This window comes from Gordionus sp. m RMFG-2023, chromosome 1 (assembly GCF_954871325.1).
Source record: "Gordionus sp. m RMFG-2023 chromosome 1, tfGorSpeb1-WG-v2, whole genome shotgun sequence".
In the NCBI taxonomy this organism is placed as follows: domain Eukaryota; kingdom Metazoa; phylum Nematomorpha; class Gordioida; order Chordodea; family Parachordodidae; genus Gordionus; species Gordionus sp. m RMFG-2023.
Window position 1 is genome coordinate 6,439,152 of NC_088775.1, and position 288,358 is coordinate 6,727,509.

Consider the following 288,358-nt stretch of genomic DNA (forward strand, 5'->3'; position numbering starts at 1 on the left):
AAACTCCTAACGCAAATTGGATATTCCGGCTTCCTTAACTATAAGCCTCATCATTATCATATAACCGGCACATATTACTCCTTTAGCACCATATTAATATATCATTTGTAATCTTGTTTTACGGACAACCTTTTCCAGTCATCCGTTTCCTCACCTCCACCATTTCACGTCGAAATATCACTGTTATATACTTATTGGAGTCATCTTTCGAATTTATTTTTCTTTAAAAAAAAATTCAATTTCAAAGTTTTACTTCTACATTTTGTGCTTAACTAGATATTTTAGACGAGCCAAGTGTGCTGTGAGTATACTTTTATCTTCCACCAATGTTGAGATTTTATTTATAATATTTTATAGCTATTAATAATTTTAAAAAAAATTAAAATGAAACTCGTTAATTTAAAAAAATATCACATATTTAACTGGATCATGATTAAATTGAAACTTAATATAGGTTTGGTGGACATTTATAAAAAATATATCAAGGGGAATAAATAAATTTAATTACAATAAGGTCTAGCGCAGTTAAAGAAAACAAAAATAAATGTTTTTAAAAAGAAGTTTGAAACCATGAATATTTTTTTTCTTCTTTTAATCTTAAACTTAAACGTGTCAAGTCATCTGATAACTTAATTAACATAATTAAATATATACAAAGATTCGTAAAAAAAGTTAAATTTACATAATGAAAACTAAATTGAAATAGTTATATATTTACTCTTAAAAATATGCATTAAAGAGGTAAAATTCTGCAAAAGTTGACTTTGTAGAATATTTACATATTGGGGGAAAAAAAAAATTATTTAAGATTTTACTGGAAAATGCCAATAAAACTTGTGTTAATATTACATTTTTATATAGTAAATTATAATTTATATAAATCAATTAAATAACAAATTTTTCGGTTTTTTCACCTTATTTTGAAAGAATTGTTAGTTTTTCCTTGAACAGTATAATAGAATGTAGTGAATATTTTGAACATTAATTGACATTATGACATTTTTTTTTATCTATGGAAGTTTTTTCCCCAAATGAGGCATATAATAAAATAAAACAAAAAATGGCAGATCGACCAATGACATATATTGTACGTCATTTCCAAACTACAAAATTACCAAGATAAAATTATATTAAGGTTACGAAAATGGTAAAATGTGTATTAATTATTAATTAATTAAAATAAACCAATTTATAACACGGGTATATACATTCACCTGGAAAGATAAAAGTCTAAAATTTATTAGTCAAATTTGTTTATTTACTTAAAATTTCCAAAAATTTATTATTTAACCATTCAATAATGGCCAACGTCTCTTTCACGATAAGGAATTATCCTAAAAAAGAATAGTTTAAAAGGATTTAATGAACAACTATATCTGGTGTATGTTGGCAGGTATAATCAAAATAATTGATGGACTGCTCGTTAAACATCTTACTTTATTCATAAGACGTGGTCTGGACTAAATCTCTACTCCGGATATACCAAGCCATATCGTCAAATTTTGGGCCTAAAAATATTTTTTTTATAAAATCTGGGTGGGGTGGTTGATTTTATATTAATTCATTTAATTCAGAAAATCATATAACCAATTTTAGTATTAATTTACTGCACATATATATATATTTATATTCCTTTAAATCCGTTGACAAATACCCAAAATTATTTAAAATAATAAAATTTTTAAAATTCCGAAAACAAATTAATCATTTATATTTTTTGATTAAAATTTTTTTAGTTAATAATTCATAAAATCTATAAATGACCCAATAGAACTTTACTCAATTTCGCTATGAATTGCTAAAATTAGAAAAGTAATTGGTCTAAACAGGGATTACCTTTATATAAGACTTAGCGCTTAATTATCTGATACACTATAAGAAATATCGATATTATCAAAACCCCCTTTCACTCGAGATCGCCTGATTTATTAGTTAAAAAGTGATTTCTCTTCCATTTTTTTTATTTCTATTTTTATTTTTCCATTTAAATTTTTTTTTAATTATCATTATTTAACCCAAATCCTTATACAACTTTATATACATATATTTCAAAAATAAATCCAATCCTGTAATCTATATGTCAATTTCGCCAGATTCATATAAAAAAAATTCAGAAATACTTTAATCATTTTTAACACATTTATCCATCCATACTAATATATTTATATAAACATTTAGCCCAAATATTTTTTTATTCTCTCTTCTTTCTCGAGAATCATTAATAAGGGATCTAATTCAACATCCAATACTACCTTAAAATATCACGACTCTTATTAAAATGGGGAAAAACACCCAAGATTAATGTCCTATACTTTTAACCTATGTTATTTTCTCCAAAACTCGTAAAGAAATCTCATAATTTTCCACTAACTAGCCTATATTCAACATCCAATACGACCTCAAAATTTTCTTCAAGATTACACTATCAAAATATCACGTCTCATATTAAAATGAAAAAAAAACCAAGATTAATATCCTATAATTTTAACCCATGTTATTTTCTTCAAAACTCTTAAAGAAATCACATAATTTTCCACTAGCCAAATCAAAAAGGGTTCTAATTGAACATCCAATACGACCTTAAAATATTACGACTCATATTAAAATGAAAAAAAAAACCCAAGATTAATGTCCTAACCCATGTTATTTTCTCCAAAACTCGTAAAGAAATCTCATAATTTTAACCCCCAAAACAGATCAAAAGGTAAAATTTTAACAACCTCGCCAATTTTCCTCCTGTCCACAACCCGTTACATATATATTTTTTTCTTTTTATCATATAACATTACCCTTACCAACCCCTACTTAAACCAGTTTATTCATTTTCGTATTAATTTGCTAACTTTACTTTTATCCCCATTTTTTAAATTTAAAAAGCTGGATTATTTTTATATTACTTTCACAAATTTTCATTTTCCTTAACATCAAGCGTTCCTCTATCTTAGTTATTGGCAAATCTTTTTTTTTGTTTAGGGTGTGTTCAAAGTCGAAAAATTTTTCAAAATTTTTTAAATAAATGATTCTCGCATATACAACATTAATGTGTCCAAACTCGATTTCGCAAATTTCAATAATAAATTAATATTTTTAAAAAATTTTGACTTAGGAAGCACCCTAAATTTATTTTCATTTATTTAATACCTAACATAATTCTTACTTTTTATTAAGATTCAAAAGTCAATAAAATTATGTTTCTGCGTCCTAAATTTTTTTTTTGAATGGCTGTAAAAATATAAAAGAAAAATTAAAGTCACAAACTTTGTAAACTTTATCGAGTAATAAAAACTTTTTTTTAAAAAAAATGATAAAAATGTCCTAAATTTTTATAAAATTTTAAAAATATCAAAAATTTAACATATGATTTTCAATAATTTTAAAATTTCTGAAAGTTTTTAAATTATTCCAATTTATCGAAAAACGATTTTGGGCATAGCCTAAAAGAAAATATATGCTTTAAAGTCTTTCGTTAATTATTTATACTTTAGAAAACGGGTATAAATGTATACTAGATATCTATAAGGTCATAATTAGCTTATTAATAGTGAAAAAAGATAGTTTGGTATTAAATTATTTTTACTGTTAATAACGGTGACAATTAGAAATATGAATTCATTTAATCATAAAAGATTGAAAGGAATTTCAATTAGGAAAAAATTAATTTTTAAAAACCATATTTATCACAAATCACTTATTCATCATTTATTTATATAAAATAAAAAGGTTTATTATTTCGTAAAAATCTTTTCCCATTATATAGGAAACTTCAAGAAACAATATAAGCCGTTTTTTTTATTAATTTGTATAAATCTCTTAATTAAATATTCTCTGTTGATATTCCCATATCCTTTTAGCGAAAAGATACGCGATTTCTTTATTTTATCATGTTTCTTTATCATCTTTTCCTTCTTTTTCTAGTTCCATTTTTTAAAATACTTTTCTTCCTGGCATTTTCCTTTAATCCTTCTCTTTTTCATAGCTGTTTGACATATATTTCCTTTTAACCTCACTTTTAATTTTTCTTAACCCATAGATTTTCATCCCTGTTACTTTTTGTTCAATTGAATGGATCCTTCAAAAGACAATACTCATACTAACCTGTTTGCACCATCAGCTGTTCTCTCGATCTAGGGTTAGGCTATATTCTTCTTCTAATGATCTTGTTTTATGCCCCAAAACTAATTTAGCCCGAGGATTTGTTATTCGGGCCGGTTGATTTATTATAGTACAATAGCCCTACTTCTCTCTCCCCATTTTTTGTTTCTTTAAGCAACTTTTACCATTCCCTCCGCCCATCCATTGTTAGTGATTTCAATGGAGGTGACATTATATAATGCATGAATATGTTGTCGCAAAACTCTTTAAATCATCTGATTTATTTACCACACTTTCCACAAAATCTTATACATTTATTTAACACCATATTAAGTGGTTAATCCCTGTCACTAAACTAAACTCTGTCGCTCTACTATGGGCATATACCATCAGGAAATAATATGCCTTGCCCCATTCTAAAAAATTAGTATGCACTCTAAATCCTGCTTGTGGGGCCTGGTTTATATTTACCATATATTTGTCCATATATTTCATGTTGCCCAAACTTGTAATATCAAAAATTTAAGCATTCATGGATGGCCACCAGGAATATATTCTATCTCAAATTTTTTAAAAAAATATTTTAATATCATTTATCTTTACTAAAATTACAATTTGTAGATTTTCCAGCAAAGTCCAATTTCTTATTTTCTGACATGAAAAGGCAGAAGTCATTAAAAAAACAAACACCTCACCAAAACAGTTTTCACTCCATTCGTTACCAATACCTTCTACATGTTCGTAAGTGAGGCCCTCACATTAAAACCACAGGAAAAAATGTGATAGATAAAAGGGGTAACAGGATTTTACCTTCATCAGCAGATTTCTCTCGAAAAAGCATTCACTTTTCTCTAGGGTTGCTATGTACCTTTTTTTAAAGGTTTTTATTTTTAATATATCCAATTTTTAATATATAATTATTTGCTTTTTTTTAAATATATTTTTAATTTGATATTGTTCGCATTTGTATTTAATCTTTATAAATTGAAACCTCTCTTTTAAAAAATAAAAAAATTACCATTAAAATTAGAATATATATATATATATATATATATATTATTTTTAAATATTTTTAAACTAGTATTTGGTTATTATTGCTTTTTTGCATAATCACAAAATACCTCCTTTGTATTATCTTTTAAGATTTTTAAAAAAAAATAAGATGCCTTAATTAGAAGAGATTATATAATACTCATGGAAAAAATTTAATTTTACTCTAGTAGTTTCAACCTTGATGATGCATTCAAGGCGTAGGTATCACCATTCGATATACTCTTAATAAATTATCTTCCACAATATTGAATTCTTTATCAACTAATTAGCCTTATCTACCATGCTCCAAGATCGGTTACCTATCAAGCCAGCTTGGACTCTCTTTAATTTTGATCTTGGGGAGTTTCTCTTGTATATTTCCCAATTTATGGGGTTTTCTCACATCCATATTTTTATGCTCCTAATCTATTATTTGTCTAGGGGGAATATTTTATCCTTTCTACCAGTATCTACATGGCCGGGGTAGGTAGAAGACAAATGTCTTCAGAATATCTTGGCATTTTGGGGAATAGGTATAGATTTCTTGGGTGGTAGTATTTTTTTTGAGGGGGGTAAACATTAACTTTGGGGGGTAGGTATTGATTTTTGGGAGGTGTTTTTTGACATGAATATTCGTTTTAAATTCAATAATTGATACGATTATGATGTTTATCGTTGATTTTATCCTGACAAATGTCAATTAAAAAGAAATATGTGTATAACAAATAATAAAAAACTAAAAAATTTCTCTTTTAGAATTTTAAGCATTTTATTTATTAATTTTTTTACCATAATAATTTTACAATTTCACACCTATAATATTAATTTATTCGGTTAGGGTACCTTTTCAGGGGCAATTATTTTTGTTATTTTTTAATGTTATTTTTTGTTATTTTTTTATGCGATTTTTTTTATGTAATTTTTTTATGAAAACTATTGTTTTTATGTTATTTTTTTATGATTGGTTCATTTTCTTATTGGTTAATTTTTTATTTAAGATATTTTTAAATTAATATATCTTTTTTTATTTAAGATATTTTAAAATAATTTTTTTATAGATATTTTCGAAAATATAGATTATTAAATCGTTTTGATGTTTTTATTCATTTTATTAATGATTGTAGATTATTAAATCGTTTTGATGTTTTTATTCATTTTATTAATGATTGTATAAATTTTAATAGTATATTTCAATTTAATGAATAAATTATTTCGATTGTTATGCTTAAATTTTATTTATTTTTGGAATCTTCCTTTAATTATAGTGTTATCACTAAAAAAAATTAAATTCTTTATACAAATTTTAGAAAAAATTATTCATATTAAGTTTGTATAGAAGGAATCATATTAAGTTTGAATAGAAGGAATCATATTAAGTTTATATAGAAGGAATCATATTAAGTTTGTATAGAAGGAATCATATTAAGTTTGTATAGAAGGAATCATATTAAGTTTGTATAGAAGGAATCATATTAAGTTTGTATAGAGAGAATGTATAGAAAGAATCAACCAAATAAATTTTAAATAGCGAAGTTTCATCTATCAAAAATTTAACCCCAAACCTACCCGCATTGTACATAATCTAATAATTTTACCCCTTACCCCTAGCCTTCCCCCTTTTCCCCCATTCACTTCCTTTAAATAATTGTACGAATTTTAAATTTTAGAAAAAATTATTTTAAAATATCTTAAATAAAAAAAGATATATTAATTTAAAAATATCTTAAATAAAAAATTAACCAATAAGAAAATGAACCAATCATAAAAAAATAACATAAAAACAATAGCTTTCATAAAAAAATTACATAAAATCAAAAAAAAATCGCATAAAAAAATAACAAAAAATAACATTAAAAAATAACAAAAATAATTGCCCCTGAAAAGGTACCCTAACCATTTATTCTTATTTGTTATTTTTCTAAAAGTATAGAGGTTAACATAAATGATTAATTTTAATAATAATTTCAGTATTTAAATATTATTATTAAAAATAATATTTTCGATAGGTATACAAATTTTAACTATATTATTCATTTAATAATTAGCAAACATTCAAAGTTATTGAATCCCAGATTATATTTTCTTCTCATTCAATGATTCCCAATGGAGTGACCCAAGCAGCTTTTTAATTGCCTATTGATTATTAGCAAGATTTAGAGATTTAATTGTTTTTTCTAGCCTAAATAGACCGGAGAGGAAGAAAATAAAATTTTGTTGTGAGATTATAAATGATAGCTTATTATAAGATTCTTTTTTTTAAAATCATTATATAACATTGTGGTTTAGCGAATATAGCACCCGAAGGCCCCATACTTTTTTAGAGGGGGGGGGGTTTAGGGGTAGATTTTGTATGTGGGTTTGCCTTTATCGAATTTTCTGCCACGTGGACGCTACTTTCTACCGTTCTCATTTGTATTCCTCAAATTTTATATCTTTATTGCTATTATCAACGGATCGCAATATAAAATTTGAACAAAATATCGGGTAAATAATTCTCTTTTCCACTCCGTTATTTAAACTTAATAACAATCCTATCAATAATAATCACTTCTAAACACCTAACCAAGATCGGACCTCTACTTATTTCTCATTTGAGAGCTTGGAAACTGTTCTCATGCTCTGTCTCAAATCTGATTTGCGTCTTTACAGATTAGGAGGCCATGCAATGCTTTCGAATCTAAAAATAAACAATGCTAATAATCAATCATCTCGATAATAAACTGGAGCTCAGCATTATTCTTTCCTCTAGCATTTTCAAGATACTTTCTATATTTTTATATATCTAGGTTATTTCGTTATCTTTAACTATGACTTAAATAATTTATTTCTCTCATCCCAAATACATTTTTCTTAATGTTCGCTTTTAGTCCTCTGGCAATTATTCTTTTAATACTATTAATCATAATTATTGATTATATTGGTCTACTTTCAAACAATCATTCCTTGAAACACAGCCATAGATTCTAAAATATTTGCCCCGACAAGCTTAAAGAAAATTGTAATCTTAAAAATTTAAACAAACACGTTGGCTTATATACATTAACTTTCCACTTATCTCCTTGCTCCTTCAGCTACAAATATTTGCTGCTAAGATCTATCTTTGAAAACCATATTATATCATCTTGGCTAAGATCTCATCTACTCTGGACAGCGGGTACTTCACCTTAACCAGATAAGAATAGGAATTGACTCAAAAATTCTCACATAAGGTAATATACCTGTCTTGCGTAAGAACACTAGCGATCATTGGAGCGGGGGGGGGACAGGGGGACAAATCCCCCCCCATCCACAAAGCTAAAAAATGCAGATGCCGGATATATTTTACAAAAATATTTTTGTTTAGAATGTTGTGCAGATTTAATTTAAACATTTCCATATTTTTTAATTCGTTTGTAAATAAAAATTTTAACTTGTAAAAATTGATAAGAATATATAAATATGTTATTTTAACAACTTTTTACAAGTCAAATAATTTTATTTTCAAATAAATTAATAAATATGGAAATGTTTTGAATTAAATTTACACAGTACTATATTAATTTATATCTGTTAATATTTATTCCTATCTCATATTAAATATATATTTAATTACATTTATTATCACATTCATCACTAAGTTTATCAATTAATTTTGATTTCAAGTTTTCCGGCGTAATTCTTATTATTTTCAAATTTTTAGTGGCGTAATATTTATCTACCATTTTTAAATTTCTAGCCAAATAATAATTATTCTGAAATTGTCCAACAGGGAGAAAGAAATTGCAACCTTGTCCTACGAGATAGAGTCTCCGCCATCAAGCAGTAACAGCTTTTATGGAGTTAGAAGAGTTATTTGCTATTACTGACATATCACAATAGCCTGAAAGAAATTTTTCCTTAGAAGCAAGAAAATTATTGGATTCAATGCTTATCCCAAATTTTTTTTCTTATTAGAATGTACAACTATTTTATGTATTACTTTTCAAAAACATGATGACTTGAATAAGAAGATGAGAATAGCGGAGAGCATTTTATTAGAATTCAAGGAAATTAGGGCTAATGTTTATGAAGAATTTCATATTTTATATGTTATTGTTAAGTCAAAAGCAGAGCTATACGTGTTTAATATTTGTCTCACTCGACTTGCAGCAAGGCAAGCTCAGAGTTAAAACATTAATATAGGATCAGTAGAAGAGTATATCTTAGATACAAATACATTTATAAACCAAATAAATGAATGGTATTTAATTCATTATGCAGCACTTACCAATCTGCAAATATTATTTCCATAAATGCCTTCCCAACCGCAATAAACTCTTAAAACCAACGATCTTTTATCCAAAAAATGAAATCAGAGATATGCAGAAGTACCATTTGTACGGCCCGCCCCGGATTTTTAAAAATTTTCCCAAGCACGGATTTTATATTTTTAGGCCCGACCCAGGTATTTTTAAAAAATTTTTGGTGCCTGCCCTATGGTGATAGGAAAAAAATATTTGTTGGATTTTTATCATGAAGATGTTAAAGTATCTTATGATGCCTTATTAGCTGAATAACCATGTTTATAAGATTAACTCTGGTTGATACAGTCCCAAAAAATTCTTTGGATGCTCTGCATTATTTCAAACACATTTTAGATTATATTCCCAATGTATTAAAAGGGTTTATATATTAGCAACTCTTCCCAATAGTAAACTAATGAGAGAACATTCTCTTTTTTAAGAAGAATAACAGAGCCCTGCAGAGGTATCATTTGCAGGGCACGACCCAGATTTTTTTAAAGATTTTTATGGCTAAGCTCATTTTTCAGGCCCGGCCCGGCCTTTTTTAAAATAAAATTTTCAGGCCCGACCCGGATTTTTTAAAAATAAATTATATTTATTTTTGATTTTTATAGCTAATAATAACGATTTCAAATATAGGCTGTTTTAAAATATACAGTCCTGCCCGGATATTTTTTTAAAAAAAATTTTCATGCCCGGCCTAGATGTTTTTTTTTAAAAATTCAGGCTCCGCCCGGATGTTTTTTTTAAAAAATTTCGGGCCCGGCCATACGGTCCTGCCCGGGAGCCGGGTCTGCAGATCTCTGAAAAACATAGATAGAAGTACAACTTTTGAAAGTAGATTGAAAGGTTTGGATCTTTTGAATATTCATAGGCATTTGACAACAAGCAAGGATGAGATAATTGAAAAATTACCTCAATCCCAACGAAGATTGGATTTTACATTGTAAATATATAACATACAAAATAAAATTATTCCCTAATCTTTTTGTGTATAAATTTATATTTCTAACATTTAAATTTTTATACTTTATATATAAATTTTAAAGCTCAAAAAATTTAAATTTCTATTTTGGGTCATTTAAGTGATTCTTTACATATAATTTTTTTATAATTCACATTAATTTAAAATTGTGTATTAGAAATAGTTATTAGTCCTAATAAATTTATGCTTGATATTTTTAAAAAACAATAATATTTCTTAAGACCAAATTCCTGCGTTCGCGCCTGCTAGCGGTGTAGCCCAATTGCTATACATTAATGGTCTTATTATTCCTGGTGTTAGCCATAGAGCTGACCCTTGATTTACTTCTCTCTTATAATGATATGGGATGCGTCAATCTGATCAATAACATAGTGTAATTGTTTCCTCTTATTTTTACATTTACTTCAAAATCTTTCAAAGTTCCTAACTCATTTTTAAATATTGATATATTGGTAATATTTTTGTATCTTTTATTGCCTGCTATTATCGATAATTATATTTTTTCCTGTTTCTATTTTCAAAGTGGTTGCTATTATTGCTACCTTCGCTCTCTTCCATCTTTTGCTGATTATATATTAAGTCACTTATTTTACTATACTTTCACTCGGTCTCTATTCTATCGTTGGAAATTTTTTTTTTCGATTTACATAACTCCATTAAATTTATTCCACCAGTTATAAAGTGGTCCTATAATTTGTCTATTAACCCAGCTTGATATCAGTTATTCTAATTTTTCTATCCCACAAAGATATATTGCTAATATTGTCTTAGGGTTGAATTTGCAATTCTCTTAACTTTTGTTTGGTCCTCCAATTTAACAAATGCCAGTCTTTATAGATATAATTAGCTTTTTATCAGGTCAGTTTTTCAATCATGGTCACTCATCTTTACTTACTAAACTGACTCCGGATCCTATGTTTAATAAAAATTTAATCAATAGGTCTTCTTTTATATTCTTAACAGCAACGCAATCTCCGATTCTGTCTATCTACACATATTTGTTAATATTATTGAATTTGCCTTTTATAACTTCTTAGGTTCTGATCTTATTTTATATTTGGCCTCATTGGCATGAAATTTTAACACTCTCTCCTACCATTGATTTGCAGAAAGACAGAAAGAAAAAAAGAAAGAAAGAAAGTAAAAATTTTAGATATTGCCATATGTATTGTTTTTTTTTTCATCATTAGAGTTTTATATTGATAAACGGCACAATTTTTAAAAACCGCTAACCTGATATTTTAGCCAAAGAAGTCTCGGGATTTTGTTAATAAATGTCAAAACCTTTCTTCCATCTATGAACAAAATCTTCAGGCTTGCGTAATATTTATGACTAAAATATTGGGCTAACCGTTTTTAAAAATCGCCCCGTTTAACAATACTATTTGCGCTTAATAAGAGGTTTTAATTATAGAAGGAAAAGAACAAATTTTTTATTCTGAGAGGAAAAATTGAAAGTCGTTGGGATGCAATTACTTTTGCATATCATGGATACAAGATTAAATGTTTAAACGGTATATGATATATAGCGTAATCGGTCATGAATTAGCACATACCATTTTGTATAGAATATCTCTTGTTAGGTGCGTTTTTTAAAATGCTAAAACATTTTCAGCTGATAATTTTTGATTCACGCCTGGGAAATAAAGAAGGAAAAGTTAAGTTTTTTGCATATAAATATGTTTTATCTAAATAAATTTTATTTAATGTAAAATATGATTCGATAAAATATTAAAAAACATTTTTTGAACATTAATTCTTGATTTTCTTAAGTATATTTTTTACTAATTATGGAATATTAATGTGATTTTTTCAAATTTGTGTAGCAACATGAAAAAATACTATACTATTATCCCAAATATGATGTCGATCATCAAATAAAATATGTTGGCTTGTGTGATGCCTTTATAAAATTTATGAATGCATTTGGAAAACAACAAGACTGTAAATATATTATAACCATGGATTCCACATATGTATATTATCAATTTGAACTTTCACTTTGGGTTACAGTGGTAATAAAAATAAATTTATCATCTAATTAAATATATACTTCTAAAAATTTGTTTTAACAATTAATTCAATAATATGTAGTAAAGATAAACAGTTGAAGATATCAATAATAATATTTTTGGTAATATATTTTTTTTATTTAATCACATATTCACTTCTCTAAATTTTTAATGCATTCCTAAAAAATTGGAAAATATCTTTTTATACTAAGTGTTGTTTTAATTTATTTAATTATCAAAAATTATTAATGATAACAATTTTATTTAAAAATAAAAGATTATCCAAAATGTTCAAAATTGTTTGATCAACAAAGAAGGTATGTTATCACTACTCAAGAAGACTTTATTTGAATTTAAAGTAAAAAATATATATAATTAAGGAAATGTACCAATACCAAGGTAGATACCTTACATTATTAAGCTGCTATTAGCAAATGAATTTTTACTTCCACCTTTAAAATTTCCACACCAGTGATAAAGTGGTTTAAAATATAATAAGGAAACAGTTATCCAATCATCCATTAGATATAATATTTTTCTAATTTTTATTTTATCTTTTTATTATGGTTAATTATTAGATTTTTATTATTTTATTTAATTTATTAATTATATTCAATTTAAATTTACAATCTTTATGATTAATGAAATATTAAGTATTTAATATTATGAAATATTTATAATTGTAATTTGATTATTGTTCCTATTTGTGACAAAAATAAAACTTTACTAATAGTTTTATATTCCTTTCAACCTGGCCTACTTTTGAATCACATATATTTTTTTACTTCTACTACTTGATGATGGCTTGTAATTTATTAATTTAATTATAGATTCTTTGTAGCTTTCTGTATTATATGCTTGACTAACTCGATATTTTGTACACTTAATTTGTTAGTGGATCACGAGGATGACCATTTTTCAAGAGCTTTTGATCAGTATATTAGTGATCTGCATCGGGCCTAATTTCTAATTTTTCAAGCCCAGCCTGGCCCAAATTTTTTTTTAAAAGGTTATGCTGGCCCGGCCCGAACACGAAATTTTTTTAAAAAAAATTTACCGGCCTGGCCTGAATATATGAAATTAATTTTTATAATTACTCAAAATAAAAGACATATGTTATATGGCGTTTAGTTTCAATAAATAAAATCAAATTTTTTTATTTTACATAAAAAATTAAATATAAAATTGATATATTTAGAAAAATTTCCAAAGACCAACCCAACCCGGTCCAAATTTTTTTAAAAAATATTGGGCCCGCCCGGCCCGAACCCGATTATTTTAAGTAAAATTAGGCCCGAAGCCCGGCCCGAAGCTCGTTCGGATTGGACAGGGCCTAACTGCAGATCTCTACAGTAAATCACCTGACATTCTGGGAAATTTCTTAGTGGATACCTATATCTCCAAAAATATTCACAATCTGTGGAAATAATACATGTTGTTAAGTATGTGTACTATCGCCACTATTTTTAAATCACATTATGAATAGAGTGATAAAAAAAATGTTGATAAAGGTCGATAGATGATCTATGCCTTATTTTGGAATCGAAGTAAAATTACAAATTTTAGCTCTGAAAATGTTCTCCTATTTTCTAAAGATACGCATGTTTAATGGTTATGTCAACTCTTCCTTGTGGACTGGAAGGTTGGGATGACAGCGGACGAAGCAGAGTAAGACCAAAACATTTGTAAATAATTGTCTCCATTATATAACAAAGACATACTACCCGTACTATACATCTAATCTGGTTATTTGGGAAAAGGACTAATTTATTAACAAGTTAAGCTTAGAAAAATCGAGTTACTTGGACATATATAAAATTCCGGCAAAATTCAAAAGATCTAATAATTCAGCCAATAAATTACGAACCTTCAAATGGTATTCTTTTTGTTGTTAATAAATTATTTTATTATTAATTTATATAAAATTTTTATCGCCGGCTGCCATATTTGAACCAAAATAAATGTTTTTAAATCATTTAAATAACTATCGAAGGAAAAATAAAATAATTTGTAAATTTTGAGGTTTAATATATATATATATATTATAAACAAAATATTTCTTTACAATAACTAATTATTATGGTACGGGTAAAAATTTAAAGTATCTTGATATTGGTACATCTCGGATTATTTAACCCCATGATTAGGGCTGTTAAAAATCCCGATTCGGGTCGATTTTTAAAAACGGCCGCATAAGATTTTAGCCAAAGAAATATTATGTAACCCTCAAGATTTGGGAAATAGAGCTCCAAACCTTTCTGCCTTCTATGTTAAATTTCCAGTCTTACCTATTTTGATTTTTAAAAATTGACCGTAATTGGGCTACTTAACAACCCTAACTATGATATTTAAATTACTCCATCGAATGTTCTTCACATTTTTAAAAATTTTTTTGACATTTTTGCTAACTATATTAACTAAACATAAACGATCAAATAGTATTTAATATTAATTTATAAACGTATTTTATATAAAATAAAGCTGCTATATGGACCATTCCAGAGGTTATGTTGCCATCCCATTGATACAGAGGGCCAAAATTTTTTAGCGTTCAAATTTCTACTGGAGAACTTTTTCGATAAGGTAACTTCGATATATTTTGAAATGATTACTTTATAAATGGGCCATTCCACGTCAAATCGATCACGATTCGACCGACCCCTTTTAAAATTGTTAAAAATTTCTGGAATTATTTAGAAGGGTAAATAAATGAGAAAGCCGTTTATTTTAGCTCTCTAGCACACATGGTTCTCGAGATATAGGGGCTCATAGGTACAAAAAAGAGCCACTTTGGAATCTGTAAAATTTTTAAAAAGCTTATATCTCAAGAACTATTTATAGTAAAAAGATATATAATATATCATATTGTAGGTAAAAATAATCTCTAAAAGGCTATCAAAAAATAATAAAAATTGGCGCCAATTTGAATCTTTAACTTCCGGTTTATCTATAATGCTTTACCTGTATTTTTAAGCAAAAAAGGGAGTTTGTTTTCGAAATTTTTTTATTGCTTTTTATTTAGACACCTTTTATAAATATATATACGATGTCAAAACTTTGGCGACGCTATCGACTCCAAAAATTTAAAAAAATAATAGATGGCGCTTTATGAAATTACGGATTTTGGTTAAAATTTTGCTGCAAACTTATCAATAAACGGATATTTTCACTTTTTATACTAAAAATATTTTAAATTTCTATTAAATATACTAAATAAATTGAGGGGCAGTGTGGGTAAATGCCCATTAGACACTTAATAATGTAATATATTTCCAATAATAAAATCTTTTGTATAATTTTTTTATTATTCATTCATATTAATAATATAGAAATATAGAAATAGAGATAGACAATCATATTCATTCCATAATTTAAAATTTGTGAAATGTTATATTTAATATTTGCGATTCTGTTGAATTAGAATAAAATTTTGTTTCAATTTTATCCTGAGAAATTGGATAAAAAGCATGAAATTTTTGCGTCCCTGGTATAGTACGGGCTTTGTCGAATCTCTCTTTTAAAATTATTTGTTCTTTCTCATATTCATCTTCCATAATATAGGAGAACTCTATTCCTTAATAAAAAAATTATAATATATATATTAATAAATTATAAATCATATACCTTTTATATTTTCCTTACAATAGGCAAAAAACTCTTTAGGAGAAGTTATTTGTTCTGAAGTAGGTCTTTGTAAACTTGCTCTAGCCACTAAACGCTTGACGGTACCTCCGACCCCGTCACAAGCTGATTTGCCATGAGATGTAGCCCAGAAATGCCACTCAGCTTTTATCTCGAAATCATATTCATGGTGGCAAAGATTGATTAAATTTTTCCGATTTTTATATTGAGCTGCTGCTCCATCTGAAAAATAGAAGAATTTTTTTGGCAGGCATTGAAATTTCTTTGTTAAGTATTGAACTAAATATTTTTGGAATATATGAACCGCAATTGTATTATGAACGAGAGATTCAGATATTATTACGAAACTTAAATGATTTAAATTATTAAGTGACTTGTAATAAATGACAAAAGGATGAATGGTAACTTGAGATTTATTCCAGTGAAACCCCTGTACTTCATCTTGAACCACAAAGGCATAATTTTCAGCAAAATCTGCCTGCACGATATATTCTCCTTCCTTTAAATTAATTTTAAGAGAATTCATGAATATTGTTTGCTGCTTTGTTATGAATGAGTGTAATAGTAAAATATTTAGCTTTTCGAAAAGCGTTTCTAAAAAATTAAAGGTTGATGAAGTGATAGTTAAAAGATCTGTACGATCTGTTGTTACCCATTGCTTGTAGGTAATATATTCGATATCAATTGAATATAATATTTCACTTATCATGGCCTTTAAATTAGAAGATCCAGGGCATTGAGCACAATCACCAAAAAAACATTTTGGTAATGCTGGATTACAAATTATTTTTGGTAATATATCCTTATATGTAATCTTAATTAAATCTTCATTTAAAGTAATTTTGGGCAAACTCAACAGCATTAATTTTGTGTTTTGATGAATGGAGCAAACACATATTGAATGGGTACCACTACTGCCAACAAATACACAATTCTCGGGACGAAGATCACAAAATTTAGAGAATCCAATTTTAATATTTGAATGAATATCTTTAAATTTAAGATATAGCTCTCGTAAATTAATTAAAATTAATCTTTTTTGGACTTGAATCTTTTCACTGTTCTTTATTATGGTTACAAAATCCCTTTTCCCAGGCATCGATCTACTATATTGATCATTGTTATAAAAAGATTTGACAATATCAACGGTGGCGGCATCTATTGTTTTGCCGGGTTTAGGATTAGGTGTTGAAAAAAACCCCTTTTCTTTTATTAAATTTTTAGATTTTATCGCCATATGATATGAAATATTGAATTCTTCTATAATTCTTCTTACTGTCCAATTTGATGGTAATAATGTTAATAATCTATATTTGTTTGTTATCGAAAGCTGTGGGAAATTGATTTTTAAGGTATCGAGAATTTCATCGAATTTTTCATCATTTGATGAAGATAATGGTATAATTTTAGTCGCTAAAACTTTTTTCACGCTAGATATTTTTTTCTTTGGATATTTCTTTTCACGTAAGCGTTTTATTTTAATGGGAGATTCCCCAATTGATTGTAGGGATATATTAATGTTTTCAATTGCCTCTTGATTAACTATATGAGGAGGAGAATCAATATCATTGTCATTATAAGGAAGCTTTGCTAATTTTTGTCGGCATGAAGAGCATATTAGCATATTTAAATTGATTGGTAAATTTTTTTTGGTCATCCAAGGTTGAATCTTTCTTAGATTTTTGCGATAATATGCATGTTTTTGTAAATTAAATGGGTTACAACATCTTGATATTTTAATATTTGGTATATCCATCTTTTATATAGAATAAAATTTTATTTAATTTGAACCTAGAATATGGCTTGTTTAAAATTAATCTGATCGGAAAAAAAATTATATTAAACAGAAAGAGAGATTGTTTTAAACTTTTAATTTTTTAAAATATTATTATCGTAAAATATAATCGATAATATGTCTAATATAAATTCTTTTTTAATGCAGCTGTTATACATTATCGTGCCAAAAAGTCATTCGCTGTTATAGTAGTAAAGCAGAGATCTAAAATATGTAAAAAAATTTAAGGATGGTGGGGGGGGGAGCAGAACTGGAAAATTTTATCGCATTTCTTATAAACTTATAAATATTTTCATTTTTAGAAATAATATTTTTTTAAACATTAGCGCCATCTATTTTTTTTACGATTTTTGATAAAAATGTATATTTTGGAAGAGTCGATAGCGTCGCCAAGGTTTTGACATCATACATATATTTATAAAAGGTGTCTAAATAAAAAGCAATAAAAAAATTTCGAAAACAAACTCCCTTTTTTGCTTAAAAATACAGGTAAAGCATTATAGGTAAACCGGAAGTTAAAGACTCAAATTGGCTTCAATTTTTATTTTATTTTGATAGTCCTTTAGAGATTTTATTTACCTACAATATGATATATTATATTATATTTTACTATAAATAGTTCTTGAGATATAAGCATTTTAAAAATTTTACAGATTCCAAATTGGCTCTTTTTTGTACCTATAAGCCCCTATATCTCAAGAACCAGGTGTGCTAGCGAGCTAAAATAAACGGCTTTCTCTTTTATTTCCCCTTCTAAATAATTCCAGAAATTTTTAACAATTTTAAAAGGGGTCGGTCGAAAATGGGCCTTTTTTGATCGATTTGACATGGAATGGCCCAAATGTAAAACGCCGGATACTAAATTTGAGATAATTTATTAAAAGGACAAGTAAATCAATATATATAATGATTATTGAAATTTTATTAAGTAGTATAATTCGTTATTGTAAAGTTTGCTCAAAACTTATCCAACAATGATTATCGCCACGTTTCGCCCCCACAATTGATGATAGAAAGTTTCAAATACCCCGAGCGAGATAATTCCTATCTCCCTTCTCGCGAACCCATGCAAAGAGACTCCTTCTTGGAACTCCAGTCCGATTTGGCGTCGTTCGAAGCGATTTATCAACTCAAATCGGGTTTGCTTTACACCCTATTTTTCAAGCGTCATAAATCCGTCATTTGGACCAGTTTGGATGAGGGAGAGGAGTTTGGCGCAACAAATAACGAAACAAACATCACTAATACTATCCCTAATTTATCAACGACCGTTTTATTAGATTACCTAAGTCGGGTATCGCAAACAGTTTCGCCTCACCATAATTCTGTCAGCGAAATGCAATATGCCTGTGGCAGTGGAGATAATAGGGATTTCATGGTGGCTAGCAATGATCGAATGTTAAATGGCAGGTGAAAAACTGATTTATTATCTCATTTTAAGAAACCCCTAGCTTATTATTTTTTAATATTAATTTTAAAGTATATCTTGTCAAATATTTAAGAATAAAATAAACTTAAATAGGCATAGGTTGAGTAATTTCTGCTCTCCCTTTAGTTTTTTTTGAAATATAGCTCAACTTTGAAAACAAATCATAAATGAACTCCTTTCTTAATTCTTACTAGCCGATTTTCTCTGGGACGCAGCGGATAGATTAACTCGCTATGATAATTAAATCCAACTCAATTTTCTAAAATGAAATCCTATTAAAATTTGATTCAAACCTATAAAAAGACAAGATTTATGGTATGATAATTTTTTTCTTTCATGTTTAGCCATAAAGGTGACACCCGATTAATTAAATAGCTATTTTTAAAGAAAAATTATGCGCCTATACTTTACGATTTTTGTTTTAAATTTATTTATAGTCCTGTCTATTTTTTTTGCTGGAAAGTCATATCTTGTGAAAAGTAAATTTGCTTTAGACATTGCCTTAAATCAAAAGATTAACTTTAATTCCTACATAAAAAATTTCATTTTCTCTCTCCATTTACTTTATATATATAGAGCCCTGCAAAGCTCGAAATTTTATGCCTAGCTAGGGATTGAATTTTTTTTTACATTTTCAGGCCCGGACCGGATTTTTCAAACCGACCCGGATTTGTATTTTTGATTATCATTCAGTTGGGCTCGAAAATTTTTGAAAATTTGTTAGTAGGATAATTTTGCTAATTGTTACAGAAGGAAAATCGATAAATATGAGCAATGGAATGAATATTAAACGCTCCCATTATATAATTTTTCAACAAATTAATTAAAATATATGCCCGGATTTTTAATTTTTTAAAAACCCGGCCCGGTTTTTCACCCGGATTTTGAAAATAATATTCCGAGCCTGCCGATCTCTGATATTTGTAAAACGCCTATTATTTTTTATAATCGGGATTCTGAAAAATTTAATCTTATTTTTTTTAAAAAAAAAGATTTTTAACTTACGAATCTCTTCCAACGACCTCATCAAATATAGACCTAAATTTACATCCGCGCGCAATGATATCTGATATTTATTTGCATACAAATGAATACGCGGAACCTTACGTATTAATCGCTTATCAAATTTTTTCCTATATCTTCGCCATGATATTCGATAAAAATAAAATCGAGCCTTTCGTGTCGGACCAAACTTCCGACACTTACAAAATATTTTTTGACGAATTACGAATGGAGTTAAATGGGAGAATCGGCAAAAAATATTTACACATTCCTTCTACTAGCGTTGAGTCAACTCCTGAGTTTAATAGCAGGTAATAATGTTTTAAATGCCCATCATTATTTCTTTTGGTAGCTATTTACTGGCTAGGGTCTTTTCAAAATTTTTACTGCCAGAACGATGCTTTCCAACCTTTTCTAAGATTGAATTTTAAAAATTGATAATGGCCCTGGCCTAAACTGTACCAAACATTTTTTTAAATAATTTATTATAAATTTTCTCGATAAATAAAATATTACAGTACAAATAAAGCTCTACAAAATGCCAATTTTATCGTTTTCAATGAAAATTTGTCGACATTCTATAGCAACTTGCCTTTATATACGACCATTCATTCAAATTTATTCTTAAATCTAATCTCAAATTTATTGTCTCGGATGAATACGGACACAGAAAGGTTTTTTTTGTGAATGACGTAAAAAAAACTTATATAGTTAACATATTCATAAACTTATTAAAATTTTTGTTTGTAATTTAGAAAAGCCCAAACCCCATATTACTCATACTACATGAGGCAGTGGGTAAAGAATCAATAATAAAAAATTTTTTAGGCGAAATATATAGGGCCATTTTTTTAAAAAAAATAAATAACCCTGCGTTTTTTGGTTGAAATCAAGTAGTTGAAGTAAAGAATATTTTCTTTTTAAATAAATTATAAGCATTATACTTATGGAGCAAAACCCTAGCTAACATGAGCCTTTACCTCCAAATCTGGGAGATGACAGACTTACGCCAAATGGCTGATTAGCAAGAAATAAAAGCTATATTTTTTCTTATTTTTACGCATTTTCCGAATCGATAAAAAGTTATGAAGATTTAACGAAGTATTTAAAATTAGTATTTTCAGCATTGGATTCACCAAAAAGTAAATTGTTGACCTAAAAATAGTTTTTATTTCCTGCTAATCAGCCCTTTGGAGTAAATCTATCATCTCCCTCCAAATTTACTATCTTCACTAGCCCACACCAGACTTAGGCCTTAAATGTGAAATCTTTTCATTCAAAATAATTTTTCAGTATAGGGTTGTATATCAACACTGGTTGTAAGTAACAATTCAAAGTTATAGTCTGGCTCTTAAGAAATATATTTGAAGGAAAAGGACAGAAATCTAAGTTTACATTTTTTTAGCCCAGATCTCTAGGCTGTCATTTTTACTCATTTGATGTGTCGCTTTTTTTCTTCTCATAGTATAAAATATATGACAAAATTATATACTTATGTTTATAAAACAAGGCTTCCTCCAGGATCGAATATTTTGGTGAAAATCGAAAATGATTCTAAAAAGAATATTTATTGGTTATCAATTAAATCTAAATGGCCTAAACAATACCTCGTAATTTGTCCCGTTTCAAAATCCATAAGCTCCTTAACAGCGTCGGAGTTTGAATGCGAAATCAATAATTTTATAAACCGTTTATGAATTATATGTATATATATATACTTATTATTCCCTTTTGTTTATTAAGTTTATTTATAATAAAATATTGATTTAATTTATAACACAATAATGCTTCTTATTTTATAACGTCTAACCAAACGAAATTAAAGTCGGAAGGGAGTTATAACTCTATGTGTCTGCATAGTTTGGTATGTTATTCACATATTATTCTCTAATATATTCCAAGTTAAATTTTTACTTTTTTTTCAAAAAAAAATAATATATTTTTAAAGCTTAGTTCGCCACAATTCTTTCATAATTAAAAAAATATTGTATAAATTCGAATATTATTTTTTTTTATATACATTGTATATATGAGAATGTCAATTAAATGGTAAATTACAAATGTTATAATAATACTTTAATATTTAAAATAATTTGAGCAAAAAACTCGATAAAAATGTCAACAGTACAATAATCGGACTTAAAAATCCTAATTGACTCCATCTCCTTACCGTAAGCTGCAGCGTAATATTATTGTTAGTTGTATCACTGTCGTCATCTAAGTTTAGTCCAAAGGGAGCGCCTAGATAAGCCAAATGAAAAATCGCTAACAACGCGAATGACGTATTTACAATTTTTACGATCCAGTTTTTCTATAAATGCAAATTTTTTTTAATTAAAATTTTTATATAAACTTTTCCGAAAGTGTGTTGACATGATTCTGGGCATTCCTTAGCTTCTACGCATGCGCTAAATCTTTTGCTCAGTAAACGCCTTAACACGAATTCCACGTATGTATAAAAAGCCAAAGACAGCAAAATGGCCGAGATTCTAAAGTTAAAACCCTAAAATATAAAAAAAACAATAAAATAATTTTAAAATGTAATCAAATTATACGTGTAAGAGTGAACTTATGAGGTAGGTTATTATCAATCCTGCGAATGTGCCCAAATAGAGTTTTGATTGAGCGAATACATCTAAAACAAGAATTATAAATTTCAATTTTTTTAAAATTTAATTTAAAAAAATATATTATCGTTTGTTTTACATTTTTTCAACCAAAAACTCATCGGTATATTCCAAGATTGGCAAACATCCACGAGGGAACGAGGATATTCAATTTCAGAAAAATGCGTGACAGAAGTAACCCTTAATATAATAAATTAGGCAGATCATAAATTTTTTCTAACCCGAGATCTTTTTCAAAATGGTAATTTAACGATAATAAGGAAGTCAGCTGTGAACAATAACTTACAAAATAATGGCCGCTTCTAAAAGAGAGTGCTTGAATATAAGCCGTAACCAATCTGTGTTGGAAAAATAGGAATATTATATATCAAAATTGTCACATTCTTTACTTCCTCTGAATAAAACTTATTGAGGTAGAGTATAATACTATGATCTCCATACAACTAGACATTCCAAAAAATATTGCGCAAAGTATGAAGGACTTAATCAAGTAAAGCCAATATTTTCCATTCTTAATCGTTTCCTATTTTGTTTAAACATTTTTTTAAAAAAATATTAATTTATGCTAATTATAACGTAACTGAATTATCATTATTGTTAATTTTAGAGTAAAAAATCGCTTTCATAAAATAAAGAGAAATATTATGCGTCTTAGGCTGAATTCATGGTGGACGTGACGCTATAAAACAGCTGATCGAGTATATAAATTTTTCTATATTAATATTAGGGATAAGAACATTAAGATATAAAAATGGGTTCGGGTTCATTTGAAGAGCATAAGGTGTAATATTAACTCCACATTAATAATATACGCAAAACTTTTTGAATTTGATTTATTTCTTATTTTACTCGATATATGCCATAAATATAATTTCTATTTTAATTTTTATATTTAATCGAAAAATCATAATATGTTCCAAAATATTTTCTAAAATTCCCGCGCGAATTTGACAAAGGAAGATTAGGCACGTTCCGCTAACCTAAATTAACTATAGAAAATATTTAAATTAAAATTGAATATCTAGAATTGTATTTTATTTTACTTGATTACAAGTTCTCAATATTTATAAGTTATATAATTTATGCTGAAAAAATAATTTAAACAAGTTTTTAATATTGATAAATTTTTTTTGCAATTGTTGAATGGAAAATAATTTTATACTAATGCTTTTGTCCATGTGTTAAAATATTTTACGAGAAATCAGACAATGTAGAGAATAAATTAAACTAAAATATATCGCTAAAATTGTCGAGATGAAAATTTAATTAATTATATTATTTGGTTTGTGAAAAATTGGCTTAAAAAGCCAATCTCTCCTGCAGAGTCGTTAAAGTAGCGTTTTTGGTAGCGATAGCTATTAGCGCGCTACAAAAATATAATGAATGTAACTAGAAACATGAAAATTTAAATATAATATCATAATTTTTATGATTTATTATTTAATTTTGGAATTGAAATTTATATTTACAATTTGTAATTAACTTAAATCATCTGGTGTAAATTATTTAAAATGTAATCGCAAATGGATATCGAAATCGATGTAATTGAGTTAGACAATAATAAAATTAATGGAGTGGAAGATACCCTGGAAGAAAATGCTCTTGATAAGAATAATACACATCTATTTTCAAATTAATGTAGAAAAAAGGTGGCTAATAAATTTATTTGTTTAAAATGTAGAAAAAATATATTCTCAAAAAATCTAGTAGGTATAACCTTAAAGAATACCTTTATTTTTAAATTCTAATAGTATTTTCATTTTGTAAGAATGTTCATGCCAATAGTTTTAAAGAGATAGAAAAACATCTTAATAATTTGGGTATAAGGGATACTACATCCAAAAAGATTAATTCAATTCAAACTAAATTGGTTAATAATAATGCACATACCAATATTTCTCAGAAACTGACTGATAAAGTCATTTTCGATTTTATAATTGATATAGTTCGGTCATATCATTGGATGATAATCCATTATTTACCAGGGTGATTAAAACTTTATCCCCTGGTACCAATTTTTTTCAGATACTAATGATTAAGATAACAAATAACTTTGAAGTGATAAAAGATGTTATGATTGATGATGCTAAAGATCAACGTAATAGGCTCATGGTAAAGCTGAAAAGTCTACAAAGATGCTCTAATTAGGACCAAAAAACGATTTCCACTGATAATTTTTTTGAAATAAAGGATACTAATATAATAGAAAATCCCCTAGACGCGTTTTTTAAATCTAAAAATACTCAAATTAGTATTTTTGATAATTTTCCTTATATTAAAAATATGTATATAGAATTAAATACTGCCTTATAGCTTGCGTTTTTTGAAACGTTTTAAATTTTGAAATAGAATGGACAAAATTAACATCTTAATCGTAAGAATAATTATCATTAAATGATACAATAATATTTTTAGGACATAGAACGATGAAATTACCAAAAGGTTTGCAGAAATGGAACCTGATGAAATAATTTGGAATCAAGAACATCCTGACCATAAAAAAAGTCTCATTGTTATGGAACATTTATCAGTTATTGGTTCCAGGCATAAATATATAAGAATATTAGATATAATAATTTAATTAGCTTAGCTTTGGAATTCCCTGGTTTTGATACCAGTGCAGTGCTCTATATCTTAAGAAGAGATTGAGAAACTTCAAGGATCAATTGAACAAGGATAAAATAGGAAAACCTTTAGGCTCTAAAGGAGGAATTCATGAATATAATATAAATACTAAAAATATATAAATTTCATGCAAAAGACTGTTGCAGATAGAGAAGCATCCAGAAATTTTCATGTGGAACCCTCAAAAACAAAAAAACTTCAGGTACTTAATGAATTTAATAGGTTATTAAATGTTTTGGAAGAAAACTGTGATGTAGTAAAGCTTATTTTTATATAGAATTTATCAATATTTTATATGGACCTTTTATAAAAGCCTTGTAGAGGAGGAGGAAAAATAAAATTCAGAAAATCAACTATTATTTAAAACTGAAGGTTTAAAATTTATACATTATTCAAAGGCAAATAATACTTCACCATTGTCATATATGACAATATATGAGGTGATAAATAGAAAGAAAAAAAAATTGGAAATGGGAAAATGACAGACAGACATTTATTATTTTTAGTTAATTTGAATATTATTTTATATACATGAAAATATTAACCGGTTCATTCCGCTGCTTTCCGGATAGAAGATCAATTAACGGGCTACACAATGGTATAGATTTCGATAATTGATCCTCAAGTCGTTCCGCCAGTCAAAATTTACACTTTCTTTATTTTGATATCTCTCTTTTCTTTAATTTTTTTGACACGTTTGAAGAATTCGGAGGATCAATTAAGACATTAAATATTGGCTTTAACTAAAAAATGATTGCTCGAATTTTAAATTTTGGCAAAATGCCAAAACCTTTCTATTTTGCCTATAACTCACGAACGGTTTATTCCGCTGGTATGCGGTTTAAAGATTCTGGAGGATCAATTAACGCTCTACACTTTGGCATAAATTTCGGTAACTCACTTTTAGAAAAAATTCCGCTAACTTCACGTTTTTAAAACCGTTATAACTCGGTTATGGTTAGTGATACGGATATGCGGTTTGCAGATTATTAATGTACACATTGAATACTACATTATTGCCAAGTTTCAGATCATGATCTTTTTTATTTTCGGTTTTGGCAAAGTGCCAACACTTTTTTATTTTGCCCATAACTCATGAACGGTTCATTCCGCTGCTTTCTAGATAGAAGATCAATTAACGAGCTACACAATGGTATAGGTTTCGTAATTGATCCTCAAATTGTTCCGCTAGCTTCAAAATTTCACACTTTCCTTATTTTGCTTATAACCCATTAACCATTGATTCCGCTGATGTTTGGTTTGAAGATCAATTAGAATCAATTAAGACTCTAAATATTGGCATATGTTTTGTTAATTGATCCTCACATCGTTCCGCCAATTTCACGGACTTGGCCACCAATATTTTAAAAAGGTCAAATACTAAATACTTTAACTGTCAAAACGCTAAATATATTTTAAATGTTAATACTAAATATTAATGTAAAAATTATATTGTTTTTAATTAATGTTTATCAAAGTCAAATATGTTCTTACTTGATACCTTTGTTCTATATATTTTCCTTTTTTTTACAAGAAACCAGAAATGTATGACTGACTTTATTTTTTATTTTTTAACTACTATATATATTTCTACAATAAATAATATAATAATACACTTATAAATAAACAAAACAATTATCTATTTATTATTTTTTTTCTAATATTATATATTTTTTCTTTCTCCTTTTTTTCCCCTATAATATTACAATAAATAACAATTATCAATTTATTTTTTTTATAACTAATATTTTTCCATCAATATTTCATCTAATAATAAATACAATTATCGATTTGTTTCTCTTTGCTATAACTAATATATATCCACTAAATATTTTTTCTCCCCACTACGACACGCCATCCCCTATATGATCATTCCTCCGCCCCCTCCAGATCAGGGCCTAATACTAACTCTAATTCTGCATCACCCACTTGGCACTGAAGCCATAATTCCTCTTGCCTTGCCTTTGCCGCCGCCACCATTCCTGATACCTCTTACCTTGTCTCCGCCGCCACCATTCCTGATTCCTATTGCTTTGTCTCCGCCGTCACGCTTTGACTTTCTTAACCTTTGCGTTACATATTTTTCTTTAGAAATTAAAGGGAGTTTTTGTATTAAAATAATCAAGTAAAGTGGGAGGTTTGGAGGAAAAGAGAGGAGTATGGGGGGGGGGGGGGTCTAAAAATAATTGTGAGAAATTCCTGTCGAATAAAATAAGGTATGGGGGTCATGGGCATTAAATGAATTATTACAAGTGATATTACATAAGTAAGCTAGTTTAGAAATAAAATATGGACTGTGTTACTGGACCAGGGAGATAAGGAAATCGGGGTGGGAATGTAATATATATATATGTCCACGTACCAATAATTAAGGAATAGGGCATGCAGCATCTGTGGATATTTAGGGATTTCGAGGTGTACGTTACGGTGAGGCCCAATAGAAGACCGGACTGTTGGGAGAGAATAGGGATATTCGGGCAGGAAGCGTCGTGGCGTGTAGAAAGACGGAGATGCTACGGTTGTCGCAGGGAGGGGGCACCTCGCTAACCAGTGGTCTCATTTGGCTGGAGTGGGGCAAACGTGGGAGCAGGCAGTCTGGGAGAATGAGCAAGTAGGCGACAGCTTGCAGACGACGGGTGAGATACCAAGACGGGTAGGGGAAATCAAGTGGCCTAAAGAAGAGCGAGGCGTTGGAGAATGAGATGCGGAGACAAGGCAAGAGGAATCAGGAATGGTGGCGGCGGAGACAAGGCAAGAGGTATCAGGAATGGTGGCGGCGGAGGCAAGGCAAGAGGAATCAAGAATGGTGGAAAAATATTTGACACCCGAGTTCATGGATTGGCTTCAGTGCCAAGTGAGTGATGCAGAATTAGAGTTAAAATTAGGCCCCGATCTAGAGGGGGCGGAGGAATGATTACTTAGGGGATGGTGTGTCGTAGTGGGGAGAAAAAATATTTAATGGATATATTAGTTATAGCAAAGAGAAACAAATCGATAATTGTATTTATTATTAGATGAAATATTGATAGAAAAATATTAGTTATAAAAAAAATAAATCGATAATTGTTATTTATTGTAATATTGTAGGAAAAAAAAGAGAAAGAAAAAATATATAATATTAGAAAAAAATAAATAGATAATTGTTTTGTTTATTTATAAGTGTATTATTATATTATTTATTGTAGAAATATATATAGTAGTAAAAAAAAGAAAAAATAAAGTCAGTCATACATTTCTGGTTTCTTGTAAAAAAAATATATAGAACAAAGGTATCAAGTGAGAACATATTTGACTTTGAAAAACATTAATTATAAACAGTATAATTTTTACATTAATATTTAGTATTAAGAGCCTTAGTACTATCTACCATTAGTAGTATCTTCCTTTTTTTTTAGAAAAATGACAACATACCTTAGAAGTACTACCTATGAATATATACATAGGGAGTTTACGTTAATTATGGATTAATATGTTTGTTGTAACCTTATATATTTTTTTTTATGTTTATTTATTGGGATTATTGATTTAATTTTAAAATGTTGTCGAAAATATTAAATATATATTTTATTTTGTGTTGTAGAAAAATAATAATCAATATTCGGATTTATATATATAAAAAAATTATATTCGTTTTTTTTAAAAATTTATAATAAAAAAAATTATCATGTTATTTATCTTAATTTTAAGTTATCTCAGTTTAACAGTCGCAACAATATGTTAGTTTACCTTATTATCAGATTATCAGTTTTTAAATTATTTCAGTTTAGCAGTCGCAACAATGTTGATTTCAATTTGCTTATAAAAATAAACAAATTTGAATATTGATATAAAGTTAGAACTATTATTAAATGTCAATAATAGCTCAAAAATTTAATCAGCAAAGACGATTCGATAGTAACGATCAGGGATCCAAACCGAACCTGAACCGTTAAAAACCGGTATTTTTTATCAAACCTGAACCTAACCTAAACCGCTAAAAAATTTCTAGCCGAACCTGAACCGAACCGCTAAAATAACTCTGAACCGGTTCGAATCTCGCGATTTTATGCTGCTAAAATAATGTGTAAGTTATTACTAGTATATTGCAAAATATTTTAATTATATTCGAATTGTTTTAAAGATTTTTATCAATCACATTTGATTGATAAGTGTCAGTCATAATCTTTATGAACTTTAGTACATTGCCATTTTACAATATTTTTTAAATTTTTTAAGCTTATAAATTATAATGCCTAGAGCAAAATTAAACCCCATATACAATTATTTTATTTATAATATTATTAATGACACATCAAAATGTAATATTACTGATTATCAAATAAATATGAAAGGTAATCATGGCGCAAATTTGGAGCGTCACATAAAAAGAAACCACCCTATAGAATTCAATAAAATTAAAATATCACAACAACAAATTCCTAATAAAATAAAAAGGCTTAAGATGCCATCAAACCAACAGACAATAGAAGAAGTATTTAAAGAACAAACTACTATATCAGTAAAGCTAAATAAAAAAAATAATAATTGATGCTTTTACTGAGCTGGTAACTTTTAATGGTAGACCATTCACCACATTAATCGATGATAGTGGCTTTAGAAAAATTCTGGATCCTATATTAGAAGGTTAGGTAATAATAAAATTAATTCCCAAAATATTCAATCGAATGTTGCAGAATTAGCCTTAGATATTCGGCAAAATATAATCAACGAAATAAATGGTAAATTATTATCTCTAAAAATTGACTGTGTTACTCGTCTAGACAGGTCCATTATTGGGATTAATCTTCAGTACATTCAAAAAGCAAAAATTGTTATGAGAACACTGGCAATAAAAGAAATTAACGATATCCAAAATAATAAAATAATAATAAGAAATAATAATATTTAATCCGCAAGGTGGCGTTTATTGTTTTTAAAATATATTTAATTTAATTTAACAAATTTTCATGAATGATTAAAGTGAATTTTTTTTTAATTCTCCAAAAGTTACTCATAAGATTTTAAATGTGTTTCTTGCTTAATCAATGTTATTAAACGACTCAATTTTGCCGATTTTTAAAAAGGAGAAATTAATATTTTATGAAAAATACGTTCATAATTTTGCCAATAGATATTCAGCTGTGGGCAAAATCTCCAAGCTTATGTAATTTATTTGGCAATCTTGAATTCTTTGTTTTAAACGACAAGTCGTTTAACGCTGAATGTGATTCGTTAGATATTCTTAAATTTTTTCATTGTCGCGGAACAAAAATAATATCAAATTGATTTTTCATTTAATATTTAAAAATAAATTGAATTTTGACTCTTTATTAAGTTATTATTATTATGAAATTATGAACGTGCAAAATAATATAATTATATATAAAGTTTCAAATAACCATAAAAAATGAAAATGTACAATTTTCTTGAAAATATCGTCTGTGATGCTAAATAGCTCCGTTTGAGATTTTTAAAAAAGGCAAACTCAATATCTTAACCAGAAAAATATCGCCTAAGCCACGAGTTTCGCTAATGGATGTCTAAATCTTTGTGCTATCTATGAGCAAAATCTTCAGACTTGCGTAATACTTTTCTGCAAAAAATACCAAGTTAGCTTTTTAAAATTCGACTCAAGTAGGGGGGATTTTGCATTACTAGTCCCGATCCGACATTTTATTAAAGCGAAATATCAGTCAACCAAGCCGAAAACTATATAATTTTTATATCTAAAATTTTATATAAATGCCACTAGAGCTTATTTATTTTTAAGCTTAATGAATAAATCATGAAGAAAAAATTCGTTTTTTTCCAAAAGTGTTTCAATTTTTTAAAAGCCCAATCTATGATCATTAACATAACATCAATTGCTTGGAGTTCCTGTAGGTAAAAACGATATTGACATATAATAGTTTCTCCGACGCTCGATATGGACTAGTAATGCAAAATCACTTAATTTGAGCCAATTTTTATAATCGGCTAAGTCAATATTTTAGCCAGAAAAATATTGCAACCTCTAGAAATAGATCTTTGTGTCGCCTATGAGCAAAATTTTCATGTTTGCGTAATATTTTTCTGAATATAATAATGAGTTAGCCATTTTTAAAAATCTAATCAAATGGAACTATTTTGCATAATAACATGGGCACACTACCAACATTTAAAGACTGAAAAAATTTATTAAAACATAAGAATCAGGTATTATTATTGTTACATTATATCATTACACAATATTTCAACATTTACTAATATTCTACAGGCAAAGGAACTATGTATCACCTCGCCACTTTACTTATCTTCTTTTACTATTCTAGCTGACTACAGGGTGGAACCGTACATACTAATAAAATGGGTAGACATCATGTCATGGGATATATTAGTGAAAATGAATTGATACACGCTTCAATTCGGTGATGAAATTGAACGAAGTACAATATCTGGAGGGATAATGAATGAATTAATTTCTAAATAAAATAGACTCAATGGATAAATTTATAAATATACAGAAATTTGCAAACAATTTTTTTTTATTTTAAATTTTGACTCAAATATGTTTAATATTGAATAGATTGATAAATTTGTAACTCAAAAAATTTCATACAAACGATATAAAATGCGATAATGCTCGTCGCGTTATTCTTAAAACAGTTTTTATCTTTAAAAATCCCGCAAACTGATAATATAGAGCAAGTCTAGCTAGAGCTAAGGTGTATAAATTTTATATATATTTTTTTATATTCTATATTAGAAAAATAATTTTTTTTGAGAGGCAGACAATTCAAGGACAAAATAGCATTTCCCCTCTATCTTATTTTTAAATAATTAATTTATTAGTCTCATATAGACCTTTAGCCAGCCGAAAACGCCGTAGTTTTATGAAAATCACGCCGGCGCATAAATTAAAAAAAATAAAATAATTTTCGTAATTTATTTTTAAACATTGTAATGTCATCAGAGAAAATTACTAAATACAAAAGATATACATTAAATATTCAGGATCTTGATAGTAATTGATCCATATCCAGTTACCCGTTTTCAAATTGTGGATTCCAATGATGATAATAAAATGTCATTCTTAAAATTAAATGTCCCCCGACCAGATAGCATAGTATATTATTTATGCTCAAAAGCATAAATGGGGCTAATAAAAAATATAATTAATAATGTTTTGAAATAAATTGGAAAGATCTCAAAATTTCAAACTATGAGTTACTTTTACTTTCGAAATATAAAGAAATAGTTGAATTTTTATGGCTATGATTTTTTTGGGCAGTAAATTAATCAAAATGGACAGTATTTTTTTTATCAAGAAATTAATCTTATGGGCTTATTATGCAATTCCTGTTAATAATTTTTATAACAAAATATTTAATTAAATACATGTTATTGTACAACAAGATCCTTTTAAGTAATATGAAAGTATCACCTTTTTTTTTATAAGTTATCAAGAATATTTTATGAAAATTAACATATCAAATATATAAAATAACAAAAATTAGATCCTAAGAATTGATTTGTTACCAAAAACCAAATTAAAGTCATAGTGAATGGCTCTTGCAGCATCTGATATTAATACTTCCATTTTAACACAATGTCGAGATATCTGTTTTACACCATTAAGTAGAAATTTATAAACAAATTCATAATCTTTAATTTTCATTACAACACACTCCAATTAAATAATGGAAATGAACCCATTCCACCTTATGCAATAAGTGGCATCCATGTGTAATTAGACTGTCTAGGTTGAGGAATATTTTTATAGATATAGAAAATCGAAATTTAGCATTTATTGATATTAATAATTTTTCAATAAGCCATTTTTCCAATTCCCCTTATATATTTGATGGTCTATATTTTTTTGTTTTTAATCTCATCAAAAAAATACTTATTTGATTTATTGAAGGTAATATTATTATTTTTTTTTGTAAATTTTCCATAATTTAGGTTAGGCCCATTTTAAATAAATATCTCTAATTGTACATCACTAGGCATTTTGAGAATTTTAGTTTCGGTAAGTTGAGTATAATAATCATAATTTTTGATGATCTTTTCCTTAAACCAGCAATATCTTTGATTTTTCATATTTCCATCCTTACTATTACCAGGTTCTTTCTGAACACATCAATTGGTTTCATTAAATCCATTTTTAAAAGTTTTAGCTTAGAAAAATAAGAACTACCCACGTAAATATAAAAACTGTAAAATTATTTATTAACTGACCAAAAATTTAAAATACCTGCCAAATTATTTTAAAACTATCTATTTATTTTAAATAAAGCCCAAATCAATAAAAAAAAACTTGAAAATTAAATATTAACTGTCCAAAAAAAAATACCTACCAAATATTTTTTCTACTGCCTATTTTGATTTATTTTACTGAATAATTTGTGGCCAATTTTTATCTTCATATAAACGACTTACATTGAACTTTCCATTACTTTTCAGATGTGAAATAGAAAGGCATTTTTAAATGATATCTCGATAATTATTTCACTTCTAAGAATTATATTTAAAAAAAACTTGCCTTAAAATTTTTTGTTTGCGATCTGTAAGTAATAGTATTTTAATTAATTAATTTTGCTTTTTATTTCAAAAATTATCTAGGTGATGGCTTCCCTTCTAAGCCTAAAATTTCAAAAATTAAAAATTGTGACAAAATATCTAATCAAGCAAAATAGCACATCGTTGGAATTTATTATTAAACATCTTATACATATAGAGTATAACAATATTAGATTAGTATAAATTTAGAGATCGAAAACCAATAGGATATATCTATACCAAATTATTTGATAAGGTTAGCAAATAAACATTCTACATAAGCATAAATTAATATTCAACTTTTAATGACTTAGACAATAATGCTGTATTCTTCATAAAAAACGCCATTTACAAGATAAGCATGTTCTAAATTTTTGGAGAGAAAAGATGATAGAACTTCTGAATTTTTCTAAAATAGTAAAAAAAAAATTATGTGCTCCGGCAGCTAGCAGCGCATTAAATAGGCCTTTTCTATTCCAGGTTTAAATTCATTCAAGGAGATCATTCTTCTGTCGGACAAATTATAAATTTATCATTATACATGAATAACTATAAAATTACAAAATTGAGTTTGAATTTATAATTAATTTTTTCTTCACTAAAGCTCTATAAATGCCGGTATTTCTGCATATATTTTATTTTTAATTTGATTTTAAAAAAGCAATTATATATTTTTTTTATAACCACCCATGTTGATGGCGACTAAAAATACGGAGCGGCACCCATAGTTCCGTCGGCACACAGTTATAACTTATATAATATACCTTATAGAACACATTTGTACAAATTCAATATATTTTTATTTAATAATTTAGTCATCGATATATATATAAATTCCTCATTTATCTTAGGGTCTCATTTATAGCAAACGCGTTATCTTCGGCATTGCAATATTTAAGGCAGCGTTATTAAATAAAGCCAATAAATAGGTATAAATGTATAAATATGGAGCTATAATAAAATTTATAAAATGTTGCTACATTGATAAAAAAATGTGCGATATTATTATAAAAATAATAGTGAATACGATTATCTCTATTTTAGCTTTATCTTGAATTAGTTTTTTAAACTGAATCAGTTGTAATAACGCAATGCTTGAAGATAACGTGTTTGCTATATTAGTGAAATCTTTTTTATGTGAAATAAATAAGGATATATTATTTTTTATGATCAAATCAATTCTAAAATTAGTCCATAGTTAAATCATTTTCTCAATTACATTTAATAGAATAAAAAAAATATATTATCAATAATGGTCTTATATTGTATGATAGTGATAACGTTTTTATGCAAAAATAGATGCTCAATCTTGTTTAACATTTGCCTGGTGTCTCAGTGGTATTAAATTATGTGAGGGGGGGGGGTAGATGGCTTTAAGGGAGGGGGGGGTGTTTAAGATTTAATCAAATTAATTTAAATCTATGATTCCTTTTTGCTTGTATTTTAAATCAATATTAATTTTGATTTCAAATAAAAATTTAGTAATACCTCATTTTACTATGCAAATAAATTTTATTATTATAAAAATGATTTTATATTCTCTCTCTCTCTCTTTCTCTTTTTCTTTCTTTTTATTTTATAAATCAATTTAAAAAAATGATAATAATTTTTGCCAGTTTGTGGTATTCTTATATATAAAGCAGAATAGATTTCCATAGTTATAAATTAGTGTCATTAAACTGGTCAATTTAGCATTTATATTTTAGCCAAAATATTATTAAGCCTCAAGATTTTGTTAATAGATTTCCAAACCTCTCTGCCATCTATGAGCAATATTTCAAATCTTTATTTTTTTGCTAAAATTTTTAATTAGCTGTTTTTAAAAATCAAGTCATTTAATAAAACTATTTTCTGTTAATTAATATAATTTTTTTTATAAAATACTTTATAATTCAAATTGCTGTGCGAAGAATTTTCAAAATGTTTGAATGAAATCCATGGTCCAAATATTATTGTTCCAGGATCAAAAAGATATTCTAATAATTCTAATTGTTTTTGCCAACTCCAACTTTTGTTTAATTGATATTTTTCATAAATATTAACTTTTTGGATATTTTTTGTCATACTTTGATCAAAAGAAATAGATATAATTTTCATAATTATGATCATCAATGACCCTTATAAATTATAAGTTAAATTATAATATTCTAAATTACCTCTTATTTTATCCCATGTATCTGTACTAAGCACAATAAATTGCCTTAATATTAATCAATAAATGGAAATTAATATATAGAAAAAATACCCAAATGAACATAAAAGAATTGCAGCTTCACACATGAACAGGATATCATTCCACTTATTTCCATGATTAATTAACGATATGGAGAATATGGAAAAGATAAATACAAGTAGGTATACACAATCCAAAGCAAAATAATAATGTAGAATATAGATTCCTAAGAATATAATCACTGATTTTTTAATATAAAAATTAATGTCTATAATAAATTCTAACATTATATAAATATAGATATAGTTCAACCTAATGATTTAACAATACCAGTTATAATACAAACGGTTAAATAAATTAGGATTTTATCATATATTTGATAATAAGAAGATCTGAGGCAGTTCTTGGTTATATTAAAAAGCGTCTCATCACCTAAATAAATAAAGCTATATTAATCTAGCATATAAATACCGTTATAAAATTCATATTCATCATAATTAGCCTGAGAATATGTTCCTACAGCATCCTCAACCATGCTACCTTATTTCACATGTTTTTTAAAACGAGATTACCAAATAATCCTCTGAAAAACAATGTTTCTATTTAAAGCTTAATTTTTTTTTTTAAATAATGTAGAATTTATAGCAAGTATATTTCGAATAAAATTAAAAATAGATCGATATTACGGTTAGTGTGTTTGCAAAATGCCATATTAGTTTATAGAATTTTATCAAAACAAATAATCAAAAAAAAAGGTAAGGAGGTATGGCAATTTAGTTTATTAATAAATAAATTCCCTTAATTTATTTTTTTAGTGATTATTATTTTACTTTATGATTTTCAAATTGAAATGGCACAAAATTTAAAAAATGTTTAAAAATTTTCTGTTTTCATAATCTAAGTTTCTGCTCAAAACCAACGGAAAATCTTGTAATAAAAATTAGAAAAAAAAGAGCTTTGCTTTAATTTATGACATCTTCTTCTACTAGATCATTTTTATAAAGGCGATTAAAAATTTGTAATGAAATATGTAATATATTTATATTCTTGTTAAACCAATATAAGTAAACTCCATTTTTTGTTCCATTTCAATTGGAAATATATAACCTTACATGTAGCCAAATGGACCAAATGTAACGGATATAGAACAATATTAAATCACTGAAAAGTTATAAGGGATATAAAATATTTTAAGATATATACCTAGATAATTATTTTTTATTCATATTAATTTAATTTAAATGTTTTGAAGTGATGTGCGAATAGGATAAAAAAATATCTAATATCTCAGGTCAGAGGCATGAATAACGTTAAATCAGTATCGATAAATCTTTCACTATAACTAAAAGTTCCAATTAAAATATGTCCAAGCTGGTTAGATTTAAATTCATTTGTTAAGAATCTTCATTTTAATACCAGTAATTTCTGACAAGTTTCACATATTTTTAATGAATAGTTTTTAGGTTGGGGTGATCTAATATCCCAAGATTAAATAAATATTATTGATTTTTGTAATAAAAATCTTCTATAAAATTGTTATTCGCAATTTCGCTATTTTATTTTGACATCTTTTAAAAAAAAAATATAAAATAAATATATAAATCATGAAAATTTATATATTTGAAAATGTGAAATAAATATAGAAATTTAAGTGAGATATAATAGATATTATATTGGGGATGAAATTTGTTCCGCCCAATCACTCACATTATTTTTTTCTTACCTTACCAATTATCAGAGTTGTTAAAGTAGCGCGCTATCTTTTTTGGTAGCTATAGCTAATAGCCGCTACTTTTTTTTAAATTATTTAATTTTTTAGCGCGCTACTTCGCTATTTTTAAAAAATATAATGAATGTAAGTATAAACATGAAAATTTAAATATATTATCATAATTAATTATAATTTTTATAATTTATTATTTAATTTTGAAATTTAAATATATTTTCAATTTTTAATTTATATTTTCAATCTGTGTTAATAATCTAAAATGGCATCGCCCATGGATATCCAAATCCTTGAAAGTGATTCAGACATGGAAGATTCAATGGAAGAAAATGTACTTAATAGCTCTAATAACGATTTCCCATTACCTAGATTTGAAAAATTTTTTAAAATAAATATTAAAACAAAATCTGGATTCAAATTCCTGTGCTTAAAATGTAAAAAAAATATATCATCAAATCAATCGAGTAGCTATAACCTGAAGAAACACCTAAAGGTAAATTGTTATTTTTACATTATAATATTATTTATTTTATTAGACTGTTCACGCCAATTGCTATAAGGAAATAGAGAAACATATAAAAAATTTTGGTATAAGAGAATCTTCATTCAAAAAGACAAATACTATCCAAACCAAATTAACTGATAATAAACATGCCATTATTTCACAAAAATTGGCTGATAAAGTAATTGTTGATTTTATTATCACAGTTCAGCCATTGTCCTTGGTTGATAATCCATCATTACTATGATGATTAAAACTTTATCCCCTGGCACAACAGTTTTATGTCGCCAGACACTTATGAATAAAATAGCCGACAACTTCAAAGTGATGAAAGATGCTCTAATAGTAGAGTTATCAGATATATTTTATGTATGTACACCGGCAGATAGTTGGACACATAACAGAAGGTAAAAACTTATTTATATTTATAAATTGATCTGATTAAATATTTTTAGAGTTTCCTTGCCCTCAAGTGCTAGTGTCGAGAGATTATTTAGTAAAGCAAAGCTTAAACTTTCTGATCGTCGCTCTAGACATGTGGATGATAATATTGAAATGATATTATTATTAAAATGCAACAAATTAAAATAAATATTTATTTATATTGCTTATTTTTTTATAATCTAAACTAACTATATTTTTATATTTATAAATGTTGATTTTTATATATTATTTATTATACATTTACATTATAAGCAAAAAAAAAATTAAAAAAAAATTTGTTTCATTTGTTTCTAAAATTTTTTTATAAAAAGTAGCTTGCTACTTTTTTTGAAAAATAGCGAAAGCGGTAGCGCACTACTTATTTTGACAAATAGCTATAACGGTAGCGCGCTACTTTTAAAAATAGCGTTTAACAACTCTGCCAATTATTGGGTTAATTATTAGTTTATCTTTGAGGATAAAAATTTTTTTATCAAAAAGTTATGAATAGAAAAAAAAATAGTTTATGTTCACTATGGCCCATAGCAAAAATACAACTAATATGGATAAATTAGAAGGAATGAAAGAAAGTTGTACATTTTTACCAAAATTGAAGAGTATCAGTGTGGTTCAATGTAAACTGCGTAATTTTTAAAGTAATTTGAAATATAAAAATAATATATCGCAACAGCCGCTATTTTAATATAATTTACTTATTTTATGTTTGATCTTTGTATTGACAGGTTATTTTAGCATAATCATTTTTAGTTTGTATCTGGCTATACTTTTGAATAAGCAAGGAATTATGGTTGCGATACTATTTTTAACGTTATTGGTTCCTTTATATTTTTTTATTATATTTCTTTAAATCATTTATTTTACTTTTTATAGTTGAGTCCTCCGGAATTGTAAAGGCTGGTGATATTACTGACATTAAGAAATAATTATTGGTAAAAATTAATAAATAAAAGAACGAAATTATTAATGTGCATAATTATATCATATTTTTGAGTCCAATTATTTATTTATTTGAATTTTTCTGTTATATACTAGAAATATTATTAAATTAAAATGTTGTTTAATTATATATCTGACCAATAAATAGTAATATAAATTACATTACTAATTTTGAATATTCATATTTGCATATAGAAAAACCTTGCAAGTTTATTTTATATTATTCTAATTTTATTTTGTATATTTATATATATAACTTTTAAAAAAAATTATTATTAAAACATAAATATAAATCAATCATAATAAAGAAAACCTAGAAGAATATTTATTAAACAATGAAATAACAGTTGATCTTCTTAATAACTTACCTGATTATATTCTTCATATTTTTGATTTCTTGAATAATGATCAAATATTGAATTAAATAATGATGAATTCATAGGCACAATAAAAGGGTATTATGAATATAAATCATCTTTAGTTCAACCACATAACCATTAAAATATCATAATATTGACAATTTTCAGTCTAAATCTCATTATAAAAAGGTTATAAATTGTCATAATAGAAATAATCCAGATAATTATTATAAGAATAATCAAATTTATTTGTCGCGTTTTAATTTATATTTATATTAAAAATAATTTTAATCCATGAGGTTAAAATATGCAATAAAATTTTAAGCACATATCAATATATCGATTGATGAAATAAAAGGATAATCTTTAATCTTTAATAGCACGTTGGTTATAGACCTGTCCAAATGTGAGTGTACGTGAATTATATGGCCCATCCTTCATATAATTATGCCAATATTTTTACTCAAGGATACCAACAAACCTTGTAACCCATATGAAGTAAAAAAAAAGGGTGAGACTACACCCAAGCTATTTGTATATGTTAGTAATGAGTGTAGCGAAGGAAGAAAAAAATGTAAGAATAAAAAAAGGTCCTTCTTCCAAAAAATTATTTTTTATTTACTAAATTTTATTTGTAAAAATTAAATTGGGTATTATTATTTGGAGGTATTAAATAAATAAATAATAATAAAGAGAGAATTAAAAAAATGGTGGACTAGAGAAGATACATTATTTTAGTAAAAAAATTAGTAATAAAACAAAGTATATTAAATAAATAAATAATATTCAAAATTAGAAAAAAATTTTTATTGTTTATTTTTAAAAATTCAAATTTCTTATGAATTCAAATATATATTTTATAATAAAAGGATAAGAAAAAGTAATTATTCATTTTTTTCATAGTAACGAAAATTTGAGCGTGAGCTGCTATAAAAAAAAGTAACGTAAACGTCCTGAGGTATATATATTTATAGAGTAACGTAAAATGAAGAGAATTCAATTTTTTATAAAACTGGCTCTATTCATTCGTTTCCCTAACTTTCATATAAAAACCTTTCATATAAAAAATTGCGACTGAGAAATAATTGTGACATTTTTATGATTGGTTTTGATAATTGCGACTTTATGCCCATTGGATATAAAAAATTGAACGTTTATTTAAATTTTAAGTTTCAAACGGGATATTATAAATTCTCAATTCAAGTTTAATATTTTATAATAATATATTTTAATATCAACATATATATTATTTTAAGATGAACATAATTCAAATATGGAAGAACTTCCAATTATGACAGTTTCTGCAAATCTAATAAATTTAAGAGAAACAGGGGGTATATAATAATTATAATTTTATATTTACATAATATCATATTTAAAGGTTTGATTTCTTTTAAGTATTCTAGTCATAAAAAAATTATTCTGTGCCATAAAATGAATAAATATCGCAAGATAAAAAAAGAGGACACAATATTTATTTTAGGTGTTGTTCAAATAATTATAAATGCATATTATTATTAATTAATTTGTATTTAATATATTTAAGTTATTAAGCATAATCATATTTATTTATATCAATTATTGAGAATTTATATAGAATATATGGTTGATTAGTATAAATGTCGCAATTATTTTTATATGTAAAGTTTTTATATGAATGTTATCCCAACCCTATTCATTGCCTTATAGAGTTTTTAAGTTACATAATTAATTATATCCTCTAGGTGGCATAAGTAATCATTTTAGGCAAAATGGATAAATACATTTTATTGCCTTTAAAAGTATAAACCTTAAGATAATTTTTTTTATTCGGTTCTTTTGACATATAGCACTTTAATCAACCAAGAACCCCAAAAAAATAATTTAATTAAGATTTAAAATGTAAAAAATTTTTAAAAAAAATTTCTTATGGATTCAAATTATATTTTATAATAAAAGGATAAAAAAGTAATTATTCATTTTTTTCATAGTAACGACAATTTGAGCGTGAGCTGCTATAAAAAAAAGTAACGTAAACGTCGTGAGGTAAATATATTTATAGAGTAATGTAAAATGAAGAGAATTCAATTTTTTATAAATCTGGCTCTATTCATTGCCTTATAGAGTTTTTAAAGTTACATAATTAAATAAATTTATATCCTCTAGGCGTAAGTAATCATTTTAGGCAAAATGGATAAATACATATTATTGCCTTTAAAAGTATAAACCTTACGATAATTTTTTTATTCGGTTCTTTTGACATATAGCCCTTTAATCAACCAAGAATTAAAAAAAAATAATTTAATAAAGATTTAAAATGTAAAAAATTTTTAAAAAAAATTTGCATATGCCTAAAGTTGATTTATTTAGAAATTATAAACCTCTAATTAGTGTTGTTAAACGACTCGTTTTGAGCCGATTTTTAAAAACGGCTTATTCAATATTTTAACCAGAAAAATATTACGCAAGCCTGAAGATTTTGTTCATAGAAGGAACAGAGGTTTAGACATATATTATTAAAATCTCGAGGCTTAAGCAATATTTTTCTGGCTAAAATATTGAGTTAGTTAGCCGTTTTGAAAAATCGGCTCAAAACCCGTTTAACAACACTACCTCTAATATTATCTACTTTTTACAATATTTTTAAGAGTTATATAATTTGCAATCTTGATTTTTTAATAGAGAATTAGGTTCAAATTTACGTTTCAATTTCGAAATAAGAATAACTTTTATTAAGAAACACATTTTTTTTCACATTCAATTAATATACATAAATAAAATATTCTCGAATAGAACCCTCAGGCTATAAAGACCAGATCAAGTGATTGCGATCAAATAAAATTAAATAAATATGATAATTTGACTTAGAGAAATGAAGAAGATTAGTTAAGCATCTAGCCCTATTGATTCGAGTAAAGTATCTAGTATGCTTAATTTCTTGCGCGATGATTGCATTGCTTCAAAGGTTTGCACTTGATTCGTCAAGTAATATTTTACGTCGTCTACGATGGAAATCGTATCAGTTTCTTCCCTGTTTAACACTTGAGCTGCATCCTTTATAATAATTTCTTTAAACTCTGGTCTATCGATAATCTTGAAGGAAATTTTGTTCAAAATTTGATATTTTTTTTAAAAAAAAACAACTATTGTATATAAATATATAATTCTCAAGTACATTAAAATGGACAATATTATTGTTTAAAATATTATTTATATATCAACTAACCAGTGGCGTATCCAGGATTTTCTTATAGGGGGAAAATTTTTTTGGGGGCTTCGCCCCCAAACCCCTTTTACCTGGCCTTCGGCCGGGTCTTATTTAGCTATTCTATAAAATTATTGATAATTTAATAATAATTATATTTCTATTTTTAACTATTATTTACTAATTCGTGCTTATGGATAGGATGTTACAAGCCTCTTTTTTATTATTTCAAGTTAGGTATATTATATTTAATAAAGTTTTTTTAAATGTAAAGTCGAAATAAAGTGTAATGTCATTTTTTTTATAAAATTTGCTTTAAATACTAGCCTCAGCTTAAATTCTCATACAATATAAGTAGAATATAATTTTTTTATTGAAAATACTAATAGTAGTGTGTTTAAAATATTGACTAGAAAATAATTAAATTAACAAGTTTTTTTAACTTCTTATCAAATACAAGATTTTTAATTATTTCGTTTGTCGTTGGAACCAAATCTCTGTGTATATTTAACAGAGCTAACCCATTAAGCCGAGATTCAGTACTTAGTAAATATGTTTTCAACCTTCTCAAGTTGGAAATCCTTTCATTCGTACATGTTGTAATAGGCAAACATGCAAGAATATAAAACAACTTCGAAATATTAGGAAATTGAGCTAAGGTTTCTTTACACCGATTGAGTACATCAATAGCATGCTCAGGTAAAATAGCTAAACGTATAAATATTTATACCACAATTCGAATTCACTGATTAAATTTATTTCAGTATCAATTTCATAGGAAGATAATTTTTCTAAATATTTAATTATACCAATAGTGCCATTAGAAAATGAAGAAGGATCTTTGGGTAATAAAACTTGAAGATTGCTAAAGACTTGTTTTTTATCTAAAACCCGTACTTTTATTTGCAATAAAAAAGTATCTAAGAATGGGATGAAAATGGATATATTATAATTTTTTGTAAATTTCCACAAAGTAGTGAGCTAAAAATAATTTATTGATGCAACTAGCAGCAATGATAAACTCTAATTGATCAATTGAATTCAATAATGATATCGCTGCTGACGACACATTACTTTTTTTCATGCTCAGCCTTATTTATAAATTACCGTTTGATTTCAATCTCTTTGACTAAATATTTTTCCATTTTATTAATATTTTTGAATAATATGTTGGAAAATTGATATTCAAATATTTGTAAAATTTTGATTGGTGGGAGGGGGGGGGGGGGTGGGGGTAAAATTTTTATTAGCTTAAAATAATTGCGATGGGGGGGGGGAAATTTCCCCCTTTCCTTCCCCCCATTGGTTACGCGCCTGCAACTAACGGATATATTTTTTATATTTAACAATTCAGAATTTTTTTTTTACAACTAGTAATTACAACAATCGACATTCTATTTAAAAATATAAACTTAAACTTTTATGAATAAAATGATATTTTACAAGTTGAAATGATAATTTAAAATTTTATGTATATATCAACATCCTAACCCAATGATATTATTACTAACCTAAAATGTATACATTCATTAAAGTCTGTCATTGAAAGGCATTTAGTGAAATGTGAAAGGCATTGTCTTTCAAGTACTATTTATAAGAATATTTTAGAAAATATTTAGTATTTGTATTTTAAATACGAAATAATAAAAAGTATTGTTTATTGATTATGATCTCACGATTTTCAGGCGAATACAATATTTTATTTTATTTTTTTATTAAAATTTAATAACAAAGTGTAAATCCACATTTAACTAATATTAAATTTGTAACCCGAGTTATAACATCTTCCATTTTAAATTATATATTTTTTAAAATGAATATTACCGAAAGCAAGTTTTTTTTTTGAAGATGAAGAAGATATAGGCTATTATGTTTATAAGATATTTTTGCAAAAATTCTGTGAAAATGTCAACATCCTCTTGTAATTTGACAATTTTGGATGTAAGTTTTTTTCCAAAATATCATCAATCTATATTATAGTGATAGCTAAAATGTAATATCTGCTCATATATAAATAAAACCAAAATCAAATGGAGCGATTTCATCATACAGAAATTGATTATATGCTCTGTAAAACGGTGATATTAATATTTGCAATTATTACATAATTTATGTGATATAGTATTACTGCAACAATAAATAGATTATTTATAATGTTTATGTATTACTGCAGATATTCGATTAGAAAATGGTTAATAATAAAATAGGTATTCAAATTTTTAAAAAAAAATTGATAGTGTGTTGCTACTAAAAGTTTATATAAAATGTTTTCGTCAAAGAATTCGTATTTAAATACCTTTTTTTTGAAAATTTAGTATTTGTGTTTAAAATATTTTTTTGTATTTATGTTCGAATAAATTTTTCTGAAAATTTGCCCAACGCTGGGTCTACTACAGTTAATGACATTTACTACAACTTACTACAATATATATACACTTTTAGTAAATAAATGATCTGTCTAGGTGATATTAATGCCACTTAGAGGTCTATAATGGGAGGGTTTTTTTGAAATTTATTTAACTCGCTCTCCCGCTCACTAATAATTTTTATTTTTTTAAATTTACCCACCCGCCCATTTATCTATAAATTTTGCCAAATGTTTAAAAATTATTTTAATTGTTGGTTTGGCTCTTTATTTATTTATTCTAATGTTTTTTTTAAATTAAACATATATAATATGCAATATTATATAATAAAATCATTATTTTTAATAAATTGAAGTCTTGTCCTGCTAATTTAGCCGGAAAAATATCAAAAATTCTCCCGCCCACGCCTTCCCATTATTTAAAAATTTTTTTAACTCGCCCGCCACCAGCCCAAAGTTGAAAATATTTTCAAAAAACAACTACCACACAAAGTATGAGCGGGCCTAGGCGGGTAGGTGAAAGACACGCCAAATACAGACCTCTGATGTAATTGTTCTAACCAGCCATATAACAAAAGATAATTATTATATAACTTCCAACAAGTTTTGGGCTATATATCGAGCGCAAGCGTCTTCCAGGTTAGGCAAAACGTAGATTCGTGAAGCTAAAACAACGTTTAAAACGTTTTCGGAATCTAGGTTGTTGGCGATAATTAAAGAGGACGATTTTTTGAGCCCGGTTAACAAAAATTTATCGGCAGCTTGTAAAACGTCGAATACCAAGTCTGGCTGGATCTAAAAAAAGGGTCATTTAATGTAATTTCGAATAAAATAATACTTAATATACTATATAATTGTCATGGATGGATATTAGAGCCCTGTCCCAGGACCCTATTTTTTTTGCGGTTCCAAGTTTAGGTTCAATGATTTTAAACTAGACCTATCCATGCATATATTGTAAATATATGAAAGTGAGGGGAAAATTTTTTATATTATAATGGTAATTTATGGTTTTAAAAAAAAATTGATAATAATAATCTTCATGATTAAATGTTGGATAATAATCTAAGATTTATAATATTAATTACAGAGTTTTTATTACATTAAAAATTAAATGATTAATATTTATCAGAGACCTGAAGTCCCGGCCTTAAGCCCGGGTACATGTGCCGGTGCCGGGCCGTATATTTTAAAACCAAATATTTGAAATCGCCATTATTAGCTATAAAAATCAAAAATATTTTAAAAAAATCCGGGCCGGGTCGTACAAATGGTACCTCTGCAAGTCTCTGATATTTATCAAAGATCAGATCGGCCCGCAAAGATAATTGATAGGTTTCTTTCATATCGACTTGTAAAAATAATATTTTATGAAGGGAACCCAAATTTTTTAAAAAAAATGAAGGAATTCCGATATCGCATAAGTTGTCGTGATTGGCCCTTAAAAATATTTTTCGCAAAGTTTTCTGGTTCAAAATTTTTTTTAGCACATGTTGCATGAGGGTGCAGATTATCTGATATTTATAAATATTTGCGCGCGCACCAGAAAAGGTTTAGAAATTGTTGTTAAATTATATTTCTAAATGTCTTTCGACAAAAATTAAAGGTTTTTTTTTAAAATAAAAAAAGAAGATATTATTCGTATGACAAAATGAAATTAAAACTTCTGCCCTATCTTCGTAAACGTATCTAATCACGTGTTTAAACACGGAAGGTGTAACGTCTTTTAATTCGAACTCGGGAATGGTGGAACCATGATCTAGATCCTCGGAGGAATCAAGTATTTCGGAAAATGGATCTTTAATTAGAGCCCTAAAATATTCGCTTCTATTGACCATAAACACCTTTATAAAAAAACGTGTTCAATGATTTCTATTTAACGGTTATAAATTTCGAATCCTAAGGATGTCAAGGAATTTTAAAAAAAAACATTTAAATTGGATCCTATAAATTAGGATTACCCATGAATGTTTATTATACATAAATAATTATAAAAATGGAAACGAACTAAAAATGTGTATTTATAAATTGTTTAGACTTTATGACAGGCGAAGGTTTCATTGCCGGCGCGAAATTTAACGTCACAAAAGCTGCTTATCGACCTGTTCTAAAATTATATCGAAATAAAACAAAAAATTATATGAATTTTTGTTTTAAATGGTAGACAATTCGAGGTGTTAAATTGAGTATACTGGCGATTCGCCTATAGACATTTCGTCCTATAACTTTTCACCTAAGGTGTGCCAATAAGTAACTATTTCACCATTTTAAACAATGTGACATAAGTTATTCTATTTAGAAGGGTGTAATATCATATTGCCCCAATATGGAATGTCTACACTTGCTTAAAAGAAGTGGTGTAGTGAAAAATGTACTATCTGAACAAATGATACCTGATTCACACATTTTTTTTAAAAAAAATGATAAGGTAATAAATATTAGAATATCTTTTAGTACTCTTTGGGACTTATATTCAATGGCGCTTATTAGCACTCATGCACTTATAAATACTCATTAGCGCTTATTGGCACTCTTTGGTAATTATTGGCACTCGGCGCTTATTAGAACTCTTTGGCACTTATCAGCAATCTTTGAAGCCTATTAGCACTCATTGACGCTCTCAGGGGAAAAAGATATAGGCAAAATGTTCAATTATTAGCGCTCCTTAGGCGAAAAGTCTATAGGGGAAACGCACACCAACCGTTAAATTGAATTTAGCAATAAAAATATATCACTTCACCCTCCTTAAACCATGGTGACGACCAAGTAGAAAAAAGTAATAACATTGGCCTATTACTCCAATGTTAAAATGTAGTTCGTGATAGAAAAGATCAACGGTCGATTTCAGACTTATTTATGGACCGAATTAATTTTTCATAAAAAAAAACCGAACCGATAAAAAAATAAATCAGGTACAGGTTGAGTTTATAAAACGGGAACTCCTTTTTGTAATTCAGTTCGGCTCTTAAAGCAGTCTAAACAGGGCCGTTGTGCTTCTCTACTTCCAAGGATGACCAAGTTACAATTAAGCAAAAAGATAGCAGATGACTACTTAAAGTTATATCATATTCATGAGCGACAGATAGAATGGTTTGATAAACTGCTGAACAAAGTGAGAGATCCCTTGGGGGTACCAAAGCGGCTGATATAGAAATGACCCAAAATTTTGGAAACAAATCAGAACAAAGAAAAAATTGAGAGGACCGGATGATATTCCACTCCAGACATATTTTAAACGATATACATGAATTGTATCTAAATCCTAATACATTAGAAAAATGTCCAGCATTTGACAAATTCCAAAAAGAAATGCCATTTCCTCATATTTTGCGGACCTTCAGGTTGCTTTTTCCCGGTTTGTAGAGACAGGCTAAAGATTAATTTGCGTAAATAATTGTAATTTTGTTTAACAATAAATTTAGCTAGCAATTAATTCAGTTCTTTTTCTCGATGGCAGTAGTCATTAGACTGAATATTCTTTCTGACGATGTATTTGAGTGCGGAATTGAGAATATACAATTATTACTTTGATAGGAAATCCAATCTATTTTTCCCTAAGAATTCGTGTGATTTTTCTTTTGGATAATTTTATCTTGGTATAAAAATAAAAATGTGAATATTGCCTCAAAGAGAATCTAATTTATATTTGGTATCTATTATGTAACTGATGACAATTTTTTGAAATAGTAGATACAATGAATGTGATTGGTTGGATTATTAACAAATCATTGGTGTACCTATATAAATTACTTTTTGGCCAATACCAAAACCTACATTATTATTATAAATATAAGAACAGCCAGTTCAGGCATAGCAATAAATATAAATAAATATTTAAAAAATTTTTACATATTCTTTCTTCCCTATTGGTTTATGTATTTCAATTTGTAATATTTTAAAATCAATTTCATGGCTTAATGTTGACTAGGAAGATTTATTAATTATTTACAAGAATGGGAAAATCATGGCGAAATCATGAAATCTGGCAGCCATAATTGCATGGAGTAGAGAAAAGAACGCAATATATTGCATATTTAAGTAGTTATGTATTAAAAAAATTGTAACCCGATGTTGTTTAAAGCAATTAAGGGTCCCTAGATCCGATTTTAGCTTTTCGATTTCCGTTTCGCCCTCAATCGTGATAATTAAGTCACAATGCTGATATTTATTTTTGAGAGAATGACCTCTATTTCCAATCTTTTCATTCTTCCCATTATAGCCTAATGTATTATGTTTTCTATTATTTAAATATTTATGAATATTAAAAATTGATTACTCTTTAAGATATTCCTGGAACGAGAATTGTGTTGATATAACTTTTTGGTGAGTTGTTTCTCCAAGTGACTGAGATGCAAATATTTGGATAATTCTATCAATGAATCTATATCCTTGTAATTAAATTCTATCTGACCTTTATCATTAAATAATATATTATACAAGGAATCTAAAAAATATTCATTTTGTTGTTTTTTTGTTATCAATGTGAGCCCCCACCCCCATATATTAAAGCATGTTCGATTTTCCAGCCTTAAAACAGCAACTATCATTGTTATATCTTCAACTTTGAAAATAATATTATAACATTCCTTTATTAGGAGTAGGAGAATAATTGATTAAATTAAATGATAAAATCCTGATGTGGGAGAGGGTAAATATGTTGGCCTTGAAAACCCCTTTTTTCTTCCATAAAGGCACAGTATATTGAATTTCAGCAATGGAAAACTAGTTTTAATTCTTAATAACAAATTTCTAATTGAACAAATTAAGAAACTAAAATAAAAACTAGTCCTCCAGAAATTGGAGCATATTTTAGTGTCCAGGGTCTCAACAAGTAAAATAATTAGCCTATTCTTTAATAAAATTTAACAATAAAGCAAAGCAATTAATCTTAAAATCAAGAATCTTAATACATTACTAACTATTATTTTATTTGAACTGAAACAAATCTAATTATGCTGAAATTTATTAATTTATTATATTATAAAATTAACCTGTGTACAAATACTGGAGAATATAATGTAAAAAGGAACTATACATCTATATTTAAAATTGGAAGAATTACAACTTTATAAATTTAATTTTAGGTAACTTTGATTGGTAATTCGTAATATCGTGGTTTAATCATCCTTAAATTTAGATTTTGATCAATATTTTCATTATTATTTTCAATATGTTTATTCTTAGAAAATAAATTATAGAAATATTGAGATCTGGCAGCTAATATGGCTCTGTGGATTTTTATTCCAACATTTTCACATTTATCATTTGAAGGTGTCTTAGTTGTAAATGATTCTTTGTAATTATATTGTGGCTGAGCTATATATAATATGGCATCATAAAAATCATGACTTTCCCATATTCTTATTATATAGTATATAAATTTATAATTAAAAGAATATATTAATTTGTATAAAAAAATTTTGTATTAATATTCACTTTCTCAAAAATTCCTGATATGGATCCCTTTTGATTCTATAAGATGTAATAAATTTATAATTACGAAGCAGATCCCTGATTCTATCAGATAAAGCACCATATAAACATCTTTCTCCTTGAAAAGTGTCAACCTCACATTTAGCACCTTGAATACAAAATTATTTTAAAATATTTATATATAAGAAATGTCACCATTTTGAAGTAAGTATTTCACAATGTCTATATGTCCACATAAACATGCATAATACCTATAAAATCTATTACAAGTTATAGTATTATTAAATTTACAATGGTGTGCTGTCAAAACTATCTTTGATATTTAGATCGATCTCTTTATGTTCAACTAAATATCTAATATATTAAGTTAATAAATTAAAACTTGCAGGTTCCTTACTTAACTTTATCGAAATCTCCAATTTTACAGCTATTAAAAAATTTGTTTAAATCCATATCTTTTTATAAATCAGCTGCTTAATTAAAAAAAGAATTACTAATTACTAATTTTGGCATATGACTGTAACCTGTCTGACAGTTGCTGGCAATAAGTGATAATTTTTATATCATTAGAAAAAGAGAAAATATGGCATATTTTTTTTTACAGGATATATAATTTAAGTATTATTTTTTATCATTTTTAGAATATTCAAGCCGGCAGACTCGAGATACTGCGACCTCATAGGCAAATATTTCCTAGTTGACTCGTTTATATCGAGACTTCGTTGATGATCTTTGGTCCTTTTACCTTTTAATGGCATGTTCATATTAAACCTGATTTTATTATTTATATTTTTGGATAAAATGTCTAAAACGATAGGTTAAACACAATATCACAGTTAATTTTTATTAAAAAAAACTCATATAAAATGATAATCCCATATTTATTTTATGAATTGTACATAAAAAATTAAATCAATTGAACATATAAACATATTCATCCGCAATTGCGCAATAAAGTATATAATACACATATAAAATAATAATAATTGCACGTATAAAATTATTACTTATTGTACTATAAAATCCACACACAATTCATCATATTGCACCGAGTATAAGACTTATTGTACATATAACATCATGCCTATTGTAATATAGTTTTCATAAATTTTAAATAATGAATTCGCATTAACTCTTAACTTTGGCCTAAATAAACAAATATTCAAGTTCTATTTGCATCAACAAATTCCTCCTATTATTGCATCGCATATTAACCCTGAGCCTATATTTTTAATTTATTAATCCTTTACCAATATAGATTAATGTATGCAGTTGTTTGCAGATTTGGACGAAAAGTAACAAATAGCTACATTACATAATGTATCTCTCATTTTAAAAATATAATATAACCATTATATTTGTTTGTGTAAAGTTCCACTTGTTTTTCCTTACTTTAAAAAACATTTTAACTATTTTTTTAAAGAAAAATTATTTATTTTTAATATAAAAAGATATCTTTAAAAATATTAAACGTTAAAGGAATGTCTGATATTGATTAACATAAAACAAAGGAATCCAATAGAACTGTGAATAGGATTTCTTCAATTTCAAATCTTTTCATTGTGGAATTTAGAAAGATATCGTTTTTTTATTTTTAAAACAATGATAACCATTGAAAAGATAATTATTTATAGGTAGACAATGATAGTATTTTGGTAAAACGAATTTTGTACTATAGATTGAGAAAAACAGATTATTTAAAGTTTCGTTTAGAAATAGAACTAATAAAATGTTTTTTTTATTTCCACATTTTGCAGTGCGAAGATAAATTTAAAGAATCCTATATCTCGATCCATTATTTCTATATATATACATAAATATCCAAATAAATAATTAAAACTATTTATCGCATTTTACTATCTTCACTAATGTTGCTTGAGCCGATTTTTAATAACGACTAACTCAATGTTTTACCCAGAAAAATATTACCCAAAACATTTTTATTCATTTTAAGGTTTGGGACATCCATTAGTTAAATCTCGAGGCTTAGGCATTTGTAACTGTTACATGTTAAAAATTGTAGGGATTTTAGGAATAAAGTTAGACATGAATTAAAGATATTTATTTAAATAGTGGTAAAATAATAATCTTTATTACAATTTATAAGTATTATATATTTCTTAGTAAAAATTAATTGGATAAAAAAACATTTAAATATTATTTCAACAAGAAAATAAATTAACTTTTACAATTATCGATACTTCAAATATTTGATTTATAGCCGCAAAACAATATATAATCAGATAATATAACATTATAAATAAAAGACCATTAAAATATAAAGTAGAATACATATAAAATTACTACATAAATAAAGATAACATAACCGTTGGCTTCTTTTTTTGAAATGACTATGGTACTTAGCGTTATATTATATAACTGTAACCATTAACTTATATCAAATAACATGTACAACTCTGGCTGTATCAATATCATAGTATCAAAGAATCTCATAGATACGATTGAGCATTGATTATTTGGTTGGAGTTACTAGTTATCACGTGATATATCAATCTTTAATAGAATCCTTCCTCACTATCATAAATTATATCAACAATTTTAATTAACCTGATCGGGAATATTTTCATTTGCATTTGTCCATTTTTATTGAATGGAGGTGAAAGTTATAAAAGATACGGACGACATGACATATTCTTTCATTTTCTAAGCTGATAAATCTTCAAATTTTTAGTTTGAAAATATAATGAGAGCAGCTCGATTATTTCAAACAATCAAAGCGGATTTAACTTTTTAAATTTTCATGGATTCTTAATTAAAGATTTAGCTATTGATATGGTTGGTTTTTGCCTTATAGAGATTAGGAGTTAGCCCTCTTAACAATATTACTAACTGAGATATTTTTTCACGTACCCACCACTTTTTTTTTACCTATTTTTTAGAGACTTCCTTCTTTAGACAGATAAATTATTTTTGGCAAGATCAACGATCAACTGCTGTCTTGTGTCATTTATTTTACAGAATAATAGTTTGCTAAATATCTCCCTTTTTTGATATTAAATTCCTAATTTTAACTAGAACAGCATTAATAACTTATTAACGGTTGTCTTTGACATAAAATTTATAGAACTTCTTTCCTTGGATTTTGATTTATAGAAAAATTTCAGCTTTTCTTTTATACTATTGTTCCTGAAAATAGTCTTTTACAGTGTCTAAGTATCATAATATTTTTTGAGTATCTTCTCAAGAAAACTTCCATGATTTAAATTTTCAATTTCAAAATTGAGAAATGTTTTATTGTGGTCTGATCCACTGTAGCGTTTGTTTCATCATCAACTGTACTATCTCAAATATACATATTGATACATGGATATTATTGCACTTATAAAGCTAATTGAATTCTATTTAAATTATAAATTATAAAATAATATATAAAAATATAAATCAATCAAAACTTATCTTTTATTTAAACGGACACGCGTTATCCCCATATAATAGCAATATCAAAATGATAATGCTCAAAAAAAATATTAATATGATATTTTAAATACTAAAAAAGGAAATATGATAACTATTAATTTATATGTATAAATATGATAAGAGAAGAGCCATAGCTTATATGATGAAAATAAATAATTATATTTTTTTTGATCGGCCTCAAAAATTGATCTTTTTTCGCGGCCTCATGGACAAAATGTCCACTTGGTCTTATGGCCAATTTTCCCCTGCCCATAATTCTATATCAAATAATTAGCAAAATAAAAGTAAATCCCCTAAATAATAATTTTAATACATATAAAATATTATTTATTAGGTACTACCAATATAGTTAATGATATTGGCAGTAAAAAGAGAGATACTTAGGGATATCACAATTCTGTAAAAAGAATTGTAAAATTTTACACAACATATATAAATTCATAGAACAGATAAAAGAAACTCGAGAAGAAATGAAAATATCATCAAATAAATAATGGATATTAATGGAAAATGAAATATAAATCTTAACTAAAGATTTCGTTATTTGATGAAGATATTGTCATAAAATAGTATGTTCTATTCTTATAACTTTTAATCGTATAATAGTCAAATAATAACAGATCCTAAATCAATGTCAAATAATTATCGCTATTTTTTTATTGAATCCTAAAATACTCGAAAACATTTTTAAAATCCAGAAAAAAATCAATTATGTTAAATATATGACTTTTTAACACATAGAAAAATCCTCTAGTTAATATAAAATTAAGACGATATTGCTCCTTTTATCGAACATATTGTATTTCAACGTTACGCCCCTCTTTATTTAAAAATAAATCTGGAGTAGGATAATACAATTTGCGCATAAATATATACAGTTATAATATATGCTTACAAAAATTTAAATGAATGTTCCTTTTAAGTAAAATTTATTCTTTCTTTTCCAGGTTGCTCTAGTAGTCATTATTCCCGCGATAGCTCTCATTCGTACTTTATCTTAACCGCTAGTTAATAGCCTCTTTGGTAGTAGGTCTTGCCCAGTTAGACTTCTTCTTAAAAGCTTGCAAGTTATCGCATCGTTGATCATTCGTAACAAGTTGTTAAGTTGTGGTTTCGTTGGTCATTAGATATGGGGTCAGTCAGCAAATAAATTTCTGATCACATTCACTCTTGATACTCTGTTATCGCGTCATAATTTTCTAACTTGATGGTTGGTGTTATTATCGCTGATATCATTGGTAATATCCTCGTGATCCAGGCGCGTAACCAAGGGGGGGGAAATTTTTTTTGCTTCCATTTTCTAGATCAGAAGGAATAGAAATACAAAAGTTACATAAGGCTGAGCATGAAAAAAAGTAATGTGTTGTCAGAAGCGATATCATTATTGAATTCAATTGATCAATCAGAGTTTATCATTGCTTCTAGTGCATCAATAAATTATTTTTAGCTCACTACTTTGTAGAAATTTACAAAAACCAAATTTAGATTTAATTCAGGTTATTGATTTAGCGGAAAATATATATGAACAAGTAGATACAATAAGAATGAATGTAGATAATTATTTTCATAATATTTATCTAGACGTTCAAGACTAAATTTTATGATAAAAAACTAATTAAACCTCGTCTGGCTATTATTGAGATGTAAAATAAATAATGGCTCAACTGAAGAATATTATAAAATATCCATTTTCATCCCATTCTTAGATACTTTTTTATCGCAAATAAAAGTACGATTTTTAGATAAAAAACAAGTCTTTAGCAATCTTCAAGTTTTATTACCCAAAGATTCTTCTTCGTTTTCTAATGCCACTATTGGTAAAATTAAATATTTAGCAAAATTTTATTCCTATGAGATTGATACTGAAATAAATTTAATTCGAATTGTGGTATAAATATTTACTACGTTTAGCTATTTTAGCTGAGCATGTTATTGATGGGCTCAATTGGTGTAGAGAAACCTTGGCTCAATTTCCTACTATTTTGAAGTTATTTTATTTTCTTGCATGTTTGCCTATTACAACATGTACGAATGAAAGGATTTTTTCTAACTTGAGAAAGTTGAAAACATATTTACGAAGTACTGAATCTCGGCTAAATGGGTTAGCTCTGTTAAATATCCACAGAGATTTGGTCGCAACGACAAACGAAATTCTTGATGAATTGGAAAAATTCCCACGAAAATTAAAAATCACTTTATAATTATAGAAGATATTTTGTATAATATTGTATTTGATAAGAAGTTAAAAAAAACTTTGTTAATTTAATTATTTTCTAGTCAATATTTTATACACACTACTATTAGTATTTTCAATAAAAAAATTATATTCTACTTATATTGTATGAGAATTTAAACTGAGGCTAGTTTTTAAAGCAAATTTTATAAAAAAATGACATTACACTTTATTTCAACTTTACATTTAAAAAAAACTTTATTAAATATAATATACTTAACTTGAAATAATAAAAAATAGGCTTGTAATATCCATAAGCAAGAATTAGTAAATAATGGTTAAAAATAGAAATATAAATAGCTATAACATAAGACCCGACCGAAGGCAGGGGGAAATTCCCCCCCCCCTCACTGTCGTGATCATTGGGGAATTAGATTATTCCAGACAGTCAAATACATTAGAAATCATATTTTCATATTAGCCAGGGTACGCGGGTCGGGCAGTATTTTAAAAAACATTTCAAAAACCCGGGCCGTATATTTAAATGCCGAATATTTTAAATCACCATTATATAATATATTTTTGAAAAAATCCGGACCGGGTCGAAGCAGATCTCTGAAATTTATCAAGGAACCAAATTTTCTCCTTTATATTTTAATTCAAAAAATCACCTTTATCATTAAAACTTTTCATTTTGCTTTCCTTTCACCTTAAACGTTCGGGCTTGCAGATTCCTGATATTTATTATACTTATTTTTTAAAACATAATTTATAGTATAACACAATAATAATTACCGATATAACTTTAGAAGAAAAAAAAGTATTCTTAACTGATCAAAAAATGAATGATCATTTTCTCTTAAAATCATAAGTAATATAGTGGTAATCTTTTTAAATTTTCATAAATGAAAAAATAAATTAGGGAAATATAGATAAGTTTTAAAAAGGGTTGTAGGTAGATATGCGCGAATGTGACATCATTCATATCCATATATACATATACATTCATAATCACGAAAAATGTAAATATATTATTAATAATCTCAAAAATTTATATAAATATAATTATAATATCTATCTAATATTAATTTTATATTTGACCACTAAAATTGCACGGTGTTTTTATATAAATTAAATAATATTCATTGTCGGCATATCACAAACTTTTTATGATCAATTTAACATCTTTCCGCTACACATTATTTGGTTAAAATTTATATCATCACAATATGAGTTCAAATGATTATATTTACAATATGCCAATGTTAATTTTTTTTTACCGTGATTTATTCCTTTGGCTCTTATTTTAATGTGTAACGTCGATCTTTATGTTTTTATTTTAAAGTTGATATTAGCCAAAGTTTTAGTGTCGAAAAAGTCGGCATATGAAGTTTAAAATGCGATTAATAATATTTATTTATTTTAAAACAAAATAACTTTAAAAGGTTAGATATCATATGAATATACAAGGTTGGAATAATATGGGTAATAAAAAGGTTAAAAGTGTGACCTTTTACCACTTTTCAAAACGTGCTTTTATTTTTGGACATATAGCGATATTATCAATCCTTTTTTGGTCTATATCGAGCATATTATCTTATTATTAATATAAATTTTAGGTGCAAAGAATAGATTTTTGTTTAATATTTTCTAATATTTTATTGATGTATAAGAGCTAAAAATTAAACATAAAACATTGGCGGGGTCAAATAGGCGGCCTTAAGTATGGAATTGTCATTTAAAAAAAAATTATAGCAATAAAAAAGAACATTTTAAATAGATATATAATATCAGTAATGAAAATGATAGCTGAAAAAAAAACGTCAGATTCTATTACTACTTTTTAAAGAAACGAAACCATATAATGTTTGTAACCGTATTACTAGTTTTGTTAAACGGCTCGTTTTGAGCTGAATTTTAAATATGGTTAACTCAATATTTCATTCAGAATACTATTACTCAAGTCTGAAGATTTTGTTTGTAGAAGAAACAAAGGTTTGGACATCTATTAGCGAAATCTTGAGGCTTATGCGATATTTTTCGGGCTAAAATATTGAATCAGCCGTTTTAAATCGGCTCAAAACGAGACGTTAGGCTGCGTGTTACCCCGGTAATAAGAAGCATGTGCATATGGAAAATATTTATAAATTTTGGAAATAATTTATACTTTGGCCAGGTAATTTTAAATTTAGTATAATTATTTGCAAAATGAAAAACTAATTTTATAATTATTTAATATATTTTTTTTTGTATTTTTATTTATAGAACCTGTCTTCTTGCAAGGATAACTTTAAAAGAAAAATAGATTATGGTTATTTACTTTAAATACGTGCAAAATAGCGATTAAGATATTTACTAGAACATTTTACAGGATAAATATACCGGCAAAACAGCCTACTTATAGAAAATATTATTAAATTTTTATAACGGTTTTTAAATTTTGAACCTATTTCCATAATCATTAGCCCTGAACTGATATGAGAACAAAATGCCCTAAAGATGGGTTTGAATTTTTGTTGTTTAATGGATGTAAAAACAAAAGGTTTAAAAAATTAATTAAGAACGACGTTAATGGTTTGATGAGTAGAGATGTTCTAATCCCCTGAAAACTTTGGTGGGCTCTTTATGCACATTTTCTTGCTAATTGGTAAATTTTTAAAAATTAAACCCCCCCCCCCCTCCCTTTCTCAAGTTGGAAAATCTAACTAGGAAATTGTTTTTAAAATTAGGTTTTTGGGAAAGCTTTTTTAAAAATATTTTAATGGGCCTTCTTACAATAATTATTCATGAATTCAATGAAATAAGCTGATTAATACTTTAAAAAAAAACTTTTTATATAGTTTGAATGTCTCAAGAGTAGAATTTAATAATTAAGTTGTATATTTCTAGGGATATTGAATTATGATAACTAATGTTATAAACTACTGAAGCTGATAGCGATTTAAACCCATGTTAATTAAAATTACACACATATTTATTATTTTTACATATATGAAGGGAAAAAATATATATAATATAAAATACGAATTAAATTCAATTATTTTAAAAATAAAATATAATTCATTTTTTAACACAATGTTGAATAGGAGTTAAAAAAGATGGGTTAAATAAATAATTAGATTGCATGTCGTTATAAGGGCAATGGTCAGTCGAGTGTTGAGGATTGTTGGGAATATTACGCGTTGCATAAGTTAAAGGCATATTAAACATTTGTTTACTCATATAGGAGTTATACGGTGACATGTACTTATTCATCATCTTCTTAAGGGAGGAAGTGTAATAGGTCATGTAAAGAGAATTCATAGGGAGGCTTGGGTGAGTTAGCTTCGAGTAATTATAGCATTCGTTAAAGTGTTCAAATACATAAGGGTGCCCTGAAATCTGGGGAGTTCTTTCCTGTGCCAATTTCAATTTTTCTTTGAAATCGCGAGGATTCTCGCCAATACTGTTAGATGGGCTCGCTTTCAAATTTCTGACATTGTAATTTATCGTCTCTTTCTCATCGGCAAAACTCTTCAACTTATCGAGCCCGTAGATCTGATCATAAGAATGAACTGAATCTCGTTGTTCCTCAAATACTCCTGGCGAGGAGCCGTTTTTTTCTTCGATTATTTTCACATTATTTGACGAATTGCCTATGATGGAGGATATCGAATAATCCTTTCCCTTCTTAGTCAATTCCATATTTGTAGTGCCCGACAATTTATCATCTTTTTTCCCGACAGTGATAGACAACTTTTCACGATTTTTATGTTTCTTTGTTGACGATTTCCGGACCACCTCGCCCTCCATCATTTCTTTATCAACAGCGTCTCTCGAAATCTCGGACGTTAACTGCTTAAACGTGTCCAATAGATAGGACGAAATATTAAATTTTTTAAATTTCTTATCACATAATTTGTCGATGATCAACGAGTTAAGCTTTTCGTTTTTGGCGCCGTCGGTTTGTATAGCATCGAGAGATTTGTCCCCGCGAGACGCCATATTCGAGATGAATAATTTGGAAGATATTTTGAGATCCTCGTCATTCGTAGAGGATATAAACATTTTAACCTCTTTCAATGCAGAGGTCAATATTTGTATGTAATTCCTGGCCAATAATAAAGTCGCAATTTTTGACAATTTTCTATTGGAATTGCTAGTAGGATTGTTGTCATTCGCGTTATTAGATACGGGCGAATAATAGGGCATCATAACCTCGCGTAGTCCGTCAAGGGCGGAATTAAGGTCGTGCATTCTTTTTCGTTCCCTAGAGTTAACTTTCATTCTAATCGAGTATTGTTCCTCTTCGCTTAACCTTTTGCCATACTTGAAATATCGGCTAGAGCATGAAACAAACTTTTTCCCATCGTCGAATTTGAGGAGATCCAATTTTCCGGATTCACTAAAACCTGCTTGCCCGGCTTCCATGGATAGATGAGAATGCTTCCGTTTTAGAGAATACCTTCGAGAATTTTCGATCGAGTCTTGGTTGGTATTGGCCGAAATATTTGTCATTTCGCTCGACGTATTCGATTCGAGTATAGAAATATCTTCCGACATATAAGATTCTTCGCACATGTCGTATTCTTCTTTAGTGGTGGTCAAATTTTCAATGGTGGTTTTGTTACATTTTAGGGACACTTCGGAGTTCAAGGAAAACGTTTTATCATTCATCATATTTCTATTTAAGTTTTTCTCTTAAAGTTACAATTAATATTTTTTTTAAAATGATTTATAGTAAATTCGATTTTATTTATATCATTATATAACTTAAAAAAATTTATATATATTTTATTTTAAAAAATAAAAAATAAAATTATTAGTTCATAAATTTTCATAAAAATGTTTAAAATATAAAAAAAAAATGTGATTTTTGATTTTTAAAAAAAAAATTTGATAAATGATTCAAGCTGTCCATCTTATAAAAATTATCTAAATGGTGACATATTTTGTTTCAACGCATATGTGTATCTATTTATCCTACTCCTCTAAAAAAACATTTTATTGAAATAAAAAAAAAATACATTTGGTGTTACACTAATTGTTTAAAAAAATTATAATAATAATAAAAAAACGTTATATAAATTATGTATATTTAATATAATATTTCAAGTGTATAATATAATTTATATGTAAAAGTAAAGTCATTTGTATTGTTATATTTTACAAAGTTGGTGATAATTTTATATGTATATTTTTTTTTATTGAAGATTATAATGTCAATGGGATATTTATAATTTATGTTAAATTGTTATCCTTTTTATAATCCTCTAATTTATATTTTTTGTTAAAACAAGTTGTCCTACCTTAAATAAGTTACATGATACAATTAACATTATAATTATTATAAATTATGTAAAAATAAAAATAAATTCTATTTTTATAAATATTGTAAAAACTTGAAATGTAAATTTTATATTTAATTTTTTTTATTTTGTATTTTATATAAAGGTATTATTTTGGAATGAATGGAAAACAAACTTTAAAAACAAAATGATAGATAATCTTACAAATAAAAAATTCACCGCCATAAGTTCTAAGAAAAGTTGATAATTTATTTAATAAATGGTTTAAAATATTACGTGCGTAGGTTAAGCTAGGTAATATACTGAATTATCAAAAAATTTTCTTTGAACTAAAGTTTAGGTTGGTAAATAGAACACTTCGAAAGTGTTTTATTAGGGTAAGATTATTACAAAAAAAAATAAAAATAAATATGATTCCACTTCCGTCATTCTTCCCTTATAAAATTTAGAGTTTTGATTTGTTGAAGACTTCAGAAATCGTGATTACTTTAAGGATATTTCTAAAAGGTTTTGATTGACTCTTCCCTATTTCTAAACTCTTTAAAAATTCTGGCCCACCTAAAAAAAACTTTTTTACGAGAATTATGTTTGTCTATTGTTTTCGAAATTTGTCATTTCATTCTCAACATTTTAAACCAAAAAACCTACTGAGTCAATTATTCTTAAGTTATAATTTTATGGGGGCTGAGAAAGTTTTAAATTATATTTAAATGTAAAAAAATAATCAAATTTTCGATTTTCCTATATTATTTATATTTTTTGCTTTTTTAATATATACATTTATAGTTTGATGATTTGCAGTATTAATTATAATGATTTGATTTTACATATTATAATTTTTATTCCACTATACTTTTAAAATTAAAAAAAAACCGATTCTCCCTGGAAAAAATCTTGAGGGCATCTCGAATGTGATATTCGTTGTCATTCTTCTTATAATAAACACATATTTTTACTTCCGTTAATAATTATACGAATTTTTTTTTATGGAGTAAGTCCCAAAACCAGGAATGCCTTCTATTTATCAAGTGTGGAAAAAAAATGATATTCCTTATTCTAAATAGAAAAGGTTTGGGTTAGGATTTGAAGGTATCAACGATGCGGGAAGAATATATTTAAAATAGGTGCTCGCATTTGAATATAAATTTATCATTACTACACTATAAAATGTTATAAAAGCTTATAATTTTAATATCTTTGGTCCAATTAAAAAATAATTCCTGGTTATGGGAATTTATCAATTTTCAGCCTCAAATCAATTTTTTATTTATTAATTTATGAATTAACAATCTTAAAATAATTTGATTATTATGTTTTTTTCTTCATCAATTTTTTATTTTAAGTATTAATTTTTGCTTTTTAGCCCCTTATAATATACATGTATAAATCTGCTGACTGCCCAGCAGCTCCTATCCCACACGAAGCGGCCCTTGGGTTAAAATATAAAATTATTTTTTTATCGTGTTTTAATTTCGAATTTTTTCCATCACCTTGAGACGGGGTTGGATTGAATGGGCTTTAATTTAACCCTTTCATGGACAGAAAAATGGGTTATATTCATTTGTTATGACGTATTATTTTCAAGATTTTTTTAAAGATGGAATATAATGACCAATTGTTAATCTTTTTAAGCTCAAGTGGAAAAAATTTTTTCAAAAAAAGCTTTAAGGTGAGAGATTTTGTTATTATCATACAAAAAGTTACCCTCAAAAGTAGGATATATTGTATCCTAGTTTGAATGAAGGGGATAACAAATTAAAAAATTATGAGAAATATTTACGTTATTTTAAAAAATAATTTCTTCAAGTCAAGGGAACTTTTTTGGTTATTTATTGTTGTATTAGAATAATTATGCATACAAATTTTGAGAGCTTAGCTGGAGTTGGATATTTTTTTTTATAGATCGGACTTTTATATTTTTTAAGTTAGGTGTGTGCAAGCCGTATGCCAATATTTTGAATTTATTATTTTAGACTTGCGGGCAGGGTTTTTATTTTAATATATTTATAAGTCAGGATCGGGCATGACACAAAAATTAAAGATTTCGACGTATGTAGGTCTGTACTTCACATAATTAGCGGCAAAATTTTTTATTACTTAAATGTATTAAATAAGGGGATTAACATTTTTTTAATATTATTATTATGACAATGAAATTAAAATATAACAAGTCAAAATTGTATAAATACTTAAATTACATTCACAAAAATTTAAGTTAAGTTTAATATTATTTTTCATACATTAAAAATAATGGTATTAAGTCTATACGTTTTAAAAAGCGTGTTAGGACAAGGTTTAAACTTGACATAAGGTATATATAAATTGTAAAAATATTTTAACACTATTATTATCCCAACTAATAAAAAAAAATAAAAATCGTGCTGTAAAGTAACGTCGTTAATGGGGAGGACATTACTTTATTTTTTTTAAACATTTATAAATAATTTAAACCGAGTTTTTAATTACAAATCAACCACCCAAAATTCAGTTAATGTTCGGTTGCCAAGTTAACATATAGCAATTTGCTAAATAACTATTATATTTATTTAAAATGAATTAATATTTTTAATATATATATATTAACAGATGGAATCATGTCATCATTTCAGATCTACTAGTTATTATACCACGTAGCCCACAACTACCTATTTATCAGAAAAAATCCCAATCCTTACTGAGTTCGAACCCATATCTATGCGATAAGTGATACACGCACTCACCGATTAGGCCCGATAAGCTTTTATAAATCTACGATTTTTCAATATATTTATAGCTATATGTGGTAGTGGCAGTCCAAACAAAAAATATGTTAAATGAAGATCTGTTTAAGCATATTTTTTTATATAGAAATTTGGATTTACTAATATTTTTTTTCATATTTTATATGCGCAATATAAATTTAATAAGATATTGATGAAAATAACTCATTATAATATATTATTTTCACTAGTGTTTGTATGATTTGTTTTAAAACATTTCATATACATATATTTGTAACAACTTTCTTATTAAATTGTTTGACCTACTGTAATTGAGAAAACTGATAAAAGAAAATTGATATATAATATTTAGTATTATTTTTTAAGTAACGAGTTCCTATTTCTTCCTCCCGGCCCTAATTTATTTGGATTTAGAAATTAGTTAAAGTTTTCTTAGAGTCAAAAGCACGCATAGCTCAATGGTAACTTGTAGTATCACAAATTTTTACAAAAAAAAAATATTAAGACATTAATAGTTGTTTTCTTTTGAATATATTTAGTTATTTTTAAATGAAAACCATATTATACTTCTAGCAAAAAAGTTTTACATTTTTTTACATTGATAATCGATTTCTTTTAATCTTTATCATCAAATATATCTTAGTATTTTTGTCACCTAAATTGGGTATATATTTTTATGTCCAGTAATTATTTTGATTCTTAAAAGAAAATTATGCCCATTATATTAATTTTTTTTAAAATATTTTTACCTTAAACTGGTATACTTTATTAATCAATTTAATATTAAATATTCTCTGAAAATAAAAAATAAAAGAAACGGGTCATGTTTCCTTCCAATAAAAAACAAATATTGAAGCTTTGTTTTTTTTCAATTGTTTTTTTTTAAACATGTCCATTTTATTTCACAAAATTGAATCATGCTATATTTTTAAAATTTAGGCTAAGCCTGGCCTGAATCTTTTTTAAAAATATTAAGCCTGACCCAGCTCGAAAAGATTTTTTTGAAATAACCCCGGCCCGGCCCATGACCGTTCCTACGGTCAGTTAGTACGGTTAGGATTTACCTTTGCAAATCGGGTAGTTATACATTGTCAACACCTAATACGAGTAATTCCTTTTCTTGCCCGTAGAACAAACGCCTAAAATATATTCTATAAGTATAACATTTTCGCTGAAGTAGATGAATTGATTTACACCTAAAAACTGTGAGGAATATTGTACTATTTAAAAAATAATTTCTTCAAGTCAACTATATTTTTTAAATATTATCTCTGCGCAAGTCCTAGGTTAATTTAAATTGATAATTTTAGACTACCAATCGGTTTTATACTTTAATATTTCTATGGTCCGGTTTCGGGTATGAACATAAAATTTAAGATTTCCTCGTGTAGGCTTTACACCTCACATAATTTAGTGCCAAAATTTTTATACTTATATGTATAAATAAAGTGGATTAACATTCTTTTTAAAATATGTCAATAAAATTATATGAACAAGTTTAAATTAAATTGAATTGTATAAATACTTAAATTACATTTATCAAAATTTAATTATATATAAAACAACTTTTTAAAAATATTATATAAGGTAAATTTATACGTTTCAAAAAAGGGTGTAAGGGCCAAGGTTTAAATATGATACAAGGTATAAATTTAAAAATTCTAGTTCTAAAAAAAAGCTTAACAAATAATCTATCTACCAAAGGCTACAAAATATTTTTTTTAAAAAATCCTCTGGAAACCTAATTTAAAAAATGACCTAAACTATTCTGATTTTGGAGGAATAAGAAATTATCTTATATTTTATAAAAAATTAACAATTTGTCTAAAATTTAGTATAACAATAAAAATAAATTACATAATTTTGACTTAATATAATATACAAATTTTATAAAATAAATTGACATATTAATATACACCAAATTAAAACACTAAAAAATTAAATCGAATACAATTTTGTTGTGGGAAAAAATGTATGTTTTAATATTTAAATATTTATCGATAATTAACCGTTGAAAATCAAAATAGATAAGTGTTTCGAGACTAATTTCTGAATATTTATTTATTAATAAAAATCAATTTTTATTGTTTTTTCTAAATTATATAGTGGTATAATACAAATACCGAAAAACAAGTGTGGTTTGTATTTTAAATTTAATATATATATATTTTTTTTTAGGGACGTTTAAGTTAAGCAATTAGGAGATTTATAAAAAAAAATATATTGTTTGTGCATTAGAGTGTCAAGCTGTTTGTCATTTTTCCCTCCTTTTTTAAAAAGCCTATTTTTCATATTTTGAACATTTATATATTTGCAAGAGTTAAACAAGGCCCGAGATAGATTGTGTGGGTATTATAATTTTTTTTTTCTAACCGTAAAATAGAGATTATTTAAAAATCGAAATATAAAATATATACATATTATTTGTTATGGCGACTAATAATGTAATATATAGCAATGAAATCATTAATCTAATTATATATGATTAGAGGAGGTATTTCCAATGGAAAATGGCTAGCATTCATAGGAAATGGTAGGGGGTAGAAAATATTATATATGTCAATTCAAATATTAATATACTGATAGGATGAATAAATTCAAGGACTTAAGCCAAAAATACCCAATGAAAGGTCTCTAATATCTAACGATTTAAATAAATGGATTCTTAAGAAGAGTAACAATAAAACAAGGGATTAGTGACAGCGGCATCGCAATGGCAAGGGATACTCAAGCACTCTTCCATTATATTAATAATGTTAAATACGCTATTCAACTGGTTTGATTATGTGCGACAAAAAAAAATCATGCTTCTCTTTAAAGGATTTAATTATAAATCGTATTTTTTCCGCGGAGACAATTTAATTTTAAAATTATTTTTAAAATAAATTGTATCCTTTTAAATCAACTTATGATACAATGTATAAATTATAAAAAAAAAATTGATGTTATAATATAATATAACACAATAAATTTGACAAGTGTGATTTTGAAAGCAGAAGATGAAGGGAGAGAGAGAGAGGCTTAATTACATACAAATAATATAATATGTATATCTGAATCCATTTATATTCGATGTGTTTTGACCTGTATTGTTGTTTAAAATATTAATAATCGAATAATATTGTATATAATTTACACTTCTTTTCTTTTTATTTTCAATATAAAATTTTCATAAATTTTGACAAAATTTTTTTATAAATAATCAGATGCTTCTAAATAATGTTCCCGGCATGTTAATTTATGATCTCATGTTTTAAGAAAAGGCCCTTCAAAAATTATCAAATGATTAATAATTCATACTTGTTTCCATCTCATTAACTACAACTAGGTAAAACCTATTAGACCGTAAGACGACGCATAACGAAACGCGTTATGGTAATTTGTAAGATTTTTTTTGAATATGATACTCTTGTAATCAAATTTTTCACAATGGGATATATAATATAAATATGAAAAATTTATCATCCATCGTTTTCTGTTAAAATGTTTTATATTTCAAAAATAAATAAGGGCTTTTATATTTAAATTATAATTCTAATATATTTGTCATATTTTATTTTTTTGAACTTGAAAAGCATAATTATTCAAGAAAAAAGAGAATATAATTGATGTATTACATATCAATTTTTTTTTAAAGTGCTTTTAAATTTTAAATATTATCTATTTATTAATTAAATAAATTGTCATTTTTAACAAGATTAATTTAATATACAATACGATATAAAACTAGTTCTGTTTGATCTATAAATGAGAGCCGAGGGTATACTATTACTTCTAAATGTTTATTGGCAACCTAAAATTATAGAAAATAAGGGTTTGGGAAAAGCATTTTTTATAGCAATTGGCACCATTATCTATTGGGGCCATGTAAACAGTATCAAGATAAAATAGTTGGATAAAATGCGCAAAGTTGCACATTTCCATGTCAGATTTTTTTTTTCTCCACAGTGATGACATGAAAACCATCGTTCAGCAAATTAAACTAATTGTTTTGCAAAATAATATTTTTCAGAAAACTGACCGATTAATGAAGATCGAGTGTTACAGCTATGATCATTTTTATACTCCGAATGTTTAACAAGTAAATATTGGTAGTCATCGAGGTGGGGGAGGGGTCAGGCACAACGTAAATATTGGTAGGTTTACCTCCTATCGTGGTAATGTAGTTGGATTCAAGAAGAAAGTTATTAAATTTTGTAGACGTACAGTATATTATAATAATCAAAATAAGAAATATTTTTATTAGAATTTCTTTGGCAATGAATTAATTATAATTCAAATTAATAATGTTTAGATCCGGAATGCAAAACGTGGTTCATCAAAACCGCTGTGCCCTTGTAAAACAGATTTTAAAAAAATCATGCGATTTGATTTTGAAACTTGTTTTCTAAAAACTAATATTTGGTTCCAATGAAAAAATAAGAAGAAAAAAAAATATATATAAATAATTTATATATATTTTTACAAAATCGAGTTTAAAAAAATGTTAAAATAAACGAAATTTTTTTTTAAAACAAAGAGGAGGGGAAGGGGGGGGGGGTGAGGAGTTTAAGCTTATTAAAAAAAAATAATACCAAAGTTGTTAGTTAAAGGCTTTTTTCCATCGGGAGCCAATTTTTTTAAAATGATGAATAGATTAGCATTTCATGATATTGAATATAAAAATTTTTAGATATAGCGTGTTGGAACATGGAATCACTCAATTTTGATTTATTTATTGAGCCGATTTTCAATAATCCGGAAATGTAGGGCTTATGTAGAGTGTCCACATTTACAATTTTCCTTTATATTTTGTGGAGAAAACTATTGAGCGACTCTCAATTTATATTACTGAATATCTAGATCTTTAACATAAAAATGGATTGAAAATTAAATTACACAAAATTTTAGTGCCGTGTTTTGATGGCCCCCAGACGAAAAGGAAATTCTGCGCATCTTTAAAAACGGCCACTTTATTTAAGGCGAGCTTCAAAAAAAAGAGGGAGATGAAATTGAGCTTGATTTTGTTACTTTTAATTTGGGATTCGTAAATAAAAATCAAGACATTATTATTTATATATAAATAATTTATAAATAATTGACTGAATTAGGTAATATTAAATATAATTCTATATTATGATTATAATTTACTTATAAAATATGCGTAAGATACAAAATTGTGCTCCCTTAAATAGTCTAGCCCTCTCTCCTCTCAATTTGCTCGGGCTTATATTCATGGAAATGATATCTTAATTTCACGGGTAAACCAGTAGCATTTAAAGGAATTTTGTTTCAAAGGAGGCAAAATTATATTTAAAAAAAATTACATATTGAGATCTATCCGTAATTTCAGGGACATGGAAGATGGAACTAAATATTCCGAACATGTTACGGGAATAAACAGTTTCGGAATGTTCCGAAAATTATTAATATTTATAATGAAAGCAATTCTTCATAAATATTCGTTTTTTTAATAATTTTTTTAATTCTGATTTGAATTTAAGATTACAAAAACATTTTTTTTTAAAAAAAATCATATTTGAAATAATTATGTATAATAAACTGTTTTGTTTTTAAAATTGATATATATTTAAAAAAATTATTTTAATTTTATTGAGTAAAATAATAAAATTTTTACTAGGTGTTAGTATTAAAAGACGTTATTCGACACTCATTATATTAACACCGTCGCTCAAATATAAATAATAATCTTTTAGAGAATATCTTAACCAATACATATATTTAGACGTAAAAATTGGTGTATATTAAATTAATGATTGCAATGATAAAATAGAAATAAAATAAGACGACTTTCGGAACGCGTTTCGGAACGAAACATGGAACGTAACTAAAACGGAACAAGTTTTTTTGGCCTGAACGAGAAAGGAACAAGAATGCAAAAAGTCTTTATTTGGGATGCTTGCTTAAATTTCTATCGAATATCAAATTTATTTTTTTTTTCATATCATAGCAATCTTTTTTATTTAAATTTTCAGAAAAAGATTGGGAAGGGTAATTGGTGGTAAACGGCTTGATTTGTGCCGATTCTTAAAAACATCCGACTTGATATTTTAGCAAGAAAAACATTGTTTAAGCCTCCAGGCGTCAATAATGTCTAAATCTTTGTGCTTTCTATGAGCAAAATCTTTAGGCCTGCGTAATATTTTATTTGGGATGAAATATTGAGTAAGCAGTTATATGGTCTCAAATCGAGCAATTTAACATACCAGGGAAAGATGAATGCCCAGATAAATTTATTTATGATGATCTGAGCTCTATTCCGATTAAAAAATTTATATTTTCAATATTCTAAACTTTTTTTATATGATATGAATAATTGCCTAACTTGATCAAAAATATATACTATTTTTTATTTTTAAAGATGGATAACTTTCTGATTCAAACTCCTGGTTATGTCACACTAGCTTCTATACCATCCCCTCCCCAATTAACCTATGAAATGGGGCTTATTTACACATTTTATTAAATTTTTCTTTATCATTGATAGGTCTTAAATGTATTGTTAAAAGTCTTTCTTTAATTTCACCGGGATATCTTTTAAAGTCGACACAATTAAAAATTACATGATGGATAAATTCTTTTAATTTTTTTTTTTATCTTCAAGTATTATTATATAATTTAAAAATAATTAACTCCTCATCAGACTTGTTATATTTTTGTAACCATATGTCATAAAATAAATACCATTGTGATTATGAAACAAGGTATAACTTTTTAACTCCTTAATCACTTGATTTTTTTTATTGTTTTTATTACAAGTCTATATTTAATAAATAGGGTGTTAAAATTGAAGGTTACTTGACTCATTGTGATTTAAATTTCTATTATATAAGATGTAGCTATTACAATTAATTAATTAATTTTGAGTGTTAGTTTTAGGCAAAAATTAATTCAATGGTTTTTTAAATTTTATTTTAAAATTTGTAAGGCTGTGTCATCTTCACCCCTTTTTATTCCTTTTCAAAAATTTTAAATGGCTGTTCTGAATAGTATATTTTTTTTAGATTTAAAAAATAAGAATTAAAATTAACTTTTAAGAGTAAGTAATTTAAAGGTATCATAACCTTGTTCAAAATCCAAAAAACCAAATCCTCGGAAACTGGTTAATTTTTTGAAGTGATTTATAATAAAACGTTATCTATGGGAAAATGTCAGCCTTTGGGAGGTTTAGATAAATCGGGGACATGGAAAGGAACGTCTCGAACACCTTCCGGGGCATAACTTGGGATGGATTACCTAACTTGAATGGTTATCCCTTGGAGCGGTCCTGAAACAGTTTAAAATAAACATTTTCAAAATAATATATCTTTTAAAAAAAAAATCTAATAGTTAAATATCTTTCTTTCTTTCTTTCTTTCTTTCTTTCTTTCTTTCTTTCTTTCTTTCTTTCTTTCTTTCTTTCTTTCTTTCTTTCTTTCTTTCTTTCTTTCTTTCTTTCTTTCTTTCTTTCTTTCTTTCTTTCTTTCTTTCTTTCTTTCTTTCTTTCTTTCTTTCAAAGATTTTCCTTCAATTAAAAGGGACTAACAGCCATAGATAGCTATACTTCCTGGTTTTGTCGAAAACCTTATACGCTTTTTTGAAACGGCTAAAAGATTTTATCGAAAATAAAAATTTTCTAAATTTTGCATGATGGCAGAATGGTCTTGCCCTCATATCAAATCTCGTGGCTTAAGTGATATTTTTGGCTAAAATCTTCATTTTCTTTTTTTTTTAATTAACGTCGAAAACTAGGCCTTAAGATATTAAATAGGAGTTTTTGAATATCATATTTTTTTTAGTTTATGTAAATTCTTTAAAACTAATACTCTTGATTATTTTATCAATGACTCCAGCTTCCAATATCTAAAAAAAAATGCAGTCGGTTATAACATACCCTTCATTCATAAATATTTCAGTAATTAGTATGGGGCATTTGAGGCTCATTCTAGCCCTCCACTAGAGAATCTTTTTTAAATATTATATTTAAATAGGTCATTTATTAGTATACAAATTATTTTTACTATAATAGATCATTCACAATACCTAATTCATATGCTAATCTGCTTATTCGCGAATCACATCTCAAAAAACCAAAGAAATAATATGATCGAAATATGTAATTTTTTTGACAAAATTTATAACGAAGCCTCTGATAATTTCTTGATAAAGAACTACAATTGATATTTTTTTAAATGTATATTTGTCATCTGATTCATAAGAACAAATATATTTTCTCATTATTTTTTTTATTTTCTGCTATTTTTTCCACCTTATATTTTTTTTTCTCCCGAAAAATTGGACCCCAGGAAGATTGACTGTCGAAAAATTGATCCGTCCAATTTTTTTTTAAAAAAACTCTCCTTTAATTTTCAAATATTAAAATACCAAATCTATAGAAACCAATAAAAAAAAATTAAATTAAAAATTATTTTAGAGGGTTATTCATATCTTTTTAGCTAAATGATATTAATATTGTTTAGGTAGAAATGATCGAAATACTAAAAATTTAAATATTAAGAAATCTTAGCCAAAACATTCGAAATATAAAGAGCTCATTTTTAATGACATCATGCCTATCCTTATGGCAAAAAAAACTTATATAGGAAACATGAAATAGAGAGCGGTAGACTCCATTGCAAAAACCTCACCAAATATTTCCCATAGAAGTTTCTAAATTAGTCATAAATGTTGCTTCAGACTCAGAGGAATCAGTTAAAAGAGCTTTAAGAATATCGAAACATACAGCACGACCCATCAATTCTTGCACTTTTAAAATTTTCGGATAATTAAAATTATTATTATTATTATTATTATAATATATATATATATTTATATATATGTGAATAATTGCATAGGGAACCTTTTGTTGTTTCCGCGTATCATTATCAGAATTTAAATTTTTATCTTTAGACATAATTTAGTTATAAATATTTTCTAGTTTAAAGAAAGAGTTTTAATAACAATATCCGCTTGCCAAAATTAATTATAATCGGATTATTACTCGATTATTATCACGTGCCATGAACGAAGTAAACTTGCAAGCTAACAATAATCCGGATTCATTACCAGTTACGCTGAAACGCTAATGTCTGCACTCAGTATAGGACTCTCAGACCTACGAGGAAGAATATTAGAAACAAATAGATCAACCTCGCCATAATCTAGGAACGAGAACTCCATGTTGATAAGTAGCACATTCGCACAACAAGGATGAGGTTACACCAATACTCAACAGCACTTTTGAGCTACAAAATCAAGTCTTCTCCAACTTGATATCAGATGCGCCACAACAAGTACAACAACAACAATCTGTAACGCCTGCGATACAGCTCCACAAGAGTGGATAGAGCTCATTAACCTATGCATGGATTTTATCAACCACTTAAAGGACGATCAAGCAAGATTTATAACTCATAGAGACAGGCACGATATCGCTTTCCTCAAAGAAACAGTAAAAATAATCTCAGAAAATACCAATATGGATTCATTGCTAGCCCAAAAGATGAGACAGCTTGCAAAAGCCTAACAGGATAACTGGAACGTGGCAATAGCAAACGAACCTCCTTCTATGATAAATACGATATCGGGGAGAACATAAAACCTCCTCAGCGATGGGCCATTTAGTTAAAACCCTTTCAATATGCCACTAGAGGAGGAGGGCGCAAACCTCAAGATGGTTACCAAACGACCGCGTCTCACACAAAGGACAAGAAAAAAAGGCTTAAATGCCTTCTGGCTCACATCGGTCCGGGGCTCCGGTGAGCTTTAAAATAGACGAGAGATGTCAGCTGGGCAAAAAAAACTAAATAAGCTAATAAGGGAGCTGATGTCCCTAGTCTTCTCCCATAAATACAATTTTCCAACACCGCCTTCCACACCTGCATCAACAGATTACATTATCGACATCGTGGAAGGACAATACGAAGCAGCGAACTACGCAGATGACATCATCGAGATGGCAGAAGGGAACAATATCGATTTCGAAGAGGATCTAGAATATTTTCTAAATGACGATAACAATCAGAACCTCCACAATTTCGAACTCGACTCTTTAACGACCACCGCCGAATCTGAACTGGGCTCGACAGCCGAACCTGAGAATCTAGAGAATCTAGATTACACATTACCAACTATTATTATGTCCTATGTTCGAAACATCAGATAATTGATACAGGGTGAAGACGGTATATCCCGATCATCCTCTTCTGTCCTAACCGGGCCTATTTTTGACTTTTTGCGAATAACTCGGTGAGCAGACCTGGAAAGGATGGAAGACTTAAGAAGAAATATTTCATACGCAAAGCGCCAAATCGATATAAAATCCTCATTAAGCAAATGGTGACAGCAAGGATTCTAGAGGTAAACGAATCCACAATCTGTTCGCCCATGTGCATGAATCTCAAGTCAGATAGAAAACCACTAATAATTTTGGATTTCAGCATCTTGATTAATAACTTCATTGGATACTAATTAACAATACCAGCAATATCCAGGAAGTTTCAAATTGGTGACAAAAATAGACCTGAAATCGGCCTTTTTTAGCATACCATTACACGGAAAGGCCAGAAAGAAACATGTTCGGAGTGAAATGCGGAACGATTAAATATAGATACAAAGTTCTGCCAATGGGAGCCAGTTCCTCACCATGCGTACTTCAGTCCATCGTACTTTTAGCCTGCAGTAAAACATAAGGCAATCAAAGGTATACTTGATCGATATATTAATATATGGGTTTTTTGAAAATGACGTCGATCAGGCTACTGCCAACCTAATCCTAAAACTAAACCTATGGGGGGTTCACATTAAACACTGCCAAGTCAATACTTAAACCTATGCAGGAAATTACCCACTAGGAATAAAATTAAAATTTAGGCTTAGAACGATATCCGCCGACAATAATGCAAGACTTAATAGCTTGCATACAAATACTTGAACTACATTCAATATTAGGCCAAGACTTAGAAAAGATATACACTACACAAGTTATGCACGCTCAACTACACATATACCATAACAGGAATGTTCAGAGTTCACTCCATATTTCGCTACATGAACAACACCAGAATGGCCATCCTCTACCAAATACTGATAAAAGCAATGATCATACTGGAATACATATGAACATCCCAATGCACATACCCTTTGAGGGATACACTTACGCGGATGCATCCGATACACATTTGGGTTTAGTGATTAGGGGGAAAATGGAATCATTTACAATAGCTGAAGCCTGCTTCTTACTCCAAATGCCCACGGACTATATTTTACACATCAATGGAAAAAAATTACTAGCAGTGATGATGGTCCCATTAATCACCAACACATCAAACATCATCCTCCCAACAATACATTCAGACTCGACGACAGTGTACTACGCTATGAGAAAAGGATGGTGCAGATCATCCACACTTGAAATAATAACAAAGGTAATGGCAATAATTGTCATATCGTTCTTTACACAAGCAAGCCAATCCATTCCATATCATAGATTCCAACTAACAAAATCCCAGCTGACCTACCCTCCCGGAATTGATACAAAACACAAAGTGGATAAACATACTCTGCGAGGAACACTCTTTAAATCAATATACATTTTATTATGACATTACTTAAAACCCATTTGTGTTTTACTTTCTATCATATAAGTTACAGTTACATATACATTGGCATTAGCATCTTTAGTATATAGTATATAATGCTAATTTTTAAATATAATCATGTTCATTTATTAATAGGGTGATCTCCAGAACGGATCATCCCTAATCACGCTTTTATTATATATGTATATATATAAATATATATATGAATAATTGCATATGGAACCTTTTGTTGTTTCTAATTAATAATATTCCTTGCGCATCATCATGAATTTAAATTTTTATCTTTAAACTTTACCGCAATTTAAAATATTTGATTAATTATTTTGATGAGTTATAACTCATTATCCTCACTATTAAAATGACGGGCTCATTTTATTAATATCTAATGCAGAGATTAAGCATCGCTATGCATTTTCATACTATTATTGCGCATACTATGAATAGGCCTGTGACTTTAATGCAGATTATTTAAAAAACATCCTCCCTTTAAAAAAGGATCTCCAATCAGGTTTTTATTGCATGTGAATCTTATCGTGCAGTCAACTTTTCTTGATGGTTATATTGTCATCATTAGTATATTTCATTAACTTTTGCTATTGAAAGTTTATTTAAAAGAAAAATTTTTTATTATATATATATATATATTTTTTTTTTAGTCTTTAATTCATTATAAAATTATCAAATTTTTTGGGCAAAATTATATTCCTGCTTGGTCTTTGACTAACAAGACTCTGTTCTTGTATTCCTAAATTTTGATCATCATTTCTTCTAAAATTTACAGTAAAAGGTATTGCATTTTCAGTATTTGTTTTCAAATGTGTCGTTTCGTCAAGAGGTGTGCTACTCGTAGACATTTTTTTTAATGGTCTAAATGGCTTCTAATAATTTTGTCTCCTGTATCCACTTCAAATATTAAATTCCCATTTTTACATTTTACCGTGCCTTTGTCCCATATATTATCCTTGAAGGTTTTATACTAAATTTTGTCTCCATTTGTGATATTTCGATTTGACGATAAATTGCGATTAAATTCATTCACTTTATCTTCTTGAGGTTTAATTAAATCCCATCTGGTTCTTAGCTTTATCTAAGACTATTTTATTATTACTATTTTCATTGATCTTATCATTCGCTCACACGGACCATTAGATTGTTGTGGTGAGGCGCGGTGAAAATGTGATCAATTCCATGATCACTACAAATTTTTTGAACAAGCTACTTGCAAATTCGTACCATTACCACTGACTATCATATCGGGTATACCAAACAAACTGATTATTTTTAATAATTCTTTATTGTAGACTCAGTAGTTATATCTCTCATTCTTCTGATGATAGGAAACTTGCTAAGTGCGTCAACTCATACCAAGAAATTGCTACCTTCAAACTGTGCAAAGTCGATGTGCACGCGTTCGAACACTTTTACAGCTGTTTCCCATGGATTTTATACATTATGAGGATTGTCCGCATATTTATTACACTTATCACAGTTTCTCACCTCCTGATCTATTTCAGCGTTTAAACCAGGCCACCACAAATAATCTCTCGCCAACAATTTCGTTTTCCCTGCACCAAGATGTCCTTTGTGTAATTCCTGTAATATCTCCTTTCTCATATTTTTCGGTATAATGATCCTATTCTCTTTAAAAAGACAATCTTTAATTAAGCTCAGTTCCTTTCTATATTTTTATATATTTTATTCTTTATCTGTTCATGATTCTTTATATTGTTAATTACCTCCATTAATTCGATATCAATATTAGTTTCTTGAACTATTCTTTTAAAATTTATTGGTAAGTCCCAAAATTTGTCATCAATTATTTTATCATCTATCTCTTGTACCATTTATTCTGTGTTCATTTGGGGTAATCTTGACAAAAAATCCAGTACTACATTTCGTTTCCCGGGTCTATGAATTATCGTAAAGTCATAAGCTCCCATAGCCAAACTCCATTTTTGAAGTCGCATTGATATGGATGAATTATCCTTGAGTCCCTTCGTAAATATATAAACGAGTGGCTTGTGATCTGTGATTATTGTGAATCTCGTATCAATTAAATATTCTTAAAATTTTTTTACCGCGTATATAACAGATAAAGCTTCCCTCTCTATATTAGTGTAATTAAACTCTGATTTTAATAAAGCTCTTGACGCGAAAGCAATGGGTTTCTCTTTGCCATCACCTTCAATATTAAATAAGACTGCGCCTAAACCTTTCTTTGAAGCATCAGTTGCAATGCCTATTGGTAGATCCGGATTATAAAAATTTAACGTAGGCGGAGTATATTTTTTAGATAATAAATTCAATTAAAACCTCCATTTTTACAATGAATTAATTATTATGGCATTATGAACTTGCTAAGATAAATATCTAAACCTTTATAATTACATTTAAAAGGTTATTTTATTTGGAAAACAATGTGTATGATTGTTTGCAATATATAGATTCGGTCGATGAATTGCATTATAATACTATAATAAAAGTATTAATTTTTACAGCAATAAATTTTGTCCTATTTCATCTCAAAATTTAATAGATAACCCTCCAAAAAATTTATCCTGCCCCCATTAGAGCAGATTACCCCCTACCCCTCAAAAAATAGGATGCAAACTGTTCCCACCCCTCCCACTCATGTAGACGCTGAGCTTGCCATCCCCAAAAAAGTTGCCAATTCATCTTTTATCTTCGGTTCCGGCATGTTAGAAATAGCTTTTATCTTATCATCGTTGGGATGTATACCATGTTTGTCTATATTATGTCCTAAAAAGCATATTTTATCTTGTAGGAATAAACTTTTGTCGAAATTGGGGGTTAATCCATACTTGATGATCTTTATCGAATACTTTTTTAATGTTCTCCAAATGTGTCTCATCGTTATCACCTGTAATTAACAAGTCGTCAATGTAGAATATAACATCTTTTAAATCTCCGAAAATGTTATCCATAGTTTGTTGGAATATTGCCGGCGAAGTTTTTAAACCAAACGACAGTCACGTAAACCTATAATAGTCCTTATGTGTCGATATCGTAAGAAAATCTCTTGATTCTTTGTGTATGGGCATTTGGAGAAACGCGTTTTTAAAATCTATCTTGGTAAATTTTTTACCTTTAGATAATTTTGCGATTAAATCATTTATACGTGGTATAGGGTACTTGAAATCTTGTAAAGCAGGGTTGATAGTATTTTTGAAGTCGGTACAGAGCCTAAGTGAGCCATCGCTCTTATAAACGGAAGTGAGAGGACTAGCCCATCTAACATCTACAACAGGTTCAATAATTTTATCGTTTATCCACTTTTGAAGTTCTTTTGTTATCAAATCAATTCTAGAATATGGTATACACCTTGGCGGTATGATTTTCGGTGTGGCATCGTGTTTTAAACGTAATTTGACATAGCTGCGAAGCATTGGTTTTTTGTTAAGTTTAAAATTGCATTGCTTAATTAATTCTTGTATAGTATTATCATAATCATCCTCGAACATATTCACAAATTTATCTAGTATATTCCCAAAAACTGTTATCCAGGTCCTTCCTAACAGTGCAATCTTATCACTCTGGACTACACAAGCAGTTAAGATTTGACTTTTGTCCTCGAATTTTGCCTTGAATTTGGTAGTACCTAATACATTTATTGTGTTTCCATCATATCCAGTTAATTTAATATCTGATTTATTTAAGATTTTTACTCCAATCTTTTTCGCGATATGAATCGGTAGGATATTATACCTTGAACCGGTGTCGATCTGCATCAAAATAGGCATGTCGTTCAAATATACTGTAACCTTATATGCATCGTTAGCTGTGTAATTATTATCGGTATCCATATTGTTTATGTCTAAATTGTATAAATTATATTCTTTTCTTTCTAGTTTGTCATTATCATCTTCTTTTATCTCTTCTATTTTTACAGTGTTTACTTTATTTGTATATCGTGATTGATTATTATCATTGTTATGATATTTACAATTGCTTGATTTCTTCCTTGATTTTCAATATTATGATTAACGTTATGTCTGAATAAATCTTCAATCGTTATAATGTCTGTTATATCTGTAATTATAATCATTATTAAATCTATAATTACTATAGTTATTGTTATTATAACTAGTCTATTATCAAATCTCGAAGAATTATTGTACGATCCTAGATAGTTTGCTCTCATGATGTTGTAATAATTCGCGTTATAATTCTGATATCTAGGGTTGTAATTATTTCCTTGATATCTGGGGTTATAATTATTTTCTTGATAATTATTTCTGAAAGTCATGGCCTCATGTTGTCTATCGTTGTCTGTTATCGTAATAAGATTGTAAATTTTGTCGTTCGTCATGGTCTCCATATCTCACCAATTGTTTATTTTCTTCTGTTTTCCTGCCTCTTTGCCTTTCTACATGTTTCACGGTTGTATCATCTTCTGTTTTTTCGTTTAAAGAAATATTTTCAACTTTAGCAATTATATTTTCTTTCAATCCTAACTCTTCAAAATCATCTCTTAAAGTAAGAACTTCTGCTAATGTAATGTTTTCTTTTAACGTAATTTTTATGCCTAATATTTTTGCTAATTGATGAAATTTTTACTTTTTCAATAACTCTACTATCACTTATCAAACATTCATTTTTTTAAATGCATAATCTAACCCAATTGATGTAACTTTCGTTTTTACCTTGTACAGCTGCGTTAAATAATAATAAGTTGGAACTTGTAGATTTCCTCGGGTGTAATAACCTGAATTTTTCAATCAATATCGATGGGATGAAGTCGGTAGGTGAACATATCGATTTGAGCTTGATATATACCTCATCTGGTAGTCTTCTTGTAAAGGAACCTACTTTTTCGATGTCCGAGATCTGAGTGTCCTTGAAGATGTCTTCGAATCTACTCAAAAAAAGATCGTCATTGCCTGAGTATATTGGAAATTCAATATTTATATTAACATTATTATTGGGAATCTGTTTCATATTTATATATTTATTTACGATTTCCTCGAATATGTAGCGGAAGAGGCACCAGTCTCCTCGGAGACACTGGTTCATATCCCATCGCTGCCACCATTAAGTTTTCTAAGAATATTCAAAGTTACGAGTTTAATTTTATTTAATTTATTTTAAAATTTTACCTCTATAAAACTAAAAATATCATGCTTACAAACAAAAAATCAATTTACATATTAATAATAATTTATATAAAAAAATCAATTTTCACAATTTATAAAAAAATCAATTTATATAAACATAAAAAAAAACAATTTAAAGGTTAGTATTAATCGGTCATATCAACAAATATCATAACACTTTGAATAATAATTAATTGACAAGTGAGGTGATAAATAGTTATAGTGTTTGATTGATATACCCAATCGATACTATTCATTATATTATATTATATGTTAACTACTAAGCGAATTTATATTGAAAAATAATTAAATAGTAAATTTATATATTTATATATCGTTTATAGTAAGTTGTGATTTATTAAATGAATCCATATCCATCAACAGAGAATAGAAAACTGATGCTAAATCAATTTAAATTAATTGCTATTGACTTTTATATTTTCGTATGTCAAATATTTTTTTAAATATCTATTTTTTTTAAAGTAGTTAATTTTGTCATTATACTCTAAAAATGTAAATTGTTACAGTTACTACTTATATTATTTTATTTCAAAAGTAATTTAGTGTTATTATTTATATAATTTTTAAAATAACTAGTATTTTAACGATACGAGTATCATGCAATTATAGGGCCAACCGTGTTTCAAAAGCAGGCGCCTATTTAGTATTATATTATTTATTGTTAATAATGACCAATTTTCAATTCTGAAGTAATTGTAAATTGTCACCATAATAATATATCCATATTAAAATTAACTCTCATTTTATTCAATAAGATATATAACAAAATATATTTTAAACAAAATAATTCATTTTTTCAACATCTAATTTCTTTCACTAAAACACTAGTGATTTGATGTTTGATATTTATAATAAATAATTTTGTCATAATATATTATATAAAACTAAGTATATAATCTACGAATATACATTTAAACAATATTTTTGACATTGGAAATTATCTAAAGTTACATATATATAATATAAAAATACTCAATTATAACATTTATATCTATATATACATATAGTTTATAATATTTATTTTATAGACTTGTGAATAGTTTTATTATAGATATGAGATCAATTCAATAAAAGGCGATATTAAATATTATTTTAAAACTTGTATTAAAAGTCTTTAAAACCTAACATTGGCGAGTTAAGACGTTAGCAATATTAATACCCAACATCACACGCGTTTAATCTTAACTCCTAACGTTTAAAGAGGTTATTTTTCGATATATCTAAATTTATTTCCTACAGGTCTTTTGTGAATTAAATAAATCCATATCCATCAACAGAGAATAGAAAACAGATGTTAAATCAATTTAAATTAATTGCTATTGTCTAAGGTTCATTTATATTTTCGTATGTCAAATATATTTTTAAATATCTATTTTTTTAAAGTAATTAGTCAATTTTGTCATTATATTCTAAAAAATGTAAATAGTTACAGTTACTACTTATATTATTTTATTTCAAAAGTAATTTAATGTTATTAGTTATATTAATTTAAAATAACTAGTTATTTTAACGATACGAGTATCATGCAATTATAGGGTCAACCGTGTTTCAACACAAACAGGAGCCTATTTAGTATTAGTTATTGTTAAGAATGACCAATTTCCAATTCTGAATTAATTGTAAAATATCACCATAATAATATATCCATATTAAAGTATAACCAATGATATAATATCATTGAGTATAACTCATTTTATTCAATAAGATATAACAAATATATTTAAACAAAGGAATTCATTTTTTCAACATCCAATTTCTTTCACTAAAACACTAGTGATTTGATGTTTGATATTTATAATATATAATTTTGTCATAAGATATTATATAAAACTAAGTATATACGAATATACATTTAAACAATATTTGATTTTATTGACATTGGATATTATCTAAAGTTATATATATAATATAAAAATACACAATTACAACAGTTATATCTATTCTATATATACATATAGTTTATAATATTTATTTTATAGACTTGTGAATAGTTTTATTATAGATATGAGACCAATTTAAGAAAAAGCAATATAAAATATTATTATTGACGAGTTAAGATGTCAGCAATATTAATACCCAACATCACACGTGTTTAATCTTAACGCCTAGCGTTTAAAGAGGTTGTTGGCTATTTCGACATATCCGAATTTATTTCCCACAGGTCTTTTGTGAACTAAATAAATGCTAAATTTATAAATTTCGGACAATATATACAAATGGAATTCCCCTAATGCAAAAACTAGCTAGAGTAATCTTGCAAATTGCAAAATAATTATCACCGATTTTGACAACTTTAATATTGTTAATAACTTAATAAAATTTAACCATGTTCACAGAGTTTTGAAAGTTCCTTATTTAATGGGTTTGGCATTTCCTCTAAGTATGGGCACGCCCCCCCCCCCATTTGGTGGTAGATTTGAAAACCCACATAACTGAATTTTGGAACTAACGAACAAAGAGCTGTGACTGGCCAAACTATTCTTAGGAAGTAAAGACCCAGATATAATTATATTTATTTAATACACTTTTAAAAGTAAGGAATTGGAGATAGAAGAAAATAGAGTGTAAGGAATTCTGTATTCTTTACCTATTCTTGCCATGATCGCCATAGCGCTGCTTGTATTGTATTGGTAAATCATATAAATAAATACCTTTTATGAAATAGTCCTTTAGAATTATCAGTAAAACGTTGGAATATAACGCAGACAAGACACCAAATAGTAATCTTTTATGGTAGGAATATCTATTGTTGTTAATTAAGTAGAGACCAGTTTATCTTTCTCTATATAATACATACCTTCATAAATCTTTGAAGTCCTTGTCTGATTGTTGCCTATATCGGGTGATGTACCCTGCGAGTTTGTTACAATTTTGGAATAATATTTTGGTCGATTGGTATAGTGTATTTAAAAAAGGGAGAAAAAAGGTGTCAAGTGTAAAATTCTACCTATTTTTACATTTAATTTAATATATTTTAATAAAACACGGAAATATAAACATGAAGTCGGGAATTATTAGAAGACCGAATAAGGAACAGATCAATTTTAGATCTACCCCTGATAAAATTTTATCTGCATTTTTATTTATTGTAAATTACAGGAATACCATAAGGGAATATGTTACACGGAGCTGGAATTAGATGCCCTCTACGTAGTACGCTTCGGTTAAGATGTTTTTAGATCTCTATTTAATAAATTTTGAAGATAGATAAAGATTATGTTCAGTAAATCGATGTAATCATCCGAAAATTTTTCAGAATTGAGTTAATTCGTGTTCTATTTTGCAAACCATAAAATAGATAAGTTTTTGACAGGTATAATAATGAAACTTTGAGACTGGACGCTCTTTATTCTTAGAAGATTATTACCATTAAGGGAGGTAGAATCAAATTGCAAATAATTATATCACTGAATCTATTTTTTAAATCACCGAGAAAATTATAGTGTTCTATAAACTTATTCTTTAACTGAGACATTATTGCTTGCTTTCTATGGGCTCGTAAAAATTCTATATGGGTGAATAAAATAAAGTATTCAACTTATGTATAACCTATGCAGAGTGTCTGAAATTTAATTCCAGTTAACATTAAACATTAGAATTTTAGTTTTCTCCTATGTCAGTGATATCGTTATTTTTCAATTGACAATATTCGACTTCAACATAAATCGTGGTTTTTAAGACATACTGAAAATTATTCTAACTATTTTCGGATATCAGCAATATTCCAACTTACTAAACAACGTTCAAATTTTTTCGTTTACCCCAATACTAACTGGTCTAATATCAAAATAGTTTTTAAAGAACAATTGATTAATAAAGAAGTCAACTTTATTTTAAATAAAGAAATCGATAGAAACTTGAAGGAAACTGCTTTTAAAAGTTAGCTTGTTTATAGCCTAATATAAAACAATGATCGATAATAAACCGACTTTGATGCCTTAGCATTATTTGTAAGTTATTATATTGGACATAGTGTTAGAACTCTAGACCCAAAAAAGAATAAATGTGTTATAAAAATGAGAGCTGTTTGATATGCAATAAAAAGCTATATATATTGGATGTGTAGAAATATGGAAACAAATAAGCTGACCTGCTTTTTGCAAGTTGCAACATTATTTAAAGAATAAGAAACAGCTGATTTAGCCTTGAATATTTTAAAATAGGCACCCTAAAAACATTAGGTCCTCTAAATATTTTTAGAGAAATAAAATATATTGAATTACATACTTAAGAGCTTTAACGATTTGGTTATTAATAAAATGTGAACATTTATATATGTAACAAACGTATATTGGATTTAATTTCCACTCTGAGTAACTATAAACACACACAAATATTGACTACCAGCAAATGGTTGGAGGACTGCATTAGCATTTTTTTGAGAGAGAAAAAAGGACAAGTCAAGATTATTTACAAATAATTTTTAATTCCCATCCACCTACTAGGAGATTAGCCCCCTAATAGATACATGGAGACAAATTATCACCCCCATTCCCCGGTCATCTATACACCAACATTAAATAAATTTAAGTAGATGGGGGTGGCTTATTTATTATTTTCATTAAGTAAGTAAGACTTTAATATTAAAAATGATAAAATAAAGATTACAATATTTTATCTTAAATTTCTATGAAATTACAAGCTTTATTATTTATTTATTTTATCATATTAAATTGATAGAAAAATAATTAGATGAGGAAATAGTTGATGAGTTGAAAAAGAAATGATTGATCTAACATATGAAAAATTGATATATAAAAATATTTTTTGCGAAAAAAAAATAAAATAATATACATATGTATATATATAAAGATTTTATTTATATTTTAATTATTATTATATATATTATAAAATAAATATAATGAAATGAAATACATAAAACTTAGTAATCAATATAATAAACTAGATTTATTGAAAAAATATATTTAAAATAACATTTATTTTTATTTAATCATATGAATAATAATTCGTGATTTAGATATACCCGGCATAACATATGTTTTAAAAAGCAGACGATTTAAATTTTAAAATTTGAATTGATAGGATATGAATAGCTTCTTACATATCGGTGATATTATATCATTATATTCAGAAGGGTCAGTCAGTGGCTTTATTTCAACATTAGGGTAATAATAATAAATAATTATTTATTTTATTTTAACTGAATCTCTCTCTTTAATTGTCTTTTTCATTCAAACCAAATTATTTTACATACATTTAAATTATAATTTTAGATTGGTCGACGATAGATGTGTTTTGCGACCGAATGCGGGTGACTTAAAAAATCCCCCATCAAAATTTAGAGGTGATATATTTTTTTCTAAATATTCTGACGATATTGAATTATATTATTTTCCAGACTGCTTATTCAAGGTTATGCCGCTAAATAGATATGCTGCTCAAAAACAATACTGGAAAGTGTCAAGAGAAAATGATAGTCCTTTGATAAACATAGCAACAATTGATCCAGCTCTGATCAAAAAATTACAAGTTTTCACAATTTATCGCTTATATGATATTTTATATAATAATTATCAAATATGGACTGAACCCGGAGCCGAAAGGGAGCTATCTATTTAGTAAAAATGTCCGATAATATTATAAGAACCATTTTAATTCGTTATTTTTAAGACTTAGGGCCTCGTTTAAAGCAAGCGTGAAATACCGCGATGTCACTCAAGCGATGCGTATAATTCATCGTTAAACGATAACATCACGGTTTTAGAATCACCATTTTTATATTTTTGAGTTTGAAAACAGAAGAATCTATAGCAAAACTCATATTTTCAAAACCGGATTTGCCCGAACCGTATATTTTTAAACAAACCCTTATATATTATAGGAATTTTTGGCACAAATAGGAACAGGCCGGTAGCCAAGAATTTCCATTAGGGGAGAGACGAACTGTTTGTTTGGGAGGGCCAATATTTTTTGAAAGGAAACAAATAGTTAGGCACTCAGAAATTTTTTGTTATTTTTATTGAAAATTTGTAAAAATAAATATAAATATATAAAATAATACTATATTAGAACACGTTTTTTTTTAAATTTTAACATAAAATCGAATAATTTTGGATTACTTTTTTTTAAAATATGCCATTAAATTTTATTTTTGTATCTTTCAATGACTCTCTAAACAATTGGAAGATCAAAAATGAAAATATTGAATAACTATGGGTGGTAATAAGTAATTATAATGTAAGGTATCTGCCTGAGTACCTGCCGGTGCCAGGGTCACTCAGTTATACTCCACCAGGAAAATTGGGGTACTCAGTTATACTCCACCAGGAAAATTGGTAGTTTGAAAAATTATTCATCCTCTTCCTAGTAATATATTCGTCCTCTTTAAAAAGATCGTAGTTTGATTTTTACTTTTAAACTTACTAGGAAAATAGATATTTTAAAAAAGTATTATCCTTTTCATGTAAGATCGTCCTTTCCATTTTTTTATAAATATTATATTAATAGTTGACGCATTAGTCTAACGTTTAAGTAATATCACATGAATAGCAGGAATTAAATCCCGCTAAAAGAATAGGTTGAGAAAAATCATAATGGAAACTGATAAATTCACCAACATTAGGGCCTTTTTATCGAGGAATAAAAAAGGCGGATATTGTTTTTTTCTAATGGTTAATGAGCAATTTAATATTTTTTAGTTAATCTTTTTAGTTTGTTTATACAATTATTAGCTAAATAAAATTTTTAATAACTAAAATTTTTCTAAAAAACTTGTTTTTTTTATATATTTCGATTTACATTGCTAATGGCAAATTAAAATTAACTAATAATTTTTCAAAATTTGGGGGCTGGAAGGATTTATTGGGACCAAGAATTTTATCCAGGGGCCAGGTTTTGGGGGAGAAATATTTTGGGGAGTCTACCCACCATGGCTACAAGCCTGAATAGAAATATTGCAACTTAAATGTTTTTTTCAGTTATTCGACTTATATCGTCCTTTTTGTGATTAAATATTTTTCTGGATACGGTCGGACGCCACATTAGATTTTTCTAAGTGCCAAGGTTTGTTGGCTTTTCAATTTTATGACAGGTTTGAGAATTTTCGGTTGGATAGAGATCGAAATGAACACGAACTTGTTAGATATAACAAAATTCTAAATAATATATTGGAATCATGTTATTATGCATAAATCCCTAAATACGATTAACATATTAGACCATCTTTATACATTTATCTTCCAAAGACTAAGATGATGAACACTTTTTTAAAAAATTTTTAGGGTTCCTTAGCTGACCATACTGTTGCTTGCATTATCATCGGCTTATTCAAAAAATACTTCAAATATATAATATTATAGGCCGATTCAAATGAATGCTCTGCACTAGTTAACCCCCATATTCTTATACCCCTTGCCTTCATACGATTTTATTTCACCATCGACGCCACTGGTTTATATACCAGAACCGCAATCGATCAAAACTTATGACTCATAAAGAAAAATATATTCTTTATTTACTTTAATAGGAGATTTTAACACCATCAAATTTTGAAATTTTGTAAATTCAATATCGATTTAATATATTGTATCTGAAACTTTAAAAATACTTGATTTGATTAAATTTAAAACCTTTTTTTTAAAAAATTGAACGCTCACAATTATTTTATGTAATTATTATTTTTATATCCATCTTTTTTTTTTTACCTTATACAAATTTATTATTATATATTCTTTTTTTATTTATAAATTTTAAAGCGTAAACCGGAATTTAATTAAGGAAAATCGATTAAAATAACAATTTTAAGTTCGATAATAACATTAATGTTTGATCTTTTATTATTACTTCGAACATTTAAATACGAAAATTAGCCGGGTCCTGTCTCACGCCCCCGACCCGGTTTAACGAAATTTTTCAAATTGGATATTGCTAAATTTTAGATCGCACTTCTCGTAAAAAAAATTTATTGATAGCTTCTCAATATCGATTTAGATAAATAAAATTGATCGGTTCTGTCGAACTTCAAAATTTTAACATTTTAAACAATTTTGTTTTTACGAATATTTTATTGAATGTTTATTTTCTTTATTTTAATATAATTATAGGTCAAACCAGAAATATATTACTTATTCATTTTAAAGATGAAGAAAAAATAAATAATATGCATAAAAGTTATATATAAAATGATTTATGTAAAACTTATGATTATTATTTATCTTAAACTTAATTGTAGCCTAACCTTGACTTAACTATCTATCACTTCCCCCACTTATGTATAAAAAAATCATTATACTAAAATATTATTTTAAATTTTAAAAGTAAGCATTACAACTGAATAAATAAAATATGTTTTATAATAAACTATAGTGTTTTGATGCTACAGATATTTTTGCATTCCGGTGTATTAACTGTGGTCAACATATACATTATAATGTTTTCTGTAATAAATTTATTCAGTGTATATCGAGAAAACAAAATGATTTTGCTTCCCTAACCCCATAATTGTAAATAAAAAATATTTTGTTTATAGTATTTAGACATATGTTTACGAATTAATCAGTGTTTGATTAAACTAAAGTAAGGGGGGGGGGTAGGGATATTTGTCAAACTATGAATAAAATATTGATTGATTTTTAACACGTATAATTTTATAATAATATTTATTATTTGTTAAATAATTTCAAAAAGGGAGACTGTTAATGAGAATAAATAAAACCCCTTTTTTTTATTATTTGGGATCTGACTTGTTAATTTATCTTTCCCTCATTGATTAGAAAGTATCCATTTTTTCTTTCATCACCAATGTTCAATTTCAAATAAAAATAGCTCGCCACACCTGTGTACATAAAAATAACTGGGTCAGCTGAAGCGGATCGAAATATGAGTCGCTCTATTTTAGATCTAACAAAAAAATTATGATAAATTTTCGAACTTAAAAAACTAATTAGCTCACAGATAAGGTTTTAGCTTGGGAATCTATTAAATACAGATAATACTTTAAATTCGTGTTGTAGGTATACATTAGTTAATATAATAACTTATTTTACTTTCGAATTATTGCTATTATTTAAGAAATTAAATGGGTTGTTGGATTGGAAGTCCTCCATGAGATTTCATAGTTTTTGATATTTCCTATTGTTTATTGATTTTCAGTTAAATTAATTCTTTAAAGGCAAAGGTATTATTTTCAAAATAAGCCAATAAAATTATCGAAATAACAGGTTTTTCTTAAATCTTATCCTTCTCACCTCACCCCTACTTTTGCTATAACAAGATGTATAATTTACTAATTTATAAAAAAACCATATTTATTTTATCATGATCATGAATAAACTTTATACCTCAATTTATCTTTCTTTCCCTTCCCTTCCATTCTCTTTAAATTAAATAAATTAGGATGTTAGTATTTTAAATGTAAATTACTTACATCCATTTAAAAAAATTAATATATAATCTATAGCAAGCCGCCGAATTGGAGAAAAAACAAAACGAAAATGAGGGTATCAAACTTTTAGGCGCGTTGGTTCAGTACGGAAATGTCATACAAGTAAATATCGCAAACTGTTAATATTTAAAAATTTTGGAGTAGAAATAGAATTCAACAATGAGTAAGTGTGTATAGAATATCTTTATTTTTTTTAAATGGAGAGGAGATAAAATGTATACTAAACATGCACCTTTACGATGAGGAGGAGGGTAAAGGGGGGGATGACGCAAGATCGACATTAAAATTGAAGGGGTGTATAGATGCTATCGTCATTAGAATACTGGGGGAGGAGTTGGCGGCATGATGTGTGCGATTTTTTATTAGCGTTTTTTTTTTACTAATTTTGTTTGAAATTCGTTATTTTTATTTGGGACCTCTAAAATACGCGCACTATTTTCTATAAATCATTAATTTTATTATTATTATTATTTGAAAAGCTTTTGTAAATTTAAAATTTTCCCACAAACATATTAAAATATTATTATTTTTTTAAAAAAATAAAATTATTTTTTCAAATCAATATTTTATTTGAAAAAAATTTCTCTTCTTTTTCTTTGAAAAAAAATGTTTAGAACTGAAAATCTTGATCGTTAACAATTTTATGAATAAATTAATATAAAAAAAATTGTATTTTTAAAAATTTATTATTGAAAAGTTATATAAAAGTTTTATCACGACCAACGATCATTTACTATTTTTTTTGGCTTGAACATGATTCGAAATCTAAATAAAAAATTTTTCCCAAAATAATATTTATCTAATGGATTTGTCTGTCTATAAACTATATTATTTAATGGTCCTTTTAAAAATGTGGGAAATATAACATTTTATTTATGCGTATAAATTTTTTTTAGCTAAAAGAAGAAGTAATTTTATTTAAAATATGCAAAATGAAAATTCTATCTCACCACATTTTAAAAAAATAGGACCATATCTAAAAAAAAACTTAAGTTTCCAGGGGCTTTACAAAGTTTTATGAGACTTGGACACTTATGTGCATCCATTCATAATGATGCTAGTGTTTTGCAGAGCGAAAATTTTGAAATATATTTATAATCATACATACCGAAGGGGATTAAAATTAAAAATGGATGGTACAGATCCATCCCTTAAATTATTATACCTCGGAGGATATAAAACAATCTGCTGATAAATGGGTTCCAGATTTTTAGGAAAAGGTTAGATCGGATTTTGTGAAATAATCATTACAATATAATAAATCAAAGGTATAAAACTTAAACTGAGATATTCATAAATAATAAACTAGTTTTAACAGATCAATGTACTAAAAACCAATTCTGTGAAAATAGTTATTCAAAATATATCCCCAAAATGATTGTACTTGATAATAAACCATATAGATAAACCTGACGATATTCATGATATTAATAAAGAAAATATTCTATTATAAAAATAAGAAATTTACTTAAAATAACATTTATCTAAGAGATGAGACTTGCATGGAAGCTATTGTTTAACATGAGTCAAAATCCCATAGGGTAAATCAAAATAGTGTAAATGGCGTCATCAGCTGATTTGCATTTAACTAAGCTTAAATATGCACTTTTATGAATGAATCATTAGTCTAGATAAATAATTTTTACGACTATAACTTCTTTCCATGCCAAACTTGGAATGTTGCCAAAAGTAACTAGTTACTTTAAAATATCTATATATATCTCTTAATAAATTTATTTAAATAGTAATATTTTTTTTAATGTTATAATAAATTAATTTGAAATTAAATTTATTACGCGTGCCTTTTTTTAAATTTTTAATATTGTATTAAAGATTGACCAGACCTATGAATCAGACAGATACAGAATATAATATGAATTCAGATTCTGACTTGTCATTTGATGAGGATGACATTCAATTGATTCAAAATGATGAAATAGAAATTGTATTATCCCCTTCTACAACTATTACCAAAAAACGGACTTAAATGTAAAAACACCTTGGCTAAGTTTCGAAAAATATTTTGGGTTTCACAAAGTGAAGGCTAGTTGCCGACTTAACGTCTCCTATATCTTCCAAAAATGTATATATCAACATCCAAGTCATCCATAGCCAATCTATTAAAACACATCTCTAAGTTTATTTGCTAGATGTACACGTACCATAATTTTTGTTTTATTTAATATTATATTGAATTAATAAATAAACTAACTTTTTATGAATAATTATTAATATTAATTAAGTATTCTTTTATAAAAAAAATTTCTTTTAGAGAACACATCATAACCAATCCTTAAAAAAAGGAAACTATAGATATTATAAGAAAAATAATTCAACCACATCACATAAAATAAATTAAAACAAATAAAAATAAACTTTGGTAAAACTACAAATTTTAAAGGTATCAGCAAAGATAAATTAGGTACACAGATTATTAAATATATGTTAAAGGGTAGTCATCCTTATTCATTACGAAGTTATCGCCCAATAAATACTCTGGAACCTAATATGAAGATAGACAAATCTTACTTAAAGAAAATCTAAATTTATTATTCAAATGAAACATATTTTAAGAGAAATTTTATTAGAGTTCAATTGTTTGCACAACCAACAGCTGCTCCTGTTGGGTAAGCTAATTTAGATTTAAATAACTTTGACTGTCTTCCCAGGTACAGAAGATGTTCTTGTCATAAGTTAAATTTAGTGTAAATACAAGATACCGAGAAGATCCATTTAGAAAATAATGAACTATAAGAAATCATATTACATTGCCATGCCAAAATGCTAACGTTTGTGAAATAAACTAATTAAAAGGAGATTAAATTATCAACTACCATATCGCGTATAACAAGAGGGTTCTTCTTATAAATCTCTGGTTAAAATACAGATACTCATATGACTGAAAGATGTGCAGGAAGAAACTATCAACCTTTAAAAGAATCAATATATGCTAGTTTTGCAAAAAGGTTACATAATCTATTGCTGCAATTAAATTTGGCTTAATGGAAATTTAAAAAAAATAATATACATTAATGCCTCAAGATGACCTTGGGATAATTAATCACTTCTCGAAAGTAACTTTTATATACCAATTCTACTTTTTTCATATATTTTTGTTATTTTTTTAATGTAATTCTTACAATAATTAATATGTATGATCAAGTTGAAGTATATACTAACTATTTTCCAATCATAACTATAATATAATATAAATAAAAAGGCCTTCGCTCATTCTATAGAACGGAATAGGGATTACAAATTCCCCAAAAATACGAATAATTATTTAAAAAATAGAGATAACGATTAGTAAAAGAAACATAATTTGTTAATTTTAAATCTACAACCGGATTAGAATTTACATTTTTTAGAAATGAAGAGACGCTTGTGAAGTCCCAAATTAAGGATTTACCTAAAGATCAAGGTACAGAAGATAACAGGTTTTTTGTCCGCTCGCTCATACTTTGGGTAGGGTGGTAGGGTTTTCTAAAATATTTTCAACATTGGGCGGGTGACGAGCTGGTTAAAGAATTTTTTAAAATTAATGGGCGGTAGGCCGGTGAATTTTTGAATTTTTTTAGGCGAAATGTGTAGAACAGGCTTTAATGTAATAAAAATAACAGTTTTATTTCATAATATTGTAAATACATTATAAAATAAATAAATAAATAAAGCCTTTAAAATAGCAGGCGGGTTAAACAAAATTTATAGATAAATAGGTGAGCGGGCGAAAGTCAGCGGGCCTTGCAGACCACTAAACATATTAATAGCTGCATGCCTTGTATATCTACCTTGATTGACTACATAGTTTTTCAGGACACGGTTTTCGAAGAAGAAATCTGTATCGTTTTGTATTAATAAATATTACGAACCTGGATATTATATATGTTAATGAGATAAAAAAAAATTGGTTACAGATTAAATCATGGAAAAATTTTCATATATTATTTTTTTTTATTTATTTTTTTTTAATATTTTTTTTTTATTTATTTTTTTTAAAATTTTTTATTTATTTTTTTAGATTGTCTGGATTTTGGTAGAAATTTTTGAATGTTACCTTTTTCTTTCAATTGGCGTATTTTTAGATTTTTTTTTTGATAAATAAATATCGTGTGGATTTTGAAGGAAATTTTTTGATACAATATCAAAGTTTTTTAAATTTAACATTTTACCTCTTTATGGATAACATAGAACTATTTTTGTTTTTCCTTAAAAATATATATATCTATATTATCATTGTATATATGTTATGTTTATTCAAATAAATTGATTAATTAATTAGTATACCTATTTTTATTAAATTCTTAAATATACTTTTTTTTCTAAATTCTTAAATATACTCTTTTTTTCTAAATTCTTAAATATATTCTTTTTTTCTAAATTCTTAAATATACTTAAGATTTTTTTTAAATTTAAAAAAAAAATAAATAAAAAAATATATTTAAAAAAAAATAAATAAAAAAAAAATTATTAATTTAAAAATTAATAAAAACTTGAACTTTATAAAAAAATAAATTGTTTTTCTAAATATATTATTTTAATAATTAATCCTTTTTTTATTTGAAACCTCTCATATTGAGCATCTTTCTCGCTCGTTGCTCGATTTTTCTGACATACATATTCATCATTCCTTCGCTATTTTTGCTCATCAATCAACAGACCTCTCACAGGCGCTTTTGCTTTATTATTGGCAGCATTTTTTTTTATTCCTATGGCCATCCCCCATGAACGCAAAATCTGCCTATCCTGCATGAAACCAATACATTTAACAAATGATGGAGAATTTTTTGTTCATGGACCAATCTCTAACAGGTGTCCGCATTCAAAACACACGCCTCTTTCTCAGATCACTTACTCGCTTCCCCTCTCTCTCATAGATCCCCCCCTAAACCAAGTAATTGGTGCCTCATTCTCAGATATTTTTCTTAACTCCACAAAACCAAGTATCATAACGAGAATAGGAGCGAGGATACAAGTATCTAAATCTCTCAGCAACTGCATATCTTCTCTTTTGCAAAATTTTAACAATGAAGAAGAATGGTTAAAATTTCTCTAAATTTCGGGTACAATACTTTCAAAATACCTGACATATCACTCCAAAAATCCTTAACTCAACAAATAAAAGAAGCCTGTTTAAACATCAACACTCATCTTCATGAGTCCCAAATCACCAGACATCCCAAAATCAAAAAAAAAATAACCCCACTTCGACAAAAAGCCTCATTGATTTCGAAGAAAATTGACAGTCTTAATATCAAAGGGGCCCTCAAACTCATTTCAACCAATGACACTCTGGCGGAATCCAATTTAGATACCTTAATTAAGCTTCGATCAAAGCATCCCACTACAACATTTATGCCAATATTGCCCCAACCCTACTCCCATTGTGCAGCAGACTTCACACAGGAAGAAGTAAGGAAAGCAATCCTATCTTTTCATCGGGATTCGGCTCATGGTCTAGATGGGATTAGACCAATTTTTTTACAGGACATTACCTCTCCTGTGTTCTGTACACAGGTTTCAATTCTCACTAAAATCACAAACTTAGTCAGCAAAATCCTAAATGGAGACGTACCCAGCTTTATTACCCCCTTACTCTTCGGTGCCAGACTCATCGCACTCCAAAAACCAAATAAGGACATTCGGCCCATCGCCATTGGTTCAACTTACCGTAGATTGGTCGCTAAATTAATCGCATCTAGAATCAAACACGATGCCGCACACATTCTAAGCCCCTACCAACTTGGTGTAGGGATACCTGGTAGGTGTGAAGCTGCTGTGCACTTAACAAGAATTCACCTTGAAAATAACCCAAAAAACGAATCCCTAGTAAAAATTGACTTCTCTAACGCCTACAACACTCTTTCGCGCAACACGTTCCTACATTCAACTTGCTTCCATTTCCCCGCTTACATTTCCCCGCTTACACCAAATTTCTTTTCTCTTGCTACCAATCACCAACAATCTTACAATTCAACAAAGAAAAGATACTTTCTGTCGAGGGTATCCAACAGGGTGTCCCTCTCGGATCCCTTCTCTGTAGTCTTGGAATCAATGACATGATAAAATCAATAAACTCTTCATGTACTCTATCGCTCCACGCTTGGTATATTGATGATGGAATCTTGAGTGGTCCCTGTAGTGAAATCGCCAAAGCAGTCAACATAATTAAAGAAATGGGCACAGCCATTGGACTTTCGCTTAACCAGAGCAAATCTGAATTCTCACATTTAAATTCTAATGCTCCCAACACTCACGATTTCAAATTCATATCAAGCGTTGAATAACACATCTAGGATCGCCTGTAGGAGGACACGAGGCAATAAGCACCTTTCTTCATTCCACACTCGACATACTCCTTAAACTGGAGGACATCTTTACACTTCTTCCATCACACAAGTCCTATTTTTGCTAAAAAATTTCTTTTTTATACCAAGGATTCTTTACGCACTTCGGTCAACACCAATTTTTAAATATCCTATTCCTCTCCAAACTTACGAAATAGGAATAAAGGACTTAACCGAAAAAATAGTAAATATCAGATTCAACGAAACCGCTTGGGCCCAAGCAACTCTTCCAACCAAATTTGGTGGTCTCGGCATCAGATCTCCACATGACTTAGCAATAACTACTATCATATCGAGTAGTCTCTTAACAAAGCCAATAACCACCGCCCATAATTCTAAAGAAGACCTTTCCTTAATCGTGGCTATGGATATTTGGAAAACAAGGATCAATGCTGATTCTCATCCCCCCACAACCCATAGACAGAAAGACTGGGATGCACCAGTGGTTGCTCGCTGCGTTGAAATCTTATCTAGCATGCAATCTACTGACCGCACCCTATTCTCTTCCCTGATCAATGGTACGGGACATGAGTTTCTTGAGGCCATCCCATCTACCAATCTTCAGCTTCAACTATCCAACAATGAATTTACCCACGCCATCGGCATTCGTCTAAATTGTTCCTTCACTCACCCTCACATCTGCTTAGGGTGCAACTCGCCAGTTGACTCGAAGGGTAGACATAGTTTACATTGTCGCTCCTGCAATGGACGATTCATCAGACACAAGCAATGTAATACAATCATCCAACATGCACTGAAATCCGCCCTCCTTCCAGTCTAGAACCAAAGGGTCTTTTTAGATCTGTCTGTAAACGTCCTGACGGGATCTCTCAAATCCCATGGAGGAGAGGCCAACTTTTGGTATGGGACTATTCCTGTATTGACCCCTTGGCCCCATCCAACCACGCCATCAACATCCTTGACCAGAAGGAACAACTTAAAACTTCTAAATACACAGAAATAATGAACGATCAGTGCTTCATCCCAATCATATCAACCACTCTTGGCACCTTCGGCAAACTCGCCTTAGCATTTTTCAAAAACTTAGGATCACAAATCAGCAAACTCTCAGAAAAACCTCGAGAGAGTTTTTTTCTTCGTCAACGATTATCCATAGCGATTCTCAAAGCTAATTATATCAGTTTCAATGGTAGTCTTCTAGCCAAAGAGCTATCCTAGACTACACTTACGTCCCTTTTTCATTTTTGTTTCCCTGCGTCACACCATCTTTCTTTTTTTTTAATAGTATTATTATATATTTTTCAAACATTTTTAAATATATTAAAACATAAAATATTATATTTTCGTTTTTTTTAAATACTTTATATTATTTGAAAATTGAAAATACGGAAACGGAATAAAGCGCATACGCCCTCTCAACGTTGTAAGTACAACAGAGCTACGCTAGGTTTTCCTCATTTCCATCTAATTGGAAGATTTAAGTTAGGTATAAAGTAAAATATGAGGAGCCCTTCACACGTTTGTGGGCAAGCCGCACGTACTTGTACGCATAATAGTTCATAAACTATTATTTAAACGTCTGTGGGCTGGAACAGATAGGGAGGACCAAGAGAACAGCCCACACCCAAAACCTACGGCCCTATTTATTTTAAAAAAAGGGACGGGAAGGTGCTCTGGAAATAAAATTTAAAACCTAAAATAAGAAATAAATATATGATTAAATAAAATACAAAGTACAAATACAATCACTTATCAGTTTATAACCATCCTTGAAGATATTTTCCATATTCATCACTCGTACCGGAAAAACCGAACCCCCAAAAATAATCCATGGATATCATAATAAAAAAAAAATAATATATGAAAATTTCCCCATGATTTAATCTGTTACCAAAAAATTAAATGATTTTCATGTTACAATGTTTATAATGTTTATAATGAATTTTACTTTGTATCGATAGATTAATAGAACAATTAATGATATCTAAATAATGGTGTATTATAAAAAATAAAGAATTTTTAAATTATTTTATAAAGATATTATCATTATTAAATAAATTTTATAAAAAATATTTAGATTAATTTGTTTTTATAAAAAAAAATTTATGTGTTAAAATAAATAAAATAAAATTAAAATATATTAAAAAGTAATTTCATATATATTAATCCACAAGGTGGCGCTTAACAATTATAATATATAAAAAAATTAATTGAAGTTTAAAAAAATTAAATAATGATATAAACACTAATCCATATCTCTAAACCCGAATTTTGGGGCCCATCAATTGCGTTTAAAATCTAAAGAGAGGGGCCCTGGCCCATACACCCTATAACACGGAGATGGCATTTCAGATATATATCCTTTGAGTCAACATTTATATCTAATATTATTTTGGTCATCGGGGTCGTCATTAGGGGATAAATGAACTCTGAGAATTAATGTATACATTTGTACCAGGGTATATTATATTTATACTTTTTTATCAATCAAAGTGTTTCTAATTTATTTTAAAGCTTATGTTTTAAAATACAATTCTCTTCTTATTGAAATTACTCGTATATAAATCCGAAGAGTTTATGATTTAATTTATTCTGAATAAAATTTTGATTTCTTATTAATTTGTTTCCTTTTTCCATAATTTTATTTTGAACTATCAGCTTATGTGTATCAAGTTTTATACTATTAAATTTATATCTGGTTTTGCGTTATTTATTAACTTACAAACCAATCATATAATAAGAAAAGTTTACATAGTTTAATTTCAAAATTTTCGTCTTTTCATTTATAACACAAAAAATAGTCCTGTTTTTTGTATTATAAAAGTTAGAAAGTAAATAGTCTCGAATAAATTTCAAAAAAATTGTTGTTGTTTCTTTTTTTTTCTGCAAAGTCAAAATTTTCAAATTGGGGAAGAAATATAATCAAAATATTTTTTTGAGAGAAAAATTTCCAAATTGGGGAGTGTCAGCCTTTGGCCGGGTTAATTAAAATGCCATTTTGGCCTTCCATTTATTCCTATAATTTTTACATTATCTTACTTAACAAATTCAGTATTGTAATATTTTTCCAAATAGGTGATATTTTATTCTTAGTTTTAAAGTTTTTTTTAATTTATACTTCTTTATAAGGGAGTTCCTTTATCTATTTTATAAATGTAATTACTTTGATCTGATAAACGAGACAAATTTTTTATAAAATATCATCTTTATTTATAAAAATATATTAATTTGATTTTCTGATTATCCAAAAATGTCATTTGAAATTGGAAATATGCAGGTGATTTTGATAATCGTGGTTGTATTTGTTGGATGTAGCAAGTAGATTGTTGATTGTTTCTATTTCAGAAATATTGAATGTTTTAAATGACTAGTTAATCATTTGCTTAGATAATAAATAAAATGAGATAATAACAAAGAATTATGATGAACTTGATTAAAAGATTCAAAAGCAAGTGCATGAACGGAATAAAATATCAAGATCGCAATAGATGTATTCCGCTAAAATATAATTGTGTTTTTCGTTTTAAATCAGAATGGCTTGTTTTTTGTGTTTGTTGTGTTATTGGATGTAAAAATTATCAAAAATTAACATCCATTAGGAAGATGGCAGTGTTGTTAAAGTAGCGAACTACTATTTTCAGTAGCGGTAGCTTTAGCGCTTAGAAATAGCGCGCTATTTCGCTAAAATTACTAAAATATATTTATAATTTTATATAATTAATTCTATAATCATAATCTTTTTATTTTATTTTATTTAATATTGAAATTTTAGTTTTCACAAATAATTAAAATTTTAAAATGTCGACAATAGATATTGATATTCTTGAAGATGGTACAGCTACAAATCATATTGACAACATAATTTCTCTGTATCGATTAAAATCATAAAATATGTGGGGGATGATATTAGCGCACAAATATTTTAAAGCGACGCCTATATATATATAGTATATAAAAGAAGGAAAGAAAGAAAGAAAGAAAGAAAGAAAGAAAGAAAGAAAGAAAGAAAGAAAGAAAGAAAGAAAGAAAGTAAGGATAAATATAAGAATATCACGTAAAAAATACTCCTTTTACTTTAAAAAAAATTACCTCAATGGAATAGCAGGATTCCGCATTAACTGCGCATATTTTTCTTTCTAAAGTTTTGAATTCATTCCTTTCTTTTTATTTTTCTGACAATTTTAATTTTAAAAGTTATTATGGTATAAATAAATATATAAAGATAAAACGTCGATTTTACCCCTTATTTTGTTCATTAGGTCCTAAAGTTATAATTAGCATAATTAAGGTTAGACTATTCCACCTTTGGAATTTGGCTGTGAAAAAAAAAAGATCACCTATATTGAAATATATGATTTCAAAATGTAAATTTTATAAAAAATATAGTTAATTTTTAAAACGGAAAATTTTCTTCTTCTTTGAAATGACTTTAATCGTATTTTAAATTTTCAATAATATGGAAATAAATTTATAATTCTATGTGGAAAATAACGCAAAATTGTAAAAAGGAGAAATTTTACATTATCTTTAAAACTTTTTAAAACTCCTAATGGAATTATAATGTATAAATTATTGAAATAAAATGCAATATTATATGAAATGATTTTACCATCGTAAAAGAAAATAATAATAAAAATTAATTTATGTATAAAAGATTTTTTTTTAAAAAAATAAACAAAGATCAAAAAAATTCTTCTATAAATTTTAGGAATTATTTTGAAATCGATCCGCTTAGTTCTTAGCCGGTGGGAGATTAAAGACGAAGAGTCTTTTAGTCAAAGAAAACTTTTTCCTAATTCCTTTGCGCACTTCGCAAAAATGGTTGTACAAATAATCTAATGTACCTCTTTACATACACAGTATTATGGCGGTGTCCTGTCAATTTAATTTGAATACTTAATAGTTTTTTAGCCTAGGCTAAACAACTTTTAAGTTAGGACACCTTATTTTTTGTTTTAAGGGTGCCATTGTATACTTTCGTATTTTATTATCATTTTTTTAAATTTTTTTTTCTTTTTAAGCTGTTTAGTAATAAGCCAATCTAAGGCACAGCCTTATATACTGAGTTTTAAATTAAATAAGAATATAAATTGGTAATTAAATATAAATTGATTTTTTTTTAAAAATTTATTTTATTATATATTAATGTAAAAGTAGCATAAAATAACAAGATGGGATATGAGTATAAGTCACTCAACATTTTTACATTATTTTTAATAGTGTTGTTGGTAGAGATCGCCTTGAGCCAATTTACGTTCAAATTCGAGCTTTATAGTAAAAGGGGAGTTTCTAATTAGCCGATTTTCTACAGAAGCGTATCTTGCCCCACCCGCACAAAAATTTTTACGGTCCCTCACAATAATCGGAATCCTCTTATAGTCGGTAAAAAAATTATCCCCCTCCCTCATGCTGGTTTGCGGTGGTGTCTGTTGCCTCTCTCATTATAAAGTATTCATGTTACATTGGTGTGGTTAAAAAATATTTACTATTAAATGGGGTTCCCCCCAATAAATTGGGAAAACGCAACCCCCCCCCCCCCCCCCTCCATTCCAGGCGATGTCTACAGTTAGTATGAATTCGTTTATAACTATTTTAACATTTCGTCGAATTGGGGAATATCGTTTTGATATGGTTTGAGAATTTAATAATAAATTTGTATTCACAATAAAAAGTGAAATATTTTATTTTAAACCCTTTATTTAGTTTTCACTTAACATTTATTATTATAATATTCGTGTTAAATCATCCTAGAGGAAATTAGGTATTATTAGATTTGTACGTCTACAGTCGTATCAGCGGTAGCGTTGCTTTTTATGTCATCATATTACACACCAACATGAAAATTATTCCGGACCGGGCCCTGCCATATATTTTAAAACCAAATATTTTAAATCGTCATTATTTGCTATAAATTACAAATAAATATAATGTATTTTAAAAAATCTTGGTCGGGCCGAATATTTAAAAAAAAAATCACCCAGACTGGGCCGTGCAATTGGTACCTATGCATCTGATTTATTGGATATACAATTTTTAATGATTTTATTCGATTTCAATTATTATGTATAGCACTTATTTATTAAAGATTAGAAGAGTATTGATAGAGTTCAAAGTGAGCCCAGCTATGGAAAATACACGTTCAATGGGTGTGATATATGCTAAATTTATTAGCTAACATTGAAAGTTTGAGATGATTGAATTCTCTTAAAACTAAGATAACAGTTTCTATAATACGAGGCTAAATAATAAATGGCCTTTTTTTCTAGACTAGTCAAATTGTCTTCTCCAAATTCTGGTCATGAGAACCAATAATCTTATTATAAATCTGAAATATCAGTGATCTCTTAAAATATGGAGTGAAAATAATGAATATTTTTTTTCCTAGGTTAATCAAATGGATTTGTATTTTTTTTTTCTCCAATTTTATAAGTATATTACTACTCTTGCTAAAAGTTACTTTTAAAAATAATTTACAGTTACACTTGCACTTGCACACTACATTCTTAAAAAAGTTATCAAGTTACATTATATAACTCATTTACTTTGACAGCACTACATTTTACCCATCTATCTTAGACCTTATAAATGGGTAATTCTAAATTAATTTTATTTTTGAATTTTTATTTTCCGATTATATATGTAAATTTTTAAATGATATTTTATATTTTATTACTTGAAATATGATAACTAATATTTTTTTATTTGCCTATTTAAAATAATAAAATTTTTAGGAAAATAATAAAAAAATAACAGAATTCGTTTATGGCGCCATTTATATTAGATAGGATATGGCCTAATAATTTTAGTAATTATATATTTTAAAATATAATTACCCATCACCCCCACCCATCCCTTCCTTATAAATTTATAATAAATGATAAAAAAATAGTTTTAAGGAGAGTGGGGGGGGGGGGGTAAATGTGACACGAATAATGTTTTTACTTTACGAAAAAATAACTCAATTTTTGGAATGTAACGATTGAACTCATTCATGATCTTTATATATGATAACACAAATTTAAGAATACTATTTTATTAAAAATAGTGTATAGTTTACATCAGGCGCTCCTGCAGAACGTTTGTTCAGGTCAAGGGAAGTTTATTTTAGAGATAGACGAACATGCCCTTGACAGAAATTTTTAAAATAGTTTTACTGTTAATCTATTATTAATCCTAAATTTTTAAGCAGAATGAATTTGTGTTATTTATTGCCAAGGTATAATCAAGGTTGGGGGCCTCGCAAATTTCCATATTCTCGTAAATACTATTTTAAGTTAATAAAAAAATTTCCCCTACACCCCAACCCTCTCTTTCACAAAAATGTATACAATATAATCACTATTAAAAACAATTTGAAAGAAAAATTAGTATAACAACACAACAGTTAATAACTTTTTAAAATAAAGACTATAATTCAAAATTTATAGAAATTTTTTTTTTTTTATAAAAATATACCTTTTTTAGGTGCAAATAGATATTAAATTGTAATTTTTCTTTCAGTGCCATCATATCTTTTCGTAAATTGTATTTTCATTTAAATTCTTCTGATTAAAATTTGTAAATCGCAAGATATTTTATATAACAATAAAAAAATTTTTTTATTAAAAATGAATATAAATTATTTATAAATTAATTTGAAAAATAGCTAGTTACTTTTGGGATGTATCTGTAACTAGCTATCTTTATTACTTTTTAAAGGATGTAACTTGTAACGCTACAATAAGTGTGTTTATTTCAACAAAATTTCTCTTTTTTATAATTATTTTTGTTAGGTTATGAGTCCTCTAGTTTGAGTTTTATTTTATTTATAGGCTCCATATTCTAGAGGAGGAGGGGGTTCTGTGCCTGCAAAGGATTCATTTATTTAAATTTTGTCTTTTCATTAGATGCTAACACCTGACAGCATAGGAATATCCCGGAATTCGTTATGGGGATGAAAGCGCTTTTAGGCGTGGTTTTCCGCAGTCAATTTTATCGGATGTCTTTAGGTCTACTTATTGTAGACCTTTGGCTATATTAGATTTTAATAAGAATCATTTTGAGTTATCACTATGTTTTTTTCCCCTTTAAAATTATGAATTATAATCGTTATTTTATAAATTTATTAACATTTTTTTTTTACTAATTTTTCTTTCAAATTCTTCTTTATAGTTGATATACTAAATAAAATAAAATTTTGAGGGAGAGGGGGTGGGGGGTGTTTAAAGGGTAAATTTTTATTCGCTTAAAATGATACTACGAAAACAGGCAAATTTACCTTGCCTCAACTTGGTTTCGCGCCTGCCTGGCGGAATAAGTAAGACTAACATAAACAATATGTTCACTTCAATCTTTTTTAAAACTGTATAAATTTTGATAGAATATATATATGCTTAATTTAACCTTACATATTTTATATACTATAAGAAAGAAAGAAAAAAAGAAAGAAAGAAAGAATATAACAATTATCAATAAACCTACAAAGTATAAGTGTGTATATTATATAATGATAAACCTATTATTAAATTAGAAGATTTATCATATTCAATATTATATGATATTTTTATATTTTTAAATCCGTAGCTTACATTTTTTTTTACAAACTCCAGTTTATGTAATGAAAAATTTTTTCTAAAATTTTTATGTTATATATGGATTAAAAATTTAATTTTTTTTTTTACTTTGAAAAATAAAATGAAATTTCGTTTTGGATTAAATGTTTTTTAAGATTAAATTCTTTAAGATTTAAAAAAAAAAATCCTAAATTTTATAGAAACCACATTTCCTAACTTCTGCTTTTTATTTAGAGTTATTGTTTACAACACACTGACTTCGCCGCTAGGGAGGTTTATGTTACATTCCCTTGTTATCTCAACTCCTATAAAAGATAAAATTTTACAACTTTAAAAAAAATATCTGGCAAGTAGCAACCTTGCGCGGAGCCTTACTTAGTAGATGACAGCCTTTTCAAAATTTTAAGGGCCACCAAATTTAATTTTTTTTTAAGGAACTTCTTTCAAATATCAGACTACTAATTAGTTATTATTTAAAATAAAGAATATATATATTAAAATATTCGTTGTTTTTTCATTTGAAGCCATTATTGGAAAATTAATGGGGAATTCAAAATGCTTAAGTGGATGTTTCAGGAACAACAAAAGACCCAAAGTGTAGCACAGTTTCTTTGTCCAAAGAGTTTCCCCTATTTGGTTATTCTGCTTATCTGCTGTGATGTTCTGGTACGGGTGAATATTTTAAGCAAGATGATGCAAAACGACAGTATCGACCTAAATAATGTAGTGACGCTTACAGAAAAGATATATATTTTTAGTCAATTTAAGAATAATAGTTTAAGGATTCCTTAATCATCGCAAAATACCTTGCTGATGAGTTAGAAGGTTTTAGAAGAAAAAATGTATAAAAAAATTCAAAAGCAATTCCTATGAAGAAGAGGATGAGTCTATATTATGATCCAGAAGAAAAATATCGTATTGAGTTTTTCATTGTAGTGCTCGAACAAGCAATGATTGTTATTACAAGAAAATTTTCAACTATTTAAATAATTGTAGGACCATTTTAAGTTTTCTCCTCGATACATCTACTTTTATAGAGGTATCTGAAACTGATTAAAGAATTTCATTCTATTTTACCCATGCTCCGAGATTTAGAGAAGGACATTAAAAAAAGGATTAATTGGACTAAAAACCTTATAAAATTATCTAAACATGCACTTAAACCCCTCTAAACAAATTTTTTTAAAAAAAACTATTTATAGTTATAGAATTAGAGGAAGTGTTTCTAATGTTTCTATCCTGATAATTTTACTAATCGCAAGCCGGGAGATTTATTTTGCTCATAGATGGGGCAAAGGTTTGAACATCTATTAACGAAATCTCGAGGCTTAGACCATATTTTTATGGCTAAAATATAGAGTTAGCCATTTTTAAAAATCGGCTTAAATTTAGCCGTTTAACAACACTAATTGCAATTCATTTTATCAATATAATCGATCAATGGATCCGATTTTTAAAAACGACTAACTCAATATTTTGTCCGAAGAAAAATATTACGCAAGCCGGAAGATTTTGGTCATAGATGGCACATGGGTTTGGACATCTATTTTCGAAATTTCGGAATTCGAGCAACATTTATCTGGCGAAAATATTATGTTATTCGTTTTTGAAAATGGCCCAAATTGAGCCGTTTAACAACAACACTATATTATCAATATCTTAATTAAAAATTTTTTAAAATTAACACAATTTATTTTCTCGTTTTCTGCTTTACGCTGTTTTTATTTCATTTTTTTTATATTCTAAATTTTTTTTAATATGTATTTTTTTTTATCGTTTTTTTTACATACTCTTATTAATAAATACATATTACAATTTTTATATTATTCTTATAAAAATAAATTTACAAGAACAGTTCTAGTAACAGATATAAAAATTATATCCGAGAATGAAATTAACTACTTTTTTAAAAAAAAAAAATAGGAACATTAAATAATTAACAATTGGGATTGGAATTTAAGATTCATCAAAATATTATTTAACATTTTTAAAAGAATATTTTTTTAAAAAAAATTGTATACAAAAAAAATATTTAAGCTCTTACATATCAAAAGCAATAAATATTTAACGGTTAACAAACGACTCCCAGCGCAACTCGAAAAAAATGCCATGCGAATAACTTTAGACTTACTTGGAAACGAAGGATCTTGGTTCTATATACAACCTTATTACAAACTACGCACCCTTGGAGACAATGTGAAAATTTTAAATTTTAAAACTTTAATATTTTTTGCATAAAAGGGTGATATATATAATTTGTAGCTTACAATATTTTTTTTCTAAAATTTAGTGTTGTCGCGCCGATTTTTTAAAAAATCTACCTCAATATTTTAGCCAAAAAAATACTAGACCTAGGTTCCTTCCATGAGCAAAATCTTCAGGCTTAATATTTCGGATGAAATATTGAGTTAGCCGTTTTTTAAAAGTCGGCTCAAAACGCCGTTTAACAACACTACTAAAATTGTTAACTTATTTAGGAGAAAAATGATTATTTTTATAAAATGTATGTGTTCGTTTTTGAGCCCTTTTTTAAAAATTAAAAATATGATTTATGTTTGAAATGCATTCTATCATTATGTAGAAAACTTATTCTGTGATATTTCGAAAATTTTGCACTGAATATAATTTATATTAGTTTTTCCATAGATTTTTTCTTGTATAAATTATAAATTACAAAAATTAAAGACAGAATTGTCTGAAATTCATAGCGTAGGTATTCTTAACATTCTGTAATACATTTCCCGGAATATTAGATCTTTGAAATTTTAAAACACGCTCAAAAAAATTATAAAGTTGAAAAAATAACATTTTGGCTAATATATAATTATTGGAATTAGGATGATTTCAAGTATTTTGTTAATTCATTTAGGTAGTGGTTGGTGACAAAGTAGTATTGATGTCCGTAAATTCTAGTCAAGAACTTCACGTGGGATATTGCGATTTATTGGATAATCCGGGATGTAAAGAAGTATATATATATATATATATATCAATCTTGTATGCTAAGCTTCACTTAGAAGGGATTTTTTTTATGGTTAAAATTTGAAAAATAGCTCCCAATGTATAAAGCGATGATTTAGATTGTAATATAAACCATGTTGGATATCTGTGTTGTCAACTTGATCTTTACACTAACTTAAACATATTGTAATATTACTCCTACTGGGTATATGTGTTTTTCTCTCAATCTTTTCCATAATATAAATTGTATAATTTATAATTAGAGCTTCAAAGTACAAAAAAACATATAATATATATTAGCGCTTGCTCATCATATGACCAATAAAGTAAATTCCCTGCTAGCGGACTCTTACTTTTTATATATACATACAACTACCGGCAGATCGCTAACTAACGCTAAAAAGAAATTGGCTTAAATATTTTATAGGCTAATAAAACGCTAAAACCAATATTATTATATAATATCAATTGTGAGTTTTAAATATGGAAATTACTAGAAGGAATCTTCATTTAATGAATATTAAACTAAATTATTGTTGTGCCGATAGTCAATAATTTCGAATAATAAAGAGGAAAAAAAATTATGACACTTATTATTTTATGTGATTTTGTAATTTAAAAAAAAAAGGTAAACGCGCTTAATTCAAATACCAGCTGGAAGATTATGTTATTCTTGCCACAAAAAGAGAACATTGAAGATGTTTTGAAGGGGGTAATATACAGAATTTATTCTTATCATCTTTCCAATATTTAAAACTAACTCTGGCTGTAAAATTAAATTTTAAATGTTTATCTATATGTTAATTTTATAATATAAATGTGAAGTAACCACGTTTATTTTTAAAATTTTTTCTCCCCACCCCAAGCCCTATTTCAAATAAATGTTTGTTCTCGCAGTTAGATAACAATTGATTTTAAAGTAAAAAATAAAATTTTACATTAAAAACTAACCCAATTAAGAAAGAAAAAAAAAGTCGGAGAAAATATAATCTTGAACAAAATCAGGTATTAAGAATAAATTTAAAATGAAGTTAGTAAGTCTTAGGTTTTTATATTTGTATTTTTATATCATACTTTAAATAAATACAATTAATACAAGATTTCTTCGAGAAATTAAATTTCACGCCTTCGAGGCCTTTATGCCATATCTTCAACGCTATGTAGTTTTTTATAGATACTTAATAGGGAGATCAGAATCAGCTTATAGGCTCATTTTATATGGCACATGATTTATGATAGCAATCAGAACTGCCTCAAAAAGAATACTCTTAATTTTTATATCAGTGATCGACTGCACAAATTGATCATACATAACATCACTTAAATTTTAGCATTTCTAGAAGCTTCTTGAGAATTTCTCTTATTGCCAAAATTTTTTTTTAAAATCTTGTATAGAATTTTATTAAAAATGTTTATATAATTCTTTTGTTTTTGCGATAAATCAAAGGGAGACGTGATTAGATTATTTCACGCCGAGCAAGAAAAGTTTTTAACCTGCGACGAGATCAAACAACAATTCAAAATATTTTTAAGGACAACGGGAAGAGCTTCAGCTTCATCGGCTACTAGCTCTAAGGCTTTGTGGGAAGTTGAAGTTGGATTTAATCATTAAATGCGCTATTACATTTATATTTACATATCAGGTGGTTACAGATGACCCATGTCAAGGTGGTGCTGGACATTGGAATAGTTTATTCAGATTTAAGCATTTGGCTACCGGGGCCTATTTGGGAGCCGAAGTATATATAATTACATTTTCAGTTGCAAAAAACATTAAATATTTTTTTATACTAGTAATTTGTTAATATGTTACCTATCTAATTGAAGGATTAATTTATTTATTACCAAGGGTAAATAAAAGGTATCCATTGATCGATAAAATCAATTATCTTAATATATTAAATCTTATTTCCCCTCTCTCCCCGCCATATTATTTATAATTGGATGCATGTTAATATTTAAAAAATATATAGTATAACGTGTTTATGTAAAGTTACTTTAATTTGTTTTATTATTTCTTATTAGAATTTTTATAAAAATAATGAATAAAATAAATGAAGAAATTCAAAAACTTATTTTCATTAATTTTTAATTTTTTTAAAAAATATTTTTCATTAGATATGGAGTCAAATTAAATAAATATATAATTATGATTAATTATAAAAAAAATTCAAAACTTATATAAATCGAGAAAAATCAATATAAATTTCCAACCTAGAACAAACTGTAATATATAAATTTGTTCAAAAATAAATGGAACGCACTTAATTTCGTTATAAACCGGCATGGAACCGAACCGTTATTTCCGGTTCCTAACTTTGTTTACTAATATAGGTAAAACTTTGATCTCGCACTTCATTTTATATTGATTATTATTTATTTATTTTCATAAATCAATTAGAAAGATGAAGATCCAACCCTGGACATAACACGATTAAAATTGCGAGGCGATCCCATAAATCCTGTTTATTATTTAATATCCGTTATACATGATCACGATATAACCACTCTTTTTGAATTAGATCCAACTACCATAACTCGTAACGATACTTTAATACCAAGGTTATATAATTTGTTAATCATGGGCAGGGTTTAACAAAACAAAATCATTGAATGAGAAATTAGAAGATCTTTTAAATTTTGAGCATTTTAAAAAAACTTGGATTAATTTATATATTTAAATTATACATAAAATTCACGAATGATTTATATAAAATATATGTTTATAATGGAATTTTGACTAAAATTGATTTCCTTCCTCAAAATTAAATGTTTTCTTAAATCCAATGGGTAGCTAGAGTAATTCAAGAGAGGGGGGGGGCAATGGTAGCAAACATATTTTTGATTTAAAATGATCAAAGTCAAGTAAAAACTAAAAAAAAATTAATGTAGATTTTTAAATATTCAAATTAATCATTATGAAATATATTTTTTTTCGTAAAAAATTGAAAAAATTATTTTAAGAATCTCATCCAAATATTGCTTCTCCTATCCCCTCCCTCTATTCCCGCTTAAACTACAGTCACGCCACTTTTTTAGTGTTACAGAGTAGAGTAAAAATGCTTAAAATATTATTTTAAATTCGTGTAGTAAAATAAATAATAAATTTATTGGAATTAAGTAAATATTTTATGGCCAGAATAAATCCATATATATTTAATATTATATCACATCTTTCTAAAGGTCAGCTTTTGTAAGATTGCATCATGTTTTCTCGAATACCTGGATTCATGGTACGACGATACCGTTTGAAGAACTTGACATCGATAGTAAACATATACTTTATAAGGTATAATCTCATACATTTTTTTTATGATTATAATTTGCAATGTGAATAAGAATTTATAAAAATGCTAAATATTAGAGACGCCGTACCTATGGTTTACAAAATTTTAAAATATTTTTAAACATAAATCAAACTTATATTTTTAATTCATCTTATATACAATTAAAATAATATTTTAGGTTGGTTGCGCCACATTGCGTGAAGATAAAGAAGCTTTTGCTTTAGTTCAAGTGTCTCCGACGGAAGTCAGGGATCTGGATTTCGCTAACGATTCAAGTACCGGTTTATCTATTTTGGCCAAAAAGTTTAGGGACGATTTAGCTACAACCAGCGATAAAAGGTCTATTAACAAAAAACATTTTTTTTAAAAATTTGTATAATACTACCATATATTGCATATACCATTTTTTTAAATTTGCCCTAAAAAAATCGAAAGTTATTAATAAAATATTTGTATAATAAATATTGTGACTTTAATTTCCGAATTTTTAAATATATTTAAGTTTAAAATTTTTTATTTATATGTATACGAGAGAATAAATTTTTAAGTTGTATATTCGATTCTATATAGTTGCCCAAAAAATAAATTATTATACCTGGTGCATATACTATAATGAGTTGATCTGGAAGAGCATCCAGTTTCATATGATCTAAAAAATGTTACCGAAAAAAATACTATACTATTATATACTTTCACGAGTAATCCCTCGCCTTCACCTGATGGCAAAGATAGGAACCCGATCTGTTGAAAGTTAAATTCTTATAATATTATTCTTGTTTCTATTTTTATAAAAAACCTTATTGTATATTCATAATAGATTATTTTTTACTTTTGTAAAAAGTTTATTTTATATTTTATTGTGGCTATTCAAAATTGAATGGATCTTAATTTTATTTTGGTAAAACCATTTTATATTTTTCATTCAAATTATAAAAGATTTTCTTTATATATAAACTAGCGATAAATTTATAAAAAAGGATATAATTTTTGGAGATAACTTAAATAAAATATTTATACATTCGAATCTCTCGCGTAATTCTACAAACTGGAAGAAACGTATAGGAGCGTGAAAGGGTTACCATATGGAATTCTGGATGGGTATGGTGAGGCACTGTCACTTTTGTATTTTTTGATAATTATTGGATGCATTGTGCAATATCTTTTATAAGGTTGTAATGATTATAACGCAACTGCAGATAGTATGCGTCAAGTGTAGGTACCAATAATCTCTTTTGATTCCGTTACGATGGAATAGCAGGGGCGTGGCAAGGTAAACAAAATACACGAGATAATAAAATAGAAGATGACAAATATAATATAAAGATTTTCATCGCCCTTTTTTGTTCAAATTCGATCAATCTAACTCCAAAATATCATTAGATCAAAATAAATTAGATTCACAAGATGATAGCGATGACTACAGTTGCAAAAAAAAAGAGGGGAAAGTCCTAGCCCTCAAACTCAAAATACAATAAATGATATTCAAAAGATAACAAGTCAGAATATAATATCAAAGATGTCAATGTGTAAAGACGAATAAAACAAAAATTAAATGATAATTCAAATTCAAAAACATAACTATGTAGACTTCAGAGATAGGAACGTTATAGATGCTAAAAAGTGATATTTTAAATGTAAATTAAAATAATTATTAAAATAAATTTAAATAATAATTAGAATAAATTTAAATAAGTCATATTAATTATAAAAATATAATTTAAAATTAATTTACATAATTGGATCCTCGTGGATGCTCAGACAGAATAAGATGGAGAAAAGATATATTTAGTGCAATCAATCGAATTTATAAATAAATATATACATTATTTATGTATTCCTTTTATCATCCTATTAAAAAAATAGACAAGCTCTCAAGCTTTTATTCGACATTATAAATTTCGTTGCTGATCAAGAAAACGATGGTAAGGATCCATTAGAGATAACGATGACTAATCCCAATCGTGAAAGACAAAAATTAGTTAGGGAGCAAGATGTCTTAAAGGAGGTAATTATATCATTCTATATTTCATTATATAGCTTCTCCTTCTTTTATTTAGTCACATAGTTGTCCTTTTGAATAAAATAGTTATATCCATTTTGAAAAGTTCATCAATTTTATTGCAAAAAGATATCATGTGAATATTTTATGAGAAATTAATAGTGATATATATTATAGACTGTATAATTCTATTACATTTAAAAGGTTCCTTAAGAAACCAAAGCGAGAAAGCAAGTTATATATATATACTGTGTAATGTAGGAATATATATTTTTTTGTAATGAATATAGATATTTGACTTATTAAAGGCCCCTTTCAGCGAGGGCGGCGGTAAAGGACCCTACATTAAAATCGAAGATTTGAGCGATCCCAAAAATTCAAATTTGAGACAAATATTTCGTCTGTGTTATAGATGCATTAAATTTTCTTGTCATACCTATCGAAAAAATCAGGTTTTATATACATGTCAATGAATATTTCTTTTTTTTAAAAAAAACTGAAATATAATCTCTAAAAATCTAATCTGTAGCTATAATAATCATGAACCATAAATATACTTATTATTTTTATTATAGTCTAAATTAATGGATTAACTTAAATAAGAAATATTTATATACAAGGATCTCAAATTAGACTCGTGTTTTGCGTTATAACTCTATGATTAGGAAATATTTTGAAACGAGGTAAGGGTCCGATTTATGGTCCAACCGAATGGGAACCCGTCTAGCTTATTCTTTCTTTCATTTTTTTTTAGAGTTGTAGAGATTTTAAAACATTGATATTTTTAGTTAAATCATAGCATTTATGATTTCAATTTAATAAAAAAAGTTTTAAAACAAATATCTAAAGATATAAGCTAATATATTTCTTTGATAAAATATGAAAAATCATTTTTTTTAAAAAAAGAAATAACTTGTTTTAGAGATTTCAAAAACGCCAATTTTTTTTTGAGTCACCCGGTTATACTTCTTAATTTTTTTTTATTTAAGTTATATGATGATTTAGCGCCGCTGGCGGTGTGCCAAAGCGATAAGAAAATTTGGCACGCCTTTAATATTTTTTTTACCATCTACGACTCCTAATTTTTTGTTTCGACAAGTCTAAATTTTCTGTGTTCTTATTCATTCTCTGCTCTCAAAAGAATAAAGCCATATTTAAGCAAATCTAAGGGTCAGGAGAAACAATGATGTAAATAAAATGCGATTATAGCATATAAGATTTACATTATTATTATAAATGATAACCTTCAGTTTCGTCCCTAAAATATTTAGCATCCCATAGTCAAGAATTTACATTTTTCTGAAAACCACAATAAAAGATGCTTCCTTAGACTTTAGACATGTCAGTCTAAAACATGATTTAACTTAATTCATTTTAATTTATGATTAACGATTGGCTACTCTTTTTGCCACTTTTTGTGCCATCCTTATGGAATGCGTAACTTATGATAAGCCATAGGACGGCCTTGAATGTATTTGATATATGAATTATAATAAAAATGTATAAATTCTTATTTTGTTCTTTACCATTTTTTTTGAATACATTTAATTATAAATCCTCTCCCCCAAGAAAATGTTTTGAGCATGCTTTAGCACACCTATGTAAAAGGAGCTAGCGGCGCCACGAAAGCCATTTAAAATGATTTGACATGTCATATATGTTTTATATATGATGATTAATAAAAGGGTCAATTTACATTCTGCCCCAAAATGAAACGTAAATTTCAATATCTTTTTTTCCTCTATCTTTCATAAAGGAATACGTGGCTAGGCAGTTTTCTTTCATGCAAAAACAAATCGGGTATGATGTTTTAGCCGAAGAAACTATTACCGCTTTATTGCACAACAATCGAAAATTATTGGAAAAGCACATTAAATACAAGGAAGTCGAAACATTTGTCAATCTTTTGAGGTCAAAAAAAGAATGCAGGTTTGAAAAGCCTTCTTATTGTCTACAAAAATTATTTTCGAATTTTTTTTTGTTTTAAAACCCCAAAATGCTTTGAAATCATTTCTTTTTTTACAGATTTTTAGAGTATCTATCAGATTTATGCGTCTCTAATCAAATAGCGATACCGATAACGCAAGAAATGATATGCAAATGCATGTTGGACCCGAAAAAAAGTGATATCCTCTACGAATCTGTGCTGGTTAAAAATCATTCGATCGCCGAACCGTTAAATCCTGAAGATAAAAATGAGACGATAACTCAGAAAATCATAGAAAACGACGAAGTATTTTTTTTTTTAAACTAAATAAAAAAGAGTTATTTTTTTAATATGTAGGTTATGTTATTTTGGAACAATCGTAAAAATATGAAAAGTTTAAAAGAATTAGCTAAAGGAGCCAAAGATGACAAAGAAGACGCTAAAATATTGAAATATTATAGGTAAATTTTAAGAAAATTTGCCCCAATATGTTGTATCATCTATAAAAAAAAATGTATTAAATTTTATACAGTATACATGTGTCTGTCAATGTCATCTAAAATATGGATGTCAAGATGATTTTTTTTAAATTTATTTATTAGGTATCAATTAGACCTTTTCTCGAATATGTGTCTAGACAGACAATACTTGGCTATCGATTACCTAACGAATCAAATGACGATCGATTTGTTACTTAAGTTAGTATACCCGTTTTTAACACGCAATTCATAATCTTTTTTGCCGTTAATGTGAATTAATTATTACATATTATTTGTCACTATTCTCGTAAAAAAAATTTCTTTCATTTTATAGCATATATATATAACACCTAGTAAATTTTCTATGAGAAATCATTTAATTTATTGAGGGCAATTTTTATTGGCCGGGAATATATTCCAGCTGTAGAGTATCTACTCAATTAATTTCGGACAATTTTTGCCACGAACTTTTGCTTATTCTTTTTAAAAATGTTTATGAAAAATCTATATGAAAGAGTAGTTCAAAAGTTCCCCTTGAAATCTGAAATTTACGATTTGGATATACACGCTTGGAATACATTTCCGATCAAATCCTTTTTTTTTCATAAATCGTCGGTGAATGACTTAAAATTGAAAGATTCCCAGTACTCCATAGATTAAATATCCCAATACGTCATACATACAATCAAAGTGTCAAATTTATTTTGATGATATTTATATATTTTTTTAAAATAAATGTATAGTAAAGAAGTTGCTAAAACGACCTTCGGCATAGACTGGCCACCCACCTTTAATCTTTTATCTTATGAAACATTTTTTCTCAAAATTGGTTTTGAGTCTCCAATATTAAAAAATTGTTTTACCTCTTTCTAAAATTATCACATTATATTTTTTTTTTGATTCGATAAAAAAATTACCCAATCAAATTATTGATATTTTATGTAAATATTATTCTTATACATTTAAGATCATTCATAATTTTTTTTGGAATTATACAATAAAGGTATTTAGTAATAAAACTTAGGAAAATTTTACCTGGCCAGGTGTTGAGTTGCCTTAAAAAAATATTATTAAATATATAAGTGTGGTTGTTACATTTATATTCAAATTAGCATGTTTAGCTTGCATATATGTAATCAAGATCCCGATTAAAAAAATAATAAATTAGATGAGCCTAATGATTAACTGAGATAATATTAATTAAATTAAATATTTAAATTATACTGACGTTAGCTCCGTATACACATATTTTGCATTGTAATATTTCATATTTAGATTGGAAATCCTTTAAGACCAAATAATACAGTATATATATATATTTATATGGCTACTCAAAGTATAGCAGGTGTTGACTGGTTCCAAATGCAAACTCATCTCAAATACTCACGTTATAGGGTTCAAATTTGACTATATAAATTAAATATTGGGCTACACTTATATTAAATTATTTTGAATAAACCCAATTATTAACCCCGTTTAGCTGACAAAGATAAAATTATGGTCAGTCATGCCCCTTCTCCCCTATATATCTATCCTTTTTTTATTACTCTAAAAAAGGTGTATGAAAGACGAAATTTTGCCCTACAATTTGAGAGCTTCATTTTGTCGTTTGCTCCTAAATATTCACGTCGACAGAGACCCCCAAGACGTGGTTAATCCCATCAAATATGCCAGGTTATGGTCTGATGCCGACCGTGCCAGCGAAAATATAGAGGAGTAAGGGACTTAATGATTTTCAAGTTTCATTATTTTTGTAACTGCCCTTTCTAGGGTATTTCTAAAAGTCATATTTAAAAATAAAATTGTCCTTAATCACGCTCTATAAACCCAGAGTTTGGAATAGAGACAAATCTAAGAGCCGGGACCAAATTCCATCACTTAAAATGCCAGAATTCCGTATAAAAAGAATCCCAACCAGTATCCGGTTCTAACAAAATTTCAACTATTCGGTATATTGTTCGAAATTGAGTATTTATTATTAAAACACAATTTAGAACCAGAACTTAGAACACTTGTTGATTAAATCTAAGGACTATGTTTTATTTTTCTCCATCTTTTTTTTTGAAAGTTACGATGCTTTATCTTTACCCGAAAATCACCAAAACAACGATTCAAAATTCGAAGCCACTATGAAATTCGTGGAGAATTACCTTAGCGACATTTTTTTGTTACCTAAACCTTTCACGGACAAAGATAAAAATAAAATGACGTTCGAGGTATAAAAATAATAAATGCGTTTTCATATTTTTTAAATATCATTTATAGGTGGTCAAGCTGGCTAAAAATTTGATATATTTTGGATTTTACAATTATACCAATTTGCTAAGACTTACGAAAAATTTGTTATCCTTGTTAGATGAAAATTCTGCAACGGAAAGTATTGAATCACAATTGCAAAATTTTAAATCTAGTAAGTTTATCTGAATTACCTATTTGTAATAAATAATTTTATTTTAAATATTTTTTTATATTTGTAAATATCTTTTATCATTTACTTATTATGTTAGACTTTTTCCCCGCAATCATTTTGAGATCTGACTCCTTGTAATATTGTAATTTACAATGTTTTTATCGGTTTTTTTTCAGCATTTCCCGCACTTAATCTTTTAAATTTTTAGTCCCATAAAAAACTTTATAACCTTAGTATCGAGAACCCAAAATTGGAGTGCTTTATCTGACATTTAAAAAAATTGAGTTCCACTCAATCGGTACCAAAACTAATATTTACATAACCATTTTTTGTCTTAATTAACCCTCCCCATGCTTATGAAACTTTAAAAAAAGGCTTTAATATTATCGAGTGACCACTACTCTGTCATGCACAATTGAAAATTATAAAAATCACTCTATAAAAATCACTTTATAAAAATCACTTAATAAAAATCATGTAATTTTCAAACATTAAATCATTTAAATTTGCATGTTAATGGAACAATTGATAAATTTACCATTACTACAATTTAAATTCATTTATCTTCACTATTTTTGGGAATTATTGGTTTAATTAATAATAACATTTTTCAAGTATCATTGAGGGTTACGTCATAGTTCTTATATTTAAAATTATTTATCATAAATTTAATGAACTCTTCGGAAGATGACAATTCGAACATATTTATTCTTTATCAGAGCCTAGAATTATTCTTTACTCAAATCGATTATTTATTAAATTATTACTGATATATATTTATTTATTTTTTTTAAATCTTAAGGGCATGATTTATACATGGGATCTGAATAAACTATTTTTTTAAAAAGTTCCAAGTCAATATATATATATAAACATTTTAAACATAATAAAAATAAAGTAATTTTGAAAATTTTGTATTCCAATCATCTGATCTCTTATATGTTATATTTTATATATTTTAAAAGGTTATAATATTCAACACCATTTGATTAATATATTTGTCATACAATAATATTAATAAAGTATTTATATTTAAAAGGTCAATTTATTTGTATAACTATAGAAGTTAAATTACAAGAATTGTGAAATAAAAGATTTCTATGTTTTGATCATCTATATAAAAATATAAAAGTGCAGCTAACGCACTCCAATTCTGGCCCGCGTTATATACGATATATTCGAAAAAAAATTAACTACGAGTTAAATCCAGCTACTCCTTGGGATAAAATAATTTTCCCATCCCAGTTGTATTTCGAAGATTCCACCCCCCCCCCCCTCCCGTGATATTATGTATCCTTTCCTAATATTCCAGGTTCCCTGTGGAAGGGAATGAATTAGAACAAGTGAAATTTACAATTATCATTCAAATATCATCCTATGCAAACCCAGACAAAACATCTCGTCTTATGCGATCCTTGACCGAAATGAAGCAGGCCATGTCGAATTATGTGTTAGGAAATTCCACCGAAACCCCTTATTTTGATTACAAAGGTAAGAGGAAATCGATCGCTGCCATAAATTCGGATAAAAAGTTTAACGTGAATGATATTGAAGAAGATGTGTTAGTCATGGAAACCAAGCTTTATATTGTTGACATATTCCAGGTTTAATTAGCAGATTCGTTTAATTTATATCGTGTTAAAAAGGCAAAGGCATTATATATTTATATGTATTATATGTGTCGTGGGGTATAAAGGTCCGCGTATATAGGAATTTTTAAAATTAAATGAATTTAGAACATTTTTGAAAGACCAGTTTTTTTGCTGGGAGTTAAATTGCCTGAAATTTATAGGGTATGAACTAAACAAGTGTTAGGAACCAATTCTTTCTAAATCATGTCTATAAAAAACGAATAACGCGTTCTCCTCTCAGTGAGTTGAAGGATTAAAGTATAAACACGATTGCCAAATGTCATTTATTAATAAATAAAAATATTATAGTGTTAAAACACGTTTACTATTTTTTTTAAATTAGTTTCTGTTTAACGTGAGACTGGATTACCGAATATCTTGTTTGCTAACAAAATTTAAAGAGCAAATTATACCTATAAGGAGGAAAATGTCGATCAAAAACGAGACATTAATGAATCCTGATAATCAGAAAAATGAGGATTTGAATAGTAATCAATTTAAAAAAAAAAAATCAGATAACTAAATATACTTTGTTATATTATAGCTATGAATTTATTGATGGACAATATGGTTAACGAAATATTTAGTGAAAAGTAAAAAAATAAAAATTTTTAAATATAATTAGTTGGTTTTGACAGATAAAATTATATTTATTAATTATATTCGAGTTCTGCAGGGCCGGCTCATGGCCCGAGGAAATATTACCTTCCTATTCTGCCTTTATTTTACCGGATTTAAAAAAATATATATATATTAAGGAGGCAGGAAATATTTTACTATTTCATTTTTATATCTTATTTTGTTTGTAAATAGGGTTATAATAAAATAGATAAAACATTATTAAATTATTAAAGTTTATTGCTTTAATATTTAAAACTTAATGCATATCAATTTTATTTTGGTCCAAAACAGTAGCATCGTTAGGGAAGCGCGGAGGGGCTCAAGCCCACTTGAAAATATTTGAATTTTTTATTAGATACGATGCATTTCCATATTTTTGCAAATTTTAGAGTGAATTACTTTTTTTTTCTTTCATAATTTTGGAAATACTAAAAATTGAACTGACCCTCACAGTTTTAATCACTGTAAAATAACTTAATATATAACAATTACATCAAAAGTTAAATGAGAGAGTAAAGTAAGATGCATATATTATACAATATATATTCAAATAAAAGCTTTAAATTTATTATGGGCAGAAGACCAGTTTACTTTAAGGTTTAAAATCGGTGCTAGATAGTTATAATTAAAATATTTTCTAGTTTTATTACATTTGTATTTACTAAAGATATCATGCTGCTTAGAATTATTATTTGTACATAGCTGTATTATTATATTAATTATTTTTCCACATCTTAGTTGTTGTTTAAAAAGAGAAAATAATTCTTATCAATGAATCAATCAGAATAGTATTTTTTATAAAATAAAAATTTCCACAATATTCTTTGATAAAATTTATTTATTTGTATAAATTATATTAATAAAGATTTTCCAAAGGCGATTTGAATAACCAAGAATCTTGTTCCTTCCTTAGAATGCTATTATTTTTTATAATGCACGATTATGCTTCCCTAGTATCGGGTGCTTTGCAATTGTTATTTCGGCATTTTAGTCAACGTCATGAATTTATAGTCGCTTTGAAACAGGTTATAATTACCATAAAAATTATTTTTCTATTAGCAATTCTATTTAAACTAAAAAAAAAATTATTTGGAACTTTATAAATGTTAATAATTTTAATCAACGTGCAAACGATATCGGTAAATGGATTCACATTTAAATGGGAATTATTTATTTTCATGTAAAATAAAAAGAAATCCGCCCAATTTTATAAATATAGACAAACCCTAGCACATATATGCGTTGGCGGAGTGACCCTGCATTCATAGTTAGCACGAATTCGCTATGAGGTATAAAATATTCTGCGAAGTTTACAAAATATACTGTATTTTTATATACTTTTCAGCTAATTCGCGTTAACCGTGAATGAAAGGTGATTATTTTCTTCAAAAGTATAATGTTAGTTATAAAAATCTTTATCTTGTCTGCGTTATCCCCCTCTCTCTTCCCCCCCCCTGCAACACATAATATCATCTTGTATGGGTTAGGATAATAATGCTTCTAAAATAATTTAACAAAAAATACGCTATTTACCTACCGCGTTGCTTATTACAAAAGTCAAAATGCTAAATCTTTATTCGCACATTTGCGCATTAACAACTAAATAATAATGTTACAGGTACAATTGCTTATAACTTCAACGGAAATCGAAAATTACAAGAAACTCAAATCCGATTTGGACGAATTACGGTTGCTAGTAGAAAAATCTGAATTATGGGTCAATAAATCACCATCGATACAGGATATTAACCAAACCGACACATTTTTATCAAATACTCTCCAAATCAACGATCCTATTTACAGGAGTGACGACATATTAGAAAAATCATCAGGCGATATACCAAATATTGATGAAACGAATCGCGAAAATAAAGTAGCGAACGGGGAGTTAAAAGTTGTAACATCGACACCTCGTAAAATGATTTCCTCTTCCCTGCTACCTAGACTACAATTAAAACATAGGATGGGTAACAATGCTTTTGATGAGGAAGAATTGAGACTTTCAGAGGTTGCCTTATAATTCGATTTTTCCTCGTCACCTTATACTTTGCAGAGACCTGCAGGCCCGGCTCTAAGCCCAGGTGCACGGGCTCGGCCATATTTTAATTTTTTTTAAATATACCGGGCCTGGCTTGAAATATTTTTTAAAGACCCGGGCGGGACCTGAATTTTTTTTCAAAAAAATACTCGGGCAGGGCTGTATATTTTAAAACCAAATATTTTAAATCGCCATTATTAGCCATAAAAATTTAAAATAAATATGATATATTTTAAAAAATCCGGGCCGGGCCGAAAAAAAATTTTGAAAAAAAATCCGGGCCCGATCTTGCTAATGGTACATCTGCAGGTCTCTGATATTTAGATACCAATCTTTTGCATTAGTTACTAATTTGATACAGATAGTTTTTAATTAATTAGAAGAAATTAATTAATTTTATATTTATTTCACATTAAAATCAAAAGCAAAATTTAATAGCATGTCAAGGTTGTTAAAAGATACTTTCCCAATAAATCTAAATACGTCATAATCGTTATTTTTAAAGTTTTTAAAATTTTTTTGTTGTAAATGGGCTAAAATAAATATTGCTAATGTTTAAATAAAATATTAGTGAAGATGTACCCTAGATTAGAAACAATTGTCATAATCGTTATTTTTGAAGTTTATTAAATTTTTTTGACGCAAATGGGTATTATAAGTTGTAAATTGTCACTTTCCTACATCTTCATGAAATTTAAATTTGACATTTTTCAGAGTTGTTAAACGCTATTTTTAAAAGTAGCGTGCTACCGCTATAGCTATTTCTCAAAAAAAGTAGCGCACTACCGCTTTCGCTATTTGTCAAAAAAAGTAGCGCGCTATTAGCTACTTTTAAGCTACTTTTTATAAAAAAAAATTTAGAAACAAATGAAACAAATTTTTTTTATTTTTTTTTTGCCTATAATGTAAATGTATAATAAATAATATATAAAAATCAACATTTATAAATATAAAAATATAGTTAGTTTAGATTATAAAAAAATAAGCAATATAATAAATATTTGATATGGAAATGAATCATTATTAATTAGAATTACTTCTGTATACTCTTTTATAAAAGTATGCTCTTCATCGTTAATATATTCAATTTCAACAAGATCACAGAGATAATTAATCTCTAATCTTCTTTCCTTCAGATCTTGTACGATTAGGGATTAATAAATACCTCCCTAATTTTTTTTTAAACATGTCAGAACTTTTAGGAGATTTGTTCTGCTTATTCCATAAAATTTGACATTTATAAAATGTCGATCTTGTCACCCTTTTAAAATCTTCATCATTTAAAGCTCCTTCAGCATCTACTGTTGCTATCAAATTTAAATTATGACAGGAGCATCTCTGATGGCTGGGTAACATTGTGGAGTTAGTTGAAGATCCTATAGAATATTGATTAGATTAACTTGTATTATAAAATAATTTAAACCTTCTTCTAAGATCTCATTAATATCATTGGCATCAACACCTATTTCCTCCTCTTCCAATACATGTTGACAATCATTCTGTATCTCATCTTCAGCATTATCCTCACCAAATATTTTATATTCATATTAAATAGGACAAATTAAATTATTCATCCAGTTTTAATAGAAATGTCTAGTAATATTTATCAAAAATGGTGTGGAAAAATCATTTCTTAGTATTCTAAATTTTGAACCTCAGGAATTATAATGTAACTAAGTAAAAATATTTTATCAAATGAATACATTGAATGAATTCCCTGTACTGTATATAAATTGATGGCAATTAATCAATAAGAAATAAATATAGTAAAAATCTAATCATCTATGAAATATTCAATAACAATATCTTATTAAATGTTAGATTAGCTCAATGCCATTACATTGTACAATAAAAATTAATGAAATAATCCACCTCTGTTTTATATTTTATTAGTTAATTTCACTAATTTTATTTATAATTTGATATAAATTATGATAATCATAATATTACTAAAATATGTGTGTATTTAGTTAATAAAAATTCTATAAATAATGTGAAATATTAAAATACTAAATATTTTATAGATTAAATAATAACCATTCCATTCTGATTAATTTACTGCCCAAAAAATCATAACTTAAAATAAATATTATAAATAAATTTGTGATATAACCTAAATGCCTTCAGGTAGTTAGACCCATTATCAGTAACCATCTTGCAAACTTTATTATGAATCCTAAAAGACTTATGGATGTCAATAATTTTATTTGCAAGTACGTCATATGTCTGGCATCCTATAATCCTTTTAAGGGCTAAGGCTACAGATCTTCTTTTTAAAGTCCTAGGGTCTAACCAATGGCCTGTGATTACCAAATAAGTTCTAAAAATATTTAATCAGATCAATTTATAAATACAAATAAGTTTTTACCTTCTGTTATGTGTCCAACTATCTGCCGTGGTACATACATAAGATATATCTGATAACTCTACTATTAGAGCATCTTTCATCACTTTGAAGTTGTCGGCTATTTTATTCATAAGTTTCTGGCGACATAAAACTGTTGTGCCAGGGGATAACGTTTTAATCATCATAGTAAATGATGGATTATCAACCAAGGACAATGGCTGAACTGTGTCAATAATAAAATCAACAATTACTTTATCAGCCAATTTTTGTGAAATATTGGCATGTTTATTATCAGTTAATTTGGTTTGGATAGTATTTGTCTTTTTGAATGAAGATTCTCCTATACCAAAATTTTTTATATGTTTCTCTATTTCCTTATAGCAATTGGCGTGAACAGTCTAATAAAATAAATAATATTATAATGTAAAAATAACAATTTACCTTTAGGTGTTTCTTCAGGTTATAGCTACTCAATTGATTTGATGATATATTTTTTTTAAATTTTAAGCACAGGAATTTGAATCCAGATTTTGTTTTAATATTTATTTAAAAAAATTTTCAAATATAGGGAATGGGAAATCGTTATTAGAGTTATTAAGTATATTTCCTTACATTGAATCTTCCATGTCCGAATCACTTTCAAGGATTTGGATATCCATGGGTGATGCCATTTTAGATTATTAACACAGATTGAAAATATAAATTAAAAATTGAAAATAAATTTAAATTTCAAAATTAAATAATAAATTATAAAAATTATAATTAATTATGATATTATATTTAAATTTTCATGTTTATACTTACATTCATTATATTTTTTTAAAGTAGCGCGCTAAAAAATTAAATAATTCAAAAAAAAGTAGCGGCTATTAGCTATAGCTACCAAAAAAGATAGCGCGCTACTTTAACAACTCTGACATTTTTACAATATATTTTAACCAATTAAAATTCTAGGGTTAGGGTTAGGGACTTTAAAAATAACGATTATAACAATTGCTTCTTATCTATACATCTTCACTGAACTTTTATTTTAACATGTACGCAATCTATATGCATAAACCTAAAAATGTATTTAGATATAGATACAGAATTTCCAAGACACATTTAAGATAATGTTTTTGTTATAATCATGTAAGGTATGTGTTAAATATGACTAAATTAAGATTAAAATTGAATATTATTTTTTTTAGTTTAAAAGGTCAGTGTAATAAAAGATACAAATAATCGGTAACGCAAAATGAAATTGTAAAGGACATATGTACTTTGTTAACATGTAAATTCGCTATTATAAAAAAATGTACATAATGACAAGATTTTTGTATATAGTTATATATAATAAAATTAGATTTAAAATCAAAGAAGAGATCTCCCGTTGCCTTCCATTAACCCTTCAATACTCGGGTGGGGTTTAATAAACCCCAATTTCAAATGCATATATCTCCAGTTATATTCATTATTTAGATTTAATATTTGGATATAAGATAGAACTAACCTTAAAACTGATAAAATAATTATTTATTTTTATTTCTTAAGTTTAAATTAAAAATGATGAGGAGTAATATAATTTGTCCCAAAATTTTCTAAAAAAAGCTAACTTTTTTTAAATTTAAAATATTAAATAAAAAAATTAACTTATATATCATATAATCATGATAATTCATAACTTGGATCTTTATTCTTCAATATAAAAAAAAAATTACACTAATACATTCAAATATAAAAAGAACATACAAATTTACTCTGGTGGGGTCTCACAAACCCCAATCAGTCACAAAATGCTTATTTCTTAAAAACTACTCAACCGAAATGTATGAAATTTGGAATATAGATTCTAAGATATATTTAATGAAGCTACTGAAAAATCCAGATAATAATATTTAACTGTTTATATGCAATATCATTTCTAGCATGCCTGGGGTTTCATATACCCCACCGGAGTATTGAAGGGTTAAATTAAAATGGTGGTAGCGTCGTTCCAAAGAGCCAGATATATGATTATTTTTTTAACACCGTCCAAATATACTATCAGATTTATAAAAAATATACCATAGATACATCAAACAAATTACGTTCACGTTGATTATGACGATATTGAAGACATGCAAGAGGTTTACGACTCAATAAATGGTCAACAAGCCGAAGATGATGAAGGAAACAAATTTATTATAAATGCTAAAAGATATGAAAAATTTTAATCATTATAGAACAATTATTGTAAATTATATAAATTAAATAAAGGTAACAATAAAATATTTTATAAATTTATCATGACAAAATCGTTATCAAATGTAAAAAGTAATGTAGAATATCCTACATTCAACAACAATATAGATACATACATTAAAAAGTTTGAAAATTTATTAAAGGACACGCAGGTTCCCGAGGCAGAAAAGGCTAATGCGTTCATTCAAAGATTACTAGAAGAAGACTATTTGGACCTGGAATCCATTTGCGTTCCATCTGATTACAACGATTATTAAAATCAAAGAAGAGATCTCCCGTTTCCTTTCATTAAATTAAAATGGTGGCAGCGGTGGGATTCGAACCCACGCCTCCGAGGATTTAATGTTGGCGGAGAGCTTATTAATTCTTTTATATCATCGAAACTCTTTTGATGTGTTTCTTCCCATATCCATTTATCTTTGTTGACTATTTTGTACAAGGAATCTGCTTTGTCTGCGAAGTTATGTAAAAATTTTCGGTAATAACTGCCCATGCCCAGAAATGTTGCTAATTCCTCTTTGTTTGTTGGTGTAGGCATGTTTGTAATTGCTTTGATTTTGTCTCCGTTTGCATGAATACCTTTATCATCTATATCATGTCCTAAAAAACGTATTTCTTTTTTGAAAAATGTACTTTTGTCGAAATTTGGTATAGCCCATATTTGGAAATTTGGTCAAAAACTTTTTTTAAATTGTTTAAATGATCTTGATCGTTATCACCCGTGATTAATAAATCATCAATGTAGAAAATAACATTTTTCATATCACCAAATATTTTGTCCATTCATTGATTGTTGAAAAATTGCCGATGAAGTTTTTAATCTGAATGGTAGTCTTGTAAATCTGTAATATCCTTTGTGTGTCGATATAGTAAGTAAATCACGCGATGTTTTGTGTATAGGGATCTGAAGGAACGCTTGCATGAAGTCTATTTTTGAAAACTTCTTCCTTTTAGATAATTTTGCAATCAAGTCGTTGATATGTGGTATAGGTTATTTAAAATCTTCCAATGCTGGATTTATCGTATTTTTAATCTGCACAGAGTCTTAGCGAACCATCTTTTTTGAAAACTGGTGTGAGTGGACTTGCCCATCGCACATCATCCACCGGTTCTATTATTTTATCGTCGAAGTTGATGCTGCTTCACCTTCTATTTTTATATTATCCATTTTAATATTTATATTTTCATAATCATCCCCATCATTTATCTCTCTCCCAATTCTTAATATGTCTGTAATAGTTATATTTTCTAATTTCGATATCTGCTCCCGATTTTTTTTATTACTTGACGATATTTTTATCTTCTCAATTATTCTCTCTTGATCCTTAAAATTGCATTTATTATTCAACTTACATAGTCTAGTTACCCATTTACCGAATGTTTCCCCTTTATTTTGAACGGCTGCGTTAAATTCCGTTTTGTACGTGTCTATTGGTTTATCGGGATGTATTAGCCTGTATTTTTCCAGTAAAGTTTTCAAATCGTTGTAATCAGATGGAAAGCAAACTGATTCCAGGTTCAAATAGTCTTCTTCTGGTAATCTTTGAATGAATGCATTATCCTATTCTGCCTCGGGAACCTGCGTGTCCTTTAATAAATTTTCAAACTTTTTAATGTATGTATCTATATTGTTGTTGAAATATAGGATATTCTACATTACTTTTTACATTTGATAAATTTTGACATGATAAATTTATAAAATATTTTATTGTTACCTTTATTTAATTTATATAATTTACAATAATTGTTCTATAATGATTAAAATTTTTCATATCTTTTAGCATTTATAATAAATTTGTTTCCTTCATCATCTTCGGCTTGTTGACCATTTATTGAGTCGTAAACCTCTTGCATGTCTTCAATATCGTCATAATAAGCGACGTGAACGTAATTTGTTTGATGTATGTATGGTATATTTTTTTATAAATCTGAATTTGGACGGTGTTAAAAAAATAATCATATATCTGGCTCTATGGAACGACGCTGCCACCATTAAATTTCTATAATCCAGAATTACCAATAGGCATAGCAAAAGCGGAAATAAATTATACGAACATCGAAAGAGAAGCATTAGCAATAATATATGCAAAAAAAATTTCAGGAATACTTAATAGGCACCAACTTTAAAATCTACACCGATCACAAACCACTCATATATTATTTACTAAGGGATTAAAAGATAACAATACGATATCAATGAGACTTCATAAATGGAACTTAGCAATGGGAGCTCATGATTTTACAATAATTCACAGACCGGGAAAATACAATATAGTACCAGATTGCTTATCTAGATTACCACAAATTAACTCCGAAGACACTTACAAAATATAGAAAATGAGGATGTAAATAAAAATTTATGGGATATACCACTAAACTTCAAAAGAATATCGAAAGAAACAAATAATGATAAGGAATTAATGGAAATAATAAATAACATCAGGAATGGAAAATACATAAAGAATAAAACATACAAAAATATGGAAGTAGAAATAAGTTTGATAAAAGATTGTCTTTTTAAAGAGAGCCGAATCATCATACCACACAAAATGAGAAAAGAGATATTAGAGGAACTTTATAAAGGACATTTAGGAGCTGGCAAAACCAAATTGTTAGCAAGAGATTATGTATGGTGGCCTGAAATCAATACCGAAATTGATCAAGAAATAAAAAATTGTGAAACATGCAACAAATGGGCCAATAATCCACACAACATACAAAATCCATGGCAAACAGCTACGAAATATTTCGAAAGAATACACATAGATATAGCTCAATTTGAAGACAATAATTACATGGTAATCGTCGATGCTTATAGAAAATTTCCCATAATCAAGAGAATAAAAAATATAACAACAGAATTGACAGTAATAGAATTAATGAAAATAATTAGCTTATTTGGAATACCACACATAATCGTAACCGATAATGGAACGAACTTCACAAGTTATTTGTTTAAAAAATTCTGTGAAGATCATGGTATCAAGCACATACTTGCAGCTCCACATCATCAACAATCAAATGGACAATGTGAAAGAATGATAAGATCAATGAAAATGAACATGATAAGGAACATGAAAACCAACAAAAAAATAGATTTAGACATAGCTTTGGAAAAATTTTTGTTTAATTATTGAAACACACCTAACGCTACAACCAATATAACTCCGAACAAATTAATGTTTTCAAGAGATATTAGAACAAAATGGGACTTAGTTAAACTAAACATAGACATAAACAACGAAATTAATCGCAAAATATCAACAAATAGAACTATAGAAAAAGGAGATAAAATTTGGTACAAAACGTTTAAGAAAAACATTTGGGACAAAGGAATAATAACACATAAAGGAAATTTATCATACAAAATAGACAACGGAAATAAAATCATCAGAAGACATTTAGATCAAATAAAGAAAAGATCAACATATATACTCGAAAAAGACGACTCGCCATATAAAACACCAAATTTTAGAGGGGGAAGAATTGGAGATAGAGAACAAAATGAAAATCAAGTTCAAGATAAAATACAAAATGAGTTTCAAGTTCAAAATCAGATCAAGGTCAAGTTCAAGCCCGAAGTCAAGATCAAGAGCGAAAATATTTTTTGAGACCTAAAAAGATTTATAATTATAAATAAAGTTTTTTTTAAAGGTAAACCATTAGACGAAATAAAAACACGATAGATCGAAGGAAATAACAAGCCAATATAAAGGATTTGACAACAAAAGCACAAAATTGGTTATCTAGGAAATGGATCGATCTTAACGATGTACTCTCGATGATAGGAAAGAACACTCGAGCTTTCGGAGGGAGAAATTTAAAAAGAAGGGGAAATGTTAAATATGACCAAATTAAGATTAAAATTGAATATTATTTTTTTTAGTGTAAAAGGTCAGTGTAATAAAAGATAAAAAAAATCGGTAACGCAAAATGAAATTGTAAAGGACATATGTACTTTGACAACATGTAAATTCGCTATTATAAAAAAATGTACATAATGACAAGATTTTTGTATATAGAGATATATATAATAAAATTAGATTTAAAATCAAAGAAGAGATCCCTTCCATTAAATTAAAAGTATGCATAATGTAAAAATTGAAGGTTTTTTGTCAAAATATAAATTTTCCCATCACCGTTTATCCGTAAATCTTTCCACCGGTGCCCTGAAAGGTACTGTAGTATTATACTTTACTAATAATACCTGTATATTTACCTCACTTTATGTCTGTTAAAATTTAGTTAGAGCCATATCCTGTTGGGGGTTTTTAGAAAATATAATATCTATTCTTTCGAGTTTTTATCTCTCTCTTTTAGTAATATTTATAAATTTTGAAAGTTGTTTACTTTGATTCCTTACCAATTTGAAATGGGATTTATTCCCCAAAATATTTTAAATGTGCTATCGTGAAGGACAAGTATGTAGGACTAGTTCAAGTCGGGCGCTATTTTTCTCTGAGAGATATCTGTTTCATGACTTCCATGATGCTATAAAATTAAATAGAATTTCAATTTTTTTTTTTTCAAAGAGGCGATTTTCTTTGGTCGAGAAAACTTTCTCTGACACTCATCATACTTGTAATGGAAACTATGAAACTGTTAAAGAAATTTTGAAAAGATTCTCCGATATTTGTGTCAAAAGATCGAATGGAATTATACCTCAAAAAGGGGAACAAAGACTTTTGAGAAATTTAGCTGTTCACAATGTTGTATTGGAACTGTTACAAATTCCGTATGATAAGGTTTAATTATTTTATTATTGTTATTATTATAACAACTCTGACTACTAAGCGGTTTATAATGAGTACTTAAATAAATAAAACTTTTACGATGCTGTTACTCTTTTTATTTTCTTTTATTTTAAAAGAAAATAATAACTTGATCTTTCTTGTAAAAGTAACGCCGTTGTTTTTTTGCCCTTATTTTATAGTATTATTTATAAATCGTTTTGATTTATTCTATAATTACATTTATTTTGACATGGATATAATGGGCAAATCTTTTAGGTAGGACTATCATTCAAAGTATATATTGATTCTTGTAAACAATGTTGTTACCTTTGTTTAAATTTGATTCAATAATTTCCTTTTCGGATCTTTCCTCATCCCTTAATCTTTGATGAAAATTGATTGGTTCAATTGTTTGACTATCAAATAAAGAGGTTTTGATCTTGGTCATTACTTTAAAATTAGGTATGACATTTTTTATTTCTACTCTTGAAAATAATTGATCTTCAAGTTTTTTTAATAGAATTTTTTAACTGAACAGTTTGTATATTTATCTCTTCATATTTGTCATTCTTAATTTTTAGAATTTTATATTTATAAAATGCTGGAAATTTTATTAGTTGAATCTCGTTTATTAGATATAATCCTATTTAAGCAAGCGCGGAATTTTTGATTGCTGCAATAGATAAACTTAAGAATGAATTCAAATATAAAGAGACCAATATGCAAACTGTTTTGTTAAGAAATACTATTAATAAAACTAGAGGATCAACCATTTTCAGAAGTAAAAATAAAAATGTCATAGACACATCAAATTTTAATGTATTGACCAAGGTAAAAAACATTCTAACATCAAGACCTCTTATGGTCAAATAGTTGAAACAATCAATTTTCATCAAAGATTAAGGGATGAAGAAAATCTGAAAAGGAAAATCTGGAATCAAATTTAAACAACAGAAACACATGTTTACAGGAATAAATATATACCTTGAATGATAATCCTATCGTAGAAGATTTGGCTAGTATATCCATACAAAAAAAATTATTAGAGAAATTAAAATTATACAAATCAACAACTCGGATGTATTAGATTTATCAATTGCTCAAATTACTTTTCAAAGAAAAAAAGGTCAGACTCTAGTCACCTGCGTTACAAAATTCTAAGCAAGAAGCAAAATGATTACAAGATAATATATTAAACATGCAGTCAAAGAATCACGAATTAGTGATTAGCTCGAATGCCATTATTAACACTCTTTTTTTTTTAATCATTCATTTTAGAAAAATGATAAGCAAATGATAGATATTATACACGAGGCTCATAAATTCTTGCAAAATTTTTGCCTGGCAAACAAGACTAATCAATCGATTCTCCACAAACATATAGATTTATTCATGACACCAGGCGTAAACCCGAAATATTTTTTTTTTACAAATAGATTACTGTCGTATAAATCTTTTCTAGATTAAATTGTAGGATTGGTATAATCGTTTTTACATAAATTACCCTGGATATACTGGCATCTTATAAATGTCAATCATTTATTAAATAACTTGATTTTGCCCATGATTGTAAGATTATGCATAAATTTGTCATAAAATAAGGACACGATTGTTTAAAATTCATATGGTACACGACGTGAGAATACGATTCTGAAATAAAGTCTTTTAAATATGAAAAAAAATGATTGACATATTAAAGATGCCAGGATATCCTACGACATATATACTAATATTAGGTATTACTAGAACAGCGACCTTCGGATGTTTTTAAAATTAACCCCCCCCCCCTCCCACTGTTATAAAACGATTAAACTTTCAATCGAACCTTATCAGATTCGGGTTCAGGATTGTTGGTCTCTAATCAGAAATTTAACATAGTAGTGAGCTTATATTAAAATTTTTAATTTTTTTTATAATATATACAAAGGTATTAGAAGCTCAAACTATGAGGAGTATATTTAAGGATAACATAGTTCTGTGTAACGAAATAACCGATACTTTAGTTGAACACTTTATAAACAACATACAGACCCAGGGAAGAATCCCGGATTATTTAAAATTTTTGGAATGTATAGTTAAAGCGGAAGGTCAATACATTAGGAAATGCCAGGATATAGTAACCACCGAGGTATAAAATACGAAATTTTAAAAATTATCTCTAAAAATGGGTAAAGTTTAAAGCGGTGACTTTGCCACTCTTAATTTTTGTTCTTATTTTGGAAGAGAATTTTTAAATAAAAGTTGTATATAGAAAAAAAATTCTTAGAAAGTTCTTTTTTTTAGTGCATCCTAAGTGTTCTTAATTTTTTTTTAAATTAAGAAATAATTCTGAATATCTTTCTTTTTTTTTTGATTCTAAAAGAAAATGTTATTCTTTAAAAGAATAACTCGACTGAAAATAAGATACAGTTAAGGTGATATACATTAATACAATTAACCTTCAAAATTCCCGTATCCAATAAATTTTATATTATTATCGCCTAAAGCATTCTACCAATTTATTACACTTTTTCTTAGGTATACTTATTTCTATAACGGTAGCTTTTGCAAATAGCAAAATTGTTTCTCGCACAATCTTTCAAATTATCATAATTAATTTAGATGATAAATTAAACACTCGCCCCCCTCCCCTTTTTAGGTCTTATCCCTCCCTGTCAAAATTTCTAGAAAAAAATGTTAGCCCGTTGAAGATTTTAGTACAATTTTTAATTTTCTTACTCTAAAAAAAATTCATTTACATTTATATTATTTATTCTTAAAAAATGAAAGTTAGAAAATGTGGGAGAAGATGTTCTCGTTTTTTATAACGACGATCAGTCATTTAAAACCCTGGTTAGCATGATGAAACGTTACAGCGCTTCCTCGCAAGTGGAGCTAGGGGAAACGAATGATCTCCATTGGAATCAAGCAAAAAAATGTATAACTACACCAGTTGACAAAAGCTTAGAACCTTTGGTTTATCATATATCGCTGGTGCATCTACTGGCCATTTGTACGGAAGGTAAGAATGCCTTCACTGAAATCAAATGTCACTCGCTTCTCACCTTAGACGATATCATAAAAATCGTACTTCATCCAGATTGCCTTATAGAGGTGTTAGCTAGCTTTATCGCATAATTTTACAGCAATTTAATTAGCTAATTAGTTATGTTCAATATATATTTTATAATTGAAAAGGGGTAGGGGATAATTATTATTTTACTTTTTTGATAGGAGGGGTAGAGGATGGCAGGGGGTAATGCCATCATTGGCTTAAGGGTGTGTAGAAGTGCTTGATTTATGAAAATAGTCTTTGATTGACATAACCTTCAAAAATAATTTCAATGAAAAGTCCATTATTACTCATTATAATTTGTTTATAAATAGCAAATATTAATACATTTTAATTTAAAAAACAATAATATATATTAAAAAAAATAAGGTGAAAGACGCTTACGTTAATTTTTTGACGCAATGCTATATTGATACCGAAATCGAAATGAAAGAAATTTATAGCAGTAATCACATATGGATACTATTTGAAAATTTCTTAGAAGATATTGATAAGGTTTAGTTTCTAATGATATTTTTTATTAATATACGTCAATATTTTCATCAATATTATATTTATCTTATATCAAAATAAATTATAACAAAGGAGTTGGGTTTTCGATCAAAAATTTTCCCTCACTAATCCATAGTGATTGACTGATGTCTTACATGAATATCATATAATATTGTCATAAGATATTAATATAAGCGTACGCAGCGGGCAGGGGGGGGGCAAATCCCCCCCCTCTCCTTAAAGCCAAAAAATGCAGATGCCGGATATATTTTTCAAAAATATTATTGTTTATATTCATTTATATTTCATTATATTTATTCATATCTCGTTCTTTTTAAATTTTTATATTATTACCTTTTTCATTTAATAATTTATTTTATCAATTAATTAAATTTTCAAATTTTCCTTGGCGTAATATTTATCTATTATTTTTAAATTTCCCGGTATTATATTTTTTCACCATTTTCAAATTTCTAGTCATGGATATTAGACTTTTTTTTAAAAAACACTGAAGATAGTGAAAATCATACCAAAAAGCAAAAAGGTATAGTATAATAATTTAATAAAATTTTAATTTTAAAATATTTTTATTGTTGAATCAAAAGCAGAGCTATACGAGTTCAATATTTGTCTCCCTCGACTTGCAGCAAGGCAAGCTTATCGTCCAAATATTAATATAGGGTCAATAGAAGAATATTATAAAAGCAATGTCTTTATACCTCTTTTGGATACATTTATAACCCAAGTAAATGGACGGTTTTTAATTCATCAAGCTGCACTTACCAATCTGCAGATATTACTTCCGCAAAAGCTATCTGAACCTTTTTCAGATGGTGATAGAAAAAAAATAAAATATTTGGCAGATTTTTATCATGAAGACGTTTATGTATCTCATGATGCTTTATTAGCTGAATGCCAACTATGATATAAAATATTAACTATGGTTGATATAGTCCCAAAAAATGCTATGGATGCTTTGCATCGAAATTATTATATATATTAGCTACTCTTCCCATTAGTACTGCAACTAATGAGAGAACATTATTTTCTTTAAGAATTAAAAACGTACCTAAGAAGTACAACTTCTGAAAGTAGATTTAATGGTTTGGCCCTTTTGAATATTCATAGGTATTTGACGCCAAGCACGGATGAAATAATTGAAAAATTAGCTCAATCCCAACGAAGATTGGATTTTACATTATAAAAATAAAATGTTTCTATAATATTTTTTGTGCAATCATTTTTTAATGTCTCATATATTTTTCTTTTACATAAAAAATATAATTATTCATATTTCCAACATTTAAATTTTTTATACTTTATATATAAATTTTAAAGGCTCAAAAAAATTTAAATTTCTATTATGGATTATTTATTTTATAGTCATTCATATCCTGGTTATATCCACTTAATATTTTATAATTCAGATTTATTTAAAGTATTTATATGCCGCCGGTTATATCCGTTTAATATTTTTTAATTCAAATTTATTTTTATATACCAGTTTATATATTTAATTTTTTATAATTCATATTAATTTAAATTTGTATATTAGAAATAGTTATTAGTCTTAATAAATTTATGTTTGATATTTTTAAATAACAATAATTTTATTTTAAAAAATTTTAATTATCCCCCCTCCCACACCAAATTCCTGCGTACGCGCTATATAATTACATTTATAATCCACTAATCTAATTTTAAGCATTATTTGATTGACATTGTATATTATATTAGTTATATATATGATATAAAAATTACAACAAATTATATATTCTTATTTATTTATTTTTCATTAGTTATTAAATTATATTTTTTTAAATTTTGTTTTATTACTACATAGGTTATATCGAAAGACCTACTTAGAAGCTTGAAATACGATTCCAACCAAATTTTATTAGAAAATTATGTATGCACTACGATGATGAATGCCATAATCTCTTTTTTCATTTCCCCTTTTTCGGAACAAAGTGTTACCGTTAAAGTTTATCCATATATCCAATTTTTTTTTTATAATTATAATATTTTATTTTATTTTTAAAAAACTAACATCATTATAATAATATTTGAACAAACTTTTATTCTCTTTTTTTGCTTTTTTTTTTGTTTTTTTAAATAAAGCAAGATTATTTAATGTCACGACTTTGCAAGCCTTTTAACTAACATTTTCGTTTGTATTAATCCGCTTTTGCCATTTTATGAAATTTTGGAGTTTGCGAAATTTTTTATATTAATTGTTTATTTATTTTTTTTAAGTTTTAAAACGTTTTAACCCGCTTTTGGCGCTTTAATTTTAGATATTTGTCTGGGTATCTCTTAAAAGTGTAGTATATTTTTAAAGGAAAAAAAAACAACTAATGTTTTTAACAAAAAATAATGATACTAACTTCAGAAACATTTGGATGCTTGTAAAGGTTACGGAAGTAATAGAAAAATAAGAAAGAGTAAATCCCGCACTTCTTTGCTTGATGGTCTTAGCTCGCCTTTCATATTTGTCGAGGATACGAATGATAATACGAGTGATAATGTTATGAGTGAACAAAATTCAAATACTCTGTATTTCAGTTATCTCATGCCTCCGCCTTTGTATGTTAAACGTTCCCATAGAGCATCTATGTTTAATGAAGTTTTTTTTCTTCTTCTTTTCCTTCTTTTCTTAGATATATTTATATATAATGTTATGTTTACATATGTTTACTAATATAGTTATAAGTTTATACTTGTGTGATGTGATGCATTCTTCTTATTTAATGTAACTTAACATGTAATTCCAATGTAAATGTTGTGATAAATTTTTAAAAAAATCGTGTTTAGTATGTTACTTGGAGTTTTTATTTATATTTAACATTAGTTAATTCATGAATGTTCTTTATCTTTCGTAAATTAAGCGTAAAGGTGTCGCTAGCGCCCTAACAATAAGATTTAATGCTCAAAACCTTATAATGTATTATAAATATATTCCATAAACCATTTTTGAAATTAAAAAAAAATGTCCACATAATTTATTATATACCTAATTTTATTGATTAATTAGTGCAAGCAACCATTATATATAAGAATATTGGAAGCCGCTTGCAAACTATCCCAATCCACTAAAATATCAGGAGGGCACAAATATCATGTGGAAAATTGCATCCGCGCGTTATGCGATACAGGTGTTCATATTTTTGACAAGCTGTGTATATTAAGAATTTAAACCTTTTGCATAAACGTTTAATTGTATTAGAGCTGTGCTGATCTCGATCTCAAACTGATATTTGACCAAAATTAATTTGGCAACCCCTTACCGGTTATCTGATCAATTTTGGATCGGATGAGTTAAAATTTTAAGATAATTTGTGTGTAGGGCACAAGTTTAATTATTTGAATTCTTTGAAGAGAAATATTATATAATCAGAAAAAGTGTCATTATACCAATATAACTTTTATGCATATAAGGGCATGATATCTGTAAGGTTTAGAGAGTTCGCTTAGAATTATATATATCTAGATGCGCGAATTGTTTCATTGGCTGCTGTCAGATCTGGAAACGAAACGTATCGCGAATATATTGTCGATAAAGCGCCCAAATGAATTATCACGATAATACCTTTGTAAATATTTTCCCTGTTCGCCCTAAAGTTTCCGCCAAAATACATTCGCTTCAATTCAATGCTTTCGTACAAATGCGTTCCCTCTAATGTTTTTTTTTAAAATAATTCACCGAATTATCTTTGCGGAAAGCGACATTTACCATTTTGCGGAATAACATGATAAAAACTATTATATGCCAATATAATTTTTTTTAAATTCTAAAACACAACACAATAAATAATCAAATTTCTTTAAAAATTTTGTTAGCAAGGAACAGGAACATCGCCATACCCGTCGATCTTGAAACCGAAATAGAACAATTATTTTCGCAAGCTCAAACGCTGATCAAACACTCTAAGTTGTGGTTGTCTGTTGGGAAAGCTAAATTAGAATCCAGCAATAACACGGACAAGGAGTACAAAGTCATTGTTCAATGTTTTCAAGTTAGCAAAAAAAATTGCTCGATGTTTTTCTTTCTCATAATAAAAAACTGAACAACGCTTAGACATTTTTTTTCCCTTAATTGTATAGAATTTATTAATAAAAGTATTTGAATACTAATAATTTTTACTGATTTTCTCATAATTTTTTTTCCCCAATCTAAAACGATTTTGTTTAGTATAAAAGTTTGATTTTATTTTAATCTTTGTTTTGAATTTAATAAATCGCTCAGAATTTTATTTTAAATGGGGTTCTTTTTTCTTTTTATATGCTTTAAATATTTATTTATTCACATTATTTTTTGATAGGAAAATTTGTAGGGAGGCCAGGCGTGTTTTAAATATTTATAATAATAATTCAATATGGGTATAATAGAAGTTAATTAATATTCTAGGTCCTGGGTCTAGAATATTGAGGGGGGGGGGAAGTGGCATGTCGTTTTTAAATAATTGTATATAATAGTTGAACATGGGTATCAAATGAAGGCTAATGATATTTTGATAGCATTATTTTTTTTTTTTTTTTTTTTTTTTTTCTCTTTAGCTTTCACCTTTTCTGGTGGTAAGCTCCTTCAACATCTCTCTCCACTTTATGTTATTCGTACAATCTCTTTTATCTATTTTATACTTCTTTATATTGGCTCTAACTTTATGGCCCCATTGAAGTTTTGGCCTTCCTCTTTTACGTTTGCCCATCACTTCCAATCTTTCAACTTTATTTCCTATGTAGTTCATAGGCCTTCTCATTGTGTGCCCATACCACCTAAGTCTGTTTACCATTAACTTAGTCTTAATGGGCACTACCTTTAAACTATTTAGTATTCTTGTACTGCGCACCTTAACCTTTCTTGTTACCCCAGCAATCATCCTCAGCATTCTCATCTCCATAGTTTGTAGACTTCTCTCGTCTGATTCTTTGGTTGGCCATGTTTCCGAACTATATAGAATAGTTGGTTGTACTATGGAACTGTAAATTTTTCCCTTTAATTTGTGTGGGATTCTTTTGTCAAATAGCACTCCAGATAAAGATCTACACTTTAACCACCCTTGATTAATCTTATTCTTTATCTCTTTTTCTATTGTGCCGTTTGTTTGTATAGTGGAGCCCAAATATTTGCAGCTTTCAATTGCGGATATCTGCCAATCATTTATATCAATACTCTCCGTTTCATCTCCTCCTATCACCATATACTCCGTCTTTTCTCTATTTACTTTTAATCCGTGCGTTTCTAGGATATTTATCCAATTCACTAACCTTTCTTTCATTTCATCCTTGGATTCGGCAAGTATCACAATATCATCTGCAAATATCATATTCCACGGGACTGTTTGAGGTATAGACTGTGCTAATACATCTATTACTGTAATGAAGAGAAGTGGGCTGAGAGCCGACCCTTGATGAACTCCTTCGGCTATTGTGAAGCCTGCTGAAGTACCTGTTGTGCTACGGACCATTGTTGTATGTCCCATATACATATCCTCTATTATTCTTATATATTTTTCGGGAACTTTTTTGTGGCGTAGCGCCCACCAGATAAGTTTTCTTGGGATTCTATCGAAGGCCTTTTCTAGATCGAGAAAGACCATGTGTAGCTTTTTGTTCTTTTCCCTGTATTTTTCACTCATTTGCCTAATTGCATGGATAGCATCGGTTGTTGATCTTCCAGGCATAAAGCCAAACTGTGTCTCTCCTATTTCGATTATATCTCTTAATCTTTTTTCTATTATTTTTTCGTATAGTTTTAGACAGTGTGACATTAGTTTTATGCCCCTGTAATTTTGACAATTGTGTGGATCCCCTTTATTTTTGAAGATAGGAACTAGATAGCTCTGCCTCCATTTTTGGGGGACCTCTTCATTTCCAAGTATTTTATTGTACAGATTTGTGAGGAGATGTATTCCATCATCTCCTAGTGCTTTAAGGCTTTCTATTGGAATATCGTCTGGACCCCTAGCTTTGTTGTTTTTCATATGCTTGAGGCATGTGATTATTTCTTGTTCCGTTATAGGTTGTACAAGGTTTTGACAAGGGGAGTGTTCATCGAGATGCAATATGTGGGAATTAAAGTTGAGAAGCTCCTGAAAATATTCTTTCCATCTATTCATTATTTCTTTTTCCTTTATTATCAATTTCCCATCTTTATTTTTGATTACTTTCGGAGCTCCGTTTATATCCCTAGAGTTCTTTTCTCGCTGTTTGGCTAATCTGTATATTTTATTTTGCCCTTCTTTGGTATGTAGATCTTCGTACATGTCATCGTATGCCATAGATTTGGCCCTAGCCACCGCCTTTGTAGCTAATCTCTTGGATTTTTTGTATCTTGACTTGTCATCTGCATTTTTGGATTTGTACCATATTTTATAAAGGGCTTTTTTCTCCTGTATAGTGGTTTGTACCTCTTGATTCCACCACCATAGTTCTTTGTGTGATTTGTTGCCTCCTCTTGTCAAGCCTAGCGTCGATTTTGCAGTGTCTATTAATCTGGATGAAAGGTCTGTCCAGATTTTTTCACTGACTTGTGAGCAATTTATTGTTTCAATGTTTGCATTGATTGCAAAGGCATCTGTCATTGTTTTTAATTTGCCCCATTTGATGCATGGTTCCAGTTTTATCTTATTTTGAGTGGATTTATTTGAGATTTGTAAATCCATGATTAGTAGCTTGTGTTGAGCGGCGATATCTTCTCCTGGGATGACTTTGCAGTCTATTACATCTTTTAATCTTCTGCGAGAGATTAGCATGTAATCTATCTGTGTTTTCCTAGTACCACTTTCATATGTTATTAAATGACTGTCTTTTTTCCTATAGTAGGTGTTGGTTAAGGCAAGGTCGAAGGCTTGCGCAAATTTCAGTACGTGCTCTCCTTCATCATTTCTTTCTCCATATCCAAAACCACCATGATGCCTTTTGTAGCTATCTCTTGCTTTCCCCACATGCGCATTTAAGTCACCACCAATTATGACTAGGTCATCCTTAGGGATTTCCATTACGGCTTCATCAAGGATAGCTCTAAAGTCATCTTTCTCTTCTTCCTTGCAACCCGTTTGAGGAGCATCTTTTTTCTCCTGTATAGTGGTTTGTACCTCTTGATTCCACCACCATAGTTCTTTGTGTGATTTGTTGCCTCCTCTTGTCAAGCCTAGCGTCGATTTTGCAGTGTCTATTAATCTGGATGAAAGGTCTGTCCAGATTTTTTCACTGACTTGTGAGCAATTTATTGTTTCAATGTTTGCATTGATTGCAAAGGCATCTGTCATTGTTTTTAATTTGCCCCATTTGATGCATGGTTCCAGTTTTATCTTATTTTGAGTGGATTTATTTGAGATTTGTAAATCCATGATTAGTAGCTTGTGTTGAGCGGCGATATCTTCTCCTGGGATGACTTTGCAGTCTATTACATCTTTTAATCTTCTGCGAGAGATTAGCATGTAATCTATCTGTGTTTTCCTAGTACCACTTTCATATGTTATTAAATGACTGTCTTTTTTCCTATAGTAGGTGTTGGTTAAGGCAAGGTCGAAGGCTTGCGCAAATTTCAGTACGTGCTCTCCTTCATCATTTCTTTCTCCATATCCAAAACCACCATGATGCCTTTTGTAGCTATCTCTTGCTTTCCCCACATGCGCATTTAAGTCACCACCAATTATGACTAGGTCATCCTTAGGGATTTCCATTACGGCTTCATCAAGGATAGCTCTAAAGTCATCTTTCTCTTCTTCCTTGCAACCCGTTTGAGGAGCATATACTGATAGGATGTGTAGTATTGATTGACCAATGCAGAGTTTTATCCTCATTAGTCTATCAGAGATCCTGTTGACTTCTACAACTGAGGAGGTTAGATCTTGACTGAGGATGATGCCGACACCGTTCCTATTGCTAACAAGTCCATTATAGTACAATTTATACCCATCTCCAATCATCAAAGTCTTCTGTCCTTTCCATTTCGTCTCTTGTATGCAGGCTATATCAACTTTTCTCCTGTTCAACATTGATGCCAATTCTCTCGTCTTACCTTTAAGCGTCCCAATATTCAAACTTGCCAGTCTTGTCTTCTTTGCTTTGACCTTTACTTTATTTTTCACAGGATGGAGGTCTACACCCTGCGCGTCGCATGGAGGGAACGCCCTAGCTTTCATATTCATATTTTCATTTGTGTCCTTCATTTTGTTTATTGGACAGGTATCCTTAGCACCCGGCTGTCCAGGCCTGTCGGTGACCGGGGTGTCATCTCTAAGCTCCGAAATTCATCATACCATATGTCTTTACACATCAGTCATCGAAGAAAAACTTGAAAGTTTTTATGGTTCTTACCAGGATTGAACCCGCGTCCTTGTTCATACTCGTGTTTCCAAGCCTACATCTTACCCATTAGGCCACCCCGGCGATATATTTTGATAGCATTATTAATATATTCAAAATCTAATTTAGACTGTTTTCGTTCAAAATCATGTCTAAAAATCCATTTTCAATTATTTCAGTTTTATTCTTATATATTCAATTTTTTACCGTAAATATCAATTTTGAACATTCAAGTATTTATTTTTATTCTTTAAATGTATTTTTTTAACTTTTAACGATGTTTTTTTAAATTTTTTAGGGTATTTTTTTTTAAAAAAAAATTCTGAGCGACGATGCGATTGAATAGGCGTCATAATATGGATCATTTAGGAATATATTAAATTTTTTTTTAAAAATTTAAGTATAAATCTTAATCTTCCACTTTCATTTAGGAAACATAAAATTATATGAAACTTTGAAAAGATAATAAAATAATTAAATGATTTTTAAAGGAGATGATTACATATCAGGAACAATTTTTTAAGCCATTAATGCACGCCGAACTGTCTATACTCGTGGATATTTTGCATCGTCCTGAATACTTATATCCTCCTTATTCCGAAATCAGAATCGTTTTCGAAAGCGGTGGATTAATTTTGAGGTACATTTTAAGAAATAATTGATAAATGAGAATTTAATTTAAAATTGTAGTAGAGAGAATTCTAGTGTTTGCAGTGGTCCGGTCCGGTCCATTTCGGTCTCATCTGACTCTTGGGTCCGACGGGATGGTCCGGTCAGACAACACGGTCCGATGGTCCAGTTCGACCGAAAATCGATTTGAGAAGATAAAAGTTTACTGTGAATTGCTTTTTAGTTAATGTACATATACATGAACACATTAAATATGATTATTTAATGCCTAACACTTTATAAATATCTCATTCGTCGTTTAATTTTTATATCTCCCGTTTCATTCAATTCATTCGTCAAGTAATTTAATTTAGTAGGGTAATTTGTATTGTATAATATAATAAAAATGATTTGATGATATAATGAAAATATTGGTAATTTAACACTTTTCATTTTTAATAAATTTAAATGCAGAATAAAAAAAACATTTTATGTATGGGACCGGACCGGACTAAACCGATGGCCCCATGATCTGGCCTTACTTGACTTAAAAATCTACCGGATGGGGCCGGGCCGGATGGGACCGGACCTTTGCAAACACTAGAGAACTCATAATTTTTTACACATTTTTTTTTATATAATTATAAGTTTGAAAAAATATTATCATATTAATTAGTATTGCTAAATTTTAAATTTAATCATCATTGGTTAATAATACCGGTACATTCTAGCATTAGAGAAAAACATTTAATAAAATATGGAAATAGCAGGCGGTAAATTTTTTTAATGTTTGTAAAACTTTCGAAATATCTAAATTTTTAAGAAATTCATTTTGAATCTCAATTTTTGGCTTGCTATCTTTTAATATTATGCCCTCGAATGCTCTGGTATGCTCATTTACTTTAGTTGCAATAACTCATCATTTTTTTTTAAAAAAAAAATTAAAATTAATATAATTAATATTTATAGATTAATAAAGCATACCAGTAAATTGTATGAAGAAAAGGAAGAGACTCTCTGTATCAAAATACTTCAAACGTTGAAAGAAATGATGACTATCCATGAAACCAGCTTTATACTGGTAAGTAGATATTCCTATCTTTGAAAAACCTTTTTTTTTTACATATAAGTTGTAAATTATATTTATATTATATTTGTCCGTTGTGCGGAGAATTGTAATTTTTGTAAATGGCTTTATTAAGTTGAATAATTATGCTAAGGAATATTATCAAAGGGAATATTTTAATTTTAATTTTTTGTTATATCAGTAAATTTTGCTCGATTCACAAACTTAAATTCCAGTAAAGTTAAAATTATATCGGTCGTGTTGAGAGGTTTAAAAATCTTTAGATAATAGAGCTCAATGTATATAATTTTTTTAAAATTATCTTTTATTAAAAAAATATACAATTTACTTGCAAAAAGGATCCCAAACATTTATTAAAAGAGGAAACACCGAGCCAAGTAATTATTCTAAATTTTATCGGTCATCTAATTATAGATTTATTATTTTTATTAATTTTGCTTATATGATAGAGAGATATAGTACTATAGTATAACTGAAAGGATCAAATGTCCAGTCCGGATAAGATAGAAGCCTATTCTTCCTGACTTAAGCATCTCATTTAAATGGGGGGGGGGGGGCAAATGGTTTATTGTTAGAACGTATTTATGTCATAGGTATAGTATCATAGGGATATGTCCCATTTTAATAAACAGAAATTTCATCTTTTCTGAAGACTCTGACTGTTTTATTTTTTAAAAATGTGATCACCTCTTGTTGCACAGTCATTTAATATTACATTATATATTTTTGATTAAAGGGCGCTATTTTGAGGAATTCTTTACTAGTCAAATACTTCAACGCTAAAAATATGACCAAAGAAATAAAATCTAAGGATCCCAAGAAGATCGCTAAAAGTAAAACAACTTTAGATCCTGAAAAGCTATCCGATGTTCAAGATAAATTGGATAAAGTAAGAATAAATTATTCTCAATATCACATAATAAAAAAAGAATTATCGATTTATTATTAAATATTATGTTATATATAAGGATCATAATTTGTTTGATCATGAGATTATATTTTATAAATATTCAATCACTTTAAAATCTATCCCATATTCACCTTTTTTTTAAAAAATATAATTTAAATAGCAAGGTGCCACGAATCTTATAATTGATTTGATCATCAAAAATCCTAATCTCAATATATTTATGGAATGCTTAGAACTTGGAATAGCTGTTCTTGAGGGTGGCAACCAAACTGTCCAAGTTTCACTTAAATTTATGAATTATATTCCCATTTCACTTTAAATAAAAATTGGAAGCAGGGAAACGTTTACCAATAACAAGAAAAAATAGGATGGCTTTTATTTTTGTAAATATAAAATATTTTACCCATATCTATTAAAGAATATATAGAAATTTTTCAAACTATATAGATCAACCAGAGTTTTCAGCCCTAACTAGAAAAAGCGATACTGGTTACAGTTTTGAATATTTTTCAGAGGGGGGTTTTATTTTCGGTTCCTGAAATTTGAAATCCTGTTCTTGCTGCTGTTAGAGGTGGGAGCGGGTCCAATATTTTAATCACGACCCACCTACCGCGGGCAGTCAATAAAATTCACAGCTAAAATTTTTTAGTCCGACCTTTCCACTCACGAAAGATAACAATATTTTTCACGCCCGAAAAATTCATTGATAAATTGAAAAATTCAAGATAATTTCTGAAATAAATTTATCATCATTCAAGTCTCCAGTTTCTAGGGATGAAAAAAAAATGGTTTATTAAAGGTCAAATAAAAATGTTTAGTTTTCAATTATATTATTTCACATTCACGGCATAACTTATCAGGTCACAGGATTTTTATGGCCCGCACCCACCTCTAACTCCTGGTAGTCAAAGGCGCACTAGCTAAATTAATTTGCACATTAGCTTTAAAATATACATAGTATTTTAGTTTAAATTATAGAATCAGAAATTGTAAAGTCATGTTATTACCTTGTTTATATTGTCTAAATTGATCATATTATAGAAATCTTTTCATGAAATCCTCTCCAAAGATGCATTGAAGTGCGACTCCTTCTTCAAAGTAATCTCCGAACATATATTAAATGCTCAAATGGATATTAAATCCTCAACATCGGCCAATATCGGAGACAGTTCTACTTCCCAAAAAAAGGAAGAAATGAAGCTATTAAAATCTTTGGGTTGTCTCCAAGGGGCTAAAGAAAAGAGTTGTAAATAACCTATAATTTTTTCATTATTTTTTGGAATTTTTGTTTTAAAAGTCCTTTGACGGTGGTTTTTTTTGTTTATTATAGGTCCTACTTGATCCAAAATTTTGACCAATCTGATGACAATTTTTTTTTCCAAATATCTGAATTCGTTTCGAAATGCTATTTTAGAAATAGGTCTGATTCCATCCGATTTATAATTATATTTTTTTATTGCAAGTGTTGGAAAAGCACAATAATTTTTAACAAAAAAATGAACAATTTTTTGGTTATTCTCTAAATTTCATATAGAACAATTAGAGATATAAAATAATTTAAACTTTTTTCTAGGTTCTTGTCCACCCGATTCCAAGAAAATGGTTGTTCAAGTTTGGTCGGATAGGTCCTTGCAGTGGTCTAATCTTTTTTTAATACCAATAAATAGGGCGTGCCGATCCACATATTTTTCACCGATCCGATCCGATATTGGTTCTCCGATACCGATCTGATATTTATATTGATTTTTCACCAACCCTCTTTGAACCAAATGTAATTAAGAAATCAATATTTTTTATGCAAAAGAATTATGCATTAATTTAGTTTTTTTTATTTCAAACAATAATTTTAAAAAAATTATATTATAAGAATAAATATAATAATTTATCATTTTATGTTGGTTTATAAAATTGTAATATTTGACAAATAAAATTATAATTTGTTAGATTTTTTTTAATAAATATAAGAGCCTCTAGATTTTCATTTCAAAATATTAGTTTTATTAAGAATGGCTGATATTGTTGGCTGACTTTCAGGGCTCTTTTTTAAAAAAATTTGATTTGTTTTTTCTAATATTTCTCGTTATTTTTGTATTAGCTCTTCGAATTCTGTTTGATGGAAACGCTTAAAATGTTTCGAATATTTGTTGTATTAAGTGAATTTTTCATTATTCCTCCCCGTGAAATTAGAATTCCGCAGATAACGCATTTTCCAAATTTTTTCCATCTTTATCAAAATATTTCCATAATTCAGAAACCATATTTAAAATAATTCTTTTATTTAAAGTATAAATAATAAAATTGGTATTATTTTTTAAAAAATTAAAAATATATAAAACTTTGGGTGTTTTTTTCTTTTTATAAAAAAACTTTTAAAATCTATTTAAAAAAATAAATAACATTTGCATTGTTTAAAAAAAAAATTATTTAGAAAATATTAATAATGTAAAATAGAAACTCACTGAAACTCAGAAAAATATATTATTTTTTAAAATATTTTTTATGATGTAATAATAATTCAAAGTTTCATTACTCAAAAGTTTTAAAAATTGCATTTTTAGTAAAAGGACTGGATCGGATCGGGATTTTTACTCGGCCCGATCCGATATTTTTGGAAAACTCTAAATATCGGCACAGCCCTACCAATAAATGTCAATTAAATTTTAAAAAAATATTAAATATATATATAAGCTTTCAACATATCTAAACCGTACATGTTACACGACAAGTTAAAGACTCAGCTCGACGAAGCTGGTAAGGCAACTTACAACGCGATTAAATCCGTGGCAAGATCGTTCGGGAAAGCTTTAAAACCTAATGAACAACAAACAAATAGTAATATAACTAAAATAACGATAACTACGAAGCTCCTTCTATTGTCACCGCAATCTTATCTTGACCTATTTAGGACGCTCCCTCTGGCTTAATTCAACTTTGTCTGCTCTTCTAAATGTTCTATTTTATCTTAATCAAAACATTACCACTCTTGAGTTGTAGTCATCTTCTTGGGCTTAGCCAAGAAAGTCTTGTTTAAAAAAAATGTATCACGGCCAACGGTCTTCCAAAAGCGGTCATCAATCCTTCCAATTAAATTTATACATGTATATGTGATCCAAACTTTAACCACCACCCCCCCCCTAGAAAATTATGGCTACCCTTATTGTCACCTTATGTTGTGGTTCCACTTCTATATGTCTAATAAGGTTTAAATTTTTTCAAATTCCCGCTTAAGGCGTGTTGGCTTATATTTTAGTTGTTTTTTTGTGGATGGCGGGATTGATGTACGGGAGAAAAGGGCTAGTCAGCGCAAGAAGTTGACGATCCAACGGACTTTATTTAAAAACCAGATATGTTTAGAAATTCAAATTTAAATATGTAATAGAATTGTATAATATGCATATTTGAGGCGAACTCCTAGTATTTGAATATTTCTATTATAAAATATGTTTTTTAGGTAAAATCAAAATGTTTTTACACCACAATTTAAGGTGATATTAAAATATGGGGAATTTAAAAATAATAAATTTAACATATGAAATTTAAAACTCACTTTTCGCAATTCAAAAAGTTTCATAATCATATATCATATTAAAATACTTTTTTTAAAGGTATATTAATAATATGTGTAACTAGGGGCTAGTCGGATCAATCAAATTATGCTTACAGATATGATATATTATATCCCACGGGAGACTTTATAAAATAATTAGATCTATAAACTCCAGGTTTGTGGCTTGTTGGCGCAAAGAATCACTTTTAGTAGAATCAATCTTAAGAAAAAGTATAAAGATTTAAAAATTTATCCATGTATAAGATTAGGTGAATGTTTGGGCTATCTTATGGTATTTCGTAAATTCTAATAAAACAATTATTTTCGGGCCTATGATGATTTTGACATGCACAGACTAGCTCTGGTCTCCCATAAGGCACTAAATATTAAGGTACTTTTGGAAAAAAAAACATCATATATTATTTTTTAAAGTTGGGTTTGCAGAAGACTATATTGCTAATATAAACAAATATTTTGGGGGGAATTAATGTTTTTTATTTATTTGTTTTATACTTGGTAAAGATACTGTGCAATCAGAAAACTACGATAAATTTGGAAACAATCTAAATCCTAACGTTCTATTAGATGAAAGTGATAAAAACACTTATTCACAACTAGATCTAATGATTCCCATACTACGTTTCTTACAGTTGTTATGCGAAAATCATAATATTTTACTTCAGGTATAAATAGTGCCCTGTAGTGTTATATAGTAGATATTTTTTTAATTAAATCATATTCTTATATAAAATAAACCAGCGAATTAAACATATATGCACCACAATACCTTATTTTTTTTTCTTTTAAAGCTTTTTTAAGGAAAGTGATCGATCATTAAAAATAAGAGAAAATTTTCGTATTAACGATTTAAATAATTTGAGGACCAGATTAGATCAAATGTCACCCTTCATAAGTTAGAATCTTTTGAACACGTCCTGTCTAAGATATAACCTCCCGATTGACTAATCTTTCAATAAAGCATAATTAGGGACTCGCTATTTTAGTATGGGAAAAAAACAAGATGGACGTTCAACTTTGTTTTTTAGAAGACCGATAAAAAAAAATGTCAATGGGCAGCAGTATTAAGATATGTATTTTATGAAAATGTAATATAATTGAATTACTTGACAAAATAAAAATGAATAATAATTTTTTTTATTTAAATAGAACTTTCTGAGGTCTCAGAATATGAAAACGAACTCCAACATGGTATCGGAGACGCTGCAGTTTTTGGATTGTATATGCGGGAGCACATCTGGCGGGTTAGGATTGTTAGGTCTTTATATCAACGAGGAAAATGTTAATTTAATATCCCAAATTTTGAACACTTTAACAGAATACTGTCAGGGTCCATGTATCGATAATCAAGTTAATTTTATAATTTCCTCTCTAGTTTTTTTCCCTTAAATCCCTTTCCAAATTAAATATATTTATTAATTTATATTTTTTTTCAAAATCAGAATTGCATTGCACGCCATGAATCTAATGGCATCGATATTATTATCGCTCTCATATTGAATGACATCATTCCTCTAGGCAAATATAGATTGGATTTAGCTTTAGAATTAAAAGTAAAAGTGTTATTTAGTTGATAGATTTCGAATTTAATTTATTTTATGGGTATACTTTCAAACTCAAATAAAAAAGTTTTATACATATTTAAGCAGCATCGTTGTCAAAAGTTAAAATACACTTTAAAAAAATTTATTTTTAACGTACCCTTAAATATTTTATTTTTTAAAAAATAATTCAAGTATAACGCTACGAAACTTTTGCTCTCTCTCATGGAAAGTAGACATGACAACGAAAATTCGGAAAGAATTCTATTCAATTTAAACCCGAAACATTTGGTATATGCCTCTTAGTAGATATTTTTCACCCGGTTTTTCGACCAGACCCGTTAAATATATTTTTTACAAGTTTTCCGGCCCTAATCCTACCCGTAATAATTTTTTTATGAAGGAAATAGACACAAATTTGCGACTATCACCTTTTAAAACATTTTCAAAACTTTGGTCAAGATCGAAAATTTTGAACAATTTCTCCAGCTCGATCCGAACACTTTGGGATGGGCCTAGCTTTGCGGATCTCTAATACATCCACTACCTAGAAATATAAATTAAACATAACTTTTGGATATTTCAATATTTAGGTGGAAGTTATTGTTAAAGCTTTTCATGAAGATGTTTCCACAGCTACTACCGTTAATAATTTGTCCAAAAAATCCAACGACATTAGACCAGTGACACCTACTATCATGGATACGGAGGTTTAATAATATCAATATCAACAATCTTTTGTTATAACATACAGTGTCTTTATTTTTTAACATCACGAAAAAGGAGAATACAAAAACCAATAAATATTGCCACCTTAATAATGTTTTGTTCGTTCCGGTAGTCTCAGACACCTGTGGATCATTTGGACCCCACACCCTAAAATAATTTAAAACAATAGGGCAAAGGTTACGTTTAACCACAGGTGATCCAAAAACTTTCGACAAAGAATTTCTATCGAAATCTGTCGTTCCATCTGCTTATTCATACATGTCATTAAGCCCCGCCGACCATACCTAAATATAATTTTTTTTTTAAAAATTTTTTTAAATTCCCTTTTAATTATATATTTTTATATTGATTATAGATATAATATGTTAATATGAAATTATTATATTTTATCAATGTATTTAGTTTATTAAAATATGTTTTTTTAATTAGATTATGAAATAAAATCTTTGTTGTTTAAAAAAAAATAATAATTTAATATTGTTAAATGTTTTAAAAAATGGAAAAAAAAAACATTTAAAAAGAAAACTTGTTTTTTTTTAAATATAAAAAGCGAAAAATTTTATTTTAACGAAATTCTTGAAACACCCAGGAAATTAGTAAATTTTAATAAACTCAAATTTAACAAAATGAGCGAAGTTATAAAATAAAATATACATTTAAAATAATTGTGATATTGATAAATTTGCAATAGAAAATTTGTAGACTATATTTTCCTTGAAGACTCTAGTTGTAATAAAAAAAATAAAACATTAAGAAAACGTTTATTTATTTTATCCATGAATAAACTTTGTTTATTTCCTTAGGGGGGGGGGGGGAATAAGACTGATTTTTTTTAGCCTATGTACATTCCGTTTTGTCGATCCTAGATTTTAAATAAAATCACAATATATCTAAATTCCAATCCTAATTATTTTTAAAAAAATCCAATAAAAGCATACTATTCCCCACCCTTTCAACGGTTCCCACCTGAAATTTTCAGATTTCGATGTAAAGGCGGTATCTCATAAAATATCTCCCAAGGTAGTCGGTCACGATATTTATATCTTAGCTCTTCATCTGTCGCATTATAACCCCGAATTAAGTGAATTATTAGATCCATGGTATACTCAACACGATGTTAAAACAAAACGTGCGTTGGAAATTTATGCTAAAACTACGGCTCAAATTGAAGTTATAAATCATATATTTCTTTATTTTTTGATCTATATATTTTTTTAAATCTTTTAGGTGGATTAATTTCAGGGGGAGAAAAAGTTAAGATTATTTATCAAGAGTTATATTAGTAATTTTGTAATTAATATTTTTTTTGAAAATTGTTCTTGAACCTGAATATTGTTTGCGATTTTATAGAATTAGCTTTGCAAATTAATTTAAGGAAGAAACAAAATGATAAACATATTAAATTTTATTTTGACTACTACCCGTAGTGAATCCTCTCAACAACTTTGTACATTTTTTTTTATATATACAATGTTTTATAAAGATCGTCAGGAAAGATCAACGACTAGAACAAATCATATTCCCCATACCTTCTATATGCGAATACCTGACTGAAGGTACCAAAAATAAAGTGTTCAACGAAGTTAAAAGAGACGAACAGGGGAGAAAAGTGGGCGACTTCTTTTCTATAGTGCCGGATCTTTATAGCGAATTGAAATGGCAAAAGCGATTGAGATGTTTGATTATTTTTAATATTTAAAATACATATATTGTCATTTCTAATTCAATTTCAGTATATGCATCTGCGTGTACTCTAACATTTAAAATTAAATTCGTTTTTTTTTTAGTGTATTTCCCATTATTTACTTAAAAAAATTTAGAATATACATTAAATTAAAATGAGTCTTTATATAATAATGATGATAAAAATTTAAACATTATACAATAGAGGTTAAATCTTTTATCAATTTTGCTATAGTAAACATATTTTATATATATTTTTCAATTAGTAGGACAATAATAAGGGAAGCTCTTATAGGCTTAGAATTGATTAATACCATCTGTCTTAGATTTTTTAGCCTAATATATAAGAATAATTCCTCCAAAAATATTTATGGTTAGAGAATTAAAAATTATAAAATTATAGTAATGTATACAAGGTATAATTAATAAATTTTAACATAATCGATATACTTTAAAGGCATTGAGTTACAAAAAAATATTATATGTAATCACTATAAAATATATAGTATTTTTTAAACAAATAATATATGAATATTTTATTGGTATCCCTAGCTCAGCCTATCTTTTTTTGGTTTGCAAGTCATATGAATATGTGGAGCAACATATCCTTCAATATAGTTCTACTGATAAACCTTTTGATAGCGCTCTTTTATCCCTTCTCAAATAAACCACAAAGTTTGAATATTTAAATCTTTATATCAGAGTTTGAAAATGGAAGATTTTTCTAAATAAGATCAAGATCTTGATCTTTTTTTAAAAAAAATTTTGTTTCATTTTAAAAAAGGTATTTATTAGGTACTCTTTGATCAAAAATTATAGAAAAATCTACATTTTAAAAAATATCTAAATTTTATTTTTATCTTCAAAGATATTTTTTACTTTGGAGAAGCACTTCAAACTCTGTTTAATATATAATTATTATTTTATTTTCGAAATTAATAATGCTCCTTATTTAAATAAAAAATTTGTAATAAAAAAAATGTATTTATATAAGGAGGCGACCCAAGGATTTCAATGTTGATTTGGTTAGCTCTGTTCATATCAACTAGCATCGTAATCTGTCTGCCTAGGAGACCTGGCATATTGTCCCTCTTAGTATCTATAATTGTGAGATTAATATTAACGTTTGGGATCAAATTTACGCTAAACATTCTAGGAATTCTATTAGTAATAAATTTTATCCTTATAATAAATCAAATCCTAAATCTCTTCTTTTTTTTGTCAGGTCATAAATTCTGCGATATATTTGACTAGTCTAATGGGAAACCGAGGTAAATTCACGAAATCTTTCAGACACGTATTAACAGATTTTGAGATACTGTACCATTTCGGATATTTGATCGTTTGCCTTTCGGGATTACTATACCACGAATTTTTCTACAGTTTGTTGGTATAATATATAAATTATTAACTCCCTGTGATGAAATATTTATTCCTTTTTTTTACCTTCCCTATATAATCAATTATGACTTTCTTTTTTAGTAACATTGCATCTAAAATAAAAAAGTACATATGGTACAATAATAAGATTTTGATTTTAAAAAAAAAACGTTTAATGATTCGCGAATAAAATGCATAAAATTATCTAAAGGAGTTATAAAGATTATTCATATTCCCCCCCCCCAATATGTCTTAATATAATAATTTTAAAAAAAGCTGCTAGACGTAGTTTACAGGGAAGAAACCCTTCTAAATGTAATAAAATCCGTGACCAAAAATGGCAGATCTATCGTATTAACGGCCGTATTTGCCGTGATATTGATTTACCTTTTCGCAATACTGGGATACCTGTTTTTCCAAAATGATTTCATTATCGAAGTTCAACCCAATTTGGATGATCGGAATACTGTGGAAATCATTAAATGTTTAATAAAACAATATGAAAACCATTTTGATAATTTTTCTTAAAATTTATTTGATAAACTTGAAAATCGTAATTTTAGCTCTATTTATCATTTCTATTAGTTTTATTTTGACCGCTGTCATACTAATAAAAGTTTCTTTTTAATCTAATTATACTAATTGGTGATTCCAAATATTCTAACAAACCCATTTTGATATCTTTCGCTTTATAACATTCTTAATCACGATATAACCAGATGGGGGTACGGCCGGAGCTGTTGTACTAAGCGTAACGAATGGGTTAGCCTCCGGATTGAAACGCGTATCCGATATAGCGAACCAGGTCACGGGCAAAAACTTACTACATTTCTCTGGTTTCATAGATGACGATGCTAATTGTCATTACTCTCCATCGGGTGGCGGTATAAAGTGCGATTATTTTGGTGATACATAATATATTATAAAACTTATTTCGCAATTTTTAAATAAGGCACATAGTTTAGAAAGGTACTTTACAAAAATACTGTTTACGCTTCTTAAAAAGCGCGCTCTTATAACTACTTTCCACAGAAAAGTAGATTCGCTACTAATGGCGTCACTATCCTTTTATCTAAAAGGGCTCAAATAAAACAGCTTATTCAAAATGACTTTCTTCAAAGACTTCTTTTTTTTAAGGTACCAAAAATGCTATAGTTCCAGAACATACTCGGTATTAGTAAATCATAAAAAAGTTTTTAAACCACTCAGGATTTTTTTTTAAAAAATCCAAGGAATTTAGAAATTATTCGTAAAAATGAATCCAAATTCAATAAAGATAATTACTCGATACGAATAATCAGAAATTAATATTCACCAATATTATTTGAATAATAAAATATTCGATTCCTATAATCAAAGCGCTAATTAGGATGTAAACCATAAGAAATTTTTAATTTGATCTTATTATTTCGCTTATAATCGATACTCTCTTTAGAATGCTTGGATCTTTCATAATAACGTAATACATAATATTTGGCGGCGCATTATGGCGTCAATTTTAGTTAAATTATAAACTAAAGTTCATTTTTTTAAAGTTAATATTGTGTTGCCTATAGATAATATTTAGCCAAAAAAAAGAATAAAATATTTATGCGCGCTAAAATACGTATTACGTTTTTATTTTTAGTTTAAGTATACCCTCAATATAATCCGAATTATTAAATTTAACGTGCTACAGACACGAACAATAAATCGTCTCTAAACATTCAAGGCAGCAATGAATCTGTTTCGAGCCATTTATCGGAAGAAGTTCTAACTATAAATGAGAGAGTATGTGATTCATTGTTAATGTGCATAATAACGGCCCTGAGTGAGGGGATGCGCAGCGGTGGAGGTATCGGAGACGTTCTAAGAAAGCCCAGCAATAAAGTATGGAAACATTCTTGTTTTTTCATTAAATAAAAATTTGAACCTTATAAACCCTCTTCAAAGCAATAATCTCACCAAAAAAAAAGTATTAATAGGCGTAGTAGTGATATATGAATGATCCTTTTTTCTATTATTCGTTTTTACATCGTATTTTCCAATTATTTAACAAAAGTATAATGTTAATCCGCACAAGTTTAAAAATGATAATATAAATGTTAAAATTCTCGATCGGAATTGAGTGTTCTCGTAAATATTATTTTAGGTTAATAAAAATTCTCACCTTACAAACTCCACCTCCCACCCTCTTCCAAATGTATACAATATATCACTACAAACAATCCTTTGAAAAGGACCTCCAATAAAATTTATGGCGGTAAACCCTGCATAATAATGCCCCCCCCCCTCCCTCCCCCTTTCCCACATATGAAAATCCTGGATACGTTTTATGGAAGTTTTTATTTCAAAATTTTCATTAAAAAAAAGGAACCGTTATTTTTATTTCGCGTGATATATGACTTGCTCTTTTATTTTATCGTGATAATCATCGTTTTGAATCTCATATTCGGTGTCATTATCGACACGTTCGCCGATCTTAGAAGCGAAAAACAAGAGAAAGATGAAATATCGCGAAACACTTGCTTCATTTGTTGTAATTTATTAATTTTAATAATGGGAATTTTTTTTTGTTGCTGTAAATTTACAATATTAATAAACAATTTCAATTACAAATTATATATAAAAAGTACTGAGAATTTTTAGTTTTTTTGAAATATTCAAAAAATAAGTTATTTTTAAATAATATTTTGTTTTTGAATTTTTTTTTCCCGCAAAATAATAAAATCTAAAGGCTTAGAAAGGAAGTCTTTCGACAACAAAAAGGTCACGTTCGAAGATCACATTCACAGGGAGCACAACCTTTGGCATTATTTTTATTTCATTGTACTGCTCAAAGTTAAGGACCCTACCGATTTTACCGGTCCCGAATATTATGTCCAAAAAATGATACAGGTTATTTATTTTAAATTAGCGGATATACTTAGAAATCAGCCTGGCCCAGAACCATCCGTTAAAATTTTTATATCGGTCCGGCCCGGCATGTAAGAACTTTTTATGGGGCCCATTTAATCGCGAAGATTTATATATTTTTTAAACTGATTGATTTCGAGTCTTTAAAATATTTTTTTATGTAAAAGGAGGCAAATTTGGATTGGTTCCCGCGCATGAGAACTATGTCACTTCACGTTAACGAGGAAGAGAATGACCAATTTAACGACGTCAAAATTTTGCAAACTAAATTAGAAGAGACGGTAAAATTAGTCACCAATTTATCGAGCCAATTATCAGATATCCGAGAGGAAGTTCGTAAACCATATATTTAGAAATTAAATTTATAATTTTTCCATTTGATCAATCCTTACATTTTAAAAATTGTTGATTGGATATTTAATGATGATGAATATCCTAAATTTATCTTATCCAATTATTACTTCTAGATATGTAAACAAAGCATAATGAAGCAGCGAATGACGATACTGGCACCAGAAATCAATACACCAACCCGTTTATATAAATAACTTTTAAAAAACGGGTAATATATTATCTATTATATAGTATAAATATTTATATTTAAGATTTATATGTAAATTTTTTTTATACAAAAAAAAATCATTAAATTTTATACAAAATATCGTTATTTATAATTACAATATATTAGTAATTATTACTATAAAAAAAATATATTATTATTATAGCGAATTATCATTGATATTTATTAAACACAATAAAAATTATTCGATTAACGCGGAGATAAATTTACGGGCATTTAGTGTTGATGTGGTTGCGATAGAAATTTCTCGGTCTAATTTTTTTTTTAAATAGTTATTTTTATTTTAAATAATATCGCCTAATAGGTTAAAAATTGTAAAGAAAAAGAAAGTGCGAACCTATTTGTTTGGATAGTAATCTGATGGTAGATATTTCACCGTGCGTACATCCACCAATGAAAAAAACCAATACCTTTTTACCTATGTGTTTTTTTAAAGAATTTTTTTTTTTAAATGTAAATATATACTTGGTGTACCTCCGTGGTTCGTAGACCTTTTGATATTCGTATCAAAAGGATTCCTAATTTTTTGATAACTACCTTCGGGAATAAGCTTCATAACTTCCTCTATCAATTGTTGATTACCATTAAGTGCCTTGATTATTTATATCAAAATACATATAAAACGCTTTCTCCCCTTCTAAATTCGATTTTTAAAGTTCCAAAATCTCATAGAGGATTTATTTCTTGGAAAAAGAAAAGTATATAATACATACTAATATAGTAATAATACAAAATACATACGTTGCTTATAAGATTCGTAGATATTGGTTCGTAAACACCATTATAAGCATAAGACATTTTACATGGGTTTTTGATGTTGACAGGACTTGATTCATTTTCCTCGACCTATTAAATTTTTTTTAAAAAATGGAAATTAATACGCATCCCCATTGATATTTTGATAGGAGGGTGACTTTTTTAAAAAATATATATTTTACAAAATAACTATAAAGACTTAATAGTAGAAGGATTGAAACCGTCAATCGAAAGTTTAAAATTTTATTTTGTCCATAATAACATCTTATACATTTTCTCAAAATTACGGATTCAAATATTATTTTTTTAATCATGGAAACTACACCCTTTAAAACATTTTTTTTTAGTCCGCGTGTTTACAAACAATATTTTTCATAAGTGATATTCATTGATGAAATGTTTAAGTATCGTGTAAAAGAAACTTAGGTCTTTAATTTTGGGTTCTGAATCCTATAAAAATTTTCACCTCGTTCGCTATGAGATATTATGATTTGATTTTCTGAATTAAAGTAATTATTTTGTAAAAAGTTACTAATTATTTTTAAACCAAAAAATGGTTTAGTTTGCTTAGTCATTTTTAAATAAAATCTGGTATATATGGGATAAATTGTATAACCCAAGTTAAAAATAAAATTTGAATATATTTTTAAAAAAATTTAGCTGACCAAAATTATTGAAATATATCAGTGATATCTTCAAAAACTACTCATCAAAAATAAATCAAAATTTTGCATGAATATTTAGTCAAAATTATTAACCTACTGTGAAAAACCCAGATCAAAATCAAATTAACAGTTTTATTTTTATTGTTTAAAAATAATGTGGAGTGCCCTTATACAAGAAAAATTTATAATTTTTTAATGTCAGGGTTGAATCAACAAACCCAATGTTCGGTTTCAAACCAAAGAGCGTTTTAACGAACTAGATATTATAGGCGGTTCTCTCATTGAACAAATGGATTCACGGTCAAGGTCAATAAAAACAAATATGCTCTTCATATATTAAAAGAAAAAAAAACATGAGAATAATATAAAGAAATGCCCATATTTAAACTCATTTTTAAATAAGCTGCCATTGAGGGCATCCACTAGTGTTTAGATTTAGTTTAAAATTCTTTACATTTTCCGATAATTTTTTAATCACACTATTAGCCCAGTTAGATCCACCGCCAACTCCTAAAGATGTGTCTGACAGCTTTCCGATAAATTTAGAAGAAAGGCTGGCACTTTTTTCGTACAATAATTTTGCGTTGGTAAGCATGTAAAAGGCTGTTATAAATTCATACCCATAAATCTAAATTTTCATTATATTCAAAAAATAAATTATAAGTTATAATGAATAGTAAATCCGAAAAAAAATATACGTGTAAAAAGTCTTTTTGGAATCTTGTATAATCTTTATTATTGAGCCCATCCTGCATTAGGCAATACAATGAAACTATTGCTAATATCGTGTGGGGATTTGACTGTTATATTATTAAATTTGTTATTAATTTTTTTTTGTTATATAAACAACTAAAATATGCCTTTTTCAGTAATAATTCGTCGAAGAACTGCCAACACAATTTATTTTCTTGATTTTGCAATATATCTTAAATTAACAATTTATAACATAATTGAGGAAGATTAAAATTAAGTAAACTTTGTTCAATAATGATTTTCTGGTGAAAATCTTCGGTGAGGTCGGCCTTATTTTGTATAATACTTTCACAAATACTTATATCTAAAAGTTTAAAGATAAGAATAAAATATAATATTAATTATAAATTAAAATTGTGTATATTTACGTAGCGCTAATGATTTTTGCTGATTTTTGACGTTTTTCAGATGTTTCGCTATAAAATCTTTTATTCCTGTAAGAGATGTTTGACCTTTCTATTAAATAAAAGTATTCAAATAATGTACATATAATCAAAAAAAAAGAAGATAACTTTGGGCTGTAAGACATTAAGCATATCTTATTGAATTTTACTAGACCCAGGCATATACCTGATGTGAGTTTATGGTTAGAATAAATATTTTTTACAAAATAAATAAAGCTCTGGTTATGAGCTTAGGGATATATATATATACTTCGCCTAAAAAAAGACAGTATGGGCTTAAGGGCTCAATGAGTCTTTATGAAATGAACTAGTGAACTAGAGTTTATAATAAGTTTTCCTGTGGGGGGAGAGGGGGGTCTTAGGGAGACCATAATTAACGCATTGTCGTGAGTTGATTCTTTTATTTTTTAAGCGAAAAATTTTATTTCGTAATAATGGCGCGAGAATTTGATTTTTTGATTAATTAGATTATAAGACACTGAGTCCTGTTATATTATTTTGAAGAATTATGTATCAATATTATTTTGATTATTATTGTATTATTTTTATTTATTTGTATTTACCATATAAATGACCAAAATTTGCCTAAAATTAAATTGTTATTAATTAATTTTTATCTTAGAATTAAAAAAAAGGAAAAGAGTAGAATATTTACCATAGAAAATTATTCCAGGGAATAAGGTAAAGATAATTAAATTTTTTGTAAACATAATTAGTAAGTGGTATAACCATTGTGTAAGTCATAGCCGTTTTTAATGGCTACAACTTAATCAATCCAATAATTTCTCATAAGCTAGGGAGTCAGAATAAACTCCACGCAACCATCAGGTTAGCTCGAACGAGTTCGGCACGATTAATTATAAAGTGAAATCTTGATATGGCGATCACTCATAGCGATTTAAGAAGACTTTTTGACGAGCAATTTAAAAAAGAATTTTTTTTAAAACCATAACCTAGAACTCAATTTATAGGAACCGGAAATGAACCTAATCCTAAAACATTTCCAGAAACTAGTTCCGGACCAATTCTAACAAAAAGTATGTATATATATATATTATCTTGATTAAAACGTTGTTTGATTTATTTTAAAAGGTTAAATTTAGGATTGTGGCTGAGAAGGACCGGCCTAAAATGGGTAAATATAAGGAAGCGGTCATCTGTAGTATATTTTTAAATAATAATAATATTAAACCTCATAACTAATTTGCAACTCATGGCTCTTTTCCTTCAATTTTTCGGATACGATAGAGAAATGGGAATCCTTGATTTCTTGAAAAACCTTAGTTTTTTTGTTTTTGAGTATTCATGAATTAATTATTTTTTTTAAAAAAAGAAAAGTGCTAACCAGGTCGTTGGATAATCTAATTTTAAAGTTGGAAGTGCTGGGAGTGTTAAACGGTATTTCGTTAATTTTTTCTTCCAATAACTTTTTGGATAATAAAGATTGAGGTATTTCGATGAATCCAGAATTTATGTTGTAAGTTTCGTCCAACAAATTTTGATAATTGAGTGACGTGACAAGCGGAGTTATAATATCGATAGCTAATATTTATTTTATTTTTTAATTTTTTTGGAGGAGGGATGTATTGAAATAAGAGTATTTTATGTTTAAAAATCTAAAAACTTCTGTCGAAGAGAATTAATGTAGGAATATCCGAATTATCTTCTCTGTGCTCGTCAACTGGATCCCTGGAATTAATTACCTTGAGCAATGATAGAATTTGCTATGAGGAGAAAGAAATAAGAAATATAAATATTTTAAAAAAAATATATACTAAATGATCTAGATGTATAACATCTAGGGATGTAACCGTGGGGATAGTTCCCCATTTTTTCCTAAATTTTTGTTTTAGTTTTCCCAATTCCTAACCCACATCTTCAGAAATTCTGGCCACAATCTGGTACATGACGCCATTAAATGGCTTTACACATACAATGGCAAACAGTATTTCAAAGTACAAATACACTTTGGTATTAATTACAAAATCATCAAAGATGTGGGAAATTTTATCTTGTATATTTTACCGAATTAGTCTCAACTCATAGTTCTAATAATGATGTTGATGATAAATCATTTAATTCGAATAGCCCTATTATAACTAATGGTAGTATTCGTGTTATAAAAGAAAAGAATTAATTTCCAGAAAAAAGTATTTATTCTAAAGACAAAGGCTAGCTACTGCAATTATTGGCTCTTAATTATCTAAACTTTATCTTTTGCATCATGTAATATTCCATGCCTCCTTCAAATTACTTTCTTCTCTTCCCTAGATTCTCTTTGCTACTTTCTTGATATTTCCTTGGAATTCTATTCCTTTCCTCTTATAGTTTTACATTTAACGCCTTTATTAATTATTTATATTGTTTTATTTTATATATGTATATATTCTTTTAGGGATATAATATATAATTATTAGATATGTATATATATATGTATATTTTTCCGTATTTATAATAAAAAATTTATCTTATTGTAAATTTTTAATATTGAAAATTTCGAAATGAGATTTTTTAAAACGAGAAAATTGGAAAGTTTATTTTTATAGAAGCAAATATCCAATTTGTTTAGAAAGTTCTAGATCTTCCCTAAAAAAATGTCTACATTCAAATAAAATATATTAATTTTATTAAATTATAATGTTTCTTAACAATTGACAAATAATTTTTAATCTTTGATCTGAAAATGAAAAAGGTTTCTATCAAATGCCTGTTTTTTAAGAGAGCTTCTTGATTGATAATGGGAAAAAAAAATTAAATTTTTTGATATATAAAAAAAACAAAATAACACAAATTTATATGTTAGATTATAAAATATCTTGATTTTGATTAAACAAAATTAGTATTGTAATCGTGGGCCTAAGTTTCTATTTCATATAATAAAGGGTTCTAAAGTTGTTTATAAGAACTTAGAAGATATGGGATAAAGTAGTAAAAGGTAAACCCATAAAAGAGAGGTGAAACAATTGATTTATTATTTCACTGTTTATCTGTTAAATATTTAAAATCAAAATTTAAGTAATGATACCAGATACATAATAATTTATTTAAATAATTATTTTTATATTTGAATTTTTAAGAAATAAAATTCTATTTAAATAATGTAATCCCCAGACAAAGACAAGGGGGGGGGGGGGGGGGTATTGTTAAATGGCTCAATTTGAGCTGATTTTTTTAAATAGCCTCAATGTTTTATTCAGGCAAGTCTAAAAATTTTGCTCATAGGTGACTCAAAGGTTTGGGCATCTATTAGCGAGATCTTGAGGCTTAAGCAATATTTTTCTGACTAAAATATTGAGTTCACCATTTTTAAAAATAAGCTCGAATCAAGCCATTTAGCAGCACTAAGTGTGGGTAGGGGGATTTTAATCCCCCCCCCTCCTATAAAAACGCTTATGGATTATAATTTAGAATATAAATAAAGTTATTAGTTCTATTTTATCTATCATTGGTTTTTACTTCAATAATGTTGAAATTCCATTGCTTTAATAAATTTATGAATTAAATTATATAGTATCCTCTTATAAATAATATTTCAAATTTTATTAAATTTAAATAATTGCAAAAATTTATATATACAGAATAGTTTTACCTGAGACACCTTTCCAAATACATGAATTTCTTGAAAACAATAAAAACTTTGTTGAATATTGTTTAAGGCTTTTACTATGTTAATATTATAGGAATCATCCATCTCCTAATAAATAACTAAAAAATGGGTGTTAATAAAAAATGATATTTACAATAAAGACATCTTTATAAAAAAAATCATTTTCCATTGAAAATAAATCTTTATCAATAGGTACTAAGTAATAGGGGAATTGTAAAATGTGTGAAAATAGCTCCCATATTCCTTCATTTTCCATGTATAACTCACTTGTATAATCCTTAAACAAGTCTATATATACAAATTATGATATAAAATTACTATTCCAGGGATATAAATAATGGAGAATTTTTTATATTGGTGATCCTTTGAAATATTTTTTAAGTGTTTAATTACTAAATTATTTCCATAATTTGAGGGCTTAACCACAAATACACATCTATCTTCAATAAATTATCAATTTAAAACTTAAACTATTTACGAATCAGAATTTAAATTGATTATCGAGGCCTTTAAACGATATATTTTGCCAACTCCGTGATTCTTCAAAACGTTTATTGATGAAATTAAATCTAATGGTTTCATTAATTTATCTTCAATAATCAAATCTTTTACTCCTGTTATCTAATAAAAATTTAAATATTGAAATTTAGCATATAACTGATTCCAATGCGTGTATCAAATCATTATGATATATGGTTTTTAAATATTCGTATAAAGATAGAGCCATGTGTTTAAATGCTGCTGTGCGAATGCTTATTGCTGCATAACGACGCCAAAGATCATTCATACGACCAATAATTTAACCATTTAGAACACTACCAGGGATTAAACTATATCGTTTTATTATATTTTAATTTATCACATCACATTAATTAATTAATTAATTAGTATGTTGAATTTTTTCTATAGATCATTTTTTTTAACATCAAATATTCCTTTTATTACTACTATCAAATAAAATAATATTAAAATTAACATATTAAATATAAAATAAAATAAAACATTATTTTATAAAAACGGAGGTGGGACTACAAGTTTCCAAAAAACATGAATAGTTATATTTTAAAATAGTTATTTGTAGATTTTGTTTTTAAAAATAGTATTCTTTTGGTTCTGATGTAAGGGCTCTTATCTTATCGCCTATATTTCTTAAGAATTTTAAAGTTCCGCTTGGCATATGTCTAAGGGAAGAGATAACGGTCGGTATAAAAATATAATTTGTGAATTTAGAATATTTCATTGTTTTTTTTTCTCGGCTATATCAACCGGATTAGAATTTAAATTTTTTGGAAAAGAAGATACGCATGTGAAGTCACAAATTAAGGATTTCCCTAAAGACCAAGGCACGGAAGTTAAGCCATCTGGTCTTAAGCCATCATCTAATGAAAATTGTAGGCTCCAGGGTGTTTGGTATTCGGGCCCTGGTAAGAGACGACTAATAACTAAATTATTTTACTGCATTACTTGCATGCATGCCTTGACTATATATACAATTTAGACCATGTCTCCCTTTGGAGTCAACTAATATTTTATATTTGATGCATGTATGTGGTTGAACAATGTTACATCCAAGTCGATGACAAATACAAATTTATTACATTTCCTACAAACTTTTAATGTTAAATTTCCTCAATAAAACTCTTTGTGAATTTACGGTTTCTTGATGAACAACATAATTTAGTGTCTGTAACTGCTTCAATTAGTGGCGCAACAATTTGTTAACATTTATATAATTAATACAAATATAATAAACAAAATTATTATGATTATAGTTTAAGTTAATTAAGATTTTATAAGTATCTTTTAATTTAAGTTTTAGGCTTAAATCTATTTCGGGATTTTTTTTTATTATCCAATACGAATATATTCATAGCCAAGAAGTTTGTTTTGAGTTCAGGGGAGGGGCTACAATTTTATTTAAGGTTAGACCTATGTGTCGCGGTCAAATATTTTTGACCATACCGAAGGCTGTTTTAAAAATGTGTCTGCGCTCAACACGCCGCCGCTGATGATTAAATATATTCTAAATAATTAAAAAATACGATTTTATTTTTTTAAATTAAAAAATATTATATAATAACTCTTAATTTGTAACAAGATGATATGTTAGGTTAATAATTTACAGAAAAGGTATTAAAATATTATTACATATTTTATTATTTTAATTATTCATATTCCTTCGTTAATCCTGAAAAGATTTATTTAGATAAGTTTTAATAAGGTTATTAAAATCTGTAATCTGTTTTAGTTATAAGTTATATTGGGGTTCAAGAGTAAAACCATCAAAATATTGAATTTTTATCCGTCAAAAAAGGATGTACTATAAATATATCCATATTATTTCGCAGTGAAATAAAAATCATTTATTTGTAAAATAATATTATACATATTAAATTAATATTTCAGTGAAAGTGTACTATGGAAAAGTGATAATTGTCATAATCGTTATTTTTGAACTTTTTAAGATTTTTTAAAGTTAAAAGACCATTTGGGACAATTATTAATAACGGCTAAGCCTGATGATATTGCTCAGATGGCAGAAAGGTTTGGGCTTCTACTTACAAAATTTGAGGCTTACACAATATTATTTCGGCTAAAATTCTATTTATCGTGTTTTTAAAAATTGACCCAAATCGGGCTTTTGAACAACACCACCCATAGTATCCCTTAAACAAAATATGCTTAATAAATTTGATCTGTCTAATAGCCAATCTTTAAGTAATATTTTAAAATACATAAAATAGTTTATTTAATATTACTTCTCTTTGCTTTGTTTCTTCTTCTTAGATGTTAGAAGCATTTAGATCCTCTTTTTCAATTTAAAACAAAGTAAATGAATATATAAAGGAAAAAAAAAATTTTTCCTATGTAATTTTTATATATGAACACGCTACCTCTTTAACTAACAGAATGTGAAACAACAGAAGTTGCTTCAAAATTCGATTATTTTAAGAAATTGTATACTAAACATTTATTAGAATAATAAGACTATTTAACTTGTGTAAAATAAGTGGTATTTATTATTTTCTTTTGTTAAACATGGATAATTATTTTATAATACTGGTTGTTATATAGCGCATATTTTTATATATCGCATTCATTTAATTAACACAATTGATATTAACTTCACTTAATAGTTTCATTTAAATTATTTAATAGATTATTTAAATAATAAAGAATAAATTTATTGTATTTTTGGTTAAATATTTTTAAAATATATTTATTAAATAAAAGTTTTTAAATTACTTTCTTAATTTTGTTCTTCTCCTTGCCAACCTTAACATGGTGGCAGCAGAACTTATAATTTTAAAATCTTTTAAATTTTTTTTCTGCAAAATATAATTTAGATTATGACACTGGAATCGTGCCAAATGATGATTAAATGAATAAATCAACAATGGCAGGAAAATTGTTAAAATAGATATAAAACTAGACGAACTAATTAAATTTAGGCTATGATGACTTACAAAATATTCTAAATCCACAGACAATATGATTTTAGCTACTGGAACATAGTCAACTAGATAAAAAAAAGTTCTGGAAAGTTATATTTATTTCATTTTAAAAACACGTAAGAAATGATTAATTTGAAAAAGTAAAAAATAATTAAAATTTTTAATTATAAAATCTCTAAAATATTTATAAAATAAAGATATTATAAAAAAATAAACACATAAATATGATGATATTATCTTTTCCGGAGTATAGCGGAGACATGCAATCTTATATTGCTAAGGTTGAGAATTTTTTTAAAGATAGTAAGTTCAACAGTAGATGTGAGGCTATGCTATTAACTATTAATTTACCTGATAACATCTTTAACTTAGTTAAGGCCATATCGACAGATGAGGAGTTTGAATCTCCAGATGTTTTGCTGAAAAGGCTAAAATTATTTTTATAAAAGTAATGATATAAATCTTATAAATAAAAATATTGATAAACATATAATTAATACTTATAAATTAAAAGAAAGTTTTGTTGACATAATATCGTTTGAAATAATTTTAGTATCTAAAGATAAAAATGATGAAAATATAAATATACCCATAAGATCACATGGTGAAATTTTAAAAGAGTATTGTGACTGTAATAAATCATTTTATTTTTAAAAAACGTTGTATTAAAAATATAAATATAAAATAATACATTCTATTTATAAAAGAAATTGAGAAACGTAAAACGCTATTATTTAAAACGCAATGTAAATAATATAAAAATAAAACGCGACTTATTTATTTTATTTCAATTATTCAATATTTGATAAATTTATTCAATTATTTTTAATCAAATTTTTATTTTTAAAAAACGTTGTATTAAAAATATAAATATAAAATAATACATTCTATTTATAAAAGCGAAATTGAGAAACGTAAAACGCTATTATTTAAATCGCAATGTAAATAATATAAAAATAAAACGCGACTTATTTATTTTATTTCAATTATTCAATATTTGATAAATTTATTCAATTATTTTTAATCAAATTTTTATTTTTAAAAAACGTTGTATTAAAAATATAAATATAAAATAATACATTCTATTTATAAAAGCGAAATTGAGAAACGTAAAACGCTATTATTTAAATCGCAATGTAAATAATATAAAAATAAAACGCGACTTATTTATTTTATTTCAATTATTCAATATTTGATAAATTTATTCAATTATTTTTAATCAAATTCGATATTCGTTAAATTAATTCTATTTCGATTACTGGACGATTCTTATTTTATTATGACGTTGTTCAATAATACCTATATTCTAAAATCATTCAAAATCTTCGCATATATATTTAATAACAAACAATGATAATAATTAACAGAAGGATGACAAAGTCAAATTATATGACCAACTAAACCGTTTTTCAAAGATTTGGAGGGAGTAAGAAAAGATAAGAAAGTTTACGAACAAAAATCAACTAATACTAGATATAACAATACCAGATGATGACATATACTGAGAGCAATAGACATTATGTTAATAATTGCAAACATCAGTTAGACAACCATGGCAGACTCGACCATATTATGACAACCAAAGATTTAACAACCAAAATAACTATCATTTTCCAAGACAAAATTACAGATTTTATGATCAAAATAGATGTTAAACTCCTTGAACACAAAAGATTTACGTCTAAAGAGAACCTAGGCGGGTTCTTTAGAGGGTGGAATGTTAAACATGGATAATTAATTTATTATATTGGTTGTTATATAGAGGAAATTTTTATATATCGCATTCATTTAATTAACACAATTGATATTAACCACTTAATAGTTTCATTTAAATTATTTAATAGATTTTTTTTATATATAAAGAATAAATGTATTGTATTTTTGGTTAAATATTTTTAAAATATATTTATTAAATAAAAATTTTAAAATTACTTTCATTTTGTTCTTCTCCCTGCCAGCCTTAACAATTAATGCAATTAATATAGACATAAATGATATCTTAGATTTTTGGAAGATAAGACCATCGAATCTTCCTAATTCAATATTGGCTAGAAAGGTCCTGTGTGTTCCAGCTATGAGCATACCCAACGGGCGTGTAATTTCCATAGCTGGACCTCTGAACTCTAAAAGATTATCATTATGTCCCTTAAATCTAAATAAAATAATATTTAATTTATAAATGATATTTAAAATTTAATAAAATCGTTTAATTATAGTTGTAAATATAATAAAGAATAAATTCTTTTAAAAAGGTATTTCTAATGAATTTATAATTTTTATTAAAAATGTAAGTTAGAAAAATATTTGACTCCGCTTTCCTACCGCCAGCCGATCTTTTAAAAAAGGGAACAGCCGCGATAAGGCTATCGGCACACAGGTCTATTTAGGGCCATTTTTTTCATAAGCCATTAATAGAAAATTTTAAGATCTCTCCTGTAATAAATTAATAAAATATTATTTATAGATATTATATATAAAAATAGAATAAAATATTCGAAAATTAATTAATATAAAATTTGATGTTTGAAATAAATTGAAATATAAATTAGTAGCCGTATTGTTTATAAATTAGTAGTTGTATTACTACATCTCCCTTTACATGGAACATCAAACATGTGCTTGCCCTTAGATTTTATAAGCTAATAAGAGAATTTTGTTTATAATAAACTCAGTAATAATAAAAAATTTAGCTTGTCTTATCCCAAAAAAGATACAAACATCAATTAGGCTGTTCTATATTAAATAATTATAATAGGGGTGTATATTACGAGTATAAAAGAAAATTATTAAAATTTGACTATTATAGTTGTTTTCCTCTTATTTGTTGGTAAGACTATTGCTAAATATTTTACCATTAAATGTTAGGTTAATTCACAGATGGCTTTAAAACTTAATATTTTAGCGAAATGCTCCAAAACGAAAGCTAGGGTATCTATATTAACATTGCCGCATTCAAATGTAGATCTACCTGCATTTATGCCTGTAGGTACGCATGGAACTATAAAAGGCATATTACCAGAACAAATTGATGCAATGGGTTATAAATTGATATTGGGTAATACTTATCATCTTTCTTTAAGACCAGTAATTAAGAAAACATTATTATAAAGATTATTTATATGTAGGGTCATGAAATTGTTGAAAAAAGTGGTGGTCTGCACAAATTTAGTAACTGGAAACATTCATATTTAACAGTTGAATTATTTAAATAGAATGTTATCTATTAATATCTTTGAAAGGACAGTGGTGGTTTTCAAATGGTATCTCTTTCAAAATTAGCAGAAGTCACAGAAGAAGGAGTTGAATTTCTAGATCCATTTACTTCTGAGTTATTTATATTTAATAATAATAACATATTTTTAAATAGAAAATCTTTCTTATCACCTGAACAATCAATGAAAATTCAAAATGCTCTGGGAGCAGATATAATTATGCAATTAGATGATGTCATTCCTAGTATATCAACGGGTCCAAGGGTTGAGGAAGCCATGGGGAGGTATATAAAGTTATTAGGTGATAATTCTAATAAACTTATTTTTTTAGGTCTATAAGATGGTTAGATCGTTGTCTCAAATCACATGAAAATGTAAATTATCAAAATTTGTTTGCTATTATACAAGGAGGCTTGGATGAAAATTTAAGAGAAATTTGTTGCAAAGGTTAATATTTATTTTGGTAACATTAATAAAAAAATTTACTTTTACTTCTGGATTACAAGGTTTGTTGGTATTCTTGAATAAAAAAATCGGCATAATTATATGAAGGATGGGCCTTCATATAATTCACGTACGCTCACATTTGGGCAGGTCTATGACCAACGTGCTATTAAAGATTAAAGAAAATGAAAATGAAAAATATGTTATAAATTGTAGGGTAGTTAGACTCATTTTACTAGGATGGAGGGTTTTAATTTTTTTTTTGAAACTGAGATTATGTTGAAAAATAAATAAAAGTGAAGTGTTTAGAACAAAATTTGAAAATAGCAAATATAATAGCTAACAATAAAAAATTTAACACATTCTTGCCAGATATTGGGATTCAAGTCTGATAAATATCCATATTATTACGGATCTCTAATTTACTTATAATAAAAGATATGTAATATGATTGAATAATATATGCTATAAGAAAAGAAAAGCAATAATTTAGAAATAAATAATAATAAAATAATGTATCAAAAAGCAGATATCTTCAGACCTATGCTCTAAAATAGTTTTGTTATAAAAATCTGGTGAAACTGAAACATAAAAACCTAGACTGTACCAAGATTTTTGTAATAAATTTTGATTTCAATTAATGATGTTTAACATTTAATCATACTTCACTTTTTTAAAAAAATTTCTTTCTTTCTCTCTTGGAATATATGACAAACAGATGAATGTTAATTATTTATTATATGATTTTCTAACTGATTAGTCGTTATTAAGATTAATTTTTCAGACAGGACCGGCAGGAATCTATTCCTCTATTCCTTATATATTTTTAAAATACTATCTATGATATCAATAAATTGCAGATTAAGATATAATTTGCGAATATGAATTTAATTCAAAAAATCCATAAATCTTTTTATCTTGCCATATATTTAGATTTATGAATCTAGACATGAATTATTATTTTTAAATGATTTCATTTGACTGGAGTTTTTTTTTGAAAACTTTTATTATCTCCTTGGTGATCATTTTTTCTTCCATATTTTGATACATGAAATAGAGGTGGGCGCGGGCCGTGAAATTACGCGTGACCCATCGTTCACGGTGGGTAACGGCATGAGTGTGAATACATTTTAAATTATTAGGCGTGACTGGGCGTGACCGGTCTTTCCAAAAATTTTCCCGGGCGTGATCAGGCGTGAACATAAATTTCCCGTGAATCACGGAAATTTTAATTTTTAAAATTGTTTTTTTTATAAATATAAATTTGAAATTTTATAATTATATTATATATTTTCTTATTTAATTTAGTTCTTTTTTTAAAAAAGAAAAATTTAATTTATGAAAACTAAAAATCTTCCGCATTTTATTAACAAAATCCGGTATCATTTCGTTAGTTCTATTTTCTTTTTATGTTTAGATGTTTTTTATCTCGAAACTTTATGCTAAATTTTGTTTAAACCTTTTATAGAGAAGTCAGTTATATTTTATTTGTAAAGATCTTAAATCTTTAAATGCAACAGAAAGTGAAGGATTTTAAAGCTAGGCCAAAAGATAAATGTTGATATTACATATGGATAACAAAATATAAAAATTGTGAAACGAAAAACTCTCATGAATACTATAGGTCCAAAAATATACCATGAAATAAAAATTAAGATTAAAAGCATGATAAATATTAATTACTTGTCCATAACCGCTGATATTTGGACGGATGACTATAAAAATCGAAGTTTTTTAACCATTACAGGACATATTATCATTAAGGATTTTGAATAAAAACATTTTTTTTGACCACAAGGGAAGTGAAAACAGGCTTTAATATTAAAAGTGTAGACAATTTAATTTTAGAATACACAGAAGTAGAAAATTATTTAAATAAATGTATAGTTGTGTGACAAATAACGGAGCAAATCTTATAAGTGCATTCAAAGATGACGAAACGATCGCATATATATGCCATATACTAAATAATATTACGCATTTTATTTTTGACAATTGTTTTATTGAAATAGCCTTAAAGATAAATGGTGTAAAAAAATAGTACAATATTTCAAACAATCTACAGCTAATAGCAAACTAAGCCACACCCTTAAACAAGGTGTAATAACGAGATGGAACTCTGTATACATGATACAAAGTTTCTTAAAATCATATACTGAAATACAGGTGTATTTGTTTAGCAAGCAAGAATTAAATAGATTAGCCACAATTAATATCAGCATCATACGCGATTTAAATAAATTTTTATAAATATTTAAAGAATGCTCGGATAATCTGAGAGCAGATTCTCATCCGAAAATAAAGCTTGCTAAACAAGTATACCTGTATTTCAGTATATGATTTTAAGAAATGCTGAAGATTTTTGGTTTTCATATATTAAATTATTCTTTTTTAAAAAAAGAACTAAATTAAGTAAGAAAATATGTAAATAATTATAAAATTTCAAATTTATATTTATAAAAAAAAACAATTTTAAAAATTAAAATTTCCGTGATTCACGGGAAATTTATGTTCACGCCTGATCACGCCCGGAGAAAATTTTGGGAAGGCCCGTCACGCCCAGTCACGCTTAATAATTTAAAATGATTCATACTCACGCCGTGACTCACAGTGACATGATGGGTCACGCGTTTCACGGCCCGCGCCCACTTCTACATTATAATATAAAGGGGAAAATTGATTATTTTAAATTGATCATAAAAATTTTATTAACAAAAATTTATGGGAGGATAAGTTTGATTTGGGTTCGAATTTCGAAATTAAAATCAAACTAAAAAAAAGGTTAGAATAAGAAAATATAATTAATACATCGACGTACCTGATTTCCCTTTAGATTCGGAGGGCGTTTAGACTAAATGCTCGCCAATGACATTGACTATATCGACCAATATATGAACACTTTTAATAAATGGACCATTACTGACATTGATTTGACTTTCTTTGCCAAATTTTTCCAGAATAAAGCCCCCCCCCCTCTACTTAATGAGACCCATATTTTCATGTCATTCTCTCTATCACCCATCGATCCATGAATAAATAATAAAGATATCAAAAGTTCAAAGATTTAATATGTTTATAGTTCAGTTATATATCGTTATTTAAAATTTTTTTATCAATTCTGAACATTCATTTGTCATCGGCCAAATATCGTTGGCCCATTCGATAATATAAAAATAGCGGTTATAAAAATATTTACGAATATTATTTATACTGAATTATAGAAAATTTTCAAAATATATATATATATTTTGGTCACTATTTCTTTTAAAATTGGAATGGCCCTTATATGGACCGGGCTGCGCCCACCTCTTATCGCTATTATTATTATTATACCAAGATTCTCATTTATTTGACCATGATTTTTTTAAAATAGATTTTTACATTAATTATTTTAAAAAAATATATATATTATCAAGAAATGGTTGCGCGAAACGTTCCTGGTTATGCTATAGGTGGTCTCAGCGGCGGAGAGGAAAAGGATCATTTTTGGAGAATAGTCGATAAATGTACCGACTTATTACCGTTCGATAAACCGCGTTACTCAATGGGCGTGGGGTAATAATATGATTAATTATGTATAATTCTCAAAAAGGAATTTAAAAAGAAAGAAGTATACTCAACATATAGTCATAGGGGCTTTACCAATTCATGGTTATACTTCCTTAACCGAATTTTTTAGCATTTTTTTTATAATATGTATACCACGGGATTTATTAATTTTTGAAAAACTTGATTTTCCTGAAATCGTATTCCAGCGAATGATAATAATAATACCTAGACTGATGATTCTTTCATTAAAATATCTTCCTATGCAAATTAGCTGGTGGCACGCCATTTTGTCCTATATAAACAATTTATATTTAAATACTGCTTAAACTTCTTTTTTCAAGAAATTACGTGATACGTGTTTTATAACGCTTCTGCCCTCTATCGTTGAAAGTTCAACAGAGTTACGCTAGGTATTCCTCATCCCAATCTAACTGGAATAAATTAAGTTGGGGAAAAAAATAAAAATGAGGAGCCCTCTACAGGTTTGTGGGTAAACTGCACTTACTTGTACTCACAACAATCCTAGGACTGGTATTTAAACTTCCATGGGCTAAGATAAAAAGAGTTAGGCAAGGCAAAAGCCTATACGAGAATTGCGCATATATTTAATTGCTTTATGGGATGGGGAAGAGCTGATTTTAATTTTAAATGTCTATATTAAATAAGTAAAATTTTGATGGTGTTGATATTAGCTTTATGAATAAATTTAAAGCCTTGTTGTCGTGTAGACCATCTAAAACATATATAATTAAATAAATAATTAATAACTTAATCTTGTTATTCCATTGAAATTCAAATCAATTTTTACACTGGAAAAACCGAACATAAATCCTTTTTTTTTAAATTCAAGTTTCATTTATAATATTTAAAAAAATATTATTTCGGAAATCAAAATGATGTATCATCAGCTTATTTGTATTCAATAACAGTTCAAAATGCATTCTAATGAATAAACTGTCAGTCTAGGTAAGTATTATATGTCACTGCCTCCAGCATTTTAGACTATCAACCCTGATGAGTGGTTTCGGCAAAATTGCCTGTAATTCACAGCTAGGATAAACCTATATATTATGAAAAACGTTTCCAACAACAAATTAACTTTTTAAAATTCAAAACTCACTCTATGATTTAAGTTTTTAAAAATTTAAAACTGTGGGTCGAACATAGAATTTACTTAAAATCCTTACACATTTTTATTTTTTTAAAATATGGAATTCACAGCTATGCCCTAGATATATTGATATGTGTTGCATTAGGTGTGGATATGTTTGATTGCGTGTTTCCTACAAGAACTGCGGTATATTTATAAATAAATACACCCCTCTTTATTTAATAATATCATAAAAAAGACGCTCTAAGCTCAACCAATATATTTTCAAAGTTTTGAGAAATTTATAAAAATTAATTCTTTTCAATTTGTGTAAAGCGGTTCGGTCGAGCCTTAGTCCCTACCGGATATATCAACCTTAAAAATTCGCAATTCGCTGATGACCTAAGCCCAATCGATATCGATTGCCAATGTTTCACTTGCTCAAATTACAGTAAATCGTATTTAAATCGAATCATGTGCCAAACTCCTAACGCTTGCCATTTGGTATCCATCCACAATTTATATTACCAGGTTGGTATACAATTATTTTAGACTTATAAATTAATAATGGTTATAAATTAATATAACTTGACAGGCAATTTTAGCATTTGTTTTATTTATTTTTATTGCTTTTAAAATTATTATTTTTTATCATCTTAGCTTTCCAAATATTTTTTTCACTTAGTGAATTTTTAAATATTTTCTATATATCCTTCACTAAATTTTTTTTCTTCTTAATTTAAAAAAAAGGCTAACTTGATGAAAGAAATTAGGGGCAGTATAATGGAAGACAAATTCGAATTGTATATCAACAAATTTTTACGAACATATTTTACCAAAATTCAAAACATTCCTCAGTGGGTGAAAAATGCGTTGGATTCCTTAAATATTAATTATAATTTTTAAACTTTCACATTTTTTTTTAAAAAAAATAAATTTTTTTACAAAATGGAAAATGTGATAAATTCAATTTTGAGCATTGTATAAGTTCGAATAATCGCTAGTCATAAAATATTTGTCACTATTGTAAAATCTCGATTGTAATTAAAAATAAACGTCATTATTTTTTTTTTAAAATGGCGCAAGTGGGGTCTTCTTGATCTTTGGAATCGGAATATAAGTTGTGTTTTACTTCAAATATAATATTCTAAATAGTAATAATGGAAAATTTTTTAAATTAATTAGTATATATATATTTAAAAATAAAATTTCTAGTGTTAATATTTAAGGTAAAATAATTTATCTTATCTTTTTAATTGTCCTTTGTATATTTATTATATTTGAATAATATTGGTATTACTTTTTAAACCAATATAATATCATTGGATTGATTTATCAACTATCAATGTTAGATAAGAGTATTTGTTTTAAAAACCAATATCAATATATCGCTTATCAATTTATTCTACAATCTATATATTATCGAGTAACAGTTTTCGAATAAAAAGAGATCGCGCTTGAGAATTATATTTTCGACCACCAAATGGAGTTGAACTTGTATTTTTATCAATAACTTTTTTAGTTTTGACTATTTCTAGACAGGAGTTTGGATATAATTGTTCATATCTATCTATAAAAACATAATATTAAATTTAATGTGTCTAAAATTTTCTTAAGCGTCTAGAGAGGTGTCAGAAAATCTGAAGGATTCATATGGCACTACTTTATTGAGTCAGGGTAACTATCTGAATTCCTGCATAATTATATTGATAATAATGAGATCAAAATGTAACTAAAATTTATGATAGAAATATTTATATGCATAATTTTTTCAATAAAATAAAACTATGTAAAATAAACAATTTAAATTAGAATAAAAAATTCATAGAATATTTTTTTACTTATATCATTCAATGACACCTCAGAATAATGGATGTTGGAGAAAAAAGAAGTTGTTACAATAAAATAATAAAAATTATATAAATAATACACTTATAAAGAATAGGTTCAATGGACCCATTTATGCAGTAGTGTAAATAATCTTTTGTGACTATGTTATAGCTGTTCATTGATGTATTTTGGGCACCTTAATATATAATATTTGAAAATTTTATTACTCTATGGTAGATGGCCTTCGGAACATTTGATAGGCTAAGTGCAAAAGGACAATATACATTTTTTAATTACTTGTGACTTTTTATAGGATTTTTAACCAAACTAATTATGGAATTTAAATTTTACTAATAAATTAAGCACTAAATAAAGGTGAAAATAAAATGTTTGTATCTGATATATTTTTTGTTTATTTTGTTAATAACTTTTTATTCACGGGTACAAAGGTGATTGAAGAACTAACCTCTACTATCGAAGCACTGAATGATATAAGCTTCATGTTAGTGTTTCCAATCGTTCGGCCAACTTCACGCCTAAGTCATGGCGTCGTAATTTTTATTTAGATTATAACTTTTTTTATAGGGAGTTAACTAAATTAGTAACGGAATTTAAATATGTTAATTGAGCACTAAATATTGGCGAAAACAAAATGTTTAATGCTTTTATAGTATTTGTTTTTGGTACGTCGCCATTATTTGTTTATTTTTGTTTTTTTCGCAGTTTATTCTTAAATTTGACTACTGATTAATGCCCTAACCTCTATTATGGAAGCCATAAAGAATGATATAAATTTCCTCGTTAGTGCTTTCATAATTTTCTGACCAAAATTTGACTTCCAAACATTTCTTTAGTATATAGCAATCATATGGCGGTTAACTAATTAGGAATTTTAATTTACTAATTAAGCACTATATATTTGCGAAAACCGGATGTTTATAACTATAATTATTAGTTAGCACATAACTTTTTCCTAAAATTCTGTTACAAAAGTGATAAAATAAAATGGATTCCACTATTAGTTTCAAAACAAATGCTGCAGCGCTATTTGAATTTCCATAGACTAGAATTTTATCTATCGTCACCAACAAAGTTAAAAGTCAATATGATCAGCAATAAAAATAATAATAATGGTAACGCGAATATTGAAAAACTATATAAAGAATTTGCTAAGGTGTTTGATAATAAATTAGGATTAATAATGGATTGTCAGGGCTGAGACCGACAGTTCTTGCGTAAAAGGAATATTTATGATTTCAAGATTCTATTAATGATGGAATTGATAGCATAATACCTATGCCTTTTAAAAAATTATTGCAAATAATATTATAATCTATTAAATTTACAAATTTAATATTATGAAAGAAATGACAAATATAATATTAGGATTAAACATAAGATAAATAAATAAAGAGCCAAACTAGCCATTCAAATCATTTTTAAACATTGGTCAGGTGGATCAAACAAAATTTTTAGATGAATGGGCAGGCAGTTAAATTTCGAAAAATCATAGATGGGCTATTTGGTGGGGTTAAAAAAAATTTAAATCAACGAGTGGGCGGGCTTAACCCGCCGATTGCAGATCTCTAATCAGATCTATCCGGGATCATGAGGGTTAAGAGACACCTAAATATATTAAGATTTTTAGATGCGGTATTGTCATCTTCTAACAGTGACAATAGGTGTAATCTTATAACGCGTTTTAAGCGCTTTCCGCTCCATTTATTTTTATTCTAGATTTTCTATTATTTAATCTAAGCTGGTCTGCACGGGTGTCTAACTCCCAACCCCACCCTTCAGGTTCTGAAATTGAAAAAATATTTTCCTCGGACTCGGGTTGGACTATGAGATGTGTCGGCAGAGACCCAACCCGACTCGGCTCGATAAATCAATATTAAAAATACATTTATCCATATAATACAAATATCTTTTGTTTCACACAAATGTCATAGGTTAAGTATTATATTTTTTAGAAATTTTTTCTCTATATAAACAATTCGGCAATCTTATTTAGATATCAATCATGTAAATATTTTTTTTATAATCACAAGAATTTTAAAATTCGTTTGTATTTTAACTTTAATTTTTATAATTAAACTGAATAAAAAAAATTTTAATGTGAAAATAAAATGGAGAAACATTATTTATTTTTTTTAGATGGTAAAAATAAAATTATGCTGAATACCGTAAAACTGTGAGGATTAATAGGCTATCCATCAATATAATAAATTTGTTGAAATTGAATCTTTGAAAAATTATAATTTTTTAAAAAAAAAAAAACTATATTAAACTATATGCGATAATGATTGTTAAAAGTTGAAACAATGAGAAGTATAAGTTATATTTTAATGCACGTGAAACTATATACTTTTTATTTATGCTTTAATAAATTAAATAATTATTAGTCAACGCGAGGAGTTAGTAGGGCAGCATTAACATGATTTTATGAAGATATTATGAACTAATTGAGTCAATTACTATTTACAGACACATTATAATTATATTGCCCGGATTTTAGTTTCAATGGCTAACAATGATTTAACTGATTTAACTCCTGGTGCATTAAGTACTAATCTGTCTAGATTAGTTACAGGAACTGTTCATGTGACAAATGAGGCTAAGTTGTTGGACACCCAAACTCCCAAATTAGCCCCCGAAAATGGCACATATAACATGGTTACAACTGGCACTGATGACATAGTTAAAGCTGGCCCTGATGGCATGGCTCCAACCACTGGTATTCGCGGTATGGGTAAAACTGGCACTCAAATGTATTCAATTGGCATTCATGATGATATGGTTAAAACTGGCACTCATAGAAATGTTACAACCTATGACCAGACTACGCAATTTGACAAGATATTAGGCAATGCGACTCACAAAGAACTGTCCCCTAATATAACTGAGACACCCCTAGAAGATAATACATTTATTAATACAACACCGGAAAAAGACCTTGATGCCTATATTCCTGCATCAAAAATTGCGCTCCCGAAAAATTTTTCCTTGACCGAAAATCCACCTATCAACAAAACAACGCATTATCCTAGAACAAATTTATCTTCTACAGTTGGGGTTTCACCGTCTCCAGGGAGTAACACTACAGAATACACCATACACGACCCCAAAAGGGCTATAGTTGACAGCAAACTGTGGATTTATATATTAGTGGGGTTCATTTTAATTATCTTAATGATAAGCTTCACCTTGTATTTAATGCGGAAACGAATATGGAAAAATTACAAGAAAAGTTCAGGTTTTTAATTTATCAAATTAATATAAATTTGAGATTAGTTCATTATTATTTTGTTCGTTTTATAAGTGTCTCTGTATGACTCATGCTACAGACATCCAGATCGGCAGATAAATCTACAGGGGAAAAGTGCCTTATTTGGGCAAGGTCCCAGCCTGGCTACCCTCTAATATCTCTATAAATTGGTCAAAACTTCCATATTGAAGACATTTATGCCTTATTCAGAGCGATCTGATAAAAAAAAATTTTTAGTTTCCTCTTACTAAAAAAAAACCTTTCACATTCAGGTTATATATTTGGAGGGATAATATTCAATGTCAGGTCAACATTATCTCAAATTAAGCTATGGTCCAAATGGGAATTTCTTTGAATTTAAACCAAATAATATAAACAATTTTTTTCATTTTGGGCATAGGCGTAGCCAATATTTTTCTAAAGGGTGGGGGAGGGGGAAGCAATTAAGTGAGCTTTTACCCCATAAATTTTATTGGAGGCCTTTAGGCCCACTTATTGTTGGCCTAGGGTTATATTATATTTTTATTTAAATGATTTTGGTTTTTTTAAAAAATTAATTTTTTTTATAAAAATTTTAAATTATAGTTGTAATTTTTTAAAATTATTAATTTTAGTTTATTATTTTTCTCACAAATTCTTGTTTATAATGATATATTTTATACATTGGGGGAGGGGGAGTTGAGGGGGTGGTGGGGTTGGTGTATAGGGGGAAGTTTGTTAAACGGCTCAATTTGAGCTGATTTTCAAAAACGGCCAACTAAGTATTTTATTCATAAAAATATTATGTAAACCTAAAGATTTTGCTCATAGATGCCACAGAGGATTGAACATCTATTTTAGAAATCTTGATGCTTAGGCAATATTTTCCTGGCTATAATGTTGAGTTAGCAGTTTTTAAAAATCGGCTCAAAATGAGCCGTTTAACAACACTAATAGGGGGCATTTTTTTTAGCTTAAAATGAGATTTACGAGAACACAAATTTTTGAAGGGAGGAAATTTCCTCACTCCATCGTTGGCAGCGCCTACGACTTTGCAGTTATTCATTTTTAACCATATTGGTTGTATTCTCTCTTCCATATGATAGCATAGTGTCGATGACATTAAAGCATTAAACCTATACTCACAATTCATTTATTAAAATTAGCGCATACATTAAAGTAAGCTAATAAAAATGGGAGGGGGGGGGTGAAAACTTAGGGGCTCGAGCCCCCTAAAAATTATGAAGAGCCCTCTGAAAATTTTGAGATTTTTATACCTACTTATTAATAATTAGCGCGAATTCTAGGCTAATAATATAAAATACGCTGTATTTTCATGAGAGGGTATCATGCATTCATAGTTAGCATGAATTCACGGCGAGGTAAAATATGCTGCATTTTTATGCCGAGTAAATTTTAAAATCTAATTAGACAGAAAAAGTATTTCAGCATATTTTGGTTACCTACATTGTGAATTTGAAACAATTTTACCATGAACCCTTTAAACTAGTGGCAATTTATAATTTTTTTGTATGGATTTTTTCTTTGTGGCTTGAAACTGTCCAAAATTTTATAGGGTATAGTACTTTACATATGCCGGAATATACTTACGGTTTAATCGAATTTTTAGAATTTAAAAATAATCTTTGGTGAATTATTTAAAATCAAGAAATTCCGAATTTGCATGGATTCCAATTTTGGATTTTTGTAGTTTTTTCTAATAGTATCAAAAAAAATTTATTATTGGAAAATGACTAATGCAAACTACGTTAAAACCTATCCCAGGTCTTCACATATAATCATAATTCAATTTGATTTCAAGATATTTAAATTATCACAAACATTGTCTATACTTTTGTATATTATAAAATTAAGATTATTTTATTATTTGGAATACATATTTAACATTAACCTATTTAGTCTGAATAACTTATTAAAAATAATTTATTAATAAAAATGTTTAAAAAAATAATTAAAAAGTACTTTTCATGTTTTTCTGCAAAACATTTTTAAAACCATTGAAGCATCTTATTACCATACATTTAAGATTATCGAATCTATCAAGGTTATAAAATATGATAAGGAAATACCTGTCCCGAGAAACCAATATTCTCAGTCAGTCTCTAATGATATAATTTGAAGTTGTAATTGTTTAAGTAAAATTAAACTTCTAAAAATCTAAATTTATTTTTAAAATAATATTACATCAAAGATCAAAATGTGAAAATTATTCCATTTTTTCCACTCACTTTGGCTTTAACTTTATGGGTTCTTTAGAGTTTCTTCTTGTCTTTCGTTTACCAATTACTTATAAACTCTAAACCTTGTTTCCTCATCGTATGTCTATACTACCTAAGTCTGTTCACCATGATAGTTGTTTTAAGGAGTATTCCAAGTTTATTTATATTTCTCACCTTATCCTGCTTAGAAACAATTGCTATCTTTCTCAGCATTGATAGATGGTTATATTATGGAACTGTATATCTTCCCTTTTAATTTGTTAGGAATTCTTTGGTCAAAGAGAACTCCTGATAAATTTCTCCCCCCTCAGTCCACCTCAACTATCTAGGTTCAATTTGTTTATTTCACTTACGATTGTGCCATTACTTTGTAAAAGTGAAGCCCAAATATTTACAGCTTTCAATTGTTTACCTGCCATTCCTTTCATTTCTTTTAGCAGAAAGTAAATCAAAATGATTTTCTTTATGAAAAGGAAACAAACCCATCCCGGTGCGGAAACATCCGGATTCAATAGATTGTCCTTAAATAGCGCAGCAAATTCTCGCAAAATATGAATGCAGGGTAAGTGTACCAAATTGATTTCTTGGACGTTGCACTTGGTATGAAAAGTTGGGAGAGAGGAAGGAAGGAAGATCCTTTCTTTCTATTTATATATAAAAAAAATAATCCAAAATATTTAAAAAAATATGTTAAAGTAGTTAATATAGAGTTACACCAACATATTGAAAATAATGGAAACTTAATTTTTAAAAATTATTTACCTATAAAATTACAATAAGTGGTTATTATAAAATCTAATTCTCAGGGGATGATATATATATTTCTATTAAGTTCTTACAAAATAATTCAAGGAGTTATTTAAACTGTATATGATTTAGGTTGAAATCTGAATAGAATTTTAACATTTTTTAAATTACAATCCAGAAAAAACTCTTGATCGGCTCTATTTTATTATCCCCCTAACTCAAATCGAAAATATAAAAATTTCTGGATTAATGAAGAAAGTTTGAATTAAAACTAAAATTATAATTTTTATCTATATTTATCTATAATTATCAGATACCGATGTGTCGAAAGAACCATTAACTTTATCCGAACAAGAACGAGCGAAAAGGTCGCTTTTGGCGAAACCATACACGGCCTTACCAGACCTGAGGAAATATGAATTTTATTTCTCTTACGACGACCCTTACGAAGAATTCCGGTATTACGGAGATTATAAACATCCAGGCTCAAAGAGGTCCGAACATGGAAAGGAACCAGGTAAAAGTTTATTTCACGCAATAAGGGCATCGGGGGGTAAATTTCATCTTTTCGAAACAAAATCCGGTGGAAAAGACGGTCCGGGTGAGAGCGTAGATGATGACAACGAGGATGAAGATAGCAAGGAAGGTGCTAATAAGGCATCTCCCGACCGTGGTAAAGGGAATATTTCGCCTCATGGCAAAGATGATCCCAAGAATCCCAAAAATAAACCAGGTGGCGTTCCTAATTTAGCTAAAGCGCATTCCTTAACTGAAATTACGGGTAAAAAATCTCCCTTCAGAAAGTCTAGATAATAAATTTATGGATAGGAGGATACCTAGATATTGTATAAATCATAAGGAAACGGATGGCAATGTAATGTCTTAACGCGAAATCTTAAATATTTTATCGACCAAATTATTAAAGTTTATAGATTGTTTCAATGATTTAAATGAATGTTTAAATAAATTGTGCCGTTTTGCATGATATATATGTAAACTAATCTTATTTATGTCAGTGAGGCAACCAGGATTTTTAAATTGGGAGGGCATAATTCCAGCTTATCCCAATAACTATCTAAACTTAATAATTTTTTTCTTATAAAAAGATTAAACATTTTTTTTAAATATTTTTTACGAAACACTAATATATGCAATGATGACTGGTGGCATTACCATCATGTACATTTGGCAACTTCCTATCAGATAAACAATTAATACATGTTATATATCATAAGTTTGAAAGTAACTTCGTACAACCATATTTTTATATAATATAAATGAGTTGCTTTTTTACGTGGTGGTATGGTGCGATTTACACATCAAAAAAAGCGTTATAACTTGGCTATTAAACTTTAACTGAAGCCTAGCTATTTTAATAGCTACTTTTTAAAATTATGCCTAAATTTTTTTTACCCTTTAGTATGGGCGTATAGATAAAATAGTGCCAAAATTATATATTATTATTTATAATCGTAAATTAAATTATTATTTTGAAATATTAATAAATTACTAGTTATATATATATATATATAATTTGTATATTTTGTATTTGCTTTTAAGAGTACATGTCTCTTAAAGTTTTTATTTAGCAAAGAACATCTTTTTTCACCAAAAACACCCTTTAGCCAAGATTAAATAATCTTTCTACAGGAAACTGGATAGGATAGAGGTAACATATTTTTTTTAAGTGGTTTGAAAAGGGGAAACTCTATTGTGAGATACTATATAGAATAATTTCAAAAAATTTGTTAGTTAATTATATTATTAATAATATCATTATTTTTGTAATCTTAAACGGAAATATCATCAAAAAAGAACAAGAGATTTTTTGGTTTTGTTAGATAATTTTTCTTAAATATTGCGCTAGAATGTGCTGATATATATATCATGAGCTAATCTACTGATAGATTTATCCTTAATTATTGAGTTCATTTTGATAGTATAGTCTCCTAAACCATACATTCATTCAAGTGTTAGGGATAGTTACAAAAATGTAAGGGGGAGGGGGCAGTGATCTCGCCGGAAAATTTTTTTGTCATACCCCCATCAGAAATCTTCAAAAAAGCATGTTTTTTATAATGGTATTTTAGCAAATTATTAATATTTTTTATCGTGAGATAAACATAAAATATTTTATAAACAAAATGATAGTGTATTAATGTAATTGTACATTCCCTATTTTAATTAGTTCTTAAAAGTATATCCAATAGAAATAAGGGAATCTCATTGCATTAGTTTGAATTAGCCGTGAACGTGTTTATATAGATGAAAAAACAGATGTATTAAAAATGGTTACGCACATTGATAAACAAACTAAGATAATATTCAATACTGATCCATCTTGGTAAAATCATATCGCCCATTTGTAGATTTTGAATCATTATTATTTTACAAGAGCACAAGATATTTTGCCTCATTAATAATATTTTATAAAAATTGTAAATAATACTGGAATGTACAATAGAAAGTTACTTATTTTATATATTTTCAGTTTCAATATTTATGTTCTTTCCTCTCTCTCGTCTTCCACAATGTTTTTGTTTATATTATACTAAAATATATTGTTTTATTAATTTCAAAAAAATTTTAAATTTTAAATATTATTTATTGTTTTTTTTCCTTTTTACATGTAATACTGCTTGCTAGGCTTGCTATTAACAAAATAAAAGTAATTCAATTAAAAAACTAATAAATAGAATTATTATTTATAATAAAATCATTATATCTTTTATGGACATGAACTATTTATTTCACATCTTACTATATTTTATATTCACAAATATAATTATTTATAAAATATGTTATTATATCTTAAAAAGATGCAGCAGTCTTTCTTATTTGTCATGTCTCTTCTCCGTAGCCATATTGATTTCATACTTCCAACAATTCATTTGGTTCTAAAAATCTTCTAACATTATTCTTGCATTTAAAAATATCTCTTTCTGAATGTATTCAACTTACTTATATAATTCATCATTCATAATTTAACATAAAAATCATAACATTTTTCTTTTGCCACAATGAAAATTTAAGTTTGACTGATTTATTTATTTTAAAATTTTTTGTTTGCAATGCTTATAGATATGTGTTTTTTGAATTTCTATATCTTTATAAATAATACACATCTTTGTATCAATATGATATATCAGTGGCGTAGCTAGGAATTTTCCTTCCATACATATAAAAGCCTATCGGCCGGGTTTATCTTACAAATCATAATCATATCTTAGATAATATAAAATAAATATATTTTTTAAATACATCAATATGTTATTATAAATTAGTAGATTATTATAAAACCAGAAAAATATAAATATTGGTGGTATTTATTTGATATAAAGTCACTTTTAAGTCTAATTGAACATATAATCTAAAAATAAATTATTGCTCTGGGAGGGGTCCAAACCCGAAAACCACCCCCGTAGCTACGCCACTGTGATATATTACTTTTAAGTTTTTAGAAAAAGATTAAATTATAAATCTTTTTATATAAATAACCTTAATATATTATTGATAAAATGTGGTTAATATCTTAATTTTAATTACTAACATAACAAATATAGTTATTGTGAATTATATAACAAGGAATCAAAATAAAGATATGATAAATATATTCGATTAAAAATATTTAATTATCATTGCTATTTTTACACATTTTCCTAGTTAATTAATATATTTATATAGATAATTAACTACAAAATAGATAGCATTATATTTTAAAAAGGCTATATTGGGATATCAAAAATTATTATTAGCAGAGTCATAGCTGATCCTTTAAATATTTAGAATTATCCAATGTTAATTTTTAGGTTAAAAGTCAACTCATAAGTTAGAATATCTATTGTAAGTTTCCTTCTCTCATAAATTCTTCAATACAACTGGATTTAATTAAGGAATAAGTAGATATATTTAATGACAGTTTAAACTTTATTTATTGTCATAAAAACTTTTGATGCAATAGACGTGAGAGCGATGGCTCTATAATCCTTGAATTTAGATGGATTTGGAATTTTCGGGAAGTTGCAAAAGATAGTCTTATTCCAATCCGCTGGCATCCTCCCAGTCAACCATATCTTGTTAAACAAAGGAAGTAATAAAAAATCGCATTCTTTCCTCTACACCAAACCTTTTGTCTAAATACATTTGTGCTTACCGTCCAGGTAGAAATATAAACGAACCAATAGTAGCTTTAAAGATTATAATGCAGAAATGTCAGAAGTATAAATTACCTTTTTACTTTATTTTTATCGACTTTAAACGTGCTTTTGATAATGTTAACCATGATGCGCTTTGGAAGATTTTAACCGAATGTGGCATTGACTCTAATATTATAAGGATCCTTAAAACACATTATAGTAGTCTTTTTGCCTCCTTAAAAATCAATAATAAGGTTTCTCCATCTTTTAGGACAAAAAAAGGGGTAAAACAAGGATGTGTTCTTTCCCCGCTTTTGTTTAATATACTTATGAATAAAATCATAGTAGATACGCTGGCTACTGCGAATCTCTTAGAATTAAGTTCCAGTCAGTCTTTTTTCTTGGAAAATAGGGTGATATCTTATGCTGACGACATAGTTTTGATAACAAAAAGTTTGGAAGAAACCCAAAATTTGATCGCTATATTAAACTCCTTTAGTCTTAAGGTTGGCCTGGATATTAACTTTGATAAAACAGTGATAATGCCCTCGTCCCAGGCGCCTCTTCTGAATAATTTGGTGGTGGGGGGAAAGTTGGTTAAGGTGGTAGAATCTTTTAAATATCTAGGCGTAACCATTGACAATAAAGGTAGTTGTAAAGAAGAACTAAAAATTCGTTTACAAAATGCTAGGGCGGCTTTTTATAAATTTTTTAAACTGTGGAAAGCTAGAGAGATATCCGTTTTCACAAGACTCTGTATTTTCAACTCAACCATCATCCCGATTCTCTTTTATGGCGGTGATACATGGGAGATTACCAAGACCGAAACTAGGAAATTACAAACGTTTGTAAATAAATGCCTTAGAATAATAAATGGAATCTTCTACCCAAATATTATCTCAAATGAAAATCTTTGGAAGAAATCTAACCATACCCAGGTTCACGTATCTTTAAAAAAGAAACGTCTTACTTTCTTTGCCCATATTTTAAGAAATCATAGCAACAATAGCCTTGTTATTGATGCCATTAATTGGTTATACTCCTTTAATGGGAAAACATATTGCAAATATAAGACATTATGGTTCTACAGAGCCTTGAAGGACATAATGGATCTAAACTTAAATTTGAAGCAATTCCTAAGGCTAAATAAAAACAAAAAATCTATAAAAAAACTACTAAAAATTAAATCGAATTACCTAAACCTCTCATAATTTTTCTGTATTTTTCAGGTTATTTAATTTCTTCATCTCTCAATTTTACCTCTTGATTTTGTCTTTCACCTTTTCTGTGAATTACTTACTCCACTGACTTCAGCTTTTATTTATCTTATTTTCTGAAAAAACTGCATGGTTAACATTATCAATAGCTCTGTTATAATTTCACAAATGTAAAGCAGAAGGGGGTTTTGTACTTAGTTTTTCTGCATGATTATTTTTTTCTAAATTAATTTTTGGATCCAGTATTTTCTTTTCTTGGCCTGTATATACTTATGTATTTTTGGTGTGGGTGATATGCTTTTTTCCATGCTATAGGATGTGATGGCTATAGCTCAATAAGCCTTAAATTTCTGTGGTCTTAGTTTTTGGGTAGTTACTTAGGTAGGATTTTTGATCCATCCCACTGCAGTAGTTCCGCTCTCCCATATTTTCTATTTAAATGAGGGCAAATAGGTAGCGATATTGTTATAGATGCTAGTTATTTTTTGGATTTTCTGCTGTGATATTATCTGGCCCTGGAGCTTTTGCTTTTTCTTAGTGTTTTTTTCTAAGTCTTTGTTCACTTGTTATTTCATTTATGGAGAAACCAGTCGACAGGGGGGTGGCGAGGTTTGTAAATATGTTTTGTTGGTAGAGTCTTTCCGTGAATGATAGACTATCATATAACAATCAAGCCAAAATGCCTTTTGTTTAATCCTGGCCAACAATTACTTTTCCATTTTCCTAAAACTTACGGAGCTGGTTCCTATTTCTGCGTCATAGTTTCCTTTCTCTCATATCGTTATCACTATCAAAGACCTTTTTCGCTATATAATCTATCTATCACTCCATAGAGTATTTTTGTTTCTCTGGAAAAAGGAAATAATAACCGTTTGTTGTGTGGTGTTCGTTGCTGGATAGTCATAAACCGATTACTGACTAGTTTTTGCCTATTCACTGGAATTTTCACCTTTTAAACAATTTGTGGTAAACCCATTTTAGCTTTTCCTTATTTTCATGAATAATTTCTAATCTCAATGGATATGAACATATTCTCAATTAGTTCTAAGTAACTATCAAGGCTTACATTAGATGTTAAACTTAAAATTAGCCACCACCCACCCTTAAAGTAATTAAATTATTTTGGCAGTTCATGGGTATAGGCTTTTGTTTTTGCCCATTTCTTTTGTTGATTAGCCTATAGACGTTTAAGCGACAGTTCTCGGACTGTTGCGCGTACAAGTACGTGCGGCTAGCCCACAAACGTGTGAAGGGCTCCTCATTTTTTTCTCCCCTAAATTAACTATCCAGTTTGGTGGATTTTGAGGAAAACCTAGCGTAGCTCTGTTGTATCCACAACCAGAGGGCGAAAACGCTTTTATCACGTATCACGTATCACGTATCACGTAAATTCAATTGAAATCATATATTCGATGAAAATAAGCAAAATTTCATTGCAATTTTTTTATAAATTAACAATAACATATAATAAGAAATATAATAGAAAATTTAATTTTTGGTTGTATTCAGTTAAAATAAAAAGAAATTAAATGAAAATAAACAAAATTATTATAATATTTTCTTAAATTAGCAATTACATATAATATGCATCTATTGTTAAATTGATATAATATTTATAAAACACTTTTAGAATCTTTTAAATTATTTTATTTATACATGTTAGCGGCAATGTGTTTTTTCCGGCAATGTGTTATTTATTCAACTTTAAATCATTTTTTGAGCACGTTTTTTTTTAAATATAAAAATCTGATTATACAGGAAATATAATCGAGTATGTTTAGGATATCTATCTTATGAATTGTAGATAATTTTACCGTTAACTTTTGAATAATTTATAACTTATATGAAAAATTTGGTATATTAAGTTCAAAAGTTCATAACAAAAATACCTGAAATTCATAGGGTAAGTATTTCCAATAAAATCCGATTTTTAAATTTAAAAAAACGCACTCAAATACTAATTTATAGTGAAAATATAATACTTTGCCGGAAAACATTGCCGCTACTAGTGTGTCTAAATAATGGTTTTACACGACCACGATTAAGTTTTTAGTCGAAAAAATGAGCCAAAACATATACAACCTAATGTGTCGATTTGGTCGACAAAATCCATAGACCCGAGCATCAACTAAAACAAACTAATTGATATAATATTTTATTGTAAATATTTTATCATATTTAAATGCATAGAGGACGAATCAATTTTAACAGAAATAATTATCTTTTTTAAAAAAATTGTTCTTATCTTAATCTGGAAAGATTTAAGATTTTTACTTTACACTAGAAACTCCAGTTTTGATAGATAAACCAATTTAAAAACTAGAGGATGAGGAGAGGGGGGAATTTAAATTTTGATGATTTAATACGAATTAATATAGAATTTTAAAATTAATAGAATATTAAACCTTTCATTATATTAAACAAGGTGTTGATGAGTCATTTTCTCACTTTTCTTGCTACCTTTAATAGGCTTAATTTAGAATTCAGGTTTATGTTTGAAAAATTCAATTTTTCTAAATATTGGCTTGGTAGTATTTTTTTTGAAATAAAATATGGAGCTATTTTTCTAGCTAAAATATTGAGTTCGCTGTTATTTAAAAATCGATTCAAATTTAGTCATTTAACAACATTGAGCAATTTATAGTAAATTTATACATCTTTTTAAATATATTAATTTTTTGAGTGACCGGCTAAGCAGCGTTGTTTCTAGTCAAAATTTTGGGTTACTGAAAAAAAAGAAAAATCGATATAATAATTTTATTTAATATATTTTTATTTTACTTAGTGCCATCTAGCTGGCACCCAGATTATATAATAAAAATTTAAATAATAAAAAAGGAATTATATTATTTATTTTAACATTGTTATAAAAATTTGTTTTAACACTAATATTTTAATAACTTTTTATTGTGATAATTATTCGATCATTATTAAATTACATTGTAAAATTCTTAAGATTATTGTATTATGATATTTTTAATAAAATTATTAAATACAATTTGGTGTGTTCTTCTTACATTATTTGTGATTTACGAGAAAGGTTTAAATAAAAGTTAAGATAAATAAGTTAAGAGTAAGATATTTATTGGCAGTATATTTTAGGTATGGCATCTTGCCTTAAGTGAAATTTGTTATTAGTTTTGGGCTATTCTTATTTCGCAGTTTTTTATGAGCTTCTTAAGTGTATTGGAATCATCATTCAATATTTTCTATAAATTTTTTTAAAATATTCTTGTCCACACTTTTATAAATATTAATATACTTTTTAAAACTAAAATTTGTTTTTTCTAATTTCATTTTTATTTATAAAATATTTATCATCCCATTTTAAAATTCTTTTGCTACTTTTTTATTAACATTTAAATAAAAGGTATGATTTAGTCGTTGCTTTTTCATCTAGTGTTATAAAATACCCCGATTTGGGTGGATTTTTGACAACCCATTTAAGGTCTTAGCCAAATGAATATCATGAAAGTCTAGAGATTATGCTCTTTGCTAAATCTTGAGGCTTACATAATATTATTTTGGCTAAAATCTTAATCAGGCCATTTTTAAAAATCGACCTAAATCGCGATTTATTAAGATTAGTTTCATAGACATAAATGTATTTAAGGTGTGTTTACCCTAAAAATAATTGTTCTGCAGAACATACTTATGGGAATTGTTCATAGCATTTAATAAATTTTGCACATTATGAACTAATGAAACTCCTTTCTTTGTTCTTTTATTTTGGTCATGATTATTGTTAAAAAGCCAGATTTTATATTTAAAAACAATCTGATTAAGATTTTGGCCAAAATAATATGATGTAAACCTCGAAATTTGCTAAATAAATATCCAAACTTTTTTGCCATCTATGAGCAAAATTTCGAGGCTTTCATAATATTATTTGCCTAAATCTTAATTGGGACTTTTTTTAAATCGACCTAAATTGGGATTTTCAACAATACTATTAATGATGTCCTAAGAGTTTGTTCTATATTTCTCCAACTTTGATTAATCCAAAAATATGTCTCTATGAAGAATTAGACTATCCATTTCAAAATCATCTCATCATATCCATAAATTTTTGAATCGCAAATTGCTCTATATTAATTAAATAATCCATTACCGGTTTGTTTGAATCGATTTTCTATATTTGCAATTGTGCAATCAAATAATAAATTTGTCTATGATGGTCACTAGCTGATTTGAAATAATGGCATAATAAATTGGAGACTTCTTCGAATACATCTTTTTCTGTCGCTTTAAAGTGTAATCCTCTAAATTTAATTCCTTTAACTTTAAATTCAGACCTTCCCCAAGAACAAGATAACCTTTATTAGAAATTATAAATAAATTTTGCATTGAGATTGCTACAAATCAAAATATTAATTATACTTGAAAAATTATAATTTTTAAATGCAGAAATCCAAAATTCAACAATACATTTTCAAAATGTTTAATACAAAATAGAAATCCTGATTAAAATTATAAGCAATACGACTTTTGCTCAGTATTTTAGCGATATTATTCGCTACACCAGAGTATCAGGGTATAATGGACTAAAAGAAGTTGAACTATCATTTTTATCTTGGATGAAACAAAATATCTTCATTGTTTAGGATAATCTCGAACAAAAAATCCCAAATTTTTATCAATAGATTCAAATGAATCTTGTACCACCAGATTTAATGTATGAGAAAATTCATAGCAATATAGAAATAATATATTAACTAGTATTTTTTTCTCTCTTTATTTTATATTTGGATGAGATATAATAATTTCTCAAATTTTCTAGCTTCTATAAAGTCAGAACTTATGGATTAAAGTATGGCATATCTGGCACTATTTTTCCAACTAAATCGTCAAAAGTCAAGTTACTGAAAAACTATTATATTATCGGACAAATAGAGTTAATTAAAATAATTAGATTTATGACAAAAATAAAATATTAAAATAAATGGATTAATTTGACTGTTTAAGATGGTATTATAAAAATTTAATGAGGAAGAAATTAATGATTAAATTATAATTTTCAATTTTAATTTGGTTTTAACAAACGCGACCAATATTCTATCTTTAAAATCATATAAGAAATGCGAATAAATAAAACAGATGATATATTGAATACTACAAATGATAAAGGTAATATAATTAATATATAAATCCTTATTTTCCATTTATCTTATGTATTGTTAAATATATTTAAAATTTAATTAGAATCTGATTTGAATAATGCCATGGAAGTGGAACCAAATCAGGAATCTAATGAAAACACACCTAAAGCTAATATAGATGATGAATTTGATGAGAATGGTAAATCATATTTTGTAATTACAACTAATATCATTTTTTATTTTGATACATCGCAGATTATAGTAGGCCACAAGCCACATTTCAGTTTAAGATTGAAAATTTTAGTAAATTCTCAAAGCAGGCATTATCACCACCTTGTTACATTAGAAACTTACCTTGGTTTATTAAAAAATAAATAATATTAATATCATTTACATTTTATAGGAAAATTTTAGGTCTTGTAAGAACTCAAGAAAGAGTTTCATCTGTCAGTAAATTCTTAGGCTTCTTTTTGCAATGCAATGCTGAAGCTGAATCACAGTATATAAAATAATTAAACAAGCATATATTTATTTTACAACTATTTTTAATATATTTTTTAATAACATAAATGAATAATATTTTATAAAGAACTTGGTCATGTCATGCATCTGCTGTATTAAAGGTTTTGGCTCAAGACAAAGAAAAGGGAGTTGATTATTGCAAACGTATTACATAATTTATCAATAACAAAAATTTAATCATAAGTCTAATACTAAGAATTAACAATTTATTTAGATATTTTTGTTTACAGTAATAGATATTATGCAATTTTATTATTAATAATTTTGTGTTAAATTTAATAAATATTTATTATTATGTACTAATATTTATTTATTTTTTTAAAAATGCTACAGAAATATCTCACCTATTCTATGTTAAGGAGAATGATTGGGGATATAATCAATTCATGTCTTTTAAAGTAATTTTTATATTTCATAACTATTAAACTTACCTGAAAACAAGCACTTAAACCTTATAATTAATTTGATTTTCGTATTATAATAATGAAGCTTTAATTAACATACTTATAAAATTCCAAATAATTAATCATAAATAGGATATAGAGATCTTGAAATTTTATAAAGTTTGATTAAATGAATAAACTATTCAAATGAAACATATACATATACATTTAACTTTGAATTGTAAGAATTAACATATGATATTATATAATGGAGTTGATATTTGTGAGGACTATTAAAGTATTATTTTTTAAATTTTAGGAATCTTTAATTTAATATAATTAATTTTGTCCAAATATTGATTGGTAAAAATTTGTGACAATTTGTGGATCATCACATTCCTAATTTTGAAATGCAAACATTACAATCAGAGATGTATTAAAGTTTTACACAGATTAGAGACATTCATGGGCCAGGCTAGCCCATACACTTATTGTATCTTCTAGTGGGCCAGACCTGGGGTTTAAAAAAATGGGCTTGTGTCTGAAAATAAAAATTCTAATAATTAAATTAAGTATTGCAAACAAAATGTAGCATTAATACATTAAATATATTTTTGGATAAGGGCTTAGGCCAGATAGGGTTAGCCAGTTTCTCAGCTGATCCCCTTTTCATTTTTTTTACTATCTTGGGTTCACTATTTGATAGATCCATATTTATCCGTTTATCACTTTCACCTACTTTGTCCTATTGTTGCCAGTTAATTGTAATAGCCCAATACTTGGTAATATCAGTACTAGTATGAGCCGTTTTAAAACTGCTAACTCCATATTTTATCTAGAATAATATTATGCAAGCCTGAAGATTTTGTTTGTAGATGGAACAAAGGTTTGGATATCTATTAGCAAAATCTCGAGGCTTCAATATTTTTCTGGCTAAAATGTTGAGTTAACCGTTTTGAAAAATTGGCAGGAACTAGTGTTGTTAAAAAGCCCTATTTGGGTCAATTTTTCAAAACGGAACTAATTAAGATTTTAGCCAAAATAATATTGTGTAAGCATCGAGATATGGCAAATAGATGTCCACCAGCTATGTGCAAAATCCTTAGGCTTACATAATGTTATGTTTGTTATGATCTTAAATGGGCTTTTTTTAAAAATTTACCCAAATCAGGCTTTTTAATATAATCAGTACAAGTGAGCAGGTTGTATCAGTGCATCCTTGATAACAATAAAAGGGGTAATTCCATGCCACATTAGTGGGAAAAGGGAATTTTCAGCCTACCATCTTGTTTCCGATAAAAAAAAATAGTACGAGGATTTAATGATTCATAGTTACTATTAATTAAAAACTAAAATAAATTTGAATATTAAGTTTGCTACTTGTGACTAAGTAAAAGATTGTTAATTAGGGAGAAAAACTTAACATTTCTTTTTATATTACATTAGACACTATATGTTCATTGGAAAGTATAAAACTAAATTTTTGGGACTTCCAATTTTTGCAAATTTTTTATTTTTACTTATTAACTGAGTTTTTCCTTCACTAACTTTTGATGTAAACCAATATTTACAATAATTAACGCAAATAATATGTCAAAATTAAAGATGACTATATATTCCAATGCAGAATTTTTCATTGTCTTTATGACATTTAAAGAACTAAATGATTGATTTATGGAAAAAAATTTTCCTCATAATTTATCAAACCTAATATTCTAATTGATTTTGTTTTTAATTAGCAACTAATTATTTAAAATCCACAATAGGCAAATTAAAATGGCTTCTTTTGCACTTTTAATCCCTAATAATATCTCTGGTAATTTAAATGCTATCGAGTTTTAATTTTGTTTTGCTGATCTAGTTAACATCTATACTCTGCATACAGAAATGAAAGAGATGGCCAAGAGGCACCTGATTTGATATGGAATGACCCATAATTACTATTTTTTAATAATTCTCTTATTTTGTGATAGGAAATGTTTACTGTAAAAAAATGGGGCTAGTTTATGGGACATTTAAAAATTTGCTTCATGAACTTTATTTCAAATGAACCCGTTTAATTTTTTTAAAATAATCAAATGGGGTAAGGGTAGACCTGTGCGCTGGTTTGGTTATGCCGAAAATGCCGCCGTTTAAGAAAATCACAGCGGCGCACAGCCGGCACAGAAATTTCTTTCATATTTTATACCTTTTTATTCTAATAATTGGTCAACATCACTCTTGTAATTTTTTAATGTCAATCAGGAATTTGATGAATTTTTATTTTCTACTATTTTAAAATCATAATTATATTGACTCATTATAGAATTCAATCAATCAAAAATCTAAAATTCCAAAAGTTACCATAATTTTACATATTTTTAAAATGGATGTATCTACATTTAATAATTCTATAAATAATTTTAGTATCCTAACTCTGGATGATAAAAAATCCATAGTCTGGAAATTTTTTGCAAAAGAATTAGGGAAATTATTACTGCTCTAAGATATAAAATTGCAGAAGTTGAATTTTAATTCTAGGAATATCAAAGAAAATGTCTAAGTACATTAGATTTAACATCAGACATGTTAGATCTTGACAGCATTGATCCATACCCGAGTACCCGTTTTCAAATTGGCAATTCCAATGATAATAATAACAGTAATTCCACGTATATGAAAACCTAAAAATTAAATGTCCCAAGCCCAACACGTTGGCATAATATATTAATTATGCTAGAAAGCATATCTTGATTAAATAAGGTTTTAATTAATAATGTTTTGAAAAGAATTGGGAAGCACTTTCTCAAATTATGAATCTGATCTGATAGAAGAACTAATAGCATTTCTTTCAAAATTTAAAGAAACTGTCGAATTTCCTTCAGTACAAAAAGGGCCTACTTTAAACATGGCGTTACTTTTTAGAAGTGAAATTGAAACACATTTAATAGTTAATGATAGTGATAGTTCTGAAATTATTTCACTTAAGGAAAATATATTAAAAAAACTTGCATTACGATTTCCGGTTTGTAATCTGCAAATAATATTAAATAAGTATATACTTTATTTTTTATTTAAAATTATCTAAGTATTGGCTTCTCTTTTAGATCCATGATTTTAAAAATTCAATTGTGTCAAAGTATTTAATAGAGCAAAATTGCTCAGCTTCAGAATTTATAATAAAACATCTTAAACTTATAGAGAATGATGATAATCAGGTAGTAAATATAGCTAATGAGGATGAAGATGAATTATTAAATTCAAGTTATTTGACAAAATTGGCAAATAAACATTCAACAAATATAAATTATGATTCCAAGTTAGGTGACTTAGAACAAGAATGCCACTTTCTTGGAAAACGACATTGACAAGATATGGATGTTCTAAATTTTTGGAGAGAAAAGAAGAGTGAACTTCCCAATATTTCCAGTCTCGACAAAAAAAATCTTTGCATTCCGGCGACTAGCACATCTAGTGAAAGAATTTTCTCTACCGCCGGATTGACGTTAAATTCAAGGAGATCATCATTATGTCCCAATAATTTAAATAAAATAATTTTTATACATGATAATTATAAAATTACGAAATCGATTTTGGATTTATATTGAGTTTTCTATTAAATGAATATTAAAAAATATGCCGAGATATCTTTAGAATAGTGTATATTTATTTGTTTTTAAAAAAAAAATTAATAAGCAATTAAAAAAAATTATGTTATAAAAATTTATAACTGCGCCGATTTTATTGACAGCCGCTAAATATCGGCGCGCCGCCAGCCGTCGATTAGATTTTTGAAAATTGCGCCGGTCGCCGATAGTTTTGTCGGCGCACAGGTCTAGGTAAGGGTGAAATTAAATAATTTTATTTTCAAATTTACGTTTTTTAAAGGAACTCATGGACCCCGAAAAGGGTTATTACAAAGATGATAGCATCATTCTAGAAGTAAGCGTAAGGGCCGAAGCACCCCACGGGGTAAGTTGGGACAGCAAAAAGCATACGGGATATGTCGGACTTAAAAATCAAGGGGCAACTTGCTACATGAATTCCATCCTTCAAACCCTTTTCTTCACCAATCAACTCAGGAAGGTTTAATAATTATTAAAAATTAAAAAATGAATGTTATTATCTTGAGATGAGTGAAAGCCACAAAACCAATTGGAAAAGATTTTGTAAATAAATCGTCAACCTTTGCCTTTTGAAACGCTGCATTGAAACGTTCAATTTGTGTGCAGTAATGGTTTATATGGAATTATAGATTTCTGCCAGCTCATTTTTTTTTATCGATTTAGCAAAATTTATTTCGTCAGGCTTGTACTTCCATTCAAAATCTTGTGTGGAGATGAGATAATTTTATCTTAATTTTTCTGCCCTATCTAAAAATGAGGAAAAGTAAAAGGCTTATTGTTATAATTATTGTTAAACCCTAACCTATTATAATGATTTATGGAAATCAAATGTTCTTTTATTCACGAAAAATGATATAGGTCATGTATATATTTTGTTAACCAATAAATATAAGCTCATTAATAAATATATTGAAAATTTCTCAATGATAGTTAATAATAATTATTTTTTAAATCTAATTTTTATGAGTTGCCAAATAAATTTATATTGATAGAATAGATTAAATTCGATATGGTCAGGTTTAAGAAAGTAAGAAATAAAATTTGGAAAAAAGAAAGACATCTCTAAGAAAGACAAATTTTAAAATTAAAAAAAAAGGAATATTTTAATCATTCAATCATAAAAAAAGGACGTGTACCAAATTCCGACAGAAGGTGATGCCGCTGGAAATAGCGTGGCATTAGCCCTACAAAGGGTATTTTACGAACTCCAAACATGTGATAAGCCTGTCGGCACCAAAAAAGTCACCAAATCTTTCGGGTATATATTTTTCTCAAAAAAATGTTAATATATATTACAAACGTTATATGCCTGGTATGGGTTAATGAAGACTTAACCAGGTATCATATGCATAATAGAGGTTGGAGCAATAAGTGGATGGGATGAAATTTATTAAAACAATGGACGGGCGTCGTAAAAAACTTGCCCATTAAAGACCTCATACATATTTGCGTGTTGTCTGTTGTATGAAATGGCGAAGGGGATACGAATCACCATTTTGTTAATGCAATCAAGAATATCAACCTAAATTTACGAGAAAGGGGGTGAACTACAATTTATTACAAGTGCTTTCACATTTGAGCATCATTTATTTGTGATAACTTTATCTCATAGAAGTGCTACTATATAAGATGAGATTTTTGTAATTTCAATCAATCAGATAACTAAGTCGGAATGGAGGGGGGTGGGAGTTGACGATACTGTGATTGATCAATGGTATATTTGTAAATTCCTGATAATAGTTAATATTTATTCCTTGAATTATTATATTATTATTTTTATATATTATGAAAGTGCTTAAGGGATGGGGTGAAATTTTAAATTTTAAAAGACGTAAATTTTATAATGACAAGTTAAGAGATACAGTCATAATTATTGTTTACATAAATGTTTTTTTTTCTTCTCATTTATAAGCTGGGAAACCTTGGATTCATTCATGCAGCACGATGTCCAGGAATTTTGCAGAGTGGTAAGCGTTATATTAGATACATATAAATATAATAAGTATGCATGATAACAATTTTTTTATACTGTCTTACCCTTTAAATGCTCTCATATGTTAAACTATAGAAATATATTCAATTTTAATATTTTTTTTCTTCTTCAAACAAAATTTCGCTGAAAGTTGCTCGATAAAATCGAATCCAAAATGAAAGGCAGTCTCGTCGAAGGGAAAATACCTAAATTATTTGAAGGAAAAATGATTGTGAGTATTAAATTAGTTTTTTTCTCTTTATATTGTGTAATTTCGTGATTTTTTTAAGATCTTGATGAATTTTTTTCAGTCATTCAGGCTTTATGGCCACTAATGAACCATGTTTACTAATTATTTTTTTTTCAAATCGGAAGAATTAAATAATTTATTAAAAAAAAATTAGATTTTTTTTTAAAACTATCATTATAAAAATAATTGAATTTTTACCAAATACACACCAATGCCATTTTTTATAGCTGATAGTACCATTACCAACCCGGTATCAGCTGATCACGATACCATGAGTATCAATCAGTATATCTCTGATTTTTATAATATATATATTTAAAATTTTTAAGTCTTATATCAAGTGTAAAAACGTCGATTATTGTTCATCCTGTATCGAAGCCTTCTACGACATCCAACTCAACGTTAAGGACATGAAAAATAGTATACAATCATCATCAATTTATTTTATATAGTATTAATGCGTATTGCAGTATATAAAATCAATTTGAGAAAGAAAAAAGTCGAAAGATTTTAAAATTAAATGACATTATTTATTAAATTAATAATAATAAAGAATTTAAAAAAATATAATTATTCTTTACTTGTGATATGATTCAACAATTTCAATTTTTTAAAATATTTTACTTAACTTATAAAATTGGCACATTCCAGTTTACGAATCGTTCAAACAATACATTAATCCCCAAACACTCGATGGGGAGAATAAATACGATGCTGGGGCCCATGGATTACAAGTTATATTTATAATAAATAAATTTTTTCTCTTGCAATGTCATATGGAACCTAAATATAAAATAAAAATTAAATTCTATTAGATGCAACCTTTGAAATTGGAATTTTATGCTTTTTGTTTATACAATATTATTTTTAAGAAAATTCAAAACAAAAAAAACTCCAGTTTTTTTCCAACTCCATTTATCCATTGGTTATAGGAACATATATAATTTAAATATCTATTGAAAATAAAGGAAGCGGAAAAGGGGGTTAAATTTGTGTCTTTCCCGCCCGTCTTACACCTACAACTTATGAGATACGAATACGACCCTACTCTCGATACCAACGTCAAAATTAACGACAGGTTTTATATACATTTTGGCCCACATGGGACTCTACAACGTTTATATTTTTTTTTGTCACTAAAAACATCTATTCGATCATTCTTAACCTGAACGATGATGACATATTTTTAATATGCTTCAAATTTAAAGGTTCGAATTTCCAGAAAAACTGATTTTGGAAGATTTTCTGGATAGACCTGAAATCTCGCCGGCAACTTACATACTTCACGCGGTTCTAGTCCACAGCGGCGATAATCATGGCGGCCATTACGTTGTCTACATAGATCCCAAAGCTAACGGAAAAGTCAATTTTTAAAAAAAATATAATAATAATGGTATAGGAGAGATAATGCATATTATATAAGTTAAGAAGATCATCAGAAAAATATGTGAAATATCATTTAGTTTTGGAAATAAAAGTTTCTTAGAACTATCATATAAAGCTCACGATTAAAAGGAAGTTTAAAAAAATTCGAAATATAAATAATACATTTACAGTGGTGCAAATTCGATGATGATGTGGTGTCCCGATGCGCGAAACGCGAGGCTATAGATAATAATTTTGGCGGATCAGACCCCGATATTGATCCGACTTCTCCTCTTCTCACCCTCCCCCAAAACCAACAGAATCCCAATTTAACTCACAACAATCCCATGGGCAACTCTATCCCGCCACCCCAGGCTCAATTAAACAGCAATACAAATAGGAACACGTCAAACGCCTACATGTTGGTTTATATAAGGGAGTCAGCTAAAGGTTTATTTATATTGTAGTAATTATTAACTAAAAATGGTCCTGTTTTTTTTAAATCACATATCTATATCAGACATTGATAATTAAATTAAAACCTAGTTTTGATCTGACTTCATAAGTTTGAGACATTTTATATTGGCTAAGAGTGTCTATAAGTGCTGATTAGGAATGATTTTCTAAATTATATGAATTAAGTTGGTAAATATGATTCATTTAATGCGATTAAGTTTCAAGCATTGATAGCAGATTTATTCCTCTACCCTCACTCCCTCCCAATTGCCTTATTGTTAAATACTTTATTTATTAACTTACTTTATTTATTAACTTACTTTATTTATTAACTTACTTTATTTATTAACTTACTTTATTTATTAACTTGAATTATTGTGCATTTGCAGATCACGTTCTCAGTCCTGTCACCGAAGCCGATATTCCTATATTACTAGTGGAGAGGTTGAAAGAGGAAAAGTAATTACCCATTTTCCTCCAAATAAACAATCTTATTAAACATTCCGAAATTTGTCATTTTTTATTCAAGAATTAAAAAGAAAAAAAGATTTATTTCCGTAAAAAAATATATATTGTTTAATTTTATCATATATAATGAATGATTAATTTACCATCTATCCATTTTCTCCCAATACGTTCTTGCATCCGAATTCCGGGGAAAAAATAATAACCGATTCCAGTTTTCCCTTAAATCAAAAAGGGAATCTGGTTGTGTTCTTATATTTAAGACTAGTTACGGTTTCTTTAATTTAACCCGGCCAACGAGGGTTTCTCATTCCATACTCTGAATTCACATATATTTATTGTTTATTTTGTTAGGAGAATCGAGATGATCAAACGGAAGGAGAAGAATGAAGCTCACTTGTATTTTAATGTTGACGTAAGTGTTTAAATATTTTTTATATAACTTCTCAATAAGTAATATATATTTAGAAATTTGTAGGAATGGTGGAAAAACAAATAAAGCGAATATGGAAAATATAATTATATTATTGCAAAATTTTTCATCAGCGGACATTTCAATTTTATCATTTTGTCTAATTGTGTTAATTTTTTTTTAAAATTAAAATTTTTTTTTTTCTCACACACTTGGATACATTATTAACGAACAATTATTATATCAGACCATATCATTCGTCTCGGCATAATAGATGAAGTAGTGTTATATATATTTCGGCTCGGTTTTGACCGATTTTTAAAAACAACGCAATATTTTATCTAGAAAAGTATTACGAGCCTAAAGATGTTGCTTATAGATGGCACAAGCGAAATCTCGAGGCTTAGGGATGCTTTTATGGCTAAAATATAAGGCAAATATGAATCCTTATCTAATTTATAAAAATATTTAAATTTATCCGAACTTGCCTATAAATAGAATTTGTCTAGTTGTTAAAAAAGGTTTCCTCAAAATAGTTGCTAGCCACCTCTTAGTGAAGGTGCGCACGGTTTGGTCCTTTAACCCCGACTTTTAAAGGATCACTTCGATCTTATCATGACCCATTATTGAACCATGGCCATAAATTAAATACCTCTCTTAAATATATTTAATTTTAGCCATTTTGTTCTCCGTGCTATATTGATGAAAAGCGGGAAATTTATCTTTTATTTTCAATTTTTTTTTTATGTTGGTACAGATTTTTTTCGAGGACAATTTTTACGGGCATAACGGCCACGATTTATTCGATCACATAAATCACGTCAAAAGGTAAAATTCTTTCCTTTTTTTTCTGTCATTTTAATGGGTCTGGGCGCAAACTAAGCAAAATGACAAACCATTTTACAGCCCTTAATTTAATGTCATTTTTAGACATTAAATATAAGTTCGTGTTGGCAGGCAAAAGCAGGCTCATCTGGCTTAGTTTGAGCTAGGTCACATGATATATAAATAATTCACCTTTTTCTTATTGGTTTCTAATATGAATAATTTAATGAAACAATTTTATTATTAATATTAACTATATTTTATAAAACGATCTCTAATTTCATTTTTTTTTTATTATAAAACCTGTTTAAAGGACATTCAAGAGTCGAAGGGAGAGTTATTTCAAAGATTTTATCAAAGATTTAGCTAATTACCTGGTAAAATATTTTTTATGCCTAACTAAATTCTAAAGCTCTGATTGATTTAACTTTTCGTAATCGAGAACGTATTATTCAAAATTGTAACTGTTATTAAAAAAAAAAGAAGAATTTGTTTTGTTTTCGTAAATTATATTATCGTCTGCCTTTTTATTTTCACGTATTTTCAAAATATTCCATTTTTAAAAAGGACAAGTGATTTATTTACAATTTATATCATATTAAATTTGATTTGCACCAATGACATTAATAATAGTGCGCACAAATTGAAGCGTTTTAAACGCTGCGTTGCAAAACGCAACATTTTAAATAAGTTCTCAAAAAAAAGGATTTGCCTTTTGAAAATTATATTATCGTCTGCGTTTTTATTTCTTTAATTTCCAAATATTCCTTTTTAGGATATAAGTAAGATATTTATATTACGTTTTATATAATATTTCACAGCAAATAATAATAAAAAGTAACGGAAAAGCAAACCTATTTGCGTTTTTTAAAATGGTTGCTAACGCCGCCAAACTCTAATTTTACCAATTTGCACGAGGTCATTTGAAATGCATTATTTGCGCTTGAAACGCTCAATTTGTGCGCACTATAATACCTAGACTGACGATGCTATAATAATGCACTTGGAAGAGTCTTTAAATGCATTTTGTAAAATGTATGCCAAGACCACGCGGAAGAAATATATTGTTTCTTGTTCAAATTAGACTCCTTTTTTTTACAACGTTTTATATAATGGATAGGAAAATGTTTATGCGAGTTGTCTTTTCGTAGAATTATTTTTTTTGAAATATGTAAGGAAAAAAAATCATCCATGTTGCTATACGATATATTTTTGATAAAAAAATATATTTTAAGAAATACGCTCCTGGTCAAATAAGGGTATGGCCCTTGTTCAAGCGTTCTAACAATACCATTCGTTTTACCAACATCGATCCATCTAACGAAAGTAAAAAGGTTTAAACTACAATTACACATAAATACAATATACATATTTTTAAATTTACTCTGTGGTAGTTTAAAAAAAACTAATCGAAATTTAAATCCACATATCATTTTCAAGGATATTAATATTAAATAATTTAACATAAATTAATAACTTGTAACTGTAACTAGTTACTTTTTAACTTTTAACGGTAACTAGTTAATTAACACTAGTTGCTAGTATATTTGGGTAATTGTTCCATTTTTTTAGCTGGCTAAACTTAGTTTGCATTTGAAGACAATCACATCAGATGCTTCTTTGATTTTAAAAAAAAAGAATCAACCGTTATTCTTAATTTATTAACATGTAGATTTAAAATAATTTGCGATTTATAAAAAGCTGTACGATTTTGTGGCGGGAGAAATATGGACCGTATTTTTGGAAACTGTAATCCCGGACGCGGATCAGCCCGTTCTGCCTCCTTTCGATAGTCTAAGTAATATTAATTAATTCGTTAATATAATTTGTTTTTGTCAAATGGACTAAAGTCACACTCTCCTATCTTCGGAGACTGTGCCGATGATAGATGAAGACCAGCTACGACCGTGATTCTAAAAATGGCTGATCATTGAATCGGTCTGGGTTTGGTTTAAGCCTATCCTAACATCTGTCCTATTAGACATTTAATTTATTTTATCAGTTACTCATTTATTAAGGCATCTTTTTTTTGAATGATATTTGTCTAATACATTGCAATTTTTTATATTTTTCATTATCTCATTTTTTTTAAAGCCCAAGTGTTACTTTTCCTAAAATTTTATGATCCCAAGCTTAAAATGATATATTATTGTGGTCACGCCTATGCCGATGTCAACAGGCCCTTAAGTATAACTCATTGTCATTCTCATTACATATTGTTTTTTTTTAAATTACTAATTTACAATCCTTAAAGGAAAAATTTGCAAACATATTAAGTATAATCGTCTTATATTGAGTTGGAAATTGATTATCATAAGCATATTATATATATTTATAGCTCCTTTTTTTTATAAAAATAAATTGAGGTTATTTCTATTAAAAACATTTTGAAACAACTACTATGGACTTTGGAAAATTAATTTTTGAATCTCGCACAGATCCAATCCCCTCGATTAACGGAATTATAGTTGTACATAATTCTAGTTCAATTTTTTTTTAGCTTTGATATGTTATCGGAAATTTAGTTTTAAGTTTATATTGAATTATTATATACTTTTTTAAATAAACCTATAATAGATGATTTAGCTCCCGTGATGAGACAGAGAGCTGGTTTGCCTGACAATACTCCCTTATTCTTTTACGAGGTATTTTTTTTATATAAAAATTATTATTCAATCATGTATTCGCAAATTAAATAATATAATATTTTGTTAATTTTTTTTTTGATATTTGCAATTTTTTTTTTTAAACTGAATTATTTAAAATATTTTTTTTTCATGGATTGATTGAACAAATGTTAACAAAATACAACTGATTTTTTTTATTACTTATTAAAAAAAATTCCTTTAAAATTATTTGACTTTTTACAAATGCCATTTTTTTTCCGTTTTTATTATACCAGGAAATATCTTACACGCAAACGTGCCCCATTCAAGAAGTGGACAAGCCCCTGGGTCGAGTCATTTCTGAACTAATGAACGGCGACATCATTGTCTTTCAAAAAGATTTACCCGATTTATCCATTTACCCTTTCCCTACACCCATGCACTATTTTAGGTATGTTCTTTTTTTCTTATTTCTCAAAAATGTAAAAGAATTATTTTATAATACAGATACTTGCAGTCAATTTTATGTTAAATAAGAAAGTATATTTTGGGTTTACTTCATTATTCAAGTTATTGATTGTGGATAGATGCTGATATTGGTGTCAAAAACTGTATTGACACTATTTTACATTTTGACGGCCTTTATATCAAAAATTATCCCACGTCATAATTTTACAAAATATCAGGTTAAAAAGAGTAATAGGCTGAGCTGGATAAAAATGGGGGCTGGATATGGATGTATGGGTATTTGATAAAATTTAGTATCGACATATCAGGTAGGGTAGACGAAGTTAAGAGGATAATAGGATGAAGTGGGAGATTAAGTACTGGGAAGTGAGATAGAAATTGCCAAATTTTTTAAAAATATATAATATAAATAGTTAACATAAAAGGAATGGTGGGAATAACATTTTAAATCATTTTATATTACCATTTAACTTTCGTTACGTTTTTCAGTGATATATATAACCACATCGATATGCAGTTCTGCGATAAAAATAAGATGAACGATCCCGGGTTTAAGCTTTCCATATCCACGCACATGCTATATCAAGAAGTATACATATTACATAATATTTATTTTATTTTTCTGAAATTTAGTAATATAGCCTAAAAAATATTTGATTCCATTTTCGAGATTTCTTAGACATTTATTGCTTAATATAAATTTTATGGAATTAACCTTAATTTTAAAATGATATTATTAGGCCATGCAATACGTAGCTAATTACATAGGAACCGACAAGAAGCTTCTACAATTTTTCACAACCAATCCGTAATATAATTTCTTCATATTTTATATAATGAAAAGAAGAAAGATTTGTTAATGTTTTTTTTTAAAATCTCGTCGCAATAAAGGTGTTATCGTTTTAGTGATTGGTTTATCGAATGAATTTGAATCAGGCGAGTAGTAAACATGTGTTCATAAAAATAATTTTTTAAAAGTGTATAATATATTACATTAATTATTATATATATTTTTTAAAAAAAAATGGAATTTATAGATATAGGGACACGCCTCAAAATCCCATAAAATCTTCGTTTTCTGGAAAATTCGGGGAAATATTTCAACAGACAAAAGCTCCCACTATTCACAAAATATTTTATCAGAAGGTAATATTATAAAAGGATGTTTTTTTTCGGGTCATATCTTGATCCAAATTAACAACTATTCATTTTTTTAAAAAAAATTACTTCTGTTTAGTTATTTTTTAAAAAATTTTTATTTATGCATTGTAAAGGTAGGTGCTAGAATACATAGAAAAATATATAAATTATAATGATTATTTGTCTAGTAATGTACATAAAGGTTTAAAAATAACGTATTATAACATTTTAGAATCACCCTTAGAGGTATGCAAAGGGATTTTTTCGCAGCCCTACCCGAGCCCGAATTTATTTTTGTCCAAACCCGACCCTAGCCCGAGGGCACATTATTTAGTTCGAGCCGAGCCCAAATAAACAATTTGAGTTTGATCATCGCCACCTTAAATAAAAATTTATTTTATCTAATCACTTTATATATATTAAGTTGTATTTTATTTAATTTTTTATAAAAGTTAAAATAAATCGAATTTAAAAATTAGAGGCTTCGAATGTAGATGATATAACAGTTATAGAGACTAAAAAATATAATAATGAACATTATAATGATATATAAATAATGATCAGTCCAATTTATCTGGTTTTAAACAAGTCCCTTTCTCTCCAAAAGCCCTACCAGCAGCTGAAAACGCTCTTTTAGCCGACGAAACAGGGATCATTAGGAATCTAAAAGCCAAAATATTTAAATTTGGTAAGTCATTACGGTTTGTCTTCCACCATTTAAAAAAACGTTTTTTTTTCTCTTTAGCTTTCACCTTTTCTGGTGGTAAGCTCCTTCAACATCTCTCTCCACTTTATGTTATTCATACAATCTCTTTTATCTAATTTATACTTCTTCATATTGACTCTAACTATATGGCCCCATTGAAGTTTTGGCCTTCCACTTTTACGTTTGCCCATCACTTCCAAACTCTCAACCTTATTTAAAATATTATCTTAAATATATGATTTAGCCTCTAGGTTTTTTTGAAGTTCGTCAGCTTCAACGCTAGCATCAAAAAACACCTTGTCAACCTCCCATATAGAGAAATCCAAAAACGTATCTGCCTCAGTATTTTCTTGAGAAAAAAAATATCCATAATATAATAGTAATTTTAAAAGATATATATTTACTTTATTATTTCTTAATTCATAATTTTATTATTAATTTAATGAACCTTTATTCACTACTCGTTCAGTTGAATAGGAGCTAGATCGTGAGTTGGTGTTTATAGTTTTTTGTCCAATCATATCTTTGCTGATCTCCTAGGCATGTTGGCACAAATCTTTAATGTTCTCGGGATAACATTTTCATATCCCGAAATTTTTGGCACAAAAAATGTCGAAATTTAGGCGGAATATATCTATTTGAAATTTATCCACCATTATTTCTTGTCATTTTTGCGACAGCTGGTTAAGCTGCGAGTTTAAGTTTGGATGAGCTAAATAACTCAATATTATGTGATAACACAATATAACTTTGTGAATGGTGGGTTTAAATCACCTTCATCACTCGCAATTTTTAAAGGCATCAGAAACTTGATAAGGTCTCTTATCAATTCATAATCTATATTTTCGAGCATAATCGACTCACCTCTAGAATTGAGAATCTCCAATATTTTATTGAATTGATTAAAAATCGATTCAATCATCATTCTGCTATTCCATCTAGTCTCAATGCACAAATGAAGTGCCTTATCAAAGTGATTAACTAATCAAAAATTTAATGCTACAATTTAATAAAAGTTGATTTAGCATACCCATTCTGTTTCATATAAGTAACTAAACTTTTACAATCATCAAAACATTGATATATCTGGACCTTGAAATTCTATATTTTTTTACTAAAGGTATTCCTTAATACTGTATTTAAAAGAAGAGAAGCACAATTCAATCGTTTACGATTTTCAAATGCTTTAATTAAATTAGTTCATTGGTCTATCAGATAAATATGGCCTACAGAATCCTGATATACAATGATTTTTATAATAATTTTTAATAAAATCAATACCTAAATACGGTGAAATTTGTAATAATTTCCTTTTTTAATATTTTCACCCTTATTTTTTTTCTTCTTCAAACTTGCATGTAAACATTACAACTTTATTAAGTTTCTAAGAATCGTCTAAAAAATGAATAATAAGAGTTACATAGGATACTTTCTCATAATCATCAGTCCAGAGGTCTATGGTGGCTATAAAAAATTATGAATAATTTAACCATATTTTCATATTACCAGCACATAGACCCTATATGCGTTTAATATTGCATATACGATCAGCAGTATCTATTAAATTTCTAGTGATTGTCGTGGAATTTAGAATGATGCTTTTAACATCGATATTTCCATATGTTTGAGCCAATTTTGGCAACAATCAACAAAGCCTTCCCTATGAATTCTTACAAGTGATCTTAAATCACGTCCCAAATCATGGTAATTACTTTTGAACACGCTTTTTAAAAGGCTAACAATTGTTAATTGAGTCTTTATACTCTCCATTGTAAATACAGATTTATTCCTTTTTAGTTGATTAATGACTGAAATTATTTATTAATATATATTTATTGTATAAATAATATTAACCTTTTGTTATGGGATTATAAACGTGTATATATTTGCAAAAATTGCAACTCACATAATTAAGTTTTCTTTATTGTTATCTTATATAAATGAAAACTTTTTCTAGGCCTCAGAGCCATTGACATTTTCCCTTACTTCATATTCATTGCTTTTAATCTTTTCACCAATTTTTTTAATTTGGCATCCATTAAAATAATTTTTTAAATATAAAAATATGAAGCTATTTATAGATATTAGTAAAAAAATTTTTATTAAACTGAATATGATGAAAGTAAAGTATGTAATAATATTGTTTTTTTAACTATATAATTCAATTCAAAATATAATCACATATATGGTTATGTAATAATAAAATAATTGAAAATGACATGTTATTCTGATTGACATTTTAAGGAAAAAATGTGATAAATAAAAAATGATATGGTTTTATATAGTGGTGTTTCAAAAGCCCTATAAGGTCGATTTTAAAAAACAGCCCGATTAAGATTATAACCAAAATAACATTATATAAACCTAAAGATTTTGCTCATAGCTGGCAAAAATGCTTAGACATCTATTTCCCAAATCTCAATGTTTGTATAATTAGGATATTTATATTAATATTTATTTTTCGGGTCAAACAGCTCCTACAACTTGACCCGAACCCGAAATTTTTTTAATGTAATAACCTGACTCTATTTTTGGTGTCTGGACGGGATAAGGACTGTGCCCGTGCAGTTCTCCCCCCTCCGTATATATATTAATATATGCTTTAAAAATTTAATTAGCTTTGCATGCCCTTGGATGAGCTTGAAGCCAAAAATCAATACAAATGCGTTTGGGTTGACAGTCATTACAAGGAGGAGAAAGAGCTGGTTGTGTACGTCAACAAATCGGCCACAGTGGCGGACCTATTGCAAGACGCCCGTAAAAAAATACTCGCCTCCTTCCGGTCCGCTATTTTACTTAACAGTAATCATATTTGCCTCGGCGGGGTTGCAAGGGATAATTCCCCTTCCAGGTTTTGAATTCGTTATATAAAATGATTATTAAATTATCGAATAAAATGGTTACTAAATGTATATATATTGAAATTATTGCTGAGGAAATCATCATTTTTGGCCATGGTATCCATTGCTGTGAGATGTATATTTTCGATGTTGTAAGATTATGATTAAATGAATCAAAGAAATAGTTTTGTATACAGTTGTCTTGGTTTTCCACGTTTGAGACCCTGTTTTAATCCTTGTTATTTGAGCAAGGAATCTGAGGTTACATCTTTCAACAGGATTATTGATTTTGAATTTTCTCATCATACATGTAATGTATCAATGCAACATTACAGAAAATCATCATGAATAGAGGAAATTTTACCCATGTTTTGCAAGAGTATTTATTGTTAAACAACTCGTATCAAGGCTTTTAAGCCTCTTAAAGGCCTATTCTATATTTACAGTGTAGGAATCTAGTTGTACCTGAAATCAGTTACAAATTCTATAGTGTTTGGTAGTAGAACTTGATTTGTGTAGATTTTCTTTTTTGGAATATTTATTTCCTGTTTTACTAAATTAAGCACCTCAGAAAGCGTATTTAATTGGAAGATTATGTGTGTTTGTTAGAGTGAATTTCTTAAAGGATGATCAGGATGCATAGAAAATGAGCCGGAAATTTTCATAGTTCATATTAGTGTGGCCCCGAACCAAATTTTAATAAATAAATGTTATTTACTTAATATTTTTTGTCAGGAATTCAAATTAACGAATATCGAATTAGGTTCAGATAAATATAACTGTTCAGGTTCGATTCGTGAAAAAATTATAATATCGGTTCGGTCTGAACCTTTAATAACCGGGTTAGTTTTTTTTAGCATATACAAGCATATTAAAATTATGTAAAGTGAACATCCTTATTAAAAGTTTATCATCATTCTCTAAAAAATAATGTTGAGGCGTATACAATTAAAATATTTTCAAGATTCTCTTCTATCAAATTATATCCAATAAGGAAGAAAGAAATTTATGACTGAGAACTATAGTTGGGTAATTAGTATTTTTTTTACGGTTTCAGCCAATTTTTAGTCGGCTATAAAAATCGGATAAACCGTGTAAAACCATCACTTTTGCTTTGGGGTTTTTCTTAAATAAATTGAAGATAAAAATCGGATAAACCGTGTAAAACCATCACTTTTGCTTTGGGGTTTTTCTTAAATAAATTGAAGTTCAAATGTGAAAGCAACTTATAGAAAATAAAACGCCTTAATGTTAACGCATTTTCTTCGGCACACGCCCGTAGAATTGAGCAGAATTAGCCGACATTTAGCTTATTACCCTACTATACTGAGAGCACTTCTATAGACTAACTTGGGTAGCTTCAAATAGCAATATATAAAAATATCTAAGAATAATTAGTGATAGTTATTAGTCAAAACTGATTATTATTCATATAAAAGAGTTTAAAATATCAAAAGATTCAAACCGGCTCACGGCATTTTAGAAGTTCGGTTCATGTTTGTGTGCAAATTTTTAACGGTTCGGGTTTCTGTAAATAATACCGGTGTAACAGTTCGGTTCAGTCTTGATTTGAATTACTCATTTTTATATCCTATTTTTTTAAAAAAAAATTAATTCTTTACTTAAGTAATTGAATAAATTTTAGTTAGGGATATTATTTTAGTTAATATGATGTAAGAAAATAAGAGATAATATACAAGAATTATAATACCAGCAATTTTTTTTTAAAAATATCATCCTCATCACCTATTCCCTTTCCCCTTAATCCAATCTTTAGGTTAAATCGTTCGGGCAGCCCTAATATCCAAAATTCTCAACACAATCTGATGGATGATCAAAGCAGTGGTAACGTCAATTGCATTAATTGCACTGCCGGACTCGATTTTTTTGACTCACCCGATCCCATCAAAGAACTAAAATTAAGGTTTGACATTATCTATTACGTTTCAATGTTACTTATTTTTATTAGGACTTAATTAGCTTGATTTCAAATGTAAATTCAGTAATTAATTATTGCAATTTCATCAACAACTTATCGTTATCGATGATTACCTAAAACTATTCATTTGAAACAGGGTCGTAGATATACAAAGCTTCAAAACGGCCACTGTCCTTAAAAACGAACTCAAGCTAGAAAATTTGATACCCCCGTCCTCGAACACGGCTCTAGATCAACACCAATTTAAATCGTCAAGCATGAGCGTGGCAAACCCCATGTCCTACGAAATGGGCAACCCGATCATGGGAACCGGCCTTAATTTGCAAGCCCCGCTACTGAGAATCGAGGAAATACCTCGCGATCAAAAAGAGATTGGGCCAGATGAAATGCTCGTTCCTTGTACCCATTTTTTTAGAGTAAGGATTACGATGTTTATATCACACCTGACTTACGACCTAAGATTTTTGACACCGTTCCGAAGGGGTGATAGGAATGAGAGGGAGGGGACGAGGGTTAGGTTGTGAAGTTTGTATTTTCTTTTGTTTGTTTGAACAGAAAATTTTTATAATATTGTGTACTAGATTTTATTCCTAGCATTTTTATAATTGTTTATTTATTTTTTTTGTATTTTGGTTCGGCATGTTTATTGCTTGGAAAACAAATTAACCACATTTAATTAATTTTACATTGTTTTTAAATTTTTATTATAATATCATTTCATATACTAATTTACTATAAAATATTATGATATATTTTTTTTTCTAATATAACAGGACATTGTCAATACATTCGGTATACCATTTTTCGTCAAAGTTAAAAACGTGAGGATATTTTAAAAAAATTTAAATTTACTCGTCATTTACAAGTGCTTTACTTTTATGATGCTTGAATTACTTTAAATTTTATATTATTAGTGTACATTAAATTGATTTTTAGTTTAAAAAAAATAAATATAGATGGAAGCTTGTTGATATAATGTCAGTTAGCTTATTTCGATAGATAGTTATTTCGACTTTATCCTTCTATTTTTCAAATATATATACACCTCTCTTCTAACATTATAATATATTTTTTTTATAAAGGATGAACACTTCGAAGCTATAAAGTCCCGGATTCAAAATCGATTAGATATCTCTGACAAAGAATACGAAAAATACAAATTTTACTTCATTTCGCAAGGAAGGGTTAACGAAGTCACGCCCGAATATAGGATCCCTTTAACCGACCTTAAAACAGCCAAGGATGGTTTTGCATTATCTCCTTTTTTAAAAAAATAGATACATTATAACAATTGTTATGATGAGGTTTGCTTAAGTTTTAAATTTAAAATAGACTATGGGATAAGCATAATTTTCCTCTCACTTTATTTTAATTTTGATACCAGTTTAAATTCTTATTCCGAAATTTATAAGTTCTATCATTCCTCTTACTTTTTTATTTTCAGGGTTATTAGATTGGATATGATGCTATTATTCTAAATATAAATTTGAATAGTTGTATTTGAAGCATTCCTTACATTAATTTTAGTATAAACACGTGCCTTGTCATACATAATTAATAAGTTTTTGGGAGGTTATTATATTTGATTTTTCAATCAATGAAAACTGGCATTATTCAATTATATTTTCGAGTATTTTAAGTCTTATAAAATCGACAATTTTTTTAAAAAAATTCTTTTAATTGATACGAAAACTAGCATTGGTTGACACTTCATGCCTAACCATCATTACAATAGTCACCTAGTTGGTATAGTGCAACATTTTAAAATAATTTGTTGGTCGAGTTTGATTCCCGTTAACACCATACCTGAAACTAGAGGCCTGAAATGGACCGTTTTTGTTTTAAAAAGGCTTAATCCGCTCGCCCAATCCCCAATGTTTTTTTAATATTCACTATTGTTTTGTTTGGCTCTTTATTTTATTTTGATCTATTTTTTACTTAAACGTATAAAGTATTTAATTTGTAATTAAAAAAAATGATCTGTAATAAATATCATTTCAACCTAAAATATTTCAAATTTCCCCACCCATTGTTCTAAAAAGTATTTTTTAATCTGCTCGCTCATATGTTTATAATTTTTTCACTCGCTCGACACGCCCACAGAATGGACGGGCAGGCTAAAAACTGCCAATTGCAGACCTCTATCGGAAACTACCCTGGCTTAAAAAAATTTCTTCAGTTTACCATAATTTAGCCAGGGTAAAAATTAGATTTATTATTTATTTATAGGGTTTTTTAGTTACAATATCATTTTCCCAATTTAGTTAACACCGTTATGAGGTGTGTTTTTAAGAAAAAGTGACTTGACTGGGAAAAACCTTATATACAACTTTATTTATCACATAAAAACGAATGTTTAAAAATATAGTTTGGATAGGTATGGAACACATGAACAAAATAGCCAAGCAAACGAGATCCAATTACATGGAAAAGCCTATAAAAATTCATAATTAATTTATAAATTACAAGCATATTCCCTTATAGCTATTTTTTTTATCTGAAAAAGAAAACCCTATTAATATGAGGTATTGAATTCCCCTATAATTAATTTTATTCAGATTCGATTTGTTATTATTTGCTGCAAAGTTAAATAGTCTAATTCAAACCCTTTTAATTTCCGCCCTGTTTCTTAAGATAATTCCCATTATTTTACAATTACTTCCTTGACACGTTAGCGTTTCTTTGTATGAATACCGACTGACTACATATAATTTTCTAGCAATGATTTCCCTATTTATATATTATAAATCTCCCAATAAATTATATTACAAACATATACACATATTTATAACGATGTCATGCTTAATTAATAGGCTATATTATTTTTATATAAATATCTTTATTGTAACTATTAATATTAAAACAGTAGTGTTGTCAGTCCTACAAAGATACATTAATATTAAAACAGTTAGTTTTGTCAGTCCTACAAAAATATATATAACCATATCTCCCGCCCCCTATCATAAAAAAAAATCATATATTTATAAGAGATTTGTTTCGTATCAACTTTTGATATTAGCAATTTGTAAATAATTTTTTATATTTCTTTATTTAAAAGGCATTTTATGTCAAAAAAATTATTATCTCCTTTTTATTATAGTAATGGCCATAATTTTTAATAGCATTCATTCATTTATTGATTATAACAAAAATTTGCCAAACCTCCGATGGATGTTAAGTTATATTTTATTTTTGCTGGCTTAGGCGTTTAATAAAAGAAATTTATAATAAAATGTGTTTACTTTTAGTATATTCTTTTGTACCTGTTGTAAATTTTTTTTTTTAAATTTAATTATTTTATCGATAAAATTTATTCGCTATAAAACATTGTATTTAAAAGGATTTAAGAAATAAAATATAAATTAAGAATGATTATTAAATGTTTTGTAGTTTTTATATATATAATAAATAAATTTTATACTTTTCAAACTTTATTTATGATGCAAATTTTACGATTTCATTATTTTATTTTCTCCACGTCCAATAATATGTTTTTTAAATTATTTTATCGAAACGAAAATAATATATATTTATCAATGATTTAAAAAGATAGGAAAAAGAACCTAGTAAAACCCCAAACGATTTAAAAAAAAGGTTAGATATTATATTTTTTTTATAGAGCGACACAAATCTAATCAATAGTATTTTGGTAACAAGAAAGCAAAAAAAATTTGAAGTCTAAATTGACATTCGAATACAGTATTAAACCGCTTATCCTGCTTTTAGAATTATTTCGGGCTGTCCCCAAAAATTCTTTTCAAATATTTATAGTTTATAACCTTTCTGGCTTTAGAGAATTTTAAAACTATTTAACATTCGAGGTAATTAAATGATAATTAATCCTGCGCCTAAAAGCTGCTCGTTAGAAATAATGTAATAAGATGTAAATTGGCCAACATTACAAATGTAATTGTACTTGTCATATTCCTTTTTTATTTTTGAATGTGCCTTGATTTTACATTAATTTGTTCAAAACTGAAAATTCGATATTTATTGCTTGAAAACTCAGGTAAACTTCTATAATAAGTTTGACGATTTTCTTTTTATGAAATCAATCTCATCTAAACTGGTAGATTAGGATAAAGTATTATTTTTTTAAAAAATAGGGTATTCTTCCTTTCCATGACATTTTCATAAATGTTCAGGAGGAACAAGAATTTTTTTAAAATAAATCCTATTTACAGTTAACCTGTAATATTCAATTTTATAATATTTTTTAAATTCATTCTATAATTATTGCATTAACAGTCTTGTTATGATTCACATTCAATATTACATATATTTTTAATCAATTTTCCTGTTGATTTCTATTTTTCCTATGAATTTCGAAGAATCCTTGCATATTATGAGCGCGTTTAATTGCTGATCCAGTTTTTCCATTGAGTCTGATTAATTTCTTATATTTTCTAGCAAGTTATTTGACAAGGAGCCAGCGGTTAGCGGAAATTTGAGGTCTGTTTCTATCTAAAAATCGTTAGCTTGGTATATGGCCGATATTTTCCTCATTTAAATATTTTTTAGTTTATATTCTAATTTGAGCAGAATTATAGTTTAACAAAGTTTTAATAAAAAACGAGGCTAAAAAGAATGTCCCAACTCCCAGGCTTAACTGGGAGGCAGTTGATCCACCAAACAGTTTTTTTTTACAAAAATTAACAACGCCTTTTAGAAATTTGGATTGGTTCAAACAGCCATTTCACTAGAAGATACTAAAACAGTGTAGACCACATATATGCCGTGGTGCAGATATATGATCAAGCCTTTAATATACTTTTAGAGTATCTACTTGTCTCAAAAATTGCCTCTATACTTCTTTGCAAACAACTCCTAGGGAGAGTTTTAAATGATCAAACGTTACTAAGTGAAACCACGCTTCATCATTTAGAATTCTTTTTCCTTGAACATCATATCAAAGTTTATGTCTATCTATTGATTATAAAACTTTTCATTATTGTAATAAATTCAGGCTGTTCAACTAGGCTCAATGGGTGTATACCTTGACAATAAATGTACACATCAACATCAATTTTATTTTGTATAATTATTAGTTTTATTTTATTGATGGCATTAACGGTCAATAGGTTGTATCATTTTTTTTGTGGTAGAGTTTGCTGCTTATCTTTTCTGCTTTAGATATAATTTATATTAAATATAAATGCCTAAAAAACATCTCTACCTTTTAAAAAAAAAATATATAATTATGTTATAACATAAAATTGTCGTATCGATAATTAGTATAACAAAATTTGAAGTTTAGCCCTTTATCTTATAAATTAAAAGGTATTACATAAAATTGAACACAAAGGGCGAGTAATTCTTTTATAAATGGATCATAATTAATTATTAAAAAGATAAGAATTATTTTAAATTTTTATATAGTGTAGGAAATTTCAAATAAAATCATATAATTCCCGGCCGCAGGACTGGTAAAAGCCGGCCCTAGCCCGCAAGGGGGATTTGGGAAGTAAAGCCCCCCAACTATGGGGCCTCTTTGAGAAATCTTCCCACGGGGTCTTTAGTCTCCCAGTCCGCCCCTGTATGTTTAATCGCCTATATAGCTTCCTCTAAACAACCTTAAAAGAGAGGTGATTTAGATTTTTAGAATCCAATGTACAAAATGCTTTAAAAAATCTAGAATAGGGTATCATAGTTCTAAAGGCTGAATAACATAGGCTAAGCCGAAATAAATTTTAAAAATAATCCGCGTTGGACACTTCCAAAGTTTAATTTTTCGGTCTATTTTAATTTATGAGCATATTAAAATTAAAAAAGTTGTCACAATTTTTCTATTCTTTTTTAAATTTTTCTTAAGTTTATAATGCGTGTTATCTTTTCTAAGATTCTTTTCACTTTATACAAATTTCAAATTATGAAACGACAAAAATCTATAATTCATTATAATAGTTAATATAGGTTTAACATATTTTTAAGGAGGGTGGGAGGCGCCTAATCTTGTGAATTTGCCTAGGAATTTAATCTTAAGAAAAAAAAATTTATCCAACTTTTAGTATAATTTTTGCTAAATTTTTTTATATTTTCTTTTTTAAATCTTAGCATTATTCTGTTATACTTCGGCAAGATTGAGTAGAATATTTATTCTTGCTATTTCAGTTTTTATTTGAGCATTATGAAATATATTCCTAGCATTCAATATTTTTTCTGTTCTCAAATTTTTTAAGAATATTATATTCTTATCATTTAAATTTTTTTGTCAACATATTTTTTTAAAAATAATTTTTGAACATATTGCTTTACATTTTTTTTAATAATTAATCAGTTTTACTATTTAATTTATGTTTTTTACGATATATATGCATTAGATATATGTTTCAAAAAAGTAAATTTGAACGATAAATTTCTAATCTAATGTTCTGGCGAATATAGAAATCTACTTTAGGATCATCCGTGAGATGAGTAATTTATCTCCTTAAGGGAGGTGAATGCCTCTCCAAAGTCTCCAAGCGTTGATTTGATATAAGGAAAGAATTTAGTTTTATTCAGCTTACTTTCTTTTATTTTATATCACCACCGAAAGTGAGTTTTCTTTTTTTTAAATTTAAAAATAACATACATTTCATTGTAAATGTTTGTGCCAGGATAAAATACTGGCTCAAATTTTTTAAAAAAAAATTAAGTGGGAATAAAATAGGAGAAATTTATTATTATTATTTTTCTATTTAGAATATATACTTTATATTTAATTTGAGTTTTGTACGAATGAAATAATTGTATATTTATTATTTTCACTACTATATTATTTCAATTAATTTATTTAACGAAAACATTTTTTGTGAAAGGCTATTTCTTCATTATTTTAATTTTATTATTCTAATACTTTTATATATTTTAATTTAAAAATACTATATATATGGCATGATTATTGTTAATTTCATTTATTTTTATTTTTTTTTGAAATAAACTATAGATGTTTGAAATAAAATATATAAAAATTTAAAAAAAGATAACGACTAAGTACAGAAAAATAAAAAATTCGATATAAAATCAGATTCAGAACATATTTTCTGTTATCGCCAAAACTTGCTCAGGTGTAAATTGTTAATTTCGATAAATAGCCCAAATTTAGAAAAGTTAAAATTAATTTGATATAAAATTACTAAAAAAAACTATATAAATTTTATTTTTTTACAAGCTTTTATTAGGGATGCTTGATCTTAGGTTAAGAGACGTTAAAAAAATATAATTTTGATGTGAAAGATGAATATATTATTTAGAATATTTTTTATTTAAACAAAACAATATTTCATGTAATCAAATCCCCCAAAATGTTATGATTTTAATTTAAAAATATATATGCAAATAATACAATCAAGTAATTCCTGGTTTATTGAGGAGTCACTAATATTGAATTAAAGCGAATGTTCACTACATGGTGATTTTCAACTGAGAGCGCATGCAAATGAGATTTGTTATACAAAACAGAATCACTAATATTTTTTAATTCGAGTTCTAGAATATAAGCATCACAGTTGTATTTGGCTTTTATCCTAATATTTCCCAATTTAATTCCCAACGGCTGAAAACACTGGTCTTGTCTTAGGAATCTATTAGCATGTGATATCGTTGCAATCTTTGTTATCATGTTCACCGTCACATTTTCCGTTCCTTATATAAAATATAAAATTAATCCTTTATTATTTATGGTTTACAAACGTTAAAAAATAAATTGTGATAAGGGAGCATATTATCTTATTCTTAAATTGAATATTATTATTTTAGTAATCTAAGGCCTAGCTTATAATAACCACGAAAATAGAGCAAAATCACGCTGGATTACAACTATAGAATGTTATATATAAATATATATCCATGCCATCGTTTAGAAATGAAAGCACCCATCACTTGACTATTATCATGGCTAATATAAGCAAGGTGTAAGGCTTGGCTCAAATTAAGCAAAAATCAATAAAATTTTATAAAAATATATAACCAAAAAATCGAAAAATTGCATATATTGCTGGCATAGATAGTTAAATATTATATAGAATATTGCTTATTTAATTGCCAAAGTTAGTCAAATTTTTAAATATTTTTTACAATGAAAAAAAAACTTCTTTAGATATTTTATATTCAACATTTAGTAAATATAAAAATGATTATAGATCTCGGGCTTATAATCTTTTATCATATGAAATAGATTGGTTTAATGCAATTTTGTAACTATTTTTTATGATTTATTTTTTAATTATTTTTATAGTTGTGATAAATATGAATGCCGTTTAATATAAGTAGGTTAATTTTTGACTCTAGATCTTATCTAAGCGAATTTGCGTGCATCCTTTTAAATTTTACCTTTAAATTAAATTATATAATTATGACTGCTCAACGTTAATTTTTTAAATGTAAAAGTGAGATTTAGTTTAATAACTCATTTGACATTAGGAGAAAATCTATTGAGACATTTTATGTTATTGTTATCAAGTTCTTTTAGAGAAGGTTTATGCGGAGTAGCTCATAAATTTAGTGGAACATAAAGAAGTGTTTAAAAAATGGCCTTATTTGGAGTTAAAACGTGATGTTTTAGATACTTTAAAACTGGAAATGTTATTTTAATGAAACATATTTTATTTAAAACTTATCCTAGAAATATGCATAGATATTGATATGCTCTGTTAGACTATTAATTATTAGGCGCGGATACGGCTTAGTCAAACGGGCATAATGTTCTATCCTGAAAAAAAAAATGTAAACCATGATTTTTCTATTCATAGTTTAAATGTTTTGATATTGATGTTGCCACTTAAATTTTATTCAGTTTTAATATATTAAAAGTATATAGAAAATATGAGATATATATATTACAAATATAATTTTTAAAAACTAATTTTTATTAGAGGGACTCCTTTGATTTTTTGAATTTATTTTCGTACATTTCTACCAAAATGGGTGATATCATAATTTTTTATGCAGGTAATTATTCTATTTATACATTAATTTAATATATCAGATAATTCCAAGTAATATTTAAAAATATTTAAGATGTAGTTTACAGCTATTTAATAGACCAATCAGAAAAGTGGAAAACAATCATCATAGCATTCTGAGTGTTTTTCCAATAATAACAAAAAACTAGGTGTGTATCGATCCCATTTTTCGGAGATCTGATCGGATATTAAATTGATATCGGCCGATTATGGATTCGATCCGATATCATATCTGATTTTATATTTTGCAAACCTACTAATCGTTTTAATTTTCAGTGCATACATAAAGTGTTGCAAAAGCATTTCATTTGAGACTATTTTTAAAAATGGCTAACTCACCAGAAAATATTACTCAAGCCTAAAGTTTTTGCTCATCAATGATACAAAGGCTTGGACATCCTTTAGCGGAACCTCGAGGCTCAGGTAATACTTATTTGGCTGAAATATTGATTGACGTTTTTAAAAGTAGGCTTAAATGGAGTAATTTCGCATTATTATTTACATCCACTCATTATATATTTCAACTATATCATAACATATCTTTTAAATATATTATAATGAACAGTTCATTGTGAATCTAAAGGTATATATAATATATTTATTGATAAATCACTCATTTTTACAATAATATTAATCTATATACATAATAAATAACAAACAAATATATTATGAAATTTGAAATAAATTTTTTATAAAATTAAGGCTCCATTTTATAGGATCGGATCGAAAAATTTTATAATATTAACCTATAACAGATACTTCAAAAAAGATGAAATATTGGCCCGATCCGATAAAAATTATCAGTACATCCCTACAAAATCCTAAAATCCTGGTAAGACAATCTATGGGAACCCTTGTATAATAATCTTAACATTGATGCATGATTTTAACAGGAGTATTATTTCGTTCAAAATGCTTGTTCAATCCATTGGAGGCTAATTGATACAAACAACTAATCAAGTCTTAAAGGTAGAAATATCAAAATAATACTTTTTAAATTCCTTTTAAAGATGAATAAATGAAAGGAGGTTAAAAAAATCAACGATTTGAGAAAGAATGTAATAAATTATATTTGATAAAACTTATGAAAGATTAAAATCAATATACGATTTATACCGACCGGATTAATGCCTATTATAAATGTGCGGGTAACTTTTGAATGCTGCTTAAATTTTAAAATAAATTCCCATCTCTACTGTCTCATATCAGCAGCCTATTCATTTTGACTTTTAGTTGTGCAGTTCTAAATGATTAAACTAGAAATGTCTTAAAACAAATAATTTAAACGTTTATAGTTTAAAAATTAACAATAAATGAGAAAAAAAAACACCTTTATTTCCAACAAATAATTTGTTTAAGTAACTAATAGCTGAATAATTAATTATTTGATGCAAAAATATATTTAAAAAAAAATCTAGTTAATGATGAGAGGGCATCAAAGAAACTATTTTAAGAATTATAACCTCAAACTGTTCATTACAATTAAAAAAAATTAATAAATTGGCTTGAAATACAATAAATTTTTTACCCAGAGTAATTACGAACCAGGCCTTGATTATCACACCATTTTCTTTGACAACTATCAAACCATCATCTTCATTTGCCTTGATAGTAATACGATTTGAATCCTCTCTAATCTGCATGGGAGTGATCCGTTCAAACTTTAAGCTCTTGTCTCTACCTTCTAAGAAAAGTACTGAAACCTGATTGATCGTCAGAATAACCATCTCTAAAGATCATATGTTTTATTAGTTTTTTAAAAAAAATATGATATAACATCTCGAAATAATTTTTATAAAATGACATGCACTCTGTTTATTCGTTGTAGATTATTTTACAAATGAGATTTTCAAAAATAGTTAATTATTTTAATTTTAACTTACCTGCAGGAGCCAGGTGAACAATCAAGATCTTCTGATGATGAATGAAGCTTATTTCGACGGATATGTTGTTTCTAATCATCGGCTTAATTTCTAAAAATAGATATCCATCTACATTCTCGATACTGAAATCATGCTCATCTTCGTATTCGTTGCTTACACTTATCTCCGATTCATCGGCATCAATCCCATTTGCTTTTATTAGAAAAATTTTTGGATTCTTCATGTTGCGATCGTAATATCTATCCACAGTTCCTAAATTTATGAACAAAAAATGCCAATAAATTTCATCCGATTAAAAATTGTGTTATTAGCATAAATGAATCCAATTTATTAAAAGGCCCGCCAGTCCGGGATTGGCTAAGCCTATGATAAATAGGCAAGGATCATAATGGCCTGGAGAGTTTCTTAAAATTTGCGTTTTAGCTTATCCCTAATATACCCATCCCGCATTTTATTAGTTGATAAATATTTCCATCAGAATAAATATGTATTATCTATTATAGATACGACGACGTTATATGTAAAATTTTATATTATGAATGAATACCATTTCCGATATATATTGTTATATACATCATTAAACTGCATATTTGAAGGTGATTCCGAATATTTAAATATTTATATTTTTTTTAAATAAAAATTTATATAAATTAATATGCACTTATAACTAGATAATTATAAAATAAAAAACCGAATTTCAAATATACGCTAAATTAAAAAAAATATATATATATAAATAATAAAAAAGCAAACATTTATTTATGTTAAAAATTATCATCATGTGAGATCATGAAATGTAATTAGCTTTGTGAATAACTATGGCAAGTTTGTCTAAAGAAAATGTTCATAAGGTTCGTCCGTAGGTTTATGAATGTGAGAGCCAAATTACTTGAATAAAGAAGAAAGCGCAATTCCCGTTAAGGTGGTGGAAATTATAAGAATGAATATGTGTTCATGTAAATTTCTGTATATTTTGCTATTTATAATTGCTCCTTTTTCTCAAAGATGTTAGTGTTTGATTTTAAAGGAGACAATGGATCTATACATGAGTAATCCCTGACCAGGAATTGACCACGCTTCCTAAGAATTGGAGAAATCTCATCTGGACGTTTCTAATAAAATTGTAAAAGACCTGGAGGTTTAAGAGTAGAGTAATTTGAGCTGACCGCGGGTCTAAGGATAATCGAATTACATAAATTATTTCTAACAATTTGACCTTTACAAGCACAATGAAGACTATGTCTTCTATTACCCTTGACGATCTGCGTCTAAAAGCATATGGCGCTGGGTTATTATTAAACGAATACCAATGGCGATAGTTAGCTTATTTTGGTTTATTGCAATTGTTAACTGAAGGAATAGCTTCAAGGAACTTATGGCCAGATCTATTAAGCAGCAAGTAGAATAATAGACGGTCAGATAGTTGAATTATAAAGAGTAACGATGCAGCTTGCAATTATTGGTCTATTCCAGACCTTCTGCCTACCCTGCTAGAGAGTCATGAGTTGATACCAATCTGAGTGTAATGTTAAGATTGTCAATTTTCTAGGAAACCAAATTAATCTTCAACTCAATCGATGAGGGATTTTTTGTTTCTAGCGGAGGCTTCTTGTGTGCTAAAAGATAAAGGGCAATAATGAATCCGGCATCCTTAATTTGCTGAGTTAGAGATCTATGTGAAGTTTGTTCAGGCACCCAAAAAATGTTAAATGCAAAGAAGTAGAATTTAAGATATTCATTCTCATTGCTTTAGTTTAGCAATAGGAAAGATTTACAATCAGCGAATCACTTAGCAATAAACAATCTTGCACAGCTGGGATCCTTGAAATAATATTTGGCTTGGTGTAGTCGAGAATAAAGTCTGAGAAGCAAAATTTGAAATGTGAAGAGGTGAAAAAAAAATTTCTGGATGAATATTCAATTGACTGACAAGGGACAGTGAAAGAAATTCAGAATGTGTCCATCTAACTGAAGGTGGTTCATAAACTGGAAAACAACTATCATATCTATTATGTAATAATTTCATACATGAACGACAGATTTGCGAAGGAAATACAAAGAAAAAAATAGGTAGATAAAAAAATTTTGAACAATGACGCAGAATAGTTGAGGGATATTAAAATCGAGTTATAGAGCAGCAGATATAATGAGCCAAACGATGAAGAATTCCACAAAAAGGGCTTAAGCCAGTAAACTTGCGGAATGAATAAATAAAAATAATAAAATAATGCCTATTTAATAAAGCTTAAAAGATAACGAATAATATAACATAAAACAGCACGATAATTAAAAAAAACATTGAAAAACGCGAAATATAATAGTATGACACATAAGTCACAAGGCAAACCAACTACATATATTCAATTAGAATCAAATGAATGGAAATGAATTCATATCACCCAGGGTATCCTAGGAGGCAAGACTGAATAACGAGACATGTAACCATTCGTGTTTTTACTATATAAATTAGGAGCGAATGTATGAAATATAATGTAATATTATTATAATGAAAGGCTAATGCGAAATGTTATAGCACGAATTATTAAAGCAAGCTAAGGGAAAAACGAATGCAGATATTTACAAAAAGAATCGAATGAATTGAAAAGAGAGAATAGCCAACGGATAATTAATATAATATAGATAAAATATCCAACTGATTACAAATAAATGACTCCAAATTTAACCAGAAAGACGTTCAACATTGGAATGTATTACTATATTAGCTAAATATTTTCTATATTTTTTGATAGAAAAGGTTTCTATATTTTCTAGATTTTGGGGTATAATTAATTTAGGATTCTATTGTTAAATCAAATACCGATGTAGCTAAAAAATTTATTGATTAGGTTCTATCTAATTTATATATAAACGCATCTATACTGTCGACTAAAAAATTGACCGAGGCGTCAGCGGTCATGGTCCTAAAATTAACGGTGGCGTGAAAGGCCTAAAAATGGAGGCGTAAGCGCAATGCTCAAGTCTTGATGTAAATAAATAGTCCATAATTATTTTGATTTCAGCTTAATTGGAAATTCAACTTCCGTTTATAATGAGATTATTACTATTATATATTAGTTTAATTAAACTGTGCCATTATTGTCATAATCGATTTAAAACGTTTGTATATTATTCTTTAAATTTTTATAGGAAGAAAGAGATAATTTAAACGTTTAACACCAATTATTCGGATAAACAAGGTTATACAAAATAAATCCATCTTATACTGTTTACACTATTAATTATTATTTATCAATAAAAATATAACTTATATTATATTTCAATAATACATAAACTAATATCTATAATTAACCTTAAAATAAATTTTTAATATTAATTAAAGTATAGGTTCAATTTATTACACTTTAATTTTCTTATAATTTATATTATTACTTATTTTAATTTGAATATTTCTAATTTTCTTTTTAATTTATTTTTAATAAAATTTATATATAGAATATATCAGATCGGGATATGAAATAAATATATCAACTCTAAATCTTTTATTGATGTCATTTGATTTGAGCGGAAATGTATTTCAGCATGTGCTCTAAATATCTACCCTATATGTTCGAGACTATTTTTTTGCCATAAGAAGCCTTTGTGCAATTTTTAATTTATGTAAAATGGTAGATATAAATTGAAAGTATTTCAACAGATCTCGGCAAAATTGTCTGTAATTCATTGGATACTCTTTACATGTTCGAATTACATTTCCCATTAAAATTAGATTTTCAAGATTTAAAAATAGTTCTTAGTAAATGTTTTATTAGAGATTCCATCCAAATTTAATTTGTACCCCAATACGACATATATATCATAAAATTTAAAATATAATTTTATGTTTTCTTTATTAAATTACTTATACAAGTGTGCATCTAATAAGGTATACATCTGTATAACACTACATATCCTTTTTAAAAGTTTGTTAAATTTTAGGGTGGTATTGTTCAAAAGTTATAATTCATTTCATACAATGCAATCAATTTTTTTTTTGTAATCAAAATCTTACTCTGAACACGAAGCTCTAGATATTGCATTTCATAATTATAGTCGACATGTTTAACTTCATCTTCAAAAGACGCTGTTCCAGAAACTTCTATTTCCTTTCCATTTTCAAAAATAAAGGTTTCATTGTATTTATTGCCATCTTCTACACTCAATTTCTTTGTTCCTTTATTATATATACATTTTATAAATAATTTTATTGGTCATGTATATCTAGTAAAGTTAAATGGGTTTTATTTTTAACGGAATTGGATTTCATTATTTTTTAATGCAGAAAATGAATCATTAGATTTAAAATTTAGCACTATTATATTTTTTTGAATTTATTAAATATTTCTTAAGATTCATCTCAAAAATCTAATTTGTGTGAGTGAAAATGGGTGAATGCGAAAAACAGAGTTTAAAAAAAAATTACCTTTAGAAAGAGAATTAAGTGAATGGAAGAATAGGCAAAGAATAGAAAAGAAACGAAAAGAAGAAAGGGGATTTAAATATATCAATATAATATACCTGTGTAGTAGAATAGTTTTACGGTATACCTACAATTTTCATATGATATTTGATATGATCCCCTCATTTCAGGGGTAAAAGTAATTTCAAAATTTATCTTATAATGTAAATTGTCTATGATATCGAATACAGGTCTTGGGCTAACTTTAACATTCTTTCTGTCATTTTTTTTAATTTCAGTTTTTATGAAAAAATTCATGGGTTGACCGTCATGTAGATGATAAATATCTAAATTTTAAATAAATATAAATATAATTTGTGTAATCAATTTTTAACCTTCTTACTTTAAAAAATCAATAAGAAATTATTATAATCAATATATTTTTTTTTGTATTAATATAGCAAAATATTCCATAACTTAGGAATCAATTGATGAAATAATATATCAAAACTCCTAATTTATTTTCGAACAAAAAAAAAACCTGAAAAATATTATTTAACATATAAATTCGATTCGGTTTAAAATATTCGATAGCAAATAAATACGAATTGTAAATTTTTTTGATTTAAATTTATTGAATTTTTTTAAAATTAAATGTCAATAAAAATTGAAAAATTATTTTTCATTGTAACTATAATTTTTAATTGAGGATAGGATTCATTTTATAAATTTGATCTAATGTGATGCGAAATGAAATAAAGAATTGGGGAAATGCAAAAGGGATGTGGGTGTGAGATTTGTGGCAGAGATAATAATATCCGAAATTTTTAACTGACATCTACCAGATGTACGTCGATCAAAAGGAACGTATCAAATACAAAGAGGGATGTATATGTGACGATATTTAAAATATATTTAATAATAATAATTCAATAAATGGATTATTTTTGAAAAATTTAAGCCATAATTTTGGTATATTGTTTGACTTGGCTTTTTAAAATAATATATCTTTTATAATTGAATTTGGTATTCTTCTAATATTTTATCTATCTATTTATGTTAATACTCATCAAAAAACTAACCAATAAATAACTAATGAGAAAAAGCCTTAAGAATTATTTAATTTATAATGAAACAAAATTATATAATTTGCTTAAAATTTAAAAGAACGCACGCGTCCTAGCGACACTTCATAAACGATGGACCGTTTATAGAATATGTTCCACGAGATGACATTGATATCATTCAGTCATGTGATAATGACTAGTTAGCAAATAAAAATTGAAAGAATATATTTTCATAAAAATTGTAATTTTAAAATATATTTAAAAAATATCCTTCTTTTACACTCTCTCTCAAATTCTGTTACGCAGAGATTAAGCTTCATAAACCATGTGTTTTCGAGTGAATAGGAAATATTATAAAAGAGTTATCCCTAGTCGATCTCTCTAACTCGGTTACACAGAGATAATGACCTATTGGTACCGCATAAACGCATGAATTGTAATCACATTGTATAAGTGAAATCAGACTAAACCCTATTCTCTGTTAACACAAAAACGAACAAATTTGAGGAAGCTAAGCGAAGTCGGTGGGCAAATTTTAAATGATCGTATAGGTTTTTTTTTAATAAGCAATTGATTATAATATTTTTAAAAAAATTTTATTAGAATAATTCGATTATGACTATTAGATTTTATTGTATGAATTATGAATTAGCTAATTGTTCGTTTTGTTTAAATAAATCAAATTACCCTATTCGATTGGTAATTTCGTTTTTAAATAGACCAGATTTATAGTTAAATTTTGAGTTTTATAATATTCAAATAAAATATAAAACAGTTGCAATATGCCAGAGCCATAGTAAGCAAAATGAGAGTAAATTAGTATATATATATATTTAATAGATTTTTTTTTACTAATAGATTTCGCGATAATTCTGAATATCGATCCAAGTTTAGTATTATATAATTCGTAAACCCCGGGTCGGCTCCATAAATTTACAAGACTTACTGTCAATTTGTCGCCTTTTATAACGTATTTCTCTCCTTTGATCACAATTTCCTGCGAATAATCTTTCAAATAGTAAATTTTAAACTTATCTTTGGAGGAGATATTAAATTTGCCTATATCAAGCTCGACATCATGTTCACTGTCATCATGGGCTTCTATATTCACGATTTCGCCTAAATAATTATGTAAATTTTTTTATGTTTAATATTTAGTTATTTTTCAAAAATATCTTTTGTAGATATGGCGACTAAAGAACATTAGATAAAGTTCTGAAAATTTATTTTTTATTTTTAGCTGACAAATTCTTAATTTAATTTTTATTTTTTATAATGTGAAAAAATAAATAAATCCCCGATTACAATAAAAGTTGTAATTATCTTTTTTTATTTTTAGAAAAGAGGAGAAAAAATCAAGATTTCCATATATTTTTGTAAAATATATCTTGCGCATGGGCCATTTTAAGAGAAATATTTTGGTCGACATTGAAATAAGCTCGCCACCTTTCCAAATATCAATTCCTATGGGAAATTAATGTCTAAAAAAACAGGTTCTCGTTCAATTCTCGGCCCAGATCCGGAAAGGGATATGCAATGTTTTAATGAATATAATATCCAATTCTAGTTATCCTAAACTAACCAAGAAAAAAACGGGAGACAATAAGTATATATTTAACTAACCCTTTACATCTAAGCTGATTTCTGCCACAAGAACTTCATCGATCAGTACTCTATATATTCCAGTAGGAACGCATTTTTCTATGCTGAAATTAAAAGCATTACCATTGATTGTGAGATTTATTAGTTTGGCATCAGTATCAGGAGATTTTACTTGGAGTAACGGGTCATAGCTATTAGGTGCTAAATAATCGGAAACTGCCGGCCAAATAATAACGAGTGGGTCACAATACCTTATTTCCTTTTTGAATCGTTCCACTATAAAATTCGTAAAAAAATAATATTTAACTTTTTCATAACAAATAATCAGGGACAAAAAAATTTATATACTTTCTGCCAGAGTTTAAGATGTTCTTTAAAAACAAAAAATCCTGAAAAACATTTGATATTTCTAAGAATATATTTTTTGAGAATACTCGAATAATATTATTGATCAAATTTTACCAGAAATTCTAAATCTATTTTGTAAACAATCCTTTAAGTAAATTTTGTGATTTATGCATAAAAATTATATATAAAAAAAAATTTGATCTTCATTTAAATAAATTATCAATTTTATGATTTTCAAGAAGAATATAACCGTTTTTTTTGTACAATGCTAAGAAGAAAAAGTGTCGAAAAATTTTATGATTTTTTATTTTACATTTTGCCAATTGAAATGATTTATCCTTCGGTTGCTTATCTTTCAGCGAGTATATGCCAACGGTTTCATTCAGGATTTGCACATCTAGCATTGCCAAATTGCCTAACCAATAGCCATTCATTTCCTTTCTTATTCCATCTTTTTCGTAAATCCACACTGGAAATTTTTCTGGGTTGCCAGCAGCGACTAAAGTCGACATTTTTACTATTTCACCCAAATTTCCTACTTTTAATTCTTATTTCGATTTTTTTTTTAAATTAAGGGTATGGATAAAATATTTGTGGATAAAAGAAAATTCAATATAAATTATTTTCTTTAATATAATATAATCACATGTGTCCATATTATGCAGAGATGCATCGACACCTTATCTTTTTCAAATATAATTTTTTTGGATTTAGCTATTTATATAACTATCTAGTTTTTTAAAATAAGCCCTGAAAAAAAAAATAATTAATGTAAACGGGTAAGACTAATATTTTTTTTAAAGTACAAATTCTTAAAACAAGGATCGGACACTGTGAGATATCGGGACATCTATTAATATTAGCTCATATGATAAATAGAAGATGTAGAAAATAAATAAAAGAAAGAAAAAAAATTATTTTACCCAATGGAACTAGTTGCACATGAGTTTTTTGATATTCATTATTGATTTCAAGGCTTATGCCCTTTGGGGAACGATATAGTTTCTGAGCTGAAACGTGGATGTTTGTGACGTTCTCTGCTTCTATCCAATCTACATCTCCGACCTCAACCCGATTTGTTTATCCATATGTTCTTAGTATTTTGGAAATGCCCTGTATCCACTATCATATTACAATTTTCTAGAGCGTTATCATGACAGTACATCGATATTTCCCCTTATTATAAAAAAAAATAAAATTGTAAAGATACGACCAGGGATGCGAACCCAAACCCGGGTTCAGGAAATTAAAAATTGTTTTGGGCATTTTTAAACCACAGAATAAACAGAGACCGTATTTAGGACGACTCATGAAGGGGTAAAATGGACCTGGGGAATGTTCGGACCTCTCTTAGGAAATCAGTTTCGATTTAGTACCTGTTATCAAAATTTCAATTAAACGAAATTTAAAATTCTTGAACCTGGGATAGATTTATATTCTGCCATATTTATTTGATCAAAATATAAAGTAAATAAAGCCATCATTTTTGTTTTTATGATAGTTTTTTTGGTATTTCTGTAAATATAAGTGCTAAAAAACATAAAATGGAATCAAACATATTAAACAATTCATGACGTTTCTAAAATTAACAAATGAGGATAATTTTTTTTCCTATCAAGAATTTCGACCTAAATTTCTGATATTTATATTAAACGAAATCTCGCTATATCTAAAAATAAAAAATTATAATACAATTAACATCAATCACTTAATATGCATCCATTTAATCTTATTATTATATTATATACGTATATACCTGATTGGACGATAATAGGACTCCATAAGCAAATTGCTATAATTATTAATCCATATAGTGGGGTCATATTTTTTTTTTGAGTCGGAAACAATCTTTTAATTATTTTCAAATATTTATTAAAAGAAATATTAGGTATTTATCATTTAGTGCCTGCATACCACCTGTAAAATAACAATACTTCATAGTTTTAAATAATACATAAAATAAATGACAATTTTAATTTGTTATAGCTGATTAAAAAAATATGATTTTTTTTTTGTATACAACTTATTCGTGGGCATGTTCTCCTTTTTTTAGATATTAAAATTCATAAAATTTGCAATTAGTTTTAAGAGCTTCAAAAAATATAATAATTGTGGAGTATTTTATCAAATACGCCTAGATTTTGAATAAAATTATCAAGCCCCTATTTTTAAAATACATTAATCTTAAATTATATAATGTTTATAACCTTTAAACCATACCATATTCTATGAACCTAGATTTCAGAGCTGAGTTGTCACACAATGAGGGTTGAAAATTTACTAAACTATTGGACAGGCAAGATGTATAAAATATTATTTTAAAATAATGATTTTCCAGGGTGTTTAGAAGAAATTTATGTTTAAAAAACTACTCATTTTAAATTCAAAAAAATAAACCACACTATATACATCCTTTTTAATTAAAAACCATATTTTTATTTTTTAAAAAAACTGCCATGTTTTGATTAAAAAAATACTGCAAAAATTAATTAATTTTAAAACTGTGCATATCATGAAAACCCTAAAAACTTAAGTCTAGCTCGAATTATAATTAGTCCAAAAACACCTCTAATCCTTGAAACTGTCATAGGCCAATTCATTTGTTGCTTAGGAATCGCATTTATTCTCGATCCAAATATGCCCAAATTGGCAATAATAGAAACAAGAGTAAATAATTTGGCAGAAAATAATTTCATCGAGAATGAGATGTTTAAGAGATATTTGTCAAAAAAAACATAAATAGATCAATTGGAAAAGATAAATTATTTTATTTTTAAAATATTTCTCATAGAAAAACGTATATGCTTTAGATCTTTTTTGAGAGAGATTGCTAGACTATAATTATTTCGAAACAGTTCTAACGGAATAAAAAATATAAATGCCTAACGAAAGTGGTCTAGTAACGGTTGGTATTCTCCCCCATGCTGAGAATAAATTTTCAACCGTATCTTTTATAAATTTTAAAAATAATTTAAAGAAAAATTAAATTGCAACACTGTCGTAGAAAGAGAAAACATTGATCCGCAAAACAAAAGTAATATATATTATATATTATATATAAGAGGTTACCTTTTTCAAAAACTCTTCTTTCCCTTTGTTCCAAGTTAAAAATTTTTTAGATTGATAATTTTTTAAATTTTTTTAAATTTAAGAAATTATAAAAAAAATAAAAAGTAAAAATTTTATTATGATATGTAAAATATAAAATTATTTATTTCCCACCTCCCCCCAATCAATTTTATCTTTGTACTTTAACTTTTAACCTTTTCGAAAATACAATTTTTATATTTTATTAGAGGTGTTTTGCTTGAACATCGCTAATTTCTACTGAATAATTTTGCTTTCAATTTTTTTTTTAATAAACATGTTTGTTACCATGTCTACGTTTTTATTATATTTTTTTAAATAAAAAAAATAACCCTTATAGTTGTTGGTCTCACAGGGTTTTTGTATCTTAGTTGTTTGGGCGTGATGAACGCTGTTATAGAATTTATTTTTTGATATTTATCTGACCATGGATAAATAAATTCCCATATCCATCATTTGTATAACTATACAAAAATAACTTAAGTGAAAATCATTTTTATGAAATGAATACCATCGCCCAGATAAATATTGTAAAATTAATATGAAGGGCTGATAGATAAAATAATTAATCATAGGCAATATTTATATTAGGCTTTATTTTCCATTGGTAGTCACATTAATTTATTAAAAGTTGACAGGGGGTTGGTGATCTACAGTTTATAAGCCCAAATTCTGAAATAATTATTTAATTTACATTAACTTATTTTATATGGCTTATTTAAAGCTATTATGGTGGAATTTAAATGAAAAATATTAAATGTTTTTTAGGGATCAAAAAATTACATAAAATGGGGCTCAATAAGCTATTTTTGCCAACCACAAATATTTTAATGAGCGGCTTGCATTAGATTTCGCCCTACTATCTTATTTTTAAATCGCAAATCAGAAACAAATTTATACACCTAAATACATTACGGTTATTTGTTCGTGATTCAACATATTTTTGAATTTTAGGATATCTACTATATTTGTTCTTTTTGGTTTGTTAGATTAGATATTGAAATAAAATAGTTAAATTCTTGTTATATTTTGAATAGGGCTATATTTTTAAAAATTTTATATGAAAATATGAATTTCATTTATAAAGATGGATTTTAACATAGGTGAAACTAGGATTTTGCTAAGGGGACAGGAATAACAATTAGGTTGATTTTTCCTAGTGTTGTTAAAGTTACTTTTGAAACTGTACTAGTTACAATTACGAAATACATCCTTTTTAGATTTAAAATTATATTTAAAAAGTAACTAGTTACATTATAAGTTATTTTATAAATCATTCATATATCGCATCATTTTTTTTATATATATTTACTATATAAAAAAAATATACAAATTTATTTATATAAAAATATAATTACACTGAAAAAGAATCCAGAGAATAGAATCCACTAGTGTTGTAAAAGTTACTTTTGAAACTGTACTAGCTACAATTACGAATTACATCCTTTTTAGATGTAAAATTATATTTAAAAAGTAACTAGTTACATTATAAGTTAATTTATAAATCATTCATATATCGCATCATTTTTTTATATATATTTAACATATAAAAAAATATGCAATTTATTTATATAAAAATATAATTACACTGAAAAAGAATATGGAGAATAGAATCCAAAATAAAATATCAAAAGATCATATGCACTGATTATTTTTATAAAAAATCGGGTTCAGTAAAATTTATTTGCCTTTAAGATTTAACTATTTTGAAAATTTTTTTGCCTCGACGCAAGTTTCGAGATTTGTCATAGATAAAATAAAAAAAATTATATCCTATTTGAATTGGCTCAAATCTTATAAACAACTCCATGTATCCGAGTAAGAATGTTGTTTTTCGACACTCTAATTTATACTAACACCTCAAAGAATCAATATTAAGTGATAATCTTTTAGAAAAAAAATATATTATTGTTTCGATGTAATAATTAGTTCAGTTAATGATTAAATAAAGATTAATTAAAATGCATAGATTTAAAAAATATATTTAGATTTCGAAAGGTAGAACACTGGAGTGGAACAATTTCTTGGAACTGGAACACAAAAATGCCCTTGTTCTGGCTCCCTGGTTATAATAATAATAAAAAAAAATAGCGAAAAGAAAAGTATATTTTTTTCTTCCTTTTGACTATTTTCTTATATAAATAAAAATGGCAAATTTAAATAATTTGTACGGCTTAAAATTTTTTTTTATTGATCAAGAAATGAACGTTTTCGTATAATCTTAATGTTATTTTTATTTTTTCTAACAACTTTCCTATCATCTTGATGTTAATTTAATTTTTTTCTATCAACTTTCCTATCATCTTAATGTTAATAAATCGAAGGAGACTACATACCTCTAATATTAAATTATTTTTAAATTTTTTTTCTACATCTAAGAGGTTCGATCCCCAGACTTAACGTTATAGGCATTCTTTCCAACTCTTTCTATCTTAAATTTTGTATATTTTGAATAAATAATTTAATTATATCAATGTTTATTTTATTTTTTTATTGGAAGCTGCAGGCTTGTGAAAAAAATTTCAAAATTATTATCGGTTGGCCAGGTTTGAGAAAAATTTTTTAAATTATAATGGGTCGGGTTGGGCTTGGAAAATATTTTTATAAATTTTATTGGGCTGGGCTTGGGGAAAATTTTTTAAATTATTATCAGCTTGGACGCTTGGGAATTTTTTTATTATTAACTATGGATCAGACATTGACCTAAAATAATTATTATTTTTCAGACCTGGGCACGGCCTGATCAAAAAACCAGGGCCCATAAAATCTGATTTTGAATGTATTTTTAAATTCATTATGATTTTTTTAATAATTTATTCCAGTTCTCAACTACCAAAATTATTATGATCTTTGGTTGGGGTTGGAGAAATTTTTTCAAAATTATTATGGCCTTGGACCTTGCTTGGGAATTTATTAACTATTAGGCATAGGTGATCAGTAATATTTAAACAAATAATATTGTTATGGGTATCAAGTAAAAACTTTAAATATATTTTGACTCAAAACATAGCATTTACACTTAGTTTTAATGGATTGGATCTAGCCTGAAGGAGAGGGGAGGGTGGTTATAAAGAATAAAATAACAGGTAACAACTATCATAAGAATAAGGGGAAAATTCTCATTCCCAGTTATTTTTGACGGGCTCAGCAATGTTGACTAACCGGAGCTCTGGTACTCTTAGTTATATATTTTTAATTTAGCCCATCAAGAAAGACGGGTCATCATACTTTCAATTAAGAATATCTTATGAGGTTTGATTCACAAATTTACCTCATTTTATCCTAAATTTTAATATTTTTATAAAATATATTAATAAAGTATATTTAGTACCATATACACAAATTAAATACCTCTCAATCCCGTCATTCTTGACGCGTTATTAGCTAGTTATATTATACTCACATGCACAAAAGAATAGCTCTTATTAATTTAGGGTTTAGCAATTTCTAATTTAATATACATATTTTTTTAAATCTATTTACTCGTTTTAAATCCTGATGAAAGTTTTAATAAAAGTATAATTTTAATTTTAAATCAATTAATAATATTAATAGGCCCCCTTTCTCTTTTTAACATTAATTTTAATTTTATATATCGTTTTTATTATAGTAGGTTTATATTGTTTTAAACGACGATTGAAAATAAATTTAATAACATTTTGTAAAAAAATATACTTTTTGCGATTATGAACAAGAAATAAAAAAGAAGTTAACTTACCTAAAAGTAGTCAGGGTTAGGAGTAATGTACTTAAAAAAACCCGATTTGGGTCGATTTTTCCAAGTAAGCAACGAGATTAGCCAAATAGATGTATAAGCAGTTCCACCAGCTATGAGCAAAATCTTTAGGGCTACATAATATAGGTTATAATTCTCCCTCCTAGAGTCTCCTAAAATTTGTTTAGTTAGGCAGAAATCTCTCTCCCGCAAAACTCCGCAAAAAATTTCCCGCAATATTAAAATTTCTCCCGCTTTTAATTTTTAATTTTTATAGTTAATAATGAAGAATTAAAATACGGCCCGGCCTGGGTATTTTTAAAAAAAATTTAGGCCTGGCTCGAGTATAATGTGAAAATACGCCTTTACCCGTGTACCCGGTCCGAGCTTAGGGCTGGGCCTACTGGTTTTTGATATATATAACAATGCCATAATACCCTAATAAAATTATCTTATTACAAAATTTAGTTAAGTTTAGTTTACTTAATAACATAATTGTGAATGACTATAATGAATTTCTGGTGGTTTTCTAAGAATATTTTTCCTCATTACCCTAACTACTAAGCATACTACACCCATCTATAAGTCACCTACATATTTCATTTTTGGCCTGCAAAAATTTTTTCTCGCAATTTTTAAATTTCTTCCTCAATTCGCAGTTTAAAAATGTTGACTTGGCAACCCTATCCTATAGGAAGCAACCCTCATCCAAAATAAGCGGTTAAATTTATTTTGGTTCCCACCATCAATTATAAATTTTACAAAATAATATGTAAAATAATTTATATTGCATCAATCTGTAATATATAATAACTATAAAAGTGTAAAACAAATATTTATAAACTTTAAAAAATATTTAAAATTCGAGGCGATAAAATTTAGAATATTTTTCAAAAATTAATAATTTAGACATATTAGGGGAAGAGAAAGTGAAAGAATCTATAATTTGTCAATATTCAATTGTTTTAATAAATTTTGTTCCACTGATAAAAGGGTTAAATTATTAAGAAATAGACCTTTCATAGTTTACTCCGAAATCTTGTTTTATTTAGTTTTATTTTGCTCATGGCATTTTCGGGCAGTGCATGAGGTTGTAACAATGGTTAATTAAGTATTTAAATAAAATTGATAAATTAGGGAGAGCAGAAGCCCTCATGGGCCTTTATTTTTTGACCAAGCCCGGCCCAGACCAGCAGTAAAAAAATTTTTTTGGACGCGGCCAGGCCAGGCTTATATCTAATATTAAAAAAAAAATTCAAGCCCGGCCTATGCTCAGATCTAAAATTTTAATTTTTTTTAAATTTAATGAAAATAAACAATATTTATATGTATTTTTAGGCAATCATTTTATTTACATCCTCGATAGATACTGCAGATAGGAATTCTGAAATCTCTGTTTCCTAGCCTCATAGGATTTTCCATCCTAAGCTTATCAATCTTTTCAGAAATGATAATATTTCTTCAAGTTAGCAACTGTTTTGAATACTAAATTTAGAGTTAATAATTTTAGGCCCAACCCAACCCAAGCCCTTTAAAAAAATTTAAAAACCAAGACCCGGTCTAGGTTCGCTGTTAAACTTTACAGCTAAGAATTGATAATATATGTTATGTTGCTAAAAATGTGATTTTGATGGTTTAAATGTTGCTCTAATTAATGGATTTTTTAAATGATTTTAATAATTATATTTATAAATGTAAAAATATTATGATCTTGAAACAAAAACCATACCAATTGTATTGATATCTTTTGAGGAGATTGTCTCGCTCTCTATTTTTATTTTCATTATTCTCCAGAATCCGAAAATATAAATGGTCCAAAAGAAATGAAGAAATGGGTATTATTTTTTCGTAATACGATAAATCCCCACGTTTGGGAAAAAATATGCGAGCATGTATTCCCCATTACCTATTTTGAAAGAAATTTTAAAAAACGTTTATAAACACGACCAAAGGCGGGCACCTTGCTAGCCGAAGGCCCGCAAAAAATTTATCTTCACCAATTTTCATATTTCTCCCGCAAAATAAATATTTATACCAAATTTCTTTCGCCATTTGAAAATTTTGACCTGGCAACTCTACCCCAAATAAATGTGTACAATATATAATTATAAAATTTGAAGAAAAAAATAGTTAGTAATTTTGAAATAGACTATAATTCACATGGAACCACAAAATTATCTATAAAAATCTAATATAGCTAAAGGTAAAATATTCAAAATATGAGAAAAAAAATCCGCCGAATTGTTATTCCCACCCAAACTCTTAGCAAAATTCTAGATATACCTATGTTAGGATCCATCTTAATATGAGATTCGCATTCACTCTGATAGTGACTTCCACATATGACCATTTTTCATCATTAATGTATAAGTTTTTAAAAAAATCTATGGCAATAAAATACGGCTTTTTACAAATGAAGCCAGAGAATTTTTATATATGTGCCAAAAAAATTCAAATAGAAATTTTTAGACATAATTATGGTTCCTTTTTTGGGTACTCAATTATAAAATTGTATTTTTAATTATTTAATTTCTTTAGTATTTTTATATTATTTTTACAGTAATTTGATCTTATTATATTGAGATAAAACAAATAAATCTTTAATACTTTAAAAAAAATATATAAATATATATCAAATATCTAAAAAATATAACTCGATTCAAAATATTATGAGATTTTAACTATTTTATTTCAATACTTATTAAACAAACCAAAAAGAACAAATATATAATGTATTTTGAAATCCTAAGATTCAGAAATATGTTGAATCACAAAAAAATAACATTAAATATATTTAGATGCGTAAATTGATTTTCGATTTAAATATAAGATATTATGACGAAGAATATTTGTGGTTGAAAAAAAAAGCTTAAATTACCTTTTTGTGTATAATTCTTTGATACCCGAAAAAGCATTTACTATTTTTCCTTAAAATACAACCTAATAGCTTTAAATGAACCGTATAAAATGAGTTATTAAATAATTATTTCCGAAGTTGGACCTGTAAACTGTAGATTACCAACCCCTGTCAACTCTTAATAAATTATTTTGACTCCCAAAGGAAAAAAAGTGGAATAGAAATATTAATCTTCATGATTATAATTATTTTAATATAATTATATATTATCAATTCATCTTTTTATTTTCAATTCATCATCTGAGCGGGTTTATTCATTTTATAAAAAATGATTTTCACTTAAGTATTTTTGGTACAATTACACGATGGATATGGAAAGAGTTATTTAGCCATGGTCAGATATACATCAAAAATAAATTCTACAACCAGTATTCATCTCGCCAAACAACTAAAAAAACAAAACCCCATGAGCCCGACATCTATATGGGTTATTTTTAAAAATAATAAAAATGTAGACATAATAACAAACATATTTAATATATAAAAAAAAAATTTTTTAAGTTGAAAGCAAAAAAATTCATTAGAAATTAGGGATATTCAAGCAAAACACCTCTAATAAAATATTAAAATTGTATTTTCGTAAAGGTCAAAAATTAATGTACGAATTGCTGGGGGAGGGGGGAGGTGGGCTATAAATAGGTAAGCGAAATTTCTAGTTAAAATTTTATATTTTCCATAATAAAATTTTTATTTTATTTTGAAAAAAAAATTTTTATTTGTATTTCTTTAAATTTAAAGATTATTAATCAAAAATTTTTTTTTTAACTTGAAACAGAAATAAGAGTCTTTGAAAAAGGTAACCTCTTTATATATATATAATATCAATATAATATTATTACCTGTATTGATCAATGTTGACTCTTTCTACAATAATGTGCAATTTAAATTATTTTTTTTTGTAAATTGACGAAAATGTATTTTCAGCGTGGGACAGAACCACGACACTTTTGTCTGCATTTAAATCTTTTATCCATAGTAAGTATCAACTAATAAAGATGTATAATTTTCTTTTAGCTAGAAGTTGTTTTTCTATGAGGAATATTTAAAAAAAAAAAATTTTTTAAAAAAAAAATTATCATTTTTAAAAAATTTATCTTTTCCAAATGATCCATTTATGCTTTTTTTTAAAACAAATATTTCTTAAATATCTCATTCTCGGAGAATTCATTTCCTGTCAAATTATTTACTCTTATTTCTATCAAAATATCGTTTCATATCTTCTTCGCGACTGCGTCAATTTTTTAAATAATTTATTCTGTGTTGGAGATTAGATCTCAAGGAGTAAAGCTAGACAATTTAAATTTTAAGGTACCTTTTGCTATAGGCTTTTATTCTCTGTAATGAAGAAAAAGATTCTCTCATTTGTGCTTGTACTAATTGGAATCATTGCCAAAATATACAGTAATTTTAATAAAATACGTCTACCAATTTCTTGGAGGATTATCTTCAAAAATGAATCTTTCATACCGCATAAATTCTAAGATTAATTGATCTTCTACATTTATATCCTATGAATAAAATATAGTCAAACATTTAATTTTTCAATATCAAGATTTGATCATCAGGTCAGAGGGAGTTATAAGATATAGTAATTGTAAATTGGAAAGAGCCATTTGCTAAATCAAATATCGTTCATTGATTTGAGTCAAAATTAAATCCAAAAGTGGAATATAAACGGTTATTTTAAAGTAATCCTCAATTGTGTCTAGGTTAATATTGGAATGATTTGTTTGTCGGTGAAAGCCATGGCTCATGAATCTTAAAATCATGTGATATTACTTTCACTTCTATGATCACATAAATCTAGAGAATATGCCTGAGCGCTTTTATATATTTTCACTAATTTTTGCTAGTAATTGCATACAAAAAAATCATCAATTTTGTAATCAGTTATTGATCCCCTTCGGGATCTACTTTCTTTAGAAATCAACTTTTTAGAGTAAAATTTGAAAGCTCCTTGGTTAAAGTAAATTTCTATTTGTCGTGCAAATAATGCGAATCATCATTAGCCATTTATTTCTTTCGTAAAGTTAGCAAAATTAAATTTATTTTTCAAAACTTTGAAGTTTGCTACTTTACAGATCGCGTATGTACTAAATGAAAAACACTTTACAATATTCTTTTAAAAAATATTTGAAAATAATTATAGATTGTTTCCGCCTCAAAAAGAAAATGACCCAACTATATGGATTAATAATTATAGCAATTTGCGTCTGGGGTTCTACCATCGTCCAATCCGGTAATAATAATAATAATATATAATATAATAATAAGATTGAATGGATGCATATTAAGTGATTGATGTTAATTATATTATAATTTTTTTTAAGATAAAACAATATTTTGCATAATATAAATATCAGAGATTTTGTTAGGTCGAAATTTGTAGCTCTAACCAATTCTGATAGGAAAAAAAAATTCTAATTTTTAAGACTGAAACATTAAGAATTGTTAATCTATTAATTTTAACGGTAATAACCATTGTCTAAAAAAAAAATAATAATTTAAATCATAACCGGTATTTTGTAAAAAAAAGAAAACCTATTATAGAGCTCTCTGACCCGAGCTTATGCATTCTATTTTTTAACCTGTTTGAAATTTAAAAAAAAAATGAACTACAATCGCAACAGGGTCCGGGCCGCGTTTTCAGATCCCTGAAAAATATTATATTTTAAAAGTGAAATCCAATTGTATAGAAAATTATTTAAAAATATAGATTTATAATTTAATTTGATGAGGGTTAAATCTATCCAGTGGTACTAGGGTTATACCAGGCCCTGCTTAGTGGGAAAGAGGAAAAATTATTTTTTTTAATAAATATTTATAAAAATATTAGCATAAAAAATGATCTAAAACTATATTGTGTACATACTCACTGCTTTTATAGAGTTCACTGATAATCTATTCCTCTCATTTGTCCATTCACTATTGATTAAAGAAAATATTCTTTCAGCATTTATTATGAGCTAATATAGAAAAAAAGCTTGCTATAGTTTGAAGTTTACTTTGCTGCTCAAGGATCAGAATATCTAAGAAATATTGAACATGAGCCAATTTCTGGGGAGAGAAAGTTTTTCAATTTATTAGTAATAAATAATTTAAGGTTTCAGAATTGATCAAATTACTTTGATTCATTTAACGAAATATTTTTATTTTTCAAGAAATCGAAGAGTTCTCTTACTCTTATTACTTTGGAACATATTTAATTTCCATCCAATGGAAACATTCCAATCTAAAGGTTCTGACCAAAAATCTAAATATTCAATGGAACGTCTATATACATTTAATAAATTCTTTTTCATTGCATCTACTTGGATTTTTTGAATTTTAATATTTTGACTCAAATATTAATTTTACTTTTAATGGGAAAAAATTTTCATTTTTTTCTTTCAGCTAACAAATGTATTTTGTTTTAATTGGTTTACCGACAAAATTTTTGCCCGGGTTCGGTTCGGGTTCGGGGTATAAAAAAAGGTGGGTTCGGTTCGGGTTCGGTTCAGGGAAATATTTTTGAACCCGGGTTTGGTTCGGTTCGGGTTCAAGAATTTTTGAGTTGATAAAAAAAATTCTATATTTAAATCATAATAAAAAACTAGACATAAATTTGATATAAAAAATAAATTTTTTATTTTATTTATAGGCAAATATAGTTAAAAATACAAAGCATATAGTCATGTATCAATTTTAAAAATTTTATTTAGACGTATTAGCATAATATCTTCCAAGAGTTGTTCACTCATCCTCGATCTATGTGGTGAAAGAATGAATTTCAAATGTGAAAAAGATCTTTCAACGCTAACCTATGTTAAATGTATTTATATGTGAAAATATGATAAATTAACTTGGGTTGCAGGAACAGCAAATAAGATTTTAGATAAAATATATAATTCAGGGTGTTCCAGCTTAGCAGACTTTCAAAAATGCAAAATATTTACTTCTTATCTAATCTTTTATAATCGCTATATCCAGTAATTATTGTTCCAATACTTTTCTCAGCAATCGTTGGCCCTCTTTTAAGTATTTTCTCCTGCCTTTCTTTAAGTTGTATCAATTTCTCTAAATCATCTTCTTGTTCAATAACTTCATCGGAACTAATATCATCAGATAAAATCGGCGTTGTTAAGCTTTTAATTCGTCTCCATAAATTGACAAGATGCCTTTTCGCACAAATCTTATCATCATCACTAAGTAATACCTGTAATATTTAAGGATTTATATTGTTTATATTTAAATATTCCATAAAATAACAATTTTAATATAAATCTAAAATAATTAATTTACTAAGCTTTTAATTAACCTTGTATCTTGGGTCCAGGTATATGGCAGCTAAGAGAATTTCGTTCTTTATAAACCTTTCTTCTCTGTTCTTAAGACAAGAATATAGTAATTGAGCAAAATGGTTTGGATTTTTTTCCAGTTCGATGCAGCATCTTAACCATGCTGCATAAAAATCTGTCAGTGTTAACTGTTCAGATTGGAATTGTTTGGTTGCGATTTTTAGCGGTTTTAAAAATTTCAACAATCGTTATTATCTCTTTCCAATCTTCAGTCAATAAATAATCAGATTGCTCTGAAAAAAAATCTTCGATATTGGGTTTTAGTAAAATCAGCCTTTCTAACATATCATGGGTTAAATGCCATCTGTGGCAATCTAACACAGGCTTAGGGAGTTTCATATTTTTTAATAACTTTTGGTAAGTGGGATGTCTTAATTTTAAATTTGAGCTCCTAGCTTTTGCAATGGTTTCCACAATAGGTGATAATTTTATAGCATCTTGAAGTGCCAGCTGAAGTGTGTGAGCTGCACACCTTACACTATAATCGGATAGGATATAATAGTTGATAAAAAAGTATTTTGTATATCATCAATATCATATTTATATAAGACCGGGGATGGTTGGGACACTTTTCGTTCAAACCTTAATAATTTTAATATTAATAGACTAATCTGAATAATTAAAACATTTTCTGAATCCCAGAAGTATAGGCTATTTGAAATAATTAATATATATTTTATGAAGATTATATTTTTTTTAGAAAATTGAATTAAAAAAAAAAATTTCTTTGTCCCAACCATGACAGACTCTGTGTACGTTGGGACACACATATGTGATAGTTGGGACACTCGTGAAATAGAGGTCTAAATAAATTTAAAATTTAAAATTAGTAATCTAGTAAGACTAGAGACTATGACACATATGATTTTATTGATAATATTGTAATTCATAATCAATAACTATATAAAAAAAAATTTAGCAAAATTTAGGAAATTTATTTTGGGAAAAAAAAAATTGTAAAAAAAAAAATGTAAAAAAAAATTTTTATGGTGAAAAATAGGATTATCACAATGATATCATTGATAATCCTATTTCTCAAATTAATAATAAAATGTTCAATTAATTGAGAAAACTCATTATGATAATTTTCTCAATTAATTGAACATTTTATTATTAATTTAATATTGTGATTAATGATATTCATTTAAATTATGAGAAACAAGTTAATAAATTTTAAGTATGAAAATGAATATTTTAAATAATTGATTATTCACAATACCAAATGATTCATTATTCACAATGCTAAATTAATAATTTTAAATGATTCATTATTAACAATACTAAATGATTCTTTATCAACACTAATGATTCTTTATTCACAACACTTAATGATTCATTATTCACAATACTAATTAATTCATAATTCACTATGCTAAATTAATAATTATAATGATATTCAATATTAACAATAACAATTTTATTATTAATTTAGCATTATGAATAATATATAATTTAGTATTGTGAATAAAGAATCATTTGGTATTGTGAATAATGATATTATTTTAAATGATGAGATATCTCATGATAAGAATAAATAAATTTCATTAAGCCTCTAAAGGAATAGAATATAATTTTACTTTAATAATTGCATATTAAATATTAAATTAAAATCTAGTAATTAAATGCACTTATTTACCTGATAGTTGGTAAGTCCATAAAAATTTTTAGAGGATTTTAATATATAATTAGCTATTTTATCTTCCTCCACTTTATTAAAAACACATTTGTGATTTGAATATCCCATTGTGGGTATTACATTATTTTCATTTTTCCTCTTTTTTGATAAATATCTTGCTATATTAGATTTTGGAATGCCTAAAAAATATATATAATAATATAAATAATCTTACCTGTAAGTAATGATAACTTTCTGACTCCTTTTTATTGTAATTCCGCATCACTAGTAAATGATAAAATGAGCTAAAATGCCGTGTCCCAACTACACTATGACCAACTATGACCGAGCCCACTAACTTTATAAATATCATCCAAAATTATATTAATTCATGTTTATTGATTCTGAAAATTTGCCAGATTGGAAAATAGGGTTTAAACTTTCCTAAAATTTTTATAAATATAAACGATAAAGTTTGCAAATATTTTTTATTACTTTTGGTATGCCAAAACATATTTTCTTCTGTAAAAATTAAAATACTAAATATTTTTCAAATCTTTTTTAGCCAATCATGTATGACGTAATTATCTATGTTAGGCTCAAATTTCCAGTCTTATAAAAAAATAGCTCAAATTATAATTAGAGTGTCCTAACTTTCCCCTGTACTCAATGTACCCCGGTCTCCCCTACATTTACATCCATATTTTCCTCATCTGCTGATTCACTCCTTATATCATAATCAGTTTCAGGTTGCAGGAGCTTTATAGCTCTTAAAAAATTACAACCATTATCAGGAGTAATTGTGTATATTTGTTCAATATTAATTTTAAATTTTAGTAAAGTTTTTAATATATTCTCTTTTATATATTCTCCTGTACATCTCTCTTTCAGCTCTACAATTCCAAGAGTCCTCAAATTTATAATGGACTTTGATATAAATTGAATATTTACACCAAGAATTGAACTATCTAATCGTTGAACTGCATCAACTTTTAAACTTAATAATTTTCCTTCTACCTCTCTCGATATTTTGTCTCTAATTGATTGGGCTGTTTTATTAATAGTTTTGGATAAATTTTCTTTGTTTATAACTAAAATGAGCCCAGATAGGAGTGGATTTATAATTCTTTGAAATCCTGAATTTTCAATAATTGATAAAGGCCGGCCATTTACAGTAACAAGTTCTAGTATAGAACTCATCAAATTATTAGATGATATATTTATACTTATATGCTTTTTTGGAAAAAAGGTTTCTATATTAATTTTAGGTTTTTTTGCCAATAACAATTCCTGATATTTGGTTTTTTCATTTAAATAATTTAAATATTCATTGTTGTGATTTCTTTCCAGGTGTCTTTCTAAATTTGACAAGTGATTACCAGACATTTTTACTTTGCAATATGAACATATTGATTTTTTTTTCTATTGTATTAAGGGTAAAATGCTTATCAAATATGACTTTATCTTTAATCTTAAATCTATAAAAAGAAAACAATTTTTTTAAATAGCAATGATTTCAGAATTAAAAAAGAGATATTTATAAATTTAATTTCATTTATAATATGCACTTCATTAATATCTTGTAAAAATTAATCTGAATCAAAAATAAATGATTAGCATATATAAATTTTAAAATCATTTTAATAAGTTCACAAAAACTGCCCTACATTTAACAATTTTTAAGTTAGATGTTTAGAATTTTTTAAATTAACAATATAATAATTTTTACTTTGATTTGTTAACCATTTTCTTCTAATTAATAATCTTTAAGAATAATAAGATAAAAATTTAAAAATAAATGGCGTAAATTAATTCAATTGTTTAAAATTTTTTAACACTCCAATAGGAATCGAGAATAAATTTAAAAATGGCATAAATGAATTAAGTTGTTTAAAATTTATTAACACTTCATTTAATTGGAAATTTTAAAATATAATATTTGTATTTACATACATTAATATATGATTTTAAACGGGTTCAAATAAAATTTTTGGGTTCGGTTCGGGGTTTTGAAAATTTTATAAATGGGGTTCAGGTTCGGTTCTAATTCAGAGTTTTTTTCTAAAAACCCGGGTTCACTTTTCCGGGTTCGGGTTCGGTTCGAATCCCTGGGTTTAACATTTCAAATTATTTTCTTTCTCAACTAATTTAATTTTTTTTTATCAGACACATATAAATTAAGAAATGGGCAAACCACCAATATGCTTTTTTTAAATCATTTTCAAAATTTTATGATAATATATGGTGGATTGTTAATTGAAAGAAATACAAATAGAGAATGCTATCGTGTTCTTGAGTGATTAAGAAGTTGTTTATAACTAAGCAAGGAGTTCACAAACCTCTTTATGCTCTTCAGTTCTGACAGTATATATTGAAAAATAATTGTAGACAATTCTATTGGTAGGTCATCAAATCCAAACTGATTGTCATTGTGTTATAAGGGCAGGACATCCCACTCCAATCATATTCTTTAATCCGGATTTTTTTTAATTTTTAGAATACATCTCGTTTTTTTCCACCAAAATTTGTGCTACGATTATCTCCAGAAAAGCATATCTGATGATAAATAATTAAAGATAGTATGCGACTTTTCATTTAAGCGATTGTTTTTCGATATTTCTAACATTGATACCCTTATCTTTGTTAAAATACTGAATCAAAAATGGGAAATAATTTTTAAATTTCCATGATTACTTGCATCTGTCGTAATGCAATTTGTTTTTTGAAATATGGCCTAGCTTAATTTAAAATATGATTTTTATTAATTAAATAGAATGATTTACTCGATAGTAGGGGGAAAAAAATCAAAAATTCGAAGTTATTTTTATTTGAAAATAGATACCGGACATACTTTTTAACATCTCAAAAGAGGATAGGTATTCTTTAAAGAGGATGTCTGGGAAGCCTACTTAGAACTATCTAATAAATTATTAAACAATAATCTTACTAGAGACCTGCAAAGTTAGACCCGGCCCGCACCCGGCCGAACGGGCTTCGGGTCGGGCTCGGGTCTAATTCTGTTTAAAATAATCGGGTTCGTGTCGGGCCGGGCCTAACATTTTAGAAATAATTTGGGCCGGGTCGGGTCAGACCTTAAAACTTTTTTTAAATAAATCTAAATTTATCAATTTTATAATGAGTTTTTGAAACTAAACACCATATAACATATGTCTTTTTTTGAATAACTATAAAAATTAATTTCTATATTTTAATAGATTCAGGCCGATCCCCGGTAAGCCTTTTTAAAAAAATTTCGGGTTAGGACCAGGCCGGTAAATCTTTTTAAAAAATATTTGAGTTCGGGCCGGGCCGAGCTTGAAAAATTAGGCCCGATGTGGATCACTAAATCTTACTACACGAGTTATATCGAATAATATTTTCATTTTAGATAATTTTTTTAAAATTTACCCATGTTCAAATCCAAATTTTTTTGTTTAAAAAAAGAAATATAAGTTTTTATATTAACTGTGAATATATTAATAAAGAAAAGTAGAAGAAAAGTAGGGGAGGCCGCGGGTGTACAACTGGTGGGATAAAAAGTCTACCAGCTATATATTAACAAATTTGGTTAAGAGATATATATCTATGTGTACTTTTTAATTAATATTATTTTATTTTGTATGTTACCAAACTGCGACAATATGGCGGGTAAATTGCTAGTTTTTGGACGAATATAATATTGTTAAGATATATTATAGCTCTATAAATAAATTGCAATAAAATATAGAATTAAACATGTAACGATTTAAAAAATCAATCAAAATATCATTAAAAAGAAATTTAATCTTCTTTGTGATTGCGCCAATTTTTCAATAATTTTTTTTTGTAAATAAAGGATTAAATCTCTATGTATATTAATTAAAGCTAGTCCATCCATTCGATTTTCTGGTGTAGTATACTTTTGAGTCAAAATGAATATAACCTATTAAAAATAGAATACTTTGCCTTTCACAATTCATAAAACCTTTAATATTTTTTGGAAAATATTTTATATGGGCGGGAGGGGGGATTTCTTATTACCCGTTGCCTACCCCCCTGAATATCGCCAACTACATACAAGGTATAAATCAAATGATTCGGTTATCCAAAGATATAATTTTTTTTATAAAACAATAATAAAGTATCGCGAAATACCTGCCAATACACTCCAGTCTCCCTTAGTTTTCAATGTAATGCAATGCATCCCTTCCCTTAATTTTCTTTTATATTTCCCCTCCTAAGCTAGACCAATTTATCTAAAAGTGGAGGAGTAACTCATAAGGGTGGTAGTGATGGAGGTGGGAGGGGGTTACATAAAGTGTTAATCTATCATTAGCGCTTTTAATTTATATATTTTTTGAAATTTAAGTCATCTAAAAGTAAAAAATATCTTCAGATCAGACTCAGATCTCCAAAAATAAATAGAGTTGATCGAGAAATAAAATTATCCTAAGATCGGGTCGGACTTAAAAAATAAGTATGATTAGAATAATATTTTAATAAGCCTTTTTTTTTGCATTATAAGTTTAACAGTTTGATATCTCTATTATTTATAAATATCTGTTTTATTCTACAGAAGCGGGATATGGGGGTAATCCATATGATCGGACATCTATATATATGAGAGATTTTTAAATATTTTCTAAACCTGCACAACCAGTCAATTTTAAAGTGGAAGAATAATTATTTAATACTGCACATTATGAATTGTTAATTCCACAATTAGATATTAAATTAATATATATATTATAATATAAATATTTTCGTATAATTGATATATATATTATTTATAAAATTAAGCCATGAATTCACACAAAAAAACCGTTTATAGAAGTTATACCATATTTTAAAATTATTATGATATAATAATATAATTATTCTATTATATACATATAAAAAAATGAAGGAAGAAAGGAAGGAAAGGAAGGAAGGAAGGAAGGAAGGAAGGAAGGAAGGAAGGAAGGAAGGAAGGAAGGAAGGAAGGAAGGAAGGAAGGAAGGAAGGAAGGAAGGAAGGAAGGAAGGAAGGAAGGAAGGAAGGAAGGAAGGAAGGAAGGAAGGAAGGAAGGAAGGAAGGAAGGAAGGAAAGGAAAGGAAAGGAAAGGAAAGGAAAGGAAAGGAAAGGAAAGGAAAGGAAGGAAAGGAAAGGAAAGGAAAGGAAAGGAAAGGAAAGGAAAGGAAAGGAAAGGAAAGGAAAGGAAAGGAAAGGAAAGGAAAGGAAAGGAAAGGAAAGGAAAGGAAAGGAAAGGAAAGGAAAGGAAAGGAAAGGAAAGGAAAGGAAAGGAAAGGAAAAAAAGAAAGAAAACTATAATAATTACAAATTGCATAAATAATATCTTATATTTTTTTTATATTCAATATAAAATTATTTTAATGAATTAGATTTTGAATGTCAACCAGGAGAATACATTTATGGAATCCCAAAATATGAAAATGATTATAATAATTCATCGGTAGAAAAGCAAATAGGCTTAATATGGAAGAGTTTAAAAGAAATTAACAATAAACGAGTCAAATTAGTTAATATGAAACAAAAAATCGGAATTAAAATATCCGATTGTAAATATGACGAGGGACTATATAGGATCGTAATTGGTGACCACGTGATTTTACAAATTCAAATAACTTTTCGATCAGGTTTTTTTTATATTCTTTTTAAGAAAAATAACATATATTTACTAACGTAGATAAGTAGCAAATTGAATCTATTTGAATTATTTTATCAGATATTATGAATGTAACTCGTTTATTTAAAAATATCACTTTATTTTTTTGAAAAAAATATTTTCTGAACCCTATTAATATAATCTTCTAAATTATATAATTTGAAGAAGACCCGATAATTAACTGAAGGCAAAAAAGGTATCATCGAGATAAAATTTCCACCAAAATATGAAGACCGCGTAATAACATTTGAAAAGGATATTGGTAAATTCTCGTATAATATTTCCTATTTTGGGAATGCTACAATAACCTTTGACACGGTTAAAATGAATATGAAAGGAGTGCACCTAATCAGGGTCGGCTATAGAAAAAAATATCTCAAAATTATCGTGAAAAGTAAAAAAAAAAAAACTATATTTATTAAATTTGACATCTTAACAAGTTTGTTCGTATTTAGAATCAACATCGGTTTAATTAACCTCGAAGTTCTCTTTAAATTAATAGTTCAAAGTCCTGAATTTCTTAATTTTATTCTCACCCATAGAGTTATTTCATTATTATAATGTGATTATCAAGTTATGAAATGTTGTAATCATTAATATGGTTTCATATTGATTTTATACATAAATAACATGAAAAGATGCAACATCAAATCTTAGTTAAAAGTTACTTTAAACAGGTAATTATTAGTTTCAGTTACTAGTTACAGCTGTATTTTAATAACTAGTTACATTATAAATGACTTTACAAATCTAAACATCAAATCTTTTATTAAATATAAAAACAATTTACGAAACTTAATCGATGGTAGAAAATATACAATTTATTTATATATAAAATATAATTACACTGAAAAAAAGTCCGGAGAATAGAATATATTTACACCGAAATAAAATATCAGAATATCATAATTTTGAATGGATTATTTTCATAAAAATTAGGGGTTTAGTAAAATTTTTTATTTCGCTTAGACAATAAACTATTTTGAAAATTTCTGTCTGAAGGACGCGCTTATTTCTCTTTCTAAAATCTACCCTCCCTAAACTGATAAAATGTTATACGGGGGCATTTGGTGTAAGGACAACATTATATTTAATAAGAAGTATTAATTTAATTTCTTTTTAATTAGTTTAGATGATGGCCAGATATATTTTACAAATTCCGCAAAGGTTATCATCTTGATATGGCAATGTAGTTTGCTTTCTTTATAATGATCATTCTCTAAAAGGATTTTGTTGGCATCTTGTATTTCCACTGAGTATAATGTAAGACAAGAACATATTTAATGCCTGGGAAATTAGTCACTTCTAATTTTTAAGTTAGTTTAATTTAATTGATAATTCTATATAATATTTAGGCAAACAAAAATCTTACATCTAATACTAATATTGCCTGTACTGTACTGGCAGTCTTCTCTATATAAATTCCAATATACTTTTTAAAGTTTGGCTAAGGTATTTTAACATATAAGTCTTTTGTTTTGGTAATACTGGTAGAAATGGATGGTACAATTTTTTCATCATTCTGAATCAATTGAATATTATCCTCATTAAATGACAAGTTTATTCTGTACATAGGCATGGAGGTGAGAGAGCTCTTGGAATATTTGTATGTTCTCGTAAATAGCTAATAACAATTTCTCCCCTTACACACCACCCTCTCCCCCAAAATATATTTCAATATATCACATTATATACAAGAATTTCAATGGAAAATAAGTAAAAGTTAATAATTTTTTTTAAATGACCACTCTAATTCAATTTTTTTTAGGGAAAATCAAAATTATTTTATAAAAATATAACGTAACCGAAGGGCTACATAGGTGGACCTACCAATAAAATTTATGGGACAAAAACCCACATAATAATGATTTAACTTAGGCAAATCTACACTACAGCTATGATTCTCAGAACCGATAATTTATCAAAATATTGAATTACTAAATTTTAATTTAAAATTATAATTTTTTTTTATATTAATTTATAATAAAAATAACTATATTCCAATCAACCTATAATATAATATAATATAATAAAAACTCATTCTATAAAAAAAGGAGGTGGGACTACAAGTTCCCAAAAAAACATGAATAATTATATATTAAATGGTGATTTGAAAATTTTGTTTAAAAAATAATATTCTTTGGGTTCGATGTAAGGGCTCTTATTTTGCCGCCTATACTTTTTCGAAATTTTAAAGTTCCGTTTGACATATGTCCAAGGGAAGAGATAACGATTGGTAAGAAAATATGATTTTTAATATAATTTTTTTCCGTGCTATATCAACCGGGTTAGAATTTACTATTTGAAATGAAGAGACACATGTGAAGTCCCAAATTAAGGATTTACCTAAAGACCAAGTATAGAAGGTAAATCATCTGACCTTAGACTATCATCTGATGTTAAATTCGCAGAGCCGTCGTAAGATAACGGCTAATAACCGAATTAATCTATGCTTACCCTGAATGTCTGCCTTGACTATATATATAATTAAGACCATGTCTTCCTTTGGAATTAAGTAATACTTTACCTTTTATGCATGTATCTGGTTGAACTATGTTACATCCATTTCGAATGCCTATAGCAACTCTTTATTGTTCATCTGATAAAAGATTACCTAGGTTATGACTTGGTTCCAACCATTCATAACAGCTAGTACAGTCAGTCTTTTGTAATAGTTGAATATATTTCAAAGGGGTTGGGGGGGGAGGATAAAAGAATTTTAAAAAAATTTATAAATAAAGATAAAGGTTCAAAAATTTAATGTGTTAAAACTGTGGAAAAAACAGCTTCAGGTAGATTCAAAGATATCCAAGCTCTCAAGGGAGAATTTAAAAGGTTATTTAGGAGTGATAAAGAGATATATGATGGCATTGTACATCAAGGATGATGCTAAAAATGAAGAAAGATATATAAAAACTAAACCTCCCATTTTCGAGGGTAATTGTGAGAAGCCCCAGTTAAAATCTTAATATTTAAAATATTCTGTAATATACTTTTAAAAAATTCATGAAAACAATTAATAATTTCATTATTTTTAAAAAGGAAGAAGATTTAAAAATATGAAAAATTTTTTAAGAAAAAACTTTGGTGTAAAGGTATATTTTTTAAAATATTTTCACATCTTAATAAGCCTCTAAAAAAATTTTCCATGAACACCTCACAGTTGTTAAAATTGCTTAAAGGTAAACCAATAATATTAATTTCTTTAGTGATGTGATTACAAAAACCCATGGACTTCGAGGGCAATTGAATTTAAACAGCATATTTCAGATTTAGCTTTATTTAGAGTAAGATCTATGTTTTGAGAATTCAGCTATAACCTATCGCTGCTAAAATATTTTTAGATGGTCCGCAGATAGTGTCATCTTCCATCTTCCAGATACAAATTATAATTTAACGTATTAAAAATAGAATTAGTTATTTATATATTAATATTTTAAAAAGTAATGAGTTGCTTTTAGCAGTTACATTCCATATCCCAGAGATTAAAAAATAAATAGTTTTATTATAAAAACAAGCGATAACTTCATTAGCTTTATAATTGATCAAATCAATATGGCAGAATGTAAATCTATGGTAGTATCTTTATAATATAATTTTTTTTTAATCTATACAGGGGAAATATCGATGTACTGTCATGATAACACTATAGAAAATTGTAATATGATAGTAAATACCGGACATTTCCAAACTACTAAGAACCTGCGGATAAACAAATCTGGCGAAGTCGAAGAGGTAAATTGGATAAATGCAGAAAACGCCTCAAATATTCATCTTTCAATTCAGAAAGTATATCGTTCACCTAAAGACGTAAGCCTCGAAATCAATAATGAATATTCAAAAACTCATGTACAGCTAGTTCCATTGGGTAAAATTTATCTCTTTTATTTATTACCTACATTTTCCATTGATAATATTAGAAAATATCAATAGATGCACCAATACGGGTCCTTACAGTGGCCAATATTCTATAATGATAATTAACTTTCATATAAATGACTCCTATTTAACCACTTAAATTAAAAAATCTTTATCCTCTATGAAACGCTCTGAACTGGTATAAACTTAATTGCTAAGAAATATTATTTCTAATAGTTATTGCCTTAAGAATTTTTATTCAAAAAAAAAATATTTGGCACCCATCATAATTTATAGATTATTAGCGAAATAGTCGAAAGATCTTTTCATTATGTAAACCAAGTCGGGTGATTGAATTAACTTAGTCCATCACTTTCCCTAACCAGGAACACATATAAAACATGAAGTAATAGTAACGAAGAATGCATCTTTTTTTATTAGCCTTCATTTGATATATTTGTTAAATATTTTTAACCACCCCCTCCCTCCTTCCAAGATCTAAAACTGGAAGATCTAGAATGCGGATTAATTTTTAAAGCACTCAGAAAATCTCTCTCATAGCCTACCTTACTGAGATATATTATAGAAAATGTTAGTCAAAATTATTCAAATTAATTATTTAAAAGTAAAAATAAATGTATATTTAATAAATTGAAAAGTAATTTTAAAAATCAAATTAGCAATTGAGTATTTCAAAAAAAAATTAGATTTAATAATTAATTAATAATAAAAAGAGAAATGTTGTATAAAATGTGTTCCACCGAAAATTGATATTATTTTTTTAAAAAATCTGGTTCGCCTAAAAATATTTTGAAAAATTAAAAATACAGCGTTAGTGCGTTAACTAAACAACGAACATAAATTATTGAAATACAACAAGGCCTATTTATTTTTTAATTTATATTTACGGAATCATGTAGTTGAGTTTGATCCGCTGTATCATCCTAAGAACGGAACCACCTAGTTGGCTAGAAAAAAAATATGATCCTTGCTGGATTCAAACCAGAAACTATCGGATTGTGTTGCAAGCAATGAACCGACTACTACACACGCTATTCAAAAGCATAAATTTTTTTGTATATGTGGATAAAATTACAGTGCTATCTAATATTTTAATAAAACGCATAAAAAATCAATAACGTTTAAAGTCATACATTATTACCCAAAAATTAAGGCAAAAAAGCTCAATATTCAAATTCAAAATTAATTAATGCTTTAATATCTTTTCATATTTTGAATTTATTACCAAGGCTAAGATATTAAATATTTGAAAAAAAGCCTCTCATTGAGATTAATATTATACAATTAATAATTAATAAAGTTAAAATTTAAACAATAACATATAAAATAAATTAATTTGTTTTTTATCTATGACTACTAAGTACAATTAGTATATTTCATATAAAAAGTAAATTCTGAAAAAAATTAAGTCTTTGTTTTCCTTATATTAAGCATTTTGATCAAATTTAGTAAATAGAATTTAATTAAAAATATTGATTTAAATCACTAATTTTTTTTAAAAAAATGACGATTGGGGTGATTTAAATCAAATTAATTTTTATTGGCCCTATAATATTCCAATATCGCCTAACATAAAATCAATAATTCGTTTAGGGCATTATGCCAAATAGTTAGCTATAATAAATAAATAAAAAAGGAAGATATTCATGAATTATATTAGATTGTAACGGCCGATACAGTGTTAGTGTAAATGGTTAAAAAAAATAGTATCGGTTGAAGAATCGACTAAAAAATGGTGTTGGTGCACTCAGCATAATACGACCACATGTGCCTATAAATATTATATTAAAGAAAACAATTTTTATATATTTTTTTTTATCCATCCACTAATAATTTATCCATACCCTTAATTTAAAAGAACTGAAAGTAGAAGATTTGGGTGAAATAGTAAACATATCGACTTTAGTCGCTCCTGGCAACCAAGAAAATCCTCCAGTGTGGATTCACGAAAAAGATGGATTAAAAAAGGAAATGAATGGCTATTGGGTCGGCACTTTGGCAATGCTAGATGTAGAAATTCAGAATGAAACCGTTGGCATATACTCGCTGAAAGATAAGCGGCCGGAAGATAAATCATTTCAAGTGGCAAAATGTTTAAAAAAAAATTATAAAATTATTTAATACCTTTTCTTCTTCTTATCATAGTGTAAAGAACGGGCATATAAGAGCAGTATAACCTCTTAAAACCTATACTAGATATATCCTTAAAGCAATTATTTTTATAGGTTGTAATAAAATTAGGTAGTATTTTTTTTCTCAGGCAATAAAATACTAAAATAGAAAAACTTTTCCTTATCAGTCAAGAAAATTATTTTAAAAAAAATGCCATAAATTTAATAAATAATCTTATGACTATTAATTTTCATTTTAAACTCGAATTTTCATATTTTTTTTTAATAATATTTAATAAAGTACACACATAATATTTTAAGATCTTATTGAATGTTTACGAGATATATTTATACTTTAAAAATTTAATATTAAGCCTTGTTAGATAATGATAATAAACATAATGTAAAACACTTATTTTATTCAGAAGTCAGTCCAAATCGCAATAAAACGGCATATATATTTATTTATTTTTTGCGAAAGATTTGAGTAAAAAATCTTTTTGGAAATTATAAAATATATTTAAAGATCACAAAAGATTTTTTTTTAAAAAAAATATACAAAATTTCTGGCAAAATTTGATCAATAACATCATTCTCAAAAATATTTTCTTAAGATAATATTAAAAGTCTTTAAAAAATTTTTAATTTGAAGAACATTTGATAAGGCGGAAAATGTATAAATTATTTTGCTTGTGATTATTTGGTATGATAAAGTTAAAAATTATTTTGTTGCATATTTTATAGTCGGACGATTCAAAAAGGAAATAAAGTATTGTGACCCACTCGTTTTTATTTGGCCGGCAGTATCCGATTATTTGGCACCTAATAGCTATGACCCGCTACTCCAAGTAAAATCCCCTGATTCTGATGCCAAACTAATAAACCTCACAATCAATGGTAATGTTTTTAATTTCAGCATAGAAAAATGCGTTCCTACTGGAATATATAGAGTACTGATCGATGAAGTTCTTGTGGCAGAAATCAGCTTAGATGTAAAGGGTTAGTTAAATATATACTTATTGTCTCCCGTTTTTTTCTTGGTTAGTTTAGGATAACTAGAACATAATACGATATTCATTAAAACATTGCATATCCCTTTCCGGATCTGGGCCGGGAATTGAACGAGAACCTGTTTTTTTCGACATTAATTTCCCATAGGAATTGATATTTGGAAACGTGACGAGCTTATTTCCATGTTTTACCAAATCATTTTTCTTAAAATAGCGCATGCGCAAGATATATTTTACCAAAATATAAAAGATAATTACAATTTTTATTGGATTAGGTCACAAAGAAATCGGGGATTTTTTTTTTCCACATCATAAAAATGCATGCAAAAAATTTGAACCGGATCGGACTTGGACCAAAAATTAAAATTAAAATTTTGTAACTGCTAAAAATAAAAAAAACATTTAAATTTTCATAACTTTATCTAATGTTCTTAGTCGCCATATCTACAAAAGATATTTTTGAAAAATAATCAAATATTAAACATAACATTTACAAAATTATTTAGGTGAAATTGTAGATATTGAGGCCATTGATAACAGTGGACATGATGCCGAGCTTGATATAAGCAAATATAATATCACTTCCTCAGATGAAGTTAAAGTTTTCTATGTTAAAGATTATTCGCTCAAATGGTTTATCCTATCGAAATACGTTATAAATGGCAACAGATTGACAGTAACTCTTGGAAATTTATGGAATCACCCCGGGATTTACAATGTATATATTCCAAGAATAGGATTGATATTCCGAATAAATGCGAAAGCCATAAGTAAAAATATATATATATATGTATGCCAATTTTCTATCATTTTGATTACTAAGGTTCTGCGACAAAATGCTTTTAGCATGTTATTATTGCAAATGTTTTCTTTTTCATTTGAAAATTTTTATAGCATTTAAAATAATTTTAAACTTTAAATCTGGCACATTTAAAAACGATTTAACCAATCGAATAGAATAATAATATTTTTATTACTTTTAAAATATAATATTATTAGGTGCATCAAAATGATATAGGAATATAACTTATGGGAGTGTATCACTCTTCGCTGTAATAATTTGAAGTGTATATTACATCACCCCTCTTATTCCTAATCCATAATTTATACAATAAAATCTCTTAGTCATAATCGGATTATTCTAATAAATTTTTTTCTAATAAAGATATTATAATTAATTGCCAATAAAATGAAAAATAATGTTTAAAAAAACCTATTAGAAAATTAGATAATTTAAATTAAAAACGCATAGACTTCTCTTCGCTCACTTCAGATTTGTTTAAACACGTTTTTGCATTAACAATGATCTTTGGTAAAATTTATTTCGGTCAAACTAAAATGCGTTGCCAACTAGTTGGACTTGGAATATCTGTTAAAGAGAGTTTGAAGGAGGATGCTAGTTAAACTAAAGGGTTTAGTTTATCGAACGCGTTCACGTTCAAGTTCATGTTTTAAAAAAAGGAACGCGTTCACGTTCATAAAACCGTTCAAAATTTTATGATTAATTTTTTTAAAATTTAATTTAATATAAATAAATTTATATTTTATAATACAATATATTTTAGCCATGTTAAAAAATAATATAGTTTTATTTTGATAATATAATATAATATAGCTAATAAAAAGATATTTTTATTTATAAAAAATTTTTCTTATTAAATTTAATAACAATTGTTTTCAAAATATTTATCTGATAGACAGGAACACTTGGTAGTTAATACAGCATTAGCCTAAAAACGAGCTCTACAGGGGCAGATGAGGGGATTGCTATATTATACTTAATAAACAGCTCTTTTAACGTGGAGAATTAATTAAAACATATTGTTTGGTTATTTGCAAAAAATTGAGATAAGTTATCCTCCTCCAATCCATTCTCTACTCTCGATAAAAAAATAGGATATCTCGAAATTTATAGATCTCTAGGGTTTTCAAAGCATTTTTATCAATAACGCTATAAGTTTATTTTTAATAGGTTCGTTCTGTGGAAGTTTTATCTATGGCCATTGAACTTTGAATGCTGGATGTATAATTGCAGAAAGAACATATTGATCCTTATATATATGTTCAAATCTTTAAATAAATAAAATATATGCAAAATTGAGAGTGATAGGTTTAATACCTTATATTAATCCCATTTAATACGGCGTCTATCAATGGTTGACCATATTTGAGGCCATTAATTTTTTTAATTTTAAAATAACTAGGGGTCAAATATCCCAAATGCATTATATCTTCAAATTTAATGATTTAACTTAGTTATATCATATAAAATCAAATGATTAATATTAAAATCAAAAGTCGTTTTAAATTGGAACCTGAAGATTTTGACAATATAATACTATTTGGCCACATTTTACACTTGGTAAGCATTGGATAAGTTCCTTCAATATAGGATGTTAATGTAAAACATTTAAATATTTGGCCATAATGATTATTCATCTGATTTTGGATTTTCAGAATCAGATGATGAGGATTAAATAATAATATCCATGCTTATGCTAATCTATTAAATTAAAATATAAACAATAATATATAAATTAATAAACTATGTGTTAAAAAAATTGAAATGCGTAAAGGAAATACACAGATGATTAAAAAATATAAATAATACATTTTTTTTAAAAAATTCGGAAATATTAAATTTTTCAAATAAATATAATAAAAATATTTTTAAAATTGAACGAACGTTAAATTCGAACGCGTTCGTCATAAAAAAGGAACGCGTTCACGTTCAAAGTTCGTCAAAAATAAAAGGAACGTCGTTCATCATTATTTTCAAAAAAACGAACTTCTTACTATATATTTGCAATTTTTATGAAAAATATATTCTTTAATTTTAATGCAGATTTATTATTATCACGTGACTGAATGATATCAATATCATATCGTGGAATATGTCCTTTAAAATTGGTCCTAAAACTGTCCATCTTTTATGATGCATCTCTAGGGCGCGCATGCGTCCTAAGGCTGAAAATTGAAGAAAGATTGAAATTTTATATTTTAAGCAAATTAGGCTTTTTCTCATCAGTTATTCATAGAAGAGTATTATTGATATTGAGGAATTAGAAAATGAGTAAGAACATGAAAAGACAGATAAAATATTTTTAAAAAAAAAGAACATGAAAAGACAGATAAAATATTTTTAAAAAAAGCAAATTCAATTATAAGATATTTTTTGTACTATAGCCTTTTTCTATCGTAATCATTTATATATGATGTCCACAAGCATTTTCAGTTGTTTCAGTTAAAGTTGACTAGGTAGTAATTGTAAGAATAATTTTTATTTAGTTATTTCAGAATTTTTATGAAAGCGGCATAAAAATGGTTAGAATAGGTCTCCAAAATTATTTTTATCTTATCTATTTATTAAATATGTTAGTGTGACTTTAATATCAAACAGATAAGAGCCACTATTTAAAAGTTAAGTCAATTTTTTATGAGTTGAATAAAAACATTTGCTTACCCTGCATTTATTGTTAACGTGAATTAGAGGCGTGGTGTACAAAATATGATATAAATATAATAATTTAAAATTTTTGTATACTTCGGCGTGAATTCGCGCTAAATGTGAATGCAGGGTTACGAATGATCCTGAAAACATTACAAATAGGATATAGAGCTCTGCATGCTGATATTTCAATCACTATTGGATTGGCATTCCATTGGAATACTAATTATCAGCAGATGATATCACCTAATCTTTCGTTATAATTGAAAAAGTAAACAGCATCCTTTAGACAAAGTAGCAAGCGTGTTAGATCACTATAATTATTAGATACATATTTTAGAAGCAAAAAAAGAACTTTATATGATATGGGTGTTTAAATTAAGTATGTCAGTTTATGCAAATATTAAATTTATAATTTTAATGTTAAAATATTTAACCTCTGGTATGAAAAAGTTTTCTATTATGACAAAGATATTAAACCGCCGTAAAATCTCATCCTGGTACAGGACAGAGAACTCCTTTAGATAAAACGAATCCGTTCGAATTTAATTTATTTTGGATTATGATTTAATGAGAAGTTCTATAAATTCTTAAGGAAGACCCATCTTTATTTTAACAAAGGTCTTTTTCAAAACAATAATGACCTTTTTGCGATTAATTTTTAATATTTGGATCAGGATACAACATATGTGATTAATAAAAAACATTACATGATTTGAAAAGATATATATTAAAAGAACCTTTAAGCCACTTCTGATTTGCTATATATCATACCAACTCATCATTTGAGTTAACCTTAGAAAATCAAAATCCTTCGAAGTTATAAAATGATTCCAGTTATGATATATTATTTCAAGTTATTCCTAAATTATGTAAAACTTTGCTATACTAACACGAAAAATATTAATTATAATAATTTCTTATTGTTTTAAAGCGAAATGGGAAGAATTGAATTCATCTCCAATTTATATATAATTTTATTTAAATTTAGGGATTTATCATCTACAAGACCAAGAAACCATTGATTTTTATATAGAAACGACATTCAATGAAAAAGACAATAAGAATGTTAAAGTGAGCCCAAAACCTTTATTCAATATGATTGTTAAAGTGGTTCCACATATTTTCAAAAACGAAAAATTTTCAACTTGGATAATATTTAAAATCACTTTTACCCCTGAAATGAAGGGAACATACCTAATTTCATATGGAAATTGTAGATATAACATTAGTCTATTCCACCACATAGGTAAAATATATTTAAATTCGCCTTTCGTTTCATTTCGTTTCTCTTCTATTATGTGCTTTTCTTCCATCCATTTACTTTTCTTCTTAAAGAGATATTTTTTAAAATCTGTTTTCCCATTTAGACTTTAGGGGTAAATCTAGAGGAATATTTGATAAATTTAAAAAAATATAATAGTGCTAAAATTCAAAATATCTAATCATTCATTTTCTGCATTAGTAAACAATTAATTCCCATCCCATACGGATTTCAAAATGAAATCCATTTACTTTACCAGATATTTGACCCACAAAATTATTTATATGTATATAATAAAGGAACAAAGAAATTGAATGTAGATGATGGCAATAAATACAATGAAACCTTTATTTTTGAAAATGGAAAGGAAATAGAAGTTAGTGGAACAGCGTCTTTCGAAGACCAGGATGAAGTTAAACATGTCGACTATAATTATGAAATGCAATATCTAGAGCTTCATGTTCGGAGTAAGATATTTAATACAAAAAAATAGATTGTTTTAGATAGAATATAACTTTTAAACTATATTACCATAATCAATTTAAATTCAACAAATATTAAGGATACTTAGTTTTATACAGGTGTACTTTATTGGATGCCCACTTGTATATATAAGTATTTTAATAAATTACATAAAATTATATTATAACAAATTTTATCATATATATTTCGTATTGGAATTTAAATACATTCTGACTTGAATTATCAAAATTTTAAATCATTTACTGAGAACGATTTTTAAATCTGGAAAATCTAATTTTAATAGAAATGTATTTCTAACATGTATAGAGTATATTCACACTGTCCAAATTTCAGACAATTTTGCCGAGATCTGTTGAAATAATTTTAATTTACATCCTCTAATCTTATATAAATTCTTCATATAAATTAAAAATTGCATAAAAATATATGGCGGAAATAGACTGAAATTTAAAGGGCAGCTATTCAATACATGCTAAAATACATTTCCGGACAAATCAGATTTTAAAAATAAAAATTGAACCTCAGTAAAAAATTTTAAATTTTAAAATTGATATATTCCATATCCCAATATGATATAGATGCTATATATAACTTTTATACAAAATAAATTAAAAAAGAAAATTAGAATATTCAAATTCAAATTAGTAATAATATAAATTATAAGAAAATGAATGAATAATAAATTGAACTTAAATTAATTTAAAGTTAATAAAACAAAAAGATGTACTTAAAAAATTTATTTTAAGGTTAGTTAAAGATTTCCTATAGTTTATTTAATCGAAATATAATATAAGTAATATTTTATTGATAATTAATATTTAATAGTATAACGGGTATAAGATGGATTATTTAGTATACAAGAGTTGTAGGGAATTAACTCATACGGTAAGTAATTTATATTAAAAAATAATGTATGTATCTGCTATGGAATAATTATATGTTATATGCATATATAGGCAATTGTATATGTATGTATATCAGATATATATAAAATCTTGTTAAGATATATCGATCAGCCATTACTCTCTCACAAAATTGAAATTCTCCTAATGATAATAATAAAAAATCTCCATCGCTCCTCACAACAGTACTACTTAGAAAAAGTCACCCTTGCACAAAATTTCTGCAAAAAACAGACATCATTATTTAAAAGGGGCAATGCAAGCATTAAAACCTATCCGAAATGTATTAATTACCTATTAAAAAATTTTTCAATCATTGGGCTTTTAAACTCCTGATCTAAGTATCAAACCTTTTAAACGATGAGTAAAAGACTCGATTATTAATTTGCATGGTATGAATCAACATCCCTAGCTAAGACATTGAAAACTTTAAATCCTATCAATATTAAATAAAAAAATTGATTTGTATGAAATTTATAATTAATATTAAAAAGATACTTCGTTTAACTGCTTCAACCTCAGATGTTTCTTCATTTGACTAGGTCTTATATCAAAGTCTCCTGAAAAAAAACATGATAGCTCCACAATTACCTTTGAATTATATTATAATCGTAACATGTTTCCTAATGAGTTTTGTCAGGAAGAGCTCAGAAAGACAATCCTTTCATTTCAAACATATGCTGCCCATGGTTTTGAAGGTATATCATGCATATTTTTGCAAGAATTAATTGATCCATATATTAATGACCAATCAAATATGTTTCCCTCACTTTATTGTGCAACAAAATTGTATCTCGTGATAGTCCACCATTTATTCACCCGATTTTATTTAGGGATAATAAAATTGCCCTTATTTAAACTAAGACCAATTCCATAGAAACGGTTTTGCAGACTCATCGCCAATATTATCTTGTCTTGACATGCTCGTGTTGCTTCTATTCTTCTTGCATCCATGCAGCTAAGTTTTGATTTTAAAAATGGCTACAGAATATATCTCCAAATAGTCCCTCAAATGCACATCTAATCATAATCAGTGCAATCCTAACAATACTCTCCAAGAAACATATCCTCACCGAGTTGATCAAGAAGTTTCCAAAATATTCGAATTACATAATCGCGCGAGCGATTCAACGCCTATTTAATAAAACATTATCCAGTTTCAAGTACTTTGGGGATCTATTATATTCTCTTCCTTCTCACAAAGAGTATTTTCTGATAAAAACATTTTAAACATTCCCAAAAAACATTCATTCCTAAAATTCTGAAAGCATTAAAATATACTACTATTTTAAATTTGTCGGAGAACTAAAAACTTACAAGCTAGAAATAAAAGAAAATTGCCAATCTTAGTTTTAACGGTCACTTGTGGCTTTAGACCACATAACCTTCCAATGGAGGAAAAATTCGCAATGCATTATCGATTATAAATATACCTGATACTCCTATTCCCACTTTAATCAAGCAGAAAGAGTGGATGCGCTAATGATTGTAGGTACCGTTGTATCTTTACACTAACTTCTGTCGACCATTCCTTATTTGCACATCTTTTATTTTGAAATTACATTATATATCAATTTAATTTGTTTATATTGTATCAAAAATTTTATAAAATTTTGTATAATTTAAAAATAATTAGTTGTCAGTTAATATAATTCAAAAATTTTATAAAGTCAATACTAAAATGATTTTTTTTTAGTTTATATAAAATTTAACATATAACGTCGTCATATCTATATAGGGAATACATATTTATTCTGATGGAAATATTTATAAACTATTTTAATATGGTGGGGATGAGTATATTAAAATATTAAATGATAAATTACAAAGCTAATTTCAACAAATATCCAGACCATTATGATCCAAGGCGAATTTAAAGCGGGCCTTTTAATAAATTGATTTATCTACGTTTATATCGAAATTTTTAATTGAATACTAAATAGAATTTTATATAGCCTTTTATGTTTATAAATTAGGATCCTTGCATAGATATTACGATCCCAATATAAAGACTCCAAATATTTTTCTAATAAAATCTAATGAGTTACATACAGCACAGGTAAGTAACGAAAATATCGATGAGCATGATATCAGTATCTCTGATATAGATGGACATCTATTTTTAGAAATTAGGCCGATGATTAGAAAAAATATATCCGTCGAAATTAGATTTAATCATGGTGGTAAGATCTTGATTGTTCATCTGGATCCTGTAGGTAAGTTAAAATTAAAATAATTAATTATTTTTTATCGCATTTGTAAAATAATCTACAATGAATAAACATAAGGCATGTCATTAAATTTTTCGCAATTTTTAAAAATAATTATTTCGAGATATTTTATCAGCGTCTACATTAAAAATAAATAATTTTGAGACAACCAGTCGAGAAGCGCATCCCGCTTTCCCCTATCCACAATTACTTTAAATTCTTACCCTTTCTTTTTTAATATGTACAAATAAAACGCCCCTCCCCCTTCTACTCCAACTTAAGTAAGCACTGGATTAATAGATTAATATTGACGAAGAATGATATAATAACAAAACTAATAAAAGCATATGATTTTTAGAAATGGTTATTCTAACGAACAATCAGGTTTCAGCACTTTTTATAGAAGGTCAAAATAATAGCTCAGGATATGAATGGATCCTACCTAATAACAAATCCAACCATAGTATAGAGAATCCTATGAATTATATTTTTATCAGTGCAAATAATGGATTTGATGGTTATATAGTTGTCAAACAAGAGGATAAGTTTATCAAGGCCTGGTTCGTAATTTCTTTGGGTAAAATTTAATTTTTTTTTTTGATTGTAACGAATAGTTTGAAATTATAACTATTATTTAATCTTGAAATGACTTAAAATAATATCCCTGTTGACTTAACATCCTTCAATATAGTTTTTTTAAATATATATTTCATATTAAAAAAACTTATTCAGTTATTACTTCCCTATAAACAAATAATTTCTTAGCAATAGTGGCTTTATTTTTATTCAGGAATATATTATAGGGTTATTCCTTAACTTTTGACGTTTATTATTTTTAATTTTAAATCATTTTTAGTTTCATCATTTAAAATAAACTGCACAACCAAACAAGTTGTCAAATGAATAGGCTGATATGAAGCATAAGGGCGGCAATTTATTTTAGGACTTAAACAGCCTTTAAAATTATCCGCACATATATAACAGACACATTTTTCAGCAATAAATCTGATGATAAATCTTATATTGATCTTAAACTTTCATAAATTTTATCGTTACTAATTTTAATGTTAAAACTGAGTCTCTGATTATGTATTCATTGTTTAGAATAGAATTTATTTCATTTTTTCTTAAAATCATGTTTAAATTAGAACCTCTTTCCATTTATTTATCTATAAAAAGTATTATTTTGATATTTCTTCATTTAAGACTCAATTTATTTGAAAGATTATATCAATTAGCCTCTACCGAATTGAACAGGCATTCAAGGATATTATTGGGACTCCTCCTGTTAAAAATATGGTTCAATGTTAAGATTATTATACAGGGTGCCCAATTGTTTTACCAAGATCGAATCATATATGTTTTTTTGTTATTATTGGAAAGACATTCAGAGTTCTGTGATGTGATAGTATCAGATTTGCCTAACTATTATTATAAAGTTATTTGATTGTAAATTTGCATTTTTTTGATTGGTCTATTAGCTGTAAACTTATATCTTAAATATTGTTAAATTATTACTTGGAATTATCTGATATATTAAATTAATGCAGAAATAGAATTATTACCTGTATTAATAATTATGCCACCTAATTTGACTGAAAAATGTACAAAAAATACAATTCAAATCTTACTATCGAGGCCCTCCATAAAAATTTGTTGATAAATAGTTTTCTAATAATATTTGTAATATATATTTCTTTATTTTTTTCTATATAATTTCAATATATTAAACTAGCGAAATTTAAATATGTGGTTACGTCAATATCAAAATATTTAAACTATAAATAGAAGTTGGACAATAATTATAATGTCTTATATATAAATTTTATTTTTATTTAAATTTCAAAATTTAACAAATAATATCTAATAAGTTTCACCATATTGATAAATAAATTGATCTAACAAAAACGAATATGAGGGATCCATATATCTAACATAATCAATAGTCTAACGGCGCATATCATACCTATGCATATATCCAAGATAAGTTTTAAAGAAAATATGTTTCCTTAAAATAACAATTCTAGTTTTAAAGTATCAAAAACATCACGTTTTAACTCAAAATAAGGCCATTTTTTAAACACTTCTTTATAATCAAACTCCGCATAAACCTTAAAAAATTAACTTTGAGTATTCATAATTATATAATTTAAATAATTTAAAAAATATTTAAGGTATAATTTAAAAGGATGCACGCGAATTCGCTTCTAAAAGATCGAGTTAACAAATAACGTTCTTATATTAAACGGCATTCATACTTATCGCAACTATAAAAATAATTAAAAAATAAATCATAAAAAATAGTTACGATAGCTAACTCCTCTATTTCATATGATAAAAGATTATAAGCTCGAAATCTAAAATCATTTTTATATTTACTAAATGTTGAATATAAAATATCTAAGGAAGTTTTTTATCAATGTAAAAAAAATATATATAAATTTCGCTAACTTTGGCAATTAAATAAGCAATATAATCATATTTAACTATATATGCAAACAATACTTGCTTAATAATTTTTGAATTTTTCGGTTATGTATTTTTATAAAATTTTATTGATTTTTGCTTAATTTGAGGCAAGCCTTACATCTTGCTTATATTAGCCATGATAATAGTCAAGTGATGTGTACTTCATTGCTAAACTAAGGCATAGATATATATATAACATTATATATTTGTAATCCAGAGCGATGCTGACTATTTTCGTGTGGTTATTATAAGCGATGCCTTAGATTTTAAGAATAAGATAATATGCTCCCTTATCACAATTTTTTTTAACGTTGTAAACTATAAATAATAAAGGATTAATTTTATATTTTATATAAGGAACGGAAAGTGTGACGGTGAACATGATAACCAAGACGGCAACGATATCAAATGCTAATAGATTCCTAAGACAAGACCAGTGTTTTCAGCCGTTAGGAATTATATTGAGGAATATTAGGATAAAAGCCAATTACAACTGTGATACTGAAATTCTAGAATTCGAAGTGGAAAATATTGAGGATTCTGATTTGTATAACAAATCTTATTTGCATCCGCTCTATGTTGAAAATCACCATGTAGCCAACATTCGCCTTAATTGAATATTAGTGACTCCTTAATAAACCAAGAATTACTTGATTGTATTATTTGCAAACATGTTTTTTAAATTAAAATTATAACATATCGGGGGATTTGATTACATGAAATATTGTTTTGTATAAATAAAAAATTATCCAAATTATATATTCATCTTTCATATCAAAATTATATTTTTTTTAACGCCTCTTAACCTAAGATCAAGCATCCATAAAATAAGCTTTTTTTAAAAATAAAATTTATATAGTTTTTTTAATAATTTTATATCTCTACTTAATTAATTTTAACATTTATAAATTTGGGCTATTTATCGAAATTAACAATTTAATCTGGGCTAGTTTTGGCGATAACAGAAAATATGCTTCTTAATCTGATTTTATGTCGAATTTTTTGTTTTTCTTGTTTTATAAACGAACTCACTTTCGGTGGTGATATAAAATAAAAGAAAGTTGAATAATATTAAATTCTTTCCCTATATCATATCAACGTTTGGAGACTTTGGAGAGACATTTACCTCCCTGAAGGAGATAAATTACCCATCCCAGGGATGATCCTAAAGTAGATTTCTATATTCGCCAGAACATTAAATTAGAAATTTGTCGTTCAAATTTTTTTATCAATTCCCAACTCCATGTAGCCTTAGCCATTGTTTATAATAGTATTTTTATTTGTCATTTTTTTTAGTCTTTTATATTTACTTTTTTTTAAACATATATCTAATGCATATACATTGTAATAAACACAAAATAAATTGTAAAACTGAATAATTATTAAAAATAATGTGAGCAACATGTAAAAATTATTTTAAAAAAATATATTTACAAAAAAATTTAAATGATAGGATTAAAATATTCTTAAAAATTTGAGAGCAGAAAAAATACTCAATGCTAAGAATATATTTCATAATGGATAAAAATTGAAATAGAATAAATATTGTATTCAATCTTGCCAAAGTATAACAGAACAATGCTAAGATTTAAAAAGGAAAATGTTAAAAATATTACAAATGCTATATTAAACTTAGATAAACTTTTTTTTTCTAGGACAACAAATTGAATTATTGATAAGACAGAACAAAAGATTATTCCGAACAAGATAATTGACACCACCACCCTCCTTAAAAATATGTTAAACCTAGGTTACTATTATAATGAATTTTAGATTTTTGTCGTTTCATAATTTGAAATTTGTAAAGTGAAAAGAATCTTAATTGAAAAGATAACACGCATTATAAACTTTAGAAAAATTTAAATGAGTTAGAAAAATTGCTACAACTTTTTTTATTTTAATGTGCTCATAAAAAATAATAGACTTAAAAATAATACTTAGGACGTATCCATCGCTGATTATTTTTGAAATTTATTTAGGCTTAGCCTAGGTTATTCAACCTTTAAAATTATGATACCCTATTCTAGTTTTTTTTTAAAGATTTTTGTACATTAATAAATTATCATTTGTTCTATAAATCTAAATCACTTATTAATAGTTGAAATGGCTGTCTTGAAATAATTTGAACGTTGAGAGATGCTGTAAAATTCAGAATTCCCAGATATTTTTCCTAAAACCTAAGACGTTTAATTTATTTTTTGATCTAAGCATTTCAGTTTTATTCAGTTTTTTATTTCAGCATTAAAATTTTAATTTGAATTCTGAGCAATTAAATAGAATCTTATTAGATATTTTTAAAATATTACTCATAGATAAACAAATCTGCTTTAGATTTATTTTTGAGAGATTGCTAGACTCTAATTATTTCAAAACAGTTCTAGCTAAAGGAAAATTACATCTTTATTCATTGATAATAGGAATAAAGATTTAAATGCATGATAATAGTGTCGAGTAGCGATTAGTATTCACTCCCATGCTGAAAATACGCCACCGAATCTTATTAATTTTAAAAATAATTTAAAGGAAATTAAATTGTACATTGTAGTAGAAGGAGAAAATATTGACCCCAAAACACGTTCAATATATTATATATATATAAGAGGTTACCTTTTTCAAAGACTCTTCTTTCTCTTCCAAGTTAAATTTTTTTAGATTAATAATGTTTAAATTTAAGAAACAAATAAAAAAAAAATTTTTTTAAATAAAATTTAAAAGTTTTGTTATGAAATTTAAAACAAAATTGGTTCAATACTTACCTATTTATTTCTTACATCCCCTCAAATAATTTTTATCGTCGTACCTTAGAATAACGTTTACGAAAATAAAATTCTAAATATTTTATTATTAGCTTGAATATCGAGAGTTTCTACTGTATATTTTTGCTTAATTTTTATTAAACATGTCTACTTTTTAAAAAATAACCCTTTTATAGGTTTTGGTTTTAAGTTGTTCGGCGAGATGAATACTGGTTGTAGAATTTATTTTTTATATTTTTCCGACCATCTAGTTAAAGTTATTAGTTACATATTTTTAGAGATAACTAGTTGTAATAATATTTCAAAGTAATTAGTTTACCTTAAAAGTTAGTTATAAGAATTTTTTTTGGTGTTTTTTTCCGGCGTTATTTTCCCCAATTACCCTACCTACTAAATATATTACAACCATCTATTAGTCACCTACATATCTGCAATGCGAATGCTAGCCAAAATGGCATTTTCGGCTTGCAAAAATATTTTCTCGCAATTTTTAAATTTCTTCCTCAAAAATAAAATTTTGATTAAATTTTTTTCACAGTTTATAAACTTAAACCTGACAACCTTGTTCCTGAGCCTAGAAAGCAGAATACCCCCATCCAAAAGATACAGTTAAATTTATTTTGATTCCTACCTTCAATTATATATTTTAAAAATAATATCTAAAATAATTCATATTGCATCAATCAATAAGTGTAAAACAAATATTATAAACTTTTTATTTAAAATTCGAAACAAAGAAATTTAGAATATTTTTTAAATTAACAATTTAGGCATATTAGGGGAAGATATAGCTATAAAAAAACTATAATTTTTGTTAATATTTAATTTTTCTAAATAAATTTTGTTCAATTGATAAAAGGGTTAAATAAATGGATCTTTCATAGTATACTCCGAAGTCTTGTTTTAATTAGTTTTATTTTGCTCATGACATTTTCTGGCAGTGCATGAGGTTTAAGAATAGTTATTAAATATTTAACTAAAATGGATAAATTAGGGAAAACAATTAAATTTGAGAATTGACCATTAGGTAATATAAAATGATAGTTTTTCCAGTTTGAAATTATAACAAATCTTATAATTATCATCATCAGAAGAAGGTAAATAATGTATTAATATAAATATCTTTATAAAATAAATTAATAAATTATCAAACTATTATAAGTCTTTTGATTATTTAACTTCCTGATCATCTGTAACAATTAACTGTTTTGAAATAATTATAGTCTAGCAATCTATCAAAAAAAAATGTAAAGCGTATTTGCTTATCTATGAGTAATATTTTAAAAAACTTTTTAAAAATATCTAAAAATTATTTTAAAAAATTTTTTCTTTTCCAATTGATCTATTAAACATTTTATATGAATGATTCGAATATAAAATTTGAAATATTTTTTATTTTTATTAATTAATATTTTATGTGATCAATACCCAGAAATATTATCATTTTAATTTATAATCCCTAAAATTTTAATTTATTTGGAAATGATATGACATAATATAATAAAGTCATGCTTGATGTATTCAAATAAAGCGAATGTTCACTACATGGTGATTTTCAACATAGAACGGAAACAAATGAGATTTGTTATACAAATCAAAATTAAACATTTCTAATTTTAATTCTATATTTTTAGTGTCACAGTTGTATCCATCTTTAGCTTTTATCCCAATATTCCCCAATTTAAAACCCAACGATTCAATATAACACTGGTCTTCTCTTAGGAATCTATTAGCATTTGGTATTATTGCCGTCTTGGTTACCATGTCCAATGTTATATCTTCCGTCACTTATATAAAATATAAAATTAATGCTTTACTATTTACAGTTTATAAATTATTTTTAAGTTTACTTTTATAATTTTAGTAATCTAAGGCTTCGCTTATAATAGCCACTAAAATAGCACAGCATCGCCCTTGATTACAAATATATAATGTTAAATTATACAACTATACTATCATTTAGCAATTTAATTGCTAAAGTTAGGAAAATTTAAATGTTTTTTTACAATAAAAAAAATAGCGGCAAACTTCTATAGATATTTTATATACAATATTTAGTAAATATTAAAATGATTGTAGATTTCAGGTTTTTAATTTTTTATCATATGAAATAGAGGAGTTAGCTAAAATGCCACTTTAAAACTATTTTTGATATATGCATAGGTATTTATATGCACGGGACTAACGATTATTTGTTGCATATAGGGCGTGTCAAATGGGAATCATGTTTCCTTCTAAAAGAAAAAAAACATAAAATATGATTTTTCAAGTCGTAGTTTAAATTATATTTCAATTACTATTCTGAAATAAGATAGGAAACACATAAAAAGATATATTTTCAACCGTAATCAAGAAACAAATTAATCAATTAATTTTTCAAGAATAAGCAGATACCTGGATCTATTTTTCACAAAATATATATTAACCAAGGCTTGCATCTGAGCATTTAAAATTATTATGATACTGTTATCACAGCACTCTAAGTGTTTTCCAATAATAACAAAAATCTAAACATATATGCATCCTGATAAAAAAAAAATTATGGGCACCGTAAAAAATACTCTTAGGGAACATGTTTTTAATAGAAGGAAGAGCACCAGTTATATTGTTTAAATGCATGTTTAATCCGGCAGATATATAAATGCTTTAACAAATCAAATCTTTGATAAAGAAGATTCTTTGTAGGGATGAATAGTTTTAAAAATATCATCTATTTGAAAAAGAATGAAATAAATTTTAAACAATGAATACATAAGAAGAGGAAATCAATCTTAACAATAAAATTCGCAATGATAAAATTAATGAAAAATTAAGATAAATATAAGATTTATTAACCAGATAAATAAATGCGCGGATAAGCTGTTTAAATCTTAAAATTAATTCCCGCCCATTTTGCCTCATATCGGCCTATTCACCTGACTACTGGTTTGGCTATGCAATTCATTCTAAATGACACTAAAAATAACTTAAAATAAAAAAAATAAGAAATTATTAAAAAAAAACCTTTTATTGCTAAAAAATTAAAGGGAATTAACTGAATAATAGGTTATTTGATACAAATGATATTTTTAAAAACTATTTAAGGATGTGAGTGCACCAAAGAAACTATTTTTAAGATTAAATAAAAGTTATAATCCCAAAAATAATTCGTTAGAATCTAAAATAAATAATAAACTGGCATGATAAAAAAATAATTTTTACCCAAAGAAATTACGAACCAGACCTTGATTACATCACCGTTTAGTTTAACAACTATATAACCATCAAATCCGTCATTTGCCCTGATAATAATACGATTTGTTGGATTCTCTCCAGTCTGCTTGGATTTATTAGTTGGGGTGACCCACTCATAATCTGAGCTCTTGTATCTACCTTCTACGAAAAGTGCTGAATCCTGTTTATTCTCTAGAATAACAATCTCTAAAAATAAATATAACACAATTAAATGACATGCATCCTGTTTATTCATTGTAGATTATTTCACAAATTAGATTTTTAAAAAAAAGTTAATTATTTTAATTTTAACTTACCTACAGGAGCCAGTTGATGTATCAAGATCTTGTGATGATAAATGAATCTTATTTCGATGGATATATTTTTTCTAATCATCGGCTTAATTTTAAAAAATAAATATCCATCTTCGTTTACCATACTGAAATCATGCTCATTCCTATTTTCGTCGCTTACAATTATCTGCGAATTACTAGCATTAACCCCATTTGATTTTATTAGAAAAATCTTTGGATTCTTTATGTTGCGATCGTAATATCTATCCAAAGTTCCTAATTTATAAATATAAACTTCCATATATAATCCTATTTAGTATTCATTTAAAAATTGCGATATAAGCATATATAAATCACTTTATTAAAAAGTCCACTTAATCCGGTATGAGATTGACTAAGCCTGTGATAAATTAAATTCGTCTTGACCTTGAAATTTGCTTTGTAATATATCTTTTAATATACCCATCCCATCAGAATAAGTATGTTATATAAATACGACGGCGCCATATGTTAAATTTTTTATATACTTAGCATTTTTTAACGCTTCAAAAAGGGAAATATCTATCCAATAAATATATTTACTCATTTATTGATTATAGGGATTAAATAATAGTGTTTATATATATATTAAATTTAATAATATTCTAATTGTCTTAATTTAAAAGTTCGTTTTCTTCTTGTACAAAGAAAAAAATATCATTTTAGTATTGACCTTATAAAATTTTTGAATTATATTAATTTAAACTGAAAACTAATAATTTTAAAATAAATTAAAAATTTATAAAATTTTTGATACAATATAATCAAATAATATAAAATTGAAATATAATGTAATTCCTAAATAAGATAGATTCAAATTAGGAATGGTCGACAGATAACTTAGTGTAAAGTTAATTAACGGTACCTGCAATCATGAGAGCATCCCACTCTCTCTGCTAAGTTGAATTGGGAAGAGGAGTGTAAGGTATATATATATGTTGAGCAATAAAGAGAAAGTCTCCTCAGCTAGTAAATCAAATCTGTTGCAAAAAGAATGAGCGATAAGAATAGCTGTACTCGCTAGCCTAGATATGATAAATTCTCAAATCGATAATACATTATAATTTTGATTCCTCCCCTGGAAGTGGGTTATGTAGACTAAAGCCACAAGCTACAAGAGACCGTTAAGACGAAGATTGGCAATTATTCCATTATTTCTTTTATTTTTAACTTGTAAATTTTGAGTTCTCCGATAAATTTAAAATAGTAATGTATCTTAAAGCTTAAAGAATTTAAGGAATGTTAAAAATGTTATTTTATTAAGATATACGCCTAATGAGTAAGAATATATTAGATCCTTAAAGTTGAGGCTAGATAATATTTCCTTAAATAAGCGTTGGATCGCTCTCACTCTATCGATAGGAGATTTTATCTGATATCTTTTTAAAAATTATAATGATTTACAAAATCCAATTGATAGGGGAAAGATTCAGTTTTAATATTGTTCAAACTTAGACCAATAGACACATCTTCATCTCATATAACAATGCATCGCTTCTTATCGATCTCTACTGGTGATTCACTTATAATTTAGTCCTCAATCATATATGGAGATCAAGTTCGCAGTTGTTTTTAATTTAGGGGAATAATCATATAACATTATATTATTATTTTTTTACAATAGAAATGAATTTATAACTAAATTGGTTAATTCAAGCCCTTTGTCTTTTTAATATATCAGCATGTCAGTTTCAACTTGGACTTGCGGTCATAAAAGATAATAAAATTCTTGCACTGGTTTTTTATGAATAATCTTATTGAATTAGGAAAGATTTTAGTCAAATTTTAATGTTTCTCACTATTATCCAATTCAGTAACATTGTTAATTTGTTGATATTGAACATTTTGCATTTGTTCTAACAAACATTGCTTTGACCAATTTTTCTTTCTCCAATTATTTAAATATTATTTTAAATCCTTTAAATCGAGGATAGAGAAGGCTTACCAATATCAATTTATAAAAAAAGATAAATGATTGAAATAAATACCTGGGAATAAATAATATTGAAATAGTATAGGTATTTTTTTATTGTAAATATTTTTATTCGAATTTTTGCGTTATATTTAAAAATATTTATAAATAAACTCCAATGCCGATTTAAAATATTGGCTGAGCCACCGTACATAATTGGCTGCAGCGTGAAATAGTAAAAATAGTCGGTACCATCCTAGCTAACAGGTCTAAGCTTAACTAAATAATATATTATTATTTATTGAAAATTCTTCTTTCAATTAAATGATCATTATTCTATTCTAACTTTGTTTAACTAAACTGTGCCATTATTCTGGAAATTTTAAAATTTTATCATATTTTTAAAATTGTAATTTTAATTTTATTTTTTAATTGTAATTGTAGAAAATTATAATTTAAACGTTTAGGACAAATTGTCGGGATGGAAAAGAATGATAAGCATAGGATAGAAAATCCTATGAAGTTGGGAAATAGATATTTCAGGATTTCTATCTGTATTTGTCTAGGTAGACAAAGTATAGTGGATAAAAGATAAATTAAATAAACTTTGGGATATAGAATATCTTAAATTTGAGAAGTTTGCTGAGGTCCAATTTATATTTTTAAAAACTGATTTAACCGGAAATGTATTTCAGCATGAATGGAATACCTACCCTTTAAATTTCAGACAATTTCGGCAAGTACGATTTTTAATTTATATGAGGAATTAGTATAAAATATAAATTTCAACATATCTCGACAAAATTGTCTGTTTTTACAAATGTGAATATACTATATACATGTTGGAAATACATTTCCGTTAAAATTAAATTTTCTAGATTTAAAAATCGTTCTTCAGTAAATGATTTAAAATTTTGAGATTAGTCTTAATAAATTTATATCCCAATACGACATATATATATGATTAAATTTGTTATAATATAATTTTATGTTAAAGTGCTAACACTACATATCCTTTCTAAATATTTGTTGAATTTAAATTGATAAGGGTGATATTGTTTAAAAATTCAATGCAATCTATTTTTTTTTGTAATAAAAATCTTACTCTGAACATTTAGTACTAAATATTGCATTTCATAATTATAGCCGATATGTTTAACTCCATCCTCTTCAAAAGTCGCTGTTCCAGAAACTTCTATTTCCTTTCCATTTTCAAAAATAAAGGTTTCATTGTATTTATTGCCATCTTCTATATTCAATTTCTTTGTTCCTTTATTATATATATTTTTTAAAAATAATTTAATGGGTCGATTATTTGGTAAAGTAAATGGCTTTTATTTTGATAAAACTGTATACGAGATGGAAATTAATGGTTTCTAATGCAGAAAATGAAAAATTAGATTTCAAAATTAGCGCTATTTTATTTTCTGAATACATCCAATAATCCTTAAGATTTACCTCGAGAGCCTAATTTTGTTGAGAGAGATGGGTGAATGCGAAAAACAGATTTAAAAAAAAAATAACTTTAGGAAAAAAAGTAACTGAATGGAAGAAAAGCATAGAAATGAAAAGAAACGAAACAAAAGGCAATTTTAAATATATTATACCTATGTAGTGGAATAGAATAATGTTATGTCTACAATTTCCATATGATATTTTGTATGGTCCCTTCATTTCAGGGGTAAAAGTGATTCCTAATGTTATCCAAGTTGTATTAATTTCGAATATATGTGGGAACACCTTAACACTCATATTGAATAAAGATGGGCTCACTTTAACATTCTCATTGTCTTTACCAGTCTTTACCACTGAATGCCGTTTCTATATAAATATCCAAGATTTCTTGGTCATGTAGATGATAAATCCCTAAATTCAAATAAAAGTACATTTAATTTGGATATCAATTCAAATTTTCCCATCTCATTTTAAATCAATAAAAAATTATTATATTCAATATTTTTCATGTAAATAGAGCAAAGTAATAAATAAAAATATAAATTTTAATTGAAAATCTAATTTTTGTCACTATAAACTTTTTTATTGAGGAATCATTTTATAACTTAGAAAGATTTAGATTTTCTAAGGTTAACTCAAGTGATAAAAAACTTTCTCAAGTATTCAAACGATATTTCTAAGGGATGTTATATAAACAAATCAAAAGCTATAATTCTTTTAATATATAACTTAATCACATATATACTATCCTGATCCAACTAATATAAAAAAGTAATCTCTAAAAAGGTCATTATTGGTTTAAAAAAGGACACTTAAAATAAAGATGAGCTTTCCTTATTATATTTAAATAAAATTTATTCGTTATTTAGCAAAATGTTATATGAGGAGTTGCATATATCATCTTTACACGCTTATACTCAAAAATTATATATATTGATATTCTTTTTTAGATAATGGAGTTTTTTTTAAATAATAAACACGAATTGCCAAAAATGAGCGAAATAAATATGTTTGTTTAATGATAAATATTTATTTAAGATAATTGTGATTAGTAAATGCTGAGAACCGTCATGGTCTGATCTTTTAATTAAGACGTATCCTGGAAAATAGATAGTAAGATTTTGGTGAATCTGACATTATCCTTACTGAAATTTTAAACCAGATGCTTTAACGCCGATTTAACGCATTCTAGCGCGTATTTTAGTGATTGCATTGATGGAAAATAATTTAATATTATTTAAATGCCATTAAAATTAATCTTGACAATCAATAAATAATGAAGAATTTAACGATTTATCATTAAATCATAATCCAAAAAATGAGTGTTTTCAACAACTTCAAAATTCTATAAATATGTTGAATTATAAATATAAAAACGTTCCAACATTTAAATTTAATTCGACCAAGAACCGATTTTTTAAAAATAAGTTTTATATTTTTAAAGTGCTATTAGCGCCAACTTGAGTTGAAAATTTTATTGCAAAATAAAGTTTGAACAATTAGTTGTCATATTTTTTTTTTAAACTAAAAGATATTTAATATAAATTTTTTTATCAAATGATTGTTATATAAAGATAAAAAAATTATTACAAAATTGTAATTATCCTAATAATTACATAATTAAAATAATATTAATAACTCACAACACATTTAAATTATTAAATATAGAATTTTAACCCATCACCTTATTTTTAGCTTACACAAAGTGAATTCAAAATTCCAGATCCACGTTTTATCATAGATAATTAATTCACATTTTTCATTGATTATCATTTTATTTTTAATCATAATTTAAATTTTATTATATGATATATTACATTTTACGTCATACGTCATAAAGCGCATACGCCCTCTAAACGTTGTAGGTACAACAGAGCTACGCTAGGTATTTCTCATTTCCATCTAATTGGATTAAATAAAATTTGGGAAAAAGATGAGAAGCCCTTTACACGTTTGTGGGCAAGCCGTACGTACTTATACGCACAATAGTCCAAGGACTATTGTTTAAACGTCTGTGGGCTAATCTGAAAAGGGAGGACCAATGTAAACAGCCCACACCCAAACCTACAGCCCTATAGAAATTAGAGTAAAAGGGACATGAGGAGGCTTTCTAGATAAAATTAGCATTTAAGAGGTTTATGTACAAAATATAATGAGTAAATAAGAAGTGAAACCTGTGCTCATGTTGCGGGTATCTGGGTTTTTGAAGAGGGGAGAGAGTAATTGTAAAGGAGGGGATATTATTTCAGATAATTGGACTTAATCCTATGGAGTTTATTTATGGATTTTTTATTTTTATTTAATTTGGTAAATTGTTTCCAATTTAGGTTCAGGTCTGCTACGTCTTTTAGAACTCGATGAAACCAGAGTGTCTTGTATTTGCTATATGATTTCCTTTTGCAGGTGAAAAGCCATGTGAGGGCGTCGTGGGCCAGGTTGGAATTTGGATGTCTTAGTATATGAGCCAGAAATTGGATGCGTTTTTTCTTTAGTAGAGTGTGAATGGGAGTATGTTTAGATTTTTTCCATAAGTTTTCATTGGAAATTAATCTTGGGTAAAAAACCCCATTTATGATCCTTAAACATTTGTTAATAAATGTTTGGCATCTCCTATTGTCGGCTTTAGTGATCTCCCATGTCTCGCAACCATAGAGCAAAATTGTATTACTATAGAATTTATCCTAAGTCTAGTATTGACAGATATTTCTCTGGTCTTCCATAGTTTAAAGTATTTATAAAAGGTTGTTCTGGCCTTTTGTATTCTCAACTTTAGTTCATCTTTACATCCTCCTCTATTATCTAGAGTGATTCCTAGATACTTCACTTAAACAGGATAGGAGAGAGAACACAGCCCTGTTTAACTCCTTTCTTTATTTTAAACGGTGGGGAGGTTATATTATTAAGTCTACATGTGGTTTGCAGATTATTGTAATGGTTCCTCAGAATCCTAATTATGTTTCCGTCCACTCCAACTTCTGATAAGATTCGCCAAAGAACATTATGATTGACATTGTCGAAGGCACGTTTAAAATCGATAAAGGTGAAAAAGAATGATAGTTTATATCTATCGCATTTTTGAATTATGATTTTGAGGGTAAGAAAAGGCTCCATAATATTTTTACCAGGACGATACGCACAAATATATTTAGCAAAGAGGTTTTGCGATGATTGTAGAATACGGGTCTTAAGTAGGACCATAAAAATCTTGGACGCCGTCGATGTAAGTGCAATAGCCCTGTAGCCACGAAAATTTGTAGGGTTTGAGATCTTGGGGAAGTTGCAAAGAGTGGAGAGATTCCAATCTTTAGGAGTCATCCCCGAAGACCATATTTTGTTGAAGATAATGAGCAAAAATCGTGGTATGGTGTCTAGTGAAGCTTTAAGTTGTTCTCCCCAAAGTTCTCTATCAAAGCAGTTACTAGAGCGAAGCTCCTCAATTTTTTGTAGGGTATTTGTGGATATCCATTCATTCCTTGCCAAGGAATTGTTAGTTACTAAGACTTCGCTTGCTTCATGAATGTCACCTTTAAACAGCATCTAGCATTCCTCCAAAGTATTAAATTGGGATATATTTACAAACCTAGTTACCTTTTCTCGAAGTTTCTGGTCAAAAAGATCTCTAATTTCGGGCATTTGGAGGTTCCTAATACTTTGTCTTCTAAGACCGTTTGTTGGTTGGTGTGGGGTGTAACTGGGTCCTGCTGAGACTCTCCATAGGTTCCTAATCCATATCTTGGCCTTGATCATTCTATGGTCTGATATGTTAATACTCCTCATGGCTACGTCCTTAAACCACCAATGAACATTCGATATGAAAAAGTCAATTTGTGATCTGTAACCCCCTCTTTTAAAGGTAAAGGTACCCGCCTCCCTATGAGAGAAAAAGGTATTTTTAATTGTAAGGTTTTTACTACTACATAGATCCAGTATTTTCCTGCTATCCTCGCAATTTGGCTGAACAATAGATGCATTACCGATGATCCCCCTTCTTATATAGCTTTCCTCCAAACCAATTCTAGTGTTTAGATCACCCATCAAAATAATGTTGTATCTTTTGGGTAAGGTATTGATAATATTTTCTAGGTCATCAAGAAAATGTAATCTATCTCTTCTGTTCAGAGGTGCATATATATTCACCAGGATAGTTGGTCTGAAATTAACGTATAAAAGCCCACATCTTTCCGAGATAGGTACAAATTTAACAATATAATTATATATTTTTTTGTTTATCAGGAAGCCAACACCAGACCAGCTGTTAAGAGTAGTGCCTGAACCTTACAATATGAAATGGTTAAACGTGGCATAGGTGTTTCCCTGACTATGGGTTTCCTGTAATGCAATTATATCAATTTTCTCATCTGTCATCATTTTTAGTAAAATATCAAGTTTATCACGTAGACCATTTATATTCAAAGAAGAGATAAGTAATTTTCCATTTAGTTTATGCATGGTTCAACTTAAATATATCAACTGGGTACAATGAGATTCACCATCGAGTTAAAAGTATGAGTTTCAGCAATATGTTGTAAAGAAAAAATAAGGTTAAATGGAATCTCAACATTGAAGTAAATAAATTAAAGTTAAATGGAAAAATATTTCAGTATAAGAAAAGTAAAATTAAAATAATAATTCTTAAATTTAAATAAAAATAAATATGATAGAAAATTATTATTAAAAAAAAAAAAATTTTTATTTTTATTTTCAAAGATAAATTACATTTTTTTTTATCCCTTTTCAACAAAAACATTTTCTCTTTATAAATCTTTTTTTTAAAACAATAATAAAAACAATAACTACAAATTGATGTATAAAAAAATGTTAATATAAAATTTTCACCGATTAAATTTAAATAAAAATTTAAAGCTTAATAATTGCAAAAGGTCTATCAGAAAACTCTTTCGCATCAAAGATAGATATTTCAGATGAAAATTGTTCCTAGGGATCTCTAGTTCACATACCTTTTTCTTACTTTTCTTCCTCGATTTCTCTTGTGGATTTATTCCTCTCGAAAGTATTTTTCTTTTTTACCTCTAAAATAAATAAACTTACAGTAAAGCTTTTTAAGTTAAATTATCCACCTCCCACCTTTAAAGTAATTAATTTTAAAAGCAGTTCTTGGGTGTAGGCTATTTTTTGGTCTCGCTCTTTTCCTCTAAGCCTATAGACGTTTTAATAACATTTCTCAGAAATGTTGTGCGTACAAGTAAGTGCGGCTTGCCCACAAACGTGTGGAGGGCTCCTCATATTTTTTTTTCCCCCTTAAATTAATAAATTCCAATTAGATGGAAAGGAAAACCTAGCGTTGCTCTGTTGTATATTCAACGTTAGAGGGCGAATGCGCTATATATCACGTATCACGATATATAATAAAGTAAATCAATTGTCAAAATAAATAATAAAATAACATCGATCAACATATTCAACAATTCTTATTCCCTAGAATAAAAAATTTTTGACATTCTTTTGATATTCCACATGCATAACTTAAAGATTGTCATATGATATTTTATAAAATTAAATATAAAATCTACGAATCTACATTTAATTAAACATTATTTGATTGACATTGGATATTATATAAAGTTATAATATATTTAGCATCAATGTGTTTTTTCCGGCATAGTGTTATTTGTTTAACTTAAATCATTTTTGAGCGCTTTTATTAAATTTAAAAATCTGATTTTACGGGAAATCATATTTGGAATAGTTAATATCCTATATTTTCA

At 27.2% G+C, this 288,358-nt stretch overlaps 8 protein-coding genes and 1 long non-coding RNA gene across 9 annotated transcripts; 4 read left to right on the forward strand and 5 right to left on the reverse strand.

Annotated features, from left to right (window-relative positions):
* The first annotated feature begins 11,979 nt into the window (after positions 1–11,979).
* On the forward strand, positions 11,980–22,037 carry LOC135931843 (uncharacterized). Its single transcript, XM_065469151.1, has 8 exons — positions 11,980–12,028; positions 12,198–12,386; positions 12,661–12,741; positions 14,865–14,966; positions 18,773–19,230; positions 20,242–20,562; positions 20,770–20,925; positions 21,762–22,037. Exons 2-8 carry the CDS (start codon positions 12,288–12,290, stop codon positions 21,946–21,948), a joined length of 1,404 nt encoding a protein of 467 aa, XP_065325223.1. The 5' UTR covers positions 11,980–12,028; positions 12,198–12,287; the 3' UTR covers positions 21,949–22,037.
* Positions 22,038–22,267: 230 nt separating this feature from the next.
* LOC135932052 (protein-serine O-palmitoleoyltransferase porcupine-like) lies at positions 22,268–36,796 on the reverse strand. The gene is made up of 11 exons (XM_065469395.1): positions 36,668–36,796; positions 36,509–36,628; positions 36,269–36,464; positions 36,180–36,223; positions 35,908–36,140; positions 23,268–23,401; positions 23,100–23,216; positions 22,958–23,058; positions 22,807–22,886; positions 22,605–22,754; positions 22,268–22,562 (listed from the first exon to the last, which is right to left on the reverse strand). The coding sequence occupies exons 1-11, from the start codon at positions 36,729–36,731 to the stop codon at positions 22,335–22,337; spliced, it is 1,467 nt and encodes a 488-aa protein (XP_065325467.1). The 5' UTR covers positions 36,732–36,796; the 3' UTR covers positions 22,268–22,334.
* A 6,102-nt stretch (positions 36,797–42,898) lies between these two features.
* LOC135931391 (ankyrin repeat and BTB/POZ domain-containing protein 1-like) lies at positions 42,899–51,629 on the reverse strand. Its single transcript, XM_065468463.1, has 12 exons — positions 51,543–51,629; positions 51,437–51,499; positions 51,341–51,396; positions 51,149–51,293; positions 50,802–51,072; positions 50,704–50,749; positions 49,989–50,123; positions 49,778–49,932; positions 47,751–47,819; positions 47,377–47,556; positions 46,307–46,507; positions 42,899–43,235 (listed from the first exon to the last, which is right to left on the reverse strand). The coding sequence occupies exons 1-12, from the start codon at positions 51,596–51,598 to the stop codon at positions 43,029–43,031; spliced, it is 1,584 nt and encodes a 527-aa protein (XP_065324535.1). The 5' UTR covers positions 51,599–51,629; the 3' UTR covers positions 42,899–43,028.
* A 27,704-nt stretch (positions 51,630–79,333) lies between these two features.
* On the reverse strand, positions 79,334–80,167 carry LOC135930995 (uncharacterized). Its single transcript, XM_065467837.1, has one exon. It carries the CDS (start codon positions 80,165–80,167, stop codon positions 79,334–79,336), a length of 834 nt encoding a protein of 277 aa, XP_065323909.1.
* Positions 80,168–86,497: 6,330 nt separating this feature from the next.
* Positions 86,498–159,198, forward strand: LOC135931000 (inositol 1,4,5-trisphosphate receptor type 1-like). Its single transcript, XM_065467845.1, has 62 exons — positions 86,498–86,604; positions 86,713–86,783; positions 86,838–86,968; positions 90,897–90,983; positions 107,776–107,934; positions 108,608–108,706; positions 109,328–109,411; positions 110,147–110,293; positions 110,343–110,459; positions 111,101–111,261; positions 111,883–111,988; positions 112,165–112,325; positions 113,850–113,991; positions 114,276–114,437; positions 115,742–115,914; positions 116,011–116,218; positions 116,270–116,373; positions 116,515–116,610; positions 117,949–118,107; positions 118,460–118,607; positions 118,657–118,801; positions 120,191–120,405; positions 120,776–120,920; positions 120,977–121,025; positions 121,919–122,078; positions 122,672–123,061; positions 125,219–125,304; positions 130,048–130,785; positions 130,852–131,242; positions 132,194–132,406; positions 133,673–133,798; positions 134,322–134,522; positions 135,164–135,242; positions 135,327–135,487; positions 135,816–135,941; positions 137,782–137,922; positions 138,973–139,093; positions 139,779–139,954; positions 144,743–144,891; positions 145,830–145,941; positions 146,286–146,324; positions 146,684–146,836; positions 147,018–147,134; positions 147,899–148,103; positions 149,546–149,689; positions 150,927–151,087; positions 151,572–151,772; positions 151,865–151,975; positions 152,159–152,254; positions 152,557–152,673; positions 153,626–153,862; positions 154,176–154,368; positions 154,928–155,050; positions 155,370–155,542; positions 155,601–155,765; positions 156,032–156,239; positions 156,475–156,660; positions 157,434–157,624; positions 158,108–158,273; positions 158,472–158,632; positions 158,818–158,982; positions 159,118–159,198. The coding sequence occupies exons 1-62, from the start codon at positions 86,525–86,527 to the stop codon at positions 159,196–159,198; spliced, it is 9,912 nt and encodes a 3,303-aa protein (XP_065323917.1). The 5' UTR covers positions 86,498–86,524.
* An 85-nt stretch (positions 159,199–159,283) lies between these two features.
* Positions 159,284–165,499, reverse strand: LOC135932069 (uncharacterized). Its single transcript, XM_065469413.1, has 13 exons — positions 165,398–165,499; positions 163,433–163,532; positions 163,154–163,350; positions 163,001–163,087; positions 161,773–161,860; positions 161,628–161,708; positions 161,512–161,576; positions 161,350–161,451; positions 161,106–161,279; positions 159,972–160,076; positions 159,696–159,822; positions 159,568–159,648; positions 159,284–159,482 (listed from the first exon to the last, which is right to left on the reverse strand). Exons 1-13 carry the CDS (start codon positions 165,497–165,499, stop codon positions 159,412–159,414), a joined length of 1,380 nt encoding a protein of 459 aa, XP_065325485.1. The 3' UTR covers positions 159,284–159,411.
* Positions 165,500–165,620: 121 nt separating this feature from the next.
* On the reverse strand, positions 165,621–166,096 carry LOC135931078 (uncharacterized). Its single transcript, XR_010572932.1, has 4 exons — positions 166,074–166,096; positions 165,894–166,036; positions 165,734–165,851; positions 165,621–165,692 (listed from the first exon to the last, which is right to left on the reverse strand). It is a non-coding gene; the product is annotated as an uncharacterized LOC135931078 (long non-coding RNA).
* A 4,265-nt stretch (positions 166,097–170,361) lies between these two features.
* Positions 170,362–178,229, forward strand: LOC135931007 (queuine tRNA-ribosyltransferase catalytic subunit 1-like). The gene is made up of 10 exons (XM_065467855.1): positions 170,362–170,589; positions 171,736–171,954; positions 171,996–172,064; positions 172,110–172,198; positions 172,238–172,366; positions 172,414–172,529; positions 175,943–176,081; positions 177,297–177,372; positions 177,502–177,696; positions 177,916–178,229. The coding sequence occupies exons 1-10, from the start codon at positions 170,362–170,364 to the stop codon at positions 178,069–178,071; spliced, it is 1,416 nt and encodes a 471-aa protein (XP_065323927.1). The 3' UTR covers positions 178,072–178,229.
* Positions 178,230–195,609: 17,380 nt separating this feature from the next.
* LOC135922860 (ubiquitin carboxyl-terminal hydrolase 7-like) lies at positions 195,610–218,851 on the forward strand. The gene is made up of 33 exons (XM_065457362.1): positions 195,610–195,709; positions 195,785–195,880; positions 195,937–196,039; positions 196,085–196,180; positions 196,271–196,347; positions 196,537–196,601; positions 200,454–200,651; positions 201,319–201,449; positions 202,104–202,158; positions 202,315–202,395; positions 202,743–202,833; positions 203,065–203,147; positions 203,382–203,491; positions 203,622–203,775; positions 203,970–204,228; positions 204,624–204,693; positions 205,054–205,114; positions 205,869–205,939; positions 206,250–206,313; positions 207,172–207,270; positions 207,638–207,734; positions 208,031–208,123; positions 208,514–208,581; positions 208,839–208,993; positions 209,500–209,599; positions 209,751–209,818; positions 210,048–210,156; positions 213,475–213,707; positions 215,474–215,620; positions 215,772–216,051; positions 216,409–216,456; positions 216,718–216,880; positions 218,004–218,851. The coding sequence occupies exons 1-33, from the start codon at positions 195,661–195,663 to the stop codon at positions 218,087–218,089; spliced, it is 3,660 nt and encodes a 1,219-aa protein (XP_065313434.1). The 5' UTR covers positions 195,610–195,660; the 3' UTR covers positions 218,090–218,851.
* The last annotated feature ends 69,507 nt before the right edge of the window (positions 218,852–288,358 follow it).

Coding starts and splice junctions, on each gene's coding strand:
- LOC135930995 (XM_065467837.1), bottom strand. CDS start 80,167: ATGGATACCGATAATAATTACACAGCTAACGATGCATATAAGGTTACA.
- LOC135931391 (XM_065468463.1), bottom strand. CDS start 51,598: ATGGATTTAAACAAATTTTTTAATAGCTGTAAAATTGGAGATTTCGAT. Junction 51,397..51,436: donor AGTTTTGACAGCACACCATT/GTAAATTTAATA, acceptor TAGATTTTATAG/GTATTATGCATGTTTATGTG. Junction 43,236..46,306: donor TAGCCCAAAACTTGTTGGAA/GTTATATAATAA, acceptor ATTTCCTTCAAG/ATTATCGATAGACCAGAGTT.
- LOC135922860 (XM_065457362.1), top strand. CDS start 195,661: ATGCGAATAAATAAAACAGATGATATATTGAATACTACAAATGATAAA. Junction 202,159..202,314: donor TCCAGGAATTTTGCAGAGTG/GTAAGCGTTATA, acceptor TTTCGCTGAAAG/TTGCTCGATAAAATCGAATC. Junction 203,492..203,621: donor AACGTCAAAATTAACGACAG/GTTTTATATACA, acceptor TCAAATTTAAAG/GTTCGAATTTCCAGAAAAAC.
- LOC135932069 (XM_065469413.1), bottom strand. CDS start 165,499: ATGGATGATTCCTATAATATTAACATAGTAAAAGCCTTAAACAATATT. Junction 161,452..161,511: donor ACGAATTATTACTGAAAAAG/GCATATTTTAGT, acceptor ATAATATAACAG/TCAAATCCCCACACGATATT. Junction 161,280..161,349: donor TCCAAAAAGACTTTTTACAC/GTATATTTTTTT, acceptor ATGAAAATTTAG/ATTTATGGGTATGAATTTAT.
- LOC135932052 (XM_065469395.1), bottom strand. CDS start 36,731: ATGGTTGAGGATGCTGTAGGAACATATTCTCAGGCTAATTATGATGAA. Junction 23,402..35,907: donor ACAGCAATTTGAATTATAAA/GTATTTTATAAA, acceptor TAAACAAAATAG/GAAACGATTAAGAATGGAAA. Junction 22,755..22,806: donor TCATAAGTTCACTCTTACAC/GTATAATTTGAT, acceptor TTTATATTTTAG/GGTTTTAACTTTAGAATCTC.
- LOC135931843 (XM_065469151.1), top strand. CDS start 12,288: ATGAATGCATTTGGAAAACAACAAGACTGTAAATATATTATAACCATG. Junction 12,742..14,864: donor AGACTTTATTTGAATTTAAA/GTAAAAAATATA, acceptor TATAAAATAAAG/CTGCTATATGGACCATTCCA. Junction 20,563..20,769: donor ACTCCTGAGTTTAATAGCAG/GTAATAATGTTT, acceptor AAAATATTACAG/TACAAATAAAGCTCTACAAA.
- LOC135931007 (XM_065467855.1), top strand. CDS start 170,362: ATGACATATACTGAGAGCAATAGACATTATGTTAATAATTGCAAACAT. Junction 172,530..175,942: donor AAGAGAAATTTGTTGCAAAG/GTTAATATTTAT, acceptor TATATTATCAAG/AAATGGTTGCGCGAAACGTT. Junction 177,373..177,501: donor TGTTTCCTACAAGAACTGCG/GTATATTTATAA, acceptor ATTTGTGTAAAG/CGGTTCGGTCGAGCCTTAGT.
- LOC135931000 (XM_065467845.1), top strand. CDS start 86,525: ATGAATAGCTTCTTACATATCGGTGATATTATATCATTATATTCAGAA. Junction 125,305..130,047: donor GTCAATAATTTTATTTGCAA/GTACGTCATATG, acceptor AAACTTCAAAAG/AATATCGAAAGAAACAAATA. Junction 139,955..144,742: donor TCATTGTTCAATGTTTTCAA/GTTAGCAAAAAA, acceptor TGATTTTTAAAG/GAGATGATTACATATCAGGA.